The 288,358-nt window shown below is 41.9% G+C and overlaps 1 protein-coding gene across 3 annotated transcripts; it reads left to right on the forward strand.

Annotated features, from left to right (window-relative positions):
* Window positions 1-12,363: 12,363 nt before the first annotated feature.
* Window positions 12,364-240,947, forward strand: dnah7 (dynein, axonemal, heavy chain 7). 3 transcript variants are annotated; one of them, XM_042314994.1, is made up of 68 exons: window positions 12,364-12,712; window positions 20,735-20,806; window positions 21,047-21,149; window positions 21,588-21,768; window positions 21,917-22,007; window positions 22,122-22,302; window positions 22,470-22,542; window positions 22,848-22,973; window positions 23,145-23,264; window positions 25,155-25,338; window positions 25,423-25,602; window positions 25,859-26,131; window positions 26,600-26,727; window positions 28,930-29,008; window positions 37,055-37,279; window positions 38,673-38,819; window positions 39,180-39,500; window positions 44,986-45,353; window positions 54,072-54,258; window positions 73,565-73,758; window positions 83,312-83,510; window positions 85,121-85,261; window positions 85,630-85,842; window positions 85,988-86,097; window positions 86,382-86,550; window positions 91,555-91,657; window positions 92,072-92,199; window positions 92,423-92,635; window positions 93,587-93,685; window positions 94,014-94,262; window positions 98,391-98,540; window positions 100,161-100,343; window positions 102,986-103,162; window positions 107,451-107,582; window positions 110,461-110,682; window positions 111,680-111,877; window positions 117,754-117,909; window positions 118,115-118,283; window positions 118,619-118,745; window positions 124,904-125,123; window positions 128,476-128,934; window positions 129,020-129,187; window positions 129,516-129,761; window positions 136,803-137,032; window positions 137,381-137,711; window positions 138,203-138,549; window positions 138,761-138,941; window positions 143,782-143,967; window positions 144,868-145,031; window positions 148,623-148,777; window positions 150,657-150,847; window positions 161,494-161,627; window positions 161,996-162,331; window positions 183,408-183,534; window positions 186,578-186,772; window positions 187,854-187,946; window positions 188,038-188,214; window positions 189,126-189,287; window positions 198,786-198,986; window positions 199,210-199,371; window positions 206,204-206,386; window positions 208,114-208,251; window positions 210,617-210,628; window positions 210,933-211,163; window positions 219,094-219,246; window positions 226,553-226,730; window positions 227,434-227,537; window positions 239,958-240,947. In XM_042314994.1, the coding sequence occupies exons 1-68, from the start codon at window positions 12,701-12,703 to the stop codon at window positions 240,162-240,164; spliced, it is 12,054 nt and encodes a 4,017-aa protein (XP_042170928.1). In that variant the 5' UTR covers window positions 12,364-12,700; the 3' UTR covers window positions 240,165-240,947. The 3 variants fall into 3 exon arrangements, with proteins under 3 accessions (XP_042170928.1, XP_024258908.2, XP_042170943.1); XM_024403140.2 differs by lacking the exon at window positions 210,617-210,628; XM_042315009.1 differs by lacking the exons at window positions 227,434-227,537; window positions 239,958-240,947 and adding an exon at window positions 226,421-226,442 and having other exon boundaries at window positions 226,553-226,678.
* Window positions 240,948-288,358: the final 47,411 nt, after the last annotated feature.

A 288,358-nucleotide genomic window follows, 5' to 3' on the forward strand; every position in this document is an offset into this window, starting at 1 on the left:
CACTCAGAGGTCCAGGCCTGCTACTTTTCCGCTGAGCCGTTGTCACTCTTAGACTTTCCACTTCACAATAACAGCACTCACAGTTGACCGGGGCATCTCTAGCAGGGCAGAAATTTGACAAACTGACTTGTTGAAAAGGTGCCATCCTATGACGGTTCCACGTTGAAAGTCACTGAGCTCTTCAGTAAGGCCATTCTACTGTCAATGTTTGTCTATGGAGATTGCAAGGCGGTGTGCTCGATTTTATACAGCTGTCAGCAACGGATGTGGCTGAAATAGCCGAATCCACTCATTTGAAAGTGTGCCCACATACTTTTGTATATATAGTGTATATTTTGTTTTGTGTGTCAGGTGTTTCAACATGTTTGTAATGTGTATATTTTGTTGAACTTGTCAGACATTACTTATTTTATTAAATCCATGTAATTTCACTCAAAGTTGACCCTTATTGTCTTTGTCTAGAATGTTAAAACCACTTTCAGAATCAGTGTGACCTTGCCAACCTGTGTCACATATGCTGTAGTCAACTGTGGTGGAACATGTAGCCAAGGCCTAGTTACCTAGATTAGACCCTGCAGAAAATGGATAGGTCTCTTGAAATGGTACATTACTACGTTATTTGTGAAGTGAAAGCTAAGAGATATATTTTTAATGAGAAGCCATTCTCTGGCGAGGTGTAAGGTTAGCAACCTAGGTAAAATGTGTTTTATATTGGATATTTGGTTGTTATTCAGTATTCTCTCATCAATAGGTATTGAACCAAGCCATTACTATGAAAATTATATATTCTGAATCAGGTAGGATGGAGAAACAGTCAAATTAATTTATTTTTTATGTATTTTTGACCCAGATTTTAATCTTCAATGGCTCTTAAAACCTGTTACGGCTAGAAGTTCCGCTCGACAACATCCGGTGAAATTGCAGAGCGCGAAATTAAAATTAAATTATTAGAAATATTTAACTTTCATAAAATCTCAAGTGCAATACACCAAAATAAATCTTAACATCTTGTTAATCCAGCCACCGTGTCAGATTTCAAAAAGGCTTTACGGCGAAAGCGAACCACAAGCAGACCACCATAGTCCGTGTGCCCAAGAACACTAAGATAACCTGCCTAAATGACTACCAACCCATAGCACTCACGTCTGTAGCCATGAAATTCTTTGAAACGCTGGTCAGGGCTCACAACACCATTATCACAGAAACCCTAGACCCACTCCAATTTGCATACCGCACCAACAGATCCACAGATGATGCAATCTCTATTGCACTCCACACCTGGACTAAAGGAACACCTATGTGAGAATGCTATTCATTGGCTACAGCTCAGCCTTCAACACCATAGTGCCCTCAAAGTTCTTCACTAAGCTAAGGACCCTGGAACTAAACACCTCCCTCTGCAACTGGATCCTGGACTTCTTGACGAGCCACCCCCCAAGTGGTAAGGGTAGGGAACAACATCCGCCACACTGATCCTTAACACGGGGGTCCCTCAGGGGTGTGTGCTCAGTCCCCTTCTGTACTCCCTGTTCACTCATGACTGCACAGCCAGGCACGACTCCAACCACATCATTAAGTTTGCAGATGACAACAGTGGTAGGCCTGATCAACGACGATGATGAGACAGCCTATAGGGAGGAGATCAGAGACCTGACCGTGTGGTGCAAGGACAATAACCTCTCCCTCAACGTGATCAAGACAAAGGAGATGATTGTGGACTACAGGAAAAGGAGGACCGAGCACTCCCCATTCTCATCGACGGGGCTGTAGTGGAGCAGGTTGAGAGCTTCAAGTTCCTTGGCATCCACATCACCAGCAAACTAACATGGTCCAAGCACACCAAGAGTCGTGAAGAGGGCACGACAAGCCCTATTCCCCCTCAGGAGACTGAAAAGATTTGGCATGGGTCCTCAGATCCTCAAAAGGTTTTACAGCTGCACCATCGAGAGCATCCTGACAGGTTGCATCACTGCCTGGTATGGCAACTGCACGGCCTACCGCACGACAAGCGGTACCCGGAGAGCCAAGTCTAGGTCCAAGAGGCTTCTAAACAGCTTCGACCCCAAACCATAAGACTCCTGAACAGCTTCTACCCCCAAGCCATAAGACTCCAGAACAGCTAATCAAATGGCTACCCAGACTATTTGCACCCCCCCCACCCACACCACCACCACCTCCCTTTTCTACACAGCTGCTACTCCCTGTCATTATCTATGCAAAGTCACTTTAATAACTCTACCTACATTACATATTACCACAATTACCTCGACACCTGTGCCCCAGCACATTGACTCTGTACTGGTACTCCCTGTATATAGCCCCACTATTGTTATTTACTGCTGCTCTTTCATTATTTGTTATTCTTATCTCTTACTTTTTTTGTTGTATTTTCTTAAAAACTGCATTGTTGTTTCAGTGCTTGTAAGTAAGCATTTCACTGTTGTATCCGGCGCATGCGACTAATACAGTATAATTTGATACCTTAAAAAAGGTAGGGGTGTGGATCAGAAAATCAGTCAGTTAAAAAAAATGGTGTGCCACCATTTGCCACATGCATCGCAACACATCTCCTTCGTATATAGTTGATAAGGCTGTTGATTGTGGCCTGTGGAATGTTGTCCCAATCCTCTTCAATGAATGTGCGAAGTTGCTGGATATTGGCGGGCATTGGAACACGCTGTCGTACATGTCGATCCAGAGCATCCTAAATATGCTCAATGGGGAACATGTCTGGTATGCAGGCCATGAAGAAACTTGAAAGCCCCATGTCGCAAGGATCTGTACACAATTCCTAGAAACTGAAAATGTCCCGGGTTCTTCCAAGTGCAGTCGCAAAAACCATCAAGCGCTATGATGAAACTGGGTCCCATGAGGACCGCCACAGAAAAAAAGACCCAGAGTTACCTCTGCTGCAGAGGATAAGTTCATTAGCGTTGCCAGCCTCAGAAATTGCAGCCCAAATAAATGCTTCACAGAGTTCAAGTAACGGACACATCTCAACATCAACTGTTCAGAGGAGACTGAGTGAATCAGGCCTTCATGGTTGAATTGCTGCAAAGAAACCACTACTAAAGGACACCAATAAGAAGAAGAGACTTGCTTGGGCCAAGAAACATGCAATGGACATTAGACCGGTGGAAATCTGTGCTTTGGTCTGATGAGTCCAAATTTGAGATTTTTTGGTTCAAACCGCCATGTCTTTGTGAGACGCAGAGTTGAACGGATGATCTCCGCATGTGTGGTTCCCACCGTGAAGCGTGATGGTGTGGGGGTGCTTTGCCAGTGACACTGTCAGTGATCTATTTTGAATTCAAGACACAATTAACCAGCATGGCTACCACAGCATTCTGCAGCAATACGCCATCCCATCTGGTTTGTGCTTAGTGAAATAAAGAAGAACCTTGAATGAGTAGGTGTGTGAAAAAACTACTAATTGGTACTGTATGCCTTGAGAAGTTACAGCTCACACAAAATTCTGTCACCAGCTAGACCAGAACATTTTGCTTAGGGTAATTCAGATACAATCAGATATGTATGACTAGTTTGAACGTATGCTTTCAGTAAGCCAAGTAGCTGTCCATAAAGGGCAAAATGTGATTTAAATATCATGATGTAAGAGTGTTTTGTCATGGTGGATACATGTAATGTTACCTAGCAGTTCAGCATCACCACCGGCACCTCCACTAGCAAGTTAGACTCAGCGGGAGAGGGAGACAGGAAGCTTGGGTGGAGGGGAGCAGTGCCTCCACCGACAAAGTGCTTGGAGCAGGTGCAATTTGCAGTTCAAGAACAAGCAAACATATAACCCCTGGCTTGTCATGCAGAATTCAAAGTTGGGCTGTACAACATGCAAAAATGTAGGGAGTTTTGGTCTAGAAACGACTGTAGGGATTAAACTAGCAAAAGAGTGGGTGGAATGTATAGTAAATTAACATTCTATGTGTAACGGATGTGAAATGGCTAGCTAGTTAGCGGTTGTGCACGCTAATAGCATTTCAATCGGTGACGTCACTCGCTTTGAGACCTTGAAGTAGTGGTCAAAAGGGGGTGAGCAATGTAACAGTATAGACTTTACGCCCGTCCCCTCGCCGTGAACCAGGGACGCTCTGCACACGTCAACAGTCACCCTCAAAGCATCGTAGCCCATCGGCTCCACAAAAGCAAGGGGAACCACTACTTCAAGGTCTCAGAGCAAGTGAAGTCACTGATTGAAACGCTATTAGCGCGCACCACCGCTAACTAGCTAGCCATTTCACATCGGCTACATATGCATCAGACGTAAAAAAACAAAACAAGGATCTCTCAGAAAAAAAGTTTTTGGAACATGCCTGAACCAAGGCGCATTTGGTGGCAGCAAGCCTTGTAGACAAGGCTAAAGAGGACACCCAGGTTAAGACTCAAGATGAGAAAATAAATAGACACTACAGCCAGAGTCTTCAGAACAGCCTTAGAAGGAGGCTAAACATCACATTTACATGCCCACTCATGGCTTTGAGATAGAAGTTGAATCTCAGGAGTTAAATGGACTTGACATGGGGAGTCTTTGTGGGAGGTTTTGAAAACTAAGGTTGGTCCTTTACCTTCACAGCACAGAACAAGTTTGTAATAACTCTCTCACAAGGACTCTCCCCCCCTGCACTCACTATGTGTTCCGGGACCTCCCGATTTTCAAATTAAGCGCAGAACCTACTTCAATATTGTCATGGGTCAATATACACTGAATAAAAATATAAACGTAAAATGTAAAAAGGTCATATGTTTCATGAGCTGAAATAAAAAAGATCCCAGAAATGTTCCATGTGCACAAAAAGCTTATTTCTCTCTTATTTCACAGAAATGTGTTTACATCCTTGTTAGTGAGCATTTCTCCTTTGCCAAGATAATTCATCCACCTGACAGGTGTGGCATATCAAGAAGCTGATTAAACAACATGATCATAACACAGGTGCAGCTTGTGCTGGGGACAATAAAAGACCACTCTAAAATGTGTAGTTTTGTCACACGCCACAGATGTCTCAAGTTGAGGGAGCGTGCAATTGACATGGTGACTGCAGGAATGTCCCCCAGAGTTGTTGCCAGAGAATATAATTTTCATTTTTCTACCAGAAGCCGCCACCAACATTGTTTAAAAAAATGTGTCAGTCCTTCCAACTGGCCTCACAACAGAAGATCACGTGTATGGCGTTGTGTGGGTGAACTTTTTGCTGATGTCAACATTGGAAACAGTGCCACAATGTGGCGGTGGGGTTATGGTATGGGCAGGCATATTTTAGGGACAACGAACACAGTTGCATTTTATCGATGGCAATTTGAATGCACAGAAATACCATGACGAGATACTGAGTCCCATTTTTTTAAAGGTGACCAACAGATGCATATCTGTATTTCCAGTCATGTGAAATCCATAGATTGGGGCCTAATTTATTTAAATTGAACGATTTCCCCTACTGTAACTCAGTAGACATCTTTGAAATTGTTAGGTGTTGCATTTATATTTTTATTCAGTATCTTTATACAATACTTTTCATGGTAGCGAGCGAGATTGGGTCTAAGCTTCGGGTATCGTTATGGGAATAGCTTTTTAGGGTTGTTGCTGTTTTATCTCACACGCATTCATTCACTCACTCACTCAGGGCAAACCTTTCCCTACAGCTGGCAGTAGCTAGCTGTAACATTACAGGCATGGCGTCTTGCGAGTCATTCCATTTGGCCAACAAACAAACTTCAAAATGGTGATTTAATGACAAACCATGTAATTACTTAGGTAAACATATAAATGACATCTTAAACAAGGTTCTGGGAAGTTGTTTGTAACTGGCTAGTTGGCGTGTAGTGGTGACGTCAGACCATCTGTTTAAGTAGTCAATAGAAAAAAAATCCTGTCTATCATGTTAATTGATTGGGTTAAGTTGAACCGTCACTCCAAAACTAGTGGACCAATGGAGACTCATTGTCTACGCCTCCTTCTAAACCCCACCCTTCACTGAAAAAAAGCAAAGATATGAGTAGTGTAACCAAAAGGTAGTAAATCCAGGCAAGAGCGTAGGCAAATGGATTCAATATAACTGATTTTTGGGAAAGTTGAACTGAAAATTATTTTTGCATAAAATTATTTGCTTGCAAGTTTTGCTTTTTATATCATTGTTTTTGTTTACAATTCTATACATTTTGCTTTCAATTGTTTGTTTTTTGACTTAAACATCCATTATTTCCCCCTTCCTCGAAAATATCATGTTTACATTTTCAACTATATATTTAATGTTTACAATTTATGTTATTTTAAATGTAATACATATGGTGTAAAATTGGCCACATATATATCGCTCCTGGATGCTCCGGCTCAAGTCAAGCGCCATAGACCCGCAAACGTATTAAGCTAAATATATACTTTTTTTCCTGGCGTTCGATAACTCCCCCTTGTTCTGCCAACAACTTGAGCCCATCGCGCTCTTGCGGCAATGTTTGTAAACACAGAAAGGAGTCTATTGTTAGCCGTTCTATTGCTAATCAACAAGAGAGAAACGTGCTTATAGACAACTGCCATAACTACGCTTCGCCTATGGATAATAGCATGCTTTCGAATGCTGAAGATGACGAATTCCCCTCTTTACCGGTTACTCCGTGCAAACCTCCACCCTCCAAAAAACCCAACATGAACTCTGACATCGTGGCTACCCTCTCCTTACTCATCAACTCCAGGTGTGACGCCATTGAGAAAATGGTAGGCGCGAACACCATGGTTATCGAAGGCTTGAAAAAGACTGTGGAGTTTGCATGTGGTGAAATTAATGATGTGAAAACGAGAGTGGCAAAAGTTGAAGAAAATGTGGAAAGGGTGGAAAAGAATAACAATGTCTACCATAGACGTCTCACTGATCTGGAACAATACACAAGAAAATGGAACCTGAGACTCTACGGCTTGCCAGAGGTGGAGAATGAAGATGTGCGAGGAGAGGCTATCCGTATCTGCCAAGAAGTTTTGCCTGCAGAGAAGAACAAAGTTGGTGAGACCATCGACGTTGTACATCGCCTCGGCAGGAAGCAACAGCAAAATGATTCAAGACCCAGGGGTATCATCATCCTATTCACTACCAGATTCTACAGGGATGCTGTCTGGAAAGCTGCTAGGAAGAACGCCTTCCTTCAGAGCCATGGTATGCGTTTCGCCGAGCATCTCAGCCCGGAAGACATAGAAAGAAGAAACAAGTTGTGGCCAACGATCAAGATAGCACGAAGTGAGGGGAAGGCTGCTTACTTCGTCGGGGGAGGACGAGGTTTCATCAACGGTTCAGAAATCCATATTCCTCCCTAAAATCTCACCAGAAGGAACAGGTTGATGGTTTCAGCCATGGTATTCTCATTTTCCTTTTTTACCTAACAAGCATCAGGTGACTATTTTACAGGAATACTCAGGTATTTCAATTCATTAGTTTGTTCTTGTATGACCAGAAGTCCTATTTTGTTTACAAACTTACGATTGAAAGCTGAATTTATGTATACAGTAACTAAGAAACTGTTTTAAATGGCATACAGGTCTGCTCTGACTTTACACGGTTATTGTTCTATTTAGTTATTAATACTTATTTCCAAAAAAGGTCTTAGGAATGTTTATATGTAAAACATTTTGTTATTCAATTATTTTATGATCAGTTTTCATATGTACTTAAAATAGTAGGTTCCCTTTTATTTAAATTATTATTTGTTGTTTTATTTCTCAGAATAGTTCCTGATTACACTAAAGAGGGTTTTTAGTCTCTCTTACTACAAGAACCCTTGGTTTGGTCTTGAACATAATTTCCAGTTGAGTTGAATTTCAAAGGTTATGGAATAAGCTATTTTCACTTTAAATTGACTTAAATGGTGCAGATCTCGGTTCCTTATCGTTTACGTTCACTGCTCCTACGTCTTTGACTCATCCTACTACAGTTTATACTTTTATATAATCTTTGTTGTTTTGTCTTTGTCTATATTATCTCTTAATGCTAGGGGGTTACGAAACAGTGTGAAGTGCAAGGCCTTATTTTTATTTGCTAAACAATTTTGAACAGATTTTTGCTTTTTTCAAGAGTCTCACTCAATTTTGGCTGATGCCAACTTCTGGAGGTCACAGTGGGGTAACGTTATTTGGCTTTCCCATGGATCTGAACGCTCTACTGGTGTCACTACAATGAAAAATACCTTTGGTGGTAATATTCTACACTCGGAATGTGACCCCTTTGGTCACTTTATTTGTCTTGTGATCAGTTACAATGACATTACACTCATTACTGTAAACTTCTACGGGTACAACACCAAACATGAGAATGATGAGTTGCTTGAATCTATAGAGAAACATATACTTCATTGGTTATCTAAATTTCCCAATTCGTTATTATTGATAGGAGGGGACTTTTAATACTTTTTATGGAAAAGTTTGATCTTACTGATATATGGAGAGAGAGGTTTCCGGCCGAAAGATCATTCACTTGGAGTAACAAAACAGGCTCCAGACAATCCAGAATAGATTTTTGGCTTATATCCAAATGTATTGATAGTGAGTGTGTTACTACAAATATTTGTACTACTCCCCTCACAGACCATAAGGCTAGTTACATTGATATCAAAATATTTACCCCTGATACGAACCTTGGTAGAGCATCCTACTGGAAGCTAAATAGCTCATTATTAAATAATGATATAGTTACATTTGAGGTTAAAGATCTGCTCTCACACTTTTGGGAAAGGGCTTGTGAAGAAAAATCTTATTGCAAGAACTGGGAGCTCTTTAAATTTGAGGTGTCCAAATATCTTAGAAAATATGGTAGTAATCTTGCAAAGACCAGAAGAGCTGAGGAGGAAAAGGTGATCATTAAGATAACTTCCCTTTCTCAGAGGTCCCCAGCTGACCTCTTGGGGGAGGAGAAGATGGAACTAATTGAGTTACAAAATAAACTGGATAATATATATAAATTAAAAGCAGAAGGAGCCTTTATTAGATCTAGGAAAAAATGGATTGAGGAGGGAGAACAGAATTCATCCTATTTCTTTGCCTTGAGAAATTTCACTCTAAAAATAACACTATCCATAAGTTAAACATTGATGGTGTTTAAGTTTTATTACAGATGACCAAAAATTAATCAGTAAATACTGCAGCAATTTTTACAGAAAATTGTATAGCTCTACGTACTGTCAGGAATCCACAGATATGTTTTTTAACTCACTGAATAATGTTCACTCTATCAGTGATATAGAATCTAAACAGTGTGATGAACCCATCAAAGTTGAAGAGATTATAGAGTCTATCAAACATCTAAAGAACAATAAATCACCAGGTGTTGATGGAATTACATCAGAATTTTACAAATTATTTTCTGAACAAGTAGCTCCCTTCCTATTTGAAGTCTTTTTAGAGAGTATTAAAAACAATGTTCTCCCTCCTACAATGAGTCAGGGGTTAATAACACTGATACCTAAACCTAAAAAAGAAGTGCCGCTCATCGATAACTGGCGTCCAATTTGTCTTCTTAATAATGACTATAAGATATTACCCTCACTACTTGCAAAAATAATTAAAGAAGTCCTGGATGCAATCATTGATGAAACAGTCTGGCTTCATGAGGAACAGACATATTTCTAACAATGTCAGACTAGTATTAGACGTACTTGACTACTCAGACCTAATAACTGAGGATAGCTTCATATTATTTTTAGATTTTTATAAAGCATTTTGAGTTAAAGAGAGGAATTAGGCAAGGTTGTCCTATCTCTCCGTACCTGTTTTTATTAATCACCCAACTTCTTGCAAATTCTTTAAATAATAGTCCTGTACAAGGTATTTCCATAGCTGGTAAAGAAATTATTATAAGCCAGCTGGCTGACGATACTACACTTTTTCTGAAAGACGCTAACCAAATTCCCATATCGATCAATGTGATTACAATCCTTTTCCAAAGCGTCTGGTCTATATCTTAACATTAAGAAATGTGAACTCATGGCTGTCAATGATTGTGTGACACCTTCATATTATGGTATTCCAGTAAAAGAAGAACTTACATATTTAGGCATAACCATTACAAAGGATCAGAAGTCTAGAGGCTTACTAAATTTGAACCCTCTTATTAAAAAACCCCAGAAGAAACTAAATCAATGGCTACAGAGGGACTTATCTTTAAAAGGTAGAGTCCTAATAACCAAGGCTGAAGGTATCTCTAGACTAACATATGGTGCTCTATCTTTATATCTTGACCGTAAAATAAGCAAGGAGATAGACCAGATGCTTTTCAACTTTCTTTGGAGAAACCGTACCCATTACATTAGGAAAACTGTTGTAATGAACACTTATGAGAATGGTGGGATGAATTTGCTGGATTTTACTACTTTAAATAATACTTTTAAGATCAATTGGATAAAACAATTCCTAAGAAGATCCACTTTTATCTGGAATTTTATTCCTCATCATGTCTTCTCTACTTTTGGTGGCCTTAACTTCATGTTGTTTGCAATTATAATATTGACAAAGTTCCAGTGAAACCTTCTGCATTTCATCTTGTCATGGTCCTTAATTTATAAACACAATTTTTCTCCACACAGATATTATATATGGAATAATCGGAATATATTGTATAAAAATACCTCTCTGTTTTTAGAATATTGGTTCCGAAATAATATCCTATTGGTGAGCCAACTGGTAAATGCAGAGGGTCTTTTACTCAGTTATAAAGCATTCTTATCACTTTACAAGTTCCCTGTAACACCTAAAGATTTTGCAATTGTTTTAGATGCCATTCCCTCAGGTGTTGCTATGTTATTCAGGAACATGTCAAGACCTGACCCTCAGAGCCTACCTTCTGTTGACCCTGTTGACTCATCAGTAGGAAAGATTTGTTTCTCTTTTGGTCCATTCCGCAACAGAGCGATACGATACGAAAATTATTCATAAATATTATCCTGCCAACCACTATACAGTGCCTTGCGAAAGTATTCGGCCCCCTTGAACTTTGCGACCTTTTGCCACATTTCAGGCTTCAAACATAAAGATATAAAACTGTATTTTTTTGTGAAGAATCAACAACAAGTGGGTCACAATCATGAAGTGGAACGACATTTATTGGATATTTCAAACTTTTTTAACAAACAAAAACTGAAAAATTGGGCGTGCAAAATTATTCAGCCCCCTTAAGTTAATACTTTGTAGCGCCACCTTTTGCTGCGATTACAGCTGTAAGTCGCTTGGGGTATGTCTCTATCAGTTTTGCACATCGAGAGACTGAAATCTTTTCCCATTCCTCCTTGCAAAACAGCTCGAGCTCAGTGAGGCCGTCATTGAAAATAAGAATTTGTTCTTAACTGACTTGCCTAGTTAAATAAAGGTAAAATAAAAATAAAAATCGTACCCTACAAAAAGAAATTGAACTGTATTTTAAGACGGTTAAATGCTCTACTAACAAAAAAGCTGTTAGAATTGTAAGTATATGCATGTCCCTTAAGGTCCTTGTGTAATTGTAATGTGATATTGTACCCCCTAGCTCGATTGTCTATTGTTTGTAATCTATGTACGCTTGTGTTCCCTCATGTGCTTTATGTATTGATTTGATATTAATAAAAATAAAAAATTTAAAAATGTTTAGCTCTCCAAGAATAGGGTTGGAGAGCCTGTACTAGAAGTTCTCAGGTTAAGGTTACACAAAGCAACTTTAACGCAATTTTAGTTGGTGACATCCTCTCAAGCAACTTTGCTGTAACCTGAAGCAACTCAAATGGCCTGCAACTGGCAAACAAATTGAAGCTGCGTGTTTGAGAGTTCCAAACTCACCCCAGGTCATCTGTTGCATTACGTCGTGGTTTCACAAATTATTTGTTTTTCCAACTGTTTGGTTATTGTAACAGAGATGTGTGTTCTCGAAATTACATGTATTGACTGTTAAACTATGTACACAAATTTGCATACATCTTGTTTTTATTGGCTGTTGCTGCAACTAGTTGCACAAAGTTGAAAAGTTGCAGATGAGTTACTTATTAGTTGCAAGAGGGTGTTGGTGTTTCATGAAGCAAACAAGAAGCAACTAAAATAGAATGCAAGTTGTGTCCTGTAATGGCAGCCATACAATCAACCTCATTGGTTTAATAGGAATGGGCTGGCAGTCTACACTGTTCTTCAAGGAAATGCAATGTGGCGGAAATTGTTAAAAGTAGTCCTTGTGCATAGAGTTGTATGGGTTGTGTAAATAAGCAATCATTCGTTTATGTTTTTACATACATTTTAAAGTGAAACATCTGAGTCTCGCGTAATTCCGTTACTATGGAATTGCACTGAAGCCTTCTGTACAGGAATGGGCGTGGTTGAGAGGAGGAGGAATGTCGCGTCGCTTCCTTAGCAACCAAAATGGCAAGTGGCAACAGCTCGCCGTCGAGAAATATACTTACTTGGCTGATTTTAGCTATGAAAGAAACCAGATAAACGCCACATTTGATGGGCAAACAATTGCTAGATACTTGTAAAAAAAAGTTATTAGCAGGTTTTGCAAAGAAGGGGCATGCAGGTTTCTTAGTTGTAGCGTTTTGCGAAAGTTGTGGTGACATTATTTTATGTGCTGCTAACGTTACCCCCTCTAACTAACGTTGGCTGACTTCGACCAGTTCTTGAAACGGTTACAAAGTTACATTTGTTTAAATAGCGCAATCACTAGTATGTAGAGGTAAACATTTCTTTACATTCTTCAACATGGAAACTCAGGTGAGTTTGCTCTAACATGACCCACATAATGTTAGCTAAGTTACTAAAGTTGGTTGAGATGGAACCTGAACGGAAAAAGGTTGAATCCTGTGTTAAATTGAAACAATAGCTTTTGATGACTTTGTAAATAGCATCAGGGCTGGGCCTGGTTATTAATTTGCTGCTCTGTTTAACCTACCCTTTGGCATGACTCAACAATCATTCTCACATTGGTAATATTCATTGGAAAATATCAAAGCGAAGCAGGGCTGGGCTTGGTTTAAAACCGTGGATGGGAGACCAAAAGGTAGCTTTAGATAGACATTCTCCAGTAAGAGGTGCCTCCCAGCCTATTGTTATTTTTTTTCCCTGATAGTGTACATAACGTTGAAGATCTGACGTTGTCTTAAAGGTACAAATTAAACATATTTTATACAAGGTTTGTCTATGTTAAAATTTGGTTACCATGATGACATAATCCTGTGGTTGAAATTGAATCCTGAAAACATTTGACGTCTTCTGGCTGGGGGAGTTTTGTTAAGTGCGCTAACATGCATCACTTGCGGTACCGTTTTGGAAATATAAGGTCAGAACGAATCTTTCATGTCAGCGAGAAATTGTTTTTGAAATAGGGTTTCCACGGCCATATTTCAGAGTCGACTACCTATGCTAATGATATATCTGCAACTCTGAACAGCTGTGTGTAACCAGAAGACTTATTGTCACTGAAAAATACTGTCAGCGGCAACTGTGTTAAAACAGTTAAAACAGTAAGTGTATATTCTGCTTTGTGAAATTATTTTGATGTGATATCAAAGTAGAGACCTTTATGTTTTTAGAACCATACCGCATTATTCGATTCATTTTTAGATGTAAACTCCTCTCACTGTCAACTGCATTTATTTTCAGCAAACTTAACATGTGTAAATATTTGTATGAACATAACAAGATTCAACAACTGAGACATAAACTGAACATGTTCCACAGACATGTGGCTAACAGAAATGGAATAATGTGTCCCTGAACAAAAGGGGGGTCAAAATCAAAAGTAACAGTCAGTATCTGGTGTGGCCACCAGCTGCATTAAGTACTGCAGTGCATCTCCTCCTCATGGTCTGCATCATATTTGCCAGTTCTTGCTGTGAGATGTTAATCCACTCTACCACCAAGGCACCTGCAAGTTCCCAGACATTTCAGAGGGGAATGGCACTAGCCTTCACCCTCCGATCCAACAGGTCCCAGATGTGGTTAATGGGAATGAGACCCGGGCTCATCGCTGGCCAAGGCAGAACACTGACATTCCTGTCTTGCAGGAAATCATGCACAGAACGAGCAGTATGGCTGGTGGCATTTTCATGCTGGAGGGTCATGTCAGGATGAGCCTGTAGGAAGGGTACCACATGAGGCAGGAGGATGTCTTCCCTGTAACGCACAGCATTGAGATTGCCTGCAATGACAACAAGCTCAGTCCAATGATGCTGTGACACACCGCCCCAGACCATGACGGACCCTCCACCTCCAAATCGATCCCGTTCCAGAGTACATTGCGGACAATCTGAGCACTGATGGAGGGATTGTGCATTCCTGGTGTAACGCGGGCAGTTGTTGTTGCCATCCTGTACCTGTCCCTCAGGTGTTATGTTTGGATGTACCGATCCTGTGCAGGTGTTGTTACACGTGGTTTGCCCCTGTGAGGACGATCAGCTGTCCATCCTGTCTCCCTGTAGCGTTGTCTTGGGCGTCTCACAGTACGGACATTACAATTTATTGCCCTGGCCACATCTGCAGTCATCATACCTCCTTGCAGCATGCCTAAGGCATGTTCACGCAGTTGAGCAGGGACCCTGGGCATCTTTCTTTTGGTGTTTTTCAGAGTCAGTAGAAAGGTCTCTTTAGTTGTCCTAAGTTTTCATAACTGTGACCGTAATTGCCTACCGTCTGTAAGCTGAGTGTGTTAACAACCGTTCCACAGGTGCCTGTTCATTAATTCTTTATGGTTCATTGAACAGGCATGGGAAACAGTGTTTAAACCCTTTACAATGAAGATCTGTGAAGTTATTTGGATTTTTATGGATTATCTCTGAAAGACAGGGTCCTGAAAAAGGGACGTGTCTTTTTTTGCTGAGTTTAGTATTTGGTTGTTTTGGCAGCCATAGCCAATTAGCCTCTAAACAGAACATGTATGGTCCTTGGACTATAAGGAGTAACGTTAGGCTCTTTTTGTCCATTATTCAGTTAAGGAACAGCAGGACAGACTGGCTTAAAATACGTTTTGAAGCTACATTATTTGTTTACAAAGATTGAAATTACAACAAAAACAAACATTTGCATAATATTGTTATGTACCCTATACAGTACCTTGGTACCTAGGCTGTAATTACATTCTTCAGCAATCAATGGATATACAGTCATTTGAAAAAGTAAATACACCCCCTGGAAAGTAATTATTATTTGTTTTTAACATATTTGGACACATGGATATTTGAGCTAAATTCCAACCACATTCATCGATAAAGGTAACCCAATTTAACAAATCACAAAAACAACCCAAAATTTTTGAAAATGTTATGTAATTAAAATAAACAAAAATGCAATTTCCTTATGTGGAAAAATGTAATACACCCCTACCTTTACCATCACATAAAATGGCTGAAATTAGAATCAGGTGCACCAAAACAGGTGCAAATGATTAGAAAATCATTAGAGTAACTTAGTCTGGTTGGTTTTAACCATATGGGTGTGTGATAACACATCATGCCACTATCAAAATACCTTTCCGAGGCCCTTAGAAGAAAGATTATTCATGCCCGCGAGTCTGGGAGGAATTACAAATCCAGTTCCAAGTTTTTTGAAATACATCATTCCACTGTCCGATTGATCATCTACAAATGGAGAAAATTCCAGACCACTGGCAATCTACCTAGGACAGGTCGTCCCACCAAATTCAGCCTAATAGCTGACCGAAAGATGCTCATAGACGTCTTAAAGAACCCCAGGGTAACATCAAGGGATCTACAGGCCTCTTGCCACAATCAATGTCAAAGTGCATGAGTCAACTGTCAGAAAGAGACTAGACAAACTTGGCCTACATGCGAGGTCAGGAAGGAAGAAGCCTCTGCTCTCAAAAAATAATATTAAGACACAACTGACATCTCCAGACAACGCCTGGGTAAAGGCCAAACTACTGGAACAATGTGATCTGGACAGGCGAAAACAAAACACTGCCTTTGAACAGAAGAACCTCCTACCAACAGTAAAGTGTGGAGGCGGTGGCATTATGGTTTTGGGGCTGCTTCAGGGCCTGGCCAACTTGCCATCATTGAGTCAACCATGAATTCCATATTGTACCAGAGAATTATTCAGGAGAATGCTAGGCCATCTGTCAAAAAGCTGAAGCTGAACCGTACGTGGATCTTGCAACAGGACAATGATCCAAAACAAACAGCAAAACTAAAACAGAATGTCTCAAAGAGAAGAAATGTGGGGTTATGGAATGGCCGAGTCAAAGCCCAGATCTCAATCCTGCCAAAATGCTGTGGGTGGACTTGAAGCGGGCCATGCATGCAAGAAAGCCCTCAAACATGACACAATTGAATCAGTACTGTAAAGAAGAATGCGCAAAAATTCCTCCCAGTCGATGTAAAAGACTGATACAGTTACTAGAAACGGCTACATTAAGTTATTTCAGCCAAAGCGGGCAACACCAGCTATTGAAACTAGCAATGTACTTATTTTTTCTGCATTTCTTTTGATTTTCGTTTAATAAAGTATAATCTTTCATATATTCAGTGGGGAGAACAAGTATTTGATACACTGCCTATTTTGCAGGTTTTCCTACTTACAAAACATGTAGAGGTCTGTTATTTTTTATCATAGGTACACTTTAACTGTGAGAGACGGAATCTAAAACAAAAATCCAGAAAATCACATTGTATGATTTTTAAGTAATTAATTAGCATTTTATTGCATGACATACGTATTTGATCACCTACCAACCAGTAAGAATTCCGGCTCTCACAGACCTGTTAGTTTTTCTTTAAGAAGCCCTCCTGTTCTCCACTCATTACCTGTATTAACTGCACCTGTTTGAACTTGTTCCCTGTATAAAAGACACCTGTCCACACACTCAATCAAACAGACTCCAACCTCTCCACAATGGCCAAGACCAGAGAGCTGTGTAAGGACATCAGGGTTACAATTGTAGACCTGCACAAGGCTGGGATGGACAATAGGCAAGCAGCTTGGTGAGAAGGCAACAACTGTTGGCGCAATTATTAGAAAATGGAAGAAGTTCAAGATGATGGTCAATCAACCTCATCAACCTCATCAACCTGATCAAGTCAGCACATGTACAGGCCCATCTGAAGTTTGCCAATGACCATCTGGATGATCCAGAGGGGGAATGGGAGAAGGTCATGTGGTCTGATGAGACAAAAATAGAGCTTTTTGGTCTAAACTCCACTCGCTGTGTTTGGAGGAAGAAGAAGGATTAGTACAATCCCAAGAACACCATCCCAACCGTGAAGCATGGAGGTGGAAACATCGTTCTTTGGGGATGCTTTTCTGCAAATGGGACAGGACGACTGCACCGTATTGAGGGGAGGATGGATGGGGCCATGTATCGCGAGATCTTGGCCAACAACCTCATTCCCTCAGTAAGAGCATTGAAGATGGGTCGTGGCTGGGTCTTCCAGCATGACAACGACCCGAAACACACAGCCAGGGCAACTATAAGGAGTGGCTCCGTAAGAAGCATCTCAAGGTCCTGGAGTGGCCTAGCCAGTCTCCAGACTTGAACCCAATAGAAAATCTTTGGAGGGAGCTGAAAGTCCGCATTGCCCAGCGACAGCCCCGAAACCTGAAGGATCTGGAGAAGGTCTGTATGGAGGAGTGGGTCAAAATCCCTTCTGCAGTGTGTGCAAACCTGGTCAAGAACTACAGGAAACGTATGATCTCTGTAATTGCAAGCAAAGTTTTCTGTACCAAATATTAAGGTCTTGCTTTTCTGATGTATCAAATACTTATGAAATCCTAATGAATTACTTAAAAATCATACAATGTGATTTTCTGGATTTTTGTTTTAGATTCCGTCTCTCACAGTTGAAGTGTACCTATGATAACAATTACAGACCTCTACATGCTTTGTAAGTAGGAAACACTGCAGATTTAGCAGGTTATCAAATACTTGTTCTCTCCACTGTACCAGTCAAAAGGTTGGACACATCCAGGGTTTTTCTATATTTCTACTATTTAATACATTTTAGAATCATCGTGAAGACATCAACTATGAAATAATAAATATGGAATCATGTAGTAACCAAAAAAAGTGACAAAACTAAATATATTTTATATTTTAAATTCTTCAAAGCAGCCACCCTTTGCCTTGATTAGAGCTTTGCACACTTGGCATTCTTTCAACCAGCTTCAACTGGAATGCTTTTCCAACAGTCTTGAAGGAGTTCCCACATAATATGCTGAACACTTGTTGGCTGCTTTTCCTTTACTCTGCGGTCCAACTCATCCCAAACCATCTCAATTGGTTTGAGGTCGGGTGATTGTGTAGACCAGGTCATCTGATGCAGCACTCCAACACTCTCCTTCTTGGTCAAATAGCCCTTACACAGCCTGGGGGTGGGTTGGGTCATTGTCCTGTTGAAAAACAAATGATAGTCCCACTAAGCGCAAACCAGATGGGATGGCGTATCGCTGCAGAATGCTGTGGTAGCCATGCTGGTTAAGTGTGCCTTGAATTCTAAATAAATCACTGACAGCGTCACCAGCAAAGCACCCCCACACCATCACACCTTCTCCATACTTCACGGTGGGATCCACACCTGCGGAGATCATCCATTCACCTTCTCTGCATCTCACAAAGACACTGCGGTTGGAACCAAACATCTAAAATTGGACAGATTTTCAGCTGTCTAAAGTCCATTACTCATGTTTCTTGGCCCAAGCAAGTCTCTTCTTATTATTGGTGTCCTTTCGTAGTGGTTTCTTTGCAGCAATTCGAGCATGAAGCATTCACGCAGTCTCCTCTGAACAGTTGATGTTGAGATGTATCTGTTACTTGAACTCTGTGAAGCATTTATTTTGGCTGCAATTTCTGAGGCTGGCAACTCTAATGAACTTATCCTCTGCAGCATAGGTAACTCTGGGTCTTCCTTTCCTGTGGTGGTCCTCATGAGAGCCAGTTTCATCATAGTGCTTAATGGTTTTTGTCACTGCACTTCAAGAAACGTTCAAAGTTCTTGAAATTTTCTGGATTGACTGACCTTCATTTCTTAAAGTAGTGATGGACTGTCATTTCTCTTTAGCTTATTTGAACTGTTCTTGCCATAATATAGACCTGGTATTTTACCAAATATGTTTATTTGGTAAAACTACACAACTGATTGGCTCAAACGCATCAAGAAGGAAAGAAATTCCACAAACTTTTAACTGTTCAGACCTGTTAATTGAAATGCATTCTAGGTGACCACCTTATGAAGCTGGTTGAGATATTGCCAAGAGTGTGCAAAGCTTTTTTGTTTACTACATGATTCCATGTGTGTTATTTCGTAGTTTTGATGTCTTCATTATTATTCTACAATGTCAAAAATTATTCCCATAATGTCAAGCAAAGAGGCACTGGGTTTGAAGGTAGGCTGTGAAATACATCCACAGGTACACCTCCAATTGACTCAAATAATGTCAATTAGCCTACCAGAAGCTTCTAAAGCCATGACATAATTTTCTGGAATTTTCCAAGCTGTTTAAAAGCACAGTCAACTTAGTGTATGTAAACTTATGACCCACTGGAATTGTGAAGCAGTGAATTATAAGTGAAATAATCTGTCTGTAAACAATTGTTGTAAAAAGTACATGCAAAGTAGATGTCCTCACCGACTTGCCAAAAGTATAGTTTGCTAACAAGACATTTGTGGAGTGGTTGATAAACACATTTTAATGACTCCAACCTAAGTGTTTGTAAACTCCCGACTTCAGCTGTATATATATATATATATATAGTGCTTTTGGAAAGTATTCAGACTCCTTGACTTTGTCCATATTTTGTTACATTACAGCCTTATTCTAAAATGGGTTAAAACAATTGTTAACATTTCATCAATCTATGCACTATACCCCATTATGACAAAGCAAAAACAGGTTTCATTCCCTTTCCTCAGTACTTTGTTGAAGAAACTTTGGCAGAGATTACAGTCTTGAGCCTTCTTGGATATGACACTACAAGCTTGGCACGCCTGTATTTGGGAAGTCTCTCCCATTTTTCTCTGCAGATGCTCTCAAGCTTTGTCAGGTTGGATTGGGAGCGTCGCTGTACAGCTATTTTCAGGTCTGTCCAGAGATGTTAGATCGGGTTCAAGTCCGGGCTATGGTTGGCACTCTCAAGAACATTCCGAGACATGTCCTGAAGCCACTCCTGCATTGTCTTGGCTGTGTGCTTAGGGTCGTTGTCCTGTTGGAAGGTGAACCTTCGCCCCAGTCTGAGGTCCTGAGCACTCTGGAGCAGGTTTTCCTCAATGATCTCTCTCTACTTTTCTCCGTTCATCTTTCCCTCGATCCTGACTAGGCTCCCAGTCCCTGCCTCTGAAAAACATCCTCACAGTATGATTCTTCCCCCACCATGCTTCACCGTAGGGATGGTGCAAGGTTTCCTCCAGACGTGACGCTTTGCATTCAGGAAGCCAAGTTCAATCTTGGTTTCATCAGACCAGAGAATCTTGTTTCTAATGGTCTGAGAGTCCTGTGCTCAATTTCGAGTCTCATAGCAAAGCGTCTGTATACTTATGTAAATATGGTGTTTCTGTTTCTTATTTTTAATACATTTAAATTTTTTTTTGAAGAACCTGTTTTCACTTTGTCATTCTGGGGTATTGTGTATGGATTGATGAGGGGAACATTTAATTTTAGAAAAATGATCTAACAAAATGTGGAAAAAGTCAAGGGGTCTGAATAATTTCCGATTGTTACTCAGTGACATTTGTCATGTCCAGCTAGCCACCTAGGTCCGAATGACAGTGTTCAACGTTCTCTTCACAGAAGTCTTTGCATAATAAGAAGCTGCCCAAGATCCCTGACAGTCCAAACCGCCTCCTACCACAACTTCCACAGGTACGCTGCCTAACATCAGTCTCCCAGGCTTTGGCAATTGCTAACCAGTAAGCCTATGTAACAGACGAGTTTGTCCAATATAGGCTAAGCATAATGTCTTGGTTTTGCTTCATAGAAAGTGTGGGTGGTGTAACTCAAATAACTAACCATCTAATTGTTACAATTCCAATTATTTTTTATTTATTAGTCCCATACTCTCTCGTTTTGCACTAAACTATTCATTTATATCTGTCTTCAAAGATCCGCTCCAAACCCCAGTGGCAGGAGACAGCTCCTGCCTTTGTCCTGCAGCCGCCAGTCAGAGGAGAGTCCCATGGCTTTGGGGCGGCAGTTAGACTGTCCAGTAAGTTATGTTCTCACTGATATAGGCTAGTAGCAAATAGGACATAGTTTCAAATTCGTTATAGTTTTTCAAACATAATTAACCAAAGGTGACTCAAATGGAGAACAGCATATTGTATGTTGCAATCAATGAGTAGACATAGCTCCTTACAATAACAACAATACTTTTTGAACATACACACACCCTCCACAAACTGTAAATTCAGCTGTAAAAAAATTATGGATTTTATAACTGACTTCCCTCACCATGTTTTTTTCTTAGCCTCACATACTGTAACTGCGTGGAATATAATCCCTTCACCCCAATGCCCCATATGTTTCTTTGTGACCTATATGATAAAGTCCATCCACTGTAACTGTGTGGAGAAGGCAATGCTATGCTTTATAATCCCCCCTATAAGTGTCTTATGTGACCTATAATGACGTGTCTCCACTGTAGGAGATGTGCTGGGTGGAGGGTCGGGGACCAGGCGTTACCAGAGCCTGAGCAGAGGCCTGGAGGACTCCCAGAGCAGAGAGGCCGGCCTGTCATCAGAGTCCTCCAAACATCGCAGCAGTAGCCACACTCAGCCCAAAAAAGACCGGGAGCAGTTCCGCAGTGCCCTGGTCGGCATAATCCTGTGAGTCCAATCAAATAATCAATCAATCCATACATTGCCTATTCATCCCCTTCCATCCAAGCATCCACATACCGACTCACCCGACGTTCGGTAGCACTTTTCACTGAAATACAACATTCTCCTTTCACTAAATTACCCCGTGTTTCAGGCAGCATGAATCTGCCAGTGGCAAAACCATTGTGGAGGACAGTCACCCCCCTACCTGTGGGTCCCCCACAGCTACAGAGAAGGATATCCTGGTAAGGGAAGGTGACATTTTGGTATAGATTGTTAATTAATAGGTCCAAATATGAATGTAGCAACTGTGGATTAGCTCTTTAATGTGTCTTATCTTTTTATGTCCACCTTGTCAGAGATATTACTATTACATCCGCAATGGGATCGACACAGAGCATGTGGCAGCCATGGAGGACTCCTGGCTGGAGAATGTTCTGGACCTGGTGCCCACTCACCTGAAGAGGCTGACTAGGACCATAGAGCTGCTATCAGATGAGATGAAGGAGGACTACCTGCTCAGTGTGAAGAAAGCCATCGGTACCTAACCCAACACAAATCCATCTGTGTTCTTTAAATTATCATTAAGACATATCTGTCTGTAGACTCAGATTTTTCTCTAGATTCTGTTCTAAAATGTGCATATCTATTATTAGTCTTTTGCTGCACAGTAATTAGTCATGTTGTTTTGTTGCCGCTGTTTGCAGTGGATTTCGTACTTCGGGACCCGAGGGAAAACGATGAAGACAAGGTCAAAGATGTTCCTCCTCACAGAGTTGAGTAAGTCCCATAGAATGTGACAATGTGTGCAGTACTTTGAAACACACTTGGTCCTATTACATGGACAGAAACCACATGGGCTCAGATTAATTGCCTATAGAAAAAAAGGAATGTCTCCTTAGTGTTTTGTTGCTCTCGAACTTGGTTGTTTAATAAAGAAACATTTTGACCGTCATGGTCTTCAGTTACTTGACGAAGACCATGTTGGTTGAAATGTTCTAAGTAGCCTTTTTTGTCAAATTGTATTCCTCTTAAAAATATTAAACTTCTTCTTATCCTCTTTTCCTTGCTGTACATCATTTAAGAATGGAGGTGGTCCCTAAACCATGGAACAAATCATTCCTTCATGCCCAAAAGAGGATGAGAGACAAGTTGCATTCCATCAACCCCACTATGCTATCAGTGCTGGACCTGTGGCATGTGTCTTTCAAGTGAGAACACTTCTATCATATCCTTCTATCCTATTCTTATAGTCTTATTTCTTTCTATATTTTTCTTCTCTTTCACTGTCCCAAGCCTTTATATTCAGTATTGCCATCCTTTCTGCTCTATGTCTGCCTCTCTTTTTCTTTACTCACTCACCCCCTGCATTCTCCTTGTAGGAAGATGCGTCTCATCGATGTTGAGGAGTTCCAGAACAGGCAGGAGTCTATGGAGCTCTCCATCTTCCAGCATCTAGTCACCAGACACATTGAGTGTGCCAAGGACATCCTCCTCAAAAAGTATGAGTACATATAATAGAGTAGGTCCCCACTGGGCTAGAACCAGTGACCTGCATACCAACACTTTACACTTACATTTCCTGTCACCCCACAAAAGCCATGTCCCTTGCTGAAAAAGGAAACAACTACTTCAGGTCTCAGGAGGATTGATGTCACTTGCAGGATGAATACTACAAGTGCACTGCTAACTAGCAAGCGATTCCACATGGACTTTTGTTAGGTTCTGACAAACAGTGAAAAACTAACAGACAAGTAGTCAAAGCTCAAACCATGTTTATTCACCCACTGGGACAAAAGGCTGCAAAGACAAAGACATGTTTACTCAAGCCCATATATTTATACCCTCCTAGGCGGAGTCCACTCCTTGCAACTCTAGACAGCCAATGCATCTCTGTTGCTAGGCAAGACCTTAAGTGGGGACTGTTCCTTCTCACTTCATGTGACCTGACCTCGGCCCGAATCCTCACTCCTTCTTAAATCACGGCTGTCCTACCTTATCTGTTACTGAAACCAGACGGTTAACATTTTCCTCTCCCTATAGGATCCTTGAGATTTAACAATAACATGTTCAAACAGAATATAAGCTCTCTGCACTCCTCCTTCCTCTCTCAGTAACTTTCCATACACCTAGTTGTTATCCCTCCATTGACCTCAACATATACATTCATTATACAGCAATCAAATAAATTCTAAGTTCTAATATGGTAACATGAAAAAACATATTTCATGCTATAATCCAACACTTGATACCAGTGGAGGCTGCTGAGGGGAGGACAGCTCATTATAATGGCTGGAACAGAGCAAATGGAATGGCATCATGGAAACCATAGGTGTTTCTCAAAATGCATACTACCGTGCTCTGAGCACGCAAATTGGGGCATGGCAGTGTCAGAGTATGAGTAAAAATCAAGGTATGTGAAATGGAGCACGCATTCGAGAAGCGTACTTCGTTTGTAAATATTTTAAAGCATGCATCGATACAATCTTCAATGGAAAGTATGCAAAGAAATATGACGCAGTAAAGTAAAAAATGACGCACGATTTCTTGAAATCAATGGCGGACATTATATGAGCTGAAGCGATAATGAAATGCTGACTATTCACATGTCATATGTTGCCTGACAACACTATTTTATCTTGATACGTTAATAAATACATGCTGTGTTAGTTTTGGCATGTTTACCTGCCTACGTACTATAGATCGCAAGGCCATGAGTCAATAGGGCTAACTGTCTAGCTACTACTGTTAGCTAGCCAGAAAGCCACAAAGAATTGTTAGGTAGCTACCCAAGAAGAATTGACATCTATCTTGCATAATATTTGATTTTTTGTTATTTTTTACTTGTTAAACAACCTGACTAGATAGATTTTTACGATTCACATATAGCTAGCTGATAGTTATGAAGTAAAACGGTTGCTTTGTGTATATCTTGTTTGGTCTATTGTTGCCATTGTCCTGGCTGGAAGAAGGTTCAGTGAATGGGGAGGTGAAACGTGAGGTAATACAGTAGGGGGAGTGCGAGTGCTTCTGAAATGTAATGTTTTATGCATTCTCCACACTCACGTCCTCACAAGAACTTACTCAAGAGAGCATCGTCGGAGATTACACTCGGAGCATGAGAGTGTGGCGCACAGTAGAATGCATATTGAGAAACACCCCATGTGTTTGATGTATTTGATACCATTCCACTTATTCCGCTCCAACTATTACCATGAGCCCGTCTTCCCCAATTAAGGTGCCACTAACCTCCTGTGCTTGATACAACCAAACAACTAAAAATAACTGTAGCAGGCTTCCAAGGTGGCATGTCAGTGAAAAGTAGCATCTTAGCCGGGCTGTTTCTTGTCTTCCATTTCTAACCTATACCCTAACTTTGTGCTTATGAACAGGTGGTTTCCTGAAGTTCAGCACATTTACTACCAGGGGAACAAACGCAAGCTGGTCCCCAGCAACACCAACGCAGCCAAACTGCAGTCCTTCTTCAACTGTGTGGCTGCCCTGATGGCCTCACAGCTCCAGAGTCTAGCACTGGAGTCCATCCAGGATTACACACACCTCATTTCCCAGGACCCGGTAACTACAATACACACACACACACACACTCAGTGTATGCCAGTCATTTTCATTTTGGGGTCCTATCTCCCTCCTATCTCCCAGTACTCGGTGAGGGCCTATGAGCACCCTGGCTTTGTCCTGCGTCTGATCCTGGATGAGAATGACATCAAGTTTGAGCCTGACTTCAAAGACTTTGAGGTCATCCTTCTCAACGTCTACGACATCATGCTGAAATCCATCAGCTTGGTGCCGCGCGTGGAGACCAAGCTCTACTCAGAATGGGTAATATATATATATATATATATATATATATATATATATATATGTATGTATATATATATGTATGTATGTATGTGTGTGTGTGTGTATGTTGGGATGAAAGTGTCACTGTGTATCTCTTTGGCTTGAATTGAAGAAGTAGACATCCTACTGTGTTTGTGTGTCTGTCACTTACCCTCACAATTTACTGCACGAGTATAAGACTTCACACCCACCATATCACCTCATCCACCTTCCATCCTACAACACTCTTCCCAAGCCGGGCTGCCAGAGCGGGGGCACACTCAAGCCCATCGTCCTCCCGGAGATCATGCAGGCCCAGCAGGAGGAGGTGAGGAGGGTAATCTGGGAGGAGAGCGCCGGGCCTCTGGAGCATGTGCGACTCTACGACAAGTACGCTCCCCTGGTGTCCCAGCAGGCCCAGGATGACGTGGAGCAGTTCCTCCGCGAGCAGCATTCCTTCCCAGAGATCATGATAGAGGTCACCCGTTACCAACAGCTGGCAGATGAGATCCAGTACAGCTCCAGCAAGGTGTGGATCTAGTTTATACCGAATGTTACATTTTAGTCCATTTTAAAGATACCCCATGGAAGTTGAATTGCTCACTTTGGCCTCCCCATCCCACCATACGCCTCTTTATTAACAGAGTTACGTAAAATAAGTATACCTACATTCAAAAGTAAATTAAACTAAGGAAGGTGAAACACATTTTATCTTTATTGAGGACATTTAGGCCTGGGAAATGATAAATATACAAAATGGGGATATACTCAATAGATACTGGGTGCCTGAAGGTATGGACTGTTTGGATTTGTTTGGAGGATATGCTTCACTGCAGTCATTTTGAGCAGTGATAGGCTATTGCAACCACTGCTTGTATTGAGCTTGATAAAGTGTTGCTATGATTTAGGGTTACAACACTAGTTTCAAGCAGCATTGTTAACAAGCTTTGGTCATTCAAACATTGTCTTCTCTTCCCTGCCATATTGTGCACAACAGGTGGTTCGCCTGGGTATGTTTGAAGTGCACTGCCACGAACTGGTCCGTGCCCTGGTGAAGCGTGCCGAGGGACTGCGGCAACATCTGGTCACACATATGTTGGAAAACCACCAGGAAATGAACAAGAAGTGAGTCAGTTTTCTACCCTGTGAAGATTCCCATTCTATCAGAATGAACCTTAGGTCTAAACAAAGCACACACAAAAATCATCCCTGAGGCCATTGCAGAAAGTGCTCTGTCAGAGTGAAGGTTCTCCTCAAAAAATACCTTGGGCATAAAAATACGTTCTGCAATCAAACTTCTCACTTTTGACTAGGGATGCACGATATATCGGTGAACATATCGGAATCGGACAATATTAGCTAAAAATGCCATCATCGGTATCGGCCGATGTCTAGTTTAGCACCTGATGTGAAAAACCGATGTCAAAGCTGATGTTCATACCTCTATAACGAAGGTACGTGACGTAATGACGCCACGTAAAATGTTGCGCTATACGTGCAACACAGCATTCCTAACTAGCCCACAATGTCTGCTGTGAGGATCAAGCAGTCAAGCAGTCATTTGAAAGAGTAACAACATTTTAGCGAGACAACTCAAAGGCGAAATCCATTATAGCCAAGATAATGGAATTCATTGCCCTTGACAATCAACCGTTCTCTGTTGTAGGTGATATTATTTCTTTCCGACTTGTCGAGCACCAGTTAACACTACCAAATGCGTTATTTTTCCGATGTTGTCCTACCGGAGTTACACAGTAATAGCGTCACTGCGATTAGCTTCACGACATACATACTATGGAATGCCGTTTGGATCTTTGCGTGTCAAAAAAGATACAGTAGCACTGTCAAAGCTGTACAAAAAAGTCAGCAAACAAGCAAACTTCAGCCACGAACGATGTGTTTACAATACCGCATTGGTAATAAAGCAACATTTGTTCGACCGCAACTCCTGGGGTAGCTAGCTTTAGCTTGGTACCTAGCTAGCACCAATACAACCAGCCTGAAAACAATGACCAGTAAAAACTGCAGTCATTTTCATTATTCTTAGCAATGATTTAGGAATCCTTGTGAGTATGTATTAGCTGGGTTGCCACTTGTTGTTCGCCTATTGAAATTGAACTTCAGGTCATGAAAATAAATAGCTAGCCAGCTACTTAACCCTGTTGCCCAAAGCTAACGTTATAAGCAGCCAGCTAGCTTCATCTGGCTAGTGAGGCTCGACCGGACCAGGTTGTGTGTTGGTAAGCTAGCCACAATAAGAATTAGGCACAATAGTGGAATTTTCGGTTTGCCTTCAAAATAAAAGTATGTCATTGACAGTGTTGCAAATGAATACAAATAGTATAATTATGCCATACTTTTATGAAGGCTAACCGCAAAGTCCACTATTGTGGCTAATCCTTATTGTGGCTAGCTTCACATAGATGGGTGGGACCACCATTAATCAAATAAGAACTGTATTATAAATTAGGGTTATTTTAGATGATGACACCTAGCTATATAGTTAACTAGTTAACTATAGCTACTGAAACAGATTATTTCGTTTTGCTATGTTTTTGAGGAAGAACATTGTTTGCATCCATGAGCTAGCTAGCTTTTTTTAATGAGCAGCACTGTAGGTGTGCGAGACAACTTTAACAGCATCATAGCATACGTTTCGCTGAATCGTTGTGACGTATGAAATACGAGCGATAGTGTAATCAATGTGTAATAACTACGTAAAAAATGTATGAATGCTTTAAATTATTATGTGACGTGCAGTCATATTCAGGTCCTGATTGGTCAACAAGCTTATTTGACATGTAAAATAGTGTTAAATAGTATATTTTTTGACACACAAAGACCCAAACGGCGTTCCATAGAAATCCTGGTTGAGAATGAAATGACGTTTTTTATTTTATTTTATTTTTTTTAACCTTTATTTTACTAGGCAAGTCAGTTAAGAACAAATTCTTATTTTCAATGACGGCCTAGGAACAGTGGGTTAACTGCCTGTTTAAGGGCAGAACGACAGATTTTGTACCTTGTCAGCTCGGGGAATTGAACAGGACCTTAGCTGACCCCACTTCGTGAACAAGTTTTTATTTTATTTTTTACAAAAACAAGTGTTATAGCGCTACATTATTGACCTTCAAATCCCAATACCATTCAGAGCTCCCTGTAAAGTGCTATCATTCACTAGTCAGACTTTCATGCTCTGGCCTGGCTGTGCTGCCAACGACTCTGAGTTCGCTTTAATATGGTCTGACTGCAGGCTCTGTGATGAATTACCAGATCGCATGTGTGTGTGTGTGTGTCCTGTGTGTGCCTGTGTGTGTGTGACTGCAGGCTCTGTGATGAATTTGAGAAGATCGCAGATAATGCACTGAGCACCCCTCCCAACACACAGGAACTGATGGAGCTCAAGGTAAGTTCCCCCGTTACACTCGCTGCTGTAGTGTGTATCATGAGTGATTCGAAACCCAGACATAAAATACCATGATTTGGGGGATTTCCACAGAATGTAAACTATAGAATAGTCCTTTGTAGGAATGATTGTTGACAGATTTGACATTTGTATCAAAAAGAATAATCTAAAAATAATAATACCAAAGTTACTGGAATCTTGAGTAATTTTGGTAATTAACAGAATATCTATAGCAATAGTTGCGGTAAAGAGGTCAATCGAACTCGACCAAAACAATGGAATTGCCATGGAAACACGTGGGGGGAAAGGGTCGTGGGGGAAAGATCCTGAATCTCCTCATTGCCCCCCAGAAAAAGTAGCCTACATTTAGGCTATTGTTTATATGTGAATTTCACACCATGTTGACGTAAAAATCGGAGTAAAATGATTGTATGGATGTCAACCCCAACGCATGTTCATGTCATCGTCACCAATCAACTGCATTATGGTTAAAAACGACTTTGACTACCACCAACGATTTCTGTATGCTAGCTATGCTAACCAGCTTATTGACAGGTTGGTTGTTTAGCAATAAAAACAATGTGCGCACAACCATGGGACACAACAGATGAGGTTGGCTTAGATTTTTGACAACATTTAAGCTATATTTCATCTCCAATGTTTTTTGAAAAGACAAATACATTTGCTGAATGACCACTCGTTGTTTCTCAAATACTTTGTAAGTTGTTGGTTAGCTAGCGAATTTTAGGCATATTAGCATTGACATGAAATCAGTCAAAACACCTCAAAACAAGACATGATCTCAATCGTGGACTACAGGAAAAGGAGGGTCGAACACGCCCCCATTCACATGGACGGGGTTGTAGTGGGGCGGGTCGAGAGTTTCAAGTTCCTTGGTGTCCACATCACCAACAAACTATCATGGTCTAAACACACCTAGAAAGTTGTGAACAGGGCACGACAACATATTTTCTCCCTCAGGAGACTGAAAAGTTGGGTCTCCAGATCCTCAAAATGTACCATCAAGATAATCTTGACCCGTTGCATCACCGCCTGGTATGGCAACAGCTCGGCATCCAACCAAAGGCACTACAGAGGATAGTGTGTACGGCCCGGTAGACCACTGGTGCCAAGCTTCCTGCCATCTAGGACCTATATATTAGGCAGTGTCAGAGGAAGGCCCAAAAAATGGTCAAAGACTCCAGTAACTCCAAGTCCTAGACTGTTCTCTCTGCTACTGAACGGCAAGCGGTACCGTAGTGCCAAGTCTAGGTCCAAGAGGCTCCTTAACAGCTTCTATTCCCAAGACGTAAGAGTGCTGAACAATTATTCAAATGGCCACCCCCCACTATTTACATTAATAACCCCCCTTTGTTTTTACACTGCTGCTACTCTCTGTTTATTAACTATGCTAAGAGATTGTAAGTAAGCATTTCATCCGTTGTATTCTGCGCATGTGACAAATAAAATTTGATTTGACTTGATTTGATAACAAGATGACGCAAGCCACTTATGATTCCCCACATTACAGTTTCTTGTCATTCTTGCTAGGAATCTGGCCATACAGAATCACAACAACAGGCAGACTTCTGCCCCATGGAACGCGCACATTGTTTTCGTCACGTTGTCAGCCAACCCATTTCTAGGAATGTTAGTTAGCATTTAGCAGACACTTCTTCTAAACCTGAAAAGGGACAACATCTAAATGTTTTGCACCGAAAACAGTCAAATATGAAAATCGGACTTAAGTGCCTGTTGTAATACATAAATCTTGAAGGATTTGACGAATATCTTCTTTGTTATATCAGATTGTTTGAATGTGCACCAATATGCTCAATGGAATGATCTGCGCTCCATTGACTCCTTTACTGCATCTACAGTTGAATTCGGAAATTTACATACACCTTTGCCAAATACATTTAAACTCAGTTTTTCACAATTCCTGACATTTAATCCTGGTAAGAATTCCCTGTTTTTGGTCAGTTAGGATCACCACTTTATTTTAAGAATGTGAAATGTCAGAATAATAGTAGAGAGAATTATTTATTTCAGATTTGATTTCTTTACTCACGTTCCCAGTGGGTCAGAAGTTTCCATACACTCAATTAGTATTTGGTAGAATTGTCTTTAAAATGTTTAACTTGGATGAAACGTTTCAGGTAGCCTTCCACAAGCTTCCCAGCTCCTGACAGAGCTGTTGTAAGTGAGTCAGGTTTGTAGGCCTCCATGCTCGCACATGCTTTTTCAGTTCTGCACACACATTTTCTATGGGATTGTGGTCAAGGCTTTGTGATGGCCACTCCAATACCTTGACTTTGTTGTCCTTAAGTATGCTTGGGGTCATTGTCCATTTGGAAGACCCATTTACGACCAAGCTTTTAACTTCCTGACTGTTGTCTTGAGATGTTGCTTCAATATATTGTGGCAAAGAAGGGGGTCGAGTGATAAGTGGCAGATATGTGAGAGCAGAACTAATAAACGGGCTCTGCCCGATCACTAAAATGGCCCCCCCTGTCAGAACTACAGATCACAAAATGGCCGACCGCCAAAACTACAAGTCCCAGAAGCAAGGGGAACCCTCAGAAGGTGGAGCCGACCCACAGATAAAGGGTCAAGAAAAACCAGGGAGAGAGAGTGCTGGAAGGAGCTATGAAAAATAGAGAAAGAGACTATAGAGATTGGCTGGATTTACTGTGTATGAGCTGGATTGTTTTGGACTTACCTGTTGGCGTTTGGACCTGGACCTACCGAGAACCCGATTTGTGTACCGAACCCTGCTATCCTTGACCTCGCCTACGGCCTGGGTGGACCAGGACGGAGAAACAAACACACAGGTACTGTCCTGTTCGAAAGAACTCTCATTCTTGGATGATTTGGTGACAGTTTACCACTTAGTTTGTGACAAACGCTCCTAACCTTGAAGAGGTTTGCCACAATATCCACATCATTTTCTTTCCGCATGATGCCATCTATTTTGTGAAGTGCACCAGTCCCTCCTGCAGCGAAGCACCCCCACAACATGATGCTGCCACCCCTGTGCTTCACGGTTGGGATGGTGTTCTTCGGCTTGCAAGCATCCCCCTTTTTCCTCCAAACATAACAATGTTCATTATGGCCAAACAGTTCTATATTTGTTTCATCAGACAGAAGACATTTCTCCAAAAAGTATGACCTTTGTCCCCATGTGCAGTTGCAAACCCTAGTCTGGCATTTTTGTGGCGGTTTTGGAGCAGTGGCTTCTTCTTTGCTGTGCGGCCTTTCAGGTTATGTTGATATAGGACTCGTTTTACTGTGGATATAGATACTTTTGTACCTGTTTCCTCCAGCATCTTCACAAGGTTCTTTGCTGTTGTCCTGTGATTGATTTACACTTTTCGCACCAACGTACGTTCATCTCTAGGAGACAGAATGCGTCTCCATCCTGAGCGATATAACGGCTGCGTGGTCCCATGGTGTTTATGCTTGCTTACTATTGTTTGTACAGCTGAACATGGTATCTTCAGGCGTTTGGAAATTGCTCCCAAGGATGAACCAGACTTGTGGAGGTCTACAATTTTCTTTCTGAGGTCTTGGCTGATTTCTTTTGATTTTCCTATGATGTCAAGCAAAGAGGCACTGAGTTTGAAGGTTGGCCTTGAAATACATCCACAGGTACACCTCCAATTGACTCAAATGATGTCAATTAGCCTATCAGAAGCTTCTAAAGCCATGACATAATTTTCTGGAATTTTCCAAGCTGTTTAAAGGCACAGTCAACTTAGTGTATGTAAACTTCTGACCCACTGGAATTGTGATACAGTGAATTATAATTGAAATAATCTTTGTAAACATTCTTTGGAAAAATTACTTGTGATATAATCACTCACACCTAACCGACTTGCCAAAACTATCGTTTGTTTACAAGAAATTTGTGGAGTTGTTTAAAAACTAGTTTTAATGTCTCTAACCAAAGTGTTTGTAAATTTCCGACTTCAACTGCTTGTATCATATCTTTGGTAATTTATGATTGTATATACAGTCATGGCCAAAAGTTTTTGACACAAATATTAATTACCACAAAGTTTTCTGCTTCAGTGTCTTTACATATTTTTGTCAGATGTTATTGTGGAATACTGAAGTATAATTACAAGCATTTCATAAGTGTCAAAGGCTGCTATCGACAATTTCTTGAAGTTGATGCAAAGAGTCAATATTTGCATTGTTGACCCTTCTTTTTCAAGACCTCTGCAATCTGCCCTGGCATGCTGTCAATTAACTTCTGGGCCACTGATGGCAGCCCCTTCTTGCATAATCGATGTTTGGAGTTTTTCAGAATTTGTTGGTTTTTGTTTGTCCATCCTCCTTTTGAGGATTGACCACAAGATCTCAATGGGATTAAAGTCTGGGGAGTTTCCTGGCCATGGACCCAAAATATCGATGTTTTGTTCCCCGAGCCACTTAGTTATCACTTTTGCCTTATGGCAAGGTGCTCCATCATGCTGGAAAAGGCATCGTTCGTCACCAAACTGTTCCTGGATGGTTGGGAGAAGTTGCTCTCGGAGAATGTGTTGGTACCATTCTTTATTCATGGCTGTGTTCTTAGGCAAAATTGCGAGTGAGCCCACTCCCTTGGCTGAGAAACAACCCCACACATGAATGGTCTCAGGATGCTTTACTGTTGGCATGACACAGGACTGATGGTAGCGCTCACCTTGTCTTCTACGGACAAGCTTTTTTCCGGATGCCCCAAACGATCGGAAAGGGGATTTTTCAGAGAAAATGACAGTCCTCAGCAGTCCAATCCCTGTACCTTTTGCATAAATATCAGTCTGTCCCTGATGTTTTTCCTGGAGAGAAGTGGCTTCTTTGCGGCCCTTCTTAACACCAGGCCATCCTCCAAAAGTCTTCGCCTCACTGTGCGTGCAGATGCACTCATGCTGTCATTCCTGAGCAAGCTCTGTACTGGTGGTGCCCCGATCCCGCAGCTGAATGAACTTTAGGAGACGGTCCTGATGCTTGCTGGACTTTCTTGGGCACCCTGAAGTCTTCTTCACAATAATTGAACCGCTCTCCTTTTTTTTGATGATCCGATAAATGGTTGATGTAGGTGTAATCTTACTGGCAGCAATATCCTTACCTGTGAAGCCCTTTTTGTGCAGAGCAATGATGACGGCACGTGTTTCCTTGCAGGTAACCATGGTTTACAGAGGAAGGACAATGATTCCAAGCACCACACTCCTTTTGAAGCTTCCAGTCTGTTATTCAAACTCAATCAGCATGACAGCGTGATCTCTAGCCTTGTCCTCGTCAACACTCACACCTGTGTTAACGAGAGAATCACTGACATGATGTCAGCTGGTCCTTTTGTGGCAGGGCTGAAATGCAGTGGAAATGTTTGTTGGGGATTCAGTTCATTTGCATGGCAAAGAGGGACTTTGCAATTGATCTGATCACTCTTCATAACATTCTGGAGTATATGCAAATTGCCATCATACAAACTGAGGCAGCAGACTTTGTTAAAATTAATATTTGTGTCATTTTCAAAACCTTTGGCCACGACTGTACGTATAATATGTATTTTCAATTGTAGTATGCATTGTTTATATATGTATCCATATTGTTCATGAGTGTCTAGTAGATAGAACATATGGTTGAAGAGAAAATATCCCATTTGATGAAAAAAGCATCTAATTAACAATGGCATAACCTCTGCGCCTCGTCCAACTATTTACTTTTTTCACAACTGCCACTAGTTTGACGCCAAAACATTGACAACAAATACATACTGACATAGTAAAATAAATGTGTAAAAAAATGTGAATGATTTAAGCAACGAAATATTATGACCCCTTCACTGAAAGAAAAGATAACAATGTCCATAAGCCTTATTTGAACAGAGTGCAGAAGTCCAGGCACTAAATCAGACTGGTGGAATAAGAACATCAGTCGTGATGTTCTCTTCTACACAGAAGGGCATACAAAATTATTTCCTGATGATTTTCAGAACTTCCTAATACCTTTCTGATTGATTTTAGTCACTTCAAACTAATCTTCCTTCATATTGAAATACGGCCAAAAGTACTGTCAGACTGATTTGTTAACAGACAATCATCGTCCCAATTAAAAAAGTAAACATTGGCTGTTGATTACATCCCTTTTTTTACATGGTGTTTTATATTGAAATGGGGTCGCGGGACAAAAAGGTTTGGTAGCCCCTGCTCTACGGGGCATATCAAAGTTCCAAAGTGCTGCTTTTAGAGTTAGGATCCAATTTGTAAACATTACCAACAGAGTAAATGGTTTCAGGTTTCTCCACAAAAAAAATGAGAGAGGTGGTTCGCCACATTGTGGACTGGTTGTGCCACTATGTAAGAAAAATACGTTTTTTTTTTTGTGTTTTTTTTTTTGTCATCGTATTTATTTGTTATCATACAAGGCAACATGTTTCTTTAGATTGCTGGAAATGGCAGTTACTGGTGTTCAAAAAAATCTTGAGTCCAAAGGGGCACGGCCCACCTCCGGGCCTACCCCCGGCCATACTCAGCAGCACCACCTTCTTAAAAAATCACCCTCTGCTGGTGATTTGCAGGGTGTCCAGTGATACAAGTAAAAGGAGGTCTGTAATTGGTTTTATTGCCTACTATTTCTCCATATAAAATGGGCCATAACTTTAAAACTCGCTGATATCCCACTCTGAAACTTTGATATGCCAGTAGAGTTTATTTTGTTCAACAATATATTAAAAAATGTGCCAAACCAATAGACACATTTTCAATAATAGGGATGTTTACGTTTAACCGTTAATTGTTTAGACAGCAAAAATACATTTGACCGGTCATGCTTATCAGTACAGGTTAATTTGCTAAATTTTGCGGAATTTTATTTTTCACATGCGCACAGCAGTCTAGTTTGAGGAGCGGAATAGCCTACCACCTGTCAGACAGTGAAAGTATCTCCTCAAAAAGCCTGTAGGCTACTGGAGTGAAACCTGGTGGCCACGATTAAAAATGAGCTATTTTTATTCATAAATCTCTTCTCGTAAAGCGCGCCTCCCATTCTCCATTCGGATGCATAGGTTATAGCCTTCCTACCGTTGACTATCAATCAGTTAGTCATCCACCAGTGCAGTGTTTAATATGAACAGGATCCGGCGCCTCTCAAATTTGACTTTGTTTGTTCCTGCACCTATTTGCCCAGATCCGGTACCTTTCGCAGGATGATTTATTAATTATTTCGCTATTCGCACTGTAGACATTCTAATAATAGCGATCAGCATTAAATAAAGTTGCCTCCTCGTTATTTCTCCCACCCACCAGAAAGACCATCACGTGGTAATCCTTCTATGTAATCATCCTATCCTGCCACACTGATTCCAGACCTACTCTCTTATTTGTACATAGAGGTTAATGGGGAGTGCCAGTGGGGTAAGTAACTGATCTTGACACAGATCTTGGTAGTGGTGGTCAGCTAGTGAAGAGGTCCCTACGTAATCATGTCACGTAGCCTAGTCTAGTCGTCTCCCTACTGAATTTGAATCGTGGGAAAGCCAAGTAAAAAATTAACATTTTTCAAGTCTAAAAAATCCAGAGAAAGATGGTGAATCCAGAAGGCTTCTTAACAGCTTCTACCCCCAAGCCATAAGACTGCTAATCAAAAGCCTACCTGGACTATTTGCATTTACCCCCCCCCAATCTTTTTTACACTGTTGCCACTCGCTGTTTTTACTGTGCATAGCATAGGCACTTTACCCCTACATACATGTACAGTACCAGTGAAAAGTTTGGACACACCTTCTCATTCCAGTGTTTTTCTTTATTCTTTTTCAATTTTCTACTTTGTAGAATAAAAGTAAAGACATCAAAACTATAAAATAACACATTTGGAATCATGTAGTAACCAAAAAAGTGTTGAACAAATCAAAATCTATTTTATATTAGAGATTCTTCAAAGTAGCCACCCTTTGCCAGCCAAATACCAGCAAACACATCTGTAAATAAAAGTAAGCATCACTATGACCTTCTAGTTTCCTATTCCCAGAATTTACCACATTCTATCCCACTTTACCAGGCGTTTGTGGACAAGGTGGAGGCCACGGAGATGCCCCTCCTGGAGACCAAGCTGTCAGAGTCCAAGACCCGTCTGTGTTTCCTAGTGGACTATGTCACCTTCTCCCCTCTGGACATGCGCCTCAACCGGCAGACTTTCCAGTGGCACACACGAATGCCCTCCATCTTCGAGGAGCACCGGCAGATCACCAGGGAGAAGACAGAGCAGTACCAGGGTGGCCTTAAGGTTAGTTAGACAGCAGAGGGAGGGAGAGTGAAAGTAAAAACAAAAAAACATATTGGGTGTATTCATTAGTGCACATTGTAGTACAACACTGCAACTGAAAACAAAAATGACTGTTTATTATTGGACCAGGTCCAGGTAGTCCCTCCCTGTTTCATTCTGTTTTCGTCAGTTTGGTGCCTGATGAATATGACCCTGATAATCTGTCTAAGCCACTCTTGAAAGTTAACAATACACCAAACCCTCACAATAACCGAAAACAACCAATTATCGTCCACGTCACATCAATGACATACAGTACTTTGTATTAAAATGACCTTGCAACAAAACTCCAGCATAAATCACTACAGATCACCATTAATTAAAAAAGTTGTCATGTCCAGACCATTTATTAACTTCTATTTATTCAGGGTAGCCCAATTGAGACCACAGTCTCATTCCCAATGGTGCCCTGAGTACAAACATTGTCTCACAAACAGGAAGAAAAATGTACCTTACAAATAAAACCAGAAGAATATAAATAACCACAAGGCACAACCTCAACACCACAATGTCAACAAACAAACCACTACCATCAATTGAAACAACTGCAATCCTCAATTCATTCAACACCCGAGTCCTAAACTCCCCAAGTGGCACCAGGGAACAAGATGCAAGGAATTTAGTAGGTTATTCCAACAATGTTGGCACTAAAACTAAAGGAGGATTTACCTAAATTGGTCAAGACCCGAGGGACCTCAAGAGTTAACTAATCCTGCAAGCAGATTTGGTAGCTCATTCTTTTATACGTTAGCAACACAATAGGTAAATTGGAAGCTTGTGTAGAAGAGCTTTATAAACAAAAAGATTATAATTAAGTGATCTATGGGACTTTAATGAGGACCAGCAAACCTTTTGATACAGGATGCAGTGGTTAGTATTAAAACTGTCACCTGTGATAAAGCGAAGGGCACTACCGTAGACAGCATCCAAAGTTTTAAGAGTAGTGGCTGCTGCAAACTGGTAAATGGTGTCACCATAGTCAAGAACTGTCAGGAAAGTTGACTGTACAATCTGCTTCCTGCTATTTAGGGTGAGGCAAGATCTATGTAAAAAAAAATATCTTTGCTTTAAATCTTTGCTTTTCAACTAGCTCATTAATATATATTTGTTTAAACATTAAGTCTTTGTCAATCCATGCCCAGATATTTATAGGTGGGAACCCGATCGATGGGAGAACCATCCAATTAATAAATACAGTATGTTGTCCATCTGGATTGTTTTTGTGAGAGTTAGAGAGCAACACATATTTAGACTTGCCCACTTTAAGTACAAGTCCACTGACTCATCTACTTTGATAGTGCATACGCACAATTATCTCCAAATGTGTATATCTCCCACTGTATTTCCTCTTTAGCTGCGGTGTGAGAGGTTTGTGGAGGAGCTAGAGAGCTATGCCAAGCAGGTGGAGGAGTTTGTCACCTTCGGGGACCTGTCTGAGCTCAGCAAGTACCTGAAAAAGGCACAGACTCTTAACTCCAAACTGGACACCGCCATGGAGAAGGTGAGGAGGATTGGGAACCTCAGCTTTTCGCCAGGGCTTTATGCAATTAGCATGCTTGCTGAAAGGGGTTGATCTGAAAATAACAGTGGACAATAAAATATTATTGTTCTTCTCTGAAATGACTGTAGAGGGCAGCAGAGACAGTATAATAAAGTGATCATGTGCGTTTGTGTTTACATATGGTGTGCAGGTTCAGTATCTCCAATAACACACACCCTCATGTATTTAAAAAAACTGTTTCACACTGAGTAATTTCTTTGACAATTAATTAATGATGGCTTTCTTATGTTACCACTGTAATTGCCCATGGCAGTCCACATTGCCTTGACGTCTCTGTCTCCACCTCCCTTCCCCCTACAGATCGAAGGCTTCAACCAGGAGGAAGAGGCCTTCAACTGGCCCGTGTCCCAGTACCCACAGCGCAAGAAGGTCCAGGACCGCCTGCTCCCCTTCCTCCGCCTCTACGAGACGGCTGCAGAGTTCCAGAACCAGCACCATAAATGGGTTCACGGGCCACTGTCCGCGGTCAACCCAGACAAGGTGGAGGGCGATGTGGGCAACTATTGGCGTGCTCTTTACAAGCTGGAGAAGGGTTTCGGGGATACGCCCAAGGCTCTGCACATTGCTAGCCGTGTTAAGGCTGAGGTGGAGGCCTTTAAGGAGCACATCCCCCTCGTACAGGTATGTAGCGCTTGATTGAAAATCTTTGCACTTGAAAACTTAATCTAACACCTGCCTCAGACCACTCATAGAACAGCTAAGTGTGTTGTTAATGCTTTTTTTGCCCACCAGCATCACTTAAACACAGAAGATCTCCTCAAAACTTATCCGTCTCACTGTGACCGCCGATAACTTCTGAACAAAGTTGACTACGAATACAAAGTTGCCAATGTCTTTGCAATTGATACAAACAAGCGATGTATAAAATTATGATTCAAATGAAAACCAAGATGAGTGCATTCAAATATACTGTGTACAAAATATTAGGAACACCTTCCTAATGTTGACTTGCACCCACTTTTTCCCTTAGAACATCCTCAATTCGTCGGGTGTCAAGGTTGATTCCATTGCTTCCCAGAGTTGCGTCAAGATAGCTGGATGTCCTTTGGGTGGTGGACCATTCTTATTTTTTCGGGGGGTGGATCAGCTTTAATATTGCGGCTTCCATCATTGTAATTGGCTGCATCATTTTCAACCCCCCATATATATTTTGTTGTTGTAAATATATATATATTAATTTAAAGATATATATTTTTAAAATATATTTTCCTTGTTTATTGTTTTCCCCTAACCATACCACCCCTCCCCTAATTGGGGTAAACTAATGGACAACAATACATAGGCTTCCACTTCTAGCTTATCCATACTACATACATTTCACGGACAGTATATTTTACATCAGATATCTGTTGTTTGTTTTTGGTGGACCATTCTTGATACACACGGTAAACTGTTGAGCGTGAAAAACCCAGCAATGTTGCAGTTCTTGAAAAACTCAAACCAGTGCACCTGGCACCTACTACCATACCCCGTTCAAAGGCAGCTCTGTTTATAGCTCCTAAGCAACTTCGCAGTATTTCTTTTTGTATTGTTATTTCTTTCATCATTAGTGGCCCAGAATGTTTTTTTGTGTGTTATGTGTTATTACACACAGCCTGAAAGATCCTTTATTCATACCCCCAAGGCAATTGTACTTGTCCCAGAGGCTGCTCCAAGACGCCACCGGCGGAGAAGAGGTATTCAAAGTGGACTTCTAGTCTGACTCAGGAGGAATGCACACAATCCACCGCTTCCGAGTATATTACTCGCTAAGGTTCAATCTCTTAACAATAAATTATACCAGCTCAGGGTGAGGATCTCCTTCCATAGAGACATCAGGGACTGTAACATGCTCTGTTTCACGGAATCATGGCTCTCTCCGGATATACTGTCCCCGTCCATATAGCCAGCTGTGTTCTCAGTACATGCTGGGTATATCATGCAGATAAGAATGAACTCTCCAGGAAGAAGAAAGGTGGAGATCTATGTTTCATAATTAACTACTCATGGTGTGATTGTGGTAGCGTACAGGAACTCAAGTCGTTTTGTTCACCCATCCTAGAATACCTCACAATCGAATGCTGACTGTATTACCTCTCAAGTGAATTCTCTTCGGTTATCATCACAGCCATGTATATTCCCCCTCAAGCGGATACCACGATGGCCCTCAAGGAACTACACTTGACTTTGTGCAAACTGGAAACCGCATATCCTGAGGCCGCATTTATTGTAGCTGGGAACTTTAATAAATTAATTCTGAGGTAAACGCTGACGAGGTTCTATCAACACATCAATAACTCAACCATTGTTACTCTCCCTTCCAGGAAGGCTACAAGGACCTCCTCCGCCATCTCTTCGGAAAATCAGATAACGAGTCCATTCTCCCTTCCTATAGGCAGAAACTCAAACAGGATGTTCTTGTGCTAAGGTCTATTCAATGCTGGTCTGACCAATCGTAATCCATGCTTCAAGATGCGTTTGCAAACGACACAACAGTAGTAGAACTGATTACCATCAATGACAAGACAGCCTACAGGGAGGTGAGGGCCCTGGCTGTGACATGGTGAGGTTGCACCCAGTTGAAGAGAAGAGACCAGACAAGGAATTAGTGGTTAAGGATAAACATAATACTTTACTGAGAAATGGTAACGGAAGGCTCACAGTAACACTGGGAAAACAACAAACACCAATTCTCAAACTCACTCAGGAGACCAACGCACACGGCACACAATTCAAGCTTAAGCAAAAGTCAACAGAAAACACACATCTTTTAGGGAAATCATATTGAGTAAATAGGACACACCTGACTGTCATTAATGTCTCTACGATGGTCTCTGCAGCCCTCTGGTGACAGATGGAGCCATGACACTGACTGAGTGGTGCCAGGTAAATTATCTCTCCCTCAACATTAACAAAATGAAGGAGCTGATTGTGGACTTCAGGAGACAGCAAAGGGAGCACGCCCCAATCCATGCTTCAAGATTGTTTTGATCATGTGGACTGGGATATGTTCCGGGTTGCCTATGAGAATAACATTGACATATACACTGACACACAGACTGAGTTCATCAGAAAGTTTATAGGGGATGTTGTTCCCACTGTGACTATTATAACCTACCCAAAACAAAAAACATGGATCGATGGCAGCATTCGCGGAAAACTCAAAGCACGAATCACTGAATTTAACCACGGCAAGGTGACTGGGAATATGGTTGAATACAAACACTGCAGTTATGCCCTCCATAAGGCAATCAAACAAGTACAGAGACAAAGTGGAGTTGCATATCAATGGCTCAGACACAAGACGTATATGGCAGGGAGTCTAGAAAATCACGGATTACAAAGGGAAAACCAGCTACCAGCTAAAACCAGGACACTGACGTCTTGCTCCCCGACAAGCTAAACACCTTCTTCGCCTGCTTTGAGGATAACACAGTGCCATCGACGCGGGCTGCTCTCAAGGACTGTGGGCTCTCGTTCCCCGTTGTCAACATGAGTACGGCATTTAAGCATGTTATCCCTTGCAAGTTTCCCGGCCCAGACAGCATCCTTAGCCGCGTCCTCAGAGCATGTGCAGACTAGCTGGCTGGAGTGTTTACAGACATATTCAATCTCTCCCTATCCCAGTCTGTTATGCCCACTTGCTTTAAGATGTCCACCATTACTCCTGTACCCACGAAAGCAAAGGTCACTGAACTAAATGACGATCACCCCGTAGCACCCACTTCTGTCTTCATGAATTGCTTTGAGAGGCTAGTTAAGAATCATATCACCTCAACCTTACCTAACACCTAGACCCACTTCAATTTGCATATCGTCTCAATAGATCCACGGACGAAGCAATTGCCTTCGTACTCCTCTATCCCATCTGGACAAGAGGACTAAACCTGCACCTTAAAGGCTGCTACCCTATGTACATAGACATGGAATCACTTTAATAATAGAACACCTGTCACTTTAATAAAGTTTACATAGCGCTATACTCATTTCATATGTATATACAGGGTTCTAGTCAATGCCACTCTATTAAACTACTGCTGTATATATACTATTCTATCCTACGTATTCTACAGATATACTAAATATTCTATCCGCATACCGTCCATAATGTCTATACATCCTATCAGACGCACATACAGTGTCTTCAGAAAGTATTTCAGACCCCTTGACTTTTTCCACATTTTGTTATATTACAGCCTTATTCTAAAATGGACTTTAAAAAATCATCAGAAATCTACAAACAATACCCCATAATGACAAAGCAAAAACTGGTTTTTAGACATTTTTGCAAATGTATTTAACAAAAATAACTGATACCTTATTTACATTAGCATTCAGACCCTTTGCTATGAGACTCGAAATTGAGCTCAGGTGCATCCTGTTTCCATTGATCATCCTTGAGATGTTTCTACAACTCGATTGGAGTCAACCTTTGGTAAATTCAATTGATTGGACATGATTTGGAAAGTCACACACCTGCCTATTTAAGGTCCCACAGTTACCAGTGCATGTAAGAGCAAAAACCAAGTCATGAGATCGAAGGAATTGTCCATAGAGCACCGAGGCAGGATTGTGTCGAGCCACAGACCTGGGGAAGGGTACCAAAAAATATCTGCAGCATTGAAGGTCCTGAAGAACACAGTGGCCTCCATCATTCTTAAATGGAAGAAGTTTGGAACCAATACTCTTCCCAGTGTTGGCCGCCTGGCCAAACTGACCATCGGGGGAGAAGGGCCTTGTTCAGGGAGGTAACCAAGGACCCGATGGTCACTTTGACAGAGCTCTAGAGTTCCTCTAAGGAGATGGGAGAACCTTCCAGAAGGAAAACCATCTCCAAGTTTGAGATAGTGAACGGATGATCTCTGCATGTGTAGTTGTGAAGCATGGAGAAGATGTGACCGTTGTGGGGTTCCTTTGCTGACAGTGATTTATTTAGATTTCAAGGCACACTTAACCAGCATCTATACCACAGCATTCTGCAGCGATACGCCATCCCATCTGGTTTGCGCTTAGTGGGACTATCATTTGTTTTTCAACAGGACCCAACACACCTCCAGGCTGTTTAAGGGCTATTTGACCAAGAAAGAGAATGATGGAGTGCTGCATCAGATGACATGTCCTCCACAATCACCCAACCTCAACCCAATTGAGATGGTTTGGGATGAGTTGAAAAAGCAGCCAACAAGTGCTCAGCATAACTCCTTCAAGACTATTGGAAAAGCATTCCAGGTGAAGCTGGTTGAGAGAATTTCAAGAGTGTGCAAAACTATCATCAAGGCAAAGCGTGGCTACTTTGAAGAATCTAAAATTTTAAATATATTTTGATTTGTTTAACACTTTTTAGGTTACAACATGATTCCATATGTGTTATTTCATAGTTTTGATCTCTTCACTATTATTTTACAATGTAGAAAAGTCCAAACTTTTGACTGGGTTTGTATATTTATTTTATTTAACTAGGCATATTCAGTTAAGAACACATTGCCTGTCAAAGGGCAAAAGGCCTCCTGCGGGGCCCGGGGGCTGGGATTTAAAAAAAAATATATATAGGACAAAACACACATGATATATACATTCCGGACTCCGACATTGCTCATCCTAATATTTATATATTTTTTAATTATTTTACTTTTAGCCTAAGTTCCATCGCTATCGGGAAACAGGGCCCTTTCACATCACACCGACCCTCATGATTTATGCACTGATTTACTATTATTCTGTCTATTACTGACACTGGATTAATTGATTGTATTCATGTAGCACTTTCCACTAGATCTCAAATCACTTTTACCTTGTATTACAGCGGCCAACTCATGTCACCCACACTAGTCTTTTACAGCTAGTTCTCAACAGTATAAGAATACCATCATACATTTCCCAGTAATATGAGGATACAGTACACAATACAACAGCCTGCTGCTGTTGCTGTGTAACCCTAGGTGCTGTGTAACCCAAGGCTCATTGACCCCACACTTAGCCAAGACACTGCATACTGGATGCTTCCCAAATGGCAACCTATTCCCTATGTAGTGCACTACTACTGTAGCTATGGGCTCTGGTCAATTCGGATGTAGGCACAGTATATGACACAATAGATTAACAATAAACCAAATCCCCTCCAACTAAGGTGCTGTGTAACCCGGGGCTACGTGACCGCCACTGGAACACCATGTCGGAGGTGGTGGGCTTCCCGCTGCGTCCAGCCGAGGAAGGTGCCTGCGTGGCCCGCTTCATTCCACTGCGCCTGGAGGCCCACCTGGCCAGCTTCGAGGGCGTCAGCGAAGCGGCCAGCAAGGAGCACTCGCTGGAAAAGGCCATGGAGAAGATGGCCCTGGAGTGGGGCGACATGGACTTTGCCCTGCTGCCCTACCGCGAGACTGGCACGTCCATCCTGTCGTCGGTGGACGAAGTGCAGATGCTGCTGGACGACCACATTGTCAAGACGCAGACCATGCGGGGCTCGCCCTTCATCAAGCCCTTTGAGGCTGAGATCAGGTGAGAAGGGGCACGGTATAAAATTAGGTGAGCAGGTGAGGAGTTTAAATTACAGTAAAAAAATACTGCATTTTGTACAATATTCTCCAATTGAATCGTACACATATGGCAGTACACAGTTCTTGTCTGGGTCATATTCATTTGGCATTAAACGGTAGAACATTTACTGAAACCGGAAGTTTCAATAAGAAGTGCTTGTTTTTGTTTTCTGTATAATTGTTTATTTTTGGGGGGGATACTGTGTGCACACTGAATATTCTCCCAATTACCACCTTTATTGACAACGATCGAGAAATTAATACATTTGATTTTTAATATGAATAAAGGCCCTTCATAAACCCTGTGTCTTCTAGGAATATTTCAACCCACTTAATACCAACATTACTTCCAAGTTTCACCATCATTGTAAAGGCCTCGTTATTTTGCTGCTTTGGCAAAGTAATTTCTGAAGATTATTATTATTCATATTAATGTGATTAGTGATGTATTTACGTTTGTCCCTCATTTTAAGGCCAACCCCGTTAAGCAAACAATATACCCCTTTAAAATAACGGACCATTCCACCAAGTTAAATTATTCACACCAGGAGACATTGTTTGTGGCCTCTGAATAGCATAGAAGTCTTCTCTCTCTTTTTGGTCTATTAATAATTGTTTTATCATCTTTGACTGAGAGGCTCGAGCTCAACACGTCAAGCCTGTTCGCTCAATTCACTTTAGGAAACCTGGAATTTGATTAAACTTTCATTATGTGTGGAACATGTATAATTACTAATTTCATGAATACCTTGTAGTCCCATGCTCTTCACCATATGAGGAGTAATGGCCGATTTTCACCTAAAACCTCAACCCTGTAAATCGTCAACCTTGTTAGAGGCCCAATGTTAACTTTATTAGTTTGATATTATATGTGAGTTTATTTGTACAAGGGATACTTGATCAATGAGAACATTTTGGATTTATCTCAAACATGCTTTTAAATAATAGGTAGGTAGTTAGCTACATAAGTGTCCGTAACAGGGTTGACAGACAGTGTGGTACAAGTGCAGATAAAATGCTCTTAGTTCATAGGATTTTAATCCCTGAGATGGGCAAGGCGTTTTTCCATAGGCTAAACATATCCTTCATGCAACTGAATGTTGAAAGAACAAATATTTGACAGTTAATTTCTTAAATGTTTACATGCCCAAAATGCACCCATTTCGTGGAACAACCCAACTGTTGTCAAGGTCCTAACATACACCATGACTTTTTCCACATTTTGTTATGTTAGTCTGAATTTAAAATGTATTAAATTTAGATTTTGTGTCACTGGCCTACACACAGTACCCCATAATGTCAACGTGGAATTATGTTTTTAGAAAGGTTTACAAATGAACCAAAATGAAAAGCTTAAATGTTATGGCAAGCCTAAATAAGTTCAGGAGTAAACATTTGCTTAACAAGTCACATAATGGACTCAATAATAATGTTTAACATAATTTTTGAAAGACGTCCTCATCTCTGTACCCCACACATACAATTAGCTTTAAGGTCACTTAGTCGAGCAGTGCATTTCTAACACATATTCAACCACAAAGACCAGGGAGCTTTTCCAATGCCTAGCAAAGAAGGGCAGCTATTGGTAGATGGGTAAAAAAAAAAGAAACAATCCTTCCCAACTCAGTTGCAGGAGAGGAAGGAATCCACTCATGTATTTCACAATGAGGCCAATGGTGACATTAAAACAGTTACAGAGTTTAATGGCTGTGATAGGAGAGAACTGAGGATGGATCAATAACATTGTAGTTACTCTAACCTAAGTGACAAAGTGAAAAGAAGGAAGCTTGTACAGAATACAAATATTTCAAAACATGCATCCTGTTTGCAAAAGGAACTAAAGTTAAACTGCAAAAAGTGTGGTAAAGAAATTAACTTTATGTCCTGAATACAAAGTGTTATGTTTGGGGCAAATCCAACACCTCACTGAGTACCACTCTTCATAATTTCCAGCATGGTAGTGGCTCCATCATGTTATGGTTATGCTTGTCATCAGCAAGGACCAGGGAGTTTTTTTTTAGGATAAAAAGAAAAGGAATAAATCTAAGCACAGGCAAAATCCTAGAGGAAAACCTGGTTCTGTCTACTTTCCAAAAGACACTGGGAGATACATTCATCTTTCAGCAGGACAATAGCCTAAAACATAAGGCCAAATATACACTGGAGTTGCTTACCAAGACAACATTGAATGTTCCTGAGTGGCCTAGTTACAGTTTTGACTTACATTGACTTGAAAATCTATGGCATAACTGTGTTGCAATTGTCAACAACCAACTTGACAGAGCTTGAAGAATTTTAAATGAATAATGTGCAAATATTGTACAATCCAGGTGTGCAAAGCTCTTAGAGACTTGCCTAGAAAGACTCACAGCTGTAATCGCTCCAAAAGGTGATTCTAACATATATTGTCTGGGTGTGAATACTTATGTAAGTTAGATATTTCTATATTTCACTTTCAATAAATGTGTTAACATGCTTTCACTTTGTCATTGTGGGGTGTTGGTGCATGATGCGACTCGATTGATTATTTGAAAAAAAGTTGCATGAAAGGCATGAGCTCTTCTTTGTTTCTTGCACAGGCTGCACACACTTCATCAGTCTCTCATTCACAATTTGACAAGCACTTGATAATGCCTCTAATATCCCGGCAGCATCCCCCTAGTGTGTCCGTAATGGTCCCTAAACAAATCCATGCCTTTAATGGCCGTTGTACTCTTGGGCTGAATTTAATCATCAGAATGCCCTTCTCCCGGCTGCATGTTCCGAAGCACCTCTCACTCACATGGCTCTCTCAGATATCTCAATTCTTATTAGCCAATGCCCGTCATTTGATCGGGTTCTTCTCACAGGCATCTATTTCAGCTCTGAAGTAAGCTACAAGTGAACACAGACACATCAGTGTCTGTCTTTCCGAGGCGCATATTGAAGATGCTAGAAGAACTGTCTACTTTTACTTTTCATCAGCCAAAGAGACGAGTAGGCCTAATGAACAGCAAAAGCACTAGCCAAGTCAATCTACCATCCCCCATAGTACAATAATTGAACTATTCTATTCTGTGCGATAAATCAATATTCTAAACATTGTCTGGGACAGTTGTGGGTTGCGATAGATCCCAAATGAAGACAACCACTCTCATCAAAAAAACTTTTAAAAGGAATGAGGCTTATGCAACAGATCAGAACATTTAGCTTAAAATGTTGATAAACTATTAGGCTATTTTTCACATTGAAAGCGCAGCAATGCTCACACGGGAGTAGACTATAAGCGGGAATGTTCCGAAATGCAATCAATTAGCGGGAAAACACCATTCTCAAAAGTGACCACAAATGCGATTATGGATGTAATGCTTTATTATAAAGGTGCATTTTTATGCTGAAAATGATCTTCCCCAAGCTTGAAATTCACGCGCTGCCTGTGTATGCCAGTTAGGCAGGCTTTACAGCGGCTGTAAAGCAGATTAATGTGCTTAATTTTAAGAAGTTATTTGGCCACTTGAGTTGTAATACAAACCTTATCAAAACATATAGGCCAATGGGCTAGGCTACATGAGGGGATTTGAAAATGTTGCAAAAAAAGGCATGCACTGTTTCTTTGCTTACTGTGATAATATATAGTTCAATATAATTCACAAATGATAGGCTAATATTGTCACTCATCAAACTATTCTTGATTTTTATCTTGTCTTTACATATACTAAATAAATATGTGTGAAATTAGTTTTTATTTAGAATGGACCATTATCATGCACCTGTCTCAGAACAGGGGGAAAAACTTGGAAGATTATTAGTTACCGTGACTAAACGGTCACATAGAATTTGACTGCAGTCATGACTCGGGACTGCTGGTGTGGCGGTAATACTGACACCGCAACAGCACTAGGTATGAATACTTTACTGACTTTATTGTCCGTATGGGGAAATTTTGTGGCAGTGTCATGTACACGTTTAAAGTGGCGTTTAAATACAGTAGAAACCAAATTGACAGTATAACAGTTACAGTACATACTAATAAAAAGAGGCTAGCCTGCTGGCCTTAGTGAGTCGATAGGAACATTAGCCCGAGCTGTTTAGGAGGGATATCACACCTAGCACAAATTATTGTGTAGTTCCTGTGTTTCCTGCTGGGGTGTGCCCTATAACTGCACCCAGAGGGGAGTAGCTCAAAGTCCGGGTACAGAGGGTGGCTTGTGTCTCAAATAATTTTGTGAGCTTTGCTGGGGGGCCCTGACCTTAAAGGTCTGTTTGACTCCCAATACCTTACTTGCTGTGATGATAATCCTTCTCAGTATATTTTTCTGACTGACAGTGGAATTTCCAAACCAACAAACAATTCAAAAAGTTAAAATACTCTCAATGAAAGATTTGTAAAACAGAGTCAGTATAGTAAAGTCAACATTAAAATATCCCAACTATTAGTAAACAAGATGTACAGGAGTGGGCATAAAACACATCCGTGTGGGGAGCCTATGTTGGTGGTGCGTATGTCCGAGACGTGGGGACCCACCTTGACCTGCTGTGACCTCTGCCTCAGGAAATCCAACAGCCACAAAACCAGCCCCCCCATCTAAGAAGTCCCTTACATGCTGACTAGACCAAGCACGTGCATGCGCAATCGCACGCATGTTGATTTTGTCCATTCACAGCAGGACTGGTGGAGTTATGTCACACGTGCAGCTAACAGACATATGGAAATGTCTGCTCTACCCAAAATTACAACCAACTAATTGCAGAATTACCACAAAAATGGAAGAGGCAATTGGAAGGGGGAAAAAGTAAGGAACATGTCTGTCGGCCCTGCATTAAAGACCAAAAATGGTTAAGGAAAATTGTGATAAATAAAAATATATACAATCTTCATTTAAGGACCAAAAAATTTACAGCTGTGTCATATAAATTGCAAAACAGTTGGGAAGAGATTTTCGATGGTTTATGAATTGGCACGCAAAACGACACATGATACAAAACTTCAAATTTTTCATTTAAAATTATTATTCAAAATTCTTGCAACCAATAGAATGTAATGTATATAGGGGATACAATCTTCCCAGCTCTGCGTATTGTTTTGTGAGGAGGAAAGTCATTAGATCATTTATTTTGACAGTGTCCATACGTAGCATGTTTTTGGTCACAGGTCCAGGAATGCCTGAAGTCTGAAGTTTGCATATAGATAGGTTGGAGTCATTAAACTAGTTTTTCAACCACTCCACAAATGTCTTGTAAACAAACTGAAGTTTTTGCAAGTCGGTTAGGCCATCTACTTTGCATGACACAAATCATTTTTTCAACAAATGTTTAACAGACAGATTATTTCACTTATAATTCACTGTATCAGAATTCCAGTGGGTCAGAAGTTTACATACACTAAGTTGAGTGTGCCTTTAAACAGCTTAGAATATTCCAGAAAATGTCATGGCTTTAGAAGCTTCTGATAAATTATGTCAATTAGCCTGAGTCAACTGGAGGTGTACCTGTGGATGTATTTCAAAGCCTACCTTCAAACTCAGTACCTCTTTGCTTGACATCATGGGAAAATGAAAATAAATTAGCCAAGACCTCAGCATCCCGGAGTCGCCTATTCACTGTTGACGTTGAGACTGGTGTTTTGCGAGTACTATTTAATTAAGCTGCCAGTTGGGTACTTGTGAGGCGCCTGTTTCTCAAACTAGACACTCTAATGTACTTGTCCTCTTGCTCAGTTGTGCACCGGGGCCTCCCACTCCTCTTTCTATTCTGGTTAGAGACAGTGTGCTCTGTTCTGTGAAGGAAGTAGTACACAGCGTTGTACGAGATCTTCAGTTTCTTGGCAATTTCTCTCATTGAATAGCCTTGATTTCTCAGAACAAGAATAGACTGATGAGTTTCAGAAGAAAGTTATTTGTTTCTGGCCATTTTGAGCCTGTAATCGAACCCACAAATGCTGATGCTCCAGATACTCAATTAGTCTAAAGATGGCCAGTTTTATTGCTTCTTTAATCGGAACAAGTTTTCAGCTGTGCTAACATAATTGAAAAGGTGATTTCTAATGATCAATTAGCCTTTTAAAATGTTGTTTAAAATGTTCCATTGGAACACAGGAGTGATGGTTGCCTATAATGGACCTCTGTATATAGATATTCCATAAAAAATCAGCCATTTCCAGCTACAATAGTCATTTACAACATTAACAATGTCTACACTGTATTTCTGATCAATTTGATGTTATTTTAATGGACAAAAAAATTGCTTTTCTTACAAAAAGGACATTTTCTAAGTGACCCCAAACTTTTGAACGGTATTGTATATATATATTTTTTACACATATTTAACTTCTTTTTTTTGAGTAGGCACAAAACTACCCCCATACTTCCATTCAGTTTTTAAACCAGTACCGGTTACCATCAGACGAGTCCTGGGACACTTGTAATCTGACAGACAACGCCGTAGCTCGGCCACCTTCCACCACAAATGCGGAAGGCCGCCGTAGGCGGATGTGGTGGTAGATGGTCGATTGAGCCCATGCAAAAAAATATATATCTAGCTTAAACTGACAGATTTTGATGAGGATTTTTTTATTACGTTTCTTAGATTGATGCAACAGTGGGTCAATAGACTGTAGGGGCTTAAGATCATTTTTACTCCTGAACTTACTTAGGCTTTCCATAACAAAGGGGTTGAATACTTATTGACTCAAGACATTTCAACTTTACATTTGAATGAATTTGTAAAAAAAATTGAAAAAACATCATCCCACTTTGACATTATGGGGTGTTGTATGTAGGCCAGTGACAACAATTTTCAATTTTAACCCATTTTAAATTCAGCCTGTAACACAACAAAATGTAGAAAATCTGGATTGTGAATACTTTCTGAAGGCACAGTATAAATTACCAAAGTTACGATAGATTGCTTTAACAAACTTACTGAAGCTTTTCAACCCTAACTACTGTATGACTGGTGGAAAAGTTTGACTCATTATTTTTCATTATATCTGCCTGTAGTATGTTATTCTTAGTAGAGTGTTTTGCTTCAAAATAGATTGAATGACAGTTCGACAAGCTGGGAAAAGCCTCAAGTCGATAGGTGTAAGTGTTACAGATACAGTATTGCTGTATCTACAGATACAAAAAAAATGCTTTTCTTTCACAAATAAGGACATTTCTGAACGACCCCAAACTTTTGAACGATAGGGTAAATGTATATTGGTATGTGTATGTATATACATATATTTATCCCCAAAATATATGGGGGATTGGAAATTATGCAGACAATTACATTGATGGGAGCAACAATCTAACCGCAATATTAAAGCTGATCTACCCTCTTAAAAAAAAAAAGTACAGAGCTGCTGTCCTCAAATACCTCCCACATAGTACAGTCAAAACACCCTTGGAGACGAGTGATACTTTTGTCGTTCCAGATCTGGACAGTTTTAACTGTAGGTTTCTCCCTCTCCAGGAGCTGACATTAGGTTGGCTGGAGGTAGACAACATTGTGGTCTGATGTTCCTAGGAAGGTCTGGTGGTGGCAGGGAAATCATTTGGTATTGTCTCATTGCACAAATCAAGAGTCTTGTTTTTCGTAGCGTGACATTTCACATACAGGTGGTACGTGCGCGGGACCTTGTGCAAAGTGCAGTTAAAATACCCTAAAATAAATTTGGGTGCGTCGGGGAAAATGGATTCCAGTGTTTTGTGACGGATTATAGATAATATTTGATGCCTTTGTTATATTAGCTTTTTGTTGAATATACACAACGGTAACAAACAATTGGGGGAACTCACGGGGCAGATAGTAGGGTTGCAGTGACTTAAAAAGCAGTTCAATGTCAGGGGTACAGAGTCTCTCTCTTACCAGGATCGATTTACACCACTGGTCCCTGACAAGCAGGCAGGTGCCCCCTCCGTGATGTTTCCCTGTGATGGTCAGATCATGGTCCGCTCTGACCAGTGTGAACCCGGCCGGCCTCACTTCCCTGTCCAGGACTCTGTCATCCAGCCAAGTCTCAGTAAACGCCAGCATACAGGCCTCCCGGTATTCATGTTGCTGCTGACAGCGCATCCGCTTTCCCCCTCAGTGACTGGGCGTTGATCAGCAAGGTGGTGTGTAAGGGAAGTTTGTTCTTCATTTTTTAAAGTCTGTCTGATTCCCCTGCGTTTTCCGCTTTTGCATTTGGGTTTGTAATCCACTCGCAGATAATAGGAGATTGGATGGGCCATTGGGATATCCATTGCATTTGTGTGTGAGTTGCATTGCATTGCATCTCTTTACCGTGTTGGATTCCGCTGTGAGCAGCATTTTCAAAACTTAATCCGTTTGTAGAGGGTATGTACACGATCAACAAGATCAGTCTAACACCCCGTCACTGTAAAGCAATCGTTGACAGATGGTTTACAAACAAAGTGTAAAAACAACAAAGAACACCACACCAAACGTCACACACACTGCTGGATGCAACAGCCATGCCCCCAGAGCCTTGACGCACTGTACTTATGACACCTTCAAATGGACTAGATACATAACGTGCTTTAATTTCTAAACGGTAAAACAGATATGTAAATACCCTCAAATAAAAGGTAACCTTCTGTACTTTCACCAAATATAAAACATTTTATCTCAAATCCCAAATAATTATTTGATACGGTGTGCCCTAATGAATATGACCCTGATGTATTAATTAATTAATTCATCCATCCATCCCCAGGGACTGGGAAGGCAAGCTTCTGCTGCTGCAGGAGATCCTGGATGAGTGGCTGAAGGTGCAGTCCACCTGGCTCTACCTAGAGCCCATATTCAGCTCCCCAGACATCATGGCCCAAATGCCAGAGGAGGGACGCCGCTTCACTGCCGTCGACAAGACCTGGAGGGACACCATGAAGCATGTCTCTCTGGTAAGTAGTAACAAACACACTCATACATCAGTTATTAAGGGATTTAATTTATAGTGTTTTTCCAGTTGGCACATAATGTAAGGCGGGTAACTCAATTTCAACTACAGACGTATGAATTCAGGGCCCTTGGTACCCTGATCTGTGCCTACATGGGTGTGGGTTTACCTGTTTTGGGCTTTTGACTGTCTAAAGAACTAGAGCTATGTGATGGTGGCCTCGGATACAGCGTGTTTGTATATCAATTTGCCCAGGCAAAAGATATGGATATTTCTGTGCATGTGCAGGATTTGACTTTTTAATTAGCTGAGTGCCGACTCCGCTGCCTGCGTAGCTGCTGTGCTGAGTGGTCCACTGCGGCTCCCCTTTCCTTTATCGCCTTTGTCTAGTCACTGGTGTAGCCTAAAAACTTCATGTTGTACACAAAACTGTTTAATAAACTATTGCATTCCCTCAATAGGCTATTATGCATAAGCACAATTTCCTACAAACTTCATGTTGTACACAACTGTTCTATTGCATTCCATGCTTCAGTAAGCATAAGCACAATTTCATGTTATTTTTCATTTAAAAAAGGAGGGGAGTAGGCTACATGCAGCTATTTACATGTTTTACACAAAATACATTATCAACATGTTTGTACAAACGTTGTTGTCAGTATTGCAAACATAAGCATGACACAAACAGGCAGTCTAGCAATTTCATGTTCTTCTTCGCTGCTTAATTACGTACAGCTATGATATCGGCATATCGTGCCTTCAGAAATTATTCCAATCCCTCTACTCATTCCACATTGTTTGTGTAACAAAGTGGGATTAAAATATATTTCATTTTCATTTTTTAACAACAATCTACACAAAATACTTTGATGTCAAAGTGGAAGAAAAATGTGATTTTGATTTAGATTAGTGTTCAACCCCCGAGTCAATACATGTTGTAATCGTTGTCAAAGGTGATTCTAACTGTAAATCCAGGTTTTCAAAGTTTAAGAGTTTTGCAAACCTGGATTGTACAATATTATTATTTTTACAATTCTTCAAGATCTGTGAAGTTGGTTGTTGATCATTGCTAGATAGACATTTTCAAATCTTGCCATAGATTTTCATGCCGATTTAAGTCAAAACTGTGTCTGTGCTTAGCTCTATTCCTTTTAATTTTATCCTAAAATCTCCAGTGTATATTTGGCCTTGTGTTTTAGGCTATTGTCCTGCTGAAAAGTGAATTTGTCTCCCAGTGTCTGTTGGAAAGCAGACTGAACCAGGGTTTCCTCTAGGATTTTTCCTGTGCTTAGCTCTATTCCTTTTCTTTTTACCCCAAAAAACTGCCTAGTCCTTGCTGATGACAAGCATGCCCATAACATGATGCAGTCACCATCATGCTTGAAAATAGTGTGACTCTGTGATGTGTTGTTAGATTTGCCCCAAACATTACACTTTGTATTCAAGACATGAAGTTCATTTATTTGCCACATTTTGTTTCTTTTTTTCTTTTGTGCCTTAATGCAAACAGGATGCATGTTTTCAAAGATGTTTTATTCTGTACAGGCTTCCTCCTTTTCACTCATTTAACTTAGTATTGTGGAGTAACTACAGTGTAATTCATCCGTCAGTTTTCTCCACAGCCATTTAACTCTTAACTGGTTCAAAATCACCATTGGCCTCATTGTGAAATCCCTGAGTGGTTTCCTTCCTCTCCATCAACTGTGTTAGAAGGACTCCTGTATCTTTATAGTGACTGGGTGTATTGATACACCATCCAAAGTGTAAGTAATTAATAGCTCAAAAGGATATTCAGTTTTTGCTTTTTTTAATGTTTAGCCATCTACCAATAGGTGCCCTTCTTTGCTAGTCATTGGAAAACCTCCCTGGTCTTTGTCGTTGAATCTGTGCTTGAAATTCACTGCTCGACTCAGGGACCGTACAGATAATTGTATGTGTGTGGGAAAGAGATGGCGTAGTCATTCAAAAATCATGTTAAACACCATTATTGCAGAGAGTCCATGGAAATAGGGCTGTTGTGCTGACCATATTACCTCCACACCGGCGATCAACGTTCATGAAGGCATTCAAATTCCACGTGACCGTTTAGTCATGGTAATTAGACTTCTCCAAGCTCTGATGCTGCTGATGGTCATAGCCTACCAAACTTGCTAACTGCATGGTATAGGCTATGCAATTGCTCAAGAAAACAGAGTGATGGCCTCTACTAAAAAGTGGAGAATCAGCTTTCTATTGGCTAGACCTACTATATTTATTTTCAAATGTCCTAATATTAAGCACATTGCTTATCTTTACAACTGGAGTATGGCCTACCTGGCTGGCAAGACAATAAACCATGGGGAAGTCATCCTTCATTCACTATTTAAGTGCATAGATTACATGTATTTTTCCCGCTGCCCCTGTTTTGCTACAGGTGCCTGAAAATGGTCCATTCTAAATCAAAACACATTTCACACACATATTATTTAGTATATGTAAAGACAATATTAAATCAAGAATAGCCTGATGGGTGACAATATTAGCCTATCACTTGTGAATTATATATTATCACTTGTGAATGATGCCTAGCATAAGACTTTTTCAACTTTTTCAAATCATAGTCCCACACCTCATCTAGCCTAGCCCATAGACATATATGTCTAGGTTTATATATGTCTAGGTTTGTATTACAACTAAAGTGACCAAATAACTTCTTAAAATTAAGCAAATGAATACACTTTACAATGGGTGTTGAGCCTAACTGGCATACATAAGCAGCATGTGAGTTTCAAGTTTGGGGAAGATAATGTTCACCATAAAAATGTACCTTTATAATAAAAGCGTTACATGCATAATTGCAGTTCTGGTCACTTTTGATAATGGGGTTTTCTTCTATTGGAACATTCGCGCTTATAGCTTACTACCACGTGCGCTTATAATGTGAATAAACATCTTAGTGGTTTTGTTAATTTGGTAGTGGTTTTATTAATTTGGGATCTATCACATCCCACAACTGTCCCAGACTATGTTTTGAATAAGTATTTCTCGCACAGAAAAGAATAGGTCAACCTTTGTACCATGGGGGATAGTAGATTGACATAAGCTAGTGCTTTTGTTGTTTGTTAGACCTACTCATCTTGTTGGCTGACGAAAAGTAAAGGTGGACAGTTCTTCCAATATCTTCAATATGCATCTTGGAATTGGATAAGGATGTGGGGAGTTGCTTCTCCGATGTGTCTGTCTTCATTTGTAGCCTGTGAGTAAGACAGGATCACTTGATGGAGTGCGCAGCACTCGGAGAAGGGCACAACTGCCACTGGCCCACACAAAGGGGATGCCGCCGTGAAATTCTAGGCATTAGAGTTGCATCATGCAGCCTTACAATGTATTAATAATCAAAACATAAAGCCCAATGTAGAACAACTGAAGTTACATTAAGAACTCTAAATTAAGCATATAGGAGTACCTTTTTCTTTGTTGACCGCCCATCACAGAATAGCTGTATGTGCACACTACCTCATTGTTTAGAGAAAATATCCCTATTTTATTCAGCTTTGTTCAATTGTATTCTTCATACTACAAAATAACGCCACGGAATTCTAAGCAAATCTTGTCTGCTAAATGAACTAGTGTAGCACACAGCCATTTGGCATAGACAGGTCAGGGCAGATCAGATCAGGACAACTCAGAGTATGCTATTTTGTTAATCTGAAATAGACTACATTTTCTTAATTTCATGCTTCTTTAGACTTGTCTAAAATAAATAAGGCATTTATTGTGAAGGTGTAGGTGTTACATTTATTAGACTTTTTCAAATGTAGACATTCCAAAGGTCAGCATCATTGGCTTGTAGGCTATGTGTGGATGCCAGGAGATGCTACATGTGTTTATGTTAATTGACAGTCAATTTTTTTGTATTTATTTTTTATTTCACCTTTATTTAACCAGGTAGGCTAGTTGAGAACAAGTTCTCATTTACAACTGTGACCTGGCCAAGATAAAGCATAGCAGTGTGAACAGACAACACAGAGTTACACATGGAGTAAACAATTGACAAGTCAATAACACAGTAGAAAAAAAGAGAGTCTATATACATTGTGTGCAAAAGGCATGAGGAGGTAGGCGAATAATACAAATTTTGCAGATTAACACTGGAGTGATAAATGATCAGATGGTCATGTACAGGTAGAGATACTGGTGTGCAAAAGAGCAGAAAAGTAAATAAATATAAACAGTATGGGGATGAGGTAGGTCAAATTGGGTGGGCTATTTACCGATAGACTATGTACAGCTGCAGCGATCGGTTAGCTGCTCAGATTAATGTGAGATCGACAGTTATTTGCTTGACAATCACCGGCTGATGAAGTTTCGTGGCATTCTCCCAACCAGCTTCACCTGGAATGCTTTTCCAACTATCTTGAAGGAGTTCCCACAAATGCTGAGCACTTGTTGGCTGCTTTTCCTTCACTCTGCGGTCCAACTCATCCCAAACCATCTCAATTGGGTTGAGGTCGGGTGATTGTGTAGACCAGGTCATCTGATGCAGCACTCCAACACTCTCCTTCTTGGTCAAATAGCCCTTACACAGCCTGGGGGTGGGTTGGGCCATTGTCCTGTTGAAAAACAAATGATAGTCCCACTAAGCGCAAACCAGATGGGATGGCATATTGCTGCAGTATGCTGTGGTAGCCATGCTGGTTAAGTGTGCCTTGAATTGAAGTAAATCACAGACAGTGTCACCATTAAAGCACCCCCACACCACCTCCCCCATGCTTCACGGTGGTAACTACCCATGTGGAGATCATCCGTTTACCTACTCTGCGTCTCACAAGGACACAGCGGTTGGACTCATCAGACCAAAAGACAGATGTCCATTGCTCGTGTATTTTGGTCATTTTTATTGGCCCAAGCAAGTCTCCTCTTCTTATTGGTGTCCTTTAGTAGTGGTTATTTTGCAGCAATTTGACCACGAAGGCCTGATTCATGCAGTCTCCTCTGAACAGTTGATGTTGAGATATGTCTGTTACTTAAACTCTTCAAAGTATTTATTTGGGCTGCAATTTCTGAGGCTGGTAACTCTAATAAACTTATCCTCTGCAGCAGAAGTAACTCTGGGTCTTCCTTTCCTGTTGCGGTCTTCATGGGAGCCAGTTAAATAGTGCTTGATGGTTTTTGCGACTGCACTTTAAGAAACTTTCAATGTGTCCGAAAGTAATGATTTACTGTCATTTCTCTTTGCTTATTTGAGCTGTTCTTGCCATAATTTGGACTTGGTCTTTTACCAAATAGGGTTATCTTCTGTATAACGCATTAAGAAAGGAAAGAAATTCCACAAATTAACTTATAACAAGGCACACCTGTTAATTGAAATGCATTCCAGGCTACCAGACTACCTCATGAAGCTGGTTGAGAGAATGCCAATAGTGTGCAAAGTTGTCATCAAGGCAAAGGGTGGCTACTTTGAAGAATCTCAAATATGAAATATATAAATATGAAATACACTTTTTTGGTTACTATATGATTCCATATGTGTTATTTCATAGTTTTGATGTCTTCAATATTATTCTACAATGTAGAAAATAGTAGAAATAAAGAACAACCCTGGAATGTGTAGGTGTGTCCAAACTTTATACTGTATATGTAGGTAGGCGTATAATGACTATGCATAGATAATAAACAGCGAGTGGCAGCAGCGTAAAAAAAGTGGGGGGGGGGGTGTCAATGCAAATGATCCGGGTAGCCATTTGATTAGCTGATTATTTGTAACCCTAACCCTAATTTTAAACCCAACCCCTAAGCTTTGTGCTCATGTGGACATGGTAAATGTCCATGCGAGGGATAATTTTCCTTATTTTACTAGCCATGCAGACTTTTGGTCCCCACATGGATAGAATAACCAACCCACGCAAAACACGTACACACACACACACACACACACACACACACAGACGGTCACACACAAACACGTACACCAGTAGCCCTTTCCTAGAGACTCTCGAAAGGGTAATTGGTGTCCCCAGCAGACCCGAAATGAGACACATCAATATCAGCCCAGCGTCCTCCAGAAACTCGGCTGGCTGCGCCATCAAATAGAAATTATGGATTTTGTCTGGAAAGAGCGGGCCAGGTGGAGTCTCAAAGAAAATGAGGTTGCAAAGGGACAGAGGGCCTATAGTCTGTCTTAATGTATTTTTGTGGGATATGTGGGTCCATGTGGTGTGATGTTATGTGTAGACCTACTAGCAACTGTCTTCAAAATTGATAAAAGGTCAAAAATACAGTTCTGACAATTGTAGCCTAACAGCTGCATAATGGAGTAAGATTATCAAACCTTATTATAAAAAAAATTCCACCAAATATTGACTGAATTAGGCTGAAGCACATAAACAAACAAAAAACTGACACAGCATTCATTTTGGTAGGAATTTCTGTATTCAATTTGGTAGGAATGTATGTATTCAATTGAATTCTGTTCAATATTCATGTAATTTTCTTCTTTGAAACAACACATGCCAACATTTGAAAACCATGGCCTATTTTTGTGTTTTGTTGCTTGGATAAATGTTTTAGAATGAAAGCGTTTGTTCCATTTGCATATACACAGGGCATACTTTTTGTTGTTGTTTTTGCATGGTATTTACTCTATCCAACCTGCATCTTTCTAAGGTACCACCCCATTACAATCTCACATTCTACTGTACCTAATCATGATGAATTTCACTCATATTCATGATTGTTTTTGTCAAATTCTCTGGGCATATAACATTATGTGGAGAATATGTTTATAAAACAGGTGGGTATACTTTTCTTAATATTAACACCCTTCTATAGAATATACCAACACACAAATAGTTTACAGTGTGTGCAAGATCAAAACCCTTATCTACGACATTTTGTTGTTAATTTTTGGAAGCTGCTTGAGGTACTTGGTAAACATTTCAAATGAATGACATCTTTAAACTGTATTAAGAAAAATCAACACACACTTGTGCAATGATCGCATTCTCCTCTGTCTCTTATATCATCCCAGAATATTGTGTACACCGTCGTGAAGTAGGAAATTAACACCAGCCACTAGCCAAATGCTGGTACTGTAGATTTTGGCATTGGCTGGTAGAATGTCTATTCTTCACAGCCACATTGGCGGGTGGTCACACAAAGCATTTTGGAGCATTTTTACTTAAATAAAATCGAATACCCAGATTTGAGTGTGTGTGTGTGCTTTTTATGTGATTTATTTTTTATCTTCAACCACAGGGGTGCGCTCCAGATCCGTGAAGCTCACACTAGCCTCATCCCGCAAGTCATTATTTACTCTCCATTTTAATGTGTCAATTAATGTGTCAGCTTGTCCTCAGATGCAGATGGGAGTGAAAATTGTTCATGTTTTCTTTCTTATGTTTTTTCACAGTCAGTATTTCTCCCAGTTAGGGGCGGGGGTGGGGTCATGTCCTGAACTAAAACAAGTCATGATTGAGCTGTCAGGTATGCCAAGCAGAGAGAAAGAGTGTGTCTGTGTCTGTCTGTGAAGTCCCTTCCTTCCGCCCCCTCCTTCTCCTTCCTTCCTTCTCAAGGTAAAATGCTTTGACACCACACACTTGTAATTAGAGCAGCACAACGGAGATATGCATGGAGGAATGGAGGTGTAAATTGAAGAGGTTGATGAGGAGGTGGAGGAGAGGGGTGGGGGTACTGTGTGTGTGGGGGACAAGGTTATAAATGACAATGTTTTTAGTTAAGGTACTGCATTACTGCTCTTACTGTACTATAACTCTTGGTCGTGTCAATTCAACTCCCATGCTGAAGGATTTAATCTGTTTGGCCAATAAAGTTTACAATGACACATTAAACATACATTATGGCAATGTCATCCATAAATATTACCTTGGTGCGTTTAATCCCTGTCCAAGCGTCGCCTTTGAAATAGATGCAAATCAAAAACCACGTTCCATTGTTGACATTTTGAAGGGGACTTGCATGTCACACGTTCTTAACAGACGTTTGAGCGAAAAACGCATAGGACAATGCGCTTTGTACAAGCAACAGTTTGAGTGTGCGTTGCTTTTCATAAATAGATCCAGTGACAATTACTGTATGTGGCAGCTTAATTTCCACCCCACAAATACAGGGAAATAATGACTGGAAAGGGAAGATTCCTGAGGTGGGTGGGGCATGTGCATTGCTATGTGTACAGAGAGAAGGGGGATTTTCAGAGAAACGAATGTAGATTAAAAAAAAATGTGCTTACACTCAGGAGAGGACCCATTCAGTGTCTCACTCCTCACAAAGCCTTTCTGTTCACAGACTGAATAGAAATGTCCCCTTCATTATCTTGTATTATACCAAGAGATGTGCAAGAAAACTGAGTCTGATGTGAGAGCTGCCATTTTTCTGAATCCTACAATGGCTAAATCATCTGTCATGAAGAAGGAGCGAACAATTTAGCACAATCACCCAATTCAAACTCATCAAATCAGCTTTTTATTTCACTGTTTGCTTGCCAAATGAGGTTGATTTGATTTAGCCTGTTATCGTGAGTTGGTTACAGTAGCCGGAATGTCGCTAATAAAGTAATCTCGAGAAGGGAGACTATCACCTGTAAAATCCAACAAAAAAGGGATTTAATCTTAGAAAATGCAGTCTCCCCTTTCTCGCAGTAGGATCATCAAATTACTAATTTTCACGGTTACAAAAGGTGATTTAAAGAAGGCTTAGTGAGATGGGGTGCTTATTACCACTTCTTTATTACATGCTTTTAGAGTCAGTCTTCAGAAAAAGTTATTAAAGTCATTAAAGTAAAATTTCCAGCCACTGCCTCAAATAAATCAATAGCAATCAGAGTAAGAGAAGAAAGGCAATTATTATCTCTTACTAGATGCTGTGTGGGTTCTATACTTTGTGGGAGGGCAGAAAGAGAGGATAAAATAATAAAATCATGTTTTTAAATCCCCCCCATCCTCCATTATAACTCCCCTCCTTACTTCAAGAACTTAGACTTTTCCAGTGCAACCCTTAGAACAATGTGCGATACTAGATCAAATACATCACGTACTCTTCTATGCCTATTTTTTTCCATTTACATGGATAGGAATTGCCATGGATTTACATTTAGAACTCAATTAATAGTATCTCTGTGGGAATTGCTCTGTACTGTACAACTACTGTGTACATTACAAAAAGGCTAGACTAGAGTAATCTCTAAAGCCTTCAGCCGATAATGTGAATAATGTAGAATTCAAGTTCCATTAGGACTCCCTGTACTGTATTAACTTTGCTCTCTCATTTTATGAAGAAGGGGAGACTGCAGGTAGTTGGTCTACAGTATGTGGTTTAGTTGTAATTTAGTACACACAGAGATAGATATCCATTTTGGTGTTACGTGTTTGTTTAGAACTTTTATTAACATTTCCCTGAAAAAGGAAAAGCACACAGTTGATCATAGCAACAACAAAATGGTTTAGTCTCTCTTATCAGTAAACTGGATACATTTAAATATTTTCCTTGTCGTTAAGAAGACACTTTATAACTCCAAGTTTAGTTATGAGTTATGTTTCTCTGCATTATCGCTGTCTGTGCTCTTCATATTATATCAGCATGGTAGTATCCCTCAGAGCCGTGATCATGCATTCCCCATCTAACCTTGGAAGATTAGATAGACTTTAGGCCTTCCAGGGATGTCTAGAGCCAACATGTTAAATTAGTTGACAGCTGAGATCAGATCAGACCTGAATTGTACTGTGGGCCTCAAGACTTTTTAAAATCCTAGTTTTATGTTTGGCTGGAGGCTTGAATGAGGATATTGGAGTAAACTCAGAGCATGGATGCTATAAATATGGCTGGAGACAAATTGCAGAATAACAACTTAAGACACACTGTTTCTTTTGTGCAGGTCAATGCTAGATTTGCACTAAAGTTTACATTTCACAAGCATATCATAAGTAATGATTCATCTCTAAGTGAATATGATACCGTAGAAGTGTGGCAAATAGAATAAGAATGACTGCTCTATCACAGTCAGGGCCATATTCTGACATAAGACACCATGTAGCAGGGTAACTCAAATTGTTTACACACATCAGTGCCTGTATTCAAAAAGCGTCTTACTAGAAGTGCTGATCTAAGATCAGGTCCCCCCTGTCATTATAATCCTTATTATGATCTAAAAGGCAAAACTGATCCTATATCAGCACTCCTATTCGGAGACTCTTAAAGCGGCAATCAGCAGTTGAAACAATGACAAAGCATTATCCCCACCCCTGTTTATGTAAAAAGGGATGGGGCAGGAGAAATGTAACAACTCTCAAATGTATAGACAGCTATGGATGCAAGGACTGACAATCCATCTCATCAAAATTATAGTTTTAATTAACCATGTTTTGAGGTTATTTAGAGTTTGTTCAGTTTGCTTAAAATAAATACAAACAAATAGTGCTACCCTCATGGACACCCTTACACTCATGGAAATTTGCTTATATGGATAACACAATCTGAAAATGCTCTGGATACATTCAGTAACATAATACAAACATTTTGGAGTAGGTACAAGATAAGAAAAAACAATTACAAGGGTTTGAGTGAGAGATCCAACTGGTGTCTCTAAGTGGCCACACACGTCTCCAACTGTGCACAGTTACTAAGTAATTTCAATGCACTTTCATGACTTAATGAAAGCGTTTTCAACTATAAGGTGATATTTTGACCTCTCATAACTTTGCCATTGAGGAACTGAAGCAAGCACACTTGTAGTTTTTTGTTTGGAACATACCCACCATCACACAATTACTGTTGTTGTTTACGCTATCCCAAAATGTTCAATTATAAATCACAATCTGGGTCAGGTGGGCATCATTTGAAAGCTTATTCTATTGCCAACATGACTAGCTAAGTAATACATACAATCTTAGGATGTTTAGGCTTTCAAAATTCACTTCAGACAAACAAATTGTAATTTTGGTGCACATAGAATGGAGTCATGAGTGCATTCATGCGCGTGTTCCGATGCTAATTTTCTTCACAATACAACAAACAGGCTCATTCTGTTCAGGACAACCCAGGGTATAACACATGTCATCCTTGTAACTGTGGATGAAACAAAGCGATCATAAACGTTGATACTGTAAATTATGAGTTTTCACATATGGAAATGTGAGGTGCACATTTGAACTCAGGTGTGGTTTGTTTGTATGATATCAAAGCATGTATGATATCCTCTCGATTTACAGCATTTCCCTCACTCGGACAAAAAAATTAAAAGTATCCCAAGTAATGAGAGGGATGGGTCATCTTCTTGACATGCGTGGTGCTCAAGTTTATAACGGCTGCAGTCAATACCCATACAGAGTTGTGAAGCAGGGAACCAGAGCTCTGACGTCAACGATACAGTAGCATGTTAGTGTACATCCACTACGTTCCAATTTAGGTGCTTTTCAATGACAAAATCTGCCATTTTCAACCCATATCTGTGAGTGGAAAGGGGTACTACTATTCACATAACCATATTTGCAAGAGATCCCATGCATTTCAGTGGCCATATACTTAAATGGGAAAAATTCAGGTCGCTACTTATTTTCAAGGGTGTAAGATAGAAACTTTAAAACTGCTGACCGGTCTGGAATAGGTTGCTTGTATACAGCTTTTTGATACCATCTATACTTTCTGAACAATGTTTTAAATGGGCATACTTTAAAAAAAAAAGTCACATACACCAGATAAGTGCAGTGAAATGTGTTGTTTTACAGAGTCGGCCATAGAAGTACTGCGCCTCTGGAGTGCCTCAGTCAAGGGCACATCAACAGATTTTTCACCTTGTCGGGCTCGAGTATTCAAACCAGTGACCATTCGGTTACTGGCCCAACGCTCTAGACGCTAGTCTACCTACCACCTCAATCCCATTTGCATTCGCAACTGCTCTTGAACAGTTAAAGATACCAACACCAACAACTTTAACATGTGCAGACTGTCACTGGTACTGTTGCTCAAACACATTTTTGATGCTACTTGTACTATTCACACTACAACCATAGTTGCATGAATCCCAATGCATTTCGGGGATAGACTTGAATGGTAAGAATTCTGTTTGCTACTAATTTGCAACCATTTAAGATAGAAACACCATTCAAACTAAGAAAACATGCAGACTGGTCTCGAATAGCTTTTTGAAACCATTTATACTTTTTGAACTATAACCATTTTTAAATGTGTATAAAAGCTCCATATGCTTCAATGGTACATTTTTGGATTCACCACTGCTCTTGAACCATTTATGCTACAACATTGAAACCAACATTGAAATGCGAAGACTGACTAAAATTAGATTGCTTGTCAAAAGCCTCTTGATACTATATATACTTTTGCAACTATAACTCCATAGACTTCAAAGGCAACATTTGGATACACACCGCTCTAGATCTGTTTCAGCTAAAAACACCACCCAAATGTTGACATGTGCAAACTGACTCAACTTAGATGTCTTCAACACAGCTTTTTACTACTATTCATACTTCATAAACTATAAAGCTGGTTGTATCCACATTCATTTCAATGGTGGAATGCAGGCTTCAACATTCTAAACTGAAATCCACTGGCACAAAACAGAATGTTTAAACTAAAGGATTTTGAGAACTTAAAAACACATATGGCTTTTGATGATATAGTGATCACTCTAGCCTAATATACTAGGCCACTATAATTCACTATAATAACTCCACACCTACAAACTACCATCAATTGACTTTTTGGTCCAGCCACTGACAGTTGGATACAAAAAAATCTATCAGCCACTCAGATTTTCTACCAGCCCAAATATATTATTTTGCCATAATTACACCAAAAACAGATGTGTACTTTCTATTTTTCTAAAACAGGAAATATGTTACTAGTAAGACGTAATGGGGTATATTGCTTAATTTCATTAAATTTTTGTGACCTGTGTCTTTCAACCAATGTATGTTTAAAATAAATAATTTAAGGCCTCCCAAGTGGCGCAGTGGTCTAAGGCACTGTGCAGTGCTTGAGGTGTCACTACCTGGGTTTGATCCCAGGCTGTGTTATAACAGGCAATCAATTAATAATATCTGGCGCACAATTGGCCCAGTATCATCCAGGTTAGGGGAGAATTTGGCCGGGGGGCTTTAGTTGGCGGGCAGAGCACCTGCATGCCACGGTAGTCAGTTGAACAGTGTTTCGTCTCACACATTGGTGCGGCTGGCTTCTCGGGTTAAAGTGGGCGGGTGTTAAGGAGCGCAATTTGGCGGGTCATGTTTCGGGGGATGTATAACTCGACCTTTGTCTCTCCCGAGCCTGTTGAGGAGTTGCATCGATAAGACAAGATTGTAATTGGATATGAAAAAATTGGGGATTTTTTTTTTAACGTTTAGATACAATAGTAAAAACAGATGAACAACTGACCATCAAGAATCAACAAAGTGCCCTGCCACAAAAGATAGGCATATTCATTATTACAGTTCACGGCTCTATTTTTTACAAAGACTAAATGATGTGCTCCTAAGTAGCAATGTAGAAGAACACAAATAAATCTAGGACAGTGGTCCTCTTTTTTTCTTTTTTTGTACTCAGATTCTTTTTTAAAACATGACTTAACAAACGTAAGCAACATTAACCAATTAAAGACAGTTCTTTAGCAATGATGTTTGTGCAATAGGGTATGTTCTTGTTTTTTAAAAACATTTTTTTGTCACTTAAAATAACATAAAATTGATCAAAAATACAGTGTAGACATTGTTAATGTTGTAAATGACTACTGTAGCTGGAAACGGCAGATTTTTTTAATGGAATACATTGGGGCAAAAAAGTATTTAGTCAGCCACCAATTGTACAAGTTCTCCCACTTAAAAAGATGAGAGAGGCCTGTAATTTTCATCATAGGTACACTTCAACTATGACAGACAAAATGAGAAATAAAATCCAGAAAATTACATTGTAGGATTTTTTATGAATTTATTTGCAAATTATGGTGGAAAATAAGTATTTGGTCAATAACAAAAGTTTATCTCAATACTTTGTTATATACCCTTTCTTGGCAATAACAGAGGTCAAACGTTTTCTGTAAGTCTTCACAAGGTTTTCACACAGTGTTGCTGGTATTTTGGCCCAATCCTCCATGCAGATCTCCTCTAGAGCAGTGATGTTTTGGGGCTGTTGCTGGGCAACACGGACTTTCAACTCCCTCCAAAGATTTTCTATGGGGTTGAGATCTGGAGACTGGCTAGTCCACTCCAGGACCTTGAAATGCTTCTTACGAAGCCACTCCTTCGTTGCCCGGGCGGTGTGTTTGGGATCATTGTCATGCTGAAAGACCCAGCCACGTTTCATCTTCAATGCCCTTGCTGATGGAAGGAGGTTTTCACTCAATCTCACGATACATGGCCCCATTCATTCTTTCCTTTACACGGATCAGTCGTCCTGGTCCCTTTGCAGAAAAACAGCCTCAAAGCATGATGTTTCCACCCCCATGCTTCACAGTAGGTATGGTGTTCTTTGGATGCAACTCAGCATTCTTTGTCCTCCAAATACGACGAGTTGAGTTTTTACCAAAAAGTTATATTTTGGTTTCATCTGACCATATGACAGTCTCCCAATCTTCTTCTGGATCATCCAAATGCTCTCTAGCAAACTTCACACGGGCCTGGACATGTACTGGCTTAAGCAGGGGGACACGTCTGGCACTGCAGGATTTGAGTCCCTGGCGGCGTAGTGTGTTACTTTGTTACTTTGGTCCCAGCTCTCTGCAGGTCATTCAATAGATCCACCCGTGTGGATCTGGGATTTTTACTCACCGGTCTTGTGATCATTTTGACCCCACGGGGAGAGATCTTGTGTGGAGCCCCAGATCGAGGGAGATTATCAGTGGTCTTGTATGTCTTCCATTTCCTAATAATTGCTCCCACAGTTTGTTTCTTCATACCAAGCTGCTTACCTATTGCAGATTCAGTCTTCCCAGCCTGGTGCAGGTCTACAATTTTGTTTCTGGTGTCCTTTGACAGCTCTTTGGTCTTGGCCATAGTGGAGTTTGGGGTGTGTCTGTTTGAAGTTGTGGACAGGTGTCTTTTATACTGATAACAAGTTCAAACAGGTGCCATTATTACAGGTAACGAGTGGAGGACAGAGGAGCCTCTTAAAGAAGAAGTTACAGGTCTGTTAGAGCCAGAAATCTTGCTTGTTTGTAGGTGACCAAATACTTATTTTCCACCATAATTTGCAAAATAAATTCATCAAATCAAATCAAATCAAATTTTATTTGTCACACACATGGTTAGCAGATGTTAATGCGAGTGTAGCGAAATGCTTGTGCTTCTAGTTCCGACAATGCAGTAATAACGAGCAAGTAATCTAACTAACAATTCCCCCCCAAAAAAACTACTGTCATACACAGTGTAAGGGGATAAAGAATATGTACATAAGGATATATGAATGAGTGATGGTACAGAGCAGCATAGGCAAGATACAGTAGATGATATCGAGTACAGTATATACATATGAGATGTATGTAAACCAAGTGGCATAGTTAAAGTGGCTAGTGATACATGTATTACATAAGGATGCAGTCGATGATATAGAGTACAGTATCAACGTATGCATATGAGATGAACAATGTAGGGTAAGTAACATTATATAAGGTAGCATTGTTTAAAGTGGCTAGTGATATATTTACATAATTTCCCATGATTAAAGTGGCTGGAGTAGAGTCAGTGTCATTGACAGTGTGTTGGCAGTAGCCACTCAATGTTAGTGGTGGCTGTTTAACAGTCTGATGGCCTTGAGATAGAAGCTGTTTTTCAGTCTCTCGGTCCCAGCTTTGATGCACCTGTACTGACCTCGCCTTCTGGATGGCAGCGGGGTGAACAGGCAGTGGCTCGGGTGGTTGATGTCCTTGATGATCTTTATGGCCTTCCTGTAGCATCGGGTGGTGTAGGTGTCCTGGAGGGCAGGTAGTTTGCCCCCGGTGATGCGTTGTGCAGACCTCACTACCCTCTGGAGAGCCTTACGGTTGAGGGCGGTGCAGTTGCCATACCAGGCGGTGATACAGCCCGCCAGGATGCTCTCGATTGTGCATCTGTAGAAGTTTGTGAGTGCTTTTGGTGACAAGCCGAATTTCTTCAGCCTCCTGAGGTTGAAGAGGCGCTGCTGCGCCTTCCTCACGATGCTGTCTGTGTGAGTGGACCAATTCAGTTTGTCTGTGATGTGTATGCCGAGGAACTTAAAACTTGCTACCCTCTCCACTACTGTTCCATCGATGTGGATGGGGGTGTTCCCTCTGCTGTTTCCTGAAGTCCACAATCATCTCCTTAGTTTTGTTGACGTTGAGTGTGAGGTTATTTTCCTGACACCACACTCCGAGGGCCCTCACCTCCTCCCTGTAGGCCGTCTCGTCGTTGTTGGTAATCAAGCCTACCACTGTTGTGTCGTCCGCAAACTTGATGATTGAGTTGGAGGCGTGCATGGCCACGCAGTCGTGGGTGAACAGGGAGTACAGGAGAGGGCTCAGAACGCACCCTTGTGGGGCCCCAGTGTTGAGGATCAGCGGGGAGGAGATGTTGTTGCCTACCCTCACCACCTGGGGCGGCCCGTCAGGAAGTCCAGTTGCACAGGGCGGGGTCGAGACCCAGGGTCTCGAGCTTGATGACGAGCTTGGAGGGTACTATGGTGTTGAATGCCGAGCTGTAGTCGATGAACAGCATTCTCACATAGGTATTCCTCTTGTCCAGATGGGTTAGGGCAGTGTGCAGTGTGGTTGAGATTGCATCGTCTGTGGACCTATTTGGGCGGTAAGCAAATTGGAGTGGGTCAAGGGTGTCAGGTAGGGTGGAGGTGATATGGTCCTTGACTAGTCTCTCAAAGCACTTCATGATGACGGATGTGAGTGCTACGGGGCGGTAGTCGTTTAGCTCAGTTACCTTAGCTTTCTTGGGAACAGGAACAATGGTGGCCCTCTTGAAGCATGTGGGAACAGCAGACTGGTATAGGGATTGATTGAATATGTCCGTAAACACACCGGCCAGCTGGTCTGCGCATGCTCTGAGGGCGCGGCTGGGGATGCCGTCTGGGCCTGCAGCCTTGCGAGGGTTAACACGTTTAAATGTCTTACTACAATGTGATTTTCTGGATTTTTTTTTTTCTCATTTTGTCTGTCATAGTTGAAGTTGTACCTATGATGAAAATTACAGGCCTCTCATCTTTTTAAGTGGGAGAACTTGCACAATTGGTGGCTGACTAGATACTTTTTTGCCCCACTGTATCTACATAGGCGTACAGAGGCCCATTTTCATCACTCCTGTGTTCCAATAGCACGTTGTGTTAGCTAATCTAAGTTTATCATTTTAAAATGATAATTGATCATTAGAAAACCATTTTGCAATCATGTTAGCACAGCTAAAAATTGTAGTGCTGATTAAAGAAGCAATAAACCTGGCCTTCTTTAGACGAGTTGGGTATCTGCATTTATGGGTTTGTTTACAGGCTCAAAATGGCGAGACAGAGAGCTAGTAAGATTTCATTATTTTTTTTCAATTTTAATTTTCACCTACTTAGTTTAGCCTACTCAAACATCCGGCTCAAACAGAGATGCTATGTTACCTTGCTGGCTATTGCTATCCGACACTGTAACTCTTCCAAGTCAAGGTAAGCTTTTGGTTTTATTAATTGATTGCCACCAGAACCAGCTGGTTTAACTGCTAAACTGCTTTCTAACTGTACACTGTACTGCATGATTGAAGCGGTGACATGGCTGTGTGTAGCGATTAGCGTTTATAATATGAAGGTATGGCTTCATATATAGGTTTTTTTTTGCCTGGTCACAGACAGCTGATGTGTTGTGCACTGAAGTGTACAAGCGAAGGGAAACGGTGAGAGGAGGAGAGCGCATAGATGTGAGAAGGAATTATACCACGATCTGCTGCTATGAAAGTGCACTGTTTTGGTGTGTGATCAGGGGTGAATTCATTCCGCCGATTCTGTAGAAAACGTTTCTTAAACGGAACAAAACTGTTTGCAACTGTTGGACTAATAGATCATGTAGATGCAGGCAAGATTGTGGAAGGCAGTATTGAATGTGTCAATGTCATTACACCTTGATTGCTCAAATGTATCTTGACCTGTGCACCTACGTTGTAAACTTTCATTCATAGGCTAATTTGTAGCAACCTCATGATGGGTATATGGAAATGATGAGTATCATGTAGTAGCCTAAACCTATCAGTGTTAGCATTGAGCTGTAATAGAAATAAGGCCATGCTCATAATTTATTTTTATCATCCTCCCTCATCTTAAATGGCACCGATCGCCACTGATCTCATAGTATCAACGTTGCTGTGCGTTTGAGGTTTCTTTTTGCAGTCTATGGTTTGAGGAAACTGCAGACACGGTGATCTGAGCTATCGGATTGGCCAGCGGTAGGTCCTATAAGTGAACTTGACTTGCTCTACACATGAAATGGCTAAAAATGGGAACACTTTGCCTTCCCGGCGCTAGGGCTGCTGAATAAAGTTCACTTACCGCCAACAGCGGGAAAAACATTAAAGAAATAGGAACGCAAAGCTTTATCATTAGATTGCGATCGACTGGTTGGTGACCACTGATATAGGAGAATAATGAAAGTATAATGAGTGTTTTAATGATAGGAAATTACCAATATTTCATGAATATATGTTTTTAGGAGTGATCCATGCTCAATTAAGCACAATCATTAGGTGAGATAAAAATGTTCAGCTGCCCCTTTAAGGGACATGCCGTTACCGTGGTAAGTTGGACACTTGCTTGTCTGCGATGGAAAAAAACTCAGACGGCGGTGTCTTCGTAGCAGCAGACAGTTGGAGCAAACAACTTAGTGTGTGAAGAAAACAATGTCTGGCCAAGAAACAGAATGACAAAGTCACACTTTAGTAGCGTTTCTTGTCAATTCCAACTTCTACTTGTGGCCTGTTCCCAAATGCTCTGTGTGACCACCCGCCAACGTGCCTGGTGAAATAGATATTCTTACCTACCAATGCCAAATTCTACCCACATTTGGTGGGTGGCGGGTGTTAATTTCCGACCCTGCAAACCACCCCAAAATGGGTCACTATAACTAACACACAGCCTATGAAAACCGTATTACTGCCATTAATACTACTGCCATCACTGCCATTACTACTACTATTTCACAACCATAAATACTTCAAGACCAGCAAGCATACCACATTTACTTCAGGACATGTCCTTTTATAGTTATTACTAATTTAAGTCCAAAAATTGATGTTGTAACTGCAGATTGCTCCTTTAAATACAGGTCAGGCCCAGATTATTGGAAATATTCAATTTCCCTCTATTCCTGACAGGACAAGCACGTGCTGGCCGTGGTGGCCATCGACCAGATGCTGGAGAAGCTGAAGAAGTCAAACGAGTTCCTGGAGTTGATCCTGAAGGGCCTCAATGAATACTTGGAGAAGAAGCGCCTCTACTTTCCACGATTCTTCTTCCTGTCCAACGACGAGCTGCTGGAGATCCTGTCTGAAACCAAAGACCCCACAAGGTAAGAGCACTGGCATTAACCTTATACCCGTTCAGACATGGGTTCAAATACTATTTGAAAACATTTTAAATACTTAATTGGGCTTGAATGAACTTGCCTAACACAATGGAACCAATGAAATAGCCTTAAAATGGAAAACTCTGTCCATCTGGCACTCCAGGCAGGGTAAAGCAAACGCTAAAATGACTGTTACAGTCCCTGTCCGTGTGGGATTAACCCTATTTCACTAGTGCGTTACAGTGTAAATTATGCGTTGTATTGTAGCATTGATAGGTGGGTAAATGGAAGTAAACAGTATGATTTGTATTCCCTCCCGACTATGAGAGGTGCCCAAGCTTTGCAGCAATGTAAACACTTTGTAAATCTATCCCTTTAAGCCGTAAAAGTGTTATTTTTGTGGATAAAGTGTTTCTTGCCCAAGGTCCTGGAGTGTAACTCAACTGAGGCAGGCAATCACTAGCTTGATTGTGACACTGCTGAAATGAAATTGATTGCTCTTGAAAAATCACAGCTCAAGCCTTTGCTGTAAGACTTCAGGGACACACTAACCACTTGTTAGGAAGAACTGAAAAACACTGAACAAAAATATAAACGCAACATGTAAACTGTTGGTCCCATGTTTTATGAGCTAAAATTAAAGATCCCAGAAATTTTCCATACGCATAAAGAGCGTATACATCCCTGTTAGTGAGCATTTCCTCTGCCAACATAATCCTCACATGACATGTGGGGCATATCAAGAAGCTGATTAAACAGCATGATCATTAAACAGGTGTACCTTGTGCTGGGAAAAATTAAAGGCTACTCTAAAGTGTGCAATTTTGTCACACAACACAATGCCACAGATGTTTGAGGGAAAGTTCAATTGGCATGCTGACTGCATGAATGTCCACCAGAGCTGTTACCAGAAAATGTCATGTTAATTTCTCCACCGTAAGCCGCCTCCAACATCCTTTTAGAGAATTTGGCAGTTTGTCCAACTGGCCTCACAACCGCAGACCATGTTTAACCACGCCAGCCCAGGACCCCCACATCCGGCTTCAACTGTGGGAAAGTCTGAGACCATCCACCCAGATAGCTGATGAAAGTGTGGGTTTGCACAACCTAAGATTTTCTCCACGTAACCGACTTCAGTGGGCAAATGCTCACATTTGACAGCCACTGGCACGCTGGAGAAGTGTGCTCTTCACGGATTAATCCCTGTTTCAACTGGACCGGGCAGATGGATTGTTTGGCGTCGTGTGGGCGAGCGGTTTGCTGATGTCAACGTTGTGAACTAGGGCTGGGCGGTATACTGTATTTGACTATATACTGGTATTGATGCACATACCGGTTTGGGTTTTTACTTTACCTTCTATAACAATATTTGATTGTTTGGTTTGTTGACTCCGCTACTTGAGTCATCCCTCTCTGCTCTCTCTCTCTCTCTCCATGCTGCTTTCCTCACAGACCTAGTCCCACCCCCAGTCACTCAAGGAACGCATTTGTTGTTGCTTGACCACTAGACGCTTTCGTTCAGTTTTCATGGTCAATGCAGCACATGCAACAATGTTGATGACAACGATGTTGTTTCCACTTTGATCTTAATATAAATCCACAAGCATTTTATAATTGCAATATTAGTTTGTGTTTCTTACATCTGCAAACAGCTAGTTTGTATTTTCTTTGCAAGTTATGCTAACTCGTGTTAGCCCCTAATTCTAATCGCTAGTTAACTGGCTAAAAGTACTGAGGCCTAAATCAGCATGTTGTTTGTGCAACAGTATCTTCTAAATCAAAGAGGAACAGGCGAAGCATGAATATGTTGGCTATATGAATACAGTTTTAATGTAGCTAAAGATTATAGGGTCCCCTAGGAAACATGGAACATCACTTTGGTTCCTAACCTGTCACAATAACTCATCCATTGCATTTTCATTTTTGTCATGTCAAACAACACTGTATTCAAAGTGCCCACTTACTTATATTCTAACTATATAATTATAATAAACATTATATTTCCATAATTCCAAAAGTTTACCCAAGTGTTTTTAAAAAATCTAAATCACAATTGCAACATTTGGTTAAAAATAAGGTCTAGTATTTTTGCCCATATCGTGGCAGTGTGAAAATGATCTCAAATGAGTGCAGGAAATGCAGAAATTGGTGGAAATGCAGGAAATTATTTTCGGTTGAAGTTGAATTGAACAGTATAAAACAATCCGAATGGTGAAAGACCCATTTAAATAATTTTGAATATATGTGTTGCCACCCTAGGGTCACGCACTACTCATAAAGAAAATGTCGAACTTTTATTAATCAAAAACATAAAATACCGTCATACCGTCCAAAATTTTTAAAATCCCATGATATGACATTTTGGCCATATCGCCCAGCCCTATTGTGAAACAGAGTGCCACATGGTGAAGGTGGGGTGATGATATGGGTAAGCATAAGCTATGGACAACGAACACAATTGCATTTTATCTATGGAAATTTGAATGCACAGAGATACTGTGAAGAGATCCTGAGATCCATTGTTGTGCCATTCATCCACCGCCATCACATGTTTGCATGATAATGCACGACCCCATGTCGCACGGATCTGTACACAATTCCTGGAAGCTGAAAATGTCCCAGGGTCTTTTATGGCCTGCATACTCACAAGACATGTCAACCATTGATTATGTTTGGGATGCTTTGGATCGACGTGTATGACAGCGTGTTCCAGACCCGCCAATATCCAGCAACTTCACATAGCCATTGAAGAGGAGTGGGACAACATTCCACAGGCCACAATCAACAGCCTGATCAACACCATGTGAAGGAGGCCAATAATGGTGGTCAGAACCGATACTGAATGGTTTTCTAATCTACACCCCTACCGTTTTTTTAAAGGTTTCTGTGACCAATAGAAACATCTGTATTCCCTGTCATGTGAAATCCATAGATTAGGGCCTAATGAATTTATTTAATTTGACTGATTTCCTTATATGAACTGTAACTCAGTCAAATTTTTGAAATTGTTGCATGTTTGGTATATTTTTTAGTTCAGTGTATATTTCAGTATTTGTGTGGGTATGATCTTAGCTATATCAGTCATGGTATAGCTATCTGTCAGTTAGTTAGGTTAAGTGTTGGACATTGTATATGTGATATCTTTCCATTTTTATTTCTCACAAGTGCTTTATAATACTTAAATTGAAAGCCCAACATTGCAGTAGTATTCAATATCAAAATAGTTTAACTAATAAAAAACATGAGAAATAAGAAATAAGACTGGAAGCTATGCTACAGGAAGCTAAATCTCATTCCAAAATCCTGGGCATTAATATGGAGTTGGTCCCCCCTTTGCTGCTATAACAGCCTCCACTCTTCTGGGAAGGCTTTCCTCTAGACGTTGGAACAAAAGCATTGGTGAGACTGGGCACTGATGTTGAGCGATTAGGCCTGGCTCACAATCGGCGTTCCAATTCATCCCAAAGGTGTTCGATGGGGTTGAGGTCAGGGCTCTGTGCAAGCCAGTCAGTCAAGTTCTTCCACACCGATCTCGACAAAACATTTCTTTTTCGACCTCGCTTTGTGCCCGGGGGCATTGTCATGCTGAAACAGGAAAGGGCCTTCCCCAAACTGTTGCCGCAAAGTTGGAAGCAAAGAATTGCCTAGAATGTCATTCTATGCTGTAGCATTAAGATTTCCCTTCAATGGAACTAAGGGGCTTAGCCCAAACCATGAAAAACAGCCTTTCCTCCTCCACCAAACTTTACAGTTGGTACTTTGCATTGGGACAGGTAGCGTTCTTCTAGCATCTGCCAAACCAAGATTCATCTGTCGGACTGACAAATGGTGAAGCGTGATTCATCACTCCAGAGAATGCGTTTCCACTGCTCCATAGTCCAATGGCGGCGAGCTTTCCACCACTCCAGCCGACGCTTGGCATTGCGCATTGGTGAGCTTAGGCTTGTGTGTGGCTGCTCGGCCATGGAAACCCATTTCATGAAGCTCCCGACGAACAGTAATTATGCCGACGTTGCTTCCAGAGGCAGTTTGGAACTTGGTAGTGAGTGTTGCAACCAAGGACAGGCTATTTGTTACGCTCTACACGCTTCAGCACTCGGCGGTCTTGTTCTGTGAGCTTGTGTGGACTACCACTTCGCGGCTGAGCCGTTGTTGCTCCTAGATGTTTCCACTTCACAATAACAGCACTTAAAGTTCACTGGGGCAGGTCTAGCAGGGCAGACATTTGATGAACTGACTTCTTGGAAAGGTGGCATGCTATGACTGCGCCACTTTGAAAGTCACTGAGCTCTTCAGTAAGGCTGTTCTGCTGTCCATGTTTGTCTATGGAGATTGCATGGCTGTGTGCTCAATTTTATACACCTGTCTACACACTTTTGGTCATGTATTGTATATACAGGTTTTCCTCTAGGATTTTGCTTGTGCTTTGCTCCATTCTGTTTATTTTCATCCTAAAAAAAAATCCCTGGTCCTTGCCGATGACAAGCATACCCATAACGTGATGCACCCACCACCATGCTTAAAAATAAAGAAGAGTGGTCCTCAGTGATGTGTTGAGTTGGATTTGCCCAAAACATAACGCATTTTATATTCTGGACATACATTTTTTGGACACATTTTTGGCGGATTTACTTTAGTGCCTTATTGCAAACAGGATGCATGTTTTGGAATATTTGTATTCTATACAGGCTTCCTTCTTTTCACTCTGTCGTTTAGGTTAGTACAGCTTCTACCCCTGATAAGACTCCTGAACAGCCCACACCCCCTCTTTTCAGCTGCTGCTGCTCTCTGTTTATTATGTTTCCATAGTCACTTGAATTTGACCTACATGTACATATTACCTCAATTACCTCAACTAACCTGTGCCCCCCGCACATTGACTCTGTATCGGTACCCCCTGTATATAGCCTTGCTACTGTTATTTTACTGCTGCTAATGAAAGGCCTAATGAATGAATTATTAATTTATTATACTTATCTATTTTTTTTACTTAACTAACAATGCAGCTATAAGAAAAATAAGTGTTAAGTAAGCATTTCACTGTAAGGTCTTCACCTGTTGTATTCGGCACATGTGACAAATCAAATTTGATTTGATTTATTGTGGAGTAAGTACAATGTTGTTGATCCATCCTCAGTTTTCTCCTATCACAGCCATTACACTCTAACTGTTTTAATGTCAATATTGGCCTCATTGTGAAATCCCTGAGCAGTTTCCTTCCTCCCCTGCAACTGAGTTAGGAAGGACACCTGTATCTTTGTAGTGACTGGGTGTATTGATACACCATCCAAAGTGTAATTAATAACTTCACCATGCTCAAAGGGATAATTATTGTCTACTTTTTGTTTTTACCAATCTACCAATAGGTGCCCTTCTTTGCGAGGCATTGGAAAACCTCCCTGGTCTTTGTGTTTGAAATTCACAGCTCGACTGAGGGACCTTACAGATAATTGTATGTGTGGGGTACAGAGATGAGGTAGTCATTATAAAATCATGTTAAATCGCTAATATTGCACAAAGAGTGAGTTCATGCAACTTAAGTGACTTGTTAAGTACATTTTTACTCTTGAACTTTAGTGTTGCCATAACAAAGTGGTGAATACTTGTTGATTCAAGACAAAACACATTTCCACTTTGACATTATGGGGTATTTTGTGTCATCCAGTGACACAAAATATAAATGTAATCCATTTCAAATTTAGGCTGTAACACAACAAAATGTGCAACAAGTCAAGGAGTATGAATACCTTCTGAAGACACTGTATATGGAGTCAGGAATAACAACACTTTGTATTTTCTTAAATAAACAAAAATGAACTACAGTAACTGTTGGCATTTCAGTTTCCCTCTGAACTGAAACCGAACCGTGCCATGACCCCAAAACCGCAATACCTACTGAACCGTTACACCCTAGCCATCTTGTCAGAAAGCCATGTTTCAGAAAAACAGAATATTGCATTTACAAGAGTCTCTGAGGGTAGTGGTGGCCGGTTTTCTCCTCTCCTTAGTCTTACCAGGACCCCAGAACTCCTGCCTTTTTTTCGACTGCGTTTCCTCTTTTGTAGCCCGAAGATTGGGTCAGAGGTACACAAAGAGCCCAGGCAGATGAATCGAAGTTGATGCCGGAATTTCGTTTATTAACTGCCGATGTTCAAAAGTTTTTGTTAATCATAGGAAATAATAGCAGGCACATTTCGAGCAAAAAAAGTAAAGATAAATGCCAAAAGAATCACAAAATAGCAAAGTCGAGTTGGAGCACGCAAGACGGCAGACATACAGTACGGTGCCATGTCTCTTATTGTGTATCACATGTTAGGGTTATTTATACAATAGGTAGATGCATTGTAGCGGTTGGTCATACAGAGGCTTTAAATTAGTGATGGCATTTGAGTTCCTTCCATAGTGATGTATATGGGCATATTTACATTTCAGGTGTTTTTCACAACTCCTGTTCAGAGAATAACCTACCAAAGTATAATATGAACAGAGCACACAAACTTGGCCACTACATACACTTCATTCAGCAAAAAAGAAATGCTCCGAACCACCTCATCAAGACGGCTCAAAAGAGATGGGAATAAGGAGAAGGAGAAAAAGTTGGGGCTTTCGAAAATGAAAATCCTGTACTTACTGTGGGAATTGAATTATATAATGTCTTCTCCTCACGACACTCTGCCCTACTTACTCCACTGTGGCTCCCTGAGTAGGCGAAAGGCTGATAAGCATGCCTTGTCTTATTTCACCAAAGGTATGTGGTTTATAATGAATGTGATTTTAGACAAAGGAGGCTCAGCCCTTTACTCTTCTCTGTTTCTTTTTTTCCCCTTCTCATCCACTACTGCCATGAATTTCATTAGCCTCATGTCGCCTCATGCAGTCACTGACTTTTCTGAAAAGACAGAATTTTCCAAACACATACGGTAGTTTGATTTTGGCAAGGCGATGAATCTGTTGCGAGGCTGAATAGGACCTAGTGTGCCGTCTTAATGCCCATTTGAGCAAGGATGTGCCATTCTCCCATCTGTAGAGCTTTACCGCAGTTCTTTCTGTATCGAAGTTTGGCTAGACCAACCCAGTCAACCCACACAACCATTTCATGCAGCCACACATTTTCTCCAACGCTGCTTGGTTGCTTTATGATTCATTAGTATTTTTTAAATTAACGACTGTCCTTTTTTTCAGAACTGTTTTTATTTTATCTTTAGTGTTCGACTTCAATCCAACACAAAATAATGTATTGCAAAGTAATTTGTCACAGAAAGCACAACAAAACGCTTAGGTGTGGTGCGTGTGTCGTATATGAGATTTGATTAGTCTCTTTTGTGTTCCCCGACTGGTGGTTAGAGGACAATCAATAGCTGATTATCATCAGGATTAGGCCAGATGCAATAGTTTTGCGTGCGGTGTGAATAACAAACATTTGGTTGATTTTCCAGGCAAACCCTTGCATGCAATATAATAATCACAAGCAGTAGGCCTAAACGAGATGCTCCTACTGTGGCAGTGTTATACAGATAGGGAAGGACATCTAATTGTGGGAAGTGATGCATGGAAAGCAAGGACTTTGCCACCCAGGAGGGCCAAGATAAATAGGCTACCTGCTCACATTTGGATTATGCCTTCTATTAAGGGTATGATTATTCCTAAAATCTAAAGTTTGTTAGTTTTGTGACCTAGGATGATCAAGCAGTGTAAGCAGCTGTGTCCAAAAAACCTATACCGCTGCATGGGTTTGTTTACATCCCACTGCTATTTTAGCACATTCTCTCCTCTATCTTTCCTCTGTATCTATCCTATCCAATCAACATCAAAAAAACATGATTGGCAGTTTTGATACATAAAAAGTGTATCAAGGGGTCTGAAGTCAGTGTCCATGTTCCATGCAATATGTGTTGTGCGTCTGGCTGTAGGTCTACAGTACATTCGGAAAGTATTCAGACCCCTTGACTTTTTCCACATTTTGTTACATTACAGTCTTATTCTAAAATTGATTTCATTGGTTTTTCCCCTCATCAATTTACACACAATACCCCATAATAACAATGCAAAAACAGGTCGATTAGACATTTTTGCTAATTTATTACAAATAAAAAACTGAAATTTCACATTTACATATTCATATTTAGACCCTTTACTCAATACTTTGTTGAAGCACCTTTGGCAGCGATTACAGCCTTGAGTCTTCTTGGTTATGAAGCTACAAGCTTGGCACACCTGTATTTGGGGAGTTTCTCCCATTCTTCTCTGCAGATCCTCTCAAGCTCTGTCAGGTTGGATGGGGAGTGTCGCTGCACAGCTATTTTCAGGTCTCTCGAGATATTGGATCGTTTCCCTGTTGCTAGTTGAACCTTCGCCCCAGTCTGAGGTCCTAAGCACTCTAGAGCAGGTTCTTGTCAAGGATCTCTCTACTTTTCTCCGTTCATCTTTCCCTCTATGCTAATTAGTCCTCCAGTCCTTGCCGCTGAAAAACATCCCACAGTATGTTGCTGCCACCACCATGCTTCACCGTAGGGATGGTGCCAGGTTTCCTCCAGACATGACGTTTGACATTCAGGCCAAAAAGTTCAATCTTGGTTTCATCAGACCAGAGAATATTGTTTCTCATGGTCTGAGAGTATTTGGGCAAACTCCAAGCGAGCTGTCATGTGCCTTTTACTGAAAAGTGGTTTCCATCTGGCCACTCTACCATAAAGTTCTGATTTGTGGAGTGCTGCAGAGATTTTTGCCTTTCTGGAAGGTTCTCCCATCACCACAGAGGAACTCTGGTGCCCTGTCAGACTGACCGTCAGGTTTATGGTCACCTCCCTGAACAAGGCCCTTCTCCCCCGATTGCTCAGTTTGGCCGGGTGGCCAGCTCTAGGAAGAGTTGTTGTGGTTCCAAACTTCCTCAATTTTTGAGAATGATGGAGACCACTGTGTTCTTGGGGACCTTCAATGCTGCACACATTTTTTGGTACCCTTCCCCAGATCCTGTCTCGGAGATATATGGACAATTCCTTTGACATCATGGCTTGGTTTTGCTCTGACATGCACTGTTAACTGTGGAACCTTATATAGACAGGTGTGTGCCTTCCCAAATCACATCTATTCAAATGAATTTACCACAGGTGGACTCTAAGTTGTAGAGACATTTCAAGGATGATCAATGGAAACAGGATGCACCTGAACTCAATTTCGAGTCTCTTCGCAAAGGGTCTGAATACTTATGTAAATAAGGTATTTCTGTGTTTAATTTTTAATAATTTTGTTTTCGCTTTGTCATTATGGGCTATTGTGTATAGATGAGGAAAAACATTTATTTAATCAATTTTAGATTAAGGCTGTAACGCATCAAAATGTAGAAAAAGTCAAGGGGTCTGAATACTTTCCAAATGCACAGTATGTGCTCCTGACAAACTTTGTTTTTGGGGTGAACTAAGCCCATATTTTTTTACTACTTTGTGTCCCAAAAGGGTGTTACAAATGTGTGCTTGTAATGTGAGAGGAGTTACCCACACACATCCCAGTGAAAAACGCAGCATAAATGCAATCCATTATTTTTCCCTTCTTTCTTTAGGGTTCAGCCTCATCTGAAGAAGTGTTTTGAGGGCATCAACGACGTGGTGTTCACAGAAGTGCTGGACATTACCCACATGAAGAGCAGCGAGGGAGAGGTGGTGGAGCTCCTAGATATAATCTCCACCTCCAAGGCCCGCGGCCAGGTGGAGAAATGGCTCCTAGAGCTAGAGATGGGTATGATCAGCTCCCTGCATAAGGTACAGTTACAGTACTTATGGCAACTCCATTGATCGGCAAACAAGAGATCTAATATCAGTGTCTAAGGTCTGCTTAAAAATATGATTTATAAGCTAAATTGGATATCTGACCCTGGACAAGTATTTTGAGAGATAATGTACAGTGTCATCAACACCCACAATACACTGTACCATGGACTGGCATCTCGTCCAATCAGTTAGACGAGATGGAATCTACGGAGACAGAATTTTCTTAAGCCGTCAGAAATTATTAGAAGTAAAAAGTACTTGGGGAATTACTCTAGATCAAATTAAACCTGAAGATGTAACTATTTTTGCCATATAAAGGATTCAGCTCGAAGTGAATACAGTAGATTTTGGTGCAAATTATTTGAAGATACTTATTTTTCAAAAACAATTTTCTCCCATTTTTTTTGTAAAAAGAAAATAAGTTGAAAAAGATTTTTCACAACTCAGTGGCCTTGTAGTTAGTGTCCGCCCTGAGATTGGAAGGTTGGGAGTTCGATCCCAGGCTGAGTCATACCAAAGATTGTAAAAAGTAGGACCCAATGGGTCTCTTCTTGGCACTCAGCATTAAGGAGATAGATTGGGGGTAAGGCCCTGTGATAGGATCCTCTCCTGAGGTTGTACTTGGACATAACATTTGCCTCACACTACAGAAACGGGATATAGGCTTCTTACCTAGGCCATACAAACTTTATTTACTCTTTAATGGATTACATTTTTGGAAAAGTGAGGCGAGCGAGAGAATACAAATGAAACACCATTTTTTAAAAATACAATTATTTGCCTATTTAAGATTTCTCTGTTTTTCGTACGATGTACCCAATGACTAATGAAAACTTGCTATGTCCTCATTGTGATTTTACAAAGGTGTTTCATACGTCTTATTTATACACTTTTGTAATATTTATGAAATGCATATTGATATATTTGGTAGCACTTATGTTTTTCCCTTTGCCTTCAACCCCATTCGATGTGTAGAACGGATGTGGGAGGGGCTAGGTCTACATAAGGGTGCAAATTTAAAAAAATTCACAAAAGCTCTGACGAAGGCCATGAGGCCGATATGTAAGCTTATTAAATATCAGTGATACTATCAAGAGCAGTTTGCAACCACATAATCCAAAAGGAAGGCTACAGCTAATATTTTTTTCTACAATTATTTTGATTCATATCATTTGATTCACTGTGATTGACCCGAATCCCAGATACTAGAATGGCAAAGTGAATTGCTTGTTTCATCAAAATAATTATTGTTTAAAATAATCGATTCATATGAATCGTTAAAATGTATTTATTTTATTTTTGAGAAATGTTATGCAGGGCATGCGTTAAACAGAAAATCTACTTTGATAGGCCTTACTCGTGGCAATACGAGGGGCGGCAGGTAGCCTAGTGGTTAGAGCGTTGGACTAGTAACTAAATGGTTCCATGATCAAATCCCGAGCTGCCCCTGAACTAGACTGTTCCTAGGCTGTCATTGAAAATAATAATTTGTTCTTAACTGACTTGCCTAGTTAAATAAAGGTAAAATAAAATACATATTCTCTCCTAATTACAGTGTTGTTTTGATAATTATTTTCACATCCAATGGTTGTGTGCCCCAGGTGATTGGGGAGGCCATTGAGGCATACCCCAAGGACCTGAGGATCAACTGGGTGCGTACCTGGCCCGGCCAGACGGTGCTGTGTGTTTCCCAGGTGTACTGGACCAAAGACATTCACGCGGCCATCGTCTCAGGGCAGAAGGTACAAGGCCAAACTACATTGGAAAGAGTTTACCTTATATAATATAATATCTGCAGATGAAAGCTAGCCAGCTGGCATAATCTGGCACATTTTATTGATGTGTATTATCACTGTCAAATAAATACAGAAATATAGAAATCTAGGCTGATGTCATGCTGCAGAACAGAAGTGCTATCTCACACCTAACTGAGGAAGAACCACTTGACGAGCACTGGACCATGTTAAGAGAAACCTGGTGTGTGTGTGTGCGCACGTGAGTGTGTGTAAAAGCCCGCACAGATTACTGAGAGTGCATGGGTCATCATATGACCCTATGATTGACATATATTTCCCTGTCAAACCAGTGATGTCTCCCTTTTGTTTTGCAGGCCCTGGATGTCTACCTGCAGCAGAACAACAGTCAGATCGATGACATTGTGATGCTGGTGCGCGGGAAACTGTCCAAGCAGAACCGGGTCACCCTGGGTGCTCTGGTGGTACAGGACGTCCACGCCCGAGATGTGCTAGCCACACTGGTCCAGAAAGGCATCAGGGACGAGACTGACTTTGAGTGGCTCAGTCAGCTACGCTACTACTGGGTGGTAAGTGTATGCGTGTGTGTGCATGTGGGTTTTTTGGTTGTGTATGTGTGCATGCATGCATGTTTTGTGTCTTATGTATTTTACCTTTGGCTCCATTAAGTACTAACTGACCAGGTTTGTGTTGACTTGACCTCTATATATACAGGAAGACCGTCTCCAGACTAAGATGATCAACGCCGGCCTTGCTTATGGTTACGAGTATCTGGGGAACACACCACGCCTGGTCATCACTCCACTTACTGACCGCTGCTACAGGTATGGACCATTAATACTCACCGCACTCATTGGCAAGTCAGGACCCTCGACATGCTGATGTGCTGCGACTGTAATGCAATGCCCTCAAATCAGACCCAAGTACTATGTGAAATCTATATGAAATCTTTCACGCGACTTGGTCTAGAAGGATTAGAGTGCCAAGGGTGCGGGGTTTGCACTTCTTGTGACAATTCTATTGCCAGGCAAGCACAATCATGCATAGATAAAGTATTTGAAATGATTTCAAATAGCATTTGAACACAGGTCTGCCGCTTCTCCTACAGAACACTGTTTGGGGCCCTGCACTTATACTTGGGAGGGGCCCCTGAAGGTCCCGCAGGTACAGGGAAGACGGAGACCACCAAGGATCTGGCCAAGGCTGTGGCCAAACAATGTGTTGTCTTCAACTGCTCCGACGGCTTGGATTACATCGCCCTGGGGAAGTTCTTCAAGGTGGGCATATCCCTCTAGCGTGGTAAAACCAGACACTCACCATTGATAAGTGAAGTGAAATAATGGTGTGTGCAGCATTCAGTCATGTTTAACCAGGCTAAGATCCCTCACACCCATTCTTACTGTAGGGCTCAGCTTCTAGTTAGCATGGCTCTATTGATGAATGGCCTATGCTCATCAATACAGTTTTTAAATGATGATAAACGTTCCAGTTTTAAAATCTTGTATTGTAGAACAGCTGATTAAAGATATGAGATGCAGGGCTGAGACCGTTTCCATGGTAACAGTGACACTTTTGGGAATGATGTGATGAAACTTTAGCAAACCAATATCATGAAATACATGCACAACAAACAGGGCACATGTGTAACGGCTAGCTAGCTAGCTGCTTGGCTAAATACAGAACATCAGCACACTGTTCTTTGATTGGTTAAACAAATCTGTCTCTTTTGACATGTTACATCTTGGAAACTCCAGCAGCTGACATGAGACTTTCTGAAACTACATCGTTTAGATCCAGCAAACTTCATAAAACCATCTTGTCTTGGCTGTTAGATCTGTACCGGGCTTTATAGGCATTCCGTGAGGCAGTTATTTACTCAAATATGATGATAACAGTTTATAAAAACTGCTTAACAGAATTGTATACTTTTTTTTTGACCCAATGCAGGTCATTGTGATTCAGACCACTTATATAAGAGCTTAGATGATTGTTAAGAGGGTTTTTTAAGAGGGTTTTTCCTCTTTAATTTAATTCAAGTTTTAACTCAACACTTCTCTGCCCACATGAATATGGACTGACCAATTCTTAATATCCACACTTGACACATTGTTCTAACAATACTGATGGAGCCATGCAGTACAATACAGATATTGTGTTTTGGGTGGCATGCACATTGAGACTTTTAGCCTTGAGTTAAGGATTTTCATCCAAAAAAGCTGAATGTCCCTTTTTGGGGAAAAATGTAACTGATCAAATCAAATCAAATCAAATCAAATTTATTTATATAGCCCTTCGTACATCAGCTGATATCTCAAAGTGCTGTACAGAAACCCAGCCTAAAACCCCAAACAGCAAGCAATGCAGGTGTAGAAGCACGGTGGCTAGGAAAAACTCCCTAGAAAGGCCAAAACCTAGGAAGAAACCTAGAGAGGAACCAGGCTATGTGGGGTGGCCAGTCCTCTTCTGGCTGTGCCGGGTGGAGATTATAACAGAACATGGCCAAGATGTTCAAATGTTCATAAATGACCAGCATGGTCGAATAATAATAAGGCAGAACAGTTGAACTGGAGCAGCAGCACAGTCAGGTGGAAGTTGAAACTGGAGCAGCAGCATGGCCAGGTGGACTGGGGACAGCAAGGAGTCATCATGTCAGGTAGTCCTGGGGCATGGTCCTAGGGCTCAGGTCAGTTGAAACTGGAACAGCAGCATGGCCAGGTGGACTGGGGACAGCAAGGAGTCATCATGTCAGGTAGTCCTGGAGCTCAGGTCCTAGGGCTCAGGTCCTCCGAGAGAGAGAAAGAAAGAGAGAAGGAGAGAATTAGAGAACGCACACTTAGATTCACACAGGACACCGAATAGGACAGGAGAAGTACTCCAGATATAACAAACTGACCCCAGCCCCCGACACATAAACTACTGCAGCATAAATACTGGAGGCTGAGACAGGAGGGGTCAGGAGACACTGTGGCCCCATCCGAGGTCACCCCGGACAGGGCCAAACAGGAAGGATATAACCCCACCCACTTTGCCAAAGCACAGCCCCCACACCACTAGAGGGATATCTTCAACCACCAACTTACCATCCTGAGACAAGGCTGAGTATAGCCCACAAAGATCTCCGCCACGGCACAACCCAAGGGGGGCCAACCCAGACAGGATGACCACAACAGTGAATCAACCCACTCAGGTGACGCACCCCTCCAGGGACGGCATGAGAGAGCCCCAGCAAGCCAGTGACCCAGCCCCTGTAATAGGGTTAGAGGCAGAGAATCCCAGTGGAAAGAGGGGAACCGGCCAGGCAGAGACAGCAAGGGCGGTTCGTTGCTCCAGAGCCTTTCCGTTCACCTTCCCACTCCTGGGCCAGACTACACTCAATCATATGACCCACTGAAGAGATGAGTCTTCAGTAAAGACTTAAAGGTTGAGACCGAGTTTGCGTCTCTGACATGGGTAGGCAGACCGTTCCATAAAAATGGAGCTCTATAGGAGAAAGCCCTGCCTCCAGCTGTTTGCTTAGAAATTCTAGGGACAATTAGGAGGCCTGCGTCTTGTGACCGTAGCGTACGTGTAGGTATGTACGGCAGGACCAAATCAGAGAGATAGGTAGGAGCAAGCCCATGTAATGCTTTGTAGGTTAGCAGTAAAACCTTGAAATCAGCCCTTGCTTTGACAGGAAGCCAGTGTAGAGAGGCTAGCACTGGAGTAATATGATCAAATTTTTTGGTTCTAGTCAGGATTCTAGCAGCCGTATTTAGCACTAACTGAAGTTTATTTAGTGCTTTATCCGGGTAGCCGGAAAATAGAGCATTGCAGTAGTCTAACCTAGTCTAACTGCAGTAGTCTAACTGATAGCTAACATTCCCAAGGTTGAGTGCTCTCCTGTTGTCCATGATGGGTACTAAGACATAGGCTACTACTGAACCTCCTAAAGAACTTGTGGCAGCAAGATGGATATCACAACGATGCCTTGGCAACCGCAAGTGGTCCAAGTTACGCTGTGTGTATGTGTCTGTTTCAGCTGTTTCAATTTGAAGCTGGTGGACAAAACTGAAAGCAAAAGACTCAAACACTAAACTTAAGGAGGGAAGGGGGGACAGTTGTTTGAATTGAGGCTGTGTTGTTGCAAATTACCTAGTTTCCACAAGGGGGCTTCATTTTACATATAACTCCTTTAAATTACAAATGCCAAGGTATTTATATGAGTGGAGTCACTTAATTTGTGCTCCATTCTAAGTGCAAATATGTACGTCTGTGATGCCAGTGCTGTGGGCTTTAGAAAAAAAACATATATTTAGTTTGATCTGCATTCAGTACCCATTTCAGGTCAGTAAGTGAGTTTTGTATGACATTTAAAAGCAGTTTGTAGATCAGCACAGTGTCATCAGCATAAAGGTATACAGTTCTTCACTTAGGAACCAATATCGTTAATATACAATGTGAGTAGTACTGGCCCTAGAATAGACCCCTGAGGTACTCATTTTGTGACCTTGAGGAATCATTTCAGCAACTATACATTGAGATCTATCAGTTAGGTCATTATTGAACCAGTTGCAGGCATTTTGATCAAGTCCGACAGAGGACAACCAAGGCAACAACAGTGAGTGATCCAAAGTATCAAAGGCTTTAGATCTTTAACCTGTCTAGGACTGCGAACCCCGTTCCGCTAGCGGAACCCCTCGCCAACAGCCAATGAAATTGCAGGGCGCCAAATACAAATCAATAGAAATTTCAGAAATCAAATTTCTCAAACATACAAGTATTAGGCACCATTTTAAAGATACAATTCTCAATCATCCAGCCACAGTGTCTGATTTAAAAAATGCTTTACAGCGAAAGCTCCACAAACAATTGTTAGGTCACCACCAACTCACAGAAAAACCCAGCCATTTTTCCAGCCAAAGAGAGGAGTCACAAAAAGTAAAAATAGAGATAAAATGAATCACTAACCTTTGATGATCTTCATCAGATGACACTCATAGGACTTCATGTTACACAATACATGTATGTTTTGTTCGGTGAAGTTCACATTTATATCCAAAAATCTTATTTTACATTGGCGTGTTATGTTCAGTAGTTCCAAAACATGCAGTGATATTGCAGAGAGCCACATGAATTCACAGAAATACTCATTATAAACGTTGATGAAAATTCAAGTGTTATGCAGGGAACTTTAGATACACTTCTCCTTAATGCAACCGCTGTGTCAGATTTACGGAAAAAGCATAATCTGTGAAAGGCACTCAGAGCCCAAACCAGCCAAAATAAATATCCGCCATGTTGCGCAGTCAACATTAGTCATAAATAGCATTATACATATTCACTTACATTTGATGATCTTCATCAGAATGCACTCCCAGGAATCGCAGTTCCACAATAAATGTTTGTTTTGTTCGATAATGTCCATCATTTATGTCCATTTATGTCCAAATAGCTTCTTTTGTTAGGGCGTTTGGTAAACAAATCCAAAAGCGCGTTCAGGTCCAGTCGGATGAAAAGTTCATTATGAAAAGTTATATTACAGGTCAAAGAAACTTGTCAAACTAAGTATAGAATCCATCTTTAGGATGTTTATCATAAATGTTCAATAATGTTCCAGCCGGAGAATTCCATTGTCTGTAGAAAAGCAATGGAACGAGAGATACCTCTCCTGTGAAATGCGCATGACTGAGATAGAGGCTGCTGGCAGACCCCTTAGTCAAACAGCTCCCATCCAGCCCCCCTTCACAGGAGAAGCCTGAAACAACGTTGTAAAGACGGTTGACATCTAGTGGAAGCCTTAGGAAGTGCAAAATAATCCATATCCAACTGTGAATTCATTAGGGGCTGAGTTAAAAAACTTCAGATTTCCCACTTCCTGTTTGGATTTTTTCTCAGGTTTTTGCCTGCCCTATGAGTTCTGTTATACTCACAGACATCAGTCAAACAGTTAGAAACTTCAGAGTGTTTTCTATCCAATACCAATAATATGCATATATTAGCATCTGGGACTGAGTAGGAGGCAGTTCACTCTGGGTATGCTATTCATCCAAAAGTGAAAATGCTGCCCCCTATCCCAAAGAAGTTCAACGTTGCTTTTTATCTAGAGAGCATACAATAACATTGACTAAGGGATGCAGCTGAGATGGTACTATGTCCCTGTCTAAATCCTGATTGACATGTGTTTAGTATACATTTCCTAGATGTGCATAAATGAGTTTCTACTAAAATAATAACATTTTACTAATTCTCTATTTGAGGTGGATGTGCTTGCTTCTCTAGTCATATCTCTTGTTGCTTGGCAGGGTTTGCTGTCCTGTGGAGCCTGGGCCTGCTTCGACGAGTTCAACCGCATTGACCTGGAGGTTCTATCAGTGGTAGCCCAGCAGATTCTCACCATACAGAGAGGTGTGTGTAAGAGAGTCCCATAGTGTGTGTGTGTGTGTGTGTGTGAGAGAAATTCCCCATAATTTACACATTCTCACACCATACAGCTGTGTGTGTCCATTAAAAACAGATTCCCAACATACAGAGACTTGTGTGTGGGTGAGACGCCATAATACGCATTCTCACACCATACAAAGAGGTGTTTAGGTGTATAGTTCAACTGTTAGAACTTCAACTATAGCGCATTTGGCCACATGTTCTTACTTGTCGCTAGCATGGTCAGTCAATGGCACTGATCAAATGTAGTCCCGGTCTCTGTAATACAGTAATAATGATATATGCCATTTAGCAGGCACTTTTATCCAAAGTGACTTGCAGTCAAGCGTGCATACATTACAATCCATTACGTTACAATACATACATTTTCTTTCTTAGGTATTACTTCCCATGCTGAAATGCTGCTGTTTGAGGGGACGGAGCTAAAGCTAAACCCCTCCTGTGCTGTGTTCATCACCATGAACCCAGGATACGCCGGTCGCTCTGAACTGCCAGACAACCTAAAGGTACCCGTGCTAAATGTATTAGTATTATTATCTGAGATCACATTAGCACAAGCCTCAGTGACTGTACCCAAGAGCCATCTGGTTGTACGGGATCACATGATGTCACACATGACATAGGTTACATCCCAAATGGCACCCTATTCCCTACATAGTGTACTATGTACGGAGTAAGGTATCATTTGGGAAGCAGGCACAATTTTGGTGGGTTGTTTCCTTTCTCTAGGCTCTCTTCAGGACGGTGGCCATGATGGTCCCGGACTACGCCATGATATCTGAGATTGTGCTCTACTCTTGTGGGTTTGTGACTGCCCGGCCACTGTCGGTGAAGATCGTAGCTACCTACAGGCTGTGTTCAGAACAGCTGTCCATGCAGCACCACTACGACTACGGCATGAGGGCCGTCAAGTCTGTCCTGACCGCCGCCGGGAACCTGAAGGTACCTGTCACAAGTCATCACATTGACTCTTTGCCCATGTCATTCAGGTCCCTACAGTGTACCCACAATAAGTGTTTACCTCTGGCCTCTAAGTTCCCACAATGTTCACCTCTACGGCAGTGTTTCTTAATCCTGTTCCTGTGAACCCAAAAGACTACACAACTGCTTCCACTAATCAACTCACCATTAAACCTGTAATATGTGGAATCGGGTGTGTAGTGCTAGGGCAAAAAAAAAACGTACATACCTACAGGCCCCACAATGTCCCCACATTTATCCTTTGCTCCTTTTCTCTCACTTTCACGATTGTGATTTAAAAAAAAATATTGCTAGATCAATTAGACAAAAGGGGACATTATTAATAACACTTGTTGTTAGTAATGGTACAATTTGTCCTCTCAAACCAGGTTCTCATTGTCTGAAGTTGAATATGAAGTTGAACATTACTCTTTGCAGCCACATTAGATTGAAATAGTTTTTTTTGACATTGTGATGACAATGAGAAATTGGGGCGTTCGTTCCTAACACGCAATGACATAGCAGAGTACAATGAAGACAGAACCTGGAAGATTGACTTTCAAAGATAAAGATCTGAACCCAGAACCAGGTTCCCCATATAAATAGAACATATTCTTTCCCAGGCTCTAAGTGTTGTTTTCGGTGCGCCGCAATGCATTAATGTAATTTTTACATCAATTTCAGCACTGCCGCCTCCAGGACTTTACCCTGTCGCCTCTTTCAAAATTACTTTTGGAAAATAGTGGTGTGCATTTAGCCCCTGAGCTAAAGCTGCAAATACCACTGAAGGCTCCCTCGTCTGAAAGAGAACGCGTGTCAGTGCACTCAAAGGCTCCTGAATGATGCCTTTCCCCACAAGGCCCAAATGTGTCTCCCTCTCATTATGTATCTACCTCTTCATACCATTATCTCTCTCTCTCTCACGTGTCACAGCTGAAGTATCCTGATGAAAATGAAGACATCCTGTTGCTTAGGTCCATCATTGACGTCAACCTGCCCAAGTTCCTGGCTCATGATCTACCGCTCTTTGGGGTGAGATCGTTTGCAAAGTCACTTCCTGACAATATAAACTCAGCAAAAAAAATCATCCTCTCACTGTCAACTGTGTTTATTTTCAGCAAACTTAACATGTGTAAATAATTGTATGAACACAACAAATAAACAAATAAACTGAATGGGACTAACAGAAATGGAATAATGTGTCCCTGAACAAAGGGCGGGGGTTAAAATCAAAAGTAACAGTCTGGTGTGGCCACCAGCTGCATTAAGTACTGTAGTGCATCACCTCCTCATGGACTGCACCAGATTTGCTAGTTCTTGCTGTGAGATACCCCACCCCTATACGTGTGCATCTTCCCAGGGCATCACCTCTGATCTGTTCCCCGGGGTCAAACTCCCCAAACCGGACTATCGTCTCCTGCTGGAGGCCATCAAAGAGAACAGCGATAAGATGAACCTGCAGGTGACAGACTTCTTCGCAGAGAAGATCCTGCAGATCTTTGAGATGATGATCGTGCGCCACGGCTTTATGCTGGTGGGGGAGCCCTTTGGTGGGAAGACGTGCGCCTACCGGGTGCTGGCAGCAGCCCTACAAGACATCTGTGAGAAGGTAACTTTCACTTCTTACATACAGATGCCATATCTTCTTTTGATCATCCTGCTGCTGCAGGATTATTTTCCTGCTGTGTGAAACTGGATCAAATTAAGATATGGCATTTTAGTTCAATTCTGTGTCTAAAACCCCTTTAAAGGCCTTTGGCTGGGGGGCAGTATTGAGTAGCTTGGATGAATAAGGTGCCCAGAGTAACCTGCTTGCTCCTCAGTCCCAGTTGCTAATATATGCATATTATTAGTATATTTGGATAGAAACTCTGAAGTTTCTAAAACTGTTTGAATGATGTCTGTGAGTATAACAGAACTCATATGGCAGGTAAAAACCTGAGAAAAAAATCCAACCAGGAAGTGAGAAATTGGTTGGTCGATTTTCAACTCAGCCCCTATAGAAGATAGTGGGATATTGGTCATCTTGCACTTCCTAAGGCTTCCACTAGATGTCAACCATCTTTAGAAACTTGTTTGATGCTTCTACTATGAAGGGGTCTGAATGAGAGGGGAATGAGTCCGAGGTCTGCCAGCAGTCACGCACATTTCACATGTGAGGTATCTCCCGTTCCTTTGCTTTTCTGAAGACAAAGGAATTCTCCGGTTGGAATATTATTGTTAAAAACACCCTAAAGATTGTTTCCATACATCGTTTGACAAGTTTCTACGGACTGTCACGGAACTTTTTGACATTTCGTCTGCAACTACTGAAAGCGCTTTGTGAGTTTTGATTTGTTTACCAAACGCGCTAACAAAAGTAGCTATTTGGACATAAATGATGGACATTATTGAACAAATCAAACATTTTTTGTGGAACTGGGATACCTGGGAGTGCATTCTGATGAAGATCATCAAAGGTAAGTGAATATTTATAATGTTATTTCTGACTTCTGTTGAGTCCAACATGTATTTGTTGTCTGAGCGCCGTACTCAGATTTTTGCATGGTTTGCTTTTTACGTAAAGCTTTTTTGAAATCTGACACAGCGGTTGCATTAAGGAGAAGTGTATCTAAAGTTCAATGCATAGCACTTGTATTTTCATCAACATTTATAATGAGTATTTCTGTAAATTGATGTGGCTCTCTACAAAATCACCGGATGTTTTTAGAAATACTGAACATAACGCGCCAATGTATACTGATATTTTTTTATATAAATATGAACTTTATCAAACAAAACATACATGTATTGTGTAACATGAAGTCCTATGAGTGTCATCTGATGAAGATCATCAAAGGTTAGTGATTCATTTTATCTCTATTTCTGCTTTCTGTGACTCCTCTCTTTGGCTGGAAAAATGGCTGTGTTTTTCTGTGGCTTGGCTCTGACCTAACATAATTGTTTTGTGGTGCTTTCACTGTAAAGCCTATTTGAAATCGAACATTGTGGTGGGAATAACAACAAGAGTACCTTTAAAATGGTATAAGTATGTTTGAGGAATTTAAATTATGAGATCTCTGTTTTAAATTTGGCGCCCTGCACTTTCACTGGCTGTTGTCATATTGATCCCGTTTACGGGATTTCAGCCCTAAGAAGTTATTAAAGGCCCACAAGCGGAAAATCATTTTTTTCATTCTCTTTTTTTCAGCTGAAAGATGATGCCAATAACTTACCTATGAAGGTGCACAATGATTTAAGTCAATAAGTTATCTTCTTAGTTAAAGTATGATATATTTGGGCTTGAAATGGGAAAGCCGAACTGGTAACTTCGATATTTTCTGTGTCAATTGCATGTGTTTCCTCTGTGATAACGTGCTAATACTTTTTAGTCTACTTTTCTTTTCAGGGCTGGGATTCATTTGAATGTTACCATCCACCAGCATGGCATTGTTTATTAATCAGAAACACCTGCAAAGTTCTTCCCCTCCGCGAGTTGCGACAGCTGAACCAAACAGCTTTTAGCCGTAGCCTGCTTTGTCATTATGGGGTATTGTGTATACATTGACGAGGGGGGAAAAACAATTTAATCCATTTCAGAATAATGTTGTAACCTAACAATGTGGAGAAAGTTAACGTGTCTAAATCCTTCCCTTGATGGATGTGCAATTTTGCCGTATGAGTGTACAAAACATTAGGCATACCTGTCCTAATATTCAGTCGCATCCCGTTTTGCCCTCAGAACAGCCTCAATTTGTGGACTGTACAAGGCTTGGAAAGCATTCCACAGTGATGCTGGCCGGTGTTGACTACAATGCTTCCCACAGTTGTGTAAAGTTGGCTGGATGACCTTTGGGTGGTGGACCATTCTTGATACACATAGGAAACTGTTGAGTATGAAAAACCCAGCAGTGTTGCAGTTCTTGACACACTCAAACCGGTGCGTCTGTCACATATACTCCCTCTCCGACCTCTAGGTCATCAGGTAGCTGATTATTCTGCACACCTGTCACCATCGTCAAGCGCACCAGCGCCTCATGACACTCACCTGGACTCCATCACCTCCTTGATTATCTTCCCTATATCTGTCACTCCCCTTGGTACTTTCCTCAGGTGTTATTGACCCTGTTTTCATGTTTCATTTATTTATTTCAACACTCACTCCCTACACTTGCTTCCCGACTCTGAGCGCACACGTTACAGCGTCTGGCACCTACTACCATACCGCGCACAAAGACTTAAATATTTTGTCTTGCCCATTCACCCTCTGAATTGTGCACACATTCACAATCCATGTCTCAATTGTCTCAAGGCTTACAAATCCTTCTTTAACCTGCCTCCTTCCCTTCAACGTCAATTAAATTAAGTGGATTTAACAAGTGAATCAATACGTGATCATAACTTTCATCTGGATTCACCTGGTCAGCCTATGTCATGGAAATAATGTTTTGTACGGTCAGTGTATCTGAATGTAGAGAGCTGAACAGATTGTGGTGCAGTTATTTTGTGTACAGTTCAGCGATGGCTTGATGTGGTGTGCAACATAAGGTGCATAGTCCTTTAGTCTCTATGGTCCAGATGGCCGGTTGGTGAGGGCCGCAGCACTGGGAAAGAAACTGTTCAGTTGGCGGTTGGTTTTGGTCATGATTGACCTGAACCAGTCTGCCAGAGGATAATATTTGAGAGGGGGTGACCGGGTGGGAGTAGTTTGCAATGATCTTTGATATGTGGCAGCTGATGACCTTCTCTGCAGACCGGACAATGTGTTGCAGCCTGCCCTTGGAGCAGGCAGATGCAGACCCAAACCAGAGAGTGCTGGAGGATGTGAGGAAAGGACTCAATGATTGATTCTTTAAAGGGGGTGGCAGGTAGCCTAGTGGTTAGAGCGTTTGGACTAGTAACTGAAAGGTTGCAAGATTGAATCCCTGAGCTGACAAGGTAAAATAAATCTGTCGTTCTGCAGTAAATATGGTTAGTTTATTCAGTATTGAGGGGTTGTCTGCCGTCGGGGACTCGGGAGATTTTGGTTTGTAGTTTTAGTCCTTTCCAGACATACGGACGGTCGTTGTTGGAGAACTACTGCTCTAGCCTGACTTTATGCTGCTATTTGGCTACCTTAATTTTTGAGTCTGAACTTTTTCTTGGTCTTACTGGTCTTGCTCCTCTGGTCTTCTTCTTTGGCAGAACTTTGTCTAGTTAGTACATCCTTTCCCTGTAGTTGGTCCGCTTCTGCACTGTTTACTCGACATCACTGTTTCCCAGACAAGCACAGCACAGCAGTTACGTGTTTACATGCCTGAGAGGCCTTCTAGCGTTCCCTGGGAGGAGACAGAATGGCAAATGATGGAATGCTGAATGATGTCACATTTATCATCGTCCCCGGCAAATCTAGACGGCCGTCATGTCCATCCTCCTCTCATTTCCGCAAGCTTCCGCTTCCTTTTTAACACCGTCTGACAGCTCCACTCAGAAATGCCACTCGCTGTGGTTTTGGCTCTCCTTTGTTTAGAGAAGCTTTTTATCATGGAGACATTGATCTCGGAGGCAATTTATGCCTTGGCAGAGGAAGTGTGGTCAAATGAGGTGCTAGCCTAATCTACATTGTGTTCTAGCTGTCTTTGTTTTTTTTTCTGGTGCTTTCAGATGGGCTTGGATGTGTTATCTATTATAAGTACCTGGTTTCTATTGTCCACAGATAATGTTGCTAATCAGCTAATTTTGTGTGTGTGTGTCTGTGTGTGTGGTCTATGTACTGTAGGGTTTAATGGATGAAAACCGGGTCCAAATCACGGTTATAAATCCCAAGTCCATCACCATGGGCCAGCTGTACGGTCAGTTTGACCCGGTCTCTCACGAGTGGTCGGACGGCATCCTGGCGGTCAGCTACAGGGCCTTCGCCTGCTCTCAGGTAAAATGGTCATCCACGGTCAACTCCAAAAACAGAAAAAAAATGGAGAAAGTGGCACTCAGAACAAACCGAAATTACCAAACTAATTATAAACTGTGTGGTTTGAGCCATGAATTCTGATTGGTATATCAGACCGTATACCATGGGTATGACACAATATTTAATTGTACTGCTATAATTACGTTGGTAACCAGTTTATAATAGCAATAAGGCTACTCTGGAGTTTGTGATATATGTCCGATATACCACGGCTAAGGGCTGTGTCCAGGCACTCCGCATTGTGTGGTGCTTAAGAACAGCCCTTAGCCGTGGTATATTGGCCATATACCACACCTCCTCGGGCCTTATGGTTTAATTATATGGCTCTGCTGCCATGTACTGTTTCCATGGAAACAGGGATTTTAGTGACAATCTGTGGATTATAACCTTTTAAAATGAGATTAAGATGTTCACAGAGATCAATAACTCAAGGGAATTAACTTGGTGTCACTGCAGTGGGTCAAATGCTGTGAGACCTTCGTCTAGGAGGTTGTTAGAAATGACAGAATGAGAGTAAAATATCTTCATTTCCCTAATTAAACTATTTATTTCTCAGTCAACAATTGTAATTGACAGAAACAACGGGTAGCTTTGACACCTTTTGATCATACTTCTCTTCATGAGCATGTTGTTTTTTCCCAAAATATTTCACTTATCAACATGAAGTATTGAAGTACATAGGTATTTTCAATATGTTTTGACAGTTTATGTATTAAAGCAATAAAGTGCGTACCATCGAACGATGCCTGGCTTCACTAGGCTAGAAGACTTTAATTCCTGCATGTTATTTAACACACTAAATCCAGTAAATTCCAGTTTTGTTGGCACTTTAATTTGAAATCATTAACTTTGACACAGGAAGCATCTGCATACTTTGTGATTCACCCCCCCCCCGGTTCAGGGAGATCTTTTTAAGTAATGTTTTCTGTCAGATGATTACATTATGCTTTCTCGAGCACCAGATGGCCCAAGCCGATCGCATCTCGAGTTGTTTATATTATAACAAATCAATTTAACCAGAACTCCTGGCAGCTTTCTCATTTGAGAATTGATGCTTGATGTCAACCTCCATTATGCATGTGTATGTGTTAATTTACATCAGTTCTGGAATGCTACATTTGTATTTGAGGCCTGTTATGACCTTCAAAGTTGGACTTGAGGTGAATAGTGTCAGGGAAAGTATGAATATGTGCATATGATTATTGGTTAATCTATATGGGCCATCTTTAAATCAACTTGGATTTACCTAAGAATTTCTTAAAATGTACTTTTAAGCCTTTCAGAAACTTCGAGCTCCACTAATGTCTCCCCAATCCTTCAAAAAACGTTGAGCACTGCAGGATCTCCCTTTGCTGTAGTTTTCCTTACATTAGCTATTTTATTTAAGACTGAAACTGGCATGACCATAACCTGTGGTGACAGCAAAGATTGAGAGAGTGGGAGGCTTCACTTGTTAGCACCCACACAGCCACGTAATCATCTGGGTGCACATGGGTCCACTCCTCTTTTGTGCTACTTGAAAACTGATAGTGTGTGATAGTTAGAAAGTACCACACAGCACATACCTCTTTCCATCCTTAGAGTCCGGACAGGAAGTGGCTGATCTTTGACGGGCCGGTGGATGCTGTGTGGATCGAGAACATGAACACGGTGCTGGACGACAATAAGAAGCTGTGCCTGATGAGCGGAGAGATCATTCAGATGTCCCCGCAGATGAGCCTCATATTCGAGCCCATGGACCTGGAGGTGGCCTCCCCAGCCACGGTGAGACTGGGAGTTGTAGTTCTATTGAGGAAATTTTTAGTTCTCAATACATACAGCACTGATAATGGTGGGAGAATAAGTTCTGTAAGGGATAATTGAAGTATTATCAGCAAGCAATATCATTATATTTGTCACATCTTGATGCATAACTCATGGCCTCATTCAATCCCGACTATTACAGATCACAAATCTTTTAACCAACTTAAAGTCATTATCAATTATGCATTTATTATCTGCACTGTGTTATGTCAGGAAACATCAGGGGGATTTCATGAGATTTAATGGCCCAAACAAAACAAGCATCAGGTAAACATTCTCTCTGATGTCTTGGAGAAAGAAGTCAGATATGCAGTAGCATAACTGGGGCAGACTTCTTGTACAGTATTGTGTAACAGCATCAGCCTCCACACTGTCACAATGCGGGTCACTAAAGGGAGAGACCCATCCTCTTAGCGCATAATTACAGTCACAATTACAGACAAATTGACACCAGAAGGACCAATGGCACTCTATGTATGTGTCGCAGAGTTTGTGCATGTTGGTTATATAATACAGTCCACTTGGATTTTCTGTGAACACATTAAGTATGACAAGGACTGTTTCATTGATGCAGTAGACCTGTGCACAAAGTTCATATGTAGTGTTCAGCGTTTTCTCTTACCACATAACCTGACTAAGAACAACTTGGGGCTCTTATAGGGGTAGGGCTAAAACTGTACAAATAACGTATCTTAATTTGATCATTCTGTTGTTGCAGGTATTTTCATGCACAGCAGGAAATGCAAACTTGTGTATTCAAGGTTTAAAAAGGCTTCTAAAGTTGTACTTTCCACTTTAACATGTCAGACTTGATTTGCCCTAACGAAAAGTGTTCCCATGAATTATAATCCACATAATACTTTTTTTCTGGCAAGGTCATGTTATGGTCAGGAATAACCCCTTTCTGTGTTGCATATGATTTGAGCCCAGAGTTCCTGGGCAGCACAACAGTACCTTCAGAACATATTCACCCCCCTTGACTTTTCAGCCTGAATTTTCACTGGCCTACACACAATACCACATAATGTTAAAGTGGAATCATGTTTTTTAAATTTTTTAAATACAAATTAATAAGAAATGTAAAGCTGAACTGTCTTGAGTCAAGTATTCAACCCCTTTGTTGTGGCAAGCCTAAATAAGTTCAGGAGTAAAAATGTGATTTACAAGTCATATAAGTTGCATGGACTCAATTTGTGTGCAATAGTGTTTAGTGTAGTTACTCCACAACACTAACCTAAGCGACTGAGTGAAAAGTAGAAAGCATGTACAGAATACAAATATTCAAAACATGCATCCTGTTTGCAATAAGGCACAAAAGTAAAACTGATAAATATCGGGCAAAATGTTTTACTTAATGTCCTGAATACAAAGCATTATTTTTTGGGGAAATCCAACACAACACATCACTGAGTACCACTCTTCATATTTTCAAGCATGGTGGTGGCCACATTATGTTATGGGTATGCTTGTCATCGGCAAGGAAAAGGGGGTTTTCATCGTAAAGAAAATGGAATAGAGCTAAGCACAGGCAGAATCCTAGAGGAAAACCTGGCTCATTCTGCTTTCCAACAGACACTGGGAGACACATTCACCTTTTATCAGGACAATTACCTAAAACAGGCCAAATATACAGTGGAGTTGCTTACCAAGACGACATTGAATGTTCCTGAGTGGCCGAGTTACTTTTTTTTGACTTAAATTGGCTTGAAAATCAATGGCAAGACATTTTTAAGTCTTTCTAGCAATGATCAACAACCAACTTGAAGCTTGAATTATTATGATTATTATTATTTTTTAAAGAATAATGTGCATACATTGCACAATTCAGTTGTGCAAAGCTCTCGGGAAGACTTACCCAGAAAGACTCACAGCTGTAATAGCTGCCAAAGGTGATTCTAACATGTATTCACTCAGAGGTGTGAATACTCAAAAATGTCTAAAAACATGGTTTCACTTTGTCATTATGGGGTATTCTGTGAAGATGTGTAAAACATATACAGTATATAAAAAATAAAAAAAATGAATTCAGGCTGTAACCCAACAACACATGGAATAAGTCAAGGGGTATGAATACTTTAATGGCCTTGGACAACTTTGATAGCTTTCTACAACTTTAATTGATTTTAATAAAAGCAATGTTTCTTGCCAATGAGGAAGCTATTTATCACAATTATTGACCTCACAATAAGCCAGATTCGAGTAACTTACATTGTAGTGCTGAAACTTGAAGCAGCAGCCGCGGCACAATCAGTCGGAAATAGTTTCAACCTTCATTTTAATTTAACTATACTAACAACAAGAGGGCTTTGTGTTGGAGTATATTTCTTCCTATTTAATAAATAAGAGGTAGGCCTACCTGTTTGGCAGACCAAACTAGGCTATAGGCTGCTATCCATAGATTTGATGGCCAATTCCTCCACCCACCATGCACTAAAACAGATCTGATTAATATAAAGTGATCTATAACGGTGCTTCGGTCCACAATGTTCTTTGCTATAAACAAGCTGTAAGGATATCTTTTGGTTAATTTCTATGACATTCAGTGGCTGAGCTAAAACCTTCTATAGCCGAAAATACCAAATTGTTTGTGTTTTTTTTAACAGGTGTCTCGCTGTGGCATGATCTACATGGAGCCTCACATGCTGGGCTGGCGGCCCCTCATGTTGTCCTGGCTCAACACACTGCCCACCACAGTCAACGCCATGCACAAGGACCTCATCACTGGTCTCTTTGACCGGATGCTGCCGGCCTGCCTCCAGCTGATACGCAAGGCTACCCAGGTACAATTCAAAGATGTAGTCATTCTATATTGGACATTCCCATAAAGATATTTATATTAAACATCATGCACACCATGTTATCCAATGGTTTCTCAACTCTAGTCCTCCAGGACTACTGTCTCTTCTGGTTTTCATTCAAATTAGTGACTAGTGTATTTACAGTTGTATAAGTTTTTTGACCTGGCAATCATTGAAGTTGTATAGTGAATTCAGAATAGACTAGAATATATGGATATCAGAACAGCACATTACTCACTTTGAACTGGACAAATATGTTTTCTTTAATGAGTCAGACGCAAAGGATATAATGCTGCTCCCAGGCTAGTCCCAAAACCATAAAAAAAACGATCTTATGTTTCACCAAGTCGTGGCTGAACGACGACACGGATAATACACAGTTGGCTGGATTTCCCGTGCATCGGCAAGACAGAACAGCTACGTCTGGTAAGACGAGGGGTGGGGGTCTGTATTATTGTCAATAACAGCAGGTGCGCGATGTCTAATATTGAGGAAGTGTCAAGGTTTTTCGTAGCTGTCTATTTACCGCAAACCGACGCTGGCACTAAGACCGCACTCAACGAGCTGTTTGCCATAAGCAAACAAGAAAATGATCATTCAGAAGCGGTACTCGTAGCTGCAAACTTAAATCCATTTTACCTCATTTCTACCAGAATGTCACATGTGCAACCGGAGGGGAAAAACATCTCTAGACCACCTTTACTCCACACACAGAGACGTATACAAAGCTCTCCCTCGCCCATTTGGTAAATTGGAACAATTCTATCCTCCTGATTCCTGCTCACAAGTAAAAACTACCAGTGACTCACTCAATACGGAAGTGGTCAGAAGACGTGGATGCTACGCTACAGGACTGTTTTGCTATCACAGACTGGAATATGTTCCAGAATCATCCAATGGCATTGAGCAGTGTACCACCTCAGTCACCGGATTCATCAATAAGTACATTCACAACGTCGTCCCCACTGTGACCTTAACGTACATATCCCAACCAGAAGCCATGGATTACAGGCAACGTCTGCACCGAGTTTAAGGCTAGAGCTGCCGCTTTCAAGGAGTGGTACACAAAGCTCATCACTAAGCTCAGGACGCTGGGACTAAACACCTACCTCTGCAACTGGATCATGGACATCCTGACGGGCCGCCCCCAGGTGGTAAGGGTAGACAACACATCTGCCACGCTGGTCCTCAACATGGGGGCCCCTCAAGGGTGCGCGTTTAGTCCCTTCCTGTACTCCTTGTTCACCCACAACTTCGTGGCCAAGCACAACTCCAAAACCATCATTACGTTTGCTGACGACACAGCAGTGTTAGCCCTGATCACTGACAACGATTAGTCAGCCTATAGGGAGGAGGTCAAAGACCTGGCAGTGTGGTCAGAGACCTGTTAACCTCTCCCTCAATGTGAGCAAGACAAAGAAGATGATCGTGGACTACAGGAAAAGGAGGGCCGAACAGGCTGGGGCTGATGTGGAGTTGGTTGAAAGTTCCTTGGTGTCCACATCACCAACACACTGTCATGATCCTAACACACCAACAAAGTTGTGAAGAAGGCACAATACCTTTTCCCCCCTCTGGAGACTGAAAAGATTTGGCATGGGTCCCCAGATCATCAAAAAGTTCTACAGCTGCACCATTGAGAGCATCCTGACTGGTATGGCAACTACTCGGCATCCGACCGTAAGGTGCTACAGAGAGTAGTGCGTACAGCCCAGGACATCACTGGGGCCAAGCTTGCGGGTAGCAGAGAGAACAGTCACTATATCACTATATACTAGGCAAGGGAAGGCCCAAAAAATTGTCAAAGACTCCAGTCACCCAGGTCATAGACTGTTCTCTCTGCTACTGCACGGCAAGCAGTACCGGAGCGCCAAGTATAGGTCCAAAAGGCTCCCTAACAGCCACTACCCTCAAGCCATAAGTCTGCTGAACAATTAATCAAGTGGTCACCTGGACTACTTGCATTCTGCTACAAACTGTTTATTATATATGCATAGTCACTTTACACCTACCTAGTGTACAAATGACCTCAACTAACCTGTAGCCCTGCCCATATATATATATATATATATATATATATATACACACACACACACACTTTTTAAAATGAGTTTATTTCATAAACTATTTTTCAAACTGAATTTCATGGTAACCTGTTGTATTCGGGGCATGTGACAAATACGATTTGATTTGATTCAAATTACAGTGGCAAGAAAAAGTATGTGAACCCATTGCAATTGAAATCATTGGTCAATTCCTTTGACAATATATAAACTAGTCACCCCGCAGTGTTTGTCATTATACCCTGATGAAGACAGCTTATCTGTCAAAATGTTGTTTATCAATTTATTGCATCTGAGCTCCTAGAGTGCGGCTCTCCCTTAATTTTAGGTGTTCTACGCTGCTAGCCAGCACCTCGCCTAAATAGGTGTGCGTTTCTTTCGCCTCTAGATTAACCCCTTGGAATTACCTGGATTTCTGCATGTTGGTCATCAAATTTGATCTGATCTTCATCTAAGTCACAACAGACAAACAGTTTAAATACACTATAACACACAAATTATTGTATTTTTCTTGTCTGTTGAATACATCATGTAAACATTCACAGTGTAGGTTGGAAAAAGAATGTGAACCACTAGGCAAATGACTTCTCCAAAAGCTAATTGGAGTCAGGAGTCAGCTAACCTGGAGAGGTTGGTTGGAGCTGCCTTGCCCTATAAAAAACACTCACAAAAATGTGAGTTTGCTATTCACAAGGAGCGTTGCCTGATGTGAACAATGCCTCAAACAAAATAGATCTCAGAAGACCCAAGATTAAGAATGGTTGACCTCCATAAAGCTGGAAAGAGTTACAAAAGTATCTCTAAAAGCCGTGATGTTCATCAGTCCACGGTAAGACAAATTGTCTATAAATGGAGAAAGTTCAGTTCTGTTGATATTCTCCCTAGGAGTGGCCGTCCTGCAAAGATGACTGCAAGAGCACAACACAGAATGCTTAATGAGGTTAAGAAGAATCCTAGAGTGTCAGCTAAAGACTTACAGAAATCTCTTGAACATGCGAACATCGCTGTTGACGTGTCTATGATACCTCCACAAGAATCGTGTTCCTGGGAGGACACCACAAAAGAAGCCACTGCTGTCCAAAAAAAACATTGCAGCACATCTGAAGTTTGCAAAAGTGCAGCTGGGTGTTCCTCAGCGCTATTGGAAAAATATTCTGTGGACAGAAGAAACTACAGTTGAGTTGTTTGGAAGGAACACACAACATGTGGAGAAATAAAAATGCACAGCACACCAACATCAAAAACCCATCCCAACTGTAAAGTATGGTGGAAGGAGCATCGTGGTTTGCTCAACAGAAGCTGGGTGATGCAACAGGACAATGACCCAAAACACAGAATGGCTTCAACAGAAGAAAATACACCTTCTGGAATGGCCCAGTCAGAGTCCTGACCTCAACCCAAATGAGATGCTGTGGCATGACCTCAAGAGAGCAGTTCACACCAGACATCCCTATTAAGGCGAGACCCAAATGCAGCCACAGGAGGCAGATGTAGTCTTAAAATGTTTATTAATCCAAAGGGATAGGCAAAAAGGTCAAAACCAGATCAGAGTCCAGGAGGTACAGAGTGGCAGACAGGCTCGTGGTCAAGGCAGGCAGAATGGTACAAAGTCCAGAAACAGGTAAATATAGGGTCAAAACTAGGAGGACTAGAAAAAGGAGAATGCAAAACGCAGGAGAACGGGGAAAAACGCTGGTTGACTTAGAAACATACAGACGAACTGGCACAGAGAGACAGGAAACACAAGGATAAATACACTGGGGAAAATAAGCGACACCTGGAGGGGGTGGAGACAATAACGAGGACAGGTGAAACTGATCAGGGTGTGATTGCAGAATTGAAACAGTTTTGTAAAGAGGAATGGTCCAAAATTCCTCCTGACTGTTGTGCAGGTCTGATCCACAACTACAGAAAACGTTTGGTTGAGTTAATTGCTGTCAAAGGAGGGTCAAACAGTTATTAAATCCAAGGGTTCACATACTTTTCCCACCCTGCTTTGTGAATGTTTACACGGCGTGTTCAATAAAGTCATGAAAACATATAATTGTTTGTGTGTTATTAGCTTAAGCAGACTGTGTTTGTATATTGTTGTGACCTAGATGAAGATCAGATCAAATTTATGACAAATTTATGCAGAAATCCAGGTATTTCGAAAGGGTTCACATACTTTTTCTTGAAGCTGTATATTGGTTGTGTACCTGTTCCAGGAGCTCTCCCCGACATCAGACACAAACCTGGTGAACTCGCTGATGAACTTGATGGATTGCATGATGGATGAGTACAGCGAGGAGGTCAAGATGAAGGGCATGAATGAGAGGGACATCTGCTCCTGGCTAGAGGTGAGGGGTGGGAGAGGCCCTGTGGCGAGGGTCGTGTTCATTAGGGCATGGAATGGAAAACAGTTTAAACGCTCTGCTATGGAAACTGAACATGGGTGTTTCTTATTGCACAAGTATGAGAGGTTCCTGTTTTATTCTGTTCTGTGCCTAATAAACGTTACCCAGATGAAGCACTCTGTCACACACACTGTGCACAATGTAACCGTAACATTTTAAGTAGACAATTTAATAGTTGACCATTTTGAATCAATTAATAGGTGCTTCATTCTAAATGAGTTTGAAAACACTAAAGACTGTTAACTTTAAGTTCAGAGAAGTAGTTGCCACCTTCTCATGAACATGATTAAAAGAGGGTTATCTCTCTGAATGTATCCCTGATTGATATCCACTTGTTTGGTAAAATAAATGTAAAAGCTAAAAAAAAGTACCACCTCCACTGAGACCCAAAATGTTTTAGTAGATGAGCCAGTTCCTATTGATGTTTCTGTGCTGAATGAATCATATATTGTGAAAGCAGTGGTATTATCACAGATAGAACAATGAGACAGATATTTCCCCGTATGTATAAATGTGAAGCATCCACTTGGCGTTTCCACTCACTACCAAATATGATTGTAAGAGGATATATTGCTATATTCTGGCTGGTTTAGTCGAAATTCATCCTTCTGGCGTGTAGGTCGTCACCTAATTTCGTTAGATTCTTGCTGAGGTTGGCTTAGTTCTGTAGGTGGTCTTTGTCCTTTCAACATGGGGACCTCAAGTCCACACGTCCTTGGAACAGCTTATTATCTGAGCCCTTTTAACGTGGGACTTAACGTCCTCGGAACAGAAAGTTACATTTTCGTCAAGGGCTTCTATATAATATAGAAGGGGAGAGGAGGGTGTGTTTCATAGTTTATAACCAATGTCTGTTCACATGGGCAGGGCCACTGAGTTGAGCATAGTTCACTTATGAAAATCCAATCCTCTCATTTGGAAGCTAATATTACATGTAATATTTTCACAAATAGTTTCATATTTAAACATTTAAATTGCACAACAATTCCATGTGAATCTGATAACTATAATGTGTAGACTTTCCAAAATACAGTTTGTCATCCTATCATTAGTGATAATGTCTCAGATGACAACTGATCTGTCATCATATTCTTTAAGTACCAATGCATATTTTCAGCTGGTTGGATTACCGAAATGTGGTTCCTTTCCCCACACCTTTTGATGTTCCCAGACTCTCTATGTTTAACAAAGGCTTTTCAAGAGTCCTTCTGTAGATTCAAGAGATAGGAAAGGGAGAAAGGTATTTATGGTCATAAACCTCACCCACAGTCCAACCCACAGTTTTCTCATTGATTAAACATTTTGATCTCAATAGTTTTTTGTTGTCAAAACTAGAATCTGCTTTGAACAGAGTGGACTACGTTTTGTAGACTTTACCCCTTGCCAAAGTTGTAAAAAAGCTGTGCAAAGGCAAATGTAGTTATTACACACGCACACTTCACCAAGTAAGTGTTCTCTTATGGAAATATGCAGATGTGGGCTAGAATGGGCCAATAGGATCTTGTTAGCTCATGCTTGGCTCTGCCCACCTCCTTGCCTGTTCTGCCCACTATGACTAATTTGTTTCTATTGGAAACGACCGGCTGTGGTCTAACTTGGTTTAGTTATAAAACATATTTGGTATTATTCTTCCTGTGGCATACTATACTGATGATATCCTCTTTGCTTTCAGCTAGTCTTCTTATCAAAGCACCATTTTTGCTGTATGGTTTATTTTTGTTGTAGGGTTTATCGTAGGCCAGCCATTCTCAATAGGCAGACCGTTCTGGATCTGGACCCAGAACGACGTCAATACGACCGCGGGTACAATTGCAGGAAATTATCTTTAAAAATACATAATGTTCTCACTGCCAACAAGAGAGGTGCGAACAGTTTGTGTCAAGGACAGTGCTTGTATGTGTGTCAGGGCTCGACATTCAGGCCTTCCCGCTTACCCGGCAACATCTGCATTTGTATTTAATCTTTCACAATCTTCTGACACCTCACCTTTATCAACCAGCATTCGGTTTCCTAGCGGAGGCAAAAATGTCAAAGCCTTCCCTCTCCGTCTTGAGTGAGCCTCGCCTCAGTAGGCCAAGTCCTGAATACTCACGCCAAACCCACCTCTGTGGGAAATTCCCTAAAAGCACGTCACTTCGATACAGCTATGACTTTTTTGTAGCAGGTCTTAGAATTAGGTTAAGGTTAGGGTTAGCTAAAATGCTCTCATAACCTGCTACGAAAATGCACTTATATCAAAGTGAAATGTTTTTACGTAGTCCCTGTCTGTGGAGATGGGAAGCCAATCAATTCAAAGTTTAACATCAGCACACGCATTCCACAATCACAGAGTAAAAGTCCTCCACCTGCTTTTCAGTCTTTTTTCATATCAGACATCCTACACAGCATTGTCATTATTAGCAAATAAAGGTTTACTGAGGCCTACACTATGGAGCTGCTTGCTAATCAAGACATAAATATTATTTACACAAATCACTTGTTGGTTAAATAAATTAAAAAATATGAATATTGTAAAAAATTATATTCTGTAGTCAGGGTTATTCAACTCTTACCCTACTAGGTCCGGAGCCTGCTGGTTTTCTGTTCTACCTTATTGCGCTTTACTGAGTTTGTGGCGGTCTCTTGGAACTGCTACAGAAAGGATACCTCTACGTTGATTTATACTCCCTGCTTACCTGACATTGTCAGCCATGCTCGGGTGATAAAAATACAAATCTGTGTAATGGAATCCTTCCTGCATTCCATTTGTGTTTTATCACCTGATAAATCTTTATTGTGAGCATTTTGTGAGATTCTGACTCATTCTATCTTGGCACCACAGGGCATCTTCATCTTCTGCCTGGTGTGGTCGGTGGGTGCCAGCTGTACGGAGTCCGGACGGGTGAAGTTTGACAGCCTGGTTCGGGAGATGATGGAGGGTGCCTTGAGCGAAGAGACACGGGCACGCCATGGCATCCTAGAGCATGTGGAGTCTCCTGCCAAGCAGCTGACTGTGCCTCTGCCCACGGAGGGCACACTCTATGAGTATCGCTTCATTAAAGAGGTGAGATTGGTCAGGACCAGGTAAGGCCTACAATAAGCTTCACAGAGTGAGTCTCATGTTTATGTTGATTGTTGAAGAGCCAACTGTGAGTTTGACTGTAAATAAGACTCAATAGCGCAATGAAGCCAAATTAAGTCGGTTAAGACAGCATCTCATGGAGACATAATTTGCGCAGTTTGAGCTTCTCAAGGAAGTGACTCAAGTTATCTCAAGTTGAAGGCCGACCGCTTACTGCAGGTTGCCATTAGCAATTAAATTGTCCTAATAACTTTTTCTGCGTGTGATTTTAAAATAATTGGATCAAGGACATACATCTGGTGTATTAGAAGCAATTATTGGTACCATGATTGTCTTCGATTTCTGTATTTTATTTACATGAAGATTGACCATGAAGATTTTAATTGTTCTATTCACTATAATAGGGGATCCTGTTTTCTGCTAACAATGCCTTCAGTACTGTAGTGACTTGGCTCTTATTAATTATTTATATATTAAGAAAGTTTCCGAATACAAGGAATTGAAAGTGGAGCTTCACATTTACTAAAACGAGTTAGTACCAGAATATTATAGAACAACACTGCGCATGACCAAGGGTTCTCCATTCTTAAAGGGGACATCAGTAATTAACAGAACATAACAAGTACTGTGGTCGTCCTTGAACTTCCATGGTTTCAATGAGAGGGGCAGTAGTTCTCTGGTTTGTACGGTAGCCCTAAGATGCAAAGTAGCACCTTATCTGCAGGGGTCAACTGTAAGTCTTAAGGAGTGAGTACTGTGCCCAGTAATAAAATACTGTGCCACTTGCCAACATCCATTTGCTATATCACTATCACAGTAAGGCAACTTCCAATGAGCTTAATTGAATTGTGTTTCCAGTGAGTGGATATCGAGTTGCTCTCAGACATGAAATGAGTAAGCGATCACTGTAAGGCCTAAATAAATTAACAGTTTGTGGTAATTTCTTTAAAAAAAATATATATAATGTATTCTTCTACAGGGCCCAGGGAGGTGGGAGTTGTGGACAGACGAGTTGAAGATGGCACCCCCTATCCCCAAGGATGTGCATTTCAACCAGATCATTGTTCCCACGGAGAACACAGTGCGCTACACAGCTCTAATGGAGCTGCTTATCACCCACCAGAAGCCCACCATCTTCATCGGCCCCACAGGCACTGGCAAAAGTGTCTACATCATTGTGAGTGACCTCTTCTCAGTCAACCGATCAGAACATTATTTATTAATTATCTCAATCAGCCACTCAGCTGTGTCTCATTTTACACCAATTATTTCAATCAACCAATCAGTGTCTGATTTTATACCAGTCTCAACAATGGGTTTCAATAATGGCCTTGGAAGTTTTTACTTGGCTTGGTTTTAATGTTCCTTGTAAAAGCCTTTTCCAACCTCCCATTGATCCTCCAGTCCAGCTAATCGATCGATCAGATTTTCTGTACTCATTTTCTGACCCTATAGGTCTATGTGCATTTAAGTGATGAGCCTGTATTGCCTCAATGTTTGAGGTCACTTGCCTTAAACACATTACCTTCACAGTATATAAGCACTCTTACTCTACCACCAACGGCATAATCAAACATATTGAATCAACCAGACACTACTAAAAGTGGCAGGTAGAAGTTAGCCTCCCCTTAGGCAACCCTAGCAGCCCCATAGAACCTTAGGTACATCACCTGTCTGCCTGGTCTTCCTGAAGAAACATTAGCTTGTAGATCAGACACCAGCTACTCTAATACTGCTCACTGGGACTTCCTCTCCCCATCTAGCCCAGCTGTGCTCTGTCTGACAGAGCAGAACCGACTGCCCGTAACCATGCCTGGCAGAGCAGGGCATCTCCGGCATGCCAGGGGTGATAAACGAGCACCCGGCCTGGGCTCGACAGTGGGCACGCCCTGCCGACAGATACATTGTACATGCTGCCGTCACTGCCAAGCTCTCCCTCCAGCTGCGCTTCCTATTTTCGGCTCTGAGGAGGAGAGAGGTGTGACAGCGCAGGCCTCCCGATCCATCATGTTAACAGCCTCCATCCATTCTCTAGCTCGTTACACACCAACGTTCTACAAATGCTGCACTGGAATTATATATATTATATATATTATTACATATTATAATATTATATAACATTTTTTTCTGGGGGGCACTGTGTAGGGGGTCTCGGATGGTTGAGGGGCAGCTCTTGGGGAACTGTGTGGGGGGGGGTCTGTCGACGAGTCCTTGAGCGGGGCTTTGACCATGGGTCGCTCTGGATGGGAGTCTGTTAGATGACCGAATGTGATGTAGATGTTGAGCGGCTTTACTGCAAGTCATTTGTATGTTTAAAAAATATACGGATTTCATTCTTGTTTCCTGACCGATTCCGCGTTGGGGGGGTTCCACGAAGCATAAGACGTTTTTGTCGCGCAATTTTACATCTAAAGTGTGACACATGGATTTCCCAAACTCCGTTTTAGACTAAACTGAGTTCTTGAGCAAAATTATTGTATTTACACTTTGTAGTCTATTTTTACACTAGCAAAACTGTTTTGACTAATATCGATGCAGCATAGGCCGTTTTCAAAGGGATGCGTTGCTTTTTAAAGGCAGTTGCTTTTTAAGCATCAAATATGTTGTTTCAGTAATGTTTATGAATGAATCGTGAATAATGATGAGTGAGAACGTTGTAGTCTCATATCATACCCCTCCAAAAATGCTAACGTCCCCTGTTATTGTAATGGTGAGAGTTTAGCATGTCTTGGGGGTATGATATTTGTGCGTCTAACTTTCTCACCCATCATTATTCACTATTCATTCAGGATTATTCATAATCTTGGAAGCATCCACATTCATTTAGAAGTGATAAGAAACATATTATATTCTTATTGACAATACAAGTTACTGTAAGGGTTGCGGAACTGGTGGAAGTGAAGTCAGACTCAGGAGAACAGAAATAGGTAATAGCCAGAGCAGTTTATTTCAAAAGCAACAGCAATAAAAAACTAAAAATCTACATGGGTACAAAACCCGACCCGCACCAGTATCATAGTGCACAAGCACTTACAAACATACAATTCCACACAAGGACATGGGGGGAACAGAGGGTTAAATACACAACACTTAATGAGGTAAATGGAAACCAGGTGTGTGGGAAAACAAGACAAAACAAATGGAAAATGAAAAGTGGATCGACGATGGCTAGAAGACTGGTGACGCCGACCGCCGAACACCGCCCGAACAAGGAGAGGAAACGACTTCGGTGGAAGTCGTGACAGTACCCCCCCCCTTGACGCGCAGCTCCATCAGCGCGCCGACACCGGCCTCGGGGATGACCCGGAGGGTGAGGTGCAGGGCGATCCGGATAGAGACGGTGGAACCCCCGCAGCATTGAAGGGTCCAACACGTCCTCCACCGGAACACAGGATATCTCCTCCGGACCGTACCCCTCCCAGTCCACGAGGTACTGAAGGCCCCTTGCCCGACATCTCAAATCCAGTATGGATCAAACAGAGTACGCCGGGGCTCCCTCGATGTCCAGAGGGGGTGGAGGAACCTCCTGCACCTCAGACTCCTGGAGCGGGCCAGCCACCACCGGCCTGAGGAGAAACACATGGAACAAGGGGTTAATACGGTATTCGGGGGGGAGTTGTAACCTGTAACTCAACTCGTTCAGTCTCCTCAGGACATTAAATGGTCACGCGCCAGGTCCCAGTCATCCCCCACAGGAGCCTCGGTCTGACTCTGATTCCAAGGAGCCAGAACCGGTTGATACCCCAGTGCGCACTGGAAGGGGGAGGGGTTAGTGGCAGAGCGAGTTCTGGGCCATCTCTGCCCAGGGCACGAACGCTGCCCACTCCCCCGGCTGGTCCTGGCAGTAAGACCTCAGAAACCTACCCACATCCTGGTTTACTCTCTCCACCTGCCCATTACTCTCGGGGTGAAAACCCAAGGTAAGGCTGATCGAGACCCCAGATTTTCCATGAACGTCCTCCAAACCCTCGAAGTGAACTGGGGACCGCGATCAGACACTATGCCGAATAGATCAGCCGGTCACGAACAGCAGACAGAACGTACAGACGCCCAGCGGGACACAGGAGGGGAGCGGGCTCTACACGCAACGCCTGCTCAATGTCCACGTCGAGCTCCCACACTACCGGCGCCACCAGATAGGAGACCAGGAGTATGGGGGTGGGATCCATGGGCCGCTCCTCTGTGCCATACAGCCGGGACAGTGCATCTGCCTTCGCGTTCTTGGAACCTGGTCTGTAAGAAAGGGTGAAAAACATGGCCCACCTTGCCTGGCGAGGCTTCAGTCTCCTCGCCGCCTGAATGTTCTCCAGATTACGGTGGTCAGTCCAGATGAGAAAAGGGTGTTTAGCCCCTTCAAGCCAATGTCTTGGCGTACAGGTCATGCTCCAACAGTCAACCAAGCACAGAATGTCATCATTATACATCACTACACCCGGCAGCGTAGCCTAGTGGTTAGAGCGTTGGACTAGTAACCGGAAGGTTGCAAGTTCAAACCCCCGAGCTGACAAGGTACAAAATCTGTCATTCTGCCCCTGAACAGGCAGTTAACCCACTGTTCCTAGGCCTTCATTGAAAATAACAATTTGTTCTTAACTGACTTGCCTACTTAAATAAAGGTAAAAAATATATATAAAAAAAACACCCTGCCCGTGCAGGTCCCTGAAAATCTCGTCTATGGAGCATGGAGCATTCATCAACCCGTACGGCATGACGAGGTACTCATAATGCCCTGAGGTCGTACTGAACGCCGTCTTCCACTCGTCTCCCTCCCAGATACGCACCAGGTTGTAAGCACTCCTGAGATCAAGTTTGGTGATGAAGCGTGCCCCTTGTATTGACTCAATCACCATGGCGATAAGAGGTAGCGGTTAACTGTACCTCACAGTTATCTGATTAAGGCCTTGGCAATCAATACACTGGCATAGACCCCCCTCCTTCTTCTTCACAAAAAATAAAGTCGAGGAGGCGGGGGAAGTGGATGACCGAATGTACCCCTGACGCATGAATTCAGAGACATATGTTTCCATAGCCACCGCCTCCACCTGTGACAGAGGATACACGTGACTCCTGGGAAGTGCAGCATCTACCAGGAGATTTATCACACAATCCCCCCGTCGATGGGGTGGTAATTGAGTCGCCTTCTTCTTAGAGAAGGCGAGAGCCAAATCGGCATATTCGGGGAGACCTGGTCTGGACTTTCCACCGTAGTTGCACCTGGAAACCCCTAAACACCTCCCCGAGCGCACTCGCGACCACCCTGTGAGGTCCGTCTGTTGCCATGAAACAGTGGGGTAATGACAAGCTAACCAGGGTAGGCCTAGCACCACAGGAAACGCAGGAGAGTCAATGAGAATGAGACTGATTCTCTCCGTGTGACCCCCCCCTGCGTCCCCATGCCCAGAGGAGCGGTGGCCTCCCTAATCAACCCTGACCCTAATGGTCGACTATCTAAGGCGTGAACTGGGAAGGGCATAGCCACAGGAACGGTGGGGATCCCTAAACTATGGGCAAATGATCTGTCAATAAAATTGCCAGCCGCGCCTGAATCGACGAGCGCCTTATGCTGGGAATGCGAGGAGAACTCAGGAAAAGTAACAAACAAAAACATGTGTGCAACAGAGGGCTCTGGGTGAGAATGGTGCCCTCTCATCTGGGGTGACGCCAGAGTGCCCTGCCTGCTGCCTCGACCCCCAGAGGAACCAACCCGGCACCGACCTGCAGTGTGACCTCTGCGGCCACAGATGGTGCGCGAGACGGAACCTCATCCGGTCTCCCTGAGTGCAGCACCTCCCAACTCCATGGGCATCGGAGCAGTGGTGCTGGGGGATGGAACCAACAGACCCCCGATCTGGACGTCCGCTGGTAGCCAGCAGGTTATCCAGCCGAATGGACAGGTCAACCAGCTGGTCGAAGGTGAGGGTGGTCTCCCTGCAGGCCAACTCTCGACATACATCCTTGCGCAAACTGCAGTGATAGTGGTCCATCAGGGCCCTGTTGTTCCATCCCACTCCGGAGGCCAGGGTCCGAAAGTCCAAATCGAACTCCTGTGCTCTCCTCGTCCCCTGCCGTATGTGGAAAAGAGGAAACGACTTTGGTGGAAGTCCTGACAGTTACTCCAAAATGACACAATACATAATTTACCATAAATTCCTATTGGGCACAAATTAATCTGTAATACAACCAAAACAAACATCAAATGCATCTATCAAATGTGTAGTCACACCCTTGATGAGTCATAGCGTGTTATGAATATTGGACCAAATACTTAACTTTTTAAAATACTTTAATGCACATATAAGTACATTTGTCCTAAAATGGGGGGGGGGGGACTATGTATAAAAAGTGCTGTAATTTCGAAATGGTTCACCCGATATGGATAAAATACCCTAAAATTAAAGCTGACAGTCAGAACTGTAACCTCATTGTCATGGTATTATTTCCAATACAAAATGCTGGAGTACAGAGCCAAAAGAACAGAAACAGAAAAATGTGCCACTTCTGCAGACCAATTCAGATCTTGAACGTTCAATTATCTTAGAAAATAATTCACCCTATGTTTTCTTCAGTGAGTACTGAGAAAGTGCTTACTGTAGTAGGTGCAAGAAAAAGCTCATTGTAAAACCAGCTTGAGACGAGCAAAACAGAAGGGTGTTGCGTAATAAGTGTTCTTATTTTCCAGTTAAGATTCATAATATCCTAAATCTTCTGTGATCATACAATCAACTCACAATGTATTTGATTACATGACCTCAAACTCATATTTAGATACTGTAGTTTAGACCATCCCCTCAACCCCCCACTTAAAACTGTCTGTAAGGAATTGGTGCAAAGGACCATGATTCTCAAAGAACCATCTGAAACAGCTGTTATAGTCACAAAGGAAAAACGCTTTTTACACTACAGTGCCAATACGAACCGATCTGTGCTGGCTCATATATTTTCTTTTCAACTTTTCAACAGTCCTCTCCAGGACGGTTCTAGCTACTATGATGAATGTTTAACCAACAGCTCAGTAGTGTGAAACAACCCTAACTTCCCACAAACTCTCTGCAGGACTTTCTGTTGAACCGTCTGAATAAGGATGTATATAGCCCCCTGATGATTAACTTCTCAGCACAGACCACAGCCGCCCAGACACAGAACATCATCATGTCAAAGCTGGATAAGCGCCGCAAAGGGGTGTACGGCCCGCCCATGGGCAAGAGAACGGTAGGTTTGCCAGGCTGTGTGTGTGTGCACATGGATGCGTGCGTGCATGCGTGACTGACATTGTCATGCGTGTATGTGTTTAATTCTTGAATAATAATAATAATGGTGTTGATAAGCCCTCGATGTAGTTTTGTGCTGACATTGAAAAGTAGTATTGCAGCAGAGTGAAAGACATTGTAGTTTAATAAGTTCTTAATTTGTCCAGGTGGTGTTTGTGGACGACGTGAACATGCCGGCCAGGGAGACATACGGGGCCCAGCCCCCCGTGGAGCTGCTGCGTCAGTGGCTGGACCACTGGAACTGGTACGACATGAAGGACTGCTCCATGATCAAGCTGGTGGACATCCAGATCATGTGTGCCATGGGACCGCCCGGTGAGTCTAGCACGTACAGCTCAGCTGTCCCTTTACTGAGTTTATTTGCTCACACTTTTTTTCACAACACTATTCAGCAGTTGCTGTTTATTTAAAGACCCATTTTTGTTCAATGTATTATTATTAATATTTCTTAGGGGGGCATTGAATGAAGCGTTTAAAAGGTTTACATGCTATCACAGTCATTTTCCCAAGTGCGCTTTCTACGTTTTCTAACTCTGTGCCCCTATGGAAACTGATTTGAGGATTTGGGGAGGGTGAGCTGGTCTTAGATCTGAGCCTAAGGGCACCTTCTACCGAAAGCCATTTTCAAAGCATTGGATTTCTGCCCTCAGGTGGTGGGAGAAACCCAATCACAGCTCGCTACCTACGCCACTTAAACACGGTCACCATCAACGACTTTGACGAGAAGACCATGTACACAATTTTCTCCAGAATCATGGACTGGCACCTCACTATAAGGTAACAATATAGTGTTGCTGAGAAGTTAGCCCTCTCTTCAGCAACATAGATAGATAGTTCAGCCTAGATATACAGTACATATTTAGGCCTAGACCTAACCTCCTAGACAAATAAACCCTTTCGGGTCGTTCCACCTCAAATAGCACAAGAAAGAGAATTTCGACATCCACCATTTCAGATTGTTCTGAAATCGTTTCTGTAGTTAGTTACCGGTAACATTTGCATACCTGCAATTATTTTGTTGAAATATAATATGATCTCTGAGATCAAATAGGCCGTTGTAATTAATAGGATTCATATAATATTCAATAAATATAGTACCTAACATCCGATTTGGAAAACACTTCTAACAATGAGGAATTCAAATAAAATGGCCAAAAACCACCCACGGACCCCCCACACCGCTGCTGAAAAAAATCCTAGGGGAAACACTGTATTGTCACAGAACAGTTGGTGCCATATGGAGGATAGTTAGCCCAACTCTGTACCTATAAGAGGTTATAACATGGCATATACACACAGTTTTTATGAAGTGGTATGTATTTTGCAATGTTCTGTGCTTTGTCAAGTACACTCCTTGTCACGTTCGTCATAAGGAGTAGACCAAGATGCAGCGTGGTATGTTCCCATCCTTTATTTTGGAATAGAAAACTTCAAAGAACAAAACAACAAAGCGAACAAACGAAACGTGAAGCTATAATAATGCTCACAGGCAACTGTACATAGACAAGATCCCACAAAGCACAATGGGGAAATGGCTACCTAAATATGATCACCAATCAGAGACAATGATAAAAAGCTGCCTCTGATTGGGAACCATACCAGGCCAACATAGATATACAATTCCCATAGATAACGCACCCTTACTCACAACCCGACCTAACCAACATAGAGAATAAACAGCTCTCTATGGTCAGGGCGTGACAATCCTATATTCTCGTATTCACATATTAACATTACTCCCATCTTTCAACACGCATGTTTTAACGAGTAAATTGTCATGTAAATTGTTAAAACAAACCTGCATGATTGAAGGTAATGAGGATCAAAGCCTGGCTACATCTTCTCAAATTACTATATGACACTTTTATTTCCAGGTTTTGCCAAAGGATTCTGCTGATAGTATTGACAGACAGCTGTAAGAATATTAAAATATAACTATACAATGCAGAGAACTAAAGATCAATGGAACTAGTTGTTTTTCTTTAATGGGGAACTGAAGATTAATGGGTCAGGGACTTTGGTTGTTTTTCAGCTCAACAACTGTTTAGAATATGTGTAGGGGTTCCAGTCTGGGACTCATACAGTTAAAAATCAAATTAAATGTATTTATAAAGCCCTTCTTATATCAGCTGATATCTCAAAGTGTTATACAGAAATCCAGCCTAAAACCCCAAACAGCAAGCAATGCAGGTGTAGAAGCACGATGGCTAGGAAAAACTCCCTAGAAAAGCCAGAACCTAGAAAGAAACCTAGAGAGGAACCAGGCTATGAGGGGTGGCCAGTCCTCTTCTGGCTGTGCCGGGTGGAGATTTTATCAGAACATGGCCAAGATGTTCAAATGTTCATAGATGACAAGCAGGGTCAAATAATAATAATCACAGTGGTTGTCGAGGGTGCAACAGGTCAGCACCTCAAGAGTAAATGTCAGTTGGCTTTTCATAGCCGATCATGCAGAGTATCTCTACCACTCCTGCTGTCTCTAGAGAGATGAAAACAGCAAGTCTGGGACAGGTAGCACGTCCGGTGAACAGGTCAGGGTTCCATAGCCGCAGGCAGAACAGTTGAAACTGGAGCAGCAGCACGGCCAGGAGGACTGGGGACAGCAAGGAGTCATCAGGCCAGGTAGTCCTGAGGCATGGTCCTAGGGCTCAGGTCCTCCGATAGAGAAAAATAAAGAAAGAGAGAGGGAAAGAAAGAGAGAATTAGTGAGAGCATACTTAAATTTACACAGTACACCGGATAAGACAGGAGAAAAACTCCAGATATAACAGACTGACCCTAGCCCCCCGACACATGAACTACTGCAGCATAAATACTGGAGGATGAGACAGGAGGGGTCGGGAGACACTGTGGCCCCATCCGACGATACCCCCGGACAGGGCCAAACAGGCAGGATATAACCCCACCCACTTTGCCAAAGCACAGCCCCCACACCACTAGAGGGATATCTTCAACCACCAACTTACCATCTTGAGACAAGGCTGAGTATAGCCCACAATAGATTTCCGCCACGGCAAAACCCAAGGGGGCACCAACCCAGACAAAACTAGGTCCAGAGTATGACTGTGGTAGTGAGTAGGTCCGGAGACATGTTGTACAAAACCCACTGAGTCGATGATATGATGGCTCCGAAAGCCTTTTGGAGTGGGTCTGTGGACTTTTCCATGGGAATATTAAAGTCACCAAAAATGTGAATATTATCTGCCATGACTACAAGGTCTGGTAGGAATTCAGGGAACTCAGTGAGGAACGCTGTATATGGCCCAGGAGGCCTGTAAACAGTAGCTATACAAAGTGATTGAGTAGGCTGCATGGATTTTATAACTAAAAGCTCAAAAGACAAAAAAACTTTTTTTTGAAAATTGAAATTTCCTTTCATACATGTTAGCAACACCTTCGCCTTTGCGGGATGCACAGAGGATATGGTCACTAGTGTAACCAGGAGGTGAGGCCTCATTTAACACAGTAAATTCATCAGGCTTAAGCCATGTTTCAGTCAGGCCAGTGACATCAAGATTATGATCAGTGATTAGTTCATTGACTATAACTGCCTTGGAAGTGAGGGATCTAATGTTAGGTAGCCCTATTTTGAGATGTGATGTATCACAATCTTTTTCTATAATGGCAGGAATGGAGGAGGTCTTCATTCCAGTGAGGTTGCTAAGGCGAACATCGCCATGTTTAGTTTCGCCCAAACTAGGTCGAGGCACAGACACTGTCTCAATGGGGATAGCTGAGCTGACTACACTGACTGTGCTAGTGGCAGACTCCTCTAAGCTGGCAGGCTGGCTAACAGCCTGCTGAAGTCGGAAGTTTACATACACCTTAGCCAAATACATTTAAACTCAGTTTTTCACAATTCCTGACATTTAATCCTAGTAAAAATTCCCTGTTTTTGGTCAGTTAAGATCACCACTTTGTTGTAATTAAGAATGTGAAATGTCAGAATAATAGTAGAGAGAATGATTTATTTCAGCTTTTATTTCTTTCATCACATTCTCAGTGGGTCAGAAGTTTACATACCCTCAATTAGTATTTGGTAACATTGCCTTTAAATTGTTTAACTTGGGTCAAATGTTTTGGGTAGCCTTCCGCAAGCTTCCCACAGTAAATTGGTTTGAATTTTGGCCCATTCCTCCTGACAGAACTAGTGTAACTGAGTCAGGTTTGACGGCCGCCTTGCTCGCACACGCTTTTTCATTTCTGCCCACAAATGTTCTATAGGATTGAGGTCATGGCTTTGTGATTCTTTTGTACCTGTTTCCTCAAACATCTTCACAAGGTCCTTTGCTGCTGTTCTGGGATTGATTTGCACTTTTCGCACCAAAGTACGTTCATCTCTAGGAGACAGAACACGTCTCCTTCCTGAGCGGTATGACGGCTGCGTGGTCCTATGGTGTTTATACTTGCATACTATTATTTGTTAAGATGAAAGTGGTACCTTCAGGTATTTGGAAATTTCTCCCAAGGATGAACCAGAACTACAATTTTTATTCTGAGGTCTTGGCTGATTTATTTTGATTTTCCCATGATGTCAAGCAAAGAGGCACTGAGTTTGAAGGTAGGCCTTGAAATACATCCACAGGTACACCTCTAATTGTCTTAAATGCCTATCAGAAGCTTCTAAAGCCATGACGTAATTTTCTGGAATTTTACAAGCTGTTTAAAGGCACATATGTAAACTTCTGACCCACTGGAATTGTGATACAGTGAATTATAAGTGAAATAATCTGTCTGTAACAATTGTTGGAAACATTACTTGTGTCATGCGCAAAGTATATGTCCTTACCGACTTGCCAAAACTATAGTTTGATAACAAGAAATTTGTGTAGTGGTTGAAAAATGAGTTTTAATAACTCCAACCTAAGTTTATTTAAACTTCCGACTTCAACTGTAGCTATATGTGGCAAGTTGTCATTGGTCCAAATGATCTATACATTGAAGCTGACATGTGATACTTTGTATTTTCACCATTGGCCCAATTTTGCTGCAATGAATTCTAATTGGTCAACCACAGGTTAGATTTTTGTTTAAACTAAATCCTGTCTCTTTGTTCAGTGGAGAAACAATGAGAACAGAGAAGAATGAAGATCAACCATCCACTTTCCAGCATAACAACTATGATTTGTTCTCTTTTAATAAATACAGTGCCTTGCGAAAGTATTCGGCCCCCTTGAACTTTGCGACCTTTTGCCACATTTCAGGCTTCAAACACAAAGATATAAAACTGTATTTTTTTGTGAAGAATCAACAACAAGTGGGACACAATCATGAAGTAGAACGACATTTATTGGATATTTCAGACTTTTTTAACAAATCAAAAACTGAAAAATTGGGCGTGGAAAATTATTCAGCCCCTTTACTTTCAGTGCAGCAAACTCTCTCCAGAAGTTCAGTGAGGATCTCTGAATGATCCAATGTTGACCTAAATGACTAATGATGATAAATACAATCCACCTGTGTGTAATCAAGTCTCCGTATAAATGCACCTGCACTGTGATAGTCTCAGAGGTCCGTTAAAAGCGCAGAGAGCATCATGAAGAACAAGGAACACACCAGGCAGGTCCGAGATACTGTTGTGAAGACGTTTAAAGCCGGATTTGGATACAAAAAGATTTCCCAAGCTTTAAACATCCCAAGGAGCACTGTGCAAGTGATAATATTGAAATGGAAGGAGTATCAGACCACTGCAAATCTACCAAGACCTGGCCGTCCCTCTAAACTTTCAGCTCATACAAGGAGAAGACTGATCAGAGATGCAGCCAAGAGGCCCATGATCACTCTGGATGAACTGCAGAGATCTACAGTTGAGGTGGGAGACTCTGTCCATAGGACAACAATCAGTCGTATATTGCACAAATCTGGCCTTTATGGAAGAGTGGCAAGAAGAAAGCCATTTCTTAAAGATATCCATAAAAAGTGTTGTTTAAAGTTTGCCACAAGCCACCTGGGAGACACACCAAACATGTGGAAGAAGGTGGTCTGGTCAGATGAAACCAAAATTGAACTTTTTGGCAACAATGCAAAACATTATGTTTGGCGTAAAAGCAACACAGCTGAACACACCATCCCCACTGTCAAACATGGTGGTGGCAGCATCATGGTTTGGGCCTGCTTTTCTTCAGCAGGGACATGGAAGATGGTTAAAATTGATGGGAAGATGGATGGAGCCAAATACAGGACCATTCTCGAAGAAAACCTGATGGAGTCTGCAAAAGACCTGAGACTGGGACGGAGATTTGTCTTCCAACAAGACAATGATCCAAAACATAAAGCAAAATCTACAATGGAATGGTTCAAAAATAAACATGTCCAGGTGTTAGAATGGCCAAGTCAAAGTCCAGACCTGAATCTAATCGAGAATCTGTGGAAAGAACTGAAAACTGCTGTTCACAAATGCTCTCCATCCAACCTCACTGAGCTCGAGCTGTTTTGCAAGGAGGAATGGGAAAGAATTTCAGTCTCTCGATGTGCAAAACTGATAGAGACATACCCCAAGCGACTTACAGCTGTAATCGCAGCAAAAGGTGGCGCTACAAAGTATTAACTTAAGGGGGCTGAATAATTTTGCACGCCCAATTTTTCAGTTTTTGATTTGTTAAAAAAGTTTGAAATATCCAATAAATGTCGTTCCACTTCATGATTGTGTCCCACTTGTTGTTGATTCTTCACAAAAAAATACAGTTTTATATCTTTATGTTTGAAGCCTGAAATGTGGCAAAAGGTCGCAAAGTTCAAGGGGGCCGAATACTTTCGCAAGGCACTGTATATTTCTCTCCCCTTGATTTGCTTTAGGGTCTGTGTTGTTGAAGAATATCATAAATTGCTAACACGGCTGAGGCTATAGTGTGTGTGTGAGTGTGCGTGTGTGTGTGCATATGTGGAACGTTTGCACAATTGTTAATGTGTGTATATAATTTATGACTCCTCACCAGGTTTGCTTTCCCCAAGCCATTTGCAACGCTGACCGCTCAGATCATAAATGGCACAATGTCTGTGTACCAGGAGGCCACCAAGAACCTGCTGCCAACCCCGGCCAAGTCCCACTACCTTTTTAACCTGCGAGACTTCTCCCGCGTCATCCAGGGCATCTGTCTGTCCCGACCTGAAACAGCTGAGAACCCCAGCGCCATCAAGCGCCTCTGGGTGCATGAGGTATGTATACAGGGCTCAGTATTCACGCTTGCCCAGGACAGGTAAAAAAAATATATAATTCAGACAAGCAGAACATGGATGTAAAAAAAAAAATTAAAATCACAATATCAAATATTTTATCCTATCAGAATTGGATCAAAGTGTCCTCCGGATGCGATGTGTTGCGGACTTTCATCTCCCAAACTCTGCACTTGCATTACCATGGTGTTATCTATCCAAATGGGAAGTACAAATATTGGGAGAAATTAATTAAGTTGAGTGGCAAATTCATTGTAATTTTATTAACAGTAATGCAGCAAAACAAATCTAACTTTGCAAGACAGGCGTTAATCTTATGTTAGGCACAGCGCATCTTAGTAGAAACCATTGAAAAGCACAAACGGTCTTTCGATCACATTTGGTTGTGATGGAAGACTGACTGCTTCCAACAAGAGTACACAACTTGCACATTTCCAGCTATCTTTGAAAAGTGTTTTTATGTCTTAAAGGGGCAGTGTTGTTCACTACCTAACCAAAAGTGTGCACACCTTCTCCTCAAACATCTCATTCCAAAATTATGGGCATTAAGATGGAGTTGGTCCTCCCCTTTTCTGCTATAGCCTCCACTCTTCTGGGATGGCTTTCCACTAGATGCTGGAACACTGCTGTAGGGAATTGCTTCCATTCAGGGACAAGACCATTAGTGAGGTCGGGCTCTGATGTTGGCCGATTAGGCCTGGCTCGCAGTCAGCGTTCCATTTTTTCCCAAAGGTGTTTGATGGGGTTGAGGTCAGGGCTCTGTGCAGTCCAGTTAAGTTCTTCCACCCCAATCTCTAAAAATAATTTCTGTATGGACCTCGCTTTGTGCACTGGGGCATTGTCATGCTGAAACAGGAAATGGCCTTTTCCCAAATAGTTGCCACAAATTTGGAAGCACAGAATCGTGTAGAATGTTTGTAGGGTTAAGATTTTCCTTCACTGGAACTAAGGGCCTAGCCCAAACCATGAATAACGGTCCCAGACCATTATTCCTTCTCCACCAAACTTTATAGTTGGCACTATGCATTTTGGCAGGTAGTATTCTCCTGGCATCCGCCAAACCCAGATTCGTCTGTCAGACTGCCAGATGGTGAAGCGTAATTCATCACTCCAGAGAATGTGTTTCCACTGCTCCAGAGCCCAATAGCGGCGAGCTTTACACCACTTCAACCGATGCTTGGCAATGCGCATGGTGCTCTTAGGCTTGTGTGTAATAATAATAATGCATTTTATTTTGTGAAATGGTTCGTTGCATCATACAACACCAAAACAAATTTCAGTCACCTTTTTAGCCCATGGTGATAGACATTTATTTGTATTTTTGGACAAGTGACTTGAGCTTTATGAGGTATGAAGTCAAAAATCTATCCTACTTGTCCGAAGATCAAGTGGCATTAAAAAGGTTATTGTCAAGCCCTTATGAATCTACACTACACTTATTAGGTACACCCATCTAGTACCGGGTCGGACCCCCCTTTGCCTCCAGAACAGCCTGAATTATTTGTGGCATTTTACAAGTTGTCGGAAACTTTCCACAGCGATGTTGGTCTAAGCTGATGCGGTGGCATCAGGGAACATTCATGCTGCGAATAGCCCGTTCCATCTCATCCCAAATACTGTATGCTCTATTGGATTGAGGTCTGGGGACTGTGCAGGCCTCTCAAGTAAACTGAACTCGCTGTTGTATTCCAGGCAATGTTTTTCCACTCCGCAATTGTCCAGTGTTGTTGATTGCGTGCTCACTGGAGCCACTTCTTCTTGTTTTTATCTGATGGGAGTGGAACCCGGGGTGGTCATCTACTGCAGTCATCCATCGGTGACCAGGATCGAAGAGTTGTCCGCTGACTGGATGTTTTTTTGGTGTCTCGCACCATCTTCGGTGAACCCTAGACAATGTCGTGGGTGAAAATCCCAGGGCGGTGGCGATTTCTGAGATACTGGATCTGGCTCGCCTGGCACCGACGATCATACTACGATCAAAGACGCTTAGGTCACTTGTTTTGCCCATTCTGACGTGTAATCGAACAGTAACTTAAACTGTCCCATGAGTCTATTTTCTCAAGGTTCTAACAAATCATGACGTGTAAATCGTAATAATATTCAGGGTCCCGTTGAACCAGTTGGTCTTAAGTGGGTCGTAACTCTATTTCCAGCGTAAAATGTGCTCTACTCCGGGCCAAAAACGATACCTGTTGCTCCCACCTGGGTGTTAGCCCTTCTATGAGCTACGCGTGGACGTATATTCTATGCCTACTAGGGAGCAGGTGTAGGGTGTCTTTTTCATGATATGCACAGAAAATAATAGAAATCTATATTTTTTCAGGATGTGAGTCTACATTTCACAACCTCTTTTTGAGTTGCCTATGCGTGAGTCAATAGCAACATAATACACTTGATTTATATGCTACATTATAGCATGCTAAATATGTCTGATCAGATATTAGCAAACTAATAGATGAGCTGCCACCTCCACCTATTTGCCCAGCCAGAGCTCAATTAACCAAATATACAGATACAAGTCAAGGGCTTTAAGTCAGGATATAGCCTACCCTACTACGTGACTGAAGAGCAAAATAATCCACCTGTTATACTTGGCTAGTGTAGGCTACATAATATGTTAAAAAAATATTCTGATTACACTGTTAGATGAGAACTAGACTAAATATTACCATCATGATCACTCACTTCAATTTGGCTAACATTTTCCCAGCCTAATTGTAACCAAATATCCAAATGGAGATTCTGTGAAATTAAAAATCTGACGCTTATCTCAAAGCAGTGCAATAACGCTGTCCCAATCATAACAGTGCTGAAATTATAGTGACCACAAACTGATTAAACGGCTGGATGACTTTGGGAGTTTCAGTAAGCAACAATATGGTAAATGCCTTCAATGGCATTAGCCTACTTAATTACAATATGTTTGTAAGTTAGTGATATACATTTCCACAGTAATTATTGATTGATCCAGCCAGTTGTGGTTAAGAAAATGTGCATGCATAGTGGGGGGCATTGCGAAGTGATGGGACATGCCTCGCAAATTTTCGAACTGCCACTAGGATGGTAACAACCTTGTAATGTGCGGTGCCTAGCAACCATCATTATGAAGCACCAAATCTCATTACATAGCTATGCCTGCATTGCTTTCTTCAAACTTAGCTATGACTTGTCATATTTTTGGCTGGTGCAACAGGTGTAAATTATGATCCCAAAGTCAGACGTAGCTATGCCCGACCTAGCATTTAAGGCCAACTTTTTTATGCCCAACTGGTGCAACCGGCCCTAGGTGTTCAATTCTCATGCTGACAAATTGCTACTTCATTCACTCTCACAGGTCCAGAGGGTGTACTACGACCGTCTAGTGCACGACTCAGACCGGGCCTGGATGGTGGGCTACCTCCAGGAGGTGTCCCAGTCCTTCCTCAAAGAGGACTTCCACCAGCTCTTCCAGCACCTAGACCAGGACCAGGACGGGTGTGTGACGGAGGATGACCTCCGCAGCCTCATGTTCTGCGACTTCCACGACCCCAAGGGCGAGGACCGCAACTACCGCGAGGTGAACAACCTGGACCAGCTGCGGCAGGTGGTTGAGTCGCACCTGGATGAGTACAACAACGTCAGCAAGGCGCCCATGAACCTGGTGCTCTTCCGCTTCGCCATCGAGCATGTGTGCCGTATCTCGCGCGTGCTCAAGCAACCGCGCGGCCATGCCTTGCTGGTGGGGGTGGGCGGGAGTGGGAGACAGTCTGTTACCAGGTTGGCCGCCCACATGGCAGAGGCGGAGCTCTTCCAGGTGGAGAAACTGTTTTTCATTAACAATTGTATTTTGTATAAAATTACAAACTCTCAATAACAATCACAATATACTTTTTGAACAGGTGGAGATTGCAAAGAGCTACGGCATGACGGAGTGGCGTGACGACCTCAAGCTGATCATGCGCAAGTCCACGCAGGGCGACACGCACGGTGTCTTCCTCTTCACTGACACACAGATCAAGATGGAGTCCTTCCTGGAGGACGTCAGCAACCTGCTCAACACTGGAGAGGTGATGGATGGATGGACAGACAGACTGACACTTTTCTTTGTCCCCTATATAGAAATTCAGGGTCACAGACACAACAGAGACAAAGACACAGACTAGTCGTATACATTTTGTGATTTCTGTAATTTGCCTTTCTTGAACTTTTCTTAAATCATGTTAATATTGCATGAATTAATTAATGGTTTGCATGAACATTCGAGATACACACCCATATCTCAATTTACGAAATACATAAATGCAAACATTTAGGTGGTTTAAAATGTTTTATAATAATCCCCCAAAAAATGGCTACAGTGTCATGAAAAAATCCTCATTCCCTTCCTCACGCCAGGTACCCAACCTGTTTGCGACTGACGAGAAAGCAGAGATCTGCGAGCGCATGCGTGTGCTTGATCGTCAAAGGGAGCGCGACAAGCAGACGGATGGCAGCCCGCTATCGCTCTTCAACATGTTCCTGGAGCGCTGCCGCTCGCAGCTGCACGTGGTGCTGGCCATGAGCCCTATTGGAGACACCTTCCGGAGCCGCCTGAGACGCTTCCCTGCCCTCATCAACTGTTGCACCATCGACTGGTTCCAGGTAATATACACTACATGACCAAAAGTATATTGTTACCTGCTCATCGAACATCTCATTACAAAATCATGGGCATTAATATGGAGTTGGTCCACCATTTTCTGCTATTCTTCTGGGAAGGCTTTCTTCTGAGAAGGCTTGTCAATAGATGTTGGAACATTGCTGCAGGGACTTGCTTCCATTCATCCTCAAGACCATTAGTGAGGTCGGGCACTGATATTGGGCGATTAGGCCTGGCTCTCAGTCAGCGTTCCAATTCATCCCAAAGGTGTTCAATGGGGCTGAGGTCAGGGCTCTGTGCAGCCCAGTCAAGTTCTTCCACACCTTTCTCGACAAATCATTTCGGTATGGACCTCGCTTTGTGCACAGGGGCATTGTCATACTGAAACATGAAAGGTCCTTCCCCAAATTGTTGCCACAAATTTGGAAGCACATAATCGTCTAGAATGTAATTGTATGCTGTATCTTTAAGATTTCCTGGATCCTGGAGGAGTTAAACCGGGTGAACCCCCCAGGATTCGGCTGGGAATGCTGCGTAGTCTCATGGACCTGCTTCCCTATTCCCCAGCTGAGTGCTGTCGCCAGGCACGAGGTGGGAAGCATGGTCTCGGGTCCGAGGGTGTAGCCGCAGGGCTATAGCGGCGTGACAGAGCATCCGGCTTGATATTCTTGGATCCCAATCAGTAGGAGAGGGAGAAGTTAAACCGGGTGAAAAGCAGGGCCTACCTAGCTTGCGGTACGAAGATATTCCAGGTTCTTGTGATCTGTCCACACAATGAACAGATGTTCCGTCCCCTCCAAGCAGTGTCTCCACTCCTCCAACGCCATCTCCACCGCGAGAAGCTCACTATTCTCCACATCGTAATTCCTCTCTGTGGCATTGAGGCGATGGGAGAAGAAGGCGCAGAGATGTAACTGTGCGGAGATATTCCAGGTTCTTGTGACCGTCCACACAATGAACGGATGTTCCGTCCCCTCCAAGCAGTGTCTCCACTCCGCCAACGGCATCTTCAACACGAGAAGCTCACAATTCCCCACATCGTAATTCCTCTCTGTGGCATTGAGGCGATGGGAGAAAGCGCAGGGTTGTAACTTGAGGTCCAGGGTGGAACGCTGGGACAGGACAGCCCCCACTCCGACATCCGAAGCATTGGCCTCCACCACAAACTGATGGGACGGGTCAGGATGAATCAATATGGGAGCAGTGGTGAAGCGGTGCTTGAGGTGCCGGAACGCCCGGTCAGCAGCTGGTGACTATGTGAATGGAATCTTGGGAGAGCTGAGTGCAGACAGAGGGGAAGCCAGGATGCTTTAACCTCGGATTTGCACAGGGTTTTGTTTTTCTTCTCCACAAAGAAGAACCCTGCCCTGCAGGGGAGGCAGAAGGACAGATACACCCTGCAGCTAGGGAGTCCTCGATGTAGGTCTCCATAGCCTTGGTCCCCAGACCTGACAGAGAGTACTGTCGTTCCCAGAGTGGTGTGGTGCCTGGGAGAAGATCCAGCAGTCATAGGGTCGGTGTGGAGGAAGTGGCCCAGGCCTTACTGAAAACATCCCGGAGGTCCTGATACTCCTCGGGAATGGCGAAGAGCTCCGGGGCAACTTCTGAGCCCACAGGAAGATGACCCGGGGCAGGTTGCGCTGACTTCTGACAATGGCCGTGGCAGAACGGGCTGCAGCTCATGATGGCACCAGCAGTCCAGTCTATGATTGGATTGTGTCGCTGGAGCCAAGAATATTCCAGTACCATGGGAACCTGAGGAGATTGGATTGCCACTCGTAGGCTGATTGGAGTGGTATTTGGGTGACCCAGGCTATAGAGCGGCCGTCCAGCACTCTCTAACGTCCATGGGAATGGAAAGGGAATGAGTGGGGATGCCCAGCTCAGACGCCAGGGTAATGTCCAAAAAACTGTCATCGGCCCCAGAGTCGATGAGTATCCAGAGAGATTTTGACGGGTTCCCCACAGCAGGATGGTATGGAAAGGGATATGAAAAGCTCTCGCCCCTACTGGTGAGCCTGGTCTTTTAGTGGACAGGAGGACACGAAATGACCAGTAGTTCTGCAATACAGACAACTCTTCGTGTGAAGCCGGTGTAGACGTTCGGCTGGGGACAGCCCAGCTCTGCCTAATTGCATCAGCTTGGGAAGAGGTGAATCAGCAGACTTCGGAGACTTTCGGGGGAACTCGGGTAGCCTCGGGTCCTCTCGGCCATGGAAACATCGGGGACTTCAGGGATGCATAGGAGGCGAGGTGGAATCTTTCCTATGTTTCTGTAGCCTCCAGTCGATCCGGATGGTCAAGGCAATGAGCGAGTTGAGATCCGTTGGTAGTTCCCGGGCTGCTAGCTCGTCCTTCACTTCCTCCAGTAATCCGTGCCAGAACTTTCACACGGCGATTCCGGGTTCCAGGCACTCTCAGCTGCCAACGTGCGGAAATCCACCACAAAGTCTGCCACACTGCGGGAGTTTGCCAAAGCTGAAGTATCTTCCGGGCAGTCTCTCTCCCAGACAGTGGAGAATCAAAAATCTTCTTCACCTCCGTGTGGGAACAACAGTTTTTTTTGTGTGAATTGGATTCATCCCCTCTACCACACGGAACCCCACTGATCCTACCGACGGAAACGCACAAGGTGGCTAATAACAGACTATGCTAGCTTGCTACCGATGGCCCCTAGCTGTCTAAATCGGCGTGACCCCCAACCAACCTCCCTACTCACTGGACCCTTTTGAACACTCGACTAAGCATGCCTCACCTTAATGTCAATATGCCTTGTCTATTGCTGTTCTGGTTAGTGTTTATTGGCTTATTTCACTGTCGAGCCTCTAGTCCTGCTCACTATACCTTATCCAACCTATTAGTTCCACCACCCACACATGCGATGACATCTCCTGGTTTCAATGATGTTTCTAGAGACAATATCTCTCTCATCATCACTCAATACCTAGGTTTACCTCCACTGTATTCACATCCTACCATACCTTTGTCTGTACATTATACCTTGAAGCTATTTTATCGCCCCCAGAAACCTCCTTTTACTCTCTGTTCCAGACGTTCTAGACGACCAATTCTTATTGCTTTTAGCCGTGCCCTTATCCTACTCCTCTGTTCCTCTGGCGATGTAGAGGTGAATCCAGGCCCTGCAGTGCCTAGCTCCACTCCTATTCCCAGGTGCTCTCTTTTGATGACTTCTGTAACCGTAATAGCCTTGGTTTCATGCTAACATTAGAAGCCTCCTCCCTAAGTTTGTTCTATTCACTGCTTTAGCACACTCTGCCAACCCGGATGTTCTAGCTGTGTCTGAATCCTGGCTTAGGAAGACCACCAAAAATTCAGAAATGTTCATCCCAAACTACAACATTTTCAGACAAGATAGAACTGCCAAAGGGGGCGGTGTTGCAATCTACTGCAAAGATAGCCTGCAGAGTTCTGTCCTACTATCCAGGTCTGTACAAAAACAATTTGAACTTCTACTTTTAAAAACCCACCTCTCTAAAAACAAGTCTCTCACTGTTGCCGCCTGCTATGCACCACCCTCTGCCCCCAGCTGTGCTCTGGACACCATATGTGAACTGATTGCCCCCCATCTATCTTCAGAGCTCGTGCTGCTAGGCAACCTAAACTGGAACATGCTTAACACCCCAGCCATCCTACAATCTAAGCTTGATGCCCTCAATCTCACACAAATTATCAATGAACCTACCAGGTACCTCCCCAAAACCTTAAACACGGGCACCCTCATAGATATCATCCTAACCAACTTGCCCTCTAAATACACCTCTGCTGTCTTCAACCAAGATCTCAGCGATCACTGCCTCATTGCCTGCATCCGTAATAGGTCAGCGGTCAAACAACCTCCACTCATCACTGTCAAATGTTCCCTGAAACACTTCAGCGAGCAGGCCTTTCTAATCGACCTGGCCGGGGTATCCTGGAAGGATATTGATCTCATCCCGTCAGTAGAGGATGCCTGGGTATTTTTTTTAAATGCCTTTCTAACCATTTTAAATAAACATGCCCCATTCAAGAAATTTAGAACCAGGAACAGATATAGCTCTTGGTTCTCTCCAGACCTGACTGCCCTTAACCAACACAAAAACATCCTCTGGCGTTCTGCATTAGCGTCGAACAGCCCCTGTGATATGCAGCTGTTCAGGGAAGCTAGAAACCATTATACACAGGCAGTTAGAAAAGCCAAGGCTAGCATTTTCAAGCAGAAATTTGCTTCCTGCAACACTAACTCAAAAAAGTTCTGGGACACTGTAAAGTCCATGGAGAATAAGAACACCTCCTCCCAGCTGCCCACTGCACTGAAGATAGGAAACACTGTCACCACTGATAAATCACCACCATAATTGAGAATTTCAATAAGCATTTTTCTACGGCTGGCCATGCTTTCCACCTGGCTACTCCTACCCTGGTCAACAGCACTGCAACCCCCACAGCAACTCGCCCAAGCCTTCCCCATTTCTCCTTCTTCCCCCAAATCCAGTCAGCTGATGTTCTGAAAGAGCTGCAAAATCTGGACCCTACAAATCAGCCGGGCTAGACAATCTGGACCCTTTCTTTCTAAAATTATCTGCCGAAATTGTTGCCACCCCTATTACTAGCCTGTTCAACCTCTCTTTCGTGTCGTCTGAGATTCCCAAAGATTGGAAAGCAGCTGCGGTCATCCCCCTCTTCAAAGGGACACACACTCTTGACCCAAACTGCTACAGACCTATATCTAACCTACCCTGCCTTTCTAAGGTCTTCGAAAGCCAAGTCAACAAACAGATTACCGACCATTTCGAATCTCACCATACCTTCTCTGCTATGCAATCTGGTTTCAGAGCTGGTCATGGGTGCACCTCAGCCACGCTCAAGGTCCTAAACGATATCTTAACCGCCATCGATAAGAAACATTACTGTGTAGCCGTATTCATTGATCATGCCAAGGCTTTCGACTCTGTCAATCACCACATCCTCATCGGCAGACTCGACAGCCTTGGTTTCTCAAATGATTGCCTCGCCTGGTTCACCAACTACTTCTCTGATAGAGTTCAGTGTGTCAAATCGGAGGGTCTGCTGTCCGGACCTCTGGCAGTCTCTATGGGGGTGCCACAGGGTTCAATTCTTGGACCGACTCTCTCCTCTGTATACATCAATGATGTCGCTCTTGCTGCTGGTGAGTCTCTGATCCACCTCTACGCAGACGACGCCATTCTGTATACTTCTGGCCCTTCTTTGGACACTGTGTTAACAACCCTCCAGGCAAGCTTCAATGCCATACAACTCTCCTTCCGTGGCCTCCAATTGCTCTTAAATACAAGTAAAACTAAATGCATGCACTTCAACCGATCGCTGCCTGCACCTGCCCGCCTGTCCAACATCACTACTCTGGACGGCTCTGACTTAGAATATGTGGACAACTACAAATACCTAGGTGTCTGGTTAGACTGTAAACTCTCCTTCCAGACCCACATCAAACATCTCCAATCCAAAGTTAAATCTAGAATTGGCTTCCTATTTCGCAACAAAGCATCCTTCACTCATGCTGCCAAACATACCCTTGTAAAACTGACCATCCTACCAATCCTTGACTTCGGCGATGTCATTTACAAAATAGCCTCCAATACCCTACTCAACAAATTGGATGCAGTCTATCACAGTGCAATCCGTTTTGTCACCAAAGCCCCATATACTACCCACCATTGCGACCTGTACGCTCTCGTTGGCTGGCCCTCGCTTCGTACTCGTCGCCAAACCCACTGGCTCCATGTCATCTACAAGTCCCCCCTTATCTCAGCTCGCCGGTCACCATAGCATCACCCACCTGTAGCACGCGCTCCAGCAGGTATATCTCTCTAGTCACCCCCAAAACCAATTTATTCTTTGGCTGCCTCTCCTTCCAGTTCTCTGCTGCCAATGACTGGAACGAACTACAAAAATCTCTGAAACTGGAAACACTTATCTCCCTCACTAGCTATAAGCACCAACTGTCAGAGCAGCTCACAGATTACTGCACCTGTGCATAGCCCACCTATAATTTAGCCCAAACAACTACCTCTTTCCTTACTGTATTTATTATTATTTTTAGTTTTTTTTGCTCCTTTGCACCCCATTATTTTTATTTCTACTTTGCACATTCTTCCACTGCAAATCTACCATTCCGGTGTTTTACTTGCTATATTGTATTTACTTTGCCACCATGGCCTTTTTTTTGCCTTTACCTCCCTGATCTCACCTCATTTGCTCACATTGTATATAGACTTGTTTATACTGTATTATTGACTGTATGTTTGTTTTACTCCATGTGTAACTAACTCTGTGTCGTTGTATGTGTCGAACTGCTTTGCTTTATCTTGGCCAGGTCGCAATTGTAAATGAGAACTTGTTCTCAACTTGCCTACCTGGTTAAATAAAGGCGAAATAAAAATGGTAAAAAAGTGTGTATGTGTATACTCTGTTATTATTTAGTTACTTATTAAATAAATACTTAATAAATAAATAAATAAATACATTTGCGTGGTACTGAATGATTAGCAAAGGTTGGGGTTCTTGCAGATCCAAGAGGGTTACGACTGTTCAGATTTAGACTGATATGAGGTAATGATTAATAAGTGACTGTTATCGATATATAACTTATCTTACAGAGTTTAATTTGGGAGATGGTAACATGGTAAACATTTTATTACGTGGTGCCCAAATTACTAATGAGTTAATTGTTACATGATTATTTTAATTGGGTAACAATTAAACATAGTTATTTTGATTTGTTTAACACTTTTTTGCTTACTACATGATTCCATATGTGTTATTTCATAGTTTTGTTGTCTTCTCTATTATTTTACAATGTAAAAAAATAAAGAAAAACCCTGGATTGAGTAGGTGTGTCCAAACTCTTGACTGGTACTGTAAATAATTATGGAACTCAGTCAGGCTTTTCATTTACTCTGATCTAGGATCAGCTTCCCCTCCCCAATCCTAACCTTGCAAAACTAATGCAAGATCAGCTTCTCTAGGGGCAACTTCACCCTATACCCTCTCCTCTCTCCTCCCAGAGCTGGCCGGAGGACGCGCTGCAGGCGGTGGCCTCACGGTTCCTGGAGGACATCGAGATGACAGACGAGTCACGGATGGGCTGCATTAACATGTGCAAGAGCTTCCACACATCCACCATCGAGCTGTCGGCCTGTTTCCTGTCCGAGCTGCAGCGCCATAACTATGTCACGCCCACCTCCTACCTGGAGCTTATCTCCACCTTCAAGGCCCTGTTGGAGAAGAAGAGAGCGTAAGAAACATTCAAAACTATAAGGCTGTTTCTCAATCCACAAGGACGCTTCCCTTTGAGGCAGGTAGCCAACAGGCAGCTGCCTTTGGATTGAGAAACAGTCAACATCTTTTCCCCCAAATATGTGGCTTTTACATTAATTTATAGCCTGGTCCCTGATCTATTTAGGTTGTGTAGCCAACACCTGTGGTTGTTGGCAAAAGAGCACTAAACAGATCTGTGTCTGTGTTAGTAATTTTTAATATAGATACATGAGATTTTGATATTATGCCAGTGGTTATGAATATATTACTACCCATTAAACTGACATTATTAAGCTGAAACACCCAACACTCTCTGCATCCACAGAGAAGTAATGAAGCTGAAGCGCCGCTATGAAGTGGGCTTGGAGAAGCTGGAGTCTGCAGCCGCCCAGGTAGCCACCATGCAGGTGGAACTGGAGGCCCTGCAGCCGCAGCTGCGTGTGGCCAGCAAGGAGGTGGATGAGATGATGGTGGTGATTGAGCACGAGTCGGTGGAGGTTGCCAAGACGGAAAAGGTGGTGAAGGTGGATGAGGCGGTGGCCAATGAACAGGCCATGGCGGCCAAGGCCATCAAGGACGAGTGCGACGCCGACCTGGCCATCGCCATGCCCATCCTGGAGTCAGCCCTGTCCGCTCTGGACACACTAACCAACCAGGTTTGAAAACGATTGGGAGATTGGACTATAAAGTCAATGTAAAGCAATCTCCAATGGACTTGTCTTCTGCTTTATCCCAACCCCTCTCAGAATTCAGCCTTTGCCCACCTCCCTTCCAAAATAATGCAGGATATTTTTCCAATTGCCATTTAACTATATCCAGTATATTTCTTCTTCTTTGTATATAAATGTTAGGCCCAATCAATGATAGCCTGTCTCCAGATAAGTGTGTGGTTCAGCCAATTTATCTCTGTTGTATTCATTCTTTGTCAAGCCAGTCAGAAGAGTTTGCTAAAGCATATAGAGATCTGGGATGCAGCTAAGTCAATGTATAACTTTATATAAAGATGATGCTGAATGGACCAAAGCCTAACTTGAGAATCATGTGCATAGCCTAAATCTCTCATAAACATTAAAAGCACCCAAAAATGTGCACATGCACAAACAAAGTTCAGCACTAGGTGACTGTGATTGTTTGCCCCTTTGTCTAGGACATCACAGTGGTCAAGTCCATGAAGAGCCCTCCACCGGCGGTCAAGCTGGTGATGGAGGCCATCTGCATCTTGAAGGGCCTGAAGCCGGACCGCATCCCTGACCCCTCGGGCTCCGGCAAGAAGGTGGAGGACTTCTGGGGCCCGGCCAAGAAGCTCCTTGGAGACATGAAGTTTCTTCAGAGCCTTCACGAGTATGACAAGGAAAACATCCCACCCCACCTCATCGCCATTATCCGCAAACAGTACATCACCAACCCAGACTTTGTCCCAGAGAAGATCCGTACCGCCTCCACGGCCGCTGAGGGGCTGTGCAAGTGGGTGCGCGCCATGGAATCCTACGACAAGTGAGTAACGTGTAGAGCTGTGTAAGAAGAATTGTGATCACATTGAATAGTACAGTACAATATAGTCTATTCTTGAATCTCACAAGGATACTGAGTTGTTTTATTGAAGTAAATTGAAATAAGCCTTGGTGGTTATTATTAGAAAATGTTAAGTTACATTTCCTGAATGGAACCCCAACCTATATATATATTCTCTTCTCCTCTCGCTCAGAGTGGCCAAAGTGGTGGCCCCTAAGAAGGAGAAGCTATCTCAGGCCGAGGGGGAGCTGAAGGTGGCCATGGAGAGCCTGCGTAAAAAACAGGCTGCCCTCAAAGAGGTCCAGGACAAACTGGCAAAGCTGCAGCAGACACTGGAGGCCAACAAGAACAAGAAGGCTGAACTAGAGAATCAGGTCAGTGGGGTTAGGCGCAAATTACGGAGGTGAACCATCATCTCCTTCAATACACCAGCCAGCTCTGGTTAGCAGCTATCCACTTTCTTTCAAATATGTACATAATGGTTTAAGACCAAAATACAAATGTATTTGTTGTAGTATTACATCCATTAATCTAATGGAATATATAGTTGAAGTCGGAGGTTTACATACACTTAGGTTGGAGTCATTAAAACTCGTTTTTCAACCACTCCACAAATTTCTTGTAAACAAACTATAGTTTTGGCAGGTCGGTTAGGACATCTACTTTGTGTATGACACAAGTCATTTTTCCAACTATTGCTTACAGACACATTATTTCACTTATAATTCACTATATCACAATTCCAGTGGGTCAGACACTAAGTTGACTGTGCCTTTAAACAGCTTGGAAAATTCCAGAAAATGATGTCATGGCTTTAGAAGCTTCTGATAGGCTTATTGACATCATTTGAGTCAATTGGAGGTGTACCTGTGGATGTATTTCAAGGCCTACCTTCAAACTCAGTGCCTCTTTGCTTGATATCATGGGAAAATCTAAAGAAATCAGCCAAGACCTCACTAAAAAAATTGTAGACCTCCGCAAGTCTGGTTCATCTTCGTGAGCAATTTCCAAACACCTGAAGGTACCACGTGCATCTATACAAACAATAGTACGCAAGTATATACAACATGGGACCACGCAGCCGTCATTCTGCTCAGGACGGAGACACGTTCTGTCTCCTAGAGATGAACGTACTTTAGTGTGAAAAGTGCAAATCAATCCCAGAAAAACAGCATAGAACCTTGTGAAGATGCTGGAGGAAACGGGTACAAAAATTCTATATCCACTGTAAAACAAGTCCTATATCAACATAAGCCGCTCAGCCACTGCTCCAAAACCTCCATAAAATAGCCAGACTACGGTTTGCAACTGCGCATGGGGACAAAGATCATACTTTTTGGAGAAATGTCCTCTGGTCTAATAAAACAAAAATAGAACTGTTTGGCCATAATAACCATCGTTATATTTGGAGGAAAAAGGGGGAGTCTTGCAAGCCGAAGAACACCATCCCGACCATGAAGCACAGGGGTGGCATCATCATGTTGTTTGGGGGCTTTGCTGCAGGAGGGACTGGTGCACTTCACAAAATAAATGGCATCATGAGTAAAGAAAATTATGTGGATATATTGAAGCAACATCTCAAGGCATCAGTCTGGAAGTTAAAAATGGGTCTTCCAAATGGACAAAGACCCCAAGCATATTTCCAAAGTTGTTGCAAAATGGCTTAAGGAAAACAAAGTCAAGGTTTTGGAGTGGCCATCACAAAGCCCTGACCTCAATCCTATAGAACATTTGTGGGCAGAACTGAAAAAGCATGTGGGAGCAAGGAGGCCTACAAACCTGACTCAGTCATTCCAGGCGTTTCTTTATTTTTACTATTTTTTACATTGGACATTCTACATCTACAGTGAAATAACCAAAAAAGTGTTAAACAAATAAAAATATGTTTTATAATAGCCACCCTTGAGGTAGGCACCTCATATTGTTAGATTTCTTGTTAGATATTACTGCACGGTCAGAACTAGAAGCACAAGCATTTCAGTACATTCGCATTAACATCTGCTAACCATGTGTATGTGACCAATAAAATTTGATTTGATTAGAGTCACCTTGGAGATAGCCCTGTACAGAACATAGGCATATTTGGTAAAATACCAAGTCCATTTTTTGGCAAGAACAGCACAAATAAGCAAAGAGAAACAACATTCCATCATTACTTTAAGACATGAAGGCCAGTCAAAGTTTGTTCAAGTTCAGTTGCAAAAACCGTCAAGCGCAATGATGAAACTGGCTCTCATGAGGACCGCCAAAGGAAAGGAAGACCCAGAGTTACCTCTGCTGCAGAGGATACGTTCATTAGAGCTACCAGCCTCAGAAATTGCAGACCAAATAAATGCTTCAGAGTTCAAGTAACACATATCTCAACATCAACCATTCAGAGGAGACTGCATGAATCAGGCCTTCATGGTCGAATTGTTGCAACAACAAAAAACACTACTAAAGGACACCAATGAGAAGAAGACACTTGCTTGGGTCAAGAAACATGAGAAATGGATATTAGACCGGTGGAAATCTGTCCTTTGGTCTGCTGAGTCCAAATTTAAGATTTTTGGTTCCAACCACCGTGTCTTTGTGAGACGCAGAATAGGTGAATGTATGATCTCTGCATATGTGGTTCCCACCGTGAAGCATGGAGTAGGTGGTGTGATGGTGCTTTGCTGGTGACACTGTCGGTGATACGCCATCCCATCTGGTTTGTGCCTAGTGGGACTATCATTTGTTTTTCAAAAGGACAATGACCCAACACACCTCAGGGCTGTGTAGGGGCTATTTGACCAAGAAGAAGAGTGATGGAGTGCTGCAACAGATGACCTGGCCTCCACAATCACCCAACCTCAACCCAAATGTGATGGTTTGGGATGAGTTGGACGGCAGTGTGAAGGAAAAACAGCCAACAAGTGCTCAGCATATGTGGGAACTCTTTCAAGACTTTTGTGAAACCATTCCAGTTGAAGCTGGTTGGAGAATGCCAAGAGTATGCAAAGCTGTCATCAAGGCAAAGGGTGGCTACTTTGAAGAATCTAAAATATGTTTTGTTTTGTTTAACACTTTTTTTGGTTGCTACATGATTCCATATGTACAATGTAGAAAATAGTAAAAAGAAGTAGGTGTATCCAAACTTGTAATATTTTTTTACACCTTTTCCTCCCCAATTTTGTGTTATCCAATTGGTACAAGAGTCTTGTCTCCTCAAAGCAACTCCCGTACGGACTCAGGAGAGGCGATCGTCAAGAGCAGTGCCTCCTCCGAAACACAACCTAACCAAGCCTCACTGCTTCTTGACACAATGCCTACTTAACCCGGAAGCCAACCGTACCACTGTGTCGGAGGAAACACTGTACACATGGCGATGTTGTCAGTGTGCACTACGCTGAGCCCGCCACAGGAGTCGCTAGTGCGCGATGGGACAAGGACATCACTGCCGGCCAAACCCTCCCCTAACCCGAACGATGTTTGGCCAATTGTGAGCGCCGCCCCATGGGTCTCCTTGTCAGGCCGGCCTCGACAGAGCCTGGACTCGAACCCAGAATCTCTAGTGGCACAGCTAGCACTGCAATACAGTGCCTTAGACCACCACGCCACTCGGAAACACCATCCAAACCTTTGACTGGTACTGTATATATCTATATCATATTTTGGTAGTTTATTACCCCTTTTTCGTTATATCCAGTTGGTAGTTACAGTCTTGTCCCATCCCTGCAACTCCCATACGGACTCGGGAGAAGTGAAGGGCGAAGGCCATGCGTCCTCCGAAAAACGACCCTACCAAGTGGCACTGCTTCTTGACACACTGCTCGCTTAACCCGGAAGCCAGCCACACAAGTGTGTCGGAGGAAACACCATACAGCTGGCGACCGAAGTCAGCGTGCATGCGCCTGGCCCACCACATGGAGTCACTAGAGCGCGGCGGGACAAGGACATCCCGGGCCAGCCAAGCCCTTCCTTAACCCGGACGATGCTAGGCCAATAGTGCGCTGCCTCATGGGTCTTCTGGTTGCAGGCGGCTGCGACACAGCCTGGAATCAAACCCGGGTCTGCGGTGCAGTGCATTAGACTGCTGTGTCACTCGGGAGGCCCCTGAATTGTTTTAAAGTGAAATTTTCAAATGAGTTCTATAGCTCTCTCCCTGTTGGCACTTGCTTAACATGATTTGTGGTAGCTCGACTTATTGGCAGAATTTTTGGCAATAATTTTTCCCGATTTTAACATTTGCTTAAGAGCTTATACAGTGCATTTGGAAACTATTCAGATCCCTTGGCTTTTTCCACAGTTTGTTGCTTACAGCCTTATTTCAAAATGGATTCAATTAAAGCAATTCCTCATCCATCTACACACAATTCCCCATAATGACAAAGCGAAAAAAAAAACGGTTTATATTTTTTGTATTTTTGTAATTACATAAGTATTTAGACCCTTTGCTATGAGTCTCTAAATGTAGCTCAAGTGCATCCTGTTTCCATTGATCATCCTTCAAATGTTATTACATCTTGGTTGGAGTCCACCTGTGGTAAATTCAATTGACTGGACATGATTTGGAAAGGTGTACACACACCTGTCTATATAAGGTCCCACAGTTAACAGTGCATGTCAGAGCAGAAACCAAGCCATGAGGTCAAAGGAATTGTCCGTAGAGCTCCGAGACAGGATTGTGTCTAGGCACAGATTTGGGGAAAGGTACCTCTTGAACACCAAAAGACCAACAATCATATAGGGGCTATCCCAGGCGATCGGAGTAGATGCAAGTACTCTAATATAGTTTTATCTATTTTCATTTAAACTTTCTCAACATGAAAAGTAACCATACTAAGCTAAAACGGGAGAATTAAATAGCCATCAATCGACAATAATTTCTGTTCTATTTAAGATTGAACTGTTATTTTTCAAATCTCTTCCAAAAGTAACTCCTATGAACAAATGTTTGGAATGATACTGAGTGCCATTGTTGAGTGTCCTTATTAAGTAAATTGTTGGTAAAGCCCGCCTTCAATCATTCAATCAAAACAAGATGATAATTGCATTTTTATGGTGTAGTAGCCTCTGCTTTAAACAGGGCCATGTTCATGTTCAGTACAGATGAAAGGAGCCGTTTTCAAACAGTGAAGGTTCTACCCAAACTTTTTCAAAACGTTTTCCCATTTAGTGACTACTGTGAACGCGACACGGACAGGTAATGTTACAAATCCTCAGCCCTGTCCTTCCCTTCTCGACCTCTAGGTGAAATTGTGCAGCAAGAAGCTGGAGAGAGCTGAGCAGCTGATTGGTGGGCTGGGTGGCGAGAAGACTCGCTGGAGCGAGACAGCCTTTAACCTTGGGGACCTCTACACCAACCTGACAGGGGACATCCTCATTTCGTCAGCCATCGTAGCCTACCTGGGGGCATTCACCTCCAGCTATAGACAGGTAGGTACACAGTGGTGGTACACAGATGCATCATGAAAGACTGGTCCATACTGTAGGTACACACACAAATATACTGGCTCAGAATATACATACTGGTTAAAGTAGGTAAATACAAGGTAGAGACATACAAAGGATATCCTCTTTCATGACATTATCCAGTCAATACAGTAATTGAAAATAATTCCTGGAGAGAAATTCCATGTTCTTTTCAACTGCCAGGATATTAAATAGAATTGACTCCATCAATGAAATACAATAATGTAAAGGGTGATATTGGATCCCCGGTGCCAATGTGCAACAGGTCGTACTTGGACATAGAGTTACAGTGACATACAGGTAAAAACTCAGACATAAATGGATATAAAGGTGCGTATATGAACCTGCTGCCACATAGAGGGACATAAAGAAATACAGTATACAGCACAGGTAGATACTGTACGAATTAAAAAAGGTACATACAGGGACATAGAATCAGTTTGCATGTCAGTGAGCACTTGAGAGAGTGTTTATGTCTATGTGCATGTTTGCCTGTGTGTGTTTTGATGCAGTTGGCCTCAGTTAACACTAAGAGCTTTGATGTGACAAAGACGAGAGGACGCCAGATAGTTTCAATATTTAACTTGTATGCTTTTCTATGATGCTCAAAAGGAACTGCATTAAAGAGTTTCCCTCAAAATACGTTATTCTTGCTACCCCCGCATCCTCTCACGCAAGTATTTTTAACAACAAACACGAGCCGTCATGAAAAATAGATGACACTGATCAAAACATTGTTGCGATTGTGGGAAATGTTTGTGATTAAAATATTTTTTTTCATGAGCTGAAGATATTAAATTATTACTTTTTGATCTATGCTCATGGGATGGTGTGCTCCCATGTCTATTTGTATGTGCATTCCAGGCTCAGACCGAGGAGTGGATGGAGCTGTGTAAGAGCAGAGACATCCCGTGCTCCAGCAATATGTCCCTGATGAACTCACTGGGCGAGCCAGTCAAGATCCGCAGTTGGACCATCGCCGGGCTGCCATCGGACAGCTTTTCTGTAGACAATGGCATCATCATCTCGTAAGTCCACCACCTAAACGAACATATTGCCTCAGCCACCACTTAGAGTACTTTTAGCAACCCCCTCTGGTGATACATGGCAGCCATTGTATGCCAACAGCCTTGCTCAATAGCACATTGACAGATTTTTCACCTAGTTGGCTCGGGGATTCGAACCAGCAACCTTTCAGTTACTGGCCCAACGCTCTTAACCGCTAGGTTATGTTTAGGTTACGTTTCAATCCCACTCACCATGTTCTGTTACCTAATGCAAGAACCATAGGATGTCTCTCCTGCTGACTGCCTAGGTAGAGCCACACTCGGGCCTCGCAACTAACTTTTTTCCTCACCGCCCCGAAGTACAATTTCAGCATCCAAACTTAACTTGAACCGTCCCAAACAAAGATTTGCACTAAAATTACACCAACAAAATACAAAAAAAACGGATGAGTGTGCTTTGTAATGTTTCTATAACTATAAATCTATTACTAGTAAAATGTAATGTGGTTTGTTTCATTACATTTTTTGTGACCTGAGTCTTTTAACCAAAATATTACAGATGAGACAGACATTTTCACCTTCCCCTTTAAGGGTGGGAGGTTACCGTGGTAATGCGACTTCAGTCATGTTTGTGCCTGTGAGATTGAGAGTCTGTCTAGTATCGTAGTATTGTTTCTCTTCCCTAGCAGTTGGACCTCAAACATTGACAAACAACCTAGCTTGTGAACACAAATATGTAAATAGCTTAGGAACACAAGGACAAAGTCTCAGTTCCGTAGCCTTCCGTTTCAGCTCTTCATGCGGCAGGGTAGCCTAGTGGTTAGAGCGTTGGACTAGTAACCGGAAGGTTGCAAGTTCAAACCCCCGAGCTGACAAGGTACAAATCTGTCGTTCTGCCCCTGAACAGGCAGTTAACCCACTGTTCCTAGGCCATCATTGAAAATAAGAATTTGTTCTTGACTGACTTGACTAGTTAAATAAAGGTAAAATAAAAAATAAATGTGAGCACGCACAGCCCCAAGCCAAACAGTGTTGCAGCGCGAGGCAGAAATACTTTGCACGTTTTACAGTGTGCATTTGGTGCAGGTCAAGGAGACAACCATATTCTCTTGAATACCATAGTAGCTAGCCATAGCCTACAGATAATGCAAATGCCACAGCAACTCCCGACACACGAAAACCCAATTCCTGGCCGGCAGGCTGGGAGAGAGTAAAATGTGCATTCTAATAGGCCTATTTGCCCAACATTGGAATGATATTCTGATATTATACATTTCCATAACCTAAATAATTACATATGCAATGCCTAGCCAGCAATATCATTGTTTGAAACCTGGACATTTTACATAGCCTCTCTTACCTTGCTTTTAATAGCCTACAGCCAAAATCCGACCATAGACAAAAAGCTAAGATTTCCTGGTACTGTATGCCACTGAAACCAGCATTTATTTTGTCCAAAGGCAGTAAGGCAAAATCCTATTGTTGCATCTTCAGATATTCCTTCTTTCTAAGTCTATACCATTAGGCTGAATATCAGTCTCTGTCGTATTATAAGAAACGCTGGCATCAGATGTGCGTTTGAGAATGGTGTTCTCCAGTAATAGCATTTTGGAACATTCACGCATATGGCCGAGACAACACATTGCTGCGCTTGTAATGTGAATTATTCATAGTTTATCAACTTTTAAGCTACAGTTGAAGTCGGAAGTTTACATACACCTTAGCCAAATACGTTTAAACTCAGTTTTTCACAATTACAGAAATGTATTCTAGTAAAAAATCCCTGTCTTAGGTCAGTTAGGATGACCACTTTATTTTAAGAATGTGAAATGTCAGAATAATCATAGAGAATTATTTATTTCAGCTTCTATATCTTTCATCAAGTTCCCAGTGGGTCAGAAGTTTACATACACTCAATTAGTATTTGGTAGCATTCCCTTTAAATTGTTTAAATTGGGTCAAATGTTTCGGGTAGCCTTCCACAAGCTTCCCACAATAAGTTGGGAGAATTTTGGCCCATTCCTCCTGACAGAGCTGCTGTAACTGAGTCAGGTTTGTAGGCCTCCTTGCTCTCACACGCTTTTTCAGTTATGTCCACATTGTCTATAGGATTTAGGTCAGGACTTTGTGATGGCCACTCCAATACCTTGACTTTGTTGTCCTTAAGCCATTTTGTCACAACTTTAGAAGTATGCTTGGGGTCAATGTCCATTAGGAAAACCCATTTGCGACCAAGCTTTAACTTCCTGACTGATGTCTTGAAATATTGCTTCAATATATCCACATCATTTTCCTTCCTCATGATTTTGTGAAGTGCACCAGTCTCTCCTGCAACAAAGCACCCCCACAACATGATGCTGCCACCCCCGTGCTTCAAGGTTGGGATGGTGTTCTTTGGCTTGCAAGCCTCCCCTTTTTTTCTCCAAACATAACAATGGTCATTATGGCCAAACATTTCTATTTTTGTTTCATCAGACCAGAGGATATTTCTCCAAAAAGTATGATCTTTGTCCCCATGTGCAGTTGCAAACCGTAGTCTTTTCAAACTGTAGCTTTTTTATGGCGGTTTTGGAGCAGTGGCTTCTTCTTTGCTGAGCGGCCATTCAGGTTATGTCGATATAGGACAGGTTTTACTGTGGATATAGATACTTCTGTACCTGTTTCCTCCAGCATCTTCACAAGATATTTTGCTGTTGTTCTTGGATTGATTTGCACTTTTCACACCAAAGTACGTTCATCTCTAGGAGACAGAACGCGTCTCCTTCCTGAGCGGTATGACGGCTGCGTGGTCCCATGGTGTTGAAACTTGCGTACTATTGTTTGTACAGATGAACGTGGTACCTTCAGGCATTTGGAAACTGCTCCCAAGGATGAACCAGACTTTTGGAGGTTTACAATTTTTCTTCTGAGGTCTTGGCTGATTTCTTTAGATTTTCCCATGATGTCAAGCAAAGAGCCACTGAGTTTGAAGGTAGGCCTTGAAATACATCCACATGTACACCTCCAATTGACTCAAATGATGTCAATTAGCCTATCAGAAGCTTCTAAAACCATGATATAATTTCCGGAATTTTCCATGCTGTTTAAGGCATAGTCAACTTAGTGTATGTAAACGTCTGACCCACTGGAATTGTGATACAGTCAATTATATATGAAATAATCTGTCTGTAAACAATTGTTGGAAATATGACTTGTGTCATGCACAAGTAGATGTCCTAACCGACTTGCCAAACTATACTTTGTTATAGTTTGTTAACAAGAAATTTGTGGAGTGGTTGGAAAATTAGTTTTAATGACTTCAACCTAAGTGTATGTAAACTTCTGACTTCAACTGTAAATGTTGTGATCTGTTTCAACCTTGTCTTTGTGTTTAAACATTTTAGTATCGAACCACTGTTATATATTTTTTCTGGCTTATCGTCCCTCATCTGTCCCAACATCTGTTTTGAACCATCCCAGGCATAATTGTTATCGTCCCCAGAATGACGGGAATCCTTTAATTTTGAGCCCTGGCCACACTGTCCTCCCAGTGTGAGTGTGTGTGTGCCTGCGTGTGTGTGTCATGTATCAAGTGTGCCTTACTGTTCTCTTTGTGTGTGTGTGTGTGTGCAGCAATGCCCGAAGGTGGCCCCTTATGATCGACCCCCAGGGCCAGGCAAACAAGTGGGTAAAGAACATGGAGAAGGCCAACTGTCTGCACATCATCAAACTGAGCGACGGAGACTTTGTGCGCACCCTGGAGAACTGCATCCAGTTTGGCACACCAGGTGAACTCCCATAGCCTAGAATCCAAACTATATTGTGATGTGGAACTATGGTTAAACTGAGCACATGAGTTTGGATGCCAGACTAAAACTACTAGCCTCTGGTTGGTGCAGTACTCCTGGTCACCTGAAGGGGTCTCCCTTCACCACAATAACATATACAGATGTGAATCTGTATTCAGGATCAGAGAACACAGAAATGTGATGTCAAATCAAATAAAATCAAATATATTTGTCACATACACATGGTTAGCAGATGTTAATGCGAGTGTAGCGAAATGCTTGTGCTTCTAGTTCCGACAATGCAGTAATAACCAACAAGTAATCTATTCTATTCTTCTATTCTTAAGGGCAAGAGTTTTAATGATACTTACAATTTTAGATACATTTACATCTACACCCCTAGGACCCTTGGGATGGAGTAAACACAGTCTACTGCATAGAAATAGATTACATGTATATGTGCTACGGTACATAACAAATTAGATGTGTGTTCAACTAACTGTGTTGATTGAACCCTTGGTTAAATCCATGTCTCTTTGCGGGAGGAGGGAAGCTGACTATCATCTTTATGGGTAGATGGATGCAATCTTTATTAGACTAACATGTTTGGTTGGTTGTTTGTGTTGTTCTCTCTAAGAGGTCCCTTAAGGACCTTGAGTTTTAGCCCTGGGGTGGATTTGCATTGCCTCAATTTCCACCGCCATCGTATAGACTTGACTGTTGTGCCCTCAGTATTTATTAGTTTTACAAAACTGCGTAGAAAATGTAACCCTTGCAACGAAGAACCATATGTGCTTTAAAAAAAATGCTAATATTGTTAAATATTGTTTTTTAAATTGGGGTGGATGTGTATACCACATCAAATGTCATTTTTTCCTCGTACTTTTTATAATGATTCATGTAGTTTTTCATCTGTTTGATTCAATTGTTCAGAATAACAAACAAACAAGCTTTTACCAATCCAGTAGCTCTTGTAGCGGCATAGGCTGTGAGAGCGATACAAAGCAAAAATATAAAAACAAAGCCCAACTCGGGTTATCTGTCAGGTCAATATGTACTTGCAGACAACAGGAACAGCATTTACAAGTGCTTTGTCCTTGTATTTGGTATTGATATTTTTTGGTATTTTATTTGGATCCCCATTAGCTGTTGCAAAAGCAGCATCTACTCTTCCTGGGGTCCACACAAAACATGAAACATGACATAATACAGAACTTTAATAGACAAGAATGGCTCGAGGACAAAACTACATCAATTTAAAAAACACACGTAGCCTACATATCAATTCAAAGGGTACAATTAGGACAAATAGTCTAGAGAGAAACAGAACTGTGTGTTATGTTCGCCTCCTGTTTGCTCCCCCGGTATATTGCTTTTCATATATGTATTTCACTGTAAATGCCCATTCTATATCTCTCTATTCAACTAATAATCACATCCACGATAGCCTATCCAAAGGCAAAGGGCAGAAAACAAATAGGCATCCCCAGTGGAATGATGAAGACATAGGAACAAAAGTTTCTGTTTGACATAACTAATGACTAGTAATTGTCTGCTAGGAAGCAGAGTACCATGGTCCTTGAGGGTCCTATAATGGAGTGTCACAGAGCTAACCAGAGGATGTTGGAAGGGGGGTCAAAGTTGCCTATTCTTATTATGTTATTTCAGGGGTATCAGCTCAAAGCAGATGTATTAAAGAGTGGTCTATAATTTGCCTAGTGTGGTCTAACCTGGAAATAAACGTTTTACAACTAAAAGTTGCAAACACAACAATCTTCCCAGAGGGTAAAATTGGTATGTTTTTACATATTTTGTTCTAATCAGTTTTGCACTCATTTATCTGCTCAGTATTTTTTAACAAACCCCTGTTGTTTCTCAGTGCTCCTGGAGAACATTGGTGAGGAGCTGGATGCCATTCTGGAGCCCCTGCTGCTGAAGCAGACCTTCAAGCAGGGCGGTGCCATCTGCATCCGCCTGGGAGACTCCACTATCGAGTATGCCCCGGACTTCCGTTTCTACATCACCACCAAGCTACGCAACCCCCACTACCTGCCCGAAACTTCTGTTAAGGTTAGACTACCATAGAACGCACACACACATACGCGCAACACACACAGAGAGGAGGGAGGAACATATGTACACTTCCACACACGCAAACACTCACACACACACAAACTGATTTGTAACATGCCTCCGTTATACTTTATTGTTGAATTTGGATGCATTGTAAAATAATTCTTAATTACAGATGCTGTCAAATATATAGTATTGGCACCCTAGCACAATTCAGTATTTCTTATAAAATAAGTTAATATAATAAAAAATGTTTGGTGTTCACGTGTATTTGTTTGATTTTCAACTGCACAGGACCCAAAAAAGTTTTCATTCAACAATTTTTTAAGAGGAAACAGATCATTCTGCTCTCCATTGTAAAATGCAACTGTATTTGATAATATTTATAATTAGGATGATTCATCCCTTTTTAATACAATGAAATACAACACAACAGTTTTGTGAATAGGTAACAGCCGTAGATGACAACTGTTTATAATTTATGATCACTGTACTGGATTTGAGTATTACACAAAAGCATGTACACACATGGCTAAGATAACCAATTTAGGCCATTGCGTTTGAAGGAAACTAGCATTCGAGCTTCATAGGGGTTGAACTTGCAAGGCTTCATTTCAAAGCGAGGCCTCGCTAACACTTCTACCTCCCTTAGAACGACGACACCTTTTGCAGCACAAGACTTCTGCATAGACTCTGTTCTTCTCCCCATGTGTGACTTTACGGTATGTGTGTTTCTATCCATAGCCGAGCAGCACATGTGCCTGAGGCAGGTGTAAGTTTCTTCTAATGAGCCTTTACTGCTCATTCACGCTTCCCGGAGCTCACTGGCATGCAGATGCACAATCTTTTGCTGTCTGTGCTAAGTGAAGTGAAAATGATACAATGCAGAATTATAGGGGAGTCTGGCTATACCTTTATCCTCCCCATGTAGTCTTTAGAAACTGTATCTGCTCCATACAAAATGGCTGAGCATCGTCGTAGCATTGGAGCATAGTCTATGATTATAATAGGCCTCTTATTTTAAAATGAAAATTGTAACATTCAGACTTTGAAATTATGTTCTACACATCAAATATGGTACTGCTCTTAGAACAAAACTGTGCACCAGATCCACTCTACTTAATAATTGCAGTGCTTTTCAGACAGAGTTTCAGACAGCTGCTGCGAAAGTATGATATCTCTCTCAAAGAGGGAAGGGAGTGAAGATTACAGCGAGTTACGCACTGCAGTTTCAGGGTCACAGCACTTGAGCAAAGATGCATTTACCCCCCAAAACACATCAGCCAATCACTCAATATTGTCCCATTTAACAAAGCAACACCAATACAAGCAAGTGAGTATGTGTGTCCTCGGGCAGGCCCCCAGAAAAAGCAATTTTCAGAAAATGCACATATAAAGTGAATTGCATTAGGGAGAAAAAAAGGCATTACCAAGGTTCGCATTTCAAGCATCTATTTGCAGGGCCACCCGCCTGTTTTTTATATGCCCCCATTAAATAGATTCAGCTCGTTTTTTACGAGCACACTTTTTCCTGACAGCCTACAGTACACTCTCATGATAGGCTCTCATTCTTCCCATCAAGCCATATCTGAAGCACAATACCTCCAATCGGAGCAGGCCCAGCTCCGGCGCCAGAACTGATCAGTTCGATGGGCCTTTGTTTTCCATAAGCAGGCACGTTGTTTCACGGGAACTCCACATGTGTGTACGCGCTTGCGTGCCATAGGCAGCTTGTGAGTTTCAAGTTGGGGAAGCTTTCAATTTATCCTACCATTACTACCAATCTGCGTGCCAGTTTCATTTCAATAATAACATTTTAGTTTCTCAAAATCATTGTCAAATGGTTAATCATAGGCCTCCCGGGTCGCGCAGTGGTTAAGGGTGCTGTACTGCAGCGCCAGCTGTGCCATCAGAGACCCTGGGTTCGTGGCCAGGCTCTGTCGTAACCGGCCGCGACCGGGAGGTCCGTGGGGCGACGCACAATTGGCCTAGCGTCGTCCGGGTTAGGGCCGGCTTGGCCGGTAGGGATGTCCTTGTCTCATCGCGCACCAGCGACTCCTGTGGCGGACCGGGCTCAGTGCGCGCTAACCAAGGTTGCCAGGTGCACAGTGTTTCCTCTGACACATTGGTGCGGCTGGCTTCCGGGTTGGATGCGTGCTGTGTTAAGAAGCAGTGCGGCTTGGTTGGGTTGTGTATCGGAGGACGCATGACTTTCAACCTTCGTCTCTCCCGAGCCCGTACGGGAGTTGTAGCGATGAGACAAGATAGTAGCTACTAAAACAATTGGATACCATGAAATTGGGGAGAAAAGGGGGTTAAAAAAACAACAAAACAAAAAAAAAAAGGTTAATAATTAAAATCTGAAGTAAAACGATACAATGCTAAAAGTAAAAATGCAACTATGGCGAGAGCACTAGCCTCTGCCATTTGGACACATTGATACACAATTATCCATTGGCAGCTAAAGAAACGAGTGCATAGAACTCAGTTCCTGCAAATGCAGGAGTAACGCTATAACTTAAATCATCAACTAAGTAAAATACATAGGCCTACAGCCGACAAGTAAAAACAGTAGAAAATATTTCACAATCATCTCTCTACTCCGCCTGTCTGCCTCCCTTTCTTTCTGTCTTGACTTGAGCTATTGCTAGTGAAGCACAACATTGTATCAAATCATCAACTGTTTCGGCCTGAAGCTGTAGCCAGCAAACTTGCAACATTGTATCAAATAGCCTATTCACGCACCAGTGAGCTTGGGACAAACAGCAGTTTTTTTTAATGATGTTTTCACTGGATATAGGGAATCATCAGATCATGATGTTTTGCTCTTTCACACCAAGGCTTGATAAAGAAGAAGATGGCACCGAAGAACATGGCTGACGTTTTACATTCTCCCAACCAACTGTGCTATTTTGTTCATTTTTTTGCATTTTGTGTAACTTATTTTTGCACTTATTGTGTACATCTATTCTGACCGAAAATAACTTCTGGATATCAGAACAGCGATTACTCACTGCGGACTGAAATAAACCTTTTCCTTTAATGAGTCGAACAAGAAGGATATCCTGCTTTCACTGGACCAGGCCCAGATCCACGCCTTTTGCGTGAAGAAAAGAAGCAGGAAAAGGGGCCGCAGATCAGGCAGCCTTCTGAGAATCCGTAGGCGAGCGAGTAAACTCCCACTGCCATCTATTATTTTTGCTAATGTGCAATCATTGGAAAATGAAATTGATGACCTACAATTAAGATTGTTCTACCAACAGGACCTCAAAAACTGTAGCATCTTATGTTTCACCCAGACGTGGCTGAACAACGATGCGGACAATATAGAGCTAGCGGGGTTTTCCGTGCACTGGCGGAACAGAAACACTACCGCAGGGTAAGACAAGGGGTGTGTGTATATTTGTCAGTAACAGCTGGTGCGCGATGTCTGATATTAAAGAAGTCTCAAGGTATTGCTCGCCTGAGTTATAGTACCTTATGATAAGCTGTAGACCACACTACCAAGAGAGTTCTCATCTATATTATTCGTAGCCATCTATTTACCACCACAGAACGAAGCTGGCACTAAGACCACTCTCAACAAACTCTTTAAGGCCATAAGCAAAGAAGAAAATGCTCACCCAGAAGCGGTGCTCCTAGTCCCGGGGACTGTAATGCAGGCAAACCTAAATCATTTTTACCACATATTTACCAGCATGTCACATGTGCAACCAGAGAAAAATAAATCCTAGACCACCTTTACTCCACACACAGAGATGTATACAAAGCTCTCCCCCGCCCTCTATTTGGCAAATCTGACCATAATTATATCCTCCTTATTCCTGCTTACAAGCAAAAAAACTAAAGCAGGAAGTACCAGTGACTCGCTCAATATGGAAGTGGTCAGATGACGCAGATGACACCACCTCAGTCATCGGCTTCATCAATAAGTGCATTGACGACGTCGTCCCCACAGTGACTGTACGTACATATCCCAACCAGAAGCCATGGATTACAGGCAACATCCGTATCGAGCTAGAGGCAAGAGCCTTTCAAGGAGCGGTAGACTAATACGGATGCTTATAAGAAATCCCGCTATGCCCTCAGGCGAACCATCAAACAAGCAAAGCATCAATACAGGATTAAGATTGAATCCTACGAGACCGGCTCTGGTGCTCGTCGGATGTGGCAGGGCTTGAAAACTATTACGGATTACAAAGGAAAACCCAGACACGAGCTGCCCAGTGACTCGAGCCTTAGAGATGAGCTAAATGCCTTTTATGCTCGCTTCGAGGCAAGCAACACTGGAGGACGCACGAGAGCACCAGCTGTTCTGGATGACTGTGTGATAATGCTCTCGGTAGCCGATGTGAACAAAACCTTTGAACAGGTCAACATTCACAAAGCCGCTGGCCCAGATGGATCAACAGGACGTGTACTCAAAGCATGCGCGGACCAATTGTCAAGTGTCTTCACTGACATTTTCAACCTGTCCCTGACCGAGTCTGTAATACCTACATGTTTCAAGCAGACCACCATAGTCCCTGTGCCAAAGGAAGCGAAGGTAACCTGCCTAAATGATTACCGCCCCGTGGCACTCACGTCTGTAGCCATGAAGTGCTTTGAAAGGCTGGTCATGGATCACATCAACAGCATCCTCCAGGACACCCTAGATCCACTCAAATTTGCATAATGCACCACATGATCCACAGATGACACAATCTCAATCGCACTCTACACTGCCCTTTCTCACCTGGACAAAAGGAACACCTATGTGAGAATGCTGTTCATTGACTACAGCTCAGTGTTCAACAGCATAGTGCCCACGAAGCTCATCACTAAGCTAAGGACTCTAGGACTTAACACTTCCCTTTGCAACTGGATCCTGGACTGCCTGACGGGCCGCCTCCAGGCGGTAAAAGTAGGCAACAACACATCTGCCATGCTGATCCTTAACACTGGGGCCCCTCAGGTGTGTGTACTTAGTACCCTCCTGTATTCCCTGTTCACCCATGACTGCATGGCCAAACACGACTCCAACACCATAATTCATTTTGCCGATGACACAACAGTGATGGGCCTGATCACTGACAACGATGAAACGGCTTATAGGGAGGAGGTCAGAGAACTGGCAGTGTGGTGCCAGGACAACAACCAAGACAAAGGAGCTGATAGTGGACTACAGGAAAAGGAAAAAGGCAGGCCGAACATGCCCCCATTAACATCGACGGGGCTGTAGTAGAGCAGGTTGAGAGTTTCAAGTTCCTTGGTGTCCACATTACCAACAAACTATCATGGTCCAAACATACCAAGACAGTCGTGAAGAATGCATAACAAAACTTTTCCCCCTCAGGAGACTGAAAAGATTTGGCATGGGTCCCCTGATCCACAAAAGTTTCTACAGCTGCACCATGGAGAGCATCCTGACGGGTTGCATCACCCCCTATGGCAACTTCTCAGCATCTGACCGTAAGGCGCTACAGAGTGCTGTGTGTACGGCCCAGTACATCACTGGGGCCAAGCTTCCTGCCATCAAGGACCTATACAATAGGCAGTGTCAGAGGAAAGCCCATAAAATGGTCAGACTCCAGTCACCCAAGTTATAGACGGTTTTCTCTGCTACCGGAAGGCAAGCTGTACCGGAGCGCCAAGTCTAGGATCAAAAGGCTCCTCAACAGCTTCTACCCCTTAGCCATAAGACTTCTGAACAATTAATAAAATCGCCACTGGACAATTTACATTGAACCCCCCTCCCTTTTGTACACTGCTGCAACTCGCTTTTTATTATCTCTGCATAGTCACTTCACCTCGAGCTACATGGCACCGACAGAGATGAGCGCCTCGCTTTGTGTTCTAAGGAAACTATGCAGTATTTTGTTTTTATTTCTTACACTGTTACCCCAGGAAATATTAAGTCTTAGTTCTTCCCGGTTGTATGTAATATTGGATTTAAGAGCAACGTCAATATTACGACCAAGAATATGATTTTCCCGAAGCGGTCCTCTGTTTGGACTTCCACCCATGACAACGGATCGGATCAAAGTAGGCCACCCAAAACACAGAAGCCGCAGAAGGGGCAGACGCAGCGGTCTTCTGGTCAGGGTACATAGATGGGCACATCGCTCACTTTTCCCGAGTATACTTCTCGCCAATGTCCAGTCTCTTGACAACAAGGTAGACGAAATTCGAGCAAGGTTTTCCTTCCAGAGATACATCAGAGATTGTAACATGCTGTTGTTCATCAGTTGTTTCGATGTTGGAAAGAGCTTTCAAATTCTGAGGAACTAACATTCCCAATGGGAATGAGGTGAGGTGAAGAAAAAATGACTGAGAAGCTCAGCTTATTAGTGGTGGACATTGTGAGTTATGACCATCAGAATTCGAACATTGCCAAATGAGCACTTTCCTACTTTTGCACGCAGAAGGCCAGGTAGGTCTACTGCTGTGTGCTCCCTCAACATTATTAGGAAACAGAAACCAGACACGTGCTCATTGCTCTCATGGAGTACTCCAAACAAAAGACAATGAAAAAATGTCAGAAACTCTTAATGGTTGTTTCTCGCAAGTGTGGCATGTTGTGATCACCGCAAACAATGTTTCCAGTCCGAGAATTAGAAAGGTTAATTACAGTGATTTACCATTCTGGCGCAGGCGTTCCGTTAGCGACCCACCTCGACAACATCCGGTGAAATTGCAGAGCGCCAAATTCAAAATACAGAAATAGTCATAATGAACATTCATAAAAAATACAAGTGTTATGCATTAGCTTAAAGATTAACTTCTTATTAATCCAGCTGCTCTGTCAGTTTTCAAAAAGGCTTTACGGCGAAAGCATACCATGCGATGATCTGAGGACAGCGTTCCGCTTACAAAAGCATTCAAACATTTTACAACCAAGTAAAGGAATTACAAAAGTTAGAAATAGTGTTAAAAATAATCACTTACCTTTGAAGATCTTCATATGGTTACAGTCACAAGAGTCCCAGCTACACAATAAATGTTTGTTTTGTTCGATAAAGTCCCCCTTTATATCCCAAAAACTCTGTTTTGTTGGCACGTTTTGTTCAGTAATCCACTGGCTCCAAGGCGGTCAATTCACGCAGTAGAATATGTCCTAATAAAGTATAGTTCGTCGAAACATGTCAAACAATGTTTATAATTAATAATTCCTCAGGTTGTCAATTGTCTAAATAATCGACAATATTTAAACCGGACAATAGCGTATTCAATAGAAAGGAAAAACAATGAAGGACGTGCATTCGGTCATGCGTGCAAACCAGCTCTGCGTTCTTCCTCAGTCCACTGAGAGAAAGGTCTCATTCTTCTTCCTTTTTCAGAAAACAAGCCTGAAAAAATGTCTAAAGACTGTTGACATCTAGTGGAAGCCATAGGAACTTCAATCTGGGTCCTAACCCAATAGATACTCTATAGGCATTCAATTGAAAATACCCACATCACAAAAATCCCACTTCCTGGATGGATTTTCCTCAGGCGATATCAGTTCTGTTATACTCACAGACATAATTTAACAGTTTCGAAAACTTTAGAGTGTTTCCTATCCAAATCTACCAATTATATGCATATCCTAGCTTCTGGGCCTGATTAACAGGCAGTTTACTTTGGGCATGCTTCTCATCTAGATGTCGAAATACTGCCCCCAAGCCATAAGACGTTTTAATACATGCATTAACATAAATTAATGTAACCAAATGACGGGGGATTAACAGTATATGTACTAGGCCTACTGGTGACCTAGGTAATGGAGAATTGATTTAAAAAAATAAACAACCAAAGGGAAACAATTCACAAAATGAAACAATGAATACACAATAATTAGGCCTGCCTACTTGGTTGGTTAATAATCGCAGTTGAAAAAAAATCATCAAACTCATTTAGGCCTACTGGAACATGACAGCCAGTCAAAGGTAGGCTACCTCTTTTTGAACTACTTCATTGATTTATTGAAATGACCTTAGCATTTCTGTTGTCAATACTGCGACCACCATACAGTAGCCTAGTAGTTGAAAATTGGCTGTGGTGCTGAAATGTGGAGACGAGGACGCTCAAGTCTGGTCCAACAATCAGGAGAATGGCACATTTGATTTCCATGTCTAGCTATTCATTACAGTATCTAGACAAGTGAGTGCTTTGTTAACTTTATTAGAAATAGCTTACATTTTGAGAGGTTGAAAATGTGCACAGGAGATCAAGGACAAGATCCTGGAGGTGCTGCCTTCATCAGAGGGCAACATCTTCCTGTGGGCTGCCAACTCCTTTCTCTCTCTCTCTCTCTCTCTTTCTCTCTCTCTCTCTGCCTTGTTAGTGCGCTGTACTGCCCCTCCAATAATTGCTTGAATAATAGGCTAGCTAGTCCAAGGAGTTTTCTAGGCACAGACCATGGCATGTTTTCTAAGATGAGACCATGGCAGCTAGCATTCGGGAAGTATCCAGACCTCTTGACTTTTTCCACATTTTGCTACATTACGGCCTTATTCTAAAATGAAGAAGTTTGGAACCACCAAGACTCTTCCTAGAGCTCCCCCCCAGTCAAACTGAGCAATCGGGGGAGAAGGGCCTTGGTCAGGGAGGTGACCAGGAACCTGATGGTCACTCTAGAGTTGGGAGAACTTTCCAGAAGGACAACCATCTATGCAGCACTCCACCAATCAGGCCTTTTATGGTAGAGTGGCCAGACGGAAACCACTCTTCAGTAAAAGGTACAAGATTCTCTGGTTTGATGAAACAAAGATTGAACACTTTGGCCTGAATGCCAAGCGTTAGTCTGGAGGAAACCTGGCACCATCCCTACAGTGAAGCATGGTGGTGCCAGCATCATGCTGTGGGGATATTTTTCAGCGGCAGAGACTGAGAGACTAATCAGGATCGAGGCAAAGATGAACAGAGACAAGTACAGAGAGATCCTTGATGAAAACCTGCTCCAGAGCACTCAGGACCTCAGACTGGGAGAAGTTTCACCTTCCAACAGGACAATGACCCTAACCACGCAGACAAAACAATGCAGGAGTGGCTTTGGGACAAGTCTCTGAATGACCTTGAGTGGACCAGCCAGAAACCAGACTTGAACCCAATCGAACATCTCTGGAGAGACCTGAAAATAGCTGTGCAGCAACGCTCCCCATCCAACCTGACAGACCTTGAGAGGAACTGCAGAGAAGAATGGCATAAACTCCTCAAATACAGGTGTGCCAAGCTTGTACCGTCATACCCAAGAAGTCTTGATGCTGTAATCATTGCCAAGGGTTCTTCAACAAATTACTGAGTAAATGGTCTGAATACTTATGATACTTGTGGTAAATGTGATATTTCTGTTTTTTATTTTCTATAAATTAGCAAACATAAAATCAAATAAATGTTTTGTTATTATGGGGTATTGTGTGTAGATTAATGAGGGAAAAAAACAACCGTTTAATACATTTTAGAATAAGACTGTAACGGTAACAAAATGTGGAAAAAATCAAGGGGTCTGAATACTTTCCGAATGCACTGTACGTTCCCAGTCAGTAGTCTTTTGGATGTATGGGTAGGCTACTCCCGTGGATAGGCATTGAGTTGGACAGATAACAGTTTTTATATTGAATGAATATCCCTTGATCAATCCATCCCTATGTTTTTTTTATTTTTTGTTGTAAAATTACTGTGTTATTATTATGATTTTACAGCTGTTGTGATCGGCACATTTCAGTGATGAATAGGCTTTGCAAATCACCTCGTCACCTATTCATCTCTATTGACATGGACATCTGTAAATTATTTATCCAAAACATTGTAACATCTAATTTGTGTGCTGGGATATTGTGTCAGAATTCTTTTAAATAAAAATTGTGTCAGAACATTTTGTTGCAAAATAATTTCATAGGATAGCTACATGTGCACAATGTTTGCAGTGCCAGTGCACTCAGTGGTTCCCCCAGTGATGTCTCTTCAAATACACATAAAAAGTAGTTTTAGGGGTGAAATTAGATTACTATTGGTTGTGAATAGGCTACTGGGTGGTTGTTGAGTTGTTTTGTAACGGTTGTTTGCCCTGCTAAAATGTTTCATATACACCTTTTAAGCCAGGCCAAAGGAACTGCAGGGAGCACAGATTTGAAAATGATTTGAAAATGTCAGCTCTGGGATTTATACAGGCTTTGAGAGTCTTTACCACCAGCTGAGCAGGCCTTAGCATTAATATAAATTTAATTAGATGCCTGGAGAAGTGCACTCATTTATTAGAGTGGGGAGTAGATACCAGATATAGGCTTTTAACCTCTAGGATAGTAGGCCCTAAGGACTGGGTGTGTGGGTTGAGATGTGCTCACTTCTCTCACTTGTGATAGAGGAAAAAGCTTTAAAAAAAGGCTATTACAGTAGCTTAAGGTAAAAGTTACCACTGTGGGATTGGATAGTAGTGAAGTGCGAACCATTAAATGAGCACACCTAAAGGAGATATTTTTTTTCTCTCTCTCTCTCTCACTCTCATGTTAGCAGGCGCTCTCATCCACATGAGCAATTAGGGTTGTTCACCTTGTCGGCTTGGGGATTCGAACCAGCGGCCTCTTAACTGTTAGGCTAACTGCCACCCCACATACTACTGTAAACTCTATAGTGGATGTTTGTCATTTGTGAAGGTTGATGTATTGTGTTTGTTTGCACTGTAGGTGACCCTGCTGAACTTTATGATCACCCCCGAGGGCATGCAGGACCAGCTTCTGGGCATCGTGGTGGCCAGGGAGAGGCCTGACCTGGAGGAGGAGAAACAGGCCCTCATATTGCAGGGGGCCGAGAACAAGAGGTAATGGCTTAGTGCAGGGTTGTCAAGCTTATTCCATGGAGGGCCTAGTGTCTGTTGGTTTTGAGTTTTTTCTTTCAATTAAGACCTAGACAACCAGGTGAGGGGAGTTCCTTACTAACCTGAGAGCACATGTAAAGATTTGTTTTTGTTTGATAGAAATCTGCATTGCCAAAAGTTAATGTCATAGGCTACGTCACATGATCACCAGAGACGTTTGATTTAAGCAATACCAATAAATAAATACATTTTAAAAAGGAAATGATCAACAAATGGGGGAGTTCCAATCATTCAGTCTGTTCAAACAAAGGAACAGGTAGCACAGTAGACTCTGGTACTAATCACATGACCTTTTCACCCCCTCCCCCCAGGCAGCTGCAGGAGATCGAGGACAAGATCCTGGAGGTGCTGTCCTCTTCAGAGGGCAACATCCTGGAGGATGAGACGGCCGTCAAGATCCTCTCCTCGTCTAAGGTTCTGGCCAACGAGATCTCGGAGAAGCAGGCCATCGCCGAGGTGACGGAGGTGAAGATTGACGAGACACGCATGGGTTACACTCCCATTGCTGTGCACTCTGCCATCCTCTTCTTCTCCATCGCAGACTTGGCCAACATCGAGCCCATGTACCAGTACTCGCTCACCTGGTTCATCAACCTCTTCATCGCTTCCATCGACAACTCAGACAAGAGTGACATCCTGGACCAGAGGTAGCTAGCTAATTAGCAAATTGTGCTGAAAATATTTTTGGCAGAATACAAATATTGCAGATAGTGTGTTTTTGATTTCCACACATTTTTAGCGTGCCATGTGGATGCTGAAAGTTAGTAAGCGGAAGTGTTCCATTGAAGTCAATTGACATTTTTAAGATTGTCTAGCATAGGACAAATAATCTTGAATGTCAGTGCATTCATATACCCTGCATAAATCTGGCCCCAAAGAGTGGTGAAAAAGGAAATAAAAAGTGGGGGGAAAAAAGAAGAAAAAAAGTAGTGCTTGCTCCTTTAACCTAAGTGTAAACACTGAATACAAAATGGACGCCTAATGCATTGACAGACACATCAAAACACACTAGCTCGAAGCAGACTGCAGAACAGGCTACAGTCCTATAGTCTTGGCAGCCCTAATCAACAAGTATGTTTGATTTAATGCAGTGGCATCACTGAGATTTAATGGCCACTTCATAAGATAAATACAGTAGGGGGGAGGGGGTTCCATCATAACCCACTAAATATATTCTCTGTATAATGAGTAGAAGTGATGACCGATAAGAATAACTGTCAATGCAGCATGTAGCCTAACTAATAAAGTACTTGTTGCATGTCTGCTGTCAGAGTTTGCACTCCATAATTTGCATGGGCAATGTTTTAGCTCTTGCCAAATGATAGGTTTTTGGTACTGTAGCCACTTTGAATGATTGACAAAGCATTGACCAAGCTATATAATTGGCTACTGTTAAACCTATCAAATGTTTTTTTTAGTAGGGACAGATACAAGTAGGCTACATTGACATATTGTAATGAACCGTCAGAAGTGTTGAACCATAGCAGACCTTTGCAGAACATAGTTGTATTTTGTAGTCTATTTTAAAATACCAACTTTTCAAATACTGGAGGTATTTGACTATAGTGAATCAACTATTGGCAACGTTTTCCTTCGATATTCAAATATAGGTCTCAGAAAAACAAATAATATTTTAAAGTATTTGAATATATGCAAGTTATTTGAAAGCAAAACAAATATTTATGTGATGGCTGCCAAATATTTTATGAAGAACCAAAATACAGTTAGACTGATTCAACTAAATATATTATAAGCATATGGTTTGGGGGGCTCTTGAATATTAATATAGCCTAGCTAGAATTAAATGCATGATGGACAGGGATAACCTCAACATTAGAGTAGACCACTTTTGCAGCTTCAAAATGACTAACACATACATTTTCATTATGAGTGAGACATAAGGTAACACTTCACATGAAGTCCCTATACATATGTAGTAACTTTGCTTAATGCAATAGCAACGTTGTTGTTGTATAGGACTTAGGAAATTGATTTAATTGCATAATAACAGAGTTATTACATTATTACAGTGGAATAAGGAACAGTGACTATTCCTTCTGTGTACAGTAGTTGCAAAAACTCATCTCATTGCTATGCAATTAAAATGCAATTACCAAAGTATTATGTAACAACATGCTAATAAAATGTTGCTCAAAAAGTATATACAGTTTTATTACACATGCATAACAACAGTTTAATGTTGTGTTACTGAGAATGCTAACAGTAACAAAATATTGCTATTAGGAAACGAAATATCCCGAAACTGCCTTATTGAATCAACTACAACCATGGTAGGTGTAAAATCATGTTAACGTGTATTCTGAGTAAACTATCCCTTTAAAGATGGTATAGTGTTTGAAACAAGAGCACAGCCTTAGATGAACAAAGAGGTTCAAAGTAGTTTTTGCTATCTATCCAACTTGCTGTTTGCAATGTTTGCAAATGGCTTTGAATTACTCTGCAGTATTTTCAGGCATCATACAATTAATTGCAGCTTTGGACCTTTTCAGTGGCATGTTAGAAGAGTCATACAGTAGTTGAGCGTCACAACTTATTCAAACTTTCAAAATATAATTGGTTAATTGGTTTGAGTTGATTATGTTGACATAAATACATTTAGCATCCTAGGCCTCCAAGCATACAAGTGTCATGATGTTGGCCTGTTGGGGAGGTTTATGACCCCCATAAATACCTTTCCCCTTTTCTCTCTCTCTCCTCTATAGAGTTGAATTTTGTAAAGCCTTTGTAACATAGAGAGTCTGGTAACAACGAAAGGTGGGAAACACAACCATATTTCGGTAATCCAACCAGTTGAAAATACGTGTTGGTACTTAATGAATATGATCTCAGATCAGTTGTTGTCTGAGACATTACTACTAATGACAGGATGACATAAACTGTATCTTGGAAAGTCGACACATTCTAGTTATCAGATTCACATGGAATTGTTGTGCAATTTAAATGTTTAAATATGAAACTATTTGTGAAAAGATTAAATGTAATTTTAGCTTCTTAAATGAGAGAATGGTTTGTCATAGAAAAACTCTGATCACTCAGAGGCCCTGCCCAAGTGAACAGACTTTGGTTGTAAACTATGAAACACGCCCTCCTTTCACCACTATATAAACCCGTTGATGAAAATTCTACTTTCTGTTCCGAGGATGTGAGGACGACGGTCCTACGTTAAAAGGGCTCAGATAATAACCTAACGAAATTAGCATCGTGTTCAATGTGAAGGTGACTATTGACATGCCGAAAGGATGAATTTCGACTAAACCAGCCAGAATATAGCACGAGCTTAAAAGTATGGCAACTTGGTATGAACTTTGAACTCTTACCTCCTAGCCGTTCGTTGAGTTAGCAGCAGCAGCTGTAAACGTGGGCTAGGAAAGAACAGGCGACGTACCCAGTCTAACACACAACGATACTACAATGTATCAAGTTTACCACCAGAGACATTCTTCAGAGGACAAGAGATCCCTGCTGGGCAACCCGACCTTCCATCTACGACCAACCTATTAAAGCACAGCTCAGAGTAAATATTCCTTGCACTTTCCTTTTCTAAATGAGCGGTTATTTAGAATGCATAAGATACTGTATTTACGATAGCATAGCTGCCTATGGCCCGATAGACACACAAAACATTTTCTGTTCCTCAGCCTTCCCGCTCTTTCATTAAAAATCCACACATCCATTCTGTGTAGATGTAATTCTGTCTGATTATTTAGGTATTTAGTAAATGAATAATTAAACCAAATGTTGATTTGCTGATTCAACATGTTCGCCAGGGTTCGTGAAGATAACCAAGAATTTACAACCTTCAGATGTGAATGAATAAAGTGATGATTAAATATTGACTGCTACTGATGTAAAAGATTACTAGGTCTTTAAGAGTTTATTCGGAAGATAACAGCTCGATAAACATTATTTCATGGTGCCCCGACTTTCTAGTTAATTAAATTGACCTGATTTAGCTTTATCAGGTAATATTAATTACAGAGAAATTATTTTATAGAATAGCATGTCATATCACTTAATCCGGCAAAGCCAAAGACACGACACAAGCTGCATACAAGCCGCTCTCGACATTTAAAAAAGTCTAATAAATAAATGTAATATACACCATCATAATAAATCCAATATTTATTTTAGGAAGGTCTAAATAAACATGATACAGCATGAAGAAAATGTATTTCAGAAGAACAGAATATGAATTGGTCAACTGTATGTTATCTGGTTATGTGCCGTGCCATAGGCTGTAGGCTTGTTCATTTAGCTGTCAAGATATCCTAAGAAGTCCCGTGCCATTATTTTATATTATGAAGAATATAATTGTACTTAGCTCAATAGAACAGAAAGGATATTTTTCCCATTCCTGGAGCGAGTGTGAATATTGTCTTTGATAATATCTAAAATTAGTTTTGATTTAGAATGGCCCATTATTCAATGGGCTGGAACAAGAGCAGGGGAAAAAATACATGTCATCTGCATGCACTCGAATAGCAAATGGATGCTCCGCACTTTCTCGCCAGTCCATTTTTCAATGATGCCGGGTAGGCTACTTCAAGTTCCACAGACATGTAACGAAAAGAAATTGAATAATGTGTCCCTGAACAAAGTGGGGGGGGGGTGAAAATCAAAAGTAACAGTCAGTATCGGGTGTGGCCACCAGCTGCATTAAGTACTGCAGTGCATCTCCTCCTCATGGACTATGCCAGATTTGACAGTTCTTGCTGTGAGATGTTACCCCACTCTTCCACCGGACATTTCTGGGGGGGATGGCCCTAGCCCTCACCCTCCGATCCAACAGGTCCCAGACGTGCTCAATGGAATTGAGATCCGGGCTTTTCGCTGGCCAAGGCAGAACACTGACATTCCTGTCTTGCAGGAAATCACGCATAGAACGAGCAGTATGGCTGGTGGCATTGTCATGCTGGAGGGTCATGTCAGGATGAGCCTGCAGGAAGGGTACCACATGAAGGAGTAGGATGTCTTCCCTGTAACGCACAGCGTTGCGATTGCCTGCAATGACAACAAGCTGAGTCCGATGATGCACTGACACACCGCCACAGACCATGACGGATCCTCCACCTCCAAATCGTTCCTGCTCCAGAGTACAGGCCTCTGTGTAACGCTCATTCCTTTGACGATAAACGCGAATCCGATCATCACCCCTGGTGATACAAAACCGCAGGTGTTATGTTCAAATGTACCGATCCTGTGCAGGTGTTGTTACACGTAGTCTGCCACTGCGAGGACGATCAGCTGTCCATACTGTCTCCCTGAAGCGCTATCTTACGCATCTCACAGTACGGACATTGCAATTTATTGCCCTGGCCACATCTGCAGTCCTCATGCCTCCTTGCAGCATGCCTAATGCACGTACACGCAGGTGAGCAGGGACCCTGGGCATATTTCTTTTGGTGTTTGTCAGTAGAAAGGCCTCTTTAATGTCCTAAGTTTTCATAACTATGACCTTGCCTACCGTCTGTAAGCTGTTAGTGTCTTAAGGACCGTTCCTCAGGTGCATGTTCATTAATTGTTTATGGTTCATTGAACAAGCAATGTAAAGAGTATTTAAACCCTTTACAATGAAGATCTGTGAATTGATTTGTATTTTTACAAATTATCTTTAAAAGACAGGGTAGTGAAAAAGGGACTTTTCTTTTTTTGCTGAGTTTACATACCTTAAGGGAACATTTTGACATTTCGTGTATGGTTAGTGAGAAAGTCCATATGGGAAATGTACAGTCCCTTAATTGACGTCCGAAAACGTTTCTAAAATTTGCGGTCGAACGTTGGGCCGTGCGGTAGGGTCGGACCTACCGGGAAGTCATCAAATGAACTTTGTCGGACATTCGGTTTCCGTTTTATAAAATAATCAAATTTTGGTCCATTTTTCCGCTATCCCGGAAATTCCCACAAGAGGGCATAAGGAATCATATGGCAATTGTACTAAACATCACGAATCACGACGGGGCCTTATCTCGAAAATGGAAAATATTTTGAAGCCGAAACTTGGTGAGCGTAGGTTTGGCATAATGGGCAGTTGGCGCCGAACAAGATGGCGTCTAGGCCTCAACGGTTTTTGAGTTATGTTAAGGTCCAAAATGGAAATAGAGAAATTATTTTTCCACTTCACGTCAAAGTCAAGGAGCCTCCGGTGTCAATAAAAAAAGACCCAGCCATTTATCTATCGTCATTTAAGAGAAATCGTACAATGACAAATTGGGGATGTTCAAAGATAGGTGTTTTTTTTTCAACAGTTACAGATCCAGTTGCAGGGTGTTCATACAAATCTTTTTAAAGTGTGCTGCGGAGCTCTGCGAGATTTCTGTGATTTTCTATGATTTTCTGAAATAACACACACATACTAAACCCTCCGTAAATAACTCAGTTCTTAACATAAAGACTTAAAACTCAGGATTATGTAAAGGCATACCCCAATCAGGATATGAGTTTATTTATAGCTTCCTGTGCCAACCGGAAGTGCCTTAAATGGTGTCATAGTGGCTGTTTCCAAGGGTTAAAGAGGTCAGATCTTTTCAAAACTTCATAGGTGTGATTGGGCAACCTCCATGAACTGTAAGTCAGTCATTTCTCCCAACAGATGTCAAAGAAAAGCTCTCACACACACACACACAGCAAGGATGGAGTGACAAAGTGCGGTGCTTAAAGACATAGAGAGCAGGCAATGGCATTACCATAATCCCTAGGCCGTGCCGAGTTCAACGAGATATCCCGCTTGACCGTAGCTCGCTCGGTCTAGGCGCAGCGACCATTAGAAAAGTAGGCCCAAAATGAAGCTTGCCCCACAATGTCATTTGATTTTGGGTGGCAGTGAGAGAACCGTTAGGGTGAAAAGCACAATTTGACCTCAAGTACATTCCTGAGGTCCTCCCGATCCGTGCAAGCCTAACCTTGACCGTGTGGCATTAACCCTTAACAGTTAAAAGAAGGTGTTTACTTCAAACAGCTTGCTTTGACTTCTCTCCCCATAGGAATACATTGCCTGCACCTCTAAATTCAACCTGAAGCCTATGTGGGTTATGAATGCCTTATGAACCTGTCTTCTATGACAGTCCATCAGACCACTATGAGGTCTACCTGTGTCAATTCTAAGCTTCCTGAAGCAACCGGAAGTGGTTAAAATCACCCTAGAAGTGTTTTGAAAAACATAACCTGTCATTATGAAAATCACCGTATTCAAACCTGTGTAGATCAGTCAGTTCAGGATTCTGTAAAAGCATACCCCAATGAGGATATGTGTTGATTTATAGCTTCCTGTGCCAACCTGAAGTGCCATAATTGGTGTCTCAGGGGCTGTTAAAAAATTGGTGTCTCGAGGGGTTAAAAAAGTCTGATGTTTCCAAAACTTCATATGTGTGATTAGGCAACCCCCATGAACTGTAAATCAGTCATTTTTCCCATAAAATTTCTAAGGAAAACTAAATCACTCACACACACAGCTTGGAAGGAGGGACCCATTGGGGTGCGTAGAGACATACACTGCCTGCATTAGTTAACCTTGTTGGAACTTTTAAAGAACCGTCAGACCTAGAGTTCCAAAACTTTAGAAACCTGTTCTAGACCTCAGGTCGATAGTGCGTGGTGAGTTAGGTGGCTCTAGAAGGTTCTCGGACCGAGAAACAGCCTCGTACATTTGCAATGACTTCAATTCATTTTGACCATTACAAAAATGACGACATTTAGAAAATTCTCAGAGACGCAAGACTAGGTGCATTGAAACCGGCTCGGCCCATAGAGACGGACCCCAATGTTTCTGTCCGATAGCTCATTCAAGGATCCCGTAGCAAGTCATGGAAAAAAGTGGATTTTCAGCACCAATTAGGGTTTTGCTCGGACACCAAATGACCTTTCGAGCCGAAACTTGGGATTCGGGGTCGCCCCAGCTAGGCCAACACATAACATAAGAAATGGACCCACAGCTAGAACGTAACTACATGTTTTATGTTTTTTTTATGGTTTGAACCGAAAGCGTTGTGAATTTTGGGCCAGCTCTGAAGTATGTAATAGTTGGCTACTAAACGAGTTGGAAAAAGTGGGTTTGGTGTCAGTTTGTATCAGTTTGGTGTCAGAATGATATCTAATTGACTGATGGACTCTTGTCCATTTGCAATATGTTTAAACAGTGAGGTACCATCACCAAAGTGACATTCTGAAATCAACCCTAACGAGCCATTGAGATGAACCAGAATCACTGCCCAGGCATCCCGAGTTCATCGGGTCAGTCAATTTCACATTCCTGCAGGATTTTTATAGCATGACAAATTCGTGATGGTACCTGCCCATTGTACCATATTGCAAATGCACAGTGACTTTGCAAAAGTAAGAAAACATAAACAAATGGACATAATGAAATCACCATATTTTTTGGGGGGTTACCAGTTGCACAACAATGCACGTGCATTTGCAATATGATTCAATAGTGAAAAAAACATCACCAAATGGACATGATGAAATCAACACAACGAGTGATGGAAAGGAACAACTATCACTGCCCGGCCATTCTGTGTTCATCAGGTCAGTCAATTTTGCAATTCTGCAGTATTTTTGAGCATGTCAAATTTCTTTTTGCATTTGGCCAAAGAAAAAGTGACTTTTGACTTCCTATGAAATCATATTGTAAATGGACAAAACATATGCCTTGTGCACAAGTAAAAAAAAAAAAAAAAATGTGATAATACAAATTGACAAAAGTATAGTTTGAGCAAAGTATAGTTTGACTTTTGAGCATGCCAAATTCATGATGGTAAATGCCCATTGAAAAATATTGCAAATGCACGTGCACTTGCAATATGATTCTATAGTGAAAAAACATCACCAAATTGACATGATGAAATCAACACAACGAGTGATGGAAAGGAACAACTATCACTGCCCGGCCATCCTGTGTTCATCAGGTCAGTCAATTTTGCAATTCTGCAGTATTTTTGAGCATGTCAAATTTCTTTTTGCATTTGGCCAAAGAAAAACTGACTTTTGACTTTGACTTTTGACTTCCTATGAAATCATATTGCAAATGGACAAAACATATGCCTTGTGCACAAGTAAAAAAAAAAAAAATATGATAATACAAGTTGACAAAAGTATAGTTTGAGCAAAGTATAGTTTGACTTTTGAGCATGCCAAATTCGTGATGGTAAATTCCCATTGAAACATATTGCAAATGCACGTGCATTTGCAATATGTTTCAATGGGAATTTACCATCACGAATTTACCATCACGAATTTACCATCACGAACCATCACGAATTCAATAGTGAAAAAAACATCAAACAAATTGACATGATGAAATCAACAAAACGAGTGATGGAAAGGAACTATCACTGCCCGGCCATCCCGAGTTCATCAGGCCAGTCAATTTTGGCATTTGGCCCCCAAAAAAGTGACTTTTGACTTCCTATGAAATCATATTGCAAATGGACAAATCATATTCCTTATGCCCAAGTAAAAAATAAAAAAATTATGATAATAACATTTTACAAAAGTATATTCATACAGTTCTTACACATGATTAATTGACTTATAATTGAAACAATTTCGAAAAACGGTCCAGAAAGCACTTTTTTACAAGGGGGATAAGTTTTTTTTTTAAGTTCACATTTTCGACTTTTGACTTCCTATTAAATCATATTGCAAATGGACAAAACATATGCATTATGCACAAGTAAAAATAAAAATGATGATAATAAAATATGACTAAAGTACATTGATACAGTTCTTATGCATGTGTAATTGACACAAAAATCGAAAGAATTTCGAAAAACGGTCCAGAAAGCACTTTTTAAGGGTGTGTGAAGTTTTTTACAAAATTGACACTTTTGACTTTTGACTTCCTATGAAATCATATTGCAAATGGACAAAACATATGCCTTATGCGCAAGTAATATAAAATAAAAAAATATGATAATAAAATTGGACAAGAGTATATTCATACAGTTCTTACACATGTGTAATTGACAAAAAAAATCGAAAGAATTTCGAAAAACGGTCCAGAAAGCACTTTTTTAAGGGGTGATAAGTTTTTGACAAAAAAATCATTTTTTCAAAATTTTGCTTTTGGATGTTGACTTGGGTTGCATTTCCAATATGAAAAACCCCGGTGGAGCGCAATCGCCACCTGTTGGATTTTTGAGGTGTTACAACTGGCACTTGCCATATGGCATTTGCCATCAACTTTGGACGAATCAACGCCGAATTGGGTGGTATTGGGCATCGTGTATATGGTTTGTCCAATGCCAATGATTTGCCATTCATTTTTGTCCATTTCAGGGGGGTAATTCCCTTACATATAAGAACTCCAGGCATCAACCACTGTCTGAGGAGCATGCTCTCGCTGCATGACAGGTGATATTCCGGCCAAACTCTGTATGCCATGGCCTCTACAACCCTGTTCCTGTCGCTACCCAGTGCTTTTTTTTGGAAACCAAGTGAAATCTGTTCGGGAACATCGATAGTAACACATTTCCGCAACGAAACATACAGTGCCTTCGGAAAGTATTCCGACCCCTTGACTTTTTCCACAATTTGTTACGTTATAGCCTTATTCTAAAATGTATTAAATAGTTGCTTTGTTCATCAATCTACACACAATACCCATAATGACAAATCAAAAACTTTTTAAAAAATGTTTGCAAGTGTATGAAAAATAAAAAAACAAACAGATACATCGAAGTGAACATGAGAAGACCTTTCGTTGAGTTCTGCAAGTGAAACGGTAGGGAAGCCGCCTTCGAAAATTCTAAATGTAACATTGGAGGGCGATGTTTTTAAAACTATGTCTCCAGAATATAGAACATTGCTTACAAGCATGAGCGAGTAGTTGAAAAAAGCTGGATCTATTGCCTGGGCTACTGTCGGTGGCTGAGGCCTTAAAAACAGTAATGGATTATAGTAATACATTGATGGAAGAAATACGAGCGGAAAATAAGATATTGACAACTACCATGGACTCCCTAAAAGACACTACAGAGAGGCTACGTTGTGATATTAAAACAATGAAGGCCAAATTACTTGCTCTAAAGTGCAGAAGTATGAAAAAATTTGAATAAAGGAGGATATAAATTAAAAGTATCAGTCAACAGAGGACAAGTCAAGGTGTTCATGATTAATTATCAGGTATCAAGGTAATACCCAGATGCAGACTGTGTCAAAGTAAGAATGATTATTACAGCAACAGGGGCAAAGGTAGAGAACAGCAGGCATGCTCAGGGTAAGGTCAGGCAGAGGTCGGTAATCCAGAGGTGGGGCAAAGGTACAGGACGGCAGGCAGGCTCAGGGGCAGGCAGAGTGGTCAGGCGGGTGGGTACAGTGTCACAGCAGGAAAGCATCAAAAACCAGGAGGACCAGAAAAGAGAGACTGGGAAAATGCAGGAGCTGACAAAAACGCTGGTTGGCTTGACAAACAAGACGATCTGGCAACAGACAAACCGAGAACACAGGTATGAATACACAGGGGATAATGGGGAAGATGGGTGACACCTGGAGGGGGGTGGAGACAATCACAAAGACAGGTGAAATATGGATATGTTTATTTTTGAACCATTCCATTGTAGATTTTGCTTTATGTTTTGGATCATTGTCTTGTTGGAAGACAAATCTCCGTCCCAGTCTCAGGTCTTTTGCAGACTCCATCAGGTTTTCTTCCAGAATGGTCCTGTATTTGGCTCCATCCATCTTCCCATCAATTTTAACCATCTTCCCTGTCCCTGCTGAAGAAAAGCATGCCCAAACCATGATGCTGCCACCACCATGTTTGACAGTGGGGATGGTGTGTTCAGGGTGATGAGCTGTGTTGCTTTTACGCCAAACATAACGTTTTGCATTGTTGCCAAAAAGTTCAATTTTGGTTTCATCTGACCAGAGCACCTTCTTCCACATGTTTGGTGTGTCTCCCAGGTGGCTTGTGGAAAACTTTAAACAACACTTTTTATGGATATCTTTCTTCTTGCCACTCTTCCATAAAGGCCAGATTTGTGCAATATACGACTGATTGTTTTCCTATGGACAGAGTCTCCCACCTCACCTGTAGATCTCTGCAGTTCATCCAGAGTGACCATGGGCCTCTTGGCTGCATCTCTGATCAGTCTTCTCCTTGTATGAGCTGAAAGTTGAGGGACGGCCAGGTCTTGGTAGATTTGCAGTGGTCTGATACTCCTTCCATTTCAATATTATCGCTTGCACAGTGCTCCTTGGGATGTTTAAAGCTTGGGAAATCTTTTTGTATCCAAATCTGGCTTTAAACTTCTTCACAACAGTATCTCGGACCTGCCTGGTGTGTTCCTTGTTCTTCATGATGCTCTCTGAGCTTTTAACGGACCTCTGAGACTATCACAGTGCAGGTGCATTTATACGGAGACTTGATTACACACAGGTGGATTGTATTTATCATCATTAGTCATTTAGGTCAACATTGGATCATTCAGAGATCCTCACTGAACTTCTGGAGAGAGTTTGCTGCACTGAAAGTAAAAGGGCTGAATAATTTTGCACGCCCAATTTTTCAGTTTTTGATTTGTTAAAAAAGTTTGAAATATCCAATAAATGTCATTCCACTTCATGATTGTGTCCCACTTGTTGTTGATTCTTCACAAAAAAATACAGTTTTATATCTTTATGTTTGAATCCTGAAATGTGGCAAAAGGTCGCAAAGTTCAAGGGGGCCGAATACTTTCGCAAGGCACTGTATATGCTGATGCTATATTCTGGCTGGTATAGTCAAAATTCATCCTTCCGGAGTGTAGGTCGTCACCTTCACGTTGAAATTCAATGCTGGGCGGGGTTTGAGTGAAAGAGTGGGAGACTGGAGAACAAAGGGGAGAAGCTGTGCTATCGTAAATACAGTATATTATGCATTCTAAATTACCGCCCATTTGGAAAAGGAAAATGCAATAAATATTTATTCTGAGCTGCGCTCAGTAGGTTGGTGGTAGATGGAAGGCTGTGTTGCCAAACCAAGTTCTCTGTCCTTTGAAGAATGTCTCTGGTGGTCACTTGGATAAGTTGTAGTAACTTCGTTGTGTGGTAGATGGGATACTCTGTCTTTTCCTTCCTAACCTGCGTTTGCAGCTGCGGTCGCTAACTCAATGGCTAGGAGGTATCACTTCTGTCGTGAATAAGAGTTCAAAGTTCATACCATTCGCAACCAAAACTCATAATTTACAGAAACTCGTTACAAATGATGGAGTCATCCATGGTTCCACAAAATATTTTAAGCATGTTTTATTTTCAGTCTCCTCCATTTCCACTGAATGATGTTAAATGTTAGGATTTCTTTCCTAATAGTAATAATAATAATGTAAAATTAAGACATTAAGACCCGTGTGAAGGCCAACTTACAGAAGAGGAACTTTTTGATGCATTAAAAAAATGTTCAGTCTGGAAAAACACCAGGGCTTGACGGTATACCAGTAGAGGTGTATCAGACCTTTTTTGATGTACTCAAAGATCAATTATTAGCATGTTTTAATTGCTATTATACAAATGGTAGACTTTTAGGTACTCCACAAGAAGTTCTGATTTCATTACTACTAAAACAGGACCCAGGTGGTATGTATAAAGATTCAGTCCATTTAAAAAACTGGAGGCCTCTTACATTTCAATGTCGTGATGCGAAAATCCTGCCAAAATGCGTAGAACATAGAATAAAAAAGGTTTTACCAGATATTGTTCATCCTGATCAGACAGGTTTTTTACTTTGATGATATATTAAAGATAATATACGACAGTTACTTAAAACAATTGAACATTATGAAACATCAAAGATACCAGGCCGGGTCTTCATAGCAGATTTTTAAAAGGCTTTTGATAAAGTATGACTAGAATTGATATATAAATGCCTGGATTACTTTCATTTTGGTGACTCATACAATGGGTTAAAGTTATGTACAGCAACCCCAGATGTAAAACAGTAAATAATCGTTAATTCTCAGAAAGTATTTAGCTTTTGTGAGGAGTAAAACAAAGCTGTCCGTTGTTTCCATGTCTATTTATTATGGCCATTGAAATGCTAGCTATTATAATTCGATCCAACGAGACCATCAATGTGTTAGAAATCCAGGGGATAAAAACAAAAATGTCAATGTATGCCGATGACTCTATTTTTTGACTCTAAGTCCGCAATCTGGATCGCTGCACATTCTCATTGATCACTTCTAGCCTCTGGATTAAAACCTAATTATGACAAGTGTACCGTACTACGTATTGGATCGTAAAAAAAATAGTGTTTAAACTACCTTTTAGCTTACCAATTAACCTTTTTGGGATGAGGGGCAGCATTTTCACTTTTGGATGAATAGCGTGCCCAGAGTGAACTGCCTCCTACTCTGTCGCAGATGCTAATATATGCATATTATTATTAGTATTGGATAGAAAACACTATGACGTTTCTAAAACTGTTTGAATGATGTCTGTGAGTATAACAGAACTCATATGGCAGGCGAAAACCTGAGAAAAATCCAACATGGAAGTGGGATATCTGAGGTTTGTAGTTTTTCAAAGCTTGGCCTACCGAATACACAGTGTCTATGGAGTCAAGTTGCACTTCCTACGGCTTCCACTAGATGTCAACCGTCTTTAGAAACTGGTTTGAGGATTCTGCTATAAAGGAGGGGCTCATGAGACCTGTTTGAGTCAGTGGTCTGGCAGAGTGTCTCTGGCTCGTGACGTACGCTCCTGACAAAGTTACCTCTCATTCCAGTGCTTTTCTTCAGACATAGGAATTCTCCGGTTGGAAGCTTATTGATATTTTATGTTAAAAACATCCTAAAGATTGATTCCATACATCGTTTGACTTGTTTCTGCGACCTGTAACGGACCTTTTTGAGTTTTTGTCTGGACAAAGTGCTCGCGCCTCATGAAGATGGATTACTGGGCTGAACACGCTAACAACAAGTGGCTATTTGGACATAAACTATGGACTTTATGGAACTTTATGGAGCAAATTAGTCATTTATTGTCGAACTGAGATTCCTGGGAGTGCCTTCTGATGAAGATCATCAAAGGTAAGTGAATATTTATAGTGTTGTTTCTAACTTCTGTTGACTCCAAAATGGCCGATATTTCTCTGGCTGGATTGGACTCTGAGCGCCGTTCTCAGATTATGCCTTATCCGTAAAGTTTAAAAAAAATCTGACACAGCGGTTGCATTAAGGAAAAGTCTATCTTTAATTCTGTGAATAACAGTTGTATCTTTTATCAATGTTTATTATGAGTATTTCTGCAAAATCACTGGATGTTTTGGAATCAAAACATTACTGCACGTAATGTACCAATGTAAACTGAGATTTTTGGATATAAATATGCACATTATCGAACAAAACATACATGTATTGTGTAACATGATGTCCTATGAGTGTCATCTGATAAAGATCATCATTTGATCTATATTTCTGCTTTTTGTGACTCCTATCTTTGGCTGGAAAAGTGGCTGTGTTTTTTGGACTTGGCTATGACTTAACATAATCATATGTTGTGCTTTCCCTGTAAAGCATTTTTGAAATCGGACAAGATGGTTAGATTAACAAAATGTGTATCTTTCATTTGGACTTGTTAATGTGTGAAAGTTACATATTTCGGAAAAATATTTTTTTATTTCGCGCGCTGCCTTTTCAGCGGAAAGTTGTCGAGGGGTTCCGCTAGAGGAACGCCTGCGCTAGAAAGGTTAAATGGGTGGAAGGTGAAGTAGACATACTTGGTATTCACATCTCCGAAAATATAAATGAACTTGCCACAATCAATTTCAATAAACTTAGCAAACATAGACAAGATTTTGCAACCATGGAGAGGTACATTTTTAAGTAAAAATCACATTGATGAACTCTTTGGTCCTATCACAGTTTACTTACTTACTCATGGCACTGCCTACTACAGATGACTCATTTTTTTAAATCATATGAGCAAAAAATATTACATTTTATTTGGAATGCTAAGCCAGAGAAATTAAGCATGCCTATGTATATAATGAATATGAGTTTGGGGGGGCTAAAATGATGAAATATTAAAGCGTTAAACCTCATACATAAATTATACTTAAACCCAAAATGGATTATTAAGGCTCATCCTTTCTTCAAAAATTGCATTTTTGCCTTTATACAGATTACAACCTAATTTCTGACTAATTGAAAATGAAATGTTGTTTAATTGCAATCCATACAAAGCTAGTTACAATTTCAGTTTTATCCTCCAGAAAATATACAAACGCTATGGTTAAACTCAAATATACTGATTAATAAAAAATATATATTTATTAATGATATGAATATAAACGGAGGAGTTATGTCCCATATGTAGCTATTAAAATATATGGGAATGTCTACTCAATCCAAATTTACAACCAACGGATTGCGACAGGCAAGTGGAAAAGGGAGACGGTAGGGGACTTGTTTGCCTGACATATATTAAAGATACAAATTGGCTGAAAGGAACAGGCATAAAAAGACAAATCAGTTTAATTTGAGGAGAAATATGTTGACAGCTGTGCCATACAGGTTGCAAAATAAATGAGAAGAGATTTGACTTACCAATTCCATGGCACATGGTTTATGAACTGGTACAGAAAAACTACACTTGATTCAACACTTCAATTTAAATTATATAAAATTATTGCCACTAACAGAATGCTATATACAGTGCCTTGCGAAAGTATTCGGCCCCCTTGAACTTTGCGACCTTTTGCCACATTTCAGGCTTCAAACACAAAGATATAAAACTGTATTTTTTTGTGAAGAATCAACAACAAGTGGGACACAATCATGAAGTGGAATGACATTTATTGGATATTTCAAACTTTTTTAACAAATCAAAAACTGAAAAATTGGGCGTGCAAAATTATTCAACCCCTTTACTTTCAGTGCAGCAAACTCTCTCCAGAAGTTCAGTGAGGATCTCTGAATGATCCAATGTTGACCTAAATGACTAATGATGATAAATGTGCACTGTGCAAGCAATAATATTGAAATGGAAGGAGTATCAGACCACTGCAAATCTACCAAGAACTGGCCGTCCCTCTAAACTTTCAGCTCATACAAGGAGAAGACTGATCAGAGATAGAGCCAAGAGGCCCATGATCACTCTGGATGAACTGCAGAGATCTACAGCTGAGGTGGGAGACTCTGTCCATAGGACAACAATCAGTCGTATATTGCACAAATCTGGCCTTTATGGAAGAGTGGCAAGAAGAAAGCCATTTCTTAAAGATATCCATAAAAAGTGTCGTTTAAAGTTTGCCACAAGCCACCTGGGAGACACACCAAACATGTGGAAGAAGGTGCTCTGGTCAGATGAAACCAAAATTGAACTTTTTGTCAACAATGCAAAACGTTATGTTTGGCGTAAAAGCCACACAGCTCATCACCCTGAACACACCATCCCCACTGTCAAACATGGTGGTGGCAGCATCATGGTTTGGGCCTGCTTTTCTTCAGCAGGGACAGGGAAGATGGTTAAAATTGATGGGCAGATGGATGGAGCCAAATACAGGACCATTCTGGAAGAAAACCTGATGGAGTCTGCAAAAGACCTGAGACTGGGACAGAGATTTGTCTTCCAACAAGACAATGATCCAAAACATAAAGCAAAATCTACAATGGAATGGTTCAAAAATAAACATATCCAGGTGTTAGAATGGCCAAGTCAAAGTCCAGACCTGAATCCAATCGAATCTGTGGAAAGAACTGAAAACTGCTGTTCACAAATGCTCTCCATCCAACCTCACTGAGCTCGAGCTGTTTTGCAAGGAGGAATGGGAAAAAATTTCAGTCTCTCGATGTGCAAAACTGATAGAGACATACCCCAAGCGACTTACAGCTGTAATCGCAGCAAAAGGTGGTGCTACAAAGTATTAACTTAAGGGGGCTGAATAATTTTGCACGTCCAATTTTTCAGTTTTTGATTTGTTTAAAAAAGTTTGAAATATCCAATAAATGTCGTTCCACTTCATGATTGTGTCCCACTTGTTGATTCTTCACAAAAAAATACAGTTTTATATCTTTATGTTTGAAGCCTGAAATGTGGCAAAAGGTCGCAAAGTTCAAGGGGGCCGAATACTTTCGCAAGGCACTGTATATGGGGTATACAACAATCTCAGTTCTGTAGATTTTGCTGTGAAGAGACAGAATCAATAGGGGCAATACCAGAATAAATGATCTATGTAGCTTGTTTCTGGTCACAGGTTCAGGAATGTTATTATTATTTATTTTTTTAAGTAAAAAATCCACAACATACACTTAAAATTACCCCTACAAATAGCAGTGTGAGGCGATTTGGAAAGCCATAGTCAGTCAATAAATAATATAATCATACTCCTAGGAAAGGTGTTCATCTTTAGCTCACAATCTGTGGATACTATGAGATTAGAAAGGTTAAAAATGTATGTAAAACATCACAGCACAATTGAAAAATATATGGCACATGGAAACCAAACGAGTGTGTTCTGTGGTGATCGGTGGGATGGGCTGAGAGTGACTTAGGGTTAGGAATAAAGAGCTTATGTTTGGTAATGTATGATTGTTTTGTGACTCCTTTATATAAAAGTATCATGTATGTAAAAATGTGTATGCAAATTGTATGTATTGTAGTAAGATCAAGGGTGTGGGGTTTCCACATCACCAAGTTCAATAAAACAGGCACCAGTAGCACAAATAGAATGCAAAGGGGATGTTTATTATGGATTTTCGTACACATGGAAAGAAGGGGGAATTCACCAATCACCTCACATTCCACAAGCCATTCTCTTTGTCCGTTCCGTTTTCCAGGGGTTAATCTTCACACTCGGGTCATCCAACAGTCCAGGTCACAATGGGCAATCACACAGTTCTAGCCCTCATTTCGCTCACTCTTCATACCTCTCGTCTCTCCTCTGCCTTTTTGTGCAGGCTGCTTCCTCCTTTATCCCCATGCACTCCCTGTCACAGCCTTTCCTTGTTGAGGCAGGAAGTCCATATAAGGCTTGGGATGGAGCCAGCTATCTGCAAGATATCTTTCCTCAATTACCACTCCCTCACCTCTCCCTACCGTCTGCCACAGTATACGTAGCTGGAAAGCTGGAAAACAAATATAGTTTTCCTCTGAAGAGGGGGAGGGGTTAAAACATATTTTTTTTAAACGCATCACCTATATGTTCTCCCCCAGACTCATGGGTAGAAATGTTGGAGGGTAGCATAAGGTTACCAGTCCATCCAGTATGCATAATAATATAATTCACACTCAAAGGCGATTACTTGAATTTGCTTCTAGTGATATCTCCTCCTTCAGTCTTCTTCTTCTGTGGACTTTATATGGTGGTTGGCAACCAACTTCAAGGTGCATTACCAGCACCAACTGGACTGGAGTGAGGACCTCGGTTCAGCTTTCAATCATCTACGTGGGTATATACTCCTAAAAACCAATGAGGAGATGGGAGAGTCGGAACTTGCAGCACGTCAAGCATCAATCAATAATAGAACCAAGTTCTATTTTAGTGCCTGGCTTGTTGACGGCAGTTTGGATGAAATTATTGAATGACATGTATGTGAACATGTACATAGTGAAAACAATATCGGTCCTAAAATGGAACCTTGAGGAACACCGAAATTGACAGTTGAGTTGTCAGAGGACAAACCATCCACAGAGACAAACTGATATATTTCCGACAGATAAGATCTAAACCAGGCCAGAACTTGTCTGTGTAGACCAATTTGGGTTTCCAATCTCTCCAAAAGAATGTGGTGATCGACGATATCAAAAGCAGCACTAAGGTCTAGGAGCATGATGACAGATGCAGAGCCTCGGTCTGACGCCATTAAAAGGTAATTTACCACCTTCACAAGTGCAGTCTCAGTGCTATGATGGGGTCTGAAACCAAACTGAAGGCAGCTTTTTCAAAAAAAATTGAGAGGAATGGAAGATTCGACATAGGCCGATTAGTTTTTTATATTTTCTGGGTCAAGGTTAGTCTTTTTCAAGATAAGCTTTATTACTGCCACCTTTAGTGAGTTTGGTACACATCCGGTGGATAGAGAGCTGTTTATTATGTTCAACATAGGAGGGCCAAGCACAGGAAGCAGCTCTTTCAGTGGTTTAGTTGGAATAGGGTCCAGTATGCCGCTTGAAGGTTTAGAGGCCATGATTATTTTCATCATTGTGTCAAGAGATATAGTAATAAAACACTTGAGTGGCTCCCTTGATCCTAGGTCCTGTGCAGACTCAGGACAACTGAGTTTTGGAGGAATACGCAGATTTAAAGAAGAGTCCGTACTTTTCTTTCTAATGATCATGATCTTTTCCTGAAAGAAGTTCATGAATTTATCACTGCTGATGTAACGGCTCTCGTCGGGGGAAGGAAGAGTGGACCAAAGCGCAGCATGGAAAGTGTTCATGATATTTATTTTCAAGAAACACTCAAACAAAAATAACAAATTAAAAAAACGAAAGGGAACAGTTACGTCAAGCACAGACACTAAACAGAAAATAACACCCCACAAAACCCATACGGAAAATCACAACTTATATATGATCCCCAATCAGAGACAACGATAGACTGATCGGCAAAACAACAGAGAAATAGAAAACATAGATTTTCCCACCCGAGTCACACCCTGACCTAACCAAACATAGAGAATAAATAAGGATCTCTAAGGTCAGGGTGTGACAGCTGAAGTGAAAGCCATCCTCTCTTGGGGAATGCTGCTTTTTAGTTAGCTTTGTGACCTTATCAAAAATACAGTTTGGATTGTTCTTAATGTTCTCAATTAAGTTGGAAAAATAGGATGATCGAGCAGGTGTGAGGGCTCTTCGATACTGCAGTGTTCCAAGCTAGTGGGAAGACTTCCAGTTTGGTGTGGTGCCATTTCCGTTCCAATTAATAATACTCTTAGTAAAAAATCTTTAGTTTACAATCTGTAGAATCTTAGAATAGAAATATTCTGAACTTTTATGAAGCATCACAGCACAGTTGAAAAATATACTTGATGATTTTCAGTGATAGATGGTAGGGGTTGAGGGTAGCTGAGGGGTGGGACAAAAAATATATAATTAATGTAAATGTACCATGTCCATAAAATGTATATAGTATGTATACACTGGAAGTAGAAGTCTAAGTATTGTTGTCCATTAGTTTAAACCAATTACGGGAGGGGTGTCAGGGTTAGGGGAAGTGAATAAAGAAGAAAAATATATCTTTAAAAATATATTTAAACTAGTTGTTCAACCGGAAAATGTGTTACTGTTAAAACTATAGTTATTCTAGGTCTGCACTATAGTGCATATAGATGGCAAGATGTCCTGAAGAAGAGCTCCTGGCCTATCTGTCAGACTGACTTTCTCCCTGCCAAACCATCGATTCCTCTCTCTCCGCTATATCCAAAGCAGAGACATGCCTTTCCAAACTGCTTCTACCTGAAGCTGACGAGACACCATTCGCTTTCCATTTTTTTATAAGTTGTTGTGCCTGTTTTTGGGGGGTTTGCAAGCGGTTCTAGATTCTAGGTAGTAATGAAATGCTCTATAAGCTACATCAATTATTATTGTTAGGCTGTAGTTTATGCTACTGTCCCATAATGTATTACCAAAGTGACTAGATCAACATGAATTAAATTTTACTTCTCAAGCTTTATTTTACATTTTGCAACACATTTAAGAAAATCAACACTTTTAATAAAAGTTTAGTCGACAAAGGCCAAAACCTAGGCATTAATCAAATCTTTGTTATATATTTTACCCCAGGTTGCAGATTCTGAGGGACCATTTCACCTACTCTCTCTACGTCAATGTGTGCCGCTCGCTATTTGAGAAAGACAAGCTGCTCTTCTCCTTCTGCCTCAACGTCAACCTGCTAATGCACAACAAGCTGGTGGGTTAGCTTTACAACAACGTTCTCAAAATATTATTAGAACCATAGACATGAACACAGAACCTCTGTGTATGTATTGGTTTATGTTTGATGTATTGTACAGTGGGGCAAAAAAGTATTTAGCCAGCCACCAATTGTGCAAGTTCCCCCACTTAAAAAGATGAGAGAGGCCTGTCATTTTCGTCATAGGTATACTTCAACTATGACAGACAAAATTAGGGAAAAAAATCTAGAAAATCACATTGTAGGATTTTTATAGGAATTTATTTGCAAATTATGGTGGAAAATAAGTATTTGGTCACCTACAAACAAGCAAGATTTCTGGCTCTCACAGACCTGTAACTTCTTCTTTAACCTCTTGATTCTAGACATCCCGGATCCGGGATCGTGAATACAGCCTCAAGCTCATTACCATAACGCAATGTTAACTATTCATGAAAATCACAAATGAAATGAAATAAATATGCTAGCTCTCAAGCTTAGCCTTTTGTTAACAACACTGTCATCTCAGATTTTCAAAATATGCTTTTCAACCATAGCAAAACAAGCATTTGTGTAACAGTATTGATAGCTAGCATAGCATTTAGCGTAGCATTCAGCGGGCAACATTTTCACAAAAACAAGAAAAGCATTCAAATAAAATCATTTACCTTTGAAGAACTTCGGATGTTTTCAATGAGGAGACTCTTAGTTAGATAGCAAATGTTCAGTTTTTACAAAAAGTTTCTTTGTGTAGGAGAAATCGCTCCGTTTTGTTCATCACGTTTGGCTACCCAAAAAAAATGAAAATTCAGTCATCAAAACACCAAACCTTTTTCCAAATTAACTCCATAATATCGACTGAAACATGGCAAACGTTGTTTAGAATCAATCCTCAAGGTGTTTTTCACATATCTCTTCGATGATATATCGTTCGTGGAAGTCTGCTCTCTCCTCTGAATCACATAGAAGAATGCTTGCAGCTGAAGATTACGCACCAATTTCGACAAAGGACACCGGGCGGACACCTGGTAAATGTAGTCTCTTATGGCCAATCTTCCAATGATATGCCTACAAATACGTCACAATGCTGCAGACACCTTGGGAAAACGGCAGAAAGTGTAGGCTCGTTCAGGGCGCATTCACAGCCATATAAGGAGACATTGGAACACAGCGCCTTCAAAATCTGGGCCATTTCCTGTTTGAAATGTCATCTTGGTTTCGCCTGAAGCATCAGTTCTGTGGCACTCACAGATAATATCTTTGCAGTTTTGGAAACGTCAGTGTTTTCTTTCCAAACCTGTCAATTATATGCATAGTTGAGCATCAAAACGGGAACGTTTTTTTTATCCATAAATTAAAAGAGCGCCCCCTATATCCAAGAAGCTAAGAGGCTCCTCTGTCCTCCACTCGTTACCTGTATTAATGGCACCTGTTTGAACTTCTTATCACTATAAAAAACACCTGTCCACAAACTCAAACAGTCACACTCCAAACTCCACTATGGCCAGGACCAAAGAGCTGTCAAAGGACACCAGAAACAAAATTGTAGACCTGCACCAGGCTGGGAAGACTGAATCTGCAATAGGTAAGCAGCTTGGTTTGAAGACATCAACTGTGGGAGCAATTATTAGGAAATGGAAGACATACAAGACCACTGATAATCTCCCTCAATCTGGGGCTCCACACAAGATCTCACCCCGTGGGGTCAAAATGATCACAAGAACGGTGAGCAAGTGAATGACCTGCAGAGAGCTGGGACCAAAGTAACAAAGCCTACCATCAGTAACACACTACGCCGCCAGGGACTCAAATCCTGCAGTGCCAGACGTGTCCCCCTGCTTAAGCCAGTACATGTCCAGGCCCGTCTGAAGTTTGCTAGAGAGCATTTGGATGATCCAGAAGAAGATTGGGAGAATGTCATATGGTCAGATGAAACCAAAATATAACTTTTTGGTAAAAACTCAACTCGTCGTATTTGGAGGACAAAGAATGCTGAGTTGCATCCAAAGAACACCATACCTACTGTGAAGCATGGGGGTGGAAACATCATGCTTTGGGGCTGTTTTTCTGCAAAGGGACCAGGACGACTGATCCGCGTAAAGGAAAGAATGAATGGGGCCATGTATCATGAGATTTTCAGTGAAAACCTCCTTCCATCAGCAAGGGCATTGAAGATGAAACGTGGCTGGGTCTTTCAGCATGACAATGAACCCACACACACCACCCGGGCAACGAAGGAGTGGCTTCGTAAGATGCATTTCAAGGTCCTGGAGTGGCTTAGCCAGTCTCCAGATCTCAACCCCGTAGAAAATCTTTGGAGGGAGTTGAAAGTCCGTGTTGCCCATCAACAGCCCCAAAACATCACTGCTCTAGAGGAGATCTGCATGGAGGAATGGACCAAAATACCAGCAACAGTGTGTGAAAACCTTGTGAAGACTTACAGAAAACGTTTGACCTCTGTCATTGCCAACAAAGGGTCTATAACAAAGTATTGAGAAACTTTTGTTATTGACCAAATAATTATTTTCCACCATAATTTGCAAATAAATTCATTAAAAATCCTACAATGTGATTTTCTGGATTTTTTTTCTCTCATTTTGTCTGTCATAGTTGAAGTGTACCTATGATGAAAATTACAGGCCTCTCTCATCTTTTTAAGTGGGAGAACTTGCACAATTGGTGGCTGACTAAATACTTTTTTGCCCCACTGTATATGGCCACAGCTTTCCCATAGCATTATCACACCGTCACTGCAAGGTATTATTAATGCATAACCACATATTTCTTTCTCCATCAACAACTTCTCTTGACTAATATCATCAATACTCACACACACACACACACACACACACACACACACACACATGGCAAGGTCACAGTTGTAAATGAGAACTTGTTCTCAACTGGCCGACCTGGTTAAATAAAGGTGAAATAAAAAATATATGTATATCAGGACCATATGGGTCTTAGCTCTCCCAGGATCCCAAAGCCTCACATTCCCAGCAATGCTCCAGATTGACCCTTTGTCTTTCCCCCCTCTCTACCCAATCCTCCACACCAGGTGGATGAGAGCGAGTGGCGCTTCCTGCTAACAGGTGGCGTGGGCCTGGACAATCCCCACGCCAACCCTTGCACCTGGCTCCCCAAGAAGGCTTGGGATGAGCTCTGCCGCCTCGATGAGATGGACTGCTTCAAGGGCCTGCGCAAGGACATGTCCCGTATGAAAGATGCCTGGAAGGAGGTGTACGATAGCCCGGTGCGTTACTGTAGCATTGCAATAAAATATCATATGATTTTTATGTTTAATTATGTGGTCTGTAGATACACACACACACACACAGACAGGTAGGCAGACGAGAGCACGCATGCACACACACGCACACAAACAAACACACACATCCAATACAATTAACTTTCCTTTAACTTTAAATAGGTTTCAGCCACAGACAGTGAAGGTAACTACCTCTGTGGACAGATCCTTACTCAATATAACTCTTAAGAGCAAAACAACTCTCAGACGTCTGATGTAAAATTTGTTCAAAAGTATCCGGGGATTATCCCTCCTCACTCACATCATCTCCCTCCCTACCCGGCGCAGCGGTTCCACGCTTTAACCAAATACATCGGCTGGCCCCGCTGCACACCCCAGATTGCTTCTCTTACCACTTAATTACATTTGATTAATCTTGCTACAGGTCAATAAAGAACTCCCAACACACACGCACGCACACACACACAAACATACACCCACGTACCTAAAACAAATGTGATGCCAAAGCGTCTCCATTATACTTGGGGATAACCTGATTATGGGCACCGCGTAAATGCAATCCCCTCCAGATTTGCGTCTGATGAATGCAAATGGCCATGAATTCCCTCATTATTAAGGAGAGTATTAAAGCTCAAGTTTAGTTATATAAACAGCCTGTGAGGCTTGCGTCGTTTGGCTACTGTGGTTTAGACATTTGGAAGGAAACACTATGCTCCCATTGAGCTCTACTCAAAAGAAGTGCACTATGTAAGTAATAGGGTACCATTCCACTTTCAACACCCCACTTTTTTTTTCTTCGCAAAGCTGTCCCTGGACATGGGGTTTATTGGAATTCAGTTGCGTTCTAGGTAGTTCTTCCTGGTTTGTCTTAATGTTGTAAACAAGAATTAGGCTAGTTGGTAAAAAGTGAAGAATATGAGTGTGTGAAGCAAGCTTTTTAAAGTTTTTATTTCAATGCTGATGTTTAGAGAAAAAAGGGGATTAGTTATTATTAAACCATCATTTGAATATCTTTGTATGTAGTGAGTATGTGATATTGTTAATAATAATGTGTGCTCATGTGCAGACTCCCCACCACACACCTTTCCCAGCAGAGTGGCAGCAGAACCTTGGACAGTTTCAGAAGATGCTGGTTATACGCTGTCTTAGACCAGACAAGGTGAGTTACCACACGCGTGCACACACACACACACACACACACACACACACACACACACAGAGTCAAATCCACATTCTTCACTGCCTCCCAGGTCATTCCCATGGTGCAGGAGTTTGTATCGGACAGTCTGGGGCGTCAGTTCATCGAGGCGCCCCCCTTCAACTTGGGGAAAGCATTTGGGGACAGTCACTGCTGCGCCCCCCTCATCTTCATCCTCTCCCCCGGTTCTGACCCCATGGCCGCCTTACTCAAGTTTGGTGATGAGCAGGTATGGATAAGCCTGGGTACCAGTCTGTTTGTGCCATCATGCCACTCATTGCCACTCCATTGGCACATTTCTACCTAGGTTTAGCCTAAATGACAATTGTTGTGGAAAAACAACCACCCTGTATTGCTTGTCCCTAGCTGGTCTTGTTGATATAGATGTTTTACAGAAAAGACAAGAGTAGACACGCAGAGTAGATAGATCACAGATTGATAAAGCTTGTAGATTTCTATAAGGTTAAAATATCCTTAAATGTTTCAAGTCATGCCTCCCGGGTGGCGCAGTGCCACCAGAGACTCTGGGTTCGAGCCCAGGCTCTGTTGCAGCCGGCCATGACCGGGAGGTCCATGGGGCGACGCACAATTGGCCTAGGGAGGGCTTGGCCAGTAGGGATATCCTTGTCTCATCGCGCACTAGCGACTCCTGTGGCGGGCCGGGCGCAGTGCACGCTAACCAGGTCACCAGGTGCACAGTGTTTCCTCCGACACATTGGTGCGGCTGGCTCCCGGGTTGAATGCGCGCTGTGTTAAGAAGCAGTGCGGCTTGGTTGGGTTGTGTTTCGGAGGACGCATGGCTTTCGACCTTCGTCTCTACTGAGCCCTTACGGGAGTTGTAGCGATGAGACAAGATAGTAACTACTAACAATTTGATACCACGAAATTGGTGAGAAAGGGGGTAAAATGTAAAAAATGTAAATGTTTCAAGTCATTATCTAAAAAAAAAAATTAAAAAATTTTTCAAGTCATTAATTGCTAGGCAATTAATGGTACGTTTGTCACTCAATCTTTGGGTTCACCTTTTAAAGCATCCTGTTGACACGTGTGTGTGTGTGTGCGTGCGTGCATGCGTGCGTCTGTACGCGTGTGTCTGTATGTGTGTGCGTATGTCTCTGTGTCTCTCTGTGTGTTCCCCAGGGCTTCAGTGGAAACAAGTTGAGCTCTCTGTCTCTGGGCCAGGGCCAGGGCCCCATCGCCATGAGCTTGATTGAGACGGGCGTGAAGGAGGGCACCTGGGTGGTCCTACAGAACTGTCACCTGGCCACCTCATGGATGTCCACTATGGAGAGAGTGTGTGAGGTCAGAGGGCAGCTTGCACTGTGATGACACACCTAAAGTCTCAATATTATAATAATCATTTAGTTGGTTAGTTTGGTGTGGGGATTACAGAGGCACTTAACCAGTTTTTCCCTTCAATGCTGCAGGACTGTTTTGAGAATACTGATTGGAATATGTTCAACGATTTATCCACCTAGGACTCATACATCAACATTGAGGAATATACATCGTCAGTCACAGGTTGCATTAGGAAATTTGTTGATGATGTTGTACCCACAATAACAATCCGGACATACAGTACCCCAACCAAAGACCATGGATGAAGGGAGAAATCCGTACCATGCTGAGAGACCGTACTGCAGCATTCAATGTTAGTACAATGAACCGCGATGATTCGGTGGCATACAAGGCAAGTAGGTACGATTTCCGTGAATCCATTAGGCAAAAATAGACAGACTCAAATGTATGTCAATGAATGACAACTCAGACTCGACGCATGTGGCAAGGACTACAGACGATCACGGACTACAAAGGCAAATCCAGCTGTGTGGTGCCCACCGAAGCCTCCCTCCCAGACAAGCTTAACACATTATATGCTTGCTTCGAGGCAGACAATACTTAACCATCCAGGAAGTCTCTCGCAAATTTGGACGACCAGCTGCTTTCGCGACCTGAGACTGATTTGAGGAAGACTCTTCATAAAGTTTCCGGCATACATAGCACATCTGGCCACTTCCTCAGAGTCTGTGCTGACCAACTTACCGCTCTACCAGATCTACGTAAGATGTAATTTCCATCGCTATTCACTCAATCCTAACACAGCAACATTTCTCGCTAGAAAACAGTGATGGCCTCCACTAAAAAGAGGATCCCATTAGCTTTTTATAGGCTAGGCCTACTATATTTATTTATTTCTCAACTTTCCTAATATTAAGCACGTTGTTTATCTTTACAACTGGAGTACAGCCTACCTGGCTGGCATGAAAATGAACCATGGGAAAATCGTCCGACATTCGCTATTTAAGTGAATAGATTAGATGTATTTTTTCCCGCTGCCTCTGTTTCGAGACCGGTGCATGATAATGGTCCATTCTAAATAAAAACAAATTTCACACATATATTATTTAGTATATATAAAGACAAGGTTAAATCAAGAATAGTCTGATGGGTGACAATATTAGCCTATCATTTGTGAATTACAGTTGAAGTCGGAAGTTTACATACACTTAGGTTGGAGTCATTAACTTGTTTTTAAACCACTCCACACATTTCTTGTTCACAAACTATAGTTTTGGCAAGTATGTTAGGACATCTAGTTTGAGCATGACACAAGTAATTTTTTACAGAAAGATTATTTCACTTGTAATTCACTGTATCACAATTCCAGTGGAACAGAAGTTTACAAACACTAAGTTGACTATGCCTTTAAACAGCTTGGAAAATTCCAGAAAATTATGTCATGGCATCAGAAGCTTCTGATAGGCTAATTGACATAATTTGCGTCAATTGGAGGAGTACCTGTGGATGTATTTCAAGGCCTACCTTCAAACAGTGCCTCTTTGCTTGTCATCATAGGAAAATGAAAATAAATCAGCCAAGACCTCCAAACTTGTGTAGACCTCCACAAGTTTGGTTCATCCTTGGGAGCAATTTCCAAACGCCTGAAGGTACCACGTTCATCTGTACAAACAATAGTACACAAGTATAAACACCATGGGACCACGCTGCCGTCATACTGCTCAGGAAGGAAACGCGTTCTGTCTCCTAGAGATTAACGTACTTTGGTGCGAAAAGTGCAAATCCATCCCAGAACAACAGCAAAGGACCTTGTGAATATGCTGGAGGAAACAGGTACAAAAGTATCTATATCCACAGTAAAACGAGTCCTCTTTCGACATAACCTGAAAGGCCGCTCAGCAAGGAAGAAGCCACTGCTCCAAAACAGCCATAAAAGAGCCTGACTACGGTTTGCAACTGCACATGGGGACAAAGATCGTACTTTTTGGAGAAATGTCCTCTGGTTGGATGAAACAAAAATTGAACTGTTTGGCCATAATGACCATTGTTGTGTTTGGAGGAAAAAGGGGAGGCTTGAACACCATCCCAACCGTGATGCACGGGGGTGGCAGCATCATGTTGTGGGGGTACTTTGTAGCAGGAGGGACTGGTGAACTTCACAAAATAGATGGCATCATGAGGAAAGAAAATTATGTGGCTATATTGAAGCAACATCTCAAGACATCAGTCAGAAGTTAAATCTTGGTCGCAAATGGATCTTCCAAATGTACAATGACCCCAAGCATACTCAGGTATGCTTTGAGGGACTCCCATGTGGAAGTGCAGGACATAGGTGGGGTTGAATTAATTTCTAGAAATGAAATTGACACACTACTTCTCTGAGAGGAAAATGGAGTTAAGACGCCATTGACAACACATAGGTTGCTGGGGAAACTCTAGCTCAAGCACTAATGGTGAATGGTCAGCAATAACAATACTCTCATAAGTACACCTCTGAAGGTTAGGCAGAAGTTTTTTGTCCAAAAAATGCAGGAGTACATTTGATGAAATTAAAAAAAATTAAAAAGGAATAATGTCTATCTGTAGGTTGGAGGAAATGTCAGGCCTCACACACAGCATATTTCTGAAGAAAATCTTGTACAAGGCACACTTAGAAGTGACTGTAGTGAGTGCTAGTCAAGATCTGGGGATATTGTACAGTTGAAATCACCCCCTAAAATCAACAAATGGGAATCTAAATTGGGTATAGCAGATAAAAAGGTAGAAATGGAACTTGAATCATCCCAATTGGGAGCATAAACACTAGCCAAAACAAGAGGGATAGAAAACAGTTTAACAGTTCCTATGACGTATCGTCCCTTAGGATCAGGAATAGCCTCAGAAGCTATAAAGGGAGTAGATCTATCAACCAAAATGGCATCACCTCTTGATTTACTATGAAAAAGTTGACCAACTCATCAGTCCTCAAGTGAGTATTATGTAGAAATGCTACATTTGCATTCAAACCCTTTAAATGTGTCAGCGCCCTCTCCTACATTTCACAGGGTTGTTAGCGCCTTTGATGTGCCACGAAATGTCCTTGATGGTATTATTTCGGCCACCCTGAGCATTCCTGTTATACAACCCTATCATTAGAGCATAGAGTGGAAAAGCAATGAATACCCAAAAGACCCAGGATAACTTGTCTCAGGGTAATAATGTACTGTGTAAGATAAACTCAGCAAAAAAAGAAATGTCATCTCACTGTCAACTGCGTTTATTTTCAGCAAACTTAACATGTGTAAATAACATAACAAGATTCAACAACTGAGACATAAACTGAAGAAGTTCCACAGACATGTGACTAACAGAAATGGAATAATGTGCCCCTGAACAAAGGGGTGGTCAAATTCAAAAGTAACAGTCAGTATCTGGTGTGGCCACCAGCTGCATTAAGTACTGCAGTGCATCTTCTCCTCATGGACTGCACCAGATTTGGCGGTTCTTGCTGTGTAATGTTACCCCACGCTTCCACCAAGGCACCTGCAAGTTCCCAGACTTTTCTGGGGGGAATGGCCCTAGCCCTCACCCGCTGATCCAACAGGTCCCAGATGTACTCAATGGGATTGAGATCCGTGCTCTTCGCTGGCCATGGCAGAACACTGACATTCCTGTCTTGCAGAAAATCACGCACAGAACGAGAAGTATGGCTGGTGGCATTGCCATGCTGGAGGGTCATGTCAGGATGAGCCTGCAGGAAGGCTACCACATGAGGGAGGAGGATGTCTTCCCTGTAACGCACAGCGTTGAGATTGCCTGCAATGACAAGAAGCTCAGTCCGATGATGCTGTGACACACCGCCCCAGACCATGACGTACCCTCCGCCTCCAAATTGATCCCGCTCCAGAGTACAGGCCTTGGTGTAACACTCATTCCTTCGACGATAAACGCGAATCCGACCATCACCACGGGTGTGATAAACCGTGACTCATCAGTGAAGAGCACTTTTTTGCCAGTCCTGTCTGGTCCAGCGATGGTGCTTTTGTAACCATAGGCAAACATTGTTGCCGCTGGTGTCTGGTGAGGACCTGCCTTACATCAGGCCTACAAGCCCTCAGTCCAGCCTTTCTCAGCCTATTGCGGACAGTCTGAGCACTGATGGAAGGATTATGCGTTCCTGGTGTAACTCGGGCAGTTGTTGTTGCCATCATGTACCTGTCCCGCAGGTGTGATGTTCGGATGTACCGATCTTGTGCAGGTGTTGTTACATGTGGTCTGCCACTGTGAGGACGATCAGCTGTCCTTCCTGTCTCCCTGTAGCGCTGTCCTAGACGTCTCACAGTACGGACATTGCAATTTATTGCCCTGGCCACATCTGCAGTCCTCATGCCTCCTTGCAGCATGCCTAAGGCACGTTCACGCAGATGAGCAGGGACCTTGGACATCTTTCTTTTGGTGTTTTTCAGAGTCAGTAGAAAGGTCTCTTTAGTGTCCTAAGTTTTCATAACTGTGACCTTAATTGCCTACCGTCTGTAAGCTGTTAGTGTCTTAAGGACCGTTCCACAGGTGCATGTTCATGAATTATCTATGGTTCGTTGAACAAGCATGGGAACAGTGTTTAAACCTTTTACAATGAAGATCTGTGAAAAAAAAAGTTATTTGTATTTTTATTAATTATCTTTGAAAGGCAGGGTCCTGAAAAAGGGACGTTTCTTTTTTTGCTGTTTACTTGCAAAACGAAAAAGAGTGACATTAGAACTGAACAATTCAATCTCCTTCCTCCCCCCACCCCAGACAAAACCTTCCCAAACGAAGTACAAGCCTAAATAGAATTGTGTTAAAAGTTCTTCGCACAGTATATCTGTGAGATTGTGGTGTTAAACCCAAACCCATAGTCCCACCCTTTAAAGTAGTGTTCTGTTTTTGTGAATCAAGCAGCAAAAATAAGAGGAAAAAATAAAAAGTGAATCCCATGTGCAAATAATAATAGGAAAGCACCACATGTATAAAATTATATTCCCAGTCTTATAACAGGTATTGAGAGAGAAAATGTATCAAGACGCTCAGCCAAAACCTCTCATTTGAGGTAAGCAAATCGTCATGAAACGACCCAAAAAAAGTTGGGCAATGTGCAGTCAAGACCACAAAACTATGTATGTGCAACGTTGAAAGTTTGCCGTGTATAAATGACGTTAAAAACATTCAACATTGAAGTGATGACTCCCCAAAAACTCTGAACATTTACTGTTTACTGGGTCGAGACAAATGGATGTGGTAAACAAATATCCCAAAATTGTTTGGGTCATTGAGACAATATGGAAACAAACTCAATAGGTCAATGAGATAGCATTGAAACAAAGGAATGACATAAACCATTAAAGGATAAAAGGAAATAAAAATGACTGAAAGCTTTTAAGGCAAGCACACTGGATGACCAAAACATTTGATCACATCAAATAAGCCTGAGTGGGTTCGCCAACTCCCGAACTATACAGGAAGAGTACACTTATAACTAAAGATAGTTATACCACAGGTGGGCTACTTACTTACTATCCACTGTTAGCAAGCAACAGTTGCTGATCAATGAGCAAGTTCAAGACTTCTTGATGTGGCGTTGAATGTGAGCCATACCCTCCTCTGGAGAATCAACGGTGTAGTCTTTTCCATCATGAGAAAGTCATAGACTGGCCGGGAATCGCAGTCCATACTTCACACCTGGGTGGTACCATAGTAGTCGTTTGGCCTGCACGAAAGATGCGCGCTGCCTGGACAGTGGGGGAGAAGTCCTGGTAGCTCTGTCCTTGAAAGCTCAGAGTGGTATTGCGGGCTCATTGGAGAATCTCCATCTTCTCATGGAAGAAGTGCACTCGAAGAATGAGGTCACGGTGCCTCTCACCGTCCCGGGGCTTTGGGCACAGTGACCGGTGGGCACGGTCAATCAGGGGCTTCTCATCCATGGCGAGAACATCCTTCAGCAGCCCGAAGATGAAATCCACGAGGCATTTCCGCTGACTCTGGGATTGATACCAGTCTCAGACTGTTGCGGCAAGAAAATCCCTCTGAGCTCACACAGCTGTACCTTTTTCAGATCCGCAGTCAGGCGTTTTACGTCAGCCTCCAGGGAGGTAGTCAGGTCGGAGACACTGGTGGCGGAGGCCACCAGTGGTGCAATCTTCATCATGTGTAACTCTGTTGTTGTTTTGAGTGATGTGATGGCTGGCGCTGTCTTGTTTCGCAGGATAGTTAAATCTGCTTTTAAAGTCTCAGAAACCTCTTGTATTCAGGCCTCAATCGTAGCAACTACCTCCGTTTTCATTTAAACTATCTCAGAGCATAGTAGCTTGATGGCCTCAAGAATGTTCATTTCAGCGCCACCAGGTAAAGCCGCACCTCTGGGTAAAATGCTAGTATCCGGCCCTCAGACTCAGGAGAGGGTGGTGATAAAAATGGGTCTTGTAGGCCGGGTTTTCTCAAAGTCGTGTTTTTGGTTAGTCTTGGGTATTACGGAAAGGGATCACCAAACTAATATTTGAAAATAAATATGTTTTTGCTGCAAAATTCAAATACACTTTAAGAATACTGCGGGAGCAAATGGAAAACACTTCAGTTGCACGTTGCGCCCCCCCCTCGCCGATACATTTTCTAATTAAGCCGGTGACGGAGGTGGTTAGCTCGTCAATGTTAACGGCTGAGTCTCAAAGTATATTCAAATCAGCTCTAGCAAAGCAGTCCTGTAGCATAATCTTTGTTTCTGGTGACCATTTCTTAACCAAGCGAGTCACGAGTACTTCCTGTTTGAGTTTCTGCTTGTAAATAGGAAGCAGGAGTACGGCGTCATGATCCGATGGCGGATGAGGGAGGGCCTTGTATGCTTGCTTGTGGGTAGAATAACAGTGGTCTAGGACTTTTTCACCCCTGGTGGCGTTGGAGACGTGTTGATTGGAGATCATCCTTCTTGTTATCAAGTGGCCAGTAGAATGGAGAGAAGAAATGGCCGGTTTTCCCTACGTCTTAATCTCACCAGGATCCCTCCCCCTTGCCTCTGTAATGCTGGCATTTCCTCTTGGGTAGCCCGAAAATTAGGTAGCCCAACCAAATCTCGCTTAGGGCCCCCAAAAGGCTAGAGCCGGCCCTAACTACATTTTAGCATTCAACACTATTGTTCCTTCAAAGCCCAACCCCAAGCTCAGAGCCAAGGGTATAGACACCATCTTCAGGGTCTAGACACCATCCTCTGCAACTGGACTTCCTGATGGGATGTAGTAGGCTGTGAGGATTGACAACAACACCTCCTCCACACTGACCCTTAACACAGGGACCCCCCGGCAGTGTGTCATCAGCTCTCTGCTGTACTCCCTGTTTCCCCACGACTGCATGGCTTTGCATGACACCAACTCCATCATCAAGTTTGCTGATGACACCACAGTTGTAGGCCTGATAACCAACAATGATGAGTCAGCCTATAGGGTGGAGATAAGTGAACTGGCATTGTGGTGCCAGGACAAAAACCTCTCCCTCAATGTCAGTTAAACAGAGGATTTCACTATTGACTCCAAGAGGGAACATTACCCGATCCACACAAACAGGACTGCAGTAAACAGTCAGCAGTTTTAAGTTCCTCGGTGTCCATGTCACAGAGGACTTGACATGGACCAACAACACCACCCTTGGCAAGAAGGCGCAACAGCATATTTACTTCCTAAGGCATCAAAGGAAATTCGGCATGTCACCCCCGGTCCTCGTCAAATACTACCGCTGCACCATCGAGAGTGTCCTGACCGGTTGCATCATGTTCTGGTAAGAAAATTGCTCTATCCATGACTACAAGGCCCTCCCTCCGTAGGTGGTGAAGACGGCTCAGTATATCACTGGGACTGTGATCCCACCCATGGTATCAGAGCATGAGGTCTGATACCAACAGGCTCAGAGACCGTTTCTATCAACAAGCCATCAGACTGCTGAACACTTGAACTCCACTGACCACCTGCACTGACTCTCCGCACATTAGCTCACATGCACACACCCACACAGACATACACTCACAGGGCCTCCCGAGTGGTGCAGTGCTAGCTGTGCCACTAGAGATTCTGGATTCAAGTCCAGGCTCTGTCGCAGCCATCATTGACCGGGAGACCCATGGGGCGGTGCACAATTGGCCCAGGGTTGTCGGGGTAAAGGGGAGGGCTTGACCGGTAGGGATGTCCTTTTCCCATCACGCACTAGTGACTCCTGTGGCGGGCCAGGTGCAGTGCACGCTAACACGGTCACCAGGTGCATAGTGTTTTCTTCAACACATTGGTGCAACTGGCTTCCGTGTTAAGTGGGCATTGTGTCAAACAGCAGTGCGGCATGGTTGGGTTGTGTTTCGGGGGACGCACAGCCTCGACCTTCGCCTCTTCCGAGTCCGTACGGGTGTTGCAGCGACTAGACAAGACTGTAACTACCAATTGGATATCACCAAATTAGGGAGAAAAAAGGGTAGGAAAAAAAGACATTCACTCATACACACACAAATACATTCATCCTTCAAACACATTACAACTGCTGCTACCAGACTCTTATTGTTATTGCTAAACATTGCACAATTTAAACACTTGGAATATAAATTGTGGTTTCCTGTATTATAATCATGCTTAAATGTTTATTCTATTCTACTGAGCCATTTACGTTCGTATTCTTATATTTGATTTATTTTTGTTGTTGCATTGTTGTGAGTTGTTGCATGTTCAAGTGAGTATTTCGTTGGATGGTGTATACCATGTGTATACCCTGTAAATACAACTAATAAAACTTGAAAAGTCCCTAGATTGTGAAATATCAAAATGGGGGATACTCACCAAATACAATGGTGTACTACTACTGGTGCTACTGGCAACTCTGGTCCTGGAATGCCAAAACAGTTCTGGTTTTCTTTTCTACCTTGTAGTTTCACTCATTTGGTGTCCCAGGTCGGAATCAGTTCCTGATCATCAGTCCCTGATCAGTCACACCTCATGAGCTTATTTCAACTGTCCAACCCAGTGGTGTCAAATATACAGGTGGTCTGAGTAAAAATAAATACATATTTTTAAATACATAGATCCTAAAGGGATACTGCGAGATTCCGTTTTCTGTTTTTCTACTTACCGCAGAGTCAGATGAACTCGTGGATATCATTCTGCATGCAGTATGAAGGAAGTTGTAGAGGTAGTTGTTTTTTTTTCTAAATTATAGCTTTAACCATGGTTTGAGGTTAAATAGTTTGTTTACATTTACTTTGTTTACAAACATTGGAGTAAAACAAGCTTATATTTTGGGCTTTGACGGGGTACGACTGTTGAACTAAGCTCATGAGTCATTTTCTAAGTTATATTCTTCAAGAATCAATGAGTACATGCATCCAAAAATGGATGTAGCAACTGCTGATTGCCTCTTTAAGTCAGAGTCCCCAATAATAGCTTTACAGTATAAGGGGTATAATACACTGATAAACAGTTGTCTGTTAGTATACCCCAATGTCTCTACCCTGTGTGCCTCTGTTAGGAGCTGAACCCTGACACCACCCATCCAGACTTCCGTCTGTGGCTGACCAGCTACCCCTCGCCCACCTTCCCTGTGGCAGTGCTTCAGAACGGGGTGAAGATGACCAATGAGGCACCAAAAGGCCTTCGCGCCAACATCGCCCGCTCCTTCCTCATGGACCCCATCTCCGACCCCGAGTTCTTCTCCAGCAGCAGCAAGCCGGTGTGTGTGTCTGTCTGTGGATGTGTCTGTCTGCCTGTGTGTATGTATGTATGTATGTATGTATGTATGTATGTATGTATGTATATATATATATATATATATATATATATGTATATATATCTATCTACAGTACATATTTGTATGTCAGATTGTCCCTCTAAATCTATAATGATGTAGAAAGATGATCTAGTGATCTAAATGTGTGTGTGTGTTTCTCTCACAGGGTGTGTTTAAGAGGCTGCTGTATGGCCTGTGCTTCTTCCACGCGTTGATCCAGGAGAGGAAGAAGTTTGGTCCCATGGGCTGGAACATTCCGTATGAGTTCAATGAAACCGACCTGAGGATCTCTGTCCAGCAGCTCCATATGTTCCTGGAGCAGTATGAGGTACATACTATACACTACATACACCACACAAACACACACACAGAGTTTCATGACTCGCAATAAAAATGCACACACATAAACATGTGTGCTATGCACACACACATACTTTTGTGTTATTGGCCCTAATTTATTTCTACGAATTGAATTTAGCAATACGTTTAACAACTGTCCTCTATTGTGAAAGTGCAAAAATGTATCAAGCTGACCCCCTGGCATGTATTTTTATGACTTTTTAAAATATTGGTTAGTTCCCTGTTGTAGTTCCGGATGTCCATTTGTCCATTGAAAACATATTGACCCCGGCTACAGGTAACTGCTAAAATAATGGATACAAAGTATATTGGAATCAGGTGCCTCCACACAGGTGTGGTTCCAGACTTAATTAAGCAATTAACATCCCATCATGCTTGAGGTCATTATTTTCGCTACCATGGCCATGTCCCCATAGGATGGCAGTGATCATTGAATGGTTTGATGAGCATGAAAATGATGTAAACCATATGCCATGGCCGTCTCTGTCACCAGATCTCAACCGATTTGAAAACTTGTGGGAGATTCTGATAAAATGCACAATATTTGTGGAAAAAGTCATTGTCAACCACATTAAATAGTCAGTGTCAACCTAATGTGTGGGTTGTGTTTCTTGTCTCTCTCTCTCTCATATACATTATTGGCTGCTTCCCAAATGGCACTCTATTCCCCAGTGTTCTAGTACTCGAGGTCCAGTTTTCATGACTCGTTTCATGACTTGTGACTCGACTTAGACTTGAGCGTTGGTGACTTGGACTCATACTTGCCTTCTTGACCGTTGGTGACACGGACTTGGACTCGGATTCTTGGACTCGCACACACAGCCTACATCAGCTGGTGAGGTGCGGGGCAACAAGCGATGAGTGTGGGCAGACATGCAGGCAGGCTACGCTCCGGCTCCGCCTCTGATCATACATGTCGTGAAGGCGGCGCTTTTGTTTCCCGTAGCTAACCAGTCACCAGCCTTTAGTTTAGCTACCCTTTGCCTGGTTAAGAAACACAAGCTGCTTTACTAAATTAAAAAACAATACCATTGAGTTTACTCGTAAAACAACAGTATAGCTATGTTTGTCTTTCTTCCCCTTGAGTATAGAAAAGTAGGTTGTCTTTAAGTACGTTGTCTTGCTCAACCCTCCCACTTTCCCAATTGCATTCCATAGCCAGGTTCTGACACGTCTCTTTCTTTTCTACAAAGAAAACAGCTTGTTTCTAGCCCTAACCATTCAAAGGTATAACCTTTATTACCTGTGCTACATTTTGTTCTTTGTGTCGTGCATTGGCGGTCTGCATTTTACATTCATAAACCATATTGACTAAATAATTCATCTTGCCACTACACTAAATCTGACTGGGTAAATAACTACATTTTGAGTTAATGTTGACCCTGTGAATCAGACTTAAGCACGTGGACCAGGACTCGAGCACTGGGACTCGGATGTTGACTTGGACAGGAGCACAGGGGGACTTGGGACTCGACACGGACTCGAGGTTTAGTGACTCGACTACGTCACTACTACTCCTTATACAGTTGTGGCGAAATCTGCACGGAGCCTTCACCGTGCACTGCCACTTTAAGAGCGCATGAGCAGTAAGGAAGGAGGAAATAAAGAGAGCTCATTCAGCTCTTTGGGGAGGAGCTCTTGGGTGGCGCGACATTTTGATTGTGTGTGCTGCAGAAGTTTTGTTTGTTTTCAGCGTGTGTAGTTTATAAAGTTATAAAGTAACTCAATCGTTGGTGTAATCGCTCTAGGTCGTGGTTGTTTTCGTTTGGGACCGCGCCCGTTATGTATTGCATGGATTAGTAGCAACATTGTTGCGAAGCCTTAACATACAAACCAACAAACCATTGGACAGTCAGACAGTACACCGGCACGCCTGAAGACCACAGCTAAGATCTCTCTTTCTCTCTTTCTCTTCCCACTATCGTTCCAGTGCTTTACCCTGCAACAGACTCTCTATTTTTCCAATGCACTTGCCATTGAAGTTCATTAGAGCTGGACTATTATTGCCCTGCCAGAAGTATTTGGGTGGACATTTTAGTTAAAAGGGAGGTTGCTTGCAAGTTATGCATTGTTATGTGAACTGTATTGAGGTGTACTAATGACATGTATCCGAGAAGATTGTGGACATTTTTAAGGCCTTTGTTGTGTCTATGAACACCCCCTACATTCATACCCTCTGCACTCCTCCACTGGACGATAATACATATTATTGCAAATCCTCTGTTGATGACTGGGTTCTTTCTTGTATGAAGTTGCTGTTAAATTGCTCTGCCATTATTAGTATTATTATTATTTTATGAGGTATTCTTGTTGAGGTTACCCCTGTGCTGTGATGTGGGTTTTATATGGTGTGCATTCTCTTTTCTCTCCACTGGCTATCTGGTAAACAGGCTACACTCTAGGCAGTCTCTTCTGCTGATGTGTGTGGGTCTGGTAGTGGTACTCTCTCTCTTCTACTCTTTTCCTTTCGGCATGGTTAATACCTGCCTGACTCCCGAACAAAATCATTCTTTACCCCTCTCTAATAAATACCGCTACATAGTGTCTTTGGAAACTATTCAGACCCCTTGACTATTTCCACATTTTGTTACGTTACAGCCTTATTCTAAAATGTATAAAACAAATATATAATTGCAATCTACACACAATACCCCATAATGACAGTGAAAATAGGTTTTTAGAAATGTCTGCAAATGTATTAAAAATCAAAAACATAAATACCTTATTTAAATAAGTATTCAGACCCTTTGCTATGAGACTTGAAGTTGAGCTTAGGTGCATCCTGTTTCCATTGACCATCCTTGAGGTTTTTCTACAACTTGATTGGAGTCCACCTGTGGTAAATTCAATTGATTGGACATGACACACACCTGTCTATACAAGGTCCCACAGTTGACAGTGCATGTCAGAGCAAAAACCAAGCCATGAGGTCGACGGAATTGTCCGTAGAGGAAGAGTGGTACCGGAGATGGCTTCCATTTTACGGACTCCTAACCAATTCTGCTATTGTGAGTTTTCGCCTTATTTGTAATTTATTTTGTACATAATGTTTCTGCCACCATCTCTTATGACTGAAAAGAGCTTCTGGCTATTAGAACAGTGATTGCTCATCTCATACTGGACAAAGATTTTTTATTTAATGAGTCAGATGCAAAGGATTTACTTCAGACACCAGACAAGGCTCAAATCCCTGCCATTCGTATGAAGAAGAGACAGAAATATAGGGGTTGTAGGTCGGAGTGCCTTGTTAGAATCCGACAGCGAGTGTGTGACCACCTCTACCATCAGTCCTATTAGCCAATGTGCAATCATTGAATAATTAACTGGATGAGCTCCGGTCAAGACTATCCTACCAACGGGTCATTAAAAACTATCTTATGTTTCACGAGTCATGGCTGAACGATGACATACAACTGGCTGGGTTTTCCATGCATCAGCAAGAGGGAACAGCTGCCTCCGGGTAATACAAGGGGTCGTGGGTTGTGTATATTTGTCAGTAACAGCTGGTGCACAAAATCAAATATTAATGAAGTCTCAAGGTTATGCTCGCCTAAGGTAGAGTGTCTCATGATAAGCTGTAGACCACACTATCTACCAAGAGATTTTACATCTATATTTTTCATAGCTGTCTATTTACCACCACAAACCGATGCTGACACTAAGACCGCACTCAACGAGCTGTATAAGGCCATGAGCAAACAAGAAGCGGCGCTCCTAGTGGCCGGGGACTTTAATGAAGGGAAACTTAAATCAGTTTGACCTTATTTTTACCAGAATGGTACATGTGCAACCAGAGCGAGAAAAAAAAACTCTAGACAACCTTTACTCCACACACAGAGAGGCATACAAAGCTCTCCCTTGCCCTCCATTTCGGAAATCTGACCATATCTCTATCCTCCTGATTCCTGCTTACAAGCCAAAATTAAAGCAGGAAATACCAGTGACTCACTCAATACGGAAGTGGTCAGATGATGCAGATTTTAAGCCACAGGACTGTTTTGCTAGAACAGTCTGGAATATGTTCCGGGAGTTCTTCCGAGTACACCAAATCAGTCACTGACTTCATCAATAAGTGCATCGATGACGTCACCCCCACCGTGACCGTACATTCATACCCCAACCAGAAGCCATGGATTACAGGAAACATCCTCACTGAGCTAAGGGTAGGGCTACTGCTTTCAAGGAGCGGGACTCTAACCCGGACGCTTATAAGAAATGCCCTCCGATGAACCATCAAATGGACAAAGTGTCAATACAGGACTAAGATTGAATCCTACTACACTGGCTCTGACACTCGTCAGATGTGGCAGGGCTTGCAAACTACTACAGACTACAAAATGAAGCACAACCGCGAGCTGCCCAGTGACACGAGCCTACCAGACGAGCTAAATTACTTATATGCGTCCTCCAAGGCAAGCCTGCATGAGATCATCAGCTGTTTCGGACGACTGCGTGATCGTGCTCTCCGTAGCCCATGTGAATAGGACCTTTAAACAGGTCAACATTCACAAGGCCAAAGAGCCAGACGGATTACCAGGATGTGTACTTTGAGCATACGCTGAGCAACTGGCAATTGTCTTCACTGACATTTTCAACCTGTCCCTGACTGTCTGTAATACTAACAAGTTTCAAACAGACCACCATAGTCACAGTGCCCAAGAACACCAAGGTAACCTGACTAAATGACTACAGAGGGTAGCACTCTGTTGTCATAAAGTGCTTTGAAAGGCTGGTCATGGCTCACATCAACACCCTTATCCCAGAAACCCTAGACACACTCCGATTTGCATACCGCCCCAACAGATCCACAGATGACGTAATCTCTATTACACTCAACACTACCCTTTCCCACCTGGACAAAAAGAACACCTACTTGAGAATGCTATTCATTGACTACATCTTAGAGTTCAACACCATAGTGCTCTCAAAGCTCATCATTAAGCGAAGGACCCTGGGACTAAATACCTCCCTCTGCAACTGGATCCTTGACTTCCTGATGGGCCGCCCCCAGGTAGTAAGAGTAACAACACATCTGCCACGGTGATCCTCAACATGGGGGCCCCTCAGGGGTGCATGCTCAGTCCCCCCCTGTACTCCCTGTTCACCCATGACTGCATGGCAAAACACGACTCCAACACAATCATTAAGTTTGCCGACAACACAACAGTGGTGGGCCTGATCACCGACAACAATGAGACAGCCTATAGGGAGGAGGCAAGAGATCAGGCAGTGTGGTGAAACCTCTCCCTCAACGTGATCAAGACAAAAGAAATGAACGTGGACTACAGGAAAAGGAGGGCCGAGTATGCCCCCATTTTCATCGACTGGGCTGAAGGTTGAGAGCTTCAAGTTCCTTGTTGTCCACATAACCAACGAAAGGTCCAAACACACCAAGACAGTCGTGAAGAGGGCACGACAATGCCTATTCCCGCTCAGGAGACTGAAAAGATTTGGCGTGGATCCTCAGATCCTCAAAAAGTTGTACAACTGCACCACCGAGAGCATTCTGACTAGTTGGATCACCGCCTGGTATGGCAACTGCTTGGCCTTCGACCGCAAGGCACTAGAGTGTAGTGCTTCAGCCCAGTACATCACCGGGGCCACTATACCAGACTGTGTCAGAAGACCCAAGAAGGCCCAAGAAATTGTCAAAGACTCCAGCCACCATAGACTGTTCTCTCTGTTACTGCATGGCAAGCGGTACAGGAGCTCCAAGTCTAGGTCCAAAATGCTTCTTAACAGCTTCTACCCCCAAGGCATAAGACTCCTGAACAGCTAACCAAATGGCTGCCTGGACTATTTGCATTTTTACGCTGCTGCTTTTCTCTGTTTATTATCTATACATAGTCACTTTACCTCGACCAACATGTACTTATTACCTCAATTACCTTGACTAACCTGTGCCCCCGCACATTGACTCTGTACCGATACCCCCTTTATATAGCCTTGTTACTTTTATTTTATTGTTTCTTTTTAATTATTTGTTATTTTTCTATTTTCTTATTTTTATTCATTCATTGTTTACTTCAGTTTATTTAGTAAAAACTTAACACTTATGGGGTATTTTGTGTAGATTGATGAGGGGGAAAAAATGTTTTCAGCAATTTTAGAATACGGCTCGTTCTCTCACTCGTTCCAATATGATCTATATCTAAAGTAAGTGTACATGTGGGTACCAACTGACATTTACAAGTGCTTTTGCTGCACTCGAGTCTCATCAGCCCGATTCAAAACCCCCTTGACATTTAAAAACCACAGAAAGTACTCCGTTGCCCTTCTCAACTCCCTTCCTACAAAACAAGTTGTGAAGAAACTGATCAAGAGGCATCTTTGAATATGCTGACATTTTCCCTTATAACCAAAGAGCCACCTGCAACATTTGCAGGGGAAATTTTCATCCACAATGCCATGGATAGTGATTTTCCCCCTGTCTACCTGCAACATTTCTCCCAAACTTTAAAGTTCTATTCGACCTCTACTGTCACTTGTGCAACTATATCACTTATTGAAAAATTGCTGTTTTGTCACCAGCTGAAAGGAGATGTTTTCATTGGGGGACTGAATTTGAATAATTCAGTGCTTCTTTAAATACCTTCAAACACACTGCATTGAGTTGACACTGACCCATATCTAAATGTCATCCCATTGGGAATGAATGTTAGCATCTGAAATGGCACCCTATTCCATATATAGAGCACAACTGTTGTCCCTATGTGGGCCTTGGTCAAAAGTAGTGCACTATATAGGGGATATGGTTAAATTTCAGACCGCTCATGACTCCCTCTGCCCACCCTACACAGGAAGTGCCCTTTGAAGCCATCCACTACATGACTGGTGAATGTAACTACGGTGGCCGCGTGACGGATGACTGGGACCGGCGGACGCTGCGCACCATCCTGACGATCTTCTACACCCCCAAGATTCAAGACCCTGACTACAAGTTTGACCCCAGCGGCCTGTATTACTCACCACCGGAGGGAGACGTAAGGAACAACTTCTCATATGGTTGAAATGTACAGTGGGGCAAAAAAGTATTTAGTCAGCCACCAATTGTACAAGTTCTCCCACTTAAAAAGATGAGAGAGGCCTGTAATTTTCATCATACACTTAAATTATGACAGACAAAATGAGAAAAAAAAATCCAGAAAATCACATTGTATGATTTTTAATGAATTTATTTGCAAATTATGGTGGAAAATAAGTATTTGGTCACCTACAAACAAGCAAGATTTCTGGCTCTCACAGACCTGTAACTTCTTCTTTAAGAGGCTCCTCTGTCCTCCACTCGTTACCTGTATTAATGGCACCTGTTTGAACGTGTTATCAGTATAAAAGATACCTATCCACAACCTCAATCAGTCACACTCCAAACTCCACTATGGCCAAGACCAAAGAGCTGTCAATGGACACCACAATTGGTGGCTGACTAAATACGTTTTTGCCCCACTGTATTTGTGTATTTGTGAAAGCAAGAACACAAATTCCACATAGTTATTATTCCAATCGCTCTAGCTCCAAAACCTTTTTAAGTTTTAAATGTCACATTTTCTTTAGGAAATGTCCTTTTCTAGTTTATACTTTATTCATCGAGGTGAGTCCCATTGAGATCGGAATCACTTTCTCGAGGGAGCCCTGGTCAAATGAAATGGACTGTTCGCCTAAATCGCAAAGCTGTTTATTCTATGGTTGTTGCACCCCAATATCAAAACATTTACTTGAAAGTAGAGCAGGGTTCTCCATCCCTGTTCCTGGAGAGCTACCATCCTGTAGGTTTTCCAACCATAATCTAGTGCACCTGATTCTAATAATTTAACTGGTTGATAATCTGAATCAGGTTAGTTACAACTAGGGTTGGAATGAAACCTACTGAGGGTAGCATCCAGGAATAGTGTTGGAGAGCCCTGAAGTAGAGGTGAACTGTACCTTTAAGATCTGAGAAAGATCGGATATAACTCTGGGATTAATCGACACAGGCATGTTCATATGTATTATTCATGCCCATCTGTGCATGAAACATGTACATTGCTTCCACTTAATATAATGCAAAGACACATTACGTATTCATTCATTTCAGTTATGATGTATTTTGTCTTCCCTTATTAAATATGATATTTGTCCATTGGGGCGGCAGGTAGCCTAGTGGTTAGAGCGTTGGACTAGTAACTGAAACGTTGCAAGAGCGAATCCCCGAGTTGACAAGGTAAAAATCTGCTCCTGAACAAGGCAGTTAACCCACTGTTCCTAGGCTGTCATTGAAAATAAGAATTTGTTCTTAACTGATTTGCCTAGTTAAATAAAGGTAAAATAAATCAAAGTAATCTTTGTTAATGAGTAAAGAACAAATATTATGATGTGAGATTGAGGAACAGTCAACATGAAGGCATCAAATACTATGGAACTACACTTTAAATGGTCTAGCTCTGGCGAACTATAGACGTAAAGAGACAGAAGTCAAGAAAGTCAGTTGAGGTGATTTAAGTAGTACATTAACTAGTTCAAGAAAGTTAACTTTTGGAGGTACCTTTTAAGTCATTAACGAGACACGGCGGCCACTGCCAGTCGTGTCATTTAATTTATTTGTGAGAACAATTATAATATATGCACAATTTTATTTGCCATTTTCCTAAACCCCATATTTTATTCATGAACTTTCATTTACATAGTCATTATTCTAAATGTCACCAAACTACCCCCCTCCCCCCTTCTGCAGTATAACAGTTACATAGACTACACCAAGGCTCTGCCTCTGAATCCGTCTCCTGAGATTTTTGGTATGAACGCCAACGCTGATATCACCAAGGACCAGTCCGAGACGCAGCTGCTCTTCGATAGCATTCTGCTCACACAGGTATGGCCAGCAAACTCAACACAATAGATCATTGTAGTGCCTTTACACACACACACACATATTATACACACACACTTGATTTGTACTATAGGCATGCAAAGATATGGAATACAAAGTAAGCTCACCAACCATTTGGCACAGTGAATCCCAGTTTTCAGATGTGTCATGATTGTTGTCCTAATCTGCCATGTCCTACCATGGCATCCTCATGGCAGTGTTATATGCCATGCTCTCTTACAGCCATTTTCAAATGACAGTATAGGTTTTATGACAGCTACTTAGAGCAAAGTGCTAGCCATATGGTCCACCTCCATACAACTGTGAACTCACTCAAGTCATATGTAGAGTGACGCTCAATAGCAGGGAGTTTTGGCTTGGGATCTATTGAAACAGTGGCTAAAGTTAGCACATCCCTTTCTTTCCGTCGGCAGTGAATTTGGAGGTACATCATAAACCAAAGCAAAGCACACCTTCTTGTCACCTATCCCAGATGTCCCAAATCTTTGTACGTCATTTATTATCATGGCATGTTTCCAAACTCAGACCAAACCTGTGTGTGTGATGTGGTGCATGTACGCATGCATATGCACACACACACACATCTTACCTATTTTATCAGTATCTTTGCCAGACTTTAATATTTGATTACCTTCCATTAAACTGTACCATGCAATATTAATTCGGAAGAAAAGTTATTTGTACAGCGATATCTCCCTCCAAAAAACTAAACTCTCTTTCGTGTAAATGCGATGCATTGTCTGCCTTTGACGGAGTATGATAACATGGTGTGACAATCATTGGCTTTGGGGAAACTCTGTGATCCCACTAGCATGACCCAAGGCGAGGCCCAGATGCAGACACCGGAGCCATAAGGTTGGAGTCTAACTATGTTTATCAATCCAAAAGGAGTAGGTAAGAGAATGGTTGTGGACAGGCAAAAGGTCAAAACCAGATCAGAGTTCAGGAGGTACAGAGTGGCAGACAGGCTCGTGGTCAAGGCAGGCAGAATGGTCAGGCAGGCAGGTACAAAGTCTAGAAACAGGCATGGGTCAAAACTGTGAGGACTAGAAATAGGAGAAATGCAAAAAGCAGGAGAACAGGAAAACTGCTGGTTGACTTGGAAACATACAAGGTGAACTGGCACAGAGAGACTGGAAACACAGGGATAAATACAATGGGAAAAATCAGCGACACCTGGAGGGGGTGGAGACAATCACAAGGACAGGTGAAACAGATCAGGGTGTGACACTCACGTCTCATACTCCATGAAAGCTCTCTTTGAGTCGGCCCAAGTTACTAGCTCGTAGAAGCTTAGCTTACGTCTATCACAACCACTCGCAGTAGAACTCTAAAGGAGTGAACATCAAACTCAATGGGTGACAGAAATTGAGATATTTCTAGAATCTACAGCTGGAGTTAAAAAAATAAATAATTGTTTAGCTTTGCTGAAAATTAGGCAGCCAAAAGATTAGAGCTAACTGCTCAGGCATAATGGCTCACAGACACACACAGACACACAAACGCACACCACACACATACACTGAGTATGCAAAACATTAAGAACACCTGCTCTTTTTATGACCATGGACTGAGCAGGTGAACACAGGTGAAAGTTATGATCCCTTATTTATTGTTAAATCCACTTCAATCAGTGAAGATTAAGGGGAGGAGACAGGGTAAGGAAGGATTTTTAAGCCTTGAGACAATAGAGACATGGATTGTGTATGTGTGCCATTCAGAGGGTGAATGGGCAAGACAAAAGAATAGTTCACCACCCACAGGACATCCAGCCAACTTGGCACAACTGTGGAAAGCATTGGAGTCGACATGGGCCAGAATCCTTTCGACACCATGTAGTTCTGCTGTTCTGAGGGCAAAAGTGGGAGAATGCAACTCAAATATTAGGAAAATGGTCTCAGCTTAGGCTCCGCTACTTAAAAAAAAAAAGAATGTACAATTAGGACTCAGTGAAGCCTAATCTTGATTCATACTTATCGTCTTCACTAAGATTAATAATAGTTGCAGTCAAGTGTGAACTTTATTAGCAGCTAATACGGGACATTACTCTGAATGACCAATAAACAGGAAGATGCTCCATGTGGAATGAAGCAGCTATTTGTCATTCCTACTGTAACCCCAACTATCATCTAATGATTATCCATTACCGCTGGGTCGTGACAACGCTACCAGTGAGTAAATATGGCAAGCGGGAAAATAACCATTCTTTAGAATGAATTACTTTGAAAAGTTGAGGGAATTGTTTTTTATTTGTTTCCCTGGCACTCCAGACTTATGCAAGAAAGGGATTTGAAATTTCATGATGACACTTGTTGGTAACCAAACCTGTGTGTGTTTGTGTTTGCAGGGAGAGTTAACAGTAAGTACCGCTGAGGCCTTGGACCTCAGTGAGCATTACAGATAAGTAAAGCACAGGGCTTAGACTCAAGGGAGAAACCAGAGTAAGTACAGATAAATTGATGCAGTACCTGTGTGTAGTCAGAATAATCTTGAGTTGTTGAAGGTTATAGTTGGATTTTCATGATAGGGCCTTGGAAGAGACTAACACTGGTAAAATAAAAATTGAAATGTTTTTTTTTTTCACCTTCAACATACCACTAAGTAGCACACAATTGTATTTGTTGTCCAAACTCGCGCACACTAACTTCTCTGTCTCCTGTCAGTCACGTTCCTCAGGGGGTGACGCCAAGTCATCAGACGACATGGTGTATGACGTGGCTGCAGACGTCCTCAGCAAGCTGCCACCCGACTTTGACATTGAGGCATCCATGCGCCGCTTCCCCACCAGCTACAACCAGAGCATGAACACAGTGCTGGTGCAGGAGATGGGCCGCTTCAACAACCTGCTCAGGATCATCCGAGACTCCTGCATCAACATCCAGAAAGCCATCAAAGTAAGGAGAACATTAACCTAATGTACCGGTGTAAAAGAAACACTTGACCAGTGTTTCTTTGCCTCTATGCCTTTCCTCTAAACCAGATGCATAGTGCGAAATTCAAACTACAGAATTATAAATATTTAACTTTCATAAAATCACAAGTGTAATACATCAAAATAAAGCTTAACTTCTTGTTAATCAAGCCGCTGTGTCAGATTTCAAAAAGGCTTTACGGCGAAAGCATACCATGCGATTATCTGAGGACAGCGCCCTGCATACAAAAGCATGAAAAACATATTTCAACCAGGCAGGTGCGCCACTTCAAGACAGAAATAGCGCTATAATAAATGCCTTACCTTTGAGGATCTTCTTCTGTTTGCACTCCAAAAGGTCCCAGATACATCACAAATGGTCCTTTTGTTCGATAATGTCCTTATTTATATCCATAAAAAGTTTAGCTGGCGCGCTTCAGTCAATGATCCACCCAGTTTCCCTCCATCAAAATGCATACAAAATTAATCCCGAACGTTACTAATAAACTTTTGCAAACAAGTCAAACAATGTTTATAATCAAACCTTAGGTACCCTAATACGTAATTAACGATCAAATGCAAGACAGATAATCGTTATTGTCTTTAACGGAGAAAAATAACAAAGAACGCGCTCGCTTCCACGTTCTTGGAAACACTACAGCCAAAATTGGAGTCATCTAGAAAAACTAAAATTTCTGGCTCATTTTTCCCAAAACCAGCCTGAAACTCTTTCTAAAGATCTAGTGGAAGCCCTAGGAACTGCAATCTGGGAGAATTTCGCCTGATAATAAAAGTGACAGCCATTGAAATCTGTGGTAGGCTGAATTTTTTGGGAGGGGGGGTTGGTTTGTCCATGGGGTTTTGCCTGCCATATCAGTTATGTTATACTCATAGACTTACTTTTAACAGTTTTAGAAACATTAGAGTGTTTTCTGTCCAAGTCTACCAATTATATGCATATCCTAGCTTCTGGGCCTGAGTAGCAGGCAGTTTACTTTGGGCACGCTTTTCAACCATACGTGAAAATGCTGCCCCCTACCCGAGAGGTTAATGTTGTAAATTACTTGTAGCTGGAAACGGCAGATTTTTAATATTTTTTTAAATGGATATCTATATAGGCGTACAGGGGCCCATTATTAGCAACCATCGCTCCTATGACACACACGTTGTGTTAGCTACTGTCACACCCTGACCATAGTTTGCTTTGTATGTTTCTATGTTTTGGTTGGTCAGGGTGTGATCCGAGTGGGCATTCTATGTTGGATGTCTTGTTTGTCTATTTCTATGTCTGGCCTGATATGGTTCTCAATCAGAGGCAGGTGTTAGTCATTGTCTCTGATTGGGAATCATATTTAGGTAGCCTGGGTTTCACTGTGTGTTTGTGGGTGATTGTTCCTGTCTCTGTGTTTTGCACCAGATAGGGCTGTTTTTGGTTTTCCACGTTTATTGTTTTTGTTAGTTTATTCATGTCTAGTGTCTTTATTAAAGAACATGAATAACCACCACGCTGCGTTTTGGTCCACCTCTACTTCACCTAAAGAAAGCCGTTACAGCTACTCCAAGTTGATCATTTTAAAGGCTAATTGATCATTAGAAAATAATTTAGCAATTATGTTAGTACAGCTGAAATCTGTTGTTCTGATTAAAGAAGCAATAAAACTGTCCTTTTTTAGACGAGTTGAGTATCTGGAGCATCAGCATTTGTGGGTTCGATTATAGGCTCAAAATGTCCAGAAACAAAGAACTTTCTTCTGAAACCCGTCAGTCTATTCTTGTTCTGAGAAATGAAGGCTATTCCATGCGAGAAATTGCCAAGAAACTGAAGATCTCGTGCAACGCTGTGTACTACTCCCTTCACAGAACAGCGCAAACTGGCTCTAACAAGGATAGAAAGAGTGGGAGGCCCCGGTGCACAACTGAGCAAGAGGACAAGTACATTAGAGTGTCTAGTTTGAGAAACAGACACCTCACAAGTCCTCAACTGGCAGCTTCATTAAATAGTACCCGCAAAACACGTGTCTCAACGTCAACAGTGAAGAGGCGACTCCGGGATGCTGGTCTTACTCAAGGGCACATCAACAGATGTTTATATCTAGTTGGCTCAGGGATTCAAACCAGTGACCTTTCAGTTACTGACCCAACGCTCATAACCACTAGGCTACAGCTCAACACCATAGTGCCATTCAATCTCATCACTAAGCTCAAATCCCTGGGACTGAACACCTCCCTCTATAACTGGATCCTGGATGGGCCACCCCCAGGTGGTGAGGGTAGGTAACATGTCTGCCAAGCTGACCCTTAACATGGGGGCCCCTTAGGGATGAGTGCTTAGTCCCCTCCTGTAACCCCTGTTCACCCACGACTGCATTGCCCGCACGAAATCAACACCATCATTAAGTTTTCTGATGCCTATAGGGAGGAGGTCAGTGACCTGGCAGTGTGGTGCCAGGACAACCGCCTCTCCTTCAACGTCAGCAAGACAAAGGAGTTGATCGTGGACTACAGGAAACAGAGGGCCGAGCCCGCCCCCATCCACATCGAAGGGCCTATACCGGGTCGAGGGCTTCAAGTTCCTCGGTGTCCATGTCACTAAGGACAGCACATAACAACACAGTTGTGAAGAAGACATGACAATGCCTCTTCCCCATCAGGGGGCTGAAAAGATTTGGCACGGACCCTCAAATCCTCAAACAGAACCACAGCTGCACCATTGAGAGCATCTTGACTAGCTGCATCACCGCTTGGCATTGCAACTGCTTGGCATCTGTCCGCAAGGCACTACAGAGTGTAATTTATACGGCCCAGTACATCACTGGGGCCGAGCTCCCATCCAGGACGCCTATACCAGGCGGTCTCAGAGGAAGGCCCAAAAAATTGTCAAAGACTGAAGCCATCCAAATCATAGACTGTTTTCTCTGCTACCACATGGCAAGTGGTACCGATGCACCAAATCTGGAACAAACAGAACCCTGAACTGCTTCTACCCATAATCCATAAAACTGCTAAATAGTTCATCCGGGTAGCTATTTGGTTATCTCCATAGACCCCCCTTTTTCACTAACTATTTTGACTCATCACATACACTACTGCTAATTATATATATCCTGTTGCTCAGTCACTTTACCCCTTCCTGTATGTACATATCTCCCTCAATTACCTCGTACCCCTGCACATTGACTCGGTACTGGTACCCTGTGTATATAGCCAACTTATCATTACTCATTGTGCATATATTCCTCAAGTTATTCTTTTTTTATTATATTTCTTTCTACATTGTTGGAAAGGGCACGTAAGTAAGCATTTCACTCTTCGTCTACACCTGTTGTTTACGAAGCATGTGACAAATACAATTTGATAAAGTACATAAATGTGTCTTGGAAGCGCAATGACATTTCAAAGGAAGCAAATAATTTGTAGGAAAACCCTTTGTCATCATTGTGATGTCGTCAGATTGACTTTACAATAACAATAAGCAAGGGTGCAACTTTGGTTTTAGAAGTGGGTGGGACATAACCTGTCGGGGGGGTCCTCCCTCAGAATTTCTGGGCATCTAAAGCTCATTTCCAGCATTTCTACCCAATCTAATATTGGACACTCTTATTGTAAACACTTCTACATGAATGTGGATGTTACCATGATTATGATAATCCTGAATGAATTGTGAGTAATGATTAGTGAACATTATATACGCACAAATATCATACCCCCCCCAAAAAAATTCCGCTGTTAGTGTAATGGTGAGAGGTTGGCATGTCTTGGTTTGATATTCATGCGTCTAACTTTCTCACTCAGAATTATTCAGAATTATTTACTATTAATTTCTATTGGGCACAAAATAATCTGAAACACAACCAAAACAAACAGCAAATGCATCCAACAAATTTGTAGTTACAAGATTGGTGTAGTCATTGCATGCTATGAATGTGGGACCAAATATTAACTTTTTACTACCTAATGCACATAAAGTGAATTTTTCCCAATACTTTTGCTCCCCTAAAATGGAGGACAATGTTCAAAAAGTGCTGTAATTTCTAAACGGTTCACCTGATATGGATGAATACCCTCAACTGAAAGCTGGCAGTCTATACTTTAACTTCATAGTCATTGTTTGTTTTAAAATCCAAACTTTTGCGGTATAGAGCCAAAAGAAGAGAAAATGCTTCACTTTCCCAATATTACTGAGGGCACTGTAATTCATATCATAGTTGTAATAGTACTGTTGACCCTTTTTTACTTGCACATAAGGTAGCTGGATCGCCCCGTCCTGCCCCTAAGGGTCCAACGCCCTGCAGCGCCCCAAACCAAAACACTGCACTCAGCTTCAGGATCTTTGTCAAACAATCATTATTGGTTTCAGATGTGTTAGGCTAAGGCCAGAGTGAGTGAGCAGCCCAGCAGCTAGGGATTCCCTAAATAGGTTTCTCCCCTGAAATGGCCATGCTTTCAATACAGACTCCTTTTGTTGTACAGTATTCCAGTATTCCAGACCAGATGACAGTTACAGTATAGCCATAATCTTGTAATAAATCAAATATACTTTAACTTGACATTTCTGCCATCCATTGTGACATTGTGGGAGGATAACCAACCTTCCAATTAATGGCAATGCATTTCTTAGCCCCTGTAAATGCTAGGTTACACAGTTTCTTCTGATAACAGTATCAACATTTTCCAATATCAACATTTTCAAGCAAACAAAAAAAGGGAGAAGGGAGTTACTGAGATCCTCTTTGCCAGAATTCAGCTAGCCTTCACAAGACCATAACATATGCAAATATATCCCTGTTTATGTTTTACACCTCCAGCAGAGGAATTACATTTCTGAGTGCATGTAATTCAGTTTCCCTGTCATATAGTACGTTGTATGGATGGTCTTAAACTGCAGTAATTTATGTCTGAGATTATATGAACATGACTGGGCATTCAAACATACGGTATCCGTATCCATTCATCATCATCAATAGCTTCTACCAGGTCTTCCTCACATTTTGATTTGACATGTTTTAAGATATTGGGAAAAGCCTCTATCTTGATACCGTTTGGAAATCAACTTGAGGTTTGTCAGGCTACCTTAAAAATAGTTTAAATCTTGAAGAATCTGGCTTGTCCGGTGTTTGCTGCACAGAGAATATATTGTTGTATCTGCAAAAATTCACCTCAGCTTCGTCACAGAATTGTAATTATTGGCTGCTTGACCCTGCTGAGACCCCTGTCGCCATCTAATCCTCCTAAGATGAGGCATGACAAAAAATGACCTTGGTGTTCATTTATACATTATATTATCAAAGAATAGAATCAATGGTTCAATCATTTAAATTACCATTATTACCAGATCCCAGACTGTAGCTTTAAGACACCTGTCACCAACTGATCCTGCTAAGACATGATGAGCACAATGTGTTGTGTACTGACTGTGCATCATGACAGTGAAGCCTGAATAGCTGTTTATTGCTGTGTTTGTGTGTAAAGTAGGGTATTAGCTAGGGAAGCTGACAGTTCAATAATGTTACATTGCTATATTGACTAATACAAACTCGCATTGCACTGAAAAAATGTATATCTTTTGGCTGCTGGTTTCATCATTTCATTCAGATCTAGTGTGATTGAGGAAAAACGAAAAGCTAACTTTAGCAAACTTTTGGCCAGTTCTCTTTCTAATGGTTCATCAACTTGTGAAAGCTAGCCAGGTTAATTTACTTCTATTGAAACGGGACAAAACAAAGGCTACAAAACATTTCCATACAAACAGCAGCTGTTAGATAGCGATATAAGGTGGCTATTATTACTATCTGACAGATAGCTAGAAGCTCGAGCTGAACTGGCTGTGGTAGCTACTAGGTAGCTAATTAATTCACCTCAGTCGAGAGGGGATGAAACAGTAGCTAACATTACATGTCAGTTATACTAGCTAATAGCTCAACACTGGGAATAAACACTAGTTTAGTTTTTTTTCTGTCAAGTTAAACAGCAGTTACCTTGCCAGCTACATCAGTCAACTAAAGAGTAGCCAGTTTCTGCTCTGCTTGCTTTTACAACTCGGAGTGATAAAACTGGGGGTACAAAAGTGCAATTTCAGGATGTGAGGTGACATGACCTCCCCGTCCCCAGTGATTAGTCCCCAGTTGCACCCCTGACAATAACCAAATGATTGGATAGACAAATAATTTGTGAATTAATCTAACGCAACAGATGACAGGGTGAGTTTAGAATTCTCGAACATATGAAAAAAGCAGCTTCAATTTGACTGAGATGATGTGACTTGCAACCTGACTTTTCTTCAGAATTCCGAAAAAGATAGACTCTGATTCACCAAGTCTGTTGCCTTTTCTCCCCCACTTTTCCGGAAAATCTACATAACGTCACAAACGCTGCTGTAGCAGCCACTCTCATGCTTTCAAAGTATTCGGACGAAAAAACTGACTTGCGAGAAAGAGCTTTTAGCTAACTAGCTAAGAGTGAGGGGAGAGTACTGGACTTAACGTTAGTTAACTTTAGCATTTCTAGCTAATTATTTAACATTAGTTAACAATGTTAGCATTGCTAGCTAGTAGATTTGGCGACATCATAATGACTACAAAGTTGTTTCCTACTAATTGTTTGTCTACTTTAGCAATGCCATCATATTTTTAAGACACTAATTTAGACAAAACAATAATTTTGGGAGTCACGATGGCTGAGACGTCAGAATTTAGAATCTTCATAACAGTGGCATGATGCGACTGAGTGATGGAGGTGCAACCCATGAATACGGCTTGTTCTAAGTGCGCAGGTTCAAATGGACTTGATGAAAAGTTTATTTTGAATGAGAAGGGCTAGCCACTTTTACCCCACTGAAAAGCAGAGCTGGGCTCAAAAGCATTCGATTCCTGTCGACTAAAGTTGTTCAAATGATAAATTCACTAGATTAAAGTGACTCATACTCCATGATCTATACCCTCAAAGCCTAATCCAACAACATAAACGTAAACAAAGATATAAACAATGGAGCCTATACATTCCATGAGAGAACACATTTAGTGTTCTTCAGTCTTCTATTCAAGCACTGGACTAATCTCTGCCTAGATCCTACTCTGTGTGAATGCCTCAGCACTGAGGTCGGTACTCGAGAGGGCACCCTCTGTGTCTAAGTGGGCCCTAGTAATCGCTTCAGAGACAAACACTAGCTCTAGGGAGCCTCCTTAGGGTTCTGTCACTGTAGAGTTCCCACACTGAGTGTGTTATCCTTATAATCTGTTTGGTAGGGGTCCCTGTCTCAGCGAGTCGACTATTCAGATGAAGCTCCAGTCCTGTGGGGTTAAAGCAGGAACGGGATGATGAGTAGGGTTATCGGGAGGTGACAGTGATTTGAGTGGAGTGGAGCCTCTTGCGTAGCCTTTCTCAAGTACCCGTTATTTGGCTGTCACATCTCTGGAGAGATGTTCTAAACGGACAAGCCTGGATCTCTTCCTGGCTGCTACACTCCAGTCTGGGACTCTCTTCTTCCTGGTCTGAGATGGGCTATAGTGTTCACTGTTCAGCATACTTACTGTACATAGGACTTTAAGAAATTAGTGTTTCGCTTTGTGTATACAGTATGTATGGGTATTATGATTTATGTATTATTTAGGCTAGCCCACTATAACTCCCGAGAGGCGCAGCGGTCTAAGGCAAGGCATCTCAGTGCTAGAGGTGTCACTATAGACACCCTGGTTTGAATCCAGACTGTATCACAACTGGCCGTGATTGGGAGTCCCGTAGGGCGGCGCACAATTAGACCAGCGACCTTCTGGGTTTGGCTGATGTAGGCTATCATTGTAAATAAGAATTTGTTCTTAACTGACTTGCCAAGTTAAATAAAAAAATAAAATATCTGCAATGTATTGCTATACCTCTTGTCTTAACTGTGTTTCTCTCTGTCTGTGTGTGTGTGTCAGGGCCTGGTGGTGATGTCTGGTGAGCTGGAGGAGGTGGTGAACAGCATTCTGAAAGGTCGTATCCCTGGCATGTGGATAAAGAAGTCCTACCCCAGCCTCAAACCCCTGGGCAGCTACGTCAATGACTTCCTGGATAGACTCAAGTTCCTACAGGTACATGCTCCGTGTGAAGTTTCCCCTAGGTAGTGAAGAATGGCGCCGGAGGGGGTGGCTGCCATTTTAAGGGCTCCTAACCACTTGTTTTTTTCTCGCATTGTTGTAACTTATTTTGTACATCATGCTGATGCTACCGTCTCTTATGACCGAAAAGAGCTTCTGGATATCAGAACATCTGGATGAGCTCCATCCGAGACCATCCTACCAACAGGACATTAAAAACTGTAATATCTTATGTTTCATCGAGTTGTGGCTGAATGCCGACACGGATAGTATACTGTTGGCTGGGTTTCCCGTGTATCTGCAGGACAGAACAGCTATGGCCGGTAAGGGGTGGGGATGTGTGTCTGTTATTTGTTAATAACAGCTGGTGCGCAATGTCTAATATTAAGCTAGTCTTGAGGTATTGCTCGCCTGAGGTAGAGTACCTCATGTTAAGCTGTAGACCACACTATCTTCCAAGATATTTTTCATCTATATTTTTCGTAGCCGCCTATTTACCACCACAAACCAACGCTGGCACTAAGACCGCACTCAACGAGCTGTATAAGGCCATGAGCAAACAAGAAGCGGCGCTCCTAGTGGCCGGGGACTTTAATGCAGGGAAACTTAAATCCTTTTTACCTAATTTCTACAAACTCTAGACCACCTTTACTCCTCACACAGAGACACATACAAAGCTCTCCCTCACCCTCCATTTGGCAAATCTTACCATCATTTTATGATTTTCCTGATTCCTGCTTACAAGCTAAAACTAAAGCAGGAAGTACCAGTGACTTGCTCAATACAGAAGTGGTCAAATTACATGAATGCTACGCTATAGGACTGTTTTGTTAGCACAGCCTTTGAATATGTTCCGGGATTCGTCAAATGTCATTGAGGAGTATACCACCTCAGTCACGGGCATCATCAATAAGTGCATCGACGACAATGTCCCCACAGTGACCGTACCTACATATCCCAACCAGAAGCCATGGATTACAGGCAACATCCGCACCAAGCTGCCACTTTCAAGGAGCGGGACACGAATCCGGACGCTTATAAGAAATCCAGCTATGCCCTCTGACAAGCCATTGAACAGGCAAAGCTCCAATACAGCAATAAGATCGAATCGTACTACAATGGCCCCTCGCTCGTCGGTTGTAGCAGGGCTTGCAAACTATTACAGACTACAAAGGGAATCACAGCCAAGAGCTACCCAGTGACACGAGCCTACCAGATGCGCTAAATAACTTCTATGCTCGCTTCAAGACAAGTAACACTGAAACATGCTTGAGAGCGTCAGCTGTTCCAGACGACTGTGATCACGCTCTCCGCAGCCAATGTGAGTAAGACCTTTAAACAGGTCAACAGTCACAAGCCCGCAAGGCTGTGTACTCTAAGCATGCGCTGACCAACAGGAAAGTGTCTTCACTGACATTTTCAACCTCTCCCTGTCTGTGTCTGTAATACCAACATGTTTCAAGCAGACTACCGTAGTCCTTATGCCCAATAACACTAAGGTAACCTGCTTAAATGACAAACGACAGGCACTCACGTTTGTAGCCATGAAATGCTTTGAAAGGCTGGTTATGGCTCACATCAACACCATTATCCCAGAAACCCTAGACACACGCCAATTCTCATAATGCCCCAGCAGATCCACAGATGATGCAAACTCTATTTCACTCCACACTGCCCTTTCCCATGTGGACAAAAGGAACACCCATGTGCGAATGCTATTCATGCACTACAGCTCAGCGTTCAACACCATAGTGCCCTCAAAGCTCATCACTAAGCTAAGAACCCTGGGACTAAACACCTCCCTCTGCAACTGGATGCTGGACATCCTGACGATTCGCCCCCAGGTGGTAAGGGTAGGTAACAACACATCGGCTACACTGGGGGCCCCTCAGGGGTGCAAGCTCAGTCCCCTCCTGTACTCCCTGTTCACTCATGACAAAAGTAATAATAAAAAGTAACTCAATAAGAATAACAATAACGAGGCTATATACAAGGGGCACCACTACTGCTACAGTGTGCGGGGGTACAAGTTAGTTGAGGTTATTTGTGCGTGTAGGTGGGGGTGAAGTGAGTATGCATAGATAATAAACAACAAGTCGCAGCAGTGTACTAAAAGGGAGGGGGAGTCTATGTAAATTGTCCAGTGGCGATTTTAGTAATTGTTCAGCCGGCTTAATGGTTGGAGGTTGAGGAGCCAGAAGCTGTTGAGGAGCCTTTTGGTCCTTAACTTGGCACTCCAGTACTGCTTGCCGTGTGGTTGCAGAGAAAACAGTCTATAACTTGGGTCACTGGAGTCTCTGACAATTTTATGGGCTTTCCTCTGACACCGCTGTCGTGTCTTTGGCTATGCCGGATTAAGTGATATGACATGCTATTCTATAATATTTCTCTGTAATTAATATTACCTAATTAAGCTAATCGGGTGAATGTAATTAACTAGAATGTCGGGGCACCACAAAATAATGTTTATAGAGCTGTTATCTTCCAAACAAACTCTTAAAGGCCTAGTAATCTTTCACATCAGTAGCAGTCAATATTTAAGCGTCACTTTATTCAGTCTCATCTGAAAGTTGTAAATTCTTGGTTATCTTCACGAACCCTGGCTAACAAGTTGAATCAGCAATACAACATTTGGTTAAATTTTCTATTTACTAAATACCTAAATAATCACACAGAATTACATCTACACAGAATGGATCATACATTGATTACAAATGATGTCATAAAGGAAAATATTCCCTAGCGGACAGAACAGATATGACGGCTGGTTACACAAAGAGAGGGGGTTGGGTTTTGAATGAAAGAGCGGGAAGACTGAGTAACAAAGGGAGAAGCTATGCTGTCGTAAATATTGAATGTTATGCATTCTAAATAACCGCCCATTTGGAAAAAGAAAATGCAAGGAATATTTACTCTGAGCTGCGCTTCAATAGGTTGGTCGTGGATGAGAGGCCGGGTTGCCCAGCAGGGATCTCTTGTCCTCTGAATCACGTGGTAAACTGGATACGTTGTAGTGTCGTTGTGTGTGTTAGACTGGGTACGTCGTCCGTCCTTTCCTAGCCCACGTTTACAGCGGCTGCTGCTAACTCAGCGGCTAGGAGGTATCACTTCTGGAGTGAATAAAAGTTCAAAGTCCAAGTTGCCATACTTTTCAGCTTGTGCTATATTCTGGCTGGTATAGTCAAAATTCATCCTTTCGGCGTGTCGATCGTCACTTTCAACACGATGCTAATTTCGTTATTATCTGAGCCCTTTTAACGTAGGACCGTCGTCCTCACGTCCTCGAAACAGAAAGTAGAATTTTCGTCAACGGAATATAGTGGTAAAAGAAGGGTATGTTTCATAGTTTACAACCAAAGTTTGTTCACTTGGGCGGGGCTTCTGAGTGAGCAGAGTTTCTCCATGACAAACCGTTCTCTCATGTAAGAAGCTAAAATTACATTTCATTTTTTCACAAATAGTTTGATATTTAAACATTTAAATTGCACAACAATTCCATGTGAATCTGATAACTAGAATGTGTCGACTTTCCAAGATACAGTTTGTCATCCTGTCATTAGTAGTAATGTCTCAGACAACAACTGATCTGAGATCATATTCATTAAGTACCAACACATACAGTGCCTTGCGAAAGTATTCGGCCCCCTTGAACTTTGCGACCTTTTGCCACATTTCAGGCTTCAAACATAAAGATATAAAACTGTATTTTTTTGTGAAGAATCAACAACAAGTGGGACACAATCATGAAGTGGAACGACATTTATTGGATATTTCAAACTTTTTTAACAAATCAAAAACTGAAAAATTGGGCGTGCAAACTTATTCAGCCCCCTTAAGTTAATACTTTGTAGCGCCACCTTTTGCTGCGATTACAGCTGTAAGTCGCTTGGGGTATGTCTCTATCAGTTTTGCACATCGAGAGACTGAAATTCTTTCCCATTCCTCCTTGCAAAACAGCTCGAGCTCAGTGAGGTTGGATGGAGAGCATTTGTGAACAGCAGTTTTCAGTTCTTTCCACAGATTCTCGATTGGATTCAGGTCTGGACTTTGACTTGACCATTCTAACACCTGGATATGTTTATTTTTGAACCATTCCATTGTAGATTTTGCTTTATGTTTTGGATCATTGTCTTGTTGGAAGACAAATCTCCGTCCCAGTCTCAGGTCTTTTGCAGACTCCATCAGATTCTTCCAGAATGGTCCTGTATTTGGTTCCATCCATCTTCCCATCAATTTTAACCATCTTCCCTGTCCCTGCTGAAGAAAAGCAGGCCCAAACCATGATGCTGCCACCACCATGTTTGACAGTGGGGATGGTGTGTTCAGGGTGATGAGCTGTGTTGCTTTTACGCCAAACATAACGTTTTGCATTGTTGCCAAAAAGTTCAATTTTGGTTTCATCTGACCAGAGCACCTTCTTCCACATGTTTGGTGTGTCTCCCAGGTGGCTTGTGGCAAACTTTAAACGACACTTTTTATGGATATCTTTAAGAAATGGCTTTCTTCTTGCCACTCTTCCATAAAGGCCAGATTTGTGCAATATACGACTGATTGTTGTCCTATGGACAGAGTCTCCCACCTCAGCTGTAGATCTCTGCAGTTCATCCAGAGTGATCATGGGCCTCTTGGCTGCATCTCTGATCAGTCTTCTCCTTGTATGAGCTGAAAGTTTAGAGGGACGGCCAGGTCTTGGTAGATTTTCAGTGGTTTCAATATTATCGCTTGCACAGTGCTCCTTGGGATGTTTAAAGCTTGGGAAATCTTTTTGTATCCAAATCCGGCTTTAAACTTCTTCACAACAGTATCTCGGACCTGCCTGGTGTGTTCCTTGTTCTTCATGATGCTCTCTGCGCTTTTAACGGACCTCTGAGACTATCACAGTGCAGGTGCATGACTTGATTACACACAGGTGAATTGTATTTATCATCATTAGTCATTTAGGTCAACATTGGATCATTCAGAGATCCTCACTGAACTTCTGGAGAGAGTTTGCTGCACTGAAAGTAAAAGGGCTGAATAATTTTGCACGCCCAATTTTTCAGTTTTTGATTTGTTAAAAAAGTTTGAAATATCCAATAAATGTCATTCCACTTCATGATTGTGTCCCACTTGTTGTTGATTCTTCACAAAAAATACAGTTTTATATCTTTATGTTTGAAGCCTGAAATGTGGCAAAAGGTCGCAAAGTTCAAGGGGGCCGAATACTTTCGCAAGGCACTGTATTTTAAATTGGTTGGATTACCGAGGTATGGTTACGTTTCCCACCTTTCGATGTTACCAGATTCTCTACGTTACAAAGGCTTTACAAGAGTCAACTCTATAAAGAAAAGGGCAAAGGTATTCATGGGGGTCATAAACCTCCCCCAACAGGCCAACGTCATGACACCGCCTATTGTATAGGTCCTGGATGGCAGGAAGCTTTGCCCCAGTGATATACTGGGCCATTCGCACTAACCTTTGTAGCACCTTACGGTCAGATGTCGAGCAGTTGCCATATCAGGCGGTGAAGCAATCAGTCAGGATGCTCTTGATGGTGCAGCTGTAGAACCTTTTGAGGATCAAAAGGTTTTGTCGTGCCCTCTTCACGACTGTCTTGGTGTGTTTGGACCATGACAGTTCATTGGTGATGTGGACACCAAGGAACTTGAAACTCTCGACCTGCTCCACTACAGCCCTATCGATATTAATGGGGACGTGTTCGGCCCGCCTTTTCACCGCCTGGTATGGCAACTGCTCAGCCGCCGACCGCAAGGCACTACAGAGGGTGGTGGGTACGACCCAGTACTTCGCTGGGGCCAAGCTTTTTGCCATCCTGGACCTCTATACCAGGTGGTGTCAGAGGAAGACCCTAGAAATTGTCAGAGTCCAGCCACCCTAGCCATAGATTGTTCTCTCTGCTACCGCATGACAAGCGGTACTGGAGCGCCAAGTCTAGGTCCAAGAGGCTTCTAAACAGCTTCTACCCCAAGCCATAAAACTCCTGAACATCTAATCAACTGACTATTTGCATGAACCCCCTCCCCCCTACGCTGCTGCTACTCTCTATTATTATCTATGCATAGTCACTTTAATAACTCTTCCTACATGTTCATATTACCCCAACACCGGTGCCCCTGCACATTGACGCTACCGGTATCCCCTGTATATAGCCCGGCTAATTTAATTAATTTATCTCTTAATTTTTGGGGATATTTTTTAAAACTGCATTGTTGGTTAAGGGCTTGTAAGTAAGCATTTCACTACCGAGTTCCCAACTTCATTACAATAACTGTTCGCCGGGAGCTGTCAATGGCTGAGCAGCCGCACACAAGCCTAAGATCACCATGCACAATGTCAAGCATCCGCTGGAGTGGTTTTAATCTCACTGCCATTGGACTCTGGAGCATTGGAAACGCATGCTCTGGAGTGATCAATCACTCGTCACCATTTGGCAGGCTGACTGACGAATCTGGGTTTGGCGGATTCCAGAAGAATGCTACCTGTCCTAATACATACTGTAACGTTTGGTGGAGGAGGAATAATGGTCTAGGGCTGTTTTTCATGGTTTGGGCCAGGCCCCTTAGTTCCAGTGACGGTGGGAATGTATCAGGTTTCAAGGTAAGACCCAAGTGCAAGTGTTTATTGTAACCACAGGGCAGGCAAACGACAGGTCAAGGCAGACAGGGCTCGATAATCCAGAGCAGAGGCCAAGGTACAGGACGGCAGGCAGGGTCAGGTCAGGCAGAGGTCGGTAATCCAGAGGTGGAACAAAGGTACAGGACTGCCGGCAGGCTCAGGTCATGCTGGCGGGTACAGAGTCAGGACAAGCAAAGGTCAAAAACCAGGAGTACGAGAAAAAGAGAGACTAGGGAAAATTAGGAGCTGAGACAAAATGCTGGTAGGCTTGAACAAACAAGAATAACTAGCAACAGAGACATAAAACACAGATATAAATACACAGGGGATAATGGGGAACACCTGGAGGGGGGGTGGAGACGAGCACAAGGACAGGTGAAACAGATCAGAGGGTGACAGATTGAGATTTCGACGAGCACATGTCCACATACTTTTGGTCAAGTAGTGTACTTTAAACTTTGACTATTAGCAGGGGGCGACTGTTGGATATTGTGTTGCTCCTGTTGACAAGGCTGTTTCTGACCTTCAGCCTGCCTTTATTGTTTTTTTACAGAAAACCTTTACCTCATGAGGGGGTAGGTAAACTTTCATACTGCACTTGCAATGTATCAACCTTTAATTGCCGCCGACCTTAGTTTGCCTTTGCATTAAGCCTTTGTGCTGTGCTCCATTCGTCCCTCTGCAGGACTGGTATGAACACGGGACTCCGGCAGTATTCTGGATGTCAGGCTTCTTCTTCACCCAGGCCTTCCTGACAGGAGGCCAGCAGAACTATGCCCGCAAACACACCATCCCCATCGACTTGCTGGGCTTTGACTTTGAGGTGCTGGATGACAAGGAGTATCGCCAGCCCCCCGAAGACGGTGAGACAGACAGAGGGTGGAGGGATGGAAGGGTGAGAGAGGGCAGGGAGAAGTAAAAGGGTGACGTAGAGAAAGAGATGAGGGATGTGATTTCTCCTGATTAATCGGGAATTCCTGCTTTTCTGACACAATCCTCCATTCATTGAAACTGACCTATTCCTGAGCCAAAATCCTGCTTTTCCAGTTTGTCCTGATCACATCCAGAGCAGTTTTAGAGAGGGCAAGTGGGAAGGGAGAGAGAAAGGTGATGGAGAGAGAGTCTGAAAGGTAAAGGTTAGCGCGAATGGTGGGTAGCAAGAGACTAGAGAGAGAGTATGGAAAGAAATGGAGGAAGGTAATGATTGGAAAATAAATTGATACGGGGAGAGAAAGAGGGAAGCTCCCCTCTGTCCCCAGCCCTGCATCACCCTCTCAAAGGAAATTATTTCAATTCATATGAAATAAGCCATTGAATTTGTTAGAAATGTGTTCAAAACATTTTGTATCATGTTGTACTGTAACCTCTCCATCAGTCCCCTGCTGCTCTTTCATCAGTTTGCCATGATGCTTCTGGCTTCAAGATTGGAGGCCACAGTTACACTTGAGTACAATATTAAAATTGTACTCTGTGCATCATGTTGAAATTGTACTCTGGTGTGTGTGTGCGTGCGTCAACAGGTGGTGTGCTAGGTATCATGTATCTGATTGTATGTGTGTTTCTCAGGTGTGTACATTTATGGGCTCTACCTTGACTGTGCACGTTGGGACAGAAAGACCAAGCTCTTGGCTGAGTCCTACCCCAAAGTGCTACACGACGCCATGCCTGTGGTGAGTGACTCATCACAAGCTCACAACTTACACCTTAAGCAATACACATACAAATTTGCAACAAACATTTATTTATTTTACCTTTATTTAACTAGGCAAGTCGGTTAAGAACAAATTCTTATTTCAATGATGGCCTAGGAACAGTGGGTTAACTGCCTGTTCAGGGGCAGAACGACAGATTTGTACCTTGTCAGCTCAGGGATTTGAACTTGCAACCTTCCGGTGTCTAGTCCAACACTCTAACCACTAGGCTACCCTGCCGCCAAATGACTTGTCATTCCTGGGTGAAAGATCATCTTAAACTATTTTTAGTGGTTCACAGCGAAGCAAAACCTATTGTTTTCTTTAAAAAAAAAATATTTGAAATGGTCAAATAACTCAAGAATATACTGGTAACTTTTTTTCTAATTTGGCACACAGAAACTAGAGGCCATGAGTAACTTGGTCAAAAAGAATGGTGCCGATTGACCTATAGGTTCAGTGTTATAAGCAGTCTAATGTAGACCCTCATAGAGTTGAAGTTGGAAGTTTACATACACCTTAGTCAAATACATTTAAACTCCGTTTTTCACAATTCCTGACATTTAATCCTAGTAAAAATTCCCTGTCTTTGGTCAGTTAGGATCACCACTTTATTTTAAGAATGTGAAATGTCAGAATAATAGTAAAAGAATGATTTATTTCAGCTTTTATTTCCTTCATCACATTCCCAGTGGGTCAGAAGTTTACGTACACTCAATTAGTATTTGCTGGCATTGCCTTTAAATTGTTTAACTTGGGTCAAACGTTTCGGGTAGCCTTCCACAAGCTTCCCACAATAAGTTGGGTGAATTTTGGCCCATTCCTCCTGACAGAGCTGGTGAAACTGAGTCTGGTTTGTAGGCCTCCTTGCTCACACACGCCTTTTCAGTTCTGCCCAGACATTTTCTATAAGATTGAGGTCAGGGCTTTGTGATGGCCACTCCAATACCTTGACTTTGTTGTCCATAAGCCATTTTGCCACAACTTTGGAAGTATGCTTGGGGTCATTGTCCATTTGGAAGACCCATTTGCGACCAAGCTTTAACTTCCTGACTGATGTCTTGAGATGTTGCTTCAATATGTCCACATAATTTTCCTGCCTCATGAAGCCATCTATTGTGTGAAGTGCACCAGTCCCTCCTGCAGCAAAGCACCCCTCCTGCAGCAAAGCACACCCACAACATGATGCTGCCACCCCCGTGCTTCACGGTTGGGATGGTGTTCTTCTATTTTTTGTTTCATCCGACCAGAGGACATTTCTCCAAAAAGTACGATCTTTGTATCCATGTCCAGTTGCAAACCGTAGTCTGGCTTTTTTTATGGTGGTTTTGGATCAGTGGCTTCTTCCTTGCTGAGCGGCCTTTCAGGTTATGTCGATACAGGACTCGTTTTGTATCGGTTTCCTCCAACATCTTCACAGGGTCCTTTGCTGTTGTTCTGAGATTGATTTGCACTTTTTGCACCAAAGTACATTAATATTTAGTAGACAGAACATGTCTCCTTCCTGAGCGGTATGACGGCTGGGTGTTTATACTTGCGTACTATTGTTTGTGCAGATGAACGTGGTACCTTCAGGCGTTTGGAAATTTCTCCCAAGGATGAACCAGACTTGTGGATGTCTACACTTTTTTTTTTAATTTTTTTTTTTAGGTCTTGGCTGATTTCTTTTGATTTTCCCATGATGTCAAGCAAAGAGGCACTGAGTTTGAAGGTAGGCTTTGAAATACATCCACAGGTACACCTCGGATTGACTCAAATGATGTCAATTAGTCTATCAGAACCTTCGAAAGCTGTGACATAATTTTCAGTTTTTTTTCTAAGCTGTTTAGAAGCACAGTCAACTTAGTGTTTGTAAACTTCTGACCCACTGGAATTGTGATACAGTGAATTATAAGTGAAATAATCTGTTTGTTAACAATTGTTGGAAATATTACTTGTGTCATGCACAAAGTAGATGTCCTAACTGACTTGCCAAAACTATTAGTTTGTTAACAAGAACTTTGTGGAGTGGTTGAAAAACAAGTTTTAATGACTCCAACCTAAGTGTATGTAAACTTCAGACTTCAACTGTATCTACTGCCATGTTTCATCTATAGCAACATTGTATGTATGTCCATTTCTTTATGCTGAACAAATTTGCCTCAAGGATTTCAGATTTTACTTGTTCATTTAAATCCTGTTTAAATCTACTTCACAATGGCCTATTAACTTGAAATGTTTTAGGGTCATCAAAGACATTACCATGATGAACCATAATGACAAATCAAAAAATCTGATTTTACGTATCCTTTTATACTAATGTAAATGCATTAGGGATGGGCACGGTTTTTCAAATATTCGAACGGACGTTAATATTCTAATTCTTGGAAGAGTATAGATTTTTTAGGAGAAGAAATCATAGGCCTATTTTAACAATGAAAAGGCTTTCTCTCAATTAAATGAATGATCTATCGTGACATTGCTACACGTAGGGTGTCACAATCGTTGATGTAAAGATTGTCGGACCAAGGCGCAGCGTGTGTAGAGTTCCACATGTTTATTTAAATGAAACTCACAGAAAACAATAAAGTGCAAAACAAAACATGAAGCTAATGTATTGCTCGCGGGCAACTATACATAGACAAGATCCCACAAAAACCCAGTGGGAAAAGGCTGCCTAAATATGATCCCCAATCAGAGACCACGATAGACAGTTGCCCCTGATTGGGAACCATACCAGGCCAACATAGAAATAAAAAAAACAAGAGTACCCGCCCTAGTCACACCCTGACCTAACCAAAATAGAGAATAAAAAGGCTCTCTAAGGTCAGGGCGTGACAGTACCCCCCCTCCAAAGGTGCAAACCTGACTCTATGGGGGAGGGTCCGGGTGGACATCTAGCCTCGGCGGCGCTCCGGTTCGGGATGTAGACCCCGCTACGCTCACGGATCCCTCCACTTATGTGGAACCGGACCGTGGATCGTCACCGGGGACTCCGGACCGTAGAACGTCACTAGGGAGTCCGGACTGGGAACCCTCGCAGAAGGCTCTTGACTGGGAACCCTCGCAGAAGGCTCTGGACTGGGAACCCTCGCAGAAGGCTCTGGACTGGGAACCCTCGCAGAAGGCTCTGGACTGGGAACCCTCGCAGAAGGCTCTGGACTGGGAACCCTCGCAGAAGGCTCTGGACTGGGAACCCTCGCAGAAGGCTCTGGACTGGGAACCCTCGCAGAAGGCTCTGGACTGGGAACCCTCGCAGAAGGCTCTGGACTGGGAACCCTCGCAGAAGGCTCTGGACTGGGAACCCTCGCAGGATGCTCTGGACTGGGAACCCTCACTGGAGGCTCTGGACTGGGAACCCTCACTGGAGGCTCCGGGCCATGGATCGTCGCTGGAGTCTCCGGACTGGGAACCGTCGCTGGAGTCTCCGGACTGGGAACCGTCGCAGAAGGCTCTGGACTGGGAACCCTCGCAGAAGGCTCTGGACTGGGAACCCTCGCAGAAGGCTCTGGACTGGGAACCCTCGCAGAAGGCTCTGGACTGGGAACCCTCGCAGAAGGCTCTGGACTGGGAACCCTCGCAGAAGGCTCTGGACTGGGAACCCTCGCAGGATGCTCTGGACTGGGAACCCACGCAGGATGCTCTGGACTGGGAACCCACGCAGGATGCTCTGGACTAGGAACCCTCACTGGAGGCTCCGGGCCATGGATCGTCGATGGAGGCTCCGGGCCATGGATCGTCGATGGAGGCTCCGGGCCATGGATCGTCGATGGAGGCTCCGGGCCATGGATCGTCGATGGAGGCTCCGGGCCATGGATCGTCGATGGAGGCTCCGGGCCATGGATCGTCGATGGAGTCTCCGGACTGGGAACCGTCGCTGGAGTCTCCGGACTGGGAACCGTCGCTGGAGTCTCCGGACTGGGAACCGTCGCTGGAGACTCCGGACCGCCGACTGTCGCTGGAGGCTCTGGACCGCCGACTGTCGCTGGAGGCTCTGGACCGCCGACTGTCGCTGGAGGCTCTGGACCGCCGACTGTCGCTGGAGGCCTGGTGCGTGGAGCTGGCACAGGACTTACCGGGCTGGGGAGACCCCCTGGAGGCCTGGAGCGTGGAGCTGGCACAGGGTGTACCCGGCTGGGGAGACGCACTGGAGGCCGTGTGCATGGAGCCGGCATAGGACGTTCTGGGCTGTGGAGGCGCACTGGAGGCCTGGAGCGTGAAGCTGGCACAGGACGAACCGGGCTGTGGAGGCACAGTGGAGGTCTGGAACATAGAGATGGCACAACCTCTCCTGGAGAGATGACAACCTTAGCACGGCAAGTGCAGGGAGCTGGCACCGTGACCTAACCAAAATGGAGAATAAAAAGGCTCTCTAAGGTCAGGGCGTGACACAGGGATATACCATGATGTTATAAATTCTTAATTTAATAAAACAAACTTTGAATGTAGTTTTTATAATGTGTGCCACATAAAAGACATACCGTTTTGCCTGCACATGTTTCATGCATGCCATTTGTTGTTATTGTTGACCAACAAAAGTGGTAGGCTGTTGTTTAATCTGAATGGAGTTGTTGTAGACAAGGACAGGGAACGCAGCAAAATATTTTCAACTAGGCTAGCCTCATGACGGGTTAGGGTTCCCATTTGGGAACGATCCCTTCCGACGTTAACTGGGACGTGGCGCATGGAACGCAAAAATATTCTTAGAAATATGTAACCTCCACACATTAACAAGTCCAATGGCTCAAATGAAAGATAAACACCTTGTTCATCTAGCCAGCAAGTCAGATTTCTAAAATGTTTTACGGCGAAAACATAGCACATATTTATGTCAAACCACCACCAAAGACACAGCTAATTTGAATAGCCACGTTGAACAAAATATGCAATCAACAACCGCAGGATTAAAAGAAAAATAATTCACTAACCTTTTGAAAATCTTCATCAGATGACAGTAATAGGACATGTTACACAGTACATTTATGTTTTTTTCAATAATATGCCATTTATATCCATAAATCTCTGTTTACAATGACGCCATGTTCAAAAAATGCTACTCAAATGTCCGGAGAAATGATGATATCTGCCGGAGCTAACGTCAGATAACAAGCAATACACATCATAAACTTTGACTAAATATACATGTTCTACATATAGTTAGAAAGATACACTTCTTCTTAATGCAACCGCTGTGTTACATTTATTTTTAACGTTACAGAATTCGTTCACTAGGCTATAATATGAGACGGCGCTCAGAAATTAGCATTATGTCTCCTCTATCTCGGAGTCCACAGAAACCCATAATTAACACATAAATATTCCCTTACCTTTGATGTTCTTCAATCAGAAGACGTGGAAGGAGTTATACTTACCAAAAACTGCGTTTGGTTTTCAAGTCTGTGTCTTTAGGTTATCAAACACGACAAATTCCGGTCGAAATGCAGCCAAAATTCTAGTGGATGCGCATCAAAACTTCAAAATTACATATGTCGACTAAACTGGTCAAACTAAGTGCAGAATCGAGCTTTAGCATGTTCTAAACATGCAAAACAATCCTTAGCGTGAACAGACAAACCTACATCGTTTGGTGAATCTTGGAACAAAGAGAGCAACGGACCCGACGCCGCATGAAAGTACATGTATTTTCGCGTGACCCGGAGGTTTCAGCCCGCCAAAACTTGAGGGAGCGCGCGATTCTCACAATGACAGGCCCCACTGAAAGGGGACATCGCGCTGAAGAGATAGGAACTGTTCCCAGATCTGTAGCTGGTTGGGAAGGGTGGGGGCGATGACGTCAAAGTTGTCCCAACTTTTCTGTTGCCAAGAGAGAGTTTGGGAGAATGGCTGCCGAGTTCTGCTTTAGAGTTCTGCTTTACATACAGACATAATTTGAACGGTTTTAGAAGCTTTAGAGTGTTTTCTATTCAATAATAATTATTATATGCATATATTAGCAATTTTCGACAGATTTTTTTTCTGTTTACTATGGGCACGCAATTCCTCCAAAGGGGGCAGTAGTCAGCCCTATCTTTAACAGGCTAGCTGGCAAACATAGCTGGCTTGATGCTGTAAAGACAGGCACTGCCAGATGGGATGATAGATAACCTTAGGCATTACAAGTGTCTAACTACCACTAGTCAGTGGCTACGTTTTATATTATTTGAATGGTGAAATTATTTAAAATGACCCTTTCCCCCTTTTTGTTCCATGCTGGCTAAAGACCTTGCTAACCAGTAACACCAGACACAGATTAAAGGGGAAACATAGATTAATATTGTAAACGTTTAATTATATTTGCTGACACGGTAACATTTTGTCACCAGTAGAGTAGCTATCGAGCAATATAAACTATGCCCTTTTGCAATCATGCCTTCTCTGACATTAGCAAATAAGCAAATATAATGCTACCATTGGTGTATTATAATGTATGGTGATGTCACCCTATTCCCTTATTAATCCCAACTCCTGAATCCAAGTGTTTGACATGGGAGTGGGAACCAGTAACTTTATGATAAAACTTTATCAATGTAGAAGCAACAAGTCATTTTTCATACTTTGATCTGGTTTCATCCAAATATCATATTTCATGAAAAACATGATTTGGACTGTTTATTACCTTTAATAGCTCCCTATGTAGGGTGCATAAACCACTGCCAATTCCCCAAAAGCTGTGATATATGAAGGGTGACATAACATTTTCTGATGACATAATGTTATTTCTAATATGCTTAATTAACCTACAATTCTGTGAATAATTCAACACCTTTATATACAGTGCATTCCGAAAGTATTCAGACCACTTGACTTTTTCCACATTTTGTTATGTTACAGCCTTATTCTAAAGTAGATTAAGTTAAAAAAAATGCTCATCAATCTACACACAATACCCTATAATGACAAAGTGAGTGTATAAAAATAAAGAAACAGAAATACCTTATTTACATAAGTATTCAGACCCTTTGCTATGAGCTCAGGTGCATCCTGTTTCCATTGATCATCCTTGAGATGTTTTGAACAACTTGATTGGAGTCCACCTGTGGTAAAATCAATTGATTGGCCATTGGTCTATATAAGGTCCCACAGTTGACAGTGCATGTCAGAGCAAAAACCAAGCCATGAGGTCAAAAGAATTGTCCATAGAGCTCAGAGAAAGGATTGTGTCGAGGCACAGATCTGGGGAAGGGTACTAAAACATATCTACAGCATTGAAGGCCCCCAAGAACACAGTTACCTCCATCATTCTTAAATGGAAAAAGTTTGGAACCCCCAAGTCTCTTCCTGTTGGGCGCTCGGCCAAATTGAGCAAGTGGTTAGAGCTTTGGGCCAGTAACCGAAAGGTTGCTGGATCGAATCCCTGAGCTAACAAGGTAAAAATCTGTCATTCTGCCCCTGAGCAAGTCAGTTAACCCACTGTCCCCAGGCGCCGAAGACGTGGATGTCAATTAAGGCAGCCCCACGCACCTCTCTGATTCAGAGGGGTTGGGTTAAAGGCAGAAGGCACATTTCAGTTGAAGGCATTCTCCAATCGGGGGAGAAGGATCTTGGTCAGGGAGGTGACCAAGAAGCCGATGATCACTCTGAAAGAGCTCTAGAGTTCTTCTGTGGAGATGGGAGAACCTTCCAGAAGGACAACTATCTCTGCAGCACTACAACAATCAGACCTTTATGGTAGAGTGGCCAGACGGAAGCCTCTCTTCAGTAAAAGGTCCATGACAGCCCGCTTGGAGTTTGCCAAATGGCACCTAAAGGACTCTCAGACCATGAGAAACAAGATTCTCTGGTCTGATGAATCCAAGATTGCATTATTTGGCCTGAATGCCAAGTGTCACATCTGGAGGAATCTTTGCACCATCCCTACAGTGAAGCATGGTGGTGGCAGCATCATGCTGTGGGGACGTTTCAGCGGCAGGGACTGGGAGACTAGTCAGGATCGAGGGATAGATGAACAGACCTTATATATGTTACATATTATATATCATTTGAAAGGTAATTTCATGAACTTTCGGAAACACTTGTCAACGTTTCAAATATATCCAGGTTTCCTTTTTAAAGTAATGTATACAGGTAATTCTGATATGCACCCAAGAGGTCAAAGGTGAAAGTTCTGTTGACCTGAAAATGTGTAGAATTAAATCAAATTTTATTGGTCGCATACAAATATTTAGCAGATGTTATTGTGGATGTAGTGAAATGCTTGTGTTCCTAGCTCCAGCATTGCATTAATATCTAACAATTCACAGCATTACACACAGATCTAAAAGTAAAATAACGGAAATTAGAAATATATACATTTTAGGATAAGCAATGTCCGGAATATATATATGTGATGGGATGTATAGACATTATGGACAGTATGTGGATAGAATATTTAGTGTATCTGTATATATACAGCAATAGTTGAATAGGATGGCAAAATGAAGTTAGTAAAACAGTGTGTAAACATTGTTAAAGTGACCAGTGTTCCATCAGCTCCTTCATTTTGTTGACATTGAGAGAGAGGTTATTGTGGGGCCCCTGTGTTGAGGATCAGCGTAGTGGAGATGTTGTTTCCTACCGTCACCATCTGCGGGCGGCCAGTCAGGAAATCCAGGACTCAGTTGTACAGGGCGGGGTTCAGACCCAGGGCCCCGTGATTAATAATCAGCTTGGAGGGTACTATGGTCTTAAAGGCTGATCTGTAGCAAATGAACAGCATTCTTACATAGGTATTCCTCTTCTCCAGGTAGGGTAGGACAGTGTGCAGTGCTATGGCAATTGCTTCGTCTGTGGATCTATTGAGGTGGTATGCAAATTGAAGTGGGTCTAGGGTGGTAAGGTGCAGGTGATATGATCCTTAGCTATCCTCTCAAAGCACTTCATGGTGACAGAAGTGAGTGCTACAGGGCAATTTAGTTCAGTTACCTTTGCTTTCTTGGGTACAGGAACAATGGTGGACTTCTTGAAGCAAGTGGGGACAGCAGACTGGGATAGCCAGCTGGTCTGCGCATGCTCTGAGGACATGGCTAGGGATGCCGTCTGGGCCAGTAGCCCTGAGAGGGTTAACATGCTTATTACAGTGCCTTGCGAAAGTATTCGGCCCCCTTGAACTTTGCGACCTTTTGCCACATTTCAGGCTTCAAACATAAAGATATAAAACTGTATTTTTTTGTGAAGAATCAACAACAAGTGGGACACAATCATGAAGTGGAACGACATTTATTGGATATTTCAAACTTTTTTAACAAATCAAAAACTGAAAAATTGGTCGGACCAATGTTGAATAGACCTTAGCACAGGTACTTCCTGTTTGAGTTTTTGCCTATAGGAAGTGAGGAGAAGAATGGAGTCATGATTTTATTGCCGAAGGGAGGGCGGGGGTGGGCCCCGTAGCCATCCCAGAAGGGAGAGGAACAGTGTATGAGCGTTTTTGAAGCACGAGTACTACAGGAAATGTGGTTATAGAATTTGGGTAGCTTTGTCCTCATATTTGCTTTGTTAATGTCCCCAGATATAATAAATGCTGCCTCAGGATATGTGGTTTCCAGTTTGCACAAAGTCCAGTGTAGTTCCTTGAGGTCCATTGTGGTATCGGCTTGAGGGGGAATATACATGGCTGTGACTATAACCGAAGATAATTCCCTTGGGAGGTAATATGTTCGGCATTTGATTGTGAGGTCTTCTAGGTTGGGTGAACAAAAGGACTTGAGTTCCTGTATGTTATTACAATCACATCATGAGTAGTTAATCATGAAACATACACCACGCCTTTCTTCTTCCCGGAGAGTTCTTTATTCTTGTCTGCGCTATGTACTAATGGGTACCCAGCTGGCTGTATGGACAGGGACAATATATCTGGAGAGAGCCATGATTCTGTGAACAGAGTATGCTACAGTCCCTGATGTCTCTATGGAAGGAGATCCTCTCCCTGAGCTCGTCTACTTTACTGTCCAGGGACTGAACTTTAGCGAGTAATATACTCGGAAGCTGTAGATGGTGTGCACGCCTCCTGAGTCAAACTTAAAGTCCACTCCAAATACCTCTTCTCAGCCGGCGCCATCTTAGAGTAGCCTCTGGGATAAGTTAAATTGCCTCAAGAGGTACGAACAAAGGATCCAATTCTGGAAAGTCATACTCCTGGTCAGAATGCTAGTCAGTTACTGCCGCTCTGATACCCAAAAGTTATTTTGACCTCCCGGGTGGCCAAAGCTAGTACTAGCTGTGCCACCAGAGACTCTGGATTTGCGCCCAGGCTCTGTCGCAGCCGGCCGCGACCGGGAGGTCCGTGGGGCGACGCACAATTGGCCTAGCGTCGTCCGGGTTAGGGGGGGTTTGGCAGGTAGGGATATCCTTGTCTCATCGCGCACCAGCGACTCCTGTGGCGGGCCGGGAGCAGTGCACGCTAACCAGGTTGCCAGGTGCACGGTATTTCCTCCGACACATTGGTGCAGCTGGCTTCCGGGTTGGATGCGCACTGTGTTAAAGAAGCAGTACGGCTTGGTTGGGTTGTGTTTCGGATGACGCATGGCTTTTGACCTTCGTCTCTCCCGAGCCCGTACGGGAGTTGTAGCGATGAGACAAGATAGTAACTACTAGCAATTGGATACCATGAAAATGGGGAGAAAAGGGTGTAAAATAAAATAAAAAGTTATTTCCCGGCTATATGTAATGGAAATTTGGTGACATAACATTTGATACAATAGTAGTGAGAGAGTGAGTCCCTCAGGTACATTAGCAGGTCTGGTAAAACAAAAAGGGATAAACTGGAACACTCAACTTCTCAACTCAACACAAAAAACGTTCTGGGCTAATAGTGTAAGTAAAATAATAAAAAATACTGCAAGGTTGCTTAGGAACTAGAAGCAGAGCTGCCATGTCTTTCGGCACCAACTTAATTCGATCTGAACACGTGTCTGATGGATAGCTGTGAATCTAAGCGTTCTAATGTTTTATGATTAAAGGGTATACATGAACAATAATTTGTTGAATACTGACATTGTCATAGGGTAAAATACAGTTAAAGTCGGAAGTTTACATACACCTGACCCAAATACATTTAAACTCAGTTTTTCACAATTCCTGACGTTTAATCCTAGTAACACTTCCCTGTCTTAGGTCCGTTTGGATCACCACTTTGTTTTAAGAATGTGAAATGTTAGAATAATAGTAGAGAGATTGATTTATTTCAGCTTTTTGTGGTACAGTGCAGTGTGTTTGAATCCTGGCCTATGTGTTAAGATCCTGATGATGTTTGTTCCAAATGATTCAGTATCTACTGGGTTTCCATTTCATGTCAGGACAATATCTCCATCTTCCCTCGATGCATAGCGTTATACTTACTTAAGCCTCACAGTGGTTTCAGAGGATAAAGATTAATGTATTCTTTTCCCATTAATTCCACCGGGCATAGAGAGAGAGGGAAAATATCTTCCCATGTATCAGTGGACCCAACTGTAGTAAAACTGAGCAGATTCTATCTATATTCTGTGTCTTAACTCCTATGAGGCAGCTCTTTTTATCAGACTACAATACCCTGTAGGTGCCAAGGAGAGTACAAACAACAACAAACGGCAGAATAAAAAAATTCTGCTCCGTTGTTCAACCCAGGAGATTGTTCCCAGCTTTGTGTTCAAAGCTCTATCTCAGGGCCTCACCCAGCCGCATCAATTTCAGCCCAAACATGGCAAGCGGAATAACAAAGTTTGTCCTCTCTTATCCTCCCCTAGTTTTCTAGCGAGGTTCTTAATTACAACTTGATATGGTGTATGAATAGTGTATTAAGTAAGACATTAAAATAGATTGCTAGTGGCAGATTCCTGCAAGAAGCTCCCAGACAAAGTATAACTGATTGCTTTGTACGTTTTCTCAGTTGTTTTTTTCCCCCCCTCTTCTTCTTTGCCCTCACAATGCCGGCTGTTGAATAATGCACAAGCATTTTCTTTTTAATATTCAGACATTTCAGGGCAATCTTATTATCAAAATTTGTTTTGACAACAGCGGAACTTTATTAAAAATGTGTTTATTATTTGTGGGGGAAAACACTGTCAGATTTGAAATGCAAATCTAACCAGCAGCTCCTGCTATCAGATTGGATGAGGATTTCACAAACTCACTTTTGTGAGAAGTTGAGTGTTCCAGTTTATCCCTTTTTGTTTTACCAGACCTGCTAATGTACCTGAGGGACTCACTCTCTCACTACTATTGTATCAAATGTTATGTCACCAAATTTCCAACTGGTTTAATTGTTTAATTCTCTGATGTTGTCCCAACTTTCTTCCTCACATCCACTCTCCATTCCATTTCCTAAAACCATTATCCCCCTTGTCTTTTCTCCTCGTCATTGTCCTTTTGCCTACTCCTCATGTGGACATCATCCCCCTCTCTGCCTGTACCCTCTCTCTCCATTCTTATCCTCCATCCATTCTTCCCTCTCCTGCCCCCCAGATGTGGCTGAAACCCATCAAAAGGCAGGACATCCCCCAGCGTATGTGCTACCTCTCCCCCGTCTACAAGACTGGCGAGCGCCGCGGCACACTCTCCACCACTGGCCACTCCACCAACTACGTAATCGCCATGGCGCTCAACTCGGACGTGCCCGCCGAGCACTGGATCAGACGAGGGGTGGCCCTGCTTTGCCAGCTCAATGCATAGACTTCCCCTATGCTCTGTTTTGCACCTACTATTTATCCAGTTTTATGTAAGAAGAGTTATGAAAAGGATGTTCTCTGGCTTGTTTTTTTTTCACACAGTTCTTCATGAATGTATTGCTAAGAATAATTTGTAATGATATTTTACTTTGATGGGCTACGGAAGCATATACAAAAGCACAAGTGATGAGGATGAGCCCAAAACCTCATAGATGCAGCGCCTCTATACCCACAAGCACTGGACATTGAACCTTTGCATGTTTCCATAGCCTTGTATTACATAATTGAACATCAGCCTTAAAATCTTAAAATTCGACACAGCTGATTGCACAACAGCTGAGTGTTTCAACATTTTGATTAGTCTGCCAACAATGATTCCCATTACATTTTCACAATAATTCTTAATTTCTATGATGTACTAATCAAATTTTGTTTCAAATTCTCCAATGACAGATACAAACACAGATTGTTCTTATTCTATCTTGTTCTGAGGGCAGCGCTGCAGAAATGTGATCAGAGATGGGTCATTTCACCACTAGAGTGCCTTTTTTGCTAAGGTAATTTGGTAACAAAAAAAACAGTTCAAATCCATAAAAAAAAACATGTTTTCCAATCTCAACAGTTTAAATTAAGAAAATATACTATAGTAGGTACCAATTAAAGTAACAGGGTTGAAGTTTAAAAAAAATTGTAAATCAACCATAACTCCCCTTGTGACAAGGGATGAAGGGAAGATTGTTGTGTGCAACAGGGATAATTTCACATTAAAAATGAAATTGTTAAAACATTTCTAGTCTATCTATTCTAATGAGAGACAAACATAAATGAATCACCAATCACGTGAAATGAGTAATAATCTTCAAAAATGACTTGGCTCACATCAACACCATCATGCCGGAAACACTAGACCCACTCCAAAAGGAACACCAATGCTGTTCATTGACTACAGCCCAGCGTTCAACACCATAGTGCCCACAAAGCTTATCAGTAATCTAAGGACCATGGGACTAAAAGGTTTAAAGTCGACCTCAGTAAGGCAGAAGATGTTAGCAGAAAATGGGATCCCCCCATTATAGTGAATGGAAAAATTGCAATCTTCGTGGTCAATCTTCATGTAAATAAAACAATTTTTCGAAAACAATCATGGAACCAATAATTGCTTCTAATGCACCAGATGTACTGTATGTCCTTGAACTGATTATTTTAAAATCACACACAAGAGAAAGATAATGGCAGCCTGCAGTAACCCATTCGGGCCTTTGACTTGAGTAACTCAATGAGAGGTGGCAGCAATTTTGCAACTAGTTTGCAACGTCACTTCCTGGTAGCTCAAACTGCCCATGCTATGTCCCTAAGGTTGCATTTACACAGGCAGCCCAATTCTGATATTTTCTCCGACTAATTGGTCTTTTGACCAATCACATTAGATCTTTTTTACATCAGATCTTTTTCAAAGTTGATTTGATTGGTCAAACTAATATCTAACAACTCACAACAATACACACAGGTCTAAAAGTAAAATAATGGAATTAAGAAATATATAAATATTAGGTGGACCAATGTCGGAGTCCGGAGTATAAATAATATAGTACCAGTCAAAAGTTTGGACACACCTACTCATTCAAGGGTTTTTCTTTATTTATACAATTTTCTACATTGTAGAATAATACTGAAGACATCAAAACTATGAAATAACACATATGGAATCATATAGTAACCAACAAGGTGTTAAACAAATCAAAATATATTTGAGATTCTTCAAAGTAGCCACCCTTTGCCATGATGACAGCTTTGCAGACTGTTGGCATTCTCTCAACCAGCTTCACCTGGAATGCTTTTCCAACACTTCATCACTCTCCTGCTTGTTGAAATAGCCCTTATACAGCCTGGAGGTGTGTTTTGGGTCATTGTCCTATTAAAAAACAAATGATGGTCCCACTAAACGCACACCAGATGGAAAATGCTGTGGTAACCATATTGATTAAGTGTGCCTTGAATTCTAAATGAATCACAGACAGTGTCACCAGCAAATCACCCCCTCCTCCATGCTTCACGGTGGGAACCACACATGCGGAAATCCTCCGTTCACCTACTCTGCATCTCACAATGATACAGCGGTTGGAACCAAAAATCTAAAATTTGAACTCATCAGACCAAAGGACAAATTTCCACCGGTCTAATGTCTATTGCTTGCGTTTCGTGGCCCAAGAAAGTCACTTCTTATTATTGGTGTCCTTTAGTAGAGGTTAATTTGCAGCATTTCGACCATGAAGGTCTGATTCACGCAATCTCCTCTGAACAGCTGATGTTGAGATGTGTGTTACTTGAACTCTGAAGCATTTATTTGTGCTGCAATTTCTGAGGCTTGGTAACTCTAATGAACTTATCATCTGTAGCATAGGTAACTCTGGGTCTTCCTTTCCTCTGGCAGTCCTCATGAGTGTCAGTTTCATCATAGCGCTTGATGGTTTTTGCGACTGCACTTGGAAAAAACTTTAAAAGTTCTTGAAATTTTCCGGATTGACTGATCTTCATATCTTAAAGTAATGATGGACTGTCATTTCTCTTTGCTTATTTGAGCTGTTCTTGCCGTAATATGGACTTGGTCTTTTACCAAATAGGGCTATCTTCTGTATACCACCCCTACCTTGTCAAAACACAACTGATTGTCTCAAATGCATTAAGTAGGAAATAATTTCCACAAATTAACTTTTAACTTCTTGGATATAGGGGGCGCTCTTTTAATTTATGGATTAAAAAACGTGCCCGTTTTAAGCGCAATATTTTGTCACGAAAAGATGCTCGACTATGCATATAATTGGCAGCTTTGGAAAGAAAACACTAAGGTTTCCAAAACTGCAAAGATATTATCTGTGAGTGCCACAGAACTCATGCTACAGGCGAAACTTCAACCAGGAAATGGGCAGAATATTTGAAGCTCTGTTTCCCATTGTCTCCTTACATGGCTGTGAATGCGCCGGGAATGAGCCTGCCCTTTCTATCGTTTCTCCAAGGTGTCTGCAGCATTGTGACGTATTTGTAAGCATATCATTAGAAGATTGGCCATAAGAGACTACATTTACCAGGGGTCCGCCCGGTGTCCTTTGTCTAAATTGGTGCGTAATCTACAAGCTGCACGCAGTCATCCAGTGATTGAGAGGAGAGAGGAGGCTTTCAACGAACGATATATCATGAAGAGATATGTGAAAAACACCTTGAGGATTGATTCTAAACAACGTTTACCATGTTTCAGTCGATATTATGGAGTTAATTTGGAAAAAAGTTCGGCGTTTTGAAGACTGAATTTTCGGGGTTTTTTGGTAGCCAAACGTGACGCACCAAACGGAGCAATTTCTCCTAAACAAATAATCTTTCAGGAAAAACTGAGCATTTGCTATATAACTGAGAGTCTCCTCATTGAAAACATCTGAAGTTCTTCAAAGGTAATGATTTTATTTGAATGATTTTCTGATTTTTGTGAAAATGTTGTCTGCTGATGCTAACGCTAAATGCTACGCTAGCCGCGCTAGCTGTTACACAAATGCTTATTTTGCAATGGTTGAGAAGCCTATTTTGAAAATCTGAGATGACAGTGTTGTTAACAAAAGGCTAAGCTTGAGAGCTAGCATATTAATTTCATTTCATTTGCGATTTTCATGAATAGTTAACGTTGCGTTATGGTAATGAGCTTGAGGCTGTATTCACGATCCCGGATCCGGGATGGCTCGACGCAAGAAGTTCAAGGCACACCTGTTAATTGAAATGCATTCCAGGTAACTACCTCAAAAAAATATCAGAATTGGGCTGCCTGTGTAAATGCAACCTTAGAGACATAACATGGGCAGTTTGATCTACCAGGAAGTGACGTTGCAGACCAGCTCATTGCTGTCCCCTCTCCTTGAGTTACTCAAGTTGAATGCCGAATGGGGTACTGCAGGCTGCCATTAGCAACAAAATTATCCTGAACTTATTCTGTGTGCAATTTTAAAATAATCAGTTCAAGGACATGCAGTACATCTGTTGTATTAGAAGAAAGTATTGGTACCATAATTATTTATTTAAAGAAATTATATTTACACAAAATGGCAATTTTATATTTACTTGAAGATGTATATGTGATGGGATGTTTAGACATTATGTACAACAGTATGTGGATAGAGTGTTTAGTATTCAGTTGAAGTCAGAAGTTTGCATGCACTTAGGTTGGAGTCATTAAAACTCATTTTTCAACCACTCCACAAATTTCTTGAAAACAAACTATAGTTTTGGCAAGTCGGTTAGGTGTACCGGTGGATGTATTTCAACGCTTACCTTCAAGACCGGCACATTCCCATCATGGGAAAATCAAAAGAAATCAGCCAAGACCTCAGAAAAAAAATTGTAGACCTCCACAAGTCTGGTTCAGCAATTTCCAAACGCCTGAAGGTACCACGTTCATCTGTACAAACAATAGTTTGCAAGTATAAACACCATGGGACCACACAGCCGTCATACCGCTCAGGAAGGAGACGTGTTCTGTCTCCTAGAGATGAACGTACTTTGGTGCGAAAAATGCAAATCAATCCCAGAACAACAGCAAAGGACCTTATGAAGAGGCTGGAGAAAACAAGTACAAGGGTATCAATATCCACAGTAAAAAGAGTCCTATATCGACAACCTGAAAGCCGCTCAGAAAGGAAGAAGCCACTGCTCTAAAACCTTCATAAAAAAGCCAGACTATGGTTTGTAACTACACATGGGGACAAATATTGTACTTTTTGGGGAAATGTCCTCTGGTGAAACAAAAATATAACTGTTTTTCCATAATGACCATCTCTGTGTTGTTGTCTGTTCACACTGCTATGCTTTATCTTGGCCAGGTCGCAGTTGCAAATGAGAACTTGTTCTCAACTAGCCTACCTGGTTAAATAAAGGTGAAATAAAAAATAAATAAAATAAAACATGTTTGGAGGAAAAAGGGGGAGGCTTGCAAGCCGAAGAACACCATCCCAACAATGAAGCACAGGGGTGGCAGCATCATGTTGTGGGGGTGCTTTGCTGCAGAAGGGGCTGGTGCACTTCACAAAATAGATGGCATCATGAGTAGGGAAAATGATATGGATATATTGAAGCAACATCTCAAGACATCAGTCAGGAAGTTAAAGCTTGGTCGCAAATGGGTCTTCAAAATTGACAATGACCCCAAACATACTTGCAAAGTTGTGGAATAATGGCTTAAGGACAACAAAGTTAAGGTATTGGAGTGGCCATCACAAAGCCCTGATAGCTCTGTCTGGAGGAATGGGCCAAAATTCACCCAACCTATTGTGGGACGCTTGTGGAAGGCTACCCGAAACATTTGACCCAAGTTAAACAATTTAAAGGCAATGCTACCAAATACTAATTGAGTCTATGTAAATTTCTGAAAGAAATTAAAGCTGAAATAAATAATTCTCTCTACTAATATTCTGACATTTCACATTCTTAAAATAAAGTGGTGATTCCAGCTGACCTAAGACAGGACATTTTTACAAAGATTAAATGTCAGGAATTGTGAAAAACTGAGTTTAAATGTATTTGGCTAAGGTGTATGTAAACTTCTGACTTCAACTCTATCTGTAGAATACGTAGGATAGAATAGGGTATATTTTTAGCAATAGTTGAATAGGATGGCATTGACTAGAATACAGTATATACATATGAAATGAGTAGGTACACAGTATGTAAACATTATTAAAGTGACTAGTGATGCCATGTCTATGTAAATAGGGCAGCGGCAGCCTTTTAGGTGCAGGGTTGAGTAACCGCATGACATTGACTAAGTTCAGGGCAAAGTACTGGGTAGAGTCCGGCTTGTGATGGCTATTTAACAGTCTGATGGCCTTGAGATAGAAGCTGTTTTTCAGTCTCTGTCTCTGCTTCGATGCACCTGTACTGATCTCACCTTCTGGATAATAGCATGATGAACAGGCCGTGGCTTGGGTGGTTGATGTCCTTGATTATCTTTTTGGCCTTCCTGGGACAGTGGGTGCTGTAGGTGTCCTGAAGGGCAGGCAGTGTGCACCCGGTGATGCTTTGGATAGACCACACCATCCTTTGGAGAGCCCTGCGGTTGTGGATGGTGCAGTTGTACCAGGTGATGAAACAGCCCGACAGGATGCTCTCAATGGTGAATCTGTTAAAGTTTGTGAGGGTCTTAGTGGCCAGGTCAAATTTATGTCATTGAATTGTACGCCGAGGAACTTTTCACCTTCTCCACCGTGGCCCTGTCGATTGTGGATGGGGGCTGTCTCCCTCTGAAGTCCACGATCACATCCTTCGTTTTGTTGATGTTGAGGGAGAGGTTAATTTCCTGGCACCACTCCGCCAGTGCCCTCACCTCCTCTCTTTAGGCTGTTTCATCAGTGTTGGTAATCAGGCCTACTACTGTTTTGTTGTCTGCAAACATGATGATTGCGTGCGTGCGTGGCCACTCAGTCATTGGTGAACAAGGAGTACAGGACGGGGCTGAGCACGCACCTTTGTTGGACCCCTGTGTTGAGGATCAGCATAGTGGTGGGCTTGTTTCCTACCTTCATCACTTGGGGTCGGCCCATCAGGAAGTTCAGGTGTTTAGCTTGTTCGGAAGCAAGACATCGGTGTCCATGACGTGACTGGTTTTCCCTTTGTAATCTGTGATTGTCTGGAGTCCCTGCCATATACTCGTATGTCTGAGCCGTTGAATTGTGACTCCACTGTCTCTGTAGTAACGTTTTGCTTCTTTGATTGCCTTACGAATGGCATAACTGCAATGTTTGTATTCAACCATATTCCCAGTAACCTTGCCGTGGTTAAATGCAGTGGTTATAAATGCGGTGGTTAGCACTTTCAGTTTTGTGCGAATCTATCTACGGTTTTTGGTTTGGTTAGGTTTTTCTAGTCACAGTGGAAACATCATCATCTGTATATACTTCCTGATGATGTATATGTCAATGCTATTCTCAGAGGCAACCTGGAAAGTATCTCAGTTTTCCTCATCTGTGACCAATCAACTCAAGTCGGTCTGTTGCAAAATTTAAGTGTTTTTTTTACATTGGATAAAAGTAGAGACTCAGAGCTACAAAATTGTATATCATGCACTACATTTGAGGAACCATGGGAAAGTAATTCTGCTTTGGAAGTTGATACATTTGTAAACTCACTTTTGAGAAAAGGGCATTTGAATATTTTGGTACTGCTACTGGAGACCTTCGTCTACACACATTCAGCATTGTTCACACCTTCTTGAGATTTAGCCCCAGCCATCTCTTTAAGGGGGAATAGGGATAATAAGGGCAGGCATTTATTTAAAGTACAGAGGAATGTCGAGGAGGGGAGGAAGGGACAGAAGAGAGGAGGGTATTTTTACAAGATTAAGAGTGGGACACAGCCAGTTGAATAAGTCCATAAATGTGATAGGAAAGCATCCAACAGGGAAGTATGATTATTGTCAGGAAACAGAGAGCGTGGAGCATGTATTGCCACAGTGTGGGCAGTATCAGAAGGAAAGAGAGAGGCTGAGATCTAGTGTGAGGGAGAAGGGGATACAGGAAATTAGTCTAAAGTGTATATTGAGTAGAACGTCATTAGATATAGTCTCAATATTTTCTCTTTTTTTAAGACCAACTGCCGATAAACCCCACTGAAAAAGAAGAATCTCTATAAGGGTTGATTCGAGCGTTATCTATTAACAGCAGTCAAGCATCCAAGCTAACTTGCTAGCTACTTCCAGACACAAATGAGAGAACAGCTCACTGAATATTACTCCTCCTAGCAGAGTAGGCTGTTATGTTATCCAGAGCGTTGGTGACTTCAACTGTACTGTCAGATTGTCCATTCTTAAATTCAGAGTGTTTCGCTCTCGGAGCGCACACTGGACGCTCTGGCCGATGAGTAGGGTTGATCCGAACTTTCTGACCTCACAACAGCAGTCAAGCACCCAAGCTAACTGGCTAACATTGGCTAGCTACTTCTAGACAAATGAGAGAACACCCCACTCTGATGATTTTACTCACCCTAGCAGAGCTGTTTTCATGTTATCCAGAGCGTTGGTGATTGTAACTGTGCTGCTGGCAACAATTGAATTATGCTTTCTTTGCAGACATTTACTGACACTGGCAATATTCAATGTGCATTGTACGTTCTTAAATTCATCAGTTATTCTGTGCAATGATACTCTCAGACAAGAGTGTTCTAAAGTCGGAGTAGATAGCCAGACGGAATTTACGTTAGCTAGCTGGCTGGGTAAACAATGTACCATTATCCCAACTCATCATGTTACTACCCTGCATGAATCTGCAGGTAGCTAACCAACCAGGTCCAATGTTAGCTAGCTAACATTAGGCTATAGCTAACCAAGCAAATGGCTCTGAGATATGAATAATAAGATCATACACGTAACGTTAGCTACTGAGCCAACCAGCTAACATTAGCTAGCTAGCTAGCTAAACAGTAAACCATAATCCCTACTCATGACTTTATTACCCTGCATGAATCTGCAGGTAGCTGACCAACCAGGTTCAATGTTAGCTAAATAACTTTTGGCTATAGCTAGCCAAGCAAATGGCTCTGAGATACGAATAATAAGATCACACACGTAGCGTTACCTAGCGAGCCAGCCAGTTAACATTAGCTAGCTAGCTAATAATACACTTTAACTTGAAATGAAACCACTTTCTGTCAAAATTAGAAATGTGTAATATCTGAAAATGTAGCTAACTAGGCTATCTTACCCGTATCTCCTATCGGATGCCATGGTTTCCCTTAGTTTGAAGATGTAATCCAGCGACAGGTGTTTTCTCCATGTCCTTAGCTATCATACTCGAATTCCCCTGATTTCAAAAAGTGTCCTCCAAAAAGTGGAGAGCAAAACTTATGCAGTTTTCCTACACAATACATTTTTTCAAAATCAGTGTTAGACAGGATTACCTAGACATACTGACCAGCTCAAATAGAAGTGTGCTATATAGCAGACCAATCCAAACTCATCTCTCAGTATGTCCAGCCCACTCATTGTCTCAGCCAATCATGGCTAGCAGGAAGGTTGCTCACTTGTTCTTTAGCTAAACCGACTAGGCTCATAATTTAACCATTTTATTTGTATTTAAAGATTTCATTCAAGTTTGTTTAACCTCTTTGGGCTAAGGGGCAGTATTTTCACGTCCGGATGAAAAGATGGCCAAAGTAAACTACCTGTTACTCAGGCCCAGAAGCTAGGATATGCATATAATTGTTAGATTTGGATAGAAAACACTCTAAAACTGTTAAGATTATGTCTGTGAGTATAACAGAACTGATATGGCAGGCGAAACCCCGATACCTCATGTTTGATTATAAACGTTGTTTGACTTGTTTGGAACAGTTTATTAGTAATGTTTGGGATTCATTTTGTATGCATTTTGACGGAGGGAAACTGAAGCACACCAGCTAAACTGAGTTTTTACAGATATAAAGAAGGACATTATCGAACAAAAGGCCCATTTGTGATGTAACTGGGATCTTTTGGAGTGCCAACAGAAGAAGATCAAAGGTAAGGCATTTTTTATATCGCTATTTCTGACTTTCGTGTCGCACCTCCCTGGTTAAAATGTTTGTCATGCATTTGTATGATGGGCCGCTATCCTCAGATAATCGCATGGTTTGCTTTCGCCAGAACGCCTTTTTAAAATCTGACACAGCAGCTGGATTAACAAGAAGTTAAGCTTTATTTTTATGTATTGCACTTGTGATTTTATGATTTCTTTTTTAATGATTTTTTAAAATTTGAATTTCGTGCTCTGCAATTTCACCGGAAGTTGTCGAGGTGTTCCACTAGTGGAACGTCTAGCCGCATTAAGGCACCAGAAAGTTGACATGTTCAAGAAGGCATTTCTGCCAAAAAAACATGCATTTAAAAAAACATTAAGACCTGAGACATTCGCCTAGTTTCATGAAACGGGTTGCATATTTGCTTTGCTAAAGTCTCCAGCTACAATAAATCCAATAAAATATGTGGTTTCCAGTTTGCACAAAGTCCAATGTAGTTCCTTGAGGGCCTTCGTGGTATATGCTTTAGGGGGAATATACCCTGCTGTAACTATAAGCGAGGTAAGAGGTAATACGGTCGGCATTTGATTATGAGGTATTCTCGGTCAGTGAACAAAAGGTCTTGAGTTGCTGTATGTTATCACAATCAGACCATGAGTAGTTAATCATGAATCATACACCATTGCCTTTCTTCTTCCCAGAGGGTTCTTTGTTCATGTCTGAACAATGTACTGAGAACCCAGCTGTATGGACAGGTACAATCTGAAAAATAGTATTTTACAGTCCTTAATGTCTCTCTGGAAGTAGATCCTCGCCCTGAGCTTGTCTACTTTATTGTCCAGAGACTGAACATCACCGAGTAATATACTTGGAAGAGGTGGATGGTGTGCAATTCTCTTGAGTCGGACTAGAAGTCTAGTCCGAATATCTCTTCTCCTCTGGCGGCGTCTGTCACGAATACCAATGAAGGTGGCTCCCCTTCCTGTTCGGGTGGCGCTCGGCTGTCATCGTCGCCGGTCTACTAGCTGCCACCGATCCCTTTTTATTTTTCGTTTGTTTTTGTCTAATTGTTTTCACCTGTTCCTTGTTGGGGTTTTGGGATGGGTGTTATTTAAGTTTGTTTACCCCGCTGGTGTTTGTGCGGACTTGTTGTTATTGTTACGTTTGTGGTTATCGTTGTCGTTTGGGTTTTCGCTGTCCAGGTTTTGTAACTAAGGTTTTGGGTTTGTTTGCACCTGTGTTTAGGGCTTCACCCATGTTTGGACCTGTTACTTTGTAGAGGACATTAAAGCGTTTTTTCCCGTTTACTTTTTCTCTCTGCGTCTGACTCCACACCCATCACTCACCCACCGTTACAGCGTCTTGGAGCAGCCTCTGGAATAAGTTCAATTGCCTTGGGCGGTTTGAACAAAGGATCCAATTCGGGAAAGTCGTATATCTGCTCAAAATGCTGGTGAGTTACCCCCACTTCCAGCTGTATGTAATAACACAAAAAACTTTCTGTGCTAATAATGTAAGAACTGATACACAAAAATAATATTAATAAGACTGCAATGTTGCTTAGAAACTAGAAGCAGAGCTGCCAATTCTGTCAGTGCCATCTTACTAATATCAGAAATGGGTTGCCTGTGTAAATGCAGCCCATGATATACCATCTTAACCTACTTAACTTGGCTTCAAAGCGCTATTGTGTCTTCACATAGGAATGGATGGTGTCACGTAATCGATGGCTTTGTCCATTCATACACTACATGACCAAAAGGATGTACACACCTGCTCGTCGAACATCTCATTACAAAATCATGGGCATTAATATAGAGTTGGTCCCCCTTTGCTGCTATAACAGCCTCCACTCTTCTGGGAAGGCTTTCCACTAGATGTTGGAACACTGCAGCGTGGACTGCCTCCATTGTCGAGTAACCATTTAGTTCGGACTTTGCTTTGTGCATGGGGGTAGAGTCTTGCTGAAAGAAGAAAGGGCCTTCCCTAAAATGTTGCCACCAAGTTTAAGGCACAGAATCGTCTAGAATGTCATTGTATGCTGTAACGTAAAAATATCCCTTCACTGGAACTAAGTGCCCTAGCCCAGACCATGAAAAACAGCCAGAGACCATTATTCTTCCTCCACCAAACTTTACTGTTGGCATTATGCATTCGGGCAGGTAGCGTTCTCCTGGCATCCGTCAAACCCAGATTCATCCGTCGGACTGCCAGATGGTGAAGCATGATTCATCACTCCGGTGAACGCGTTTCCACTGCTGTAGAGTCAAATGCGTACGCCACTCCAGCCGACGCTTGGCATTGCGCATGGTGATCTTAGGCTTGTGTGTGGCTGCTCGGCCATGGAAACCCATTTTATGAAGATCCCAACAAACAAGTATTGTGCTGATGTTTCTTCCAGAGGCAGAACTATTTCTACCTGCTACGCGCCTCAGCAGTCCTGTTTTGTGAGCTTATGTGGCGACTGAGCCGTTGTTGCCTAGATGTTTCCACTTCACAATAATAGCACTTACAGTTGACCGGGGCAGCTCTAACAGGGCAGAAATGATTTAACAATTTAACAACTCTTCAGTAAAGCCATTCTACTATCAATGTTTGTCTATGGAGATTGCTTGCTCTGTGCTCGATTGTATATACCTGTTAGCAACGGGTGTGGCTGAAATAGCCAATTCCAGTAATTTGAAGGTGTGCCAACATACTTTTGTTTATATAGTCATTGGGTACGGCTACCTGTGTGTACTAATATTGCTATTAACTGTCATATGCGGTACTATAATGACCATACAGTTAGGCTAATACATTACTACAAATACTGCACAACAATATAAACGCAACATGTAAAGTGTTGTTCCCATGTTTCATGAGCTGAAATAAAACCCACATTTTCCATATGCACAAACAACTTATTCCTCCCAAATTTTGTGCACAAATTTGTTTACATCCCTGTTAGTGAGCATTTCTCCTTTACCAAGATAATCCATCCACCTGACAGGTGTGGCATATAAAGAAGCTGATTAAACATCATGGTCATTACACAGGTGCACCTTGTGCTGGGGACCATCAAATGACTAGAATGTGCAGTTTTGTCACAGAGCACGATGTCTCAAGTTTTGAGAGATTGGATTGTGCAATTGGAATGCTGACTGCGGGACTGTCCACCAGAATGTAATGTTCATTTCTCTACCATAAGCCGCCTCCATTGTTTTATAGAATTTGATAGTACATCCAACGGGCCTCACAACCACAGACCACGTGTAACCATGCCAGACCAGGTCCTCCACATCCGGTGTGCTGCAGTGGTTCCCAATTTGCGACTCTATGGACTAGTTAGCACCTCTCTACTCTACTATCACAGTGTGTTATTTGGGCAAGCCACCACAGTCACCTGAGACTGTCACCCGCCACGGCGTGAAACGATAGACATTGATAGGACACACATCCAAATGTATGATAGATGGGGGCAATAGGAAGGCGGCACAGGTGCACTAAGTTTGGATAATGGGACACACCACATTATTAGGGAGGGGGGACGTCAATGATGACACACTGCACTGGGTTATGATGGATGAGCATAGGGCTGCTGGGCCGTAATAACTGCCTCTCTGAGCCGGTGGGTAGCAGTCTGGGGCTGAGTTCTCCAGGTTGGGAGTCAGCTATTTCATCTATCTTACACAGACCGGTGACGAACTCTGCCTGTCCATTATCTGAGAGAGAAGCTCCAATGCAGTGGGACGTATCTGCTGATACTGATGCGAGCCGACAATGTGAACTTATCTTGTTGACAAATGTATTTCGAGACCAATTGGACAGTGACATGCCTTTTCTTTCCTATGACAGTTTTCAGAGGAATGGGGAGAGTATTAAAAGTGTTACTTGCGTAGAATAGTCTCCTAAAGGAAGGTGGCCTTAGCAATAGTTTTAGTATCAACTAGATAGGTGTTTGTTGATGGGAGACTCCCATTGAGGTATCCCTTCAGTACAGCATCTAAGCTGCATCATGCCCCAGTTTGGCTCACCAGAAACAGAAGCAGCATGGGATAGAGAAAGGAAACCAAACAGGGAGGGAGGGGAGAGTAAAAGTGTAAACATCATCTGACTGCATGATCATGAGATATGTATAAGCCACTGCTTCTGATTTATGGAATGGAGGTACAGTGATCATGAATGAGAGCTCGATCACCATGCATACGGGAGACTGGAACACCACAGAACCAAAAACTATATATTTTTAAGGCCAAGAAGCACAAGTACTGACACATGACCCCATATTTCCCTTCCTTCTTTCTTCCCACCATCCACCTCTAGAAGCCAAAGTCAATAAGGATCTGGTCTTCAAAGACAAAAATGTGCAGCATGATAGTGAACTCAGTTTGCAGGCCCAGGTTCTAGAGGACAAAGTGGGCCCACCGGCAGCGCTTATGTTCTTCGCTGTGGCCGTGAAACATCTCTGGTAACTAGAGTAGGGGAGAGAGGTCACAATGTAGTCAGATACCATATGGAACAATGAAGAGGACTACACTATAAATGTTAGACACTAGGAGGTGATAGAGGTCATTACACTGTACTGGACTTTGCCGTTAGGATAGGTGTTCCAAATCTTTCAGGCCTACGATCCCATTTTGATATCAGAAAATTATCACGACCCCACCATGTTTTGGGGGCTATGACAATCAATTATAATTCCTTCCGACAATATTTTTTAAAGTATTTAAATCTGGTATGGTGGAATGTATGGTGGAATAAGCCAAGGGGTATGAATACTTTATGAAGGCACTGTAAATTAGTGCAAATAATTCATTCCCCTTGACTTATTACAGATTTTGTGTTACAGCCCGAATTGAAAATGTTTTTTTTTAAATGTCTCACCCATATCTACACACAATACCCCATAATGACACAGTGAAAACATGTTTTTTGAAATGTTTGCAAATCTATTGAAAATAAAATACATATCTAATTTACATAGGTATTCACACCCCTGAGTTGATACTTTGTACAAGCACTTTTTGCAGTGATTACAGCTGTGAGTCTTTCTGTGTAAGTCTATAAGAGCTTTCCACACCTAGATTGTGAAACCTTTACCCATGGCTATTTTCAAAATTCTTCAAACTCTGTCAAACTGGTTGTTAATCATTGCTAGACCCTGATGAAGACAGCTTGGCTGTCGAAACGTTGGTAATTACATTTTTGCATCTGAGCTCCTAGAGTGTGCGGCTCTCTTTCATTTTATTTTCTACTCCGCTAGCCAGCACCTCGTCTTAATAGGTGTGCGTTTTCTTTTTCTTCTAAATCATTGCTAGACAACCATTTCCAGGTCTAGCCATAGATTTTCACGTAGATTTAAGTAAGAACTGCAACTTGGCCACTCAGAAACATTCACTGTCTTCTTGGTAAGCAACTCCAGTTTAGATTTGGCCTAGTGTTTTAGGCTATTGACCTGCTAAAAGGTGAATTAATCTTCCAGTGTCTGGTGGAAAGCAGACAACCAGGTTTTCCTCTCAGAGTTTGTGAGTGCTTAGCTTCATTCTGTTTATTTTTTTTATCCTGAAAAACTCCCAAATCCTTAACAATTACAAGCACACCCATAACATGATGCAGCCACCAATATGCTTAAAAATACAGAGAGAGGTACTCAGTAATGTTTTTTATTGGATTTGCCCCAAACATAAAACTTTGTATTCAGGACAAAAAGTTCATTGCTTTGCCAAATGTTGCATTGTTGCAAACATGATGCATGTTTTGGAATATCTTTATTTTGTACAGGCTTCCTTCTTTCACTCAGTCAATTATGTTAGTATTGTGGATAAACAATGTTGTTGATCTATCCTCAGTTGTCTCCTATCACACCCATTAAAACTCTGTCACTGTTTTAAAGTCACCATTGCCTCATGGAGAAATCCCTGAGCAGTTTCTTTCCTATCTCGCAACTGAGTTAGGAAGGACGCCTGTATCTTTGTGGTGACTGAGTGTATTGATACACCATCCAAAGTCTAATTAATAACTTCACCATGCTCAAAGGGATATTCAATGTATGTCTTTTTATTTATACCCATCTACCAATAGCTGTCCTTCTTTGCTTGGCATTGGAAAACTCACAGACAATTATTAAACCAACCAAGTTCAGACAGCTGAACAGACAAAGGCATATATACCCCAAAAGTCTCTTCCTTCCCTCTAAACATAACTTCTTGCAAAGCAATACATATGTCAAGTGATGTGGGTAATAAACTGTTCCTTCTCCCTTAATGTGACCTGACCTCAGCCTCCATTCCTCACTAATCCACAGCTCTTCACCCTTATCAGTGACCACAACCATGTGATTGCCTTTCCTTTGCTCAGTACATTCCAAGCCCCTGGCTCATATCCAACCTCAATTGACTCCACCATATACATTCCTCCTACAGATCACCATTACATTCTGGTTTAGAAAACAGACTGTGGCCCTTTTCGTGTAGGTGAACTGTTGGTCTGTTCCTTATCTGAGGAGATCTGTCATGAAGATACTAAGGCACTGTTGATTTTCTTAGCTGAAAATGGTCACAAAATGTCCCCCTCTAAGATGCAGTTGTGTAAAAGTTTGGTTAAGTATTTGGGTCATGACATTACTTCTAAGGATCACGCCATCTCCAAAGATATGCTTGAGTCCCTGTCTAAACTTGTTACTAAACACCACATGATGCCACTGACGGGAGTGGCAGTTTACAGCCACCCATGGTTGAAAGATTAAGTGGAGACAGTACAGCCTCTGCAAGATTGTATGCATGGCAGAAAGATAGAAATGTCTGAAGTGGTGAAATGAATCAGCCTTGATTAAGTCAAACAGGCTCTAGTGTCGAGCCCCTGTTTGGGTTTGCCGGACCACACCACACCATTCCATCTTTTGTCTCTGAGAATCATGGATTTATGTCTACTCTGTTGACACGGTACCACAGAGTTGGCTATAGGCCAAGTACCGCGGAGTTGGCTAAGCATTTAGACACTGTTATTTGAGGTTTGGTTTCCTGCCTCCGCTTTGTTACTCATACTGTTTGGCATGTTCATATATTGTAGCAATGACTGAGTTGTTCATACAATTATTACAGACTAAAACTGCCCATTTTACGCCTGCCAGATTACTGGATTATCAGAACATTCTGTTGACAATGTCTCATGTTACCCTGAAGAGATGTCCAGTGATTGCTCCACTAAAAGATTTGTGATTATGCTGTGGGATTTAGAGGTAATTTGTGGTTTAGTATGGTACCCTGTGTCACTACTTCATTGCTCCAGACCAGCACCAGGGGGAGTTAGAGGACTGATTATGCTTTTGGGTCCTACTGTGTCTCTAACTGACAATAAATGGGTGACATAAACCTAAATAGAAACTGATAATTGTGCACAACTTCAGTATTACCTACTACTAAAACTAAGGTTTTTATTATTTTATTTTGCTCTTACTGTAGTACTCCTACTGCCCACTCCTGACCAGTCATATTCTACAGTGCCTGAGTGGCGCAACGGCCTAAGACACTGTATTGCTACAGATGCTGATTCAATAACCGTGCCGGCCTTGACTGGCAGACCATGAGATGACTTTGGTTTCTCTCCCTCTAAAAACAGATCTAAATCATTCTAATTAACAAACTGGCTTTATTTACAAATTAGTAACAATGTCTCACCCAATGTTCAAGAATGGCCTTTTTCTCGCTCATTTTACATTATTTGAAAGCGAAATCTCCAAAATATTGTTATTTTTTAAACAAAGTGATTATTATTATCATTACTATTAATTTAGAATTATATAAAACTCCCTTGGATATTATCACAGATATATTATTAACCCTGTTATTAGCAGGACAACATATTGGTCATGGCTCCCGAGTGGTGCACAATGGGATTACCTTGCAGTTCTCCAGCTGTATCCACTGAAACAGCAGTGGGCGCGTGGCGTTCAAGGCACGAGGGTAGGGGGCATGGGATGGGCCTAGCCCATGGGGAAGGGAGAAAGGGGGGTGGACCCCCTGGGCGTCCCCACTGGGTAGCACAGAGCAACACTTTAAGGGGCATTTCACTAATAATGGCGCTGACTAGGGAAACATTCCCGCTGTTCTTAGTGCCAGTCTGCACGTTCAAACTAAAACAATGTAACTAATAATGGTGTCAAAAATGCCCCTTAGATATGAATTCGGAGGGCAGATATTATTAAATATTAAAGCATTAGACCTCTCACTTCACTCAAAAGGGGCTTCACTCAAAAGTCATACTTAAATCCAAACAGGATTTAACGAAAAAATGATATGAAATGCTCACATTTGTAAATCCCAAACTCTAAAATTAATTGGAAAGATAGGGGCAGATAAATTATTTGTGACATTGTGGTTACAATAAAGAATGTAAACAAGATGCTGTGTTTTTATTTACAGTAGTGATGGACAGCTACCTGCAAAAAATGACATTGCGACCAAAAAGAACAGACAAAATGGACATCGGTTTCCTCAAGCCAGCATCTTTCTATGGTGCTACCTGTTCCAGGGTCTGGACCGTAAACACGAGAGAACTTGATAATGAGCCGGAGCTGAAAAAAAAAAAAAAATTGTACTAAAAGCGTGAATGTCTTTTTGCAGACCCTACAAACATGCCAACAACCATCCGTGGAGATCAGTAGACAAAGGGCTGCACTGAAAATGTGTGGTTGCGTGTTGGAGTCACTTTTAATTCTTAATTGATCTACCATTTCTATCATAGGTCACTGTAATCGATGGGGGCTCAGGGCGGTACCATTCTGCTCATCTGATGAAGATGCTCATGGATCAGATTCAAACTTTGAAAACCGAGATCGAGTCATCGAAGGCAGACCAGCAGAAAGAGAAACATTATGGGAGGGCAGAGATACGGGCGACAGCTGATGTGTTGGTCCAGAGCCATGCAGCATTGGCAGAGAGACAGGCAGAGAATGACGAGAGGAATGAGATGGATTCACAATCCATGCAGGCACAGCTATGAGCTCTGGAACTCCACCTCCGACAGGCAGAGTCAACATACCTGGCGGATTCATCATGTCGTCGGTTCACCCTGACATTTCCATTTCTCTTCTGACAACAGAACTCGACCAACTGGTCACCAGGCACAGCAAGGGCCATCCGGACCGTTATGCTGTTCTGCTATAGCCTAATAAACAAATGCAGGTGGCTTATATCTTCCAAATGCTTTAAATGCTTTATTATCCAAATGTAAAAGCATATACTGTACAGTCCTAGATTTCTTCATCAGCATCTTTATGCTTTCGTTCATAAAATAATTATGAAAATTATTTAGTTATGGATCCATAATGAATTACTATGGGAATAAATATCACTGAATTACAGAAATATTGGAACAAAGTTGTCTATTGAAGGTAAACAAATTGTTGCTTCCTGGAAAATACTCTTTCAAACACACGGTCACATTGTACAGCACCATAACTATTAGCAGGGCTATATTTGGGCCTTTATGAGCTTCACACAATTGTCCCAGCGTTTCTCTCCCTCTAAAAACAGAAATAAATATTTTGGCCTTTACAAATATTATTTTGGCCATTATTCAGATTACAATCGCTCACTTTAATTTTTTGAAAATGAAATAACCTCCAAAATATTGTTATATATTATCAAGTTGATGGCACAGTCATATAGCCCAGCACATAAACTCTTTCATGGCTTTAGATCAAAATAAATAAGTACCAACATTCTTTCTTTAACTTCTTTGGGGTAGGGGGCAGTATTGGGTAGCTTGGATGAAAAACATGCCTAAATTAAGCTGCCTGCTACTCAGCCATAAAAGCTAGAATATGCATATCATTTGGATAGAAAACACTCTAAAGTTTCTAAAACGGTTTGAATGATGTCTGTGGGTATAACAGAACTCATATGGCAGGCAAAAACCTGAGAAAAAAAACAACCAGGAAGTGGAAAATGTGAGGTTTGTAGTATTTTAACTCAGCCCCCATTGAAGAAACAGGGTGATATTTGTTATGTTTCACTTCCCAAGGCTTCCACTAGATGTCAACAGTATTTAGAACCTGTTTTGAGGATTCTACTCTAAAGGAGGGGCTCATAAGGGCTCTTTGAGTGAGTGGTCTGGCAGAGTGCCACAGCCTCGGTCTGGCGCGCTCACGTGAAACGTAGCTACGTTCCACTTCATTTGTACAGACAAAGGAATTGTCCGGTTGGAACATTAATTAAGTTGTATGTTAAAAACATCCTTAAGATTGATTCCATACTTAGGTTGGCATGTTTCTATGGGCTGTAATGGAACTTTTTGAACTTTTCATCCCATGTTCGGCGCTTTTGGATTTGTTTACCAAACGCCCTAACAAAAGAAGATATTTGGACATAACTGATGGACATTATCGAACAAAACAAACATTTATGGTGGAACTGGGAGTGAATTCAATTGATGAAGAACATCAAAGGTAATTGAATATTTAAAATGCTATTTCTGAGTAATGTTGACTACCCAATATGGTGGTTATCTTTTTGGCTGCTTTGCTGTCTAAAGGCTGTACTCAGATTATTGCATGGTTTGCTTTCTCCGTAAACTTTTTTTGAAATCTTTCACAGCGGTTGCATTAAGGAGAAGTGTATCTAAAGTTCCATGTATAATAGTCGTATCTTTATCAATGTTTATTATGAGTATTTCTGTAAATTGATGTGGCTCTCTGCAATATCACCGCATGTTTTAGAACTACTGAACGTAACGCGCCAATGTAAACTCAGATTTTTTTTATATAAATATGAACTTTATTAAACAAAACATACATGTATTGTGTAACATGAAGTCCTATGAGTGTCATCTGATGAAGATCATCAAAGGTTAGTGATTCATTTTATCTCTATCTGCTCTTATCCTCTCTTTGGCTAGAAAAAATGGCTGTGTTTCTGTGGCTTAGTGGTGACCTAACATAATCGTTTGTGGAGCTTTCGCTGTAAATCCTTTTTGAAATCAGACACTGTGGCTGGATTAACGAGACATTTATCTTTAAAATGGTGTGAAATACTTGTATGCTTGAGGAATTTTAATTATGAGATTGTTGCTTTGAATTTGGGCGCCCTGCACTTTCACTGACTGTTGTGGGGGGATTCCAGTTTAATAAATAAATTTAATAAATAAATAAATTTTCAAAATATGCTTTTCAACCATAGCTACATAAGCATTTGTGTAAGAGTATTGATAGCTAGCATAGCATTAAGCCTAGCATTCAGCAGGCAACATTTTCACAAAAACAAGAAAAGCATTCAAATAAAATCATTTAACTTTGAAGAACTTCAGATGTTTTCAATGAGGAGACTCTCAGTTAGACAGCAAATGTTCATTTTTTCCAAAAAGATTATTTGTGTAGGAGAAATCGCTCCAATTTGTTCATCATGTTTGGCTAAGAAATAAATTAGAAAATGCAGTCTCTACAACGCCGAACTTTTTACCAAATTAACTCCATAATATCGACAGAAACATGGCAAACGTTGTTTAGAATCAATCCTCAAGGTGTTTTTCACATATCTATTCGATGATAAATCATTCGTGGCAGCTGTGTTTCTCCTCGAAGCACATTAAAAATACACGCAGCTGGAGATTACGCAATAATTGCAACGGAGGACACCAAGCGGCCACCTGGTAGATGTAGTCTCTTAAGGTCAATCTTCCAATGATTTGCCTACAAATACGTCACAATGCTGTCGACACCTTGGGGAAACGACAGAAAGTCTAAGCTCATTCGTGACCCATACACAGCCAAATAAGGAGACATTGGAACACAGCGCATTCAAAATCTGGGGCACTTCCTGTATGAAATTTCATCTTGGTTTCACCTGTAGCATTAGTTCTGTGGCACTCACAGACAATATCTTTGCAGTTTTGGAAACGTCAGTGTTTTTTCTTTCCAAAGCTGTCAATTATATGCATAGTCGAGCATCTTTTCGTGACAAAATATCTTGTTTAAAACGGGAACGTTTTTTTATCCATAAATTAAAAGAGCGCCCCCTATATCCAAGAAGTCAGACTCTCTTCCCACGGGTGAAGATTTCTCTGCACAACCTATAAGGAGGAACTGAGCATTGTCTGTGCCATTGTCTGCACCTCCAGTGGGTGAACATTCAGGTGAAGATGAAAGTCCCAAGCCAAAGGGACCACCGCAGACCCGGAGGGTGGTCCAGAAGGAGAAGCCAGCCAAAGGGAGAGAAGTAAGAGGTCAAGATGAGGGAGGGAATCTGTTCCTCTCTTGAGCTGAAATGGTGGCAAATGTCAGCTCATATCAGACTTGGAAAATGTTATTGTGAGCCTTGTATATCCTAGACCAAACAATTGTAGTGACCCACCCATCACTATAGTAGGATCCATGGTAACTGCTCTCATGTAGTACATTATTATGTTACAGGAGCACCAGGAAATGTGAGTTATGCAATTGCTGTCTACAATAAGTCTATCACACTGAAAGGAACCCCAAATGGTACCTTTTGGTTGTGTGGCCGATTTGCTCATTATAGTTTACCTCCTAATATGGGAGGGACGTGTACTGTTGGGTTTGTGCTGCCGGCCATGAGAGTCCTTGGAAACACAGAAACCGAATTGAGGATTCTGTTCAGGGACTATCATCAGCCAACCCCTCATTTTAATAAGCGATACCTTGCAGACGCCACTCAGGTGCAGACCTTCTTCTCCCGATTTGCTGGTGTTTTGCTGCCCCAATATGGAGTTGAATGAGGAAGTGGTAGCACTTCACAAGGTGGCCCTGCAAAACAGAAGGCACTTGACTACTTATTGGCTGGTCAAGGGGGTACTTGTGCACTCATTGGCGACGAAAGCTGCAGTTTTGTCCCAGATGTGTCATCAAATGTGAATGATCTTGCTCACTACATTGCCACTGTTGAAAAGTCTCATTTCGGGGAATCAGAGTGGGTGTTTATTGAAAGGCCTCTTTGGAGCTTGGGGCTCCCAGATAGCTCAGTGGGTGATAGCTGGAATCTTTTGTTTAAAGTGTTTTATTTTGCTTTCTTGTTGTAAGGCCATTTGTACTTCCCTGGCAACTCGAATCTCAGCAACCATAATGTTCAATGCTTCAAAAGATGATACTGATAACTTGCTGTCTCTCCAGGAACTCTCCTTTCCCCCTATAATGGATGAGTTAGTATCCATGTTTGATTAAGTACCTGAAGGTTTTAATTTGTTAAACAACAGCAAGCTTACAACGTAAAGGGTAATGGACAAATGTTTTCTTACTATTGTTATGCCTCTTTTATGTAATAATCATTATTTACTAAATGCCCTCCTGTTGCTAGACTGAATGTGTGTTAATTAAGAAGTAAGATGTGAGGGTGATGTGGACATTTTTAGTGTCCTCTGTGTCTCTGCAAATGGGTGACTACATGTAGCGTGTTGTTTCCTAATTATTGTGTTAGGATGTTCTGTGACTGCTCTCAGGGAGGGGACTGATATAAGAACAGAAAGAAGGGAACACATTGTTACTTTTGCTCAATGCCTAGAAACTGTGTGTGCAAGGTCATGATCAGCTTACTCCACCCTGAGAGCAGAGACACCTAGTTTGTGCATGAGTGCAAAGAGTGCTGAAGGGAGAGCACGCCTTCAGAGCTTCTGACACACTTGTATGTTTGTTGTAACCTCTCCGGCCGATATCAATAAAGGTATGTTCGTTTAACTTTGATGTGGAGTCCTTAGTGGTAATTTCCATGACACTATAATTAAGACATTTTTAGTGCCCATCCCTGCAAGTTGAAAGCCTGTACAATTTAAATTCTGCATAATGGTACAGCATTTCATAAACTTTACTGAGGGAAAGTTGATATGTTTCAGTGTGTTGCCATATGACTGGTTTCACATTTGTCTCCAGCGATTATAAGGTAAAATATACAGAATCTAAAATGAGTGTAATTTATATTTACAATTCCCTTATCCAAACGGACTACTCATTTACCTAGCTCTTGTCAAGTTATAAATCATGGAGAATGGTGTTATTTCTATCAAAGAAATGAAGGTGAGCCTCCCGGGTGGCGCAGTGGTTAAGGACGCTGTACTGCAGCGCCAGCTGTGCCACCAGAGATTCTGGGTTTGCGCCCAGGCTCTGTCTTAACCGGCCGCGACCGGGAGGTCCGTGGGGCGACGCACAATTGGCCTAGCGTCATCCGGGTTAGGGAGGTTTTGGCTGGTAGGGATATCCTTGTCTCATCGCGCACCAGCGACTCCTGTGGTGGGCCGGGCGCAGTGCGCGCTAACCAAGGTTGCCAGGTGCACTGTGTTTCCTCCGACACATTGGTGCGGCTGGCTTCAGGGTTGGATGCGCGCTGTGTTAAGCAGCAGTGCAGCTTGGTTGGGTTGTGTATCGGAGGACGCATAACTTTCAACCTTCGTCTCTCCCGAGCCCGTACGGGAGTTGTAGCGATGAGACAAGATAGTAGCTACTAACACGGAGTCCCCGTGTCCCGTCCCAGACAACCCGCATCCCTTGGTTCTTCTCAGCCTGCGTCTGGCTTGCCCGTGTACTCTTGCAAGTTCCACGCATATGATGAAGCAGCATCACAGGCAGCCCAAATCTTGAGTCCATATTTTGCGGTTTTGATGGTAGGTACTACCTGAAGGGGCAACGGCCCCTAAATGGCATGAGCTGCTCATCAACAATAACGTTGGGCCCAGGGTTGTAAAACAGGGGAAGGCAGTCGACCCACTTGTCCCATACTGATCTGATTGCAGCTAGCTTGTCTCTCTGCCGCTGAGCTGGTCTGATGTTTCGGGTTATCGAATCGGATAATCCGGGAAATAATCTGGAAGTTTTCCAGAGACATTGTTCTACAGAAAAGTTCTCTGCCAGTTTTTGTATCCCACAGGGATTCTTTGGATTCCCCTTTGGATCAGAATACACCAGCAAGGATAAGAACCCCAAAGTATGCATGTAAATGAGTTTGGTTCATCTCCTTCCATCTCTCCAAAACACACCTTCCCTCCAAATTATTGTGTCCAGAATGATTTTATGGATGGTGCCTGGGATGAACAGTTCAAAATAAGAATTTTTGTCCTGCACATAAGTAACCGCCATCCGCCATCCGTCGGCCCTGGTTGCATCCTTATAACATTGGCAGCGATGCAGGGTGACTCATTCCTTGGGCAGGAAGACCATTCAATTTCACAATGTTTTGACATCCATATTTCTCCTGCAGGCTGATGATGAGCTGGATGCTGATGGGAGGGTTCTGGGGCTAGCTGAGGGTCAATCTCTGCTCCCGAGTGGCACAGCGATCTAAAGCACTGCATCTCAGTGCTAGAGGCAGTCACTACAGACCCTGGTTTGATCAAAATCGGACGTGATTGGGAGTCCCATAGGGCGGCACACAATAAAGGTTAAATAAAATACACATTTTTAAAAATCCTCTTCTTCCAACTCACTGTCAGACTCCGAATTTACATAAACATGATCCTCATATTTGGAACATTCATGATCTTCCAAAGTGGAAGACACGCATACATACACTAGCTTCTCCCTCTGCAAAAAAAATGTTCTTCTGAGCAGAGATTATTTTTGCCATAGTGATTGATTGTGGTAAGGTGCCATATGTACAAAGCCATTTATTTGTTGTATCCCTCCCCCAATTTGCACCTAGCTAGAGTAGTGTAGGAAAATACAGATTTTTTTTACAGTGTATCGAAATAATGTATTGTAATAATATTGTGCAGGTTCCCGCAAAACATTGTGTAGTTTCACACACTACAAAGGTTAAAGAGTGCGAGAAAAGCGGGAGACAGATGAACATGCACCTGTTGAAGGGTCGTTAAGACACTAACAGCTTACAGACGGTAGGCATTTAAGGTCACAGTTATGAAAACATAGTAGAAAGGTCTCTTTCATGTCCTGACTCTGAAAAACACCAAAAGAAAGATGCCCAGGGTCCTTGCTCATCTGTGGGAATGTGCCTTAGGCATGCTGCAAGGAGGCATGAGGACTGCAGATGTGGCCAGGGCAATGAATTGCAATGTCCGTACTGTGAGACGCCTAAGACAGCACTACAGGGAGACCGGAAGGACAGTTAATCGTCCTCGCAGTGGCAGACCACGTGTAACAACACCTGCACAAGGTCGGTACATCCGAACATCACACCTGCTGGACAGGTACAGGATGGCAACAACAACTGCCCGAGTTATACTAGGAGCGCACAATCCCTCCATCAGTGCTCAGCCTTTCTGCAATAGGCTGGGAGAGGCTGGGCTTGGGGGCTTGTAGGACTGTTGTAAGAATGAGCGTTACACCGAGGCCTGTACTCTGGAGCGAGATCGATTTGGAAGTGGAGGGTCCGTCATGGTGTGGGGCGGTGTGTCACAGCATCATCTGACTGAGCTTGTTGTCATTGCATGCAATCTCAATGCTGTGTGTTCCAGGGAAGACATCCTCCTCCCTCATGTGGTACCCTTCCTGCAGGCTCATCCTGACATGACCCTCCAGCATGACAATGCCACCAGCCATACAGCTTGTTCTGTTTGTGATTTCCTACAAGACAGGAATGTCAGTGTTCTGCCATGAACAGCGAAGAGCCTGGATCTCAATGCCATTGAGCACGTCTGGGACCTGTTGAATCGGAGGGTGAGGGTTAGGGCCATTCCCCCAGAACTGTCCGGGAACTTGCAGGTGCCTTGGTGGAAGAGTGGGGTAACATTTCACAACATTTCACTGGCAAATATGGTGCAGTCCATGAGGAGGAGATGCACTGCAGTACTTAATGCAGCTGGTGGCCACACCAGATGCTGACTGTTACTTTTGATTTTGAATCCCTCTTTGTTCAGGGACACATTATTCCATTTATTTTCATCACATGTCTGTGGAACTTCTTCAGATTATGTCTCAGTTGTTGAATCTTGTAATGTTCATACAATATTTACACATGTTAAGTTTGCTGAACATAAACAGTTGACAGTGAGAGGACGTTTCTTTTTTGCTGAGTTTACTAGTAACATAGTTAGCTAAGCTAGCTAACTTCTGCCTGATTTAGGACACTCCATCTGTGACAATAGCTAGCGAAAAGCAGCTAGCTAACAGCTACCTGTGTGTGTTGATGAGATGTCGCCTTCTGGTATGTACTGGAGCAGCATAGCCCAGCCACTTCTCAGTGAAAGAATGCTCTTCAGTCATCCTCTTTTACATTGTGGTAGGAACACACATATGGTCAGTTTGGTGTTTTCTTCAAGTTCAATACTTTGAGACAAAGTTGGGTGGGTGCAAATCAAAAGGTGCCTCACAACTGCACTCGCTCCTCAAAAAAGTTTGGTGGTCAAAACACTCCATGAACAGCTTCCGTTTCTGCCAGTTATTGTGGCATCCCCTTACCGAACATAAAATGCCCGTTTGCGTGAATCCATGTGTGAGAAGCGATAGTGAGTTAGTTAGCTAGCTAGCTACTGAAAACCAAACAGACCCGGCCCATATTTCAGTTGAAAATTGGGTGAATAGTGCCAATAGCTTTGTGACAGTCTTGTGTTTTGGTGTAGACCATAATATTTGCCATACTTTGCCAGGTTATTTGCCAACAATATTGCCCAGGTCTCTGCTGAAGCTTGCCAAAACACGTGAGAGCAGCGCAAGGGTTGATCTTACAAATGTTTTGCCCTTTCATTGGTATGGTGAATTGATACTTCTTGGGTCTGGATAGGCTTAGGTGCTTTTCTGTTTTGTCATGCTTATACCAAAATGGCACTTGGTACTGCAATTCAGCTTTTAGTTGAGAAGTTCTTACCCATGACAATACATTTATAAAAGGCAAAGGCCTTGGACAACTAGTGTACCGGGTTAATCATATCACACTTTCTCCATTGTCAGTCATATCACAGCAGCTCCATCATCAAATTTGATGTTTTTATCCTATTTCATATTCAAACATTTTACTTTTGTGTGTAAGTATAGCCAAACATTATTGAAATCAGCAGGGCCAATTCAGTCGTACGTCTCAAGGCCCCTCAATACTCATTAAACTGCAGGGCACCAAAGTGTTTTGCCACTGGATTGGAGAAAGCTTTCAGACCACCACACTGAAGTTCCATGGGTGTGAATAAAAAAGCCTCCCTCCTGACTCACCCAACCCTCATCTTAAATCTTTGATTGTCACACACACTCCAGAGTCCTAATGCAACATGTGCTGTGGGGCTGAAGATGGCAATAGAAATGGTGATGATGAAGATGGCACTGAAAAAGGCAAGAAGGCACCAATAGCTTCTCATTAGTGGAGGACTGGAGGCGCTGAAGTCTCTCCCATGGTTCACAGAGAGACACCAGGGGGGCATCCCACACCCGAAGATAAGATACCTTTCCTTTACCTCCCAATAACTTCTACTGGGGAGCTCAGAATTTCCCCTCCAGTTTTTCACTCATTAGTTTTCCCCTGCCAATTAGGACAGTCTTAAGCGACATGAGTGCCATCTATCTTTCTGAACCACGGCTTGAAGGAGAAGCATAATTGGACAGGACACGGACCAGTTGTTCTCATCTTTCTCCCTCTTCCCTCCTTCCCCATTTCTCCACCAGGCTCTCCGTCTCTTCCTGATGGGGGTAATGAGAGGGGGAGTAGATGAGTTACGTGAGTGTGAAGGCCTCAGAAAAAATATTGTAGACCTCCACAAGTCTAGTTCATCCTTGGGAGAAATGTCCAAAGGCCTGAAGGTACCACATTCACCTGTACAAACAATAGTATGCAAGTTTAAACACCATGGGACCACGCAACCGTCATAACGCTCAGGAAGGAGACACTATCTGTCTCCTAGAGAAAAAGTGCAAATCAATCCCAGAACAACAGCAAAGGACCTTGTGAAGATGCTGGAGGAAACAGGTACAAAAATATCTATATCCACAGTAAAACCAGTCCTATATCGACATAACCTGAAAGCCATTGCTCCAGAACCTCCATAAAAAAATGCCAGACTGTGGTTTGCAACTGCACATGGGGACAAAGATTGTACTTTTTGGAGAAATGTCCTTTGGTCTGATGAAACAAGAATGGAACTGTTTGGCCATAATGACCATTGTTATCTTTGGAGGAAAAATAGAGACGCTTGCAAACCGAAGAACACCATCCGAACCGTGATGCACGGGGGTGGCATCATCATGTTGTGGGGGTGCTTTGCTGCAGGAGTAACTGGTGCACTTCACAAAATAGATGGTAATTAAAGAAAGAAAATTATGTGGATATTTTGAAGCAACATCTCAAGACATCACCCAGGAAGTTAAAGCTTGGTCGCAAATGGGGTCTTCCAAATGGACAATGACCCCAAGCATACTTCCAAAGTTGTGGCAAAATGGCTTAAGGACAACAAAGTCAAGGTATTGGAGTGGCCATCACAAAGCTCTGACCTCCATCCCATAGGAAATATGTGGGCAGAACTGAAATTGTGTGCGAGCAAGGAGACCTACAAACCTGACTCAGTTTCACCAGCTCTGTCAGGAGGAATGGGCCAAAATTCACCCAACTTATTGTGGGATGCTTGTGGAAGGCTACTTATTTAATTATTTAGTCAAACGTATGCTTTGTGTATATCTTGTTTCGTCTATTGCTGCCATCGTCCTGGCACAAAGAAGGTTCATTGAATGGGGAGGTGAAGCGTGAGGTAATACAGTAAGGGGTTGCGAGTGCTTCTCAAAATCATTGTTTGAAGCATTCTCCACACTCTGGTCCTCCACAAGAATGTACTCAAGAGAATATGGTCGGCGAATGCATTCAGAGCATGAGAGTGTGGAGCACGGTAAGTGTGCATATTGAGAAACACCCAAAGTCTCCGCTCTAATAATGGAAATCAATGTCCGCAGAAGATAGGTGGGAGGAGGCGGGGACATTGTAGCCAATGAGATCGTAGATTTGCATGTGAACAACAAGCACAACGGCAATATAAAATACTTGTTCTCAAAGTTCATGAAATGTCACGCGTGACCACTTATACCAGTACATTTGTAAAACCTAAGCATTATGAAACATATTTTCGATCAAATAGGCCTCACACTGCAAATTAGCAATTACATTTTATGTTTAACAAATTCAATACCCTCTCATTGCCCTCCATACAAACAAAACCCAACTTCTACTGCTTCATGATTTATTTTCAAGAGGACATATTTTGGTACGTAGTCAGCTCTCTCCTTCACCTCTTCCTCTCTTGACACTATTGCGTCTCTCTCTCCTCACGGAATGAATGACAAATGGACGAATGGGCGATAATTGTGCACCTTACTTCACAATTTAATTTAAAGTAGGCCTAACTGAATGATAAGGAGGGTGAAGAGGTTGATTTAATTTAGAAAGACAATAGTGTAATGTTGAGTTTGTGTTATGCCTATTTATCAACAGTAAATAATTTGACCACGTGCTTTGGGGGTTGATACTTCCTCATTGTAAAATGAAGCTGGTATGGGAGTGTTTTATTTACTATAACTCTATTACTAATCAAATGAATTGTAAGGGTAACGAAAGCATGGTTGTATGTTGCAGTAGGCCTTTAGAATAATGCAAAACGTATCCTTAACTTTTACCAGGAAAGCAAATGATGCCAGCCCACTGAATGAATGACAAATGGATGGAATGGGCGATAATTGTGCACCTTACTTCACAATTTAATTTAAATTAGGTGTTGATTTAACCCTCTGTGCTAATATAATTCCCAGGTGAGTTACTGTACAGAAGATTGGCAGTGGTACTGAGTAGTGTTGATTGGTTTTAACTTGAAACTTCCTTTTCATCGAATTGCCGACGGTGCAAGGGCAGTTGGAATTGCGCAGCAGTGAATGGTAAGTAATACGTTCATGTTTTAATATATTTTTTTATTAAGTTAGCTGGTGGCCAAACTTGTTATATCGGCAAAGTGAATGGTCGATCTTTGTTTGTAGACATAGCTACATCTGCGAAGTTTAGATTTAGAAGGTTGCTAGCTAGCTAACGTGGTTAGTTAACGTTAGTGCTAGATTAATAAGCTATCTAGCTAAATGTTAGTGGGAACTTTGTCTCAACTTCTTAGTTCGCTAAAATAAGCACACTATTAGATTTTTAAAAAATAATCAAAATCCAAAAGGATCAAAGTTAGGCTGTACTGTTAGGTGATTTCAACCATGTACGTGTTGAATTCACGAGGCCTACTAACATTAGTGGTGCAGCACGTGCGTGGTGTTAATTGGGATGTGACCAAGTGTGATCAATTTGAGCCTCGTTTGGTGCAGCATGTAGCTTGCCAGGAAGTGAAGGTAACAACATGGCTCATATCTACTAATTTGTTCTTCAAAATGCATATAACTAAGAATGTTAGTCTGGCCGGAAATTGTTAGATAGCTAGCTAGCTATAAATTGTTAGATAGCTTTATTGCTAGCTACAACATCGACCTCAACATCTTGTAACTTAACGCTAACGTTAGCTAGATAGCGCAAGTGGCCAGATGTGATAGGGTTGTCCTCGGTCATTTACATTAACATGTCTATGGTGTGTGCTTGTGGTTAATCACATGTCATTATGGCTTGAAATGTACAGTCGTGGCCAAAAGTTGAGAATGACACAATATACATTTTCACAAAGTTTGCTGCTTCAGTGTCTTTAGATATTGTCAGATGTTACTATTGAATACTGAAGTATAATTACAAACATTTCATTAGTGTCAAAGGCTTTTATTGACAATTACATGAAGTTCATGCAAAGAGTGTTGTAGTGTTGATCCTTCTTTTTCAAGACCTCTGCAATCTGCCCTGGCATGCGGTCAATTAACTTCTGGGACACATCCTGACTGATGGCAGCCCTTTCTTGCTTAATCAATGCTTGGAGTTTGTCAGAATTTGTGGGTTTTTGTTTGTCCACCCGCCTCTTGAGGATTGACCACAAATTCTCAATGGGATTGAGGTCTGGTGTGTTTCCTGGTCATGGACCCAAAATATCGATGTTTTGTTCCTCGAGCCACTTAGTTATCACTTTTGCCTTATGGCAAGGTGTTCCATCATGCTGGAAAAGGCATTGTTCGTCACCAAACTGTTCCTAGATGGTTGGGAGAAGTTGCTCTCGGAGGATGTGTTAGTACCATTCTTTATTCATGGCTGTGTTCTTAGGCAAAATTGTAAGTGAGCCCACTCCCTTGGCTGAGAAGCAACCCCACACATGAATGGTCTCAGGACGCTTTACTGTTGGCATGACACAGGACTGATGGTAGCGCTCACCTTGTCTTCTCTTGTCTTCTCTTCTTTCGGTATTGAGAAGGCCATGTTGAAGATCTTGATGATCTGATAAATGATTGATTTAGGTGCAATCTACTGGCAGCAATATCCATGCCTGTGTAGCCCTTTTTGTGCAAAGCAATGATGACGGCACGTGCTTCCTTGCAGTTAACCATGATTGACGGAGGAAGAACAATGATTCCAAGCACCACCCTCCTTTTGAAGCTTCCAGTCTGTTATTCAAACTCAATCAGCATGACAGAGTGATCTCCAGCCTTGTCCTCGTCAACACTCACACCTGTATTAATGAGAGAATCACTGACGTGATGTCAGCTGGTCCTTTTGTGGCAGGGCTGAAATGTAGTAGAAATGTTTTTGGTGGAATTCGGGACATTTGCATGGCAGAGGGACTTTGCAATTAATTGCAATTCATCTGATCACCCTTCATAACGTTCTGGAGTATATGCAAATTGCCATCATACAAACTGAGGCAGCAGACTTTGTGAAAACTAATGTGTCATTCTCAAAACTTTTGGCCACGACTGTAGGTAATGTGTGAAATGCATGTGATATCATCAGAGAAGTATATTTTCTGGGTGATTTAAATATTGACTGGCTTTTGTCAAGCGGCCCACTCAAGAAAAACTTCAAACCAGTGCCTGCAACCTGTTTCAGGTTGTCAGTCAACCTACCAGAGTATTTACAAACAGGGCAAATGTTGCACAATGCAGGTGTGGAAAGCTCTTAGAGACTTACCCAGAAAGACTCACAGCTGTAATCGCTGCCAAGGGTGCTTCTACAAAGTATTGACTCAGGGGTGTGAATGCTTATGTAAATGAGATATTTCAGTATTTCATTTTCCAAAATATGTTGCTAAAATTTCTTAAAATATGTTTTCACTTTGTCATTATGGGGTATTGTGGATGAGAAAAAAACAATTTCATCCATTTTGAATTCAGGCTGTAACACAACAAGATGTGGAATAAGTCAAGGGGTATGAAGGCACTGTATATTGGATCAGGATCTAACAGTTTATACACTCAGGACATGTTGGAAGTGGCATCTTTCTTTTTTTGAGAGGTTATGTTTAGTAAGAACTACTTCCTATGGCATGAGAGGAATATGATCCGGGTTTGTCTTGTGTCGGACTCACCTCTCTCTATGTTGTTGTGTTCTCTCTGTCCAGTCTGCTCCCTTCTCTTTTTTGCTGTCTGAAGTTCTGCTTTCCTTGATCAAAGTATATTATTAGAGATGGAATAGTATCAGTGCCGTAACAATAGAGTATTCTGAACAGACAAGCACATCTAATTAAGCAATTTATAAGCCCACACATACTACACACGCACACAAACAGAAGCAATTTGAACAACAGGCAAATAATGTTTACCTCAATTGAGCTAAAGGTCAAATCTGGGATCATTTATGTTCCTTAATGATATTAGCCGTTCACTCAATCTTAAACCTGATTTACAATTCAACTGTCTTTAAAGTCGGAAGTTTACATACACCTTAGTCAAGTACATTTAAACTCAGTTTCACAATTCATGACATTCAAAATTCCCTGTCTTAGGTCAGTAATGATCACCACTTTATTTTAAGAATGTGAAATGTCAATAATAGTAGAGAATGATTTCTTTTCAGCTTTTATTTATTTTATCACATTCCCAGTGCGTCAGAAGTTTACATTATCTCAATTTGTATTTGGTAGCATTGCCTTTAAATTGTTTAACTTGGTAGCCTTCCACAAGCTTCCCACAATAAGTTGGGTGAATTTTTGCCCATTCCTCCAGAGCTGGTGTAACTGAGTCAGGTTTGTAGGCCTCTTTCCTCGCACATGCTTATTCTGTTCTGTCCTCATATTTTCTATGGGATTGAGGTCAGGGCTTTGTGATGGCCACTCGACTTTGTTGTCCTTAAGCCATTTTGTGACATCTTTGGAAGTATGCTTGGGGTCATTGTCCATGATGAAAGACCCATTTTGCGACCAAGCTTTAACTTCCTGACTGATGTCTTGAGATGTTGCTTCAATATACCCACATCATTTTCTTTCCCCATGATGCCATCTATTTTGTGAAGTGCACCAGTCCTTCCTGCAACCAAGCAGCCCCACAACATGATGCTGCCACCCCCGTGCTTCACGGTTGGGATGGTGTTCTTCGGCTTGCAAGCCTCCCCCTTTTTCCTCCAAACATAATGATGGTCAATATGGCCAAACAGTTCTATTGTAGTTTCATCAGACCAGAGGACAATCCTTGTCCTCGTGTGCAGTTGCAAACCGTAGTCTGGCTTTTTTATGGAGGTTTTGGAGCAGTGGCTTCTTCCTTGCTGAGCGGCCTTTCAGGTTATGTTGATATAGGACTTGTTTTACTGTGGATATAGATACTTTTGTACCCGTTTCCTCCAGCATCTTCACAAGGTCCTTTGTTGTTGTTCTGGGATTGATTTGCACTATTCGCACCAAAGTACACATCTCTAGGAGACAGAATGCGTCTCCTTCCTGAGCGGTATGATGGCTGCGTGGTTCCATGCTGTTCATACTAGCGTACTATTATTTGTACAGATGAACGTAGTACCTTCAGACAACGTAGTACCTTTAGGCATTTGGAAATTGTTCCCAAGGATGAACCAGACATGTGAAGGTCTACAATTATTTTCTGAGGTCTTGGCTGATTTCTTTTGATTTTCCCATGATGTCAAGCAAAGAGGCACTGAGTTTGAACGTAGGCCTTGAAATGCAGCCACAGGTACACCTCCAATTGACTCAAATTATATCAATTAGCCTATCAGAACCTTCAAAAGCCGTGACATCATTTTCTGGATTTTTCCAAGCTGTTTAAAAAGCACAGTCAACTCATGGTATGTAAACTTCTGACCCACTGGAATTGTGAACAGTGAATTATAAGTGAAATAATCTGTCTGTAAACAATTGTTGGAAAAATTACTTGTGTCTTGCACAAAGTAGATGTCCTAACAGACTTGCCAAAACTATAGTTTGTTTACCGACTTTTCTAGTTAAATATAGGCTAAATAAAATAAATAAAAAACCAAAGAGATACCATGAGTGGGCACAGAATTCATAGCCTTCCCGCTGTGGACATCTATTTCAGCACCGTTTCGCGCTGCTCTGAGACAAGCATGGAGAAATGAAAATGTAAAAATATCCATGATATTCTTAAGATATGTGTTGACTATATAAGAAGGTGATGTCTGCTAAATAATTCTAAATAACAAAATGGCTTTATTTACAAATTAGTGAGAATGTCTCAATCCATGTTCAAGAATTGCCTTCTCGCATACTCTAGCTTAAACAAAAACTCTAAAATATTGTTACTTTTAACTTCTTATGGCTGGGGGGCAGTATTGAGTAGCTTGGATGAATAAGGTGCTCAGCTAATATATGCATATTATTAGTAGAGTTGGATAGAAAACACTGAAGTTTCTAAAACTGTTTGAATGATGTCTGTGCGTATAACAGAACTCATATGGCAGGCAGAAACCTGAGTAAAAAATCCAACCAGGAAGTGGGAAATCTGAGGTTTGTAGTTTTTCAACTCTTTGCCTATCCAAGATAGTGTAAAATTGGTCCGATTGCACTTCCTAAGGCTTCCACTAGATGTCAACAGTCTTTGGAACCTTGTTTGAGGCTTCTACTGTGAAGGAGGAGAGAATGAGAGCTGTTTCAACCAGAGGCCTGGCAGAAGGCCATAAGCTGATCACACGAGCGCCCGTGAGAGGAAGCTGCGTTCCATTGCATTTCTAAAGACAAAGGAATTCTCTGGTTGGAACATTATTGAAGATTTATGTTAAAACCTCTTACGGCTAGGGGGCACTATTTTCATTTTTGGAAAAATAACGTTCCCAAAGTAAACAGGCTATTTCTCAGTACCAGATGCTAGAATTTGCATATAATCGACAGCTTAAGATAGAAAATACTCTAAAGTTTCCAAAACTGTAAAAATATTGTCTGTGAGTATAACAGAACTGATATTGGAGGCGAAAGCCTGAGGAAAATCCAATCAGGAAGTGACTCTTATTTTGAATCCTCTGCATTCCTTTGCATCCCTATTGACCATTGAAAGGGATATCAACCAGATTCCTTTTTCTATGGCTTCCGTAATGTGTCTACAGCCACTAGACATAGTGTCAGGCTTTTATTTTGAAAAATGAGCGTGAACGACAACATTGCGTCAGTGGTCAGGTGGTGGCTCTGAGTGATTTGTGCGTAAAAGACAAAAGGCGGCCATTGTTCCTCTCGCTCCTACTGAAAAGCCAATTATCCCGGTTGATATATTATCAAATAGATATTTGAAAAACACCTTGAGGATTGATTATAAAAAACGTTTGCCATGTTTCTGTCGATATTATGGATCTAATTTGTATTCTTTTTCAGGCGTTGTCGTGACCACAATTTCTGGTTGATTTCTGAACAAAAGGAGGTATTTCGGCTACAAAAATAATCTTCATGGAACAAAATTAACATTTGCTGTCTAACTGGGAGTCTCGTGAGTGAAAACATCCGAAGCTCATCAAAGGTAAACGATTTAATATGATTGCTTTTCTGATTTTCGTGACCAAGCTTCCTGCTGCTAGCTGGACATAATGCTATGCTAGGCTATCGATAAACTTACACAAATGCTTGTCTTGCTTTGGCTGTCAAGCATAATTTCAAAATCTGAGATGACAGGGTGATTAACAAAAGGCTAAGCTGTGTTTCACTATATTTCACTTGTGATTTCATGAATATGAATATTTTCTAGTAAGATTTTTTGTCCGTTGTGTTATGCTAATTAGTGTAGTTGGTGACAATTCTCCCGGATCCGGGAGCGGTAGTTCCAAGAGGTTATTAATTAAGGAATTAGGCACTTTCCCATGTTTACTACAGTATGTATTGTGGCCTAATAAGCAAAAACACATTTGGTTAATAAAATAATGATTTAAAAATACTGTTTAAAAATGCAGATGATGATTTAGTAATGGATCCACAACGAATTACTATGGGAATAAATATCACTGATTTTCAGAAATATTGGAACAAAATTGTCTCAAAGGCAAACCATTTAGAATCGTCCAATCCTGTAGCCTACTCCGGACCGTCACATTGTACAGCGCCATATTTTCCATTCCATGCTAACGGAAACCCTGAGGGTTTAGTTTTTCATGGAATAGAGAAAACATAATATTGTTCAAATTAATTAAGCAAGTACCAGTCAAAAGTTTGGACACACCTACTCATTCCAGGATTTAAAAAATATTTTTACTATTTTCTACATTGTAGAATGATATTGAAGACATCACAGCTGTGAAATCAGTTAATAAGAACATATTCTTATTTACAAGGACAGCCTAATCCTTCCTCCCCATCGGGGGATTGAACCCTGGTCTCCTGTCTGCACGACACAGGGATTCTTTAGCTAAATAGCCCAGTACTGTACTGCTGACCATCACTTTGTACAGCCCCATATTTTCCATTCCATTCTAACAGACACCCAGAGGGTTTTTCATTTTTATGAAATAGAAACACCATAATATTATTCAAATTAATTAAGCAAGTACCGGTCAAAATTGTGGACACACCTACTCATTACAGGATTAAAAAAAAAAAACTATTTTCTACATTGTAGAATAATAGTGACGACATCACAACTATGAAATAACACCAGTCTCCTGCATGCCCTGCATTCTGTAGTACAGACATGGCCTGCTCTCCCTTATATAAGGAATTAGGCACTTTCCCATGTTTACTACAGTATGTATTGTAGACTGCACATTAGCCTAATAAACAAAAACACAAATAATGATAAACAAAACTTTTTCAATATGCAGATGTTGATTTAGTTATGGATCATAACAAATTACTATGGAAATAAATATCACTGATTTACAGAAATATTGGAATAAAGTAGTCTAACAAAGGCAAACAATTTAGATTACTCCAATCCTCTAGCCTAGCATCCCATCCTAACGGAAACCCTGAGTGTTTCGTTTTTCTCTGAATAGAAGCACCATAATATTATTCCAATTAATTAAGCAACATTTCTTAAAATCCATCCCATATACTATTACAAAAAAAGTCATATACAGTGGGACAAAAAAGTATTTAGTCAGCCACCAATTGTGCAAGTTATCCCACTTAAAATGATGAGAGGCCTGTAATTTTCATCATAGGTACACTTCAACTATGACAGACAAAATGAGAAAAATAAATGAATAAATAAAAAAATTGAGAAAATCACATTGCAGGATTTTTATGAATTTATTTACAAATTATGGTGGAAAATAAGTATTTGGTCAATAACAAAAGTTGCTCAATACTTTGTTATATACCCTTTGTTGGCAATGACAGAGGTCAAACGTTTTCTGTAAGTCTTCTCAGGGTTTTCTCACACTGTTGCTGGTATTTTGGCCCATTCCTCCATGCAGATCTCCTCTAGAGCAGGGATGTTTTGGGGCTGTTGTTGGGCAACACGGACTTTCAACTCCCTCCAAAGATTTTCTATGAAGTTGAGAACTGAAGACTGGCTAGGCCACTCCAGGACCTTGAAATGCTTCTTACGATGCCACTCCTTCGTGTCAGGGGGGTTGTGTTTGTCATTGTCATGCTGAAAGACCCAGCCACATTTCATCTTCAATGCCCTTGCTGATGGAAGGAGGTTTTCACTCAAAATCTCACGATACATGGCCCCATTCATTCTTTCCTTTACACGGATCAGTCGTCCTGGTCCCTTTGCAGAAAGACAGCCCCAAAGCATGATGTTTCCACCCCCATGCTTCACAGTAGGTATGGTGTTCTTTGGATGCAACTCAGCATTCTTTGTCCTCCAAATACAACGAGTTGAGTTTTTACCAAAAAGTTATTTGGTTTCATCTGACCATATGACATTCTCCCAATCTTCTTCTGGATCATCCAAATGCTCTCTAGCAAACTTCAGACGGGCCTGGACATGTACTGGCTTAAGCAGGGGGACACGTCTGGCACTGCAGGATTTGAGTCCCTGGCGGCGTAGTGTGTTACTGATGGTAGGCTTTGTTACTTTGGTCCCAGCTCTCTGCAGGTCATTCACTTGCTCACCGTTCTTGTGATCATTTTGACCCCACGGGGTGAGATCTTGTGTGGAGCCCCAGATCGAGGGAGATTATCAGTGGTCTTGTATGTCTTCCATTTCCTAATAATTGTACCCACAGTTGATTTCTTCAAACCAAGCTGCTTACCTATTGCAGATTCAGTCTTCCCAGCCTGGTGCAGGTCTACAATTTTGTTTCTGGTGTCCTTTGACAGCTCTTTGGTCTTGGCCATAGTGGAGTTTGGAGTGTGACTGTTTGAGGTTGTGGACAGGTGTATTTTATACTGATAAGTTCAAACAGGTGCCATTAATACAGGTAACGAGTGGAGGACAGAGGAGCCTCTTATTAACCTTTCTAGGGCAGGAGTTCCGCTAGCGGAATCCCTCGACAACGTTCCGCTAAAAAGGCATTGCGCGATATTCAAAAATATTTTTTTGAAATATGTAACTTTCACACATTAACAAGTCCAATACAGCAAATGAAAGAAACATCTTGTTAATCTACCTATTGTGTCCGATTTCAAAAATGCTTTACAGCGAAAGCACAACATATGATTATGTTAGGTCATAGCCAAGTCCAAAAAACACACACCCATTTTTCCAGCCAAAGATAGGAGTCACAAAAAGCAGAAATATAGATAAAATGAATCACTAACCTTTGATGATCTTCATCAGATGACACTCATAGGACATCATGTTACACAATACATGTATGTTTTGTTCGATAATGTGCATAATTATATCCAGAAATCTCAGTTTACATTGGCGCATTACGTGCAGTAATGTTTTGATTCCAAAACATCCAGTGATTTTGCAGAAATAAATCATAATAAACATTGATAAAAGATACAACTGTTATTCACAGAATTAAAGATAGACCTCTTAATGCAACCGCTGTGTCAGATTTCGAAAAAACTTTACGGAAAAAGCATAATCTGAGAACAGCGCTCAGAGCCCAATCCAGCCAGAGAAATATCCGCCATTTTGGAGTCAACAGAAGTTAGAAATAACACCATAAATATTTACTTACCTTTAATCTTCATCAGAAGGCACTCCCAGGAATCCCAGTTCGACAATAAATGACTGATTTGTTCCATAAAGTCCATCATTTATGTCCAAATAGCCACTTGTTGTTAACGTGTTCAGCCCAGTAATCCATCTTCATGAGGCGCAGGCACGTCGTCCAGAAACAAACTCGAAAAGTTCCGTTACAGGTAGAAACAAGTCAAACGATGTATGGAATCAATCTTTAGGATGTTTTTAACATAAAACATCAATAAATTCCTATGACTGAAGAAAAGCACTGGAACGAGAGGTAACTCTGTCGGGAGTGAGCATCACGAGCCTGACTCAAACAGGTCTCAGGAGCCCCTCCTTTATAGGAGAATCCTCAAACCAGTTTCTAAAGACGGTTGACATCTACTGGAAGCCGTAGGAAGTGCAACTTTATCCATATCCCACGGTGTATTCGGTAGGCCAAACTTTGAAAAACTACAAACCTCAGATTTCCTGGTTGGATTTTTCTCAGGTTTTCACCTGCCATATGAGTTCTTTTATACTCACAGACATCATTCAAACAATTTTAGAAACAACAGAGTGTTTTCTATCCAATACTACTAATAATTTGCATATATTAGCATCTGGGACAGAGTATGAGGCAGTTCACTCTGGGCACGCTATTCATCCAAAAGTGAAAATGCTGCCCCCTATCCCAAAAACAATAAATATTTTTTTAACCTTTATTTAACCAGGCAAGTCAGTTAAGAACACATTCTTATTTTCAATGACGGCCTGGGAACGGTGGGTTAAACTGCCTGTTCAGGGGCAGAACGACAGATTTGTACCTTGTCAGCTCGGGGGTTTGAACTCGCAACCTTCCGGTTACTAGTCCAACACTCTAAACACTAGGCGACCCTGCCGCCCCATTTGGGCAATTGCATTCACCAATGAATGTGACTGTTTTTAGTCTTTGCTGTAACAAAGGTTGACAAAAAAAATTCACAAGACTCTCTGATATGCTTCTAATTTATTTAGTGTTATTTGCATTGTTCCAAACAATCAGAAAAATTATATTAATCTATAGTAATCTAACAGCACCTGTTTGTCACACCTTTTTCCCGATCTTCAGTATTTTCCACAACTAGTCAAATGTATTATTACCTCCTGAGCAACCAGTAAACATTCCCCCGTTTCAAGTTTATTTGTCACACCCTTTTTTCCATTTTGCTCTCATGCGTAATGGTGTTCTGAGTTTGTAATAACTAATTTATTGATGTGATTATGCGATGCATACATGTGTCACGTAAAGAGAGCAAGGCTTGAGGGAATAGGGAAGGGATTTCCTAAACATATCAGGGATTTCGGTAACTGAACTTTTCAGTCATGGCTGTAATTATTATGTTGCAGCTTCAGCAACACGGACATTGGGATAAACACTGTTGATGTTTTGTGGTGGTTACTGCAGCAGGGAAGAGAGAGAGACAAAAGGTGCTAGTCACACAGTCACTCGCTGTCATTTCTGAGCCTGGCACAATCAAATCAATTGTGGTCAGACTCTCTCTAGTCATTTGTCCGTCTTAATTATTTCATCAAACTGTGTGCCTAAAAAGTCAGACAGGCTCAAGGCATACAGTTGAGTTGATTAAAAACACATAGGATGTGTCTATATAGAAAAATACTTGTTTGAACAATCAGACGACCCTTGGTCGTCCACTATTTTTTTGTGGTCGGTGACAGCCCTAATTTTAGCCCAGAAATTGTTGAATTGAAGAAGTTTAAGATACCTATCAATAATTTTTTTTGCAACCAGTGGACAGACAGTAAAACATGTACTCTTGCAACAGCTGCGTAGTGCAGATCCCAGCCCATGGAATAAAAGTTTAATTAAGGGAGTTCCTCCCTTATAAATTCCTCCATGTTTTGCTCCACATACTGTCAAAAACAAGTTTAATTTTTAAGAAGACCACAAAATAGGAAAAATGCCACGGGGGATGTTTACTTTTGCAAGGCACTGTACAGTGTGTAGTATAGTATTCTCTAGTATACTACAGAATTCTATAGTAAGCAATGTAGTTTTCTCTAGTAAACTTTTGTGTTCGTACATGTGGCCATCCTTATTCTGCCATGTTTATAAATTCTCCTCACTGCCATACTGCTGCTGATACTGAGTGCCCTTGGCACTAGCCATGGCGGGAGCATCCCGGTGGGCTCCCCACGTCTCTATATCTCTCCTGGAGGCTGTCCAGAGAGGGATAAAGAGAGATGAGCTTTAAATATATGCTCATTAGCCACCTGTAAATCAATCTAACGAGGGCCCATGGATTTTTCATTCACTTTAATCGTGTCGAGGCAGTAGAAAGACGTGCGCCGGTGCTCGTTTCCTCCCAGGCCTGTTGTCCTAGCAAAGGCTGCACCCCCCTCTTTCAATTGATGCTAAAAGGGAGGTTGTGCCAAACCATCTTCATTAGGGTTGGGAATTGGACTACTTAAATATAAATTTACAAAGTACCGGCTGCACTTTGCCAGAGAAGAGTGGATCAAGATGTACTGTTGGTATTGGTAGGCAATCCACATAGTATTATAGTTGAACTTAGTTTATTGTAATGAAAAAAATAAAGATGTACAGTGACAGGAAGGACTGTGTGTGTGTGATATAAATAGGGACATCATGATATAGCCTCGGAAATAGCTGTTACCTTTGTATCTATCCAAATGCCGTAATTGAAAATAACTTGCACACACTTGACACATCCTTCAAGGAATAGATTGTGGAAAGTACCTCTGGATCATTGGTTCTCAGCCTGAGGTCTGCAGCCCCCTAGAGGTTAATGAGAGAAATGCATGCAGTCATTGAACAGTATACTGTACTTGCAGTACATCTTTTAGAAAGAGTATGTAATATCCATTGCTGTATGATACATGTAAAGAGCATATTAAAGGAATAATGGTCAAAAGCATATACATTTAATTCACTTTTTTATTTCTGGCTGCTACATCACCCATCATGGCATATTGACCTGAATTGGTTATTCACATTCTAATAATTATATTTCTATAGTCACGAGTGCCTAGTGACAGTTCTGTCTCCATTATCTTATTTTAAAGTTCCACTGTTCAATAATTCCTTATTTGTACTGTATTATAGAGAAATAAAACAATGGATTAAATTAGATTAGATGAGGCCTCTCTCCCTGACTTCATTAATGTTAATTGCAATATTAGTAGGTGATATTCATCAAAGCCAGAAGGGCAATTTGTTAATATTAGATATTATCTGCAGTATTTAATTGATGATATAAAAACAAAATGTATGAATTAGTAAAAGTATGTGCTAGATATGTGGTATCAGAAAAAGCTTAATTTTCATATGTACTTCAACATAAAGTTCACTGCATAGGACTTTTATAACAAAGCAAAGCATTTAGTGTATTGCTTAAAAATTGTTAAAGCAGATTCCTAAATAGTTTTCAAACACGAACACTCAAAGGGTATGTGTGAAGTCTCATCAAAATTAGCAATCTTTATAAATGCTCAACAGTAGGTTACTAAGAGGATAATTTGTTAATGACAGTTAATTGATCTCTAGACTTGTGTCTGTGGTTCAAGAAGAAGGTCTCTGCGTCTCATTAGACAGATTTTTCTTATTCTTATCCATTTTTTCTTATTCTTCAGAGCATATTCAGTACCACACTAAGTATTGCAGGTATCACACCCTTTATTCTCAATGTCCAAAATATGCATTTTTGGAATGTCCTTCATTCCTTGATCTATGAAATTCATGGACAGGTATATGTAGTTTCATCTTCTTCTCCCCCAAAAGAAGGATCAAATGCAGGCAATAAAATAGGTTATTTCTGCACTGAATCCCTGCCTTTTCACATATGGTGGTAAAGCAGGGGGAGGGTTAATCCTGACAGCCAGTCCTGACATTTGTTAAATCCAACGTCGGCTCTGTCAATAGCAGCCTTGTCGCTAGTTTTGCCACATGCCGTCATGATCCATCAATTTAATTTGAAAGATCACAAGCGTGCTTAGCCACAAGCAATGGCTGCGTTATTCAATAAACAGCCTATGCCTCATTCTTATCTGTCAGCAGTGCCTGCTGCCCTGGAGCAGGGAAAAGATGACGAACGAGGAATATGTCTTCCACATCTCTCGAACACAGGCAGCTAGCTCGTGGACTTGCCACATCACATGGAGATGTACGGATAAAAGATGAAGGGGGTCAAAAGGCTAGGGTCTATTTTTCTCCACTTCCTGTATGACTGACGTGCCAAAAAGCCTGTTACTCAGGCCCAGAAACCAGGATATGCACATAATTGGCTCCATTGGATAGAAAACACTTAAGTTCGTAGAAATGTTAAAATTTGGAGAAAATCCAAAGAAAAACCAACAGAATTTTTATTTTTTGAGAGCCCATTTTCTTCCAATGGATCGTATAGGGTCATGTCCAAATCCAGCTCCCAGATTGCAATTCCTACAGCTTCCACGAGATGTCAACAGTCTTTGTTCAAGGTTTCAGGCTTGTTTCTTCCCAAGCAAGGAATAATTTAGAGTGTTAGTACTGGGAGTCAGAGTTGGAAATCAGTCTGTGCACGCGCGACGAAGAGGACGCGCACCTGCTAATTTTGGTTTCCTATTGAATGTACTTCTTTCCGTATTAAATATTATAGTTTAATTAAATTTTAGGGTACCTGGGGATTAAATAGAAACATATTTTGATTTGTTTTAACAAAGTTTAGCGGTAGCTTTTTGGATTCCTTTCGCTGCATGTTGCACAAGTTTGAGTTTGCCTGAGGCTGAGGCTTGGTAGAGACAGAGGGACACTTTCCACCTCCTCGCCATTATGTTAATATCCGTTGTGCTAATACAGCCAAATCAGGACTGACTTGAGGGGACAGACTCAGAGCCTAAACCCACTGAACTTTCCTCACATGACCTGACTAGATATTAGTGGTCCTGATGGCATGTAGGTTACGCAATTAGAAATACAAAAAACTGAAGTAGCCCTTTGTGCACCAAATACAAACAAACAAAGTTCCCACATCCCTCTTCCTGCCCTATCCTGAGATCAAACCAGGGACCCTCTGAACACAACACATGACTCCCATGGAGTAGCATTACCAGTCACGCTACAAAATGTACTGCCCTTGCTGAGCAAGGGAAAAACTACTTCTAGGTTTCAGCTCATGTGACATCACAGATTGAATGCTACTAGTGCACAGCTAACTAGCTAGCTATTTCACATCAGAAACATAAGGTTACACCAAAACAGGTTAAACAACTCATTTGTAGGGGAGATAGCATCTCTAACATATACCTGCGAGGACATTTGGCTGCATAGAAGTGCTGCATTAAGTGTTTCCCCAGTGTTTTGTGATGTCAGTTGACATTTAAATTGGAGGAAAAGGCTCTCAGCTTGAGTTCATTAATAAAAGTCCAAAACAGGAAGTGCCAATAACCCAGAGTTATTCCTTTAAAGGTCAAGTTGAGCCTGTATAATTACTGAGTGACGGGCCACTTACAGCCCGGAATTTTATAAAAGAAAAGGTTGCTGAAGAGATCGGTGAAAAGGTAAGGACAAAAGAGAAAACGGGAGAAGAAAGATTGGCCTTGAGTGATTGCCAGCCATTTGGAATGAACAGTATGTGTGTCTGTATATATGTGTGTGAGTGGCATGGACTTTGCCAGAAAGGAACATGTACTGTATGGACCTCTTGTCCCTTGCATCTTCAATTTCTGCAAATAGAGCCAGATTGGTTTGGTTACTGCCATCATCCGTGTGTGAAGAGATACACCTTCATGCCTCAGCTAACATGTGTTCCTTTCTGACAATGTGTGACCCATTTCAAGAAGCTAGGCACATGTCACAATTTAGTACTTTACAAGAGAGGCATTTGAACATAAATATTTTTTTTATTATCAACATTTGTTCCGTCTGAAACCTGAACGTTCATGTGCCTTGATAAAACTTGTATGCCATCTGCAAATACAAAAAAATAGTTAAATGATGTGGTTATTTGGTTTAGCCATGGAAAAAGGAAGAAACCTTCACGCTAGCAATGATTGCCTGAGATAATGGATGGGCTGGACAAGCTGAGAGATGAGTTCAGATTTGTCTGCAATGTAGCATGCTTCTGTCTATAACATGAGCTATTCAGTATGTGTAGATAGTCCTTGCTACTGCAGCTTTTTTGAAAGATATCATGGAGAACTGAAAAGGTGTTGCTACTATTGTCAACATTGCTGCCCTAAATTTATCAGGCGCTGTCAACAAAAATCAGTGGGAAAAGTTGTGATGGACTACTTTCTGGAGAACGATCATGCCATCTGACTGAATGGGGAAATCCCTGATTTAGGTTTAAAAAAATCATTGAACCAGACATTGCAGAGTCTTCTGATGACAGTGATGGGGAAGAAATAGGGATCAGCAGTGTTATTATCACATAAGAAGTTGACAGAGTTTTGAAATCAGTGGAATGCCCGGTGGAAGCAGAGTATGATTGCAAATGCGGAGGGAGTCGAAAGGAGAACACAGAAGGCTGTTATATAAAACGCTGTCTCAGGATTACATCTTCAAAATAAGGACAACCATGGCATCCATCACAAAGAGGGAGAAGTGTTCATTCATGTATACGGGTAAGAGTCTAGCTACATTTTCAGGTATACGTTTCTAATTTTGTCAGAAAGTCACTCTCATTGCAAGTTAAAGCATACTGTTAGCTAGTTAGCTAACACGGAACCTAGTATGTGTATGATCTGCGTAGTAATATTACAGTGCCTTGCGAAAGTATTCGGCCCCCTTGAACTTTGCGACCTTTTGCCACATTTCAGGCTTCAAACATAAAGATATAAAACTGTATTTTTTTGTGAAGAATCAACAACAAGTGGAATACAATCATGAAATGGAACGACATTTATTGGATATTTCAAACTTTTTTAACAAATCAAAAACTGAAAAATTGGGCGTGCAAAATTATTCAGCCCCTTTACTTTCAGTGCAGCAAACTCTCTCCAGAAGTTCAGTGAGGATCTCTGAATGATCCAATGTTGACCTAAATGACTAATGATGATAAATACAATCCACCTGTGTGTAATCAAGTCTCCGTATAAATGCACCTGCACTGTGATAGTCTCAGAGGTCCGTTAAAAGCGCAGAGAGCATCATGAAGAACAAGGAACACACCAGGCAGGTCCGGGATACTGTTGTGAAGAAGTTTAAAGCCGGATTTGGATACAAAAAGATTTCCCAAGCTTTAAACATCCCAAGGAGCACTGTGCAAGCGATAATATTGAAACCACTGCAAATCTACCAAGACCTGGCCGTCCCTCTAAACTTTCAGCTCATACAAGGAGAAGACTGATCAGAGATGCAGCCAAGAGGCCCATGATCACTCTGGATGAACTGCAGAGATCTACAGCTGAGGTGGGAGACTCTGTCCATAGGACAACAATCAGTCGTATATTGCACAAATCTGGCCTTTATGGAAGAGTGGCAAGAAGAAAGCCATTTCTTCAAGATATCCATAAAAAGTGTCGTTTAAAGTTTGCCACAAGCCACTTGGGAGACACACCAAACATGTGGAAGAAGGTGCTCTGGTCAGATGAAACCAAAATTGAACTTTTTGGCAACAATGCAAAACGTTATGTTTGGCGTAAAAGCAACACAGCTCATCACCCTGAACACACCATCCCCACTGTCAAACATGGTGGTGGCAGCATCATGGTTTGGGCCTGCTTTTCTTCAGCAGGGACATGGAAGATGGTTAAAATTGATGGGAAGATGGATGGAGCCAAATACAGGACCATTCTGGAAGAAAACCTGATGGAGTCTGCAAAAGACCTGAGACTGGGATGGAGATTTGTCTTCCAACAAGACAATGATCCAAAACATAAAGCAAAATCTACAATGGAATGGTTCAAAAATAAACATATCCAGGTGTTAGAATGGCCAAGTCAAAGTCCAGACCTGAATCCAATCGAGAATCTGTGGAAAGAACTGAAAACTGCTGTTCACAAAAGCTCTCCATCCAACCTCACTGAGCTCGAGCTGTTTTGCAAGGAGGCATGGGGAAAAATTTCAGTCTCTCGATGTGCAAAACTGATAGAGACATACCCCAAGCGACTTACAGCTGTAATCGCAGCAAAAGGTGGCGCTACAAAGTATTAACTTAAGGGGGCTGAATAATTTTGCACGCCCAATTTTTCAGTTTTTGATTTGTTAAAAAAGTTTGAAATATCCAATAAATGTCATTCCACTTCATGATTGTGTCCCACTTGTTGTTGATTCTTCACAAAAAATACAGTTTTATATCTTTGTTTGAAGCCTGAAATGTGGCAAAAGGTCGCAAATTTCAAGGGGGCCGAATACTTTCGCAAGGCACTGTATTTGGATCTCAGAAAACCATTTGCATTGCTAGTTATAGGCTAATGTTAGCTAG

Source organism: Oncorhynchus tshawytscha, linkage group LG03 (genome assembly GCF_018296145.1).
Source record: "Oncorhynchus tshawytscha isolate Ot180627B linkage group LG03, Otsh_v2.0, whole genome shotgun sequence".
Classification (NCBI taxonomy): domain Eukaryota; kingdom Metazoa; phylum Chordata; class Actinopteri; order Salmoniformes; family Salmonidae; genus Oncorhynchus; species Oncorhynchus tshawytscha.

Coding starts and splice junctions, on each gene's coding strand:
- dnah7 (XM_042314994.1), top strand. Junction 25,339..25,422: donor ACCTCATTTCCCAGGACCCG/GTAACTACAATA, acceptor CCTATCTCCCAG/TACTCGGTGAGGGCCTATGA. Junction 85,843..85,987: donor AGCTACGCTACTACTGGGTG/GTAAGTGTATGC, acceptor CTATATATACAG/GAAGACCGTCTCCAGACTAA.